At 47.8% G+C, this 288,358-nt stretch overlaps 1 protein-coding gene across 2 annotated transcripts; it reads right to left on the reverse strand.

Annotated features, from left to right (window-relative positions):
- Window positions 1–23,705: 23,705 nt before the first annotated feature.
- Window positions 23,706–189,355, reverse strand: LOC142557628 (sal-like protein 1). 2 transcript variants are annotated; one of them, XM_075669600.1, is made up of 2 exons: window positions 188,544–189,355; window positions 23,706–28,057 (listed from the first exon to the last, which is right to left on the reverse strand). In XM_075669600.1, exons 1-2 carry the CDS (start codon window positions 188,626–188,628, stop codon window positions 24,600–24,602), a joined length of 3,543 nt encoding a protein of 1,180 aa, XP_075525715.1. In that variant the 5' UTR covers window positions 188,629–189,355; the 3' UTR covers window positions 23,706–24,599. The 2 variants fall into 2 exon arrangements, 1 of the variants encoding a protein (XP_075525715.1); XR_012822800.1 differs by lacking the exon at window positions 23,706–28,057 and adding an exon at window positions 184,442–185,303 and having other exon boundaries at window positions 188,544–188,623.
- Between the last annotated feature and the right edge of the window lie 99,003 nt (window positions 189,356–288,358).

Raw genomic sequence — 288,358 nt, forward strand, 5'->3', positions numbered from 1 at the left:
CACGCCACAGAATAACAGTTGGCATTAGTCAGGTGGAGCTTGCGCACGCTGTGCATGCTGTAGCCTTGTGCAGGCCCTCTCGTAGCCCTCTGCTGTGACGGCTTATGAGGTCGGCATTCCAAAACAACTTTTTCGAGCAATAACTCGTCTTCAGTGCGTGCTAGCGCAGTTGTGTGCGATCGTCTTTGTACACTGTAACGAGGACAGTCACACAAAAGGCGTTCAAGGATTTTGTCTCGGCCACGCTCATCCCAAGCAGCGTTGTCATCATTCCAACACGGAACGCAGTTAACTTTGTGGAGGCTACTCCTAGCCATTGCCGGCAAAGCAGGAGAGCCTCACGTCGTCGGAGTCCTGGTCGATAAGTCTAGGCGGTACAGCCGGGTGTTTTGAAAACGTTGTGTATTCCATACGGCGAACGTGATGTCTCGTGACAGCACGCGAAGCATTCCAGGTGCATCTGACCGTGATCACTGCATCGTTTCTTGACCAAACTGCGTTATCGGCATGCTCGTTACCTGGGATGCACCATGACCTGGAAACCATTGAAATGTGACGCGGTGCCCTTTCCCGGGTTAAGGTAAGGATAAGTTCTCTGATCTCGAACACCAGTTTGTGGGCTCCGCGTCTCAGGGCTGATGCCACCTTCTAATCCCTGAACATCATTTTCGAGGTTTGTCCTTCGCTGAAAACGAAGTGCAGCGGGAAGAGCTGCACGTTCCGCAGTCGTCTATTTCGTAGGGAGGCACGTACTGAATAGAATGTAAGATTTCCCTGAGAAAGCGACGGCTCCGGCAGAACCATCGTTGAAAGTGAATCAGCCATCAGTATAAACGTGGACATTGTCGGTGTAGCTCGAATGCCTCGTTCAACTGATATTACAGTTGAAAGAATTTTGCGATTAAAGTGACTTACCAGCGGACCGGTATGCACTGTTGATGAAGTGCATTTGTTTGCCTCCCTTTTAGATAACTGTTTGCGTATTGAATTATACCGTATAGTGTTTGCTTTGTGCTTCTAGACGCAGCTGTGGCTGGTTCGTCCGCTATATTTCAAGCACGTACATGTTTTTCAAGTACTATTTGTAATACTAATGTCATTTTTTTAATGATGGTGAGCTTTAAATTCACTTCCTGCAGTGCACAACTTCTGCAGGCTTGGAGCGACGCCTATCACCGGCAAAAGGCGCCGAGAGCGAGTGGGGCTATACTAATCTAGGTACAACCAAATTAGAAGGCCCACAAAGCTTCAACAATACACTCACTCACCAGATCAGGAATTGGCCTCCCTGGTGCAGTATTCGGCCACCCCGTCCCAAATGGCTCACTCAACTACCCAATGGCCCTCAGTCCCCAGCAGCTGCGGAGCACCTGACCAAGACGTCAGACCTGTAACGCAGCATAGGGTGCTAAGAATCTCTGGATCAGGACAGGCCGCCAATAGAAACTGACCCTTGGAACGTTTAACACCCGAACCCTCTCGAGTGAGGCTAGCTTAGCAGGTCTCTTTGAGGAATTATCAGACATTGTTTGGGATATCATCGGGCTTAGTGAGATTAGAATAACTGGTGAGGATTATACATTGCTGAATAACGGACATGTCCTCTGTTATAGAGGTCTCCTAGATAAGAAGCAATACGGGGTAGGATTCCTAATCCATAAGGACATAGCCGGCAACATTGACGAATTCTACAGCATTAATGAGAGGGTAGCTGTAGCGTAATCACACTTAAGAAGAGGTATATATTAAATGTAGTACAAGCATACGCTCAAGCATCCAGTCACGATGATGAGGAAGTAGATCAGTTTTATGACGATGTTGAATTAGCGATGACAAAAATGCAAGCTCAGTATACTGTAGTAATGGGCGACTTCAATGCAAAAGCGGGAAATAAGCAGGCTGGTGAACAAGCAATTGACAACTACGGCGCCGATTCTAGGAGCGCTAGAGGAGAGACGCTGGTAGAATTTGCAGAAAGGAATAAGCGTCGCATAATGAACACTTTTTTCAGGAAGCGTAGCAACAGAAAGTGGACCTGGAAAAGCCCTAATGGTGAAACAAGAAACGAAACTGATTTCATACTTTCTGCCTATCCCATGATAGTGCAGGATGTAGAAGTGTCAGGTAGGGTAAAAGTGCAGTGATCATAGGTTAGTGAGGGCAAGGATTCACCTCAATTTGAAGAAAGAAAGAGCTAAACTGGTCAAGAAGAAACAGGTCAACCTAGAGGCAGTAAGGGTACAAGCAGACAAATTCAGGTGGGTACTTGCAAACAAATATGCAGCCTTAGAACAGAGAGATGCTGATGACATAGAGCTAATGAATGAAACCTAGGTTGGCTTCAGAGGCAGCAATTCAAGTGGGAGGCAAGGCACCAAGGCAACGAGTAGGCAAGCCCTCCCAAGTAACAAAGGACCTAAGAAAGGAACGACAAAAAATGAAAGTGTCAAACTCGAGAGATAGGATAGAATTCGCCGAACTGTCAAAACTGATCAACAAGGCGAAAATAAGGGACATTCGAAACTATAACGTGAGAAAGACTGAAGAAGCCGTAAAAAGTGGACGCAGCCTGAAATCGGTGAGAAAGAAACTTGGCATAGGACAAACCAAGATGTGTGCACTGAAAGATAAGCATGGTAATATCATCAGCAATCTGTAAGATATAGTAAAAGCAGCGGAATTATTTTATACTATCCTGTACAGTACCCGGGGGAGCCGCGGTACCTCCATTCGAAGTAGTAATGAACAGGTTACAGAGGCTCCTTCTATAATTAGCGATGAAGTTAGAAGAGCCTTGGAAGACATGAAAGGGATAAAATCGGCAAGAGAAGATGGACTACTAGTCGATTTACCAGGAAATAACAAACTATTACAAGCAAAAAAGGCGAATTTACCCACCTCCAAACGCAAGCCTCACGCGAGCGCAAGCCTCGATCCTGCGTCGAATCCAAACTAAATCGTTCCCCAACCCACATTGGCTAGCCATAATTACCAACGGGCAATGGAACCCAATATGTCAAAATTGCACAAATAAAACATTAGCTACCCAAAATCACATTCTTTGGGGGTGCGAGGGCTTACCCCCTCCCAGGTCGCTCCTGCCAGCTCCCTCACAACAGACGCGGGAAGAGCTGCTCAGAACGCCGGAAGAAAAAGTACAAAAAGCCCTCGTTGCCTGGGCCGAAAGGGTCGCTCCTCGTGAGGGGCCATTCTAGGACTCGGGCCTGCCAGGTCATAACTGAGCAGAGTCTTAATAAAGTTGTTACCACCACCACCTAGTCGATTTAATCAAAGATGGAGGAGACATAATGCTTGAAAAACTGTCGGCTCTTTATACGAAGTGTCTATCGACGGCAAAGGTCCCAGAAAACTGGAAGAATGCAAACATTATACTAATCCACAAAAAGGGAGACGTTAAAACTGAAAAATAGGCCAATTAGCTTACTCCCAGTATTATATAAAATATTTACCAAACTAATGTCCAGTAGAATAAGGGCAACATTGGACTTTAGTCAACCAAGGGAACAGGCTGGCTTCAGGAAGGGAAACTCTACAATGGATCACATCCATGTCATTAATCAGATTATCGAGGAATGCGCGGAGTATAATGAGCCTCTCTATATGGCTTCATAGATTACGAAAATGCATTTGATTCAGAATAGATACCAGCAGTCATAGAGGCATTACGTAATCAAGGAGTACAGAACGCATACGTAAATACCTTGGCAAATATCTACAGAGGTTCTAGAGCTACCTTAATTCTACACAAGAAAAGCAGGAAGATACCTATAAAGAAAGGGGTCAGACAGGGAAACACAATCTCTCCAATGCTATTCACTGCGTGCTTAGAAGAAGTATTCAAGCTATTTAACTGGGAAGGCTCGGGAGTGAAGAACGACGGCGAATATCTCAGCAACGTTCGGTTGGCAGATGACATTGTTCTATTGTTCTATAGATGACGAGTTACAACAAATGATCGAGGACCTTAACAGAGAGAGTGTAAGAGTGTGGTTGAAGAATAATATGCAGAATACAAAGATAACGATGAATAGCCGGGCAAAGGAACAAGAGTTCAGGATCGCCAGTCGGCCTGAGTCTGTGAAGGAGTACGTTTACTTAGGTCAATTAATCACAGGGGATCCGGATCATGAGAAGGAAATTCATAGAAGAATAAAATGGTTTGGATCGCATACGGCAGACAGTGCCAGCTCCTGACTGGAAGCTTACCATTATTATTGAAAAGAAAAGTGCACAATCAGTGCATTTTACCAGTGTTGACATATGGGGCAGAGACTTGGAGGCTGACAAAGAAGCTTGAGAGCAAGTTAAGGAACGCGGAAAGAGCGGTGGAACGAAGATTGCTAGACATAACGTTAAGAGAGACAAAGAGAGCGGTTTGGATCAGAGAGCAAACGGGTATAGACGATATTCTAATTGACATCAAGAGGGAAAAATGGAGCTGGGAAGGTCATGTAATGCGCCGGTTAGATAACCGTTGGACCATTAGGGTTACAGAATGGGTACCAGGAGAAGGGAAGCGCAGTAGAAGACGACAGAAAACTATAGATGATGCGATGAAATTAGGAAATTCGCGGGCGCTAGTTGGAATCGGTAGGCGCAGGACAGCGGTAATTGGAGATCGCAAAGAGGGGCCTTCGTCCTGCAGTGGGCATAAAACCGGCTCATGATAATAATAATAATAATAATAATAATAATAATAATAATAATAATAATAATAATAATAATAATGATGATGATGATGATGATGATGATGATGATGATGATGATGATGATGATGACGATGATGATTTGTAATAATTTCCATGGGAGAAAAAGAAAAAGAGAAGGCTGATGCGGATCAGGGTTAGAGCCCTCGCTCTAAAACCACCGGATTCTTGGTTCGGAACCACGTAAACTGGCGAACTTTCTTCTTATTTTATTGTCACCTCCGAGTCTTCCTGCATAATCTTACAAGGAACCGCGATGTTGCAGAGATTTCCACCTACTGACCTCGTAACTGCTTAGCGCTGAAAAATTTCATAATATGCACACAGGGTACGTCAAATACACACTATATGCAGCTGTTGCTCTACGCTGACTCTGACAGCGGTGGCGTATGTGCAAGTATGTCGGCAGTCACAACAAGCGCAATACTGCAGCGAACTACGTCGACGTTGTGCGCATCGCGAAGTAGTAGTTGATCTTCAGAAGATTATGGTGAGCCCTGTGAAAAGCCTGCCAGCTTAAATTTCTATGGCGGCTTCGATAAGGCCCAGTTATAATATTGTCACAGCCTAGCAGGAGACGGGAAAGCCGGTGTCGAGGACATGTAAAAGCACTGTATCAGAGCAGTCAACACGACGTCGTTGTCGTCTCTGTTTTTCTACTCGCGCCCTACTTCAGCGTCGTTTTCATCGCCTGGCACATACCCGCGATGACCATAGAGGATGTGGCAATATGCTCACTGCTGACTACCCTGTGCTGGATAATGAAGTAAAGGGGATTAAGGGTGAGAGAAAGAAAATCGATGAGGATAGCTATAGGGGCTTGTTGGTACGGTATACCTTATTTTGTTGTAGCGCAAGCTGAACGAGGACAACCCAAAGGCATATCAAACACACACAGCGCTAACTTTCAACAACAGATTTATTTCCCGTTCTCGTTGCTATATATATATACCCTCGAAACGTCATACAGCACGTGTAAAATTTCGCTAAAGTTAACAAAAATAAAAATAAACTGGCAGCCACACGTAATCAGTTTTTTGACTCGCATATTCACAGACATGTACATGTTCAGCGCGAACAAAGATAATTGAGCTCTTTTGAGGATAATCAAATGGAAGGTTTACTGACACATGCGTCGCCGAATGTTGATATTTGTCTAGCTTCTATTATCAAGCGCTTTATCCCACACCTGCTTCTACTCATGATGGCTGTTTCTTTAAATCTAGGTTTGCATTTGCATCTCTGGCAATGGATGGCAAGAAAGCCGTCAGCGGCCAAGTTGTTTACTTTGTTATTCTGTTCTCGTAGCCTGTCATTTACGGATCTACCTGTTTGACCAATGTAGGATCGTCCACACCCGGGAATCGCGAAGATGTGTTTCAGCGAAGCACTGCAGAAATCATGCCAGCACCTAATGCACGATAGCTTCGGTCGGCAAACATCGCGTTTAAGCTGCGCTGGTTACCCGAGCCACGCGCTTGTGTCAGTCGCAGAAGGACTGCTTAAGAAGGCACAGGAAAGCAGTTCGGAGCAGGTGCATGGTACAAGCACTGACATAAAGAAAGGTTGTTGTCATCCCCTACATACACGGGTTCTCCCATAGATTAAAGAAGATTGCTGGAAGGAGCGGCATCAACGTTGTATTCTCGGCGCCTAATAAATTGGTCAGCCTGTGTAGAAACACAAAGCCAGAAAGAATCGCACGTACCGCATGCGAAAAGGAACATAAAAACAAATTCATTGATTGCATCGCGGCTGTGGTATACCGCATTCCTCTCGGATGTGGACGATCCTTCATTGGTCAAACAAATAGATGCATAAATAACAGGCTGCGAGAACACAATAACAAAGTAAACAACTTGGCCGCTGACGGCTTTCTTGCCATCCATTGCTAGAGATGCAAATGCAAACCTAGATTTAAAGAAACAGTCATCATGAGTAGAAGCAGGTGTAGGATAACGCGCTTGATAATAGAAGCTAAGCAAATATCAACATTCGGCGACGCATGCGTCAGTAAACCTTTCATTTCATTACCTTCAAGAGAGCTCAATTATCTTTGTCCCCGCTGAACGTGTACATGTCCGTGAATATGCGAGTCAAAAAACTGACTACGTGTGGTTCCCAGTTTATCTTTTTTTGTTCATTTTTACCGAAATTTCACACATGCTGTATGACATTTCGAGGGTGCATATATGGCGACGAGAAAGGGAAATAAATCTGTTGTTGAAAGTTAGCCCTGTGTGTGTCAGATGTGCCTTTGTATTGTCCTTGTTCAGCTTGCGCTACAACGAAATAAGATATGAGAGAAAGAAAGACAAGTTACGATAAAGTCAGACAGAGAGAAAGCTGCACACAGGGCGACGCAACGCACGGCAATTCTCAAAGTCTGTAGCGAGGGCATTCACAAAGAAGCTGCTGAATCGACGGCTCGATGGGCGGTCGGCACTCCGATGCGGAATCAGTAGGCGTCTGTGAAGGCCACGCAAAGCCACAGGCGGCCCAGAAGTGTTTATTCAGCTTGAGATATCACAGGAGGAAGACAGATGTAGACGTGAATTCAAGCTATGATGATTGCTGGCAAACTCGGTCGTGTTCCGTTGCACCGGTGTAAGCTCACGCGCTAGCGATCGAAGCGTTGTAGCTACACCAGTTCTCGTCAGTGGAATACAATATATGTGGTGACCATTTTTAAGTTTTCTTGAATTTTTATACACCGCCTGCTGCAGATAAGGTGGTTCTAGTGCCTGAGCTGGATTGTTCAGAGAGACTGACATTACTCACACGAGAAATCGAAACATACTTATAAACCTAAGAAAATCCACTAATTAACATCTTCGTGAATTACTTTGCGGCACATATCGCCATTTACGAATTGTAGCCGGTGAGTTTGCACTTGGAATGAATTTCCAGAATGACACCAGTTTGGAGAAAAATGATTGAGGACCTTAACCGAGAAAGTGTAAGAGTCTGGTTGAAGGTTAATGTATAATGGTCAATAGCCTGGCAAGGGAACAAAAACTGATGATCGTCAGTCAGCCTCTAGTCTGTGCAGGAGTACGTTTATCTAGGTCAGTTACTCACAGGGGACCGTGATCATGAGAAGGAAATCTACAGAAGAATAAAAATGGGCTGGAATGTACTTGGCAGGCATTACCAAATCCTCACTGGGAGCTTACTGCTGTTGTTGAAAAGAGGGGAGGTCGAACAGTTATCATCTTTGCCTATGCCTCTGCTCTGTTGTCAGACTAAACGCCGCACGCAACAGTCGCGTCACATCAGGGAGGAGCTTTGCGCCGATCCTCACTCTCTTGCATGCTTAATCATGCGAATGACAATTAAAATTTGGAGTCGGATATCTAGGAGCACAGACATGCTAGAAGTCTTCCAAGTGAAACTGTGTAGAAGCACGACTGCCTCTAACTTTAGAATATAAACATACACACTTACAGCAGTCAATAAAAAGTTAATTATTCAATTTTAGTTAATTCGGATGCTGACAGCGATAATTGTCATCTCACTTTGTGTCCCCCTGGTCACTTAACTTATTAAGAAATTAAATGACTTAAGAAATGTTAACGCACGATTAACTTGGGCGATCATAAAGTCAGTACAACGTCGCACAATTTCTACATAGCGTGCTAGGAGGAAAATACCGAGAAAAGTGGGCTGGTCCCGGAGGTAGTGCTGTATATCACGGTGCTTCAGAGCGCAAGCTCTCACAGGAAAGAAGACTAGCAAGTGGCATGGGGCTCACGTGCCCAGTGTTTATAAGCGCTGCAGGCTGGCTTTGGAAGTATGCGTGTAATCATGGCCTATAAGTTAGAGAACCGGGCTGCTGTGCTCAGCGGCAGAAGTGCGATACTTTCTTTTTATTAAAGCGAGGTGAGACAGGAGCCTATAGACCAACCGCAAAGTGCCAAGAATGAGGCAAAGAATGCTTCGCGTTAAAACAAGCTATTCCCCTCTGTCGATATCGAGCGCTCGTTTTGAGCCTATAAGATGTGAGGATCGTCTAGATGCCGCCGATTGTTAATTGGAGTGATGCAGACATCGTCGTCTCTCCCACATCCAGTGACACCACAAATGGCGACCTCCCTTCTTTGACAAGTCACAGCACCATAACCGCTTCCTACGGTCCAGCCTGCCAGATGCACGAGGCAGATTTCACTCTTGAGGAGCTGCGACACGCGCTGAGCCTCTCCAAACGCCGCACTGCTCCAGGCGAAGATGGTGTGACGTACCAAGTATTACGGAACGCTGATAACAGTTTTCATGACCGTATATTGGACGAGTATAATTAAGTATGGAGAACCGGTGCAATCCCTGCTGAATGGATATTGTCCGTGGTGATACCGATTTTAAAGCCAGGGCACCCTGCAAGACACCTCAAGTCCTACCGGCCAATATCCCTAACTTCAAATGTAATCAAGTTAATGGAGCGAATGGTCTTGTTTCGCCGCTTAGATGTGAGGCTAGAGGAACTGAATTTTCTTCCCTGATGTCATGAGTGGCTTTCGCCGCCGCCGTTCAGCTCTGGACGGCATATCAGACCTTTTCTCAGCGCTCGAATTTGCTGAACGAAACAAGTATTCCGCCTACATGCTCTTCCTAGGCATACAGCAAGCTTTCGATTCAGTTCCGCATAAGGCGATTATTTTCGCTCTTACAACCGCGGGAATTTTGGGTCGTCTGCTCCACTTTGTGCATAATTTTCTGTCGGAGCGCCGGCTGAAAATGCGTGTCGGAGGAGTAACTAGTGAATACCGAAATGTGAAGGGCGGTGTCCCACAGGGCAGCATTTTATCGCCGCTTTTGTTTAACACCGTACTCACCGCGCTTCCAAATCGTTTGCCTCGGGACAGTGACTTCCCTGTGAGCATAGCTGTGACGCAGATGACATTGCTCTGTGGATAAGCGGCCCTTAGCACCTTGGTCCTCGGCTTCGTGCAAGCTTGCAAAGAGCTCTAAACCCTGCTTCGGAGTACTTGGGTGAAGTTGGCCTGATCATATCACCTGCTAAGTCGGCCACAATAGCATGTCACCCTAAACAACGCGCTCGTCGAACAATGAGCCGACTGTACCTTGACGAAGCGCCTATTAACTGGGTGCGACAACACCGTTATTTGAGGTTAATTGTGAATCATCATATCTCTTGACGTCCTGCCGTTAAATTTGTACGTGCAAATCACACTCATTCATTAAGCATGTGGCCGCCTTGACTGCTTTCCAGGTGTAAATGACATCTGTACTCTCAGGCATGATGTATGCGTTACCAGTCCTGAACGTACCACCTAGTTTGATGGCCCAACTGTAACGAGATTATCGCGTTGCCCTCCGACTAATGCTTGTATTACCTCGTGAGGCGTATCTATTGCATTACTTACTGAAGCGCATCGGTTACCCCTGAGGCTGCAAGCAGACCAGAGAGCTCTATATCATATTGAGAGTCTGCACCACGCATCGAATAGTCAATCGCTCCTTGATCGTCTCATTCACCGCCCGTTATATCGCGTGCCAAAAATGGCGACATTATTTTTGAATATCACTGACATCTGTGGACATGCTGCTTCAGTAATATCACAAAACACGTATTCCCCGTTTACCTCACAATCCCTGACAGACACAAATAGTCTGATATGCCTGTTTCGGCAATATTCTAATTGGCTCAGTCGCGCATGATCGAAAGATGTCCAGATTATCTTCAAGTATTCACCGATGCATCTGTACACAGCGACAGTCAAGGCGCCTCTGCAGCTTTTTTCTACCATTCTACTCAAGTACGGCGTATCTTTCAAATACCTCATCCAACTTCGTCAACAACTGCGGATCTAGCAGCGATTAATGTTGCACTGAAATACGTGCAAGCTTTCATTGATTACGAGAAAGCGTTTGATTCAGTCGAAACCTCAGCAGTCATGGAGGCATTACGGAATCAGGGTGTAGATGAGCCATATGTAAAAATACTGGAAGATATATATAGCGGCTCCACAGCCACCGTAGTCCTCCATAAAGCAAGCAACAAAATCCCAATAAAGAAAGGCGTCAGGCAGGGAGATACGATATCTCCAATGCTATTCACAGCGTGTTTACAGGAGGTATTCAGAGACCTGGATTGGGAAGAATTGGGGATAAAAGTTAATGGAGAATACCTTAGTAACTTGCGATTCGCTGATGATATTGCCTTGCTTAGTAACTCAGGGGACCAATTGCAATGCATGCTCACTGACCTGGAGAGGCAAAGCAGAAGAGTGGGTCTAAAAATTAATATGCAGAAAACTAAAGTAATGCTTAACAGTCTCGGGAGAGAACAGCAATTTACCATAGGCAGCGAGGCACTGGAAGTCGTAAGGGAATACATCTACTTAGGGCAGGTGGTGACGGCGGATCCGGATCATGAGACGGAAATAATCAGAAGAATAAGAATGGGCTGGAGTGCGTTTGGCAGGCATTCCCAAATCATGAACAGCAGGTTGCCGTTATCCCTCAAGAGAAAAGTATATAATAGCTGTGTCTTACCAGTACTCACCTACGGGCAGAAACCTGGAGGCTTACGAAAAGGGTTCTACTCAATTGAGGACGACACAACGAGCTATGGAAAGAAGAATGATAGGTGTAACGTTAAGGATAAGAAAAGAGCAGATTGGGTGAGGGAACAAACGCGAGTTAATGACATCTTAGTTGAAATCAAGAAAAAGAAGGGCATGGGCAGGACATGTAATGAGGAGGGAAGATAACCGATGGTCATTAAGGGTTACGGACTGGATCCCAAGGGAAGGGAAGCGTAGCAGGGGGCGGCAGAAAGTTAGGTGGGCGGATGAGATTAAGAAGTTTGCAGGGACGGCATGGCCACAATTAGTACATGACCGGGGTTGTTGGAGAAGTATGGGAGAGGCCTTTGCCCTGCAGTGGGCGTAACCAGGCTGATGATGATGATGATGATGAAATACGTGCAAGAGGAGCTGACTACATCGAAGGTTGCCATCTTTACGGGCTTTTGCGCTGCCCTTAGCAGGCTACAACGTAGTGAGATTGATTGCCCAGTTGTGCGCAGCATTACTGACTCTGCAAACAAAATTTCATCGCGTGGGGTATCTCTCGTTGCTCAATGGTTACCTTCACACGTAGGAATAGCCAAAAAGGAAGAGGCTGATCGACTGGCTTCAACTGCCACTCATAACAACTGTGACTGCCCAGAACTTTTGTGCAAGCTTGATGACGCTCGTCTGCTGATTCGTTACCACCTACTCAAGCAGGAATCAGACCACCGCGTCGCAAATGGAACGTTCCCGCTCCGTGTTCGCGGCCGAGGCTTGCCTCGTCGACTCAAGCACAACTATCTCAAGCTGAGGTTGGTTGCGTGAACGTGCACGAACGTTACGTTATACAGACAAGGGCGTGTGGCAAGTCCATTATGTGCGTCTTGTGGCTACTGCGAGACACTTCAGCACCTTATATTTGAGTGTCCCGCTTTCAGGCAGCGACCTAGCGCGGGGCCCCCCCCCCCCCCCCCCCCCCCCCCCCCCCCCCCCCCCCCCCCCCCCCCCCCCCCCCCCCCCCCCCCCCCCCCCCCCCCCCCCCTGGGGCAGGCCCGATCAGGCTCATCGCGTTACTACCTTACTTTTCTAGAGTTAACTAACTTAGACTGTGCACGTTTGTAGCGTCTAAACTATTCTATTCAACATTCTGTAGAAGCGCGACCTTCAGTGACCGGTCCTACTGTGTGTGATCTGTACTGTGTGTTATGCTTTATTCTTTATATTTGCCCTATTGCTCTTGCTTTCCTCATTCTTCCCCTCCTTCCTAACTTCCATTTCTGTGTTGCTATTACCTCCCTTCTGAAGAGTAGGCAGGCGTTGTGCCCCTTCCGGTAGCAGTTGCCAGCCTGTTCCTCGCTTTCCCTTTCCTGTTAATTGTATATATGTGTTCAAAACAAATAACAGCAGTCACTGCCACGCAACGATGATGCAATGATGACGGTGGTAGATGGGTCACATGAACGCTTGCGCATTATGAAGCAAGCGTGCCATAGGCTTCATAAGCCATGGCCAGGAAGGATCAGTGGGTAGACTTCTTCGGGCAATTGTGGCAAGCAAACGTGTCTACGACGTACGCCCCGCTGGGGCCAAGGTTGATGGGCCAGCAGACAGTTGCAGGGAGAGCGGATATTTGAGTACTGCTAATTATTCGTTAAGATTGCAGTTCATTCCGTTTTGTAAAGTTCGTCAATTAAGCAGCGTCTCCTTCACGCCAACGGGTCCAGCGGCTGCCGCTTCTTGGTGAGGGCTACCTCGAACGCTGCAAACATAGGTTGCTATTAAAGAATGCGTTTAGCATGCTTTGGGACGTGGTCATTTGTGGCGCTACGTTGCACTTTATGGGTGGCTCTCCCCTTACCACAGTACCTTATCCGTACGTGCGAACCAACCGGTACTTCGAGTGCCACTTCCTCAAGAACCACTGGTGAACCCTGTGCAGCGTCCGCGACCGCCTCTGGTCGCGGACGCTGCGACCAGAGGTGCAGCACCTCAAACGACAAAGTCTGCAACTTCAACCAAACGTGCAGCATCTCAACGACAACGCCTCAAAACGCTAGCTATCACGGGGAAAGTATGTGAGAACCCATTACCTCCAGTACCAGCGGTACCGTGCGGTTTTTACCGCTGTGTTATACTGCACTATATTCGGGATCGACCCACAATAACGGCTAGACAGTAGCAAAAAAATTACTTCTGGGGCTTTACGTGCCGAAACCACGATTTCATTATGAAGCACATCATAGTGGAGGACTCTGGATTACTTTTGACCACCTGACGATCTTTAACGTGCACCCAATAAACGGTACACGGGTGTTTCTGCATTTCGATCGCCCCCACCGAAATGCGGCCACCGTGGCCATGATTCGAACCCGCGGCCTCGTGCTTAGCATTGCAACGCTGTAGCCACTAAGCGACCACAGTGGGTGATTAGACAGTCGCGAGAAATCTCGATTAGTTTCCAATTAAATCTAAATCTCATTAAAATATCCGGTCTCCAATCCCGAATTTTGCTGGCGTATATGCATAAAAAGCTACTGCAAGCAGGCAGTTAGCTGCGATGGATGACCAGCCTGGCGAAAAGGAAAAGGAGCACACCGATTTGATGTCATTATAATTGCGTACTTCGATTGGCGCGCAAACACCCTCTATCGATCCGCGGTCCCCCTTTCCTTTTACCGACCTGAATAACCGAGGTATATTGCATACCGGAAGGTTAAGACTGCATTCCGCGTGCGAACATAAGGCAAGCTCGCGCGATTTGGCTGGCTGCTTATGGTGCCACCCACTTGATGCACTAACAAGCTTTAACCGAAACCACTTCTACATGCCGAGATCATTCATTCAAGCACAAAAGTAGGCTAGAGCTCTTACAGTGCGCTTAAGCTGATACTACCGCGTTGGCGTTTAAAAGGTGCGTGGTATCGCTCTTTTTGTTCTTGGTCTTTTTTACAGTTTGCTCTGCCACACAGCCGCCTCGTTCAACCCTGTAAGCGCCGCTGCCTTCAATTGGCCGCCGCATTTCTTCCGTAAAATTGGCGTTTTTTTTTTCTTTCTTTCTTTTTTTTTTTTTTTGCAAGCGACAAGAGACCTGAGCAAGCGCCCACCATGCCCTGGAAATGGGCGCAAGCGGAGCACGGAAGAAGTTCGCTGCCGGCGCGCTGCCTTCGACGCGGCAGCCGGAGGCAGAAGACGCATAATGTGCGCCTCGTTTGTCTCGCTCAGCATCCATTGATTTAAGCGCTGATCACGGCACGGTTATCGGGCGCTGCAGCCAGGGTGTCCCCATGGCAACAACACCGCCACGCAAGGCAGCGTCGAGGACACTTGTCGCGGATACACGCGCGGTGCCCGCTGATGGCAGCTGCTGTCTTGCTCCGCCGACTCGAACGGTCGCGCTGCTCGAACTCGGACGGGCTGCCGCTGTGGCACTTGCCATAGGCATTTGCCGCTTCACGCGACCATCATGCGTGAGTGCTTAAAGAACTTCTGGGGTTTTACGTGCCAAAACCGCGATCTGATTCTGAGGCACGCCGTAGTGCATGGGGGCTCCGGGTTAATTTTGACCACCTCGGTATTCTATAACAGGCACCCAATGTGCCGTAGCCAAGCATTTTTGAATTCCGCCCCCATCGGTATGCGGCCGCCGCGGCCGGGATCGAACCTGCGACTTCGAGCTCAGCAGCGCAAAGTCATAGCCATCTGCGGTGGCGGGTCATCTGTTAGAGCTGGCACTTACACGAAGACAGCGAGCTCCAAAGCTTTCGCCTTTCTTTCATCTTGTTTAAACTCAGCAGCGCGTCCGTATTTGCCAGCAGAGCGAATTTACACAACCAAGCAAGCTAACACGCTAAGCATATGGACTGTCTAGGCCATTAATCGAGCCCTACGCATCGTTTGCTGTTGACGAACCAACAATGTGTTTACAAATAGCCAAAAGCTATTGCTTCTTGAGCATGTAAAAAAAAAACATGCAATTGTACGAGCAGTCAATTTTTTCATACATTCGGCCACTAGGTAAAAGCTGCCAGCAAGAAATTATTTCGTCGGCAGCGTACCATCCTCAGAACTTTTCAAGGCCGTGATATCTGTCGCGGGCTGACACAGTAATGCAGTACAATGCATCGATAGAAATAGTTACGTACGCACATATGCAGATAATATATCTGGGAGACACGGAGTAAGGGATGAGATACATGTATTGCTTCCCTTCATATAGAACCCTGCAAACTATGAATTAATCAAACCGAATACTGCGACATTCAACGTTTTAACGGTAGCACGTTGTAGTTCAGCTTAGCTGTTCACTGCAACCTGTTAGAGCCTGTAGGTAACCCCTGTTACGAAGTCGGCAGGCTGTCCTATCATGTGGAGCTTTTTTTTTCTCGTTCATTTTTCTTTTTTTAGCTCGTGTTTCCTATCACGTCTAATTATCTTTATGCCATTGCCCCAGCACAGGGTAGCTAGCCGGTCTATACATTGGGTAAGCTCCACATATATCAACCTCTTCCTTCTAAGTTTATCTCCTATACTAGGAAGCGCTCAATTAAGCGCTCAAGGGCCACTAAGAAGTTGAAATCCTTAGAGCGCGATAGTAAAAATGTGTTTTATTGCATTTTAGCCTTTCATTTATAGATTTCGGCGTTTTTGTGCCAAAGATCTGTTACAGAAATGACGCCATCGTTTCGCAGGCAAGACTGCTGAAGACTACGGTTAGTGGCTATGGTGTTGGGCTGCTGAGCACGAGGTCGCGGGATCGAATCCCGGCCACGGCGGCCGCATTTCGATGGGGGCGAAATGCGAAAACACCCGTGTGCTTAGATTTAGGTGCACGTTAAAGAACCCCAGGTGGTCAAAATTTCCGGAGTCCTCCACTACGGCGTGCCTCATAATCAGAAAAGTGGTTTTGGCACGTAAAACCCCAAATATTATTATTATTAAGACTACGGTTGAAGCAGGCTGTCCACCCTTGCGCGCATGCTTGGGCGCAACACACTGGTTTTCACAACGTTCATCGCAGCGTTCCCTTCGTTTAGCAATCTTTTGTCTCGTGCCGCGAAACGTTGGCACTTATTCATCTTCGTTGCTCCCTGAAGTCTCCTCTCAGGCTTTGTGCAAGTCATTTTCCGCTGCAACATGTGACGGATGTGCCATCACCTCTGCCTCGCATTTGAATCACTGCCACCTTTTAACTTCCAAATGGTCTTTAGCAAGGCTTGTTAGTGTGGCGACATAACACAACAAAAATCGTCAAAACGTGACAAAAACTTCAGGAACGGATGACACGGGCACCCGTGTCGCCCGTTTCTCTAGCCTTAGCCGTATTGTTACCTTTAATTTCGCCCATTCGAATTACCCTTTGGCCCAAGAGCCGCAGGTGCTCACGTATACTTTAATTCTCTAATCAATTCGTAAAAATTTACTTTCTTGCCAGTGTTATTTCTTTCTTTTTCTTTCTTTCTTGTTTGCGTTGCTGTAATGAGATGTGACTTAACTGATTATGACTAGCGCTTCCTGACAAGTCTTTTTTTGCCTGCCGCGGATCTGGGACGGAGGTTTCGATGCTCAGACCACGCTCTTGCACCTTCTCTGCATGCCAGTAACATTAAACTAAAAAAAAAACTAATTTTGATGCATTACGTGTCAAAATTGAAGCATGAATGAAATTATGCATTGGACTGCATGCAGTTTGAAGCATGCAGTAATGCGGGGACTGCGGAAATAAGTTTGACCATCTGGGGTTCTTTAATGTGTACCTAACTCCAAGTACACGAGCGTTTCTTTCTTTTTTTGCGTTTTACACCTATAGGAATGCAGCCGGGACCGAACCCGCGACCGCGAGCTCGGCTACGCAATACCACAGCCCCTAAGCTATACCGCGGCGGGTGCGTGCGCATCGAAGGGGAAGGCAAGTACATATAGGTCGAGAACGAAAACTGTTAATGAAAAGACCGCTGGTATCATTTTTGTTGTGCTGATAGTGAGGCTCTTTACGAACGCTTCTACACGCATTATCACACAATGGGGCTGACGTCCCTTCCATACATATTTGGCGCCTTGCTCTATTCTTCCCCTCTCCCCACGCCCTTCATCTTCAGACCTTCATCCATGTAAGGGCGTTCCATGAGCGACTTCGCATTCGCTGTGAACAGTTCCAGTGTAAACGTGCGTGAGGGTGTCCGGAACGCACACTCACATCTTACCACGTTGCCATAGCAGGACCAAAAACGCAGTAGAATTTGGTGCAAACGTGGCAATCACTTTTACATAATTCCCATGCCTCTGCGCATGACCGCAGTCGCTACTGGCCCATGTGCATAAGGCCTCTGTGCCACTTGTTACTTTGCGCAAACCAGAAGTTGGTGTCAGGGCAAGCTTACGTCTCCCTCAAGAGGTATGGTTTGCCGTGATCATACGTTCCAGTGCATGATCCAAGTGGTATTTTCCCCGCCGCTGCTCAGTCGAACGTCAGCCTTTGTACGAGGTGTACGAATAATCGAAAATTTCGAATGGTCAATCGATTAACCTTTTACTTGATTGGCTCTATGAATTGGATAACCTCTATTTGATAGTTCGAATATTATTCAGGCTGAAAGACATATTTACGGCTAAAATGGGAATAGGGGGGGGGGGGGGGGTCCACAAAAAGGTAGAAACGTTGGCAACGACACCTTTTGTGTGCGTCTTTTCAGTGGAAGATATGTGTTTAAGCAAATACCAGCATGGCCAAGAAGCTGTCTTTTATCAGACTGTTTTAGAACAATGTGCACTGTCATAGCGTTGACTGGCACGATTAGTTCGAACGACGATACGTTATTTCCCTGCCAAATTACGTGTAGGTGAATTAGAAATATTAAGCCCACTTTACGAATCTCAAAATTGTCCAAAAGTTCGCACACCATAAGGAAACTGTTAGGTAATTATATGTAACCCACTCCCACATTCAGGCAATTATATGACAACTAATCAGCTGGCTGCCTCGCTCTTAAATTTGCTTTCAATTCTCTTTCAAGATCTTTCAAAGCCGCTGCGCTCGTTTAAATGCACCCCGATCAATGTATTTGCAAGGTCTCACGACTCACTTTTTCACACGATCATCGCTTAGCGGCTTTCTGTTAAAGTTCGTACTGTTCACTCTGCCTAGATAATAATGGACTCATTAGTAGGACCTCTTTCTCTTCTACCCTTCTCATTTCCTTCTCTCCCTGAGACCACCGTGAGAGCAGCATCCCAACAGTGGCTCAATAAACGAACCAATCGTACAGGCATATGCCCAAGACTTAATGTCCACCAAAGCGCCAAAAGCAGATAACTACGCCCGAGCTATAAGAAATGTCACGCCTGCGACCACAAGTCCAATAAAACTGGTCTACAGCATAGGCGATAACTTTCATGGCCTGTGGCCGACCGTGATTGTTAGTATTATTGTAGGACATCTAGTGTTGTTCAAGTTATCGCAAAATACGTGTGTTTTGACTTTAACAAACATATTTAGACCACGTTCAACTGGTGGTGATTAACAGAAAGCAATTGCAGTGTTAAGTGAGCTTGAACTTTTGACTGCATAAATGTATCCCGCAATTAGCATTACGAATATTGTCAAGAGCTATTGCACGGTGAGGTGTTGTCCAAAAGACACCCGGCAAGCGTCTCCTGGGCGACACAACAGCCCCTAGTTTTTATTAGGCATTTCTACATGCAGTGTACTTTTTGATCTCTTCTTTCTCGCGATTTTAGTCGTCATGGCATTTGAAGCATGCATCTCCTTTTCTTCATATGCAGCAGCAATCCCACAAGCGCAGTATACCCATTGTGCGATACTTCACTGCTCACTCCCACACCGATAAGCTTTCTAAAGCCACTTAGCACTTCGTCAAATGATCGCAGCAGAAAGTGATGGATCAGCAGGGGAATGCACAGTCGAAAAAGCAAACTGTTGATCGCTCCATCAACGCTCACTTTCGAACGTTGATGGACAAGACGTCGAGAAAGACGACAACACAGGCTACATTGTTTTTTTCCCGCTCGACCTCCGGCTAAAGTTGAGTTTTATTTATCGCTCGGCACGATGTATTTCCATGGCGATGTCCTCGTTTGCTTTATTCTGCTGCCTCCTGGAGCGTACAAAGAGAGGCCACTGGAGGGTGTTCACAGATACATGTGGGATGCCAGGAGGGCTCGAAAAAGTTGGGAAGATAAGGTGCCTGAGCACAGCTCATGACTTTGCCTTCCACGGTGATGACATCTCAGACGTTGCATGCACAGCACAATGCTCATCCCACACACAATCCATTTGACATATTTCTAGCCCCGGCGCGCAACTCCTTGCGCATAGCGCATGACGAAAAGAACTCACTTCTCTGCTATTGTGTTGAAGTGATCGTAAAGCACTTCCTTGTGACTTATGAACCAATGTCAGAAGCATAATAAGTAAATATTGTAAACCTTGACACTGCGTGTAATATAATGGGCCAGGCTCTGCATTGCTGAGAGCTGTTCAGAATTGTGCGGAAATAATCACATTTAAGGGACCATGAAATTCATCACGAACTTGTTCCACACTTACTTGTTAAGTCACCAGATGGACAACTATTTTAGTCTATTTTATTCTATTATTATACAGCGATCAAGCGCATTTAATGAATCACGCGAGAGCTCCATTTCTATAGGCGCTCTGATTCGTAGCGTAATAATACTTAATCACTTTCTCCTTTTTTTCGTTGAAAATTACAATAAGTTGAACTTAGCATCATGCGCGTTATCACTTAAGGTACTACGTGAGAAAACCATTTTGAGCTCTTTACACAACTTCTAAACCATGTCAGTTAGCAATTGCTCAAACTCACATAATTAAAAAAACTCAAACTGCATGCAAAACGCAAAACCCAAACTGAATGTGAACTGCGGTTCTCGAATAAGGGGCCCGAGAGAAGAATTGCAGCGCCCGCAGTTTAGGTTAAACGACACTTCTTCCGCATCTATCGGGCTTGCAATCTGCCATCCTTCACGGCAGGACAGCCTAAGTGCTGAACACTGTTCGTGTTATTCCCTTCATGGTCCCTTCCAGCGACTTGCAGGAGTGAACATGGCAGTTTGACTATACAACAGTGAGTGTGTTCGCGCCGACAGCGCTCAGAAACGAAACCGAGGCACCATGACAGAAATAACAGTTTCAAAACCAGCTATCGGCACTGCGCAACGTGAGGGGAATCAGCCAGCAGCGTGAGTAGGCAAGGCGAGGGTAAACACATGCCGAAACTTGTTGGGTACAGACAGAGTGTTTGTTCCGAGTCCCACAGTTTGATCGGTGATAATTCTCTCGCTGTCGTTGCGCTGCCCCATGAGCGTTCACTTTTGTTCCTCGGTTGGCCGCCGGCGCGCGGAAGATGCCAGGCGAGCAGTGTTCCGCCAGGCAGCGTTGACAACCGCTACAAGTGTTACAAAAATAGCTTTCTCCGGAGTGTTTCTGTTGACACGATGGCTGGCGGAGCACTGCCCCAAGGATGATCACGTCCGTCTGACGTAATCGTTGAAAAGAAAACACAGAACGAACCCCCCTATCGATTAAAAGACAGCACGCAACGACGGTCAGATCCAGGGGGCCGAAGATGTTGGACCACAAAGTCAACGAATGCACGCCACTGGGGTAGGAAAGAATGCTGCCACAGTCCACCCGCGGCGTCACTATGGTACGTGTAGGTGACGCCACAATTTCCATACGAACAACACAAAAGGTAATGTAAATGTGGCTAACGAAAAATAAGGCATGCGCGCGCACACTGCGCGCTTTCGAGAAAAAAAAATAAAGATGTGCTGAGTATTACACCATGTATACAATTAGCATCACTCCTTGCAAGATAAAGAAGGTAAAAGGTGGAACGAACGCCGGGCTACACAGAGAAAAACGCCTCAAGTTTACCGCCTTCCGACACATGTGAGAAACGACTGCAACTCTGGCACACCAGCATTTTCACGAACAGCTAACTCCCAAGAAGCACAATAGCAAAAAACAAGTGCCAGACTACTTGGGAGGAATTAAAGCGCATGATTAACTTAAAACATGAGGATCAGAAAGTAAATGAAATCCGTAAACGTGGTCATAAGTCTTTGAATACGCCAGTGAATCGCGCCACACAATTCGTATCACAGGACGCAATGTACGCTAGACTTGTATGCGGAGTCTTGCATGAATGATTTCGAAAATTAGAGAACAAAATATTTTTTTTTGTGTGCTTAGTCCCCAGCTCACTGGCGTTAAAAACCCCCTGTACGGACGGCGACCTTACAGCTTAAAGATGCCTGTAAAGGCATGATTCATTTCTTCTACCGACCAGGCAACAGCTGTAACCGAGAGCGAAGCACTTATAAGCCACGAGGCGTCGTCCGTACGCAACATTGCAGCCTAAGTGCAGGGGCAAAATAACATTAATTTCTTTATAACATTCAAGTAACATTTCAGAACCGACTACACGCAGGGTGCTACGTAGCTCGCATCCCTTTGAACACTTCAGTTTCGCTTCTGCCATCATGGAATTCCGAGCACTGTATAGTAAGCGCCAGATGGATAATTGTGTATTGTTTCCAAAGTAAACAAACACAGTGCACTGCGAAGCGATATTACGCAAGTGAATCTCTCAGTTATCGCAAACACGGTCGTGTGCCTAGACATTTACGCAACGAATGCCTAAAAACGCGTGTCAGCTACTTTGTCACCCGATGCATAACAAATGACAGCTAGAGAATAATGGCAGTATCCCTGTCGCTTGTATATAGTGATCTCATGTACTAACGACTTGCGCGAAACATCTAAACAAAGGCACAGCGTCGTCGTGCGCATATTTCCGAGCCTTCGTGCATCTATTTCCCCGTGCTGGGTAATTTGAACATCTAGAAAAAGAAGACGTTACGAATAATTAACTAAACTCGACACTACTGGAGATCTGCCTGAATATTGACCTTTCCGGCAATGCAGATGCAATCTGGTGACGACCGCTTAGCGTGTTCTGAAGCGTCGTGCTATTCCACGCGTTCACATTCAAAGTCTGGACAATGCATGTCGTAAATGACGTGCCGAGATAGCAAAACAGAAATGACTGCTTGTGAGTATTAGCAACACAGTTCCAATTTCAAGCTTTCTTTCCGTTCAGCTTATTTTGAGAAAAGCCCCTAATCTTAATTATTGTTTGTTTCGACTGTAACTTTAAAGCACAAGTTTTTTTTTTGTTTTTTTTAAGCCAATAGAGCGATCGCGAACGTGTAAATGTGGTTTAGAAACAAGGCAGGCGTCCTCGTAAATATTTGTTCAAAAGGATGAAAACACGTTCTGCAATCGCAGCACCCTGCGTTGTTACGCGAAGTGTGTAGTTGTGGAATTGAAAGAATATTAGGACGAAAAGAAAACATGCAGCGTGATTTAGGCAGCGCAATGAAATTTTTTCAGAAAAGTGTCATGATGAAACGTTTGTTTCTTTTCCTGAAACAAAAGAAAGTTTCTTGAAACGTACACGCACCACTGGTTCATTTGCTCACGTAACCTACGACGAAACAGACCTGTTAGCGTTGTATACTAGACTACAGTTACTTTCGTTGCGCAAAGGTGAACGCAACCACACACGGCGTTTCATAGCGACTTCATTTACGGCACAAGAGACGACGAAATAAATGTAAATTGCGTATAGCTGAAATGTTTCCTCAATTATATTTGCTACCCCTCTGCATATTCCACAAAGTCCACGTATCATCGCCAGTGCTTACCGCGAAGTTCCAGGCGCTATGATGTCGGTCATTTAGCAGCGTTTACAGTGTAGCACTCCAGCATTTGACATCAAGGTCATTACGTTGAGGTGAAGTTAACACGTCGTGGGTAACATTATACCCATCAAAAGGGCAGCGCTAATTATACTGAAACCACGGGAACGCAGACATAACTAAAATAAATTTGTAAACAAAAGTGGGGATTCTGCGAGAATCTCAGGCTTCGCCTAGCACTTCCTTGATGCGACCTGTCCTTCGCTTATCCATGCTCTCAATGTAGTGCGTTGTGCGTATCAGTTCTCTCAGTGCCGACATCTCTCCTGAACAGAGAAAAAGGGGAAAACAATTACACATAAAAAAACTGAAATAACCTCGGAATAAATTAGGCAAAAAAAGAAAGGACCATCTCCGTCAACTTAAGTTTTCCTTGCCCAACAATGCTGTCGCTAGTCATAATGCAATTAGAACTACGTTATTCACAACACTGTTAAGCAGACTCCAGGATGGTGGACTTCTGACAACACTTGAAAGGACCAAATAATGATGTTCGGCGAACAAGAAAAGATCAGAACTGTTGTTGTTTTTTTCTGTTCGCTGTGGCTCAAGAAAGTCTGTTTTTTATAGACACGAGCCTAAATTGGCGGTTAATTGGAGACAGAGGCGTTGCCTTACGCCCTATCGAGTCGGTCTCTGTTTTTTTTTTATTGTTGGAGTTCCGCGATTTCGGCAACGTTTAACAGCTTTCCTAGCTCACATCGTACACGTGATATCGCACGCTTTGTTCCTCACTGTAATCTATGCCCTCGCGCCTGTGGCTTCAACAACGCTGCAGAGAGCATCTCGAAGAGAGTACAAACAGTGGCTGGCGATGTCACGTGATTTGTTGGCCTTTATGTGACGGTTCGCGGTCGTCGCCCGAAGCACGTGCACATTACCGTGCCCGGTGAAAAACGAAGATGGGGATTTGGAGAGGGCGGCAGGAGTTCACGGGGTCCGTCGAGCGCTACGCCTGAACAGGGACGGCCCAGGGCTTGGAGAGGAAGACAGAACAACAGGGAGGAGGTACGGAATGCATCCGCTTGCGCGTGTGTGTAGCAATGGAATGCCCAGTGTATTTTGCCGTCGAAGAGCATGGCGCGCGTGGAAGGGAGGTCGAAAGGTGTGGGGAACGCGTTACTCAAAAAGGGCCAGGGGCACCACACATATCACAGCCCAGGTATCACTCGCGTGGTCCCCCCGGCCCTCAGCTGGTGCTGTGCCCGACGGCTGGCTGGCGGGGGCTGGCGCCTAGGGGTGTTGGGGAGGGGAGGAGAGGGTTACACGGCCGCGCCACTCGGGCGACCCCTGCAGAAACACTGTACACTCCGGGGCTGCGCCGAGGGCTGCGACTGGCGAGGGCCTAACCAATGAAAACTAGGTTACACAAGGGGAGAAAAAACAGTTTCGGCAGTTCGGGAGGTCGTGGAGGTGCACTATCACAGAAGACATAACCAACTCGTGGATGAGGGCGAGACAATAAGTTACGGGGAAGGGCCGCTTGGGCTACAGGAATGGGGAAGGGCATGGACTAGGGGTGTGGGCGGCCTCAGACGGCCACGTTGTCAGGCGACTGGACCTCCAGTTCCTTGCGGTGGTGCGCCTTGAGGTGAGCCTCGAGCTCGAGCGATGAACCGCAAATCTTGGCGCACAAGTTGCAGGCCATCTTCCAGGCCCAGGCGCCGTTGTGCGGCTCGGCCTCGTCTCCCGGTCGGGGCTCGGTGCTGGCGCCCTGGATGACGGAGATCTCGTTCGCCTTCGGTCCCAGCATGCCATTAAGGTAGGCCGGCCCAAGATAAGGGTAAAAGAGCTCGTGGGGTGGCGGCGGCGGCGGCGCGAAGTCGGCCTTGGGACCACTCAGCAGCGACGGGAGCTCAATGGACATGCGGCGGCCGCGGCGCGAACTGCCGTTGTTCCACATGTGCGTGCCCATGTGCACTTTGAGGTTGCCCTTGGTGGTGAAAGCGCGGCCGCACACAGAGCACTTGAAGGGCCGGTCACCAGTATGTGTGCGCATGTGGATCTGGAGAGAACTAGAGCTCGAGAAGGGCTTGTTGCACACGTGGCACACGTGCCTGGGCAGTCCGGGAGGCCGTCGGGGCTGCGGCGGCGGCGGCGGCGGCACGCCCGGCGGAGCGGCCACCGGCTCCATCCTTTTGGTCCGATTCTCCTCGGGGCTGGTGCCGTGTCGCTGATCGGCAGGGCTCATAGAGCGCCCGGGGCTCGGTGCCGGACTCGGTGCGCTCGCACTCGAGGTAGGGGTGGCAGCGAACAAGGTGGCCGGCAAGTCTCGGATCTTGTGCGTCAGCATGTGCTGCTTGAGGTTTCCCTTGGTGGAGAAGCCCCGCTCGCAGACGCTGCATTTGAACGGTCGCTCTTTGGTGTGGCTCCGATAGTGGATCTCGAGAGCACTGTTGCAGGCAAACGTCTTGAAGCATATCTGGCATGTTGTGTTCGGGCGGCCGGGCGCTGCTCCCGGAAACGGCAGCCCTCCCAGCGGCGGCGCGGCGAAGAATCGGCCAGAAAAATTGTCGGCTGGCCGACCCAGCAAAGTCCGCGGCGTTAAATCTAGCGGCCCGCCGTTCACGGGCGGTGAAGTTCCACCAGACGGCGAAGGCGCCCCTGGAGTCGATCTATCGTCACCAGTTGACAGTTCAGATCCAGCTCGCGGAGAAAACGCCGGGGACCGCTGTCCAGCTTCTGGCGTTCGATTTAAGAGAAGTGACTGTTCATCGTAACGCCCGAAACCAGACGAAAGACCGATGCCGAAGGGCCCAAAAGGCAATGCTGGCACTTGCAGCGATGTCTTTATGCCCTTCACCTGATTTTCGAGGGCAGCTAATGAAGTAAGTTGAGATGGTGGGCGCTCAGGACTCAAAGGCCGCAACAGAGGCTGCGGAGAGGGTGACCGCCCCTCTTCTTTCTTTTGTTCAGGCGTTGGTGAAGTTGGAGAGCTCAGTGGAGGTGACGAAGAAGTCTTTGGTGGTGGCGTTGGCCTCTGTGAGCTTGTTTGAAAACTTGCCGTCGGATGTAAGCTTTCAGAACCATGCATACGGACATGCTGTTGGAGAACGAGGGAATTAGTGAACTGTTTGTGACAGACGGGGCACTTGTGAAGTACACGTAGTGGTGGTTTTACTCTATGAACTCCCATGTGTGTCTTAAGATTTCCTTTCGTGGTGAACGCACGACCGCATATTTTGCAACGGAACGGCCGTTCACCGGTGTGTGTCCTGTAGTGCATCTGCAGAGCACTGCGGCAACTGAGCACACGATGACAGATCACGCATTGGTTCGGGTCACTCAGCTTGTGCTCAATGTTGTCGACCAGTTGCTGCAGCTTGGATGTCTCAGACGGCCTCGTCACCTCCATGAGAGTTTCCCACGAGTTGTCGTTACTTCCAGGCTTCGGCAGCAAGTCTTGGTAGAACGCGGGATCCGCATGGAGTGGCACTGCTGTGTCCGCGGTCGTCGGAAGCGCCGAGAAGGAGCCGCTCATGAATGATCCGCCTGACGTGAACGGCATGGAGTCATCAGCGGAACAGCTGACGCCGCCGGAGTCCCGGTCTTCGTCCGACGCCTTGTCATCTACGTCATCCTCTGGCTCAGCTTTAAGGCTCAAAGGGCGTTCATCTTCAAGCGGCGGAGAGCCCATTGATGTAGTCACATTGGTTGTTTCAGTTCCAGGAGATATGCTTCTGGTGCCCGTGGCTCGTAACGCCAGCGTCCCACTGCAACTGGGCCCGACAAGGTCATCAGGTCGTGGCACTGGTGGCCCTGGTTTGACCAAGACGCCCAAAGGAGCTGTCTGCAGCGCCAGTGCGGGCGTTAACGACGGTGGCGGTGACGACGTGGCGCCGGACGGCGATGTCGGGCTGCGATCCCCGGGAGGCTCCAACGGCGGGAAATGCTTGTCCAAGTGCTCCGGAACAGGATGCGGGTTCATTCGCACGTGTGGGTACTTTGCACGGTGTCTTTGAAAGTGCACCTTCAGGTTGCCCTTCGTTGAAAACCTGTTCCCGCAGACGTTGCACTTGAAGGGTCTTTCCCCGGTATGGGAGCGGATGTGGATTTGCAGCGCGCTGTCGCTGCCGAACACCTTGCCGCAGAAGCGACACCGATGGCGCAAGTAAGCCTCGTCGGGCCGGCCGTCCTTCCTACGCAAGCGACTCGGGTCCGGGGAGCCGAGACCGTTGAGCAGGAACGAGCCGCCGCTCATGGTGTCCTGCAGCGCCTTCTCAGTGTGTCGCTGCAGAAGCTCGAGCGTGTTGGGCTCATCCGGTGGCGGCGGTCCGGCGGGCGGCGCAACCAGCAGGGCACCGCCGGAGATGGGCTCCCCAAGAAGCGCCTCCGCGGGCGGCTCGGCCGGTTCGGGTGCCGCACTCTCTTTGGCGGCCAGGTCTACCGCGGTGTTCGGCGGCGGCGGGGTCGCGTGTGTCTGTCCCGGGGCATCGGGGCTGGGCTCCGTCCGGGGCACCGGCGGCGGCGGCGGCGGTGGCGGCGGAGTCGGTGTAGTGTCCGCCGCCCTGGTCAGGTTCACGGGAAGCGTAGGGGTGGCACCCACGTATGCCTGCAGCTGCTGAATGATGTGCAGCTGCACGACTTGCTGTTGCTGCAGTGCCATCAGTGCCTCGTGTAGCGCAGCTATCTCAGCGGGGCCTCCGGTGCTGCCGTAGGCGAATTGCGCCACGGCCACCTTGGTACTCTGCAAAGCCTCCAGCGCCACATGTGTCGAGGGTAGTCGTGCAGCTGCAGCCGCCGCCAAGGGTTCCTCGTCCACCTCGGCCACGTCCGACGCTGACTGGCGGCCAGCCGCATCGTCATCGCTGCACGATAGCCGACTCGGCGTACTGCCCGGCATTCCCATCGTCTCGACGCTTGGGCAGCACCGCTTGTGGGCCAAGAAATGGTCTAGAGTTGGGAACTCGGCCCGGCAGCGGCCGCACACGTGCTCGTCGTCGCTGCTTTCTTCCTCGCCGCCAGTGCTGCTCCCGCCTCGGCCCGAACCTGCACACAAGAAGGGCACAGCTGTAGCCAATGGCGATACTCATAAACGCTGGAAATGCTCGGGTCTATAGCAGACGACACCAGTGCGAGGCGCTCGCAAGCGGGCACAACAAGCAGTAATTGCTGAGATCTCACGCAAAAGTTAATTGCATGTGAAGCTTGCGGATACATTTTGGAGGAGAAAGTGCTTTTAAGATTCCATGTGGTAGGTTTCACTCTGCGCTACCCAGACGTGCAATGTGCCACGTGCGCGATTATTTCTTCTGTGTCGTAGACTCAACTGATTATAGCGGGCATTATGTACAAGACGTATGCAGTTCCCCTTCCTCATGCCACAATACAGAATCAGAACGCAATTCAATCCTTCCTCCCTTACACAAGAAGCAAAATGCAGGATGTACTAAACTGAGAAGTTGGTATCATATTGACTGATTGATGAAGGGAAAATCAGATATCCACCCGTTCGTAGCAATTGATATACAAAGGAAACCCATACGGGTTCCTCGAAAGAAAAACCTCGCAGTTGAAGAAAAATTCGTCCTGGTCCGGGACTCGAACCCGGGACCACCGCCTTACCGTGGCAGCCGCTACCATCTGAGCTAACCATGTGACTAGCAGATGGTAGGGCGAAGTCGAATTTGTCAACAACTCCAAGCAAAGGCAAGAGTTTGATATAATAGTTCTGCGGAAACCCGCAAGGTGATCACCCACGGCTGTGGAGTCGTCAAAATTTCCCGTAAGCGCTCGCAGTTTAGACGGCTTGATGGTGATAAGTAGGCCCACAGAATTGTCAAGTGACTTTGCTCTTCTTCACAGTTAAACACACGTATTACTTTTCGGTGTTAGGTGACATTGGGTGATGAATACATGTCAAGTCACGGCTTATGAAAATAATCTTGTTGCATTGCCCATGGGTGGAGGACATAATGCACTCATACCCGGAGAGCCAAAATCACGATATGATTATGAGGCGCGCCGTAGTGGGTGAGTCCAGGTTAATTCTGGCCACTTGGGTTCTTTAACGTGCACCTGCAGTATCTAAATACGCGAGCGTTGTTGAATTTCGCCCCAATCAAAATGAGGCCGCCGCGGTGGGGAGCAAACCCGTGACCTCGATCTCAGCAGCGCAATGCCATATAGATACTAAGCTATCCGCGCCGCGTTCAGCCTTCGTGAATCCTTCGTGAAGTACTGTGTGATAGGTAATCCGGGTGATATCGGCACTCATTTTGGGGGCGAATATCTCCGTCGCCGAAAGCAGAACTCATGTACCACATTCTCCATTATTTCTTACGTCACCATGCGCTTCCTCGCATTCGGAAGGAGTCAAGCCTGGTTTGGCGCTTCCACAGGAACGTGGTGGCCCTCTCAACTTCTATCTGCTATTATTCTGTCGATTGCTCAGCTTTCGGCACGCACTGCAACAGCGTAGCCTGCAGCCACTGCATCGGATTATGCCTGCGCCAGTGGTTTGTGATGCGATATGATCACCAGCCCTTACTTCCGTGATATCACAATGTAGCCTGCTCTAAGAAAGAAACCGCATGACAGCCTACAAAGAAAAGGTCTTCCCCACGCGAGCATTTAAGATGACTGTTTTCTGTAGGGCTCGAAGTGATTGGGAAAAAAATTATGCAGATCCAACGCACATTTTGGAATATATATGTGAAGCGTGAATCAGTTAATGAAACACTATTAAACTGTTCATCATGTGCAACGCGTTTTGCAGCATAGCGATTACGTGCCAGCCCCGCTAATCAGCAAGACGCGAGAAACGCCACCGTACCCGCCGTGGTTGCTCAGTGGCTATGTTGTTAGGCTGCTGAGCACGAGGTCGCGGGATCGAATCCCGGCCACGGCGGCCGCATTTCGATGGGGGCGAAAACACCCGTGTACTTGGATTTAGGTGCACGTTAAAGAACCCCAGGTGGTCGAAATTTTTCGGAGTCCTCCACTACGGCGTGCCTCATAATCAGAAAGTGGTTTTGGCACGTAATACCCCATAATTTAATTTTTTTTTAAACGCCACCACGCGACCCGCGTGATCTATGGGACCGCGGATTACACAGTGACTAAAATCGGCCCACTTTTCCTCACGCCATCTTCGGGACCGGCTCACCTTAATCGGCAAGAAACCGACCGATGAGACGCACCAAACCTCGGGAAAGAAGGCGCAGAAAGCGTTGAAAGGAATTATGCGCTTCAGGACGTATATTTGTTGCACTGAGCGTATCTCGGTGCAGTTTGTTGTTTCTCTACGCAATACTGTAGAGAATAGAGCCGTCCACCGGCACATCTGCATAGGTAGTACAGATGAGGGTAGATATAAGCTTATTCGCTATAAGAGTGCTGTCCTGCGTGCGTGTTATTCAGCAAGGCAGCAGCAGCAGCTATATTGGTCAGCATTTCGGTTCGCCCCACAAAGCTTCTCTTTAGAAATGTTCTACACCTGCTGATTGCACTTCTCGAAGATGCTGATTTGGTGAATGTTGGTGGAAACCCGTGTTATCAACAACACAGATAAGCAAGAGAAAAAATTGCCGGCTACGAGTGCCGGGCTTAACCCCGCCTGCTGCGGCAGCACCGAAACCATCTGACCGAAGGCATTTAGTGTGTACAAGGACGTAAGGGCGCACGAACGCTGAGAGAGAGAGAGAGACGGCGCTAACTAAAGACAAAGAACAAAAGGTGCAGTGGTCAGCCAAACATATAGCAGAATCACGAATGAACAATTTATCGCACAATGAACAAAACAAGGCTTGCATGCTGACACCGAGGCTAAGTATAACCCGCTGCGGTGGCTTAGCGGCTATGGTCTTGCGCTGTTAAGCACGATGTCGGGGGATGAAATCGCGGCCGCACCGGCCGCATTTCGATGGGGTCGAAATGCAAAAACGCCCGTGCGCTGTGCATTGGGGGCACGTTAAGGATCCCCTGGTGGTCATAATTAATACGGACTCTCTCTCTCTCTCTCACCCCCCCCCCCTTGGTGGGGTTAATAATCAAAATTGTGGTTTTGCCAAGGAAAACCCCAGAATTCAAATCAAGGCTAAGCATAAAATGTTTGGCAATTTAAACTAGTTTTCGCGCAGAAAAAAGGCCCTTGCTTGACAAAAATGGGCACGCGATGCCACAGTTTTCAGCACACCCTCGTCGTCGCCGTCGCGAGGTGCTAGTAGTACATACAGGCTACAGTACTTTTCGCGACGCCTCCGCAGGGTGGGCTCGATAGCAGAACATCATCGCCGCCATCAGCCGAAAAGAAGCAGCGCCGGAGGAAGCGCCCTTTTCCGTTTTGACGACCACGGCGCAAGTGACGCCGAACGCGCTGAGGAAACGCAATTAGGCACCCCCTCTTTCGCTTCCCCATCAACCGACCGAAGAAGACGCGCGGCGGTGCCAGCGGCAACCTGCCTGCTCTCCGACGCCTGGCATCAAATAACCGTGCGAGGAAGCCATCTCCAGGGAAGCGCCCAGGGCATCTCCACGTAGTCGTATACGAGTGGAATTGTGATTCTGAAGCCACTCGGCGAGCGGGGCTCGTGATCGAGGCGCCGCAAGCAACGACGCGAATGAACGCACATACATATAGATGTATAGAAGGTGGTGGGAAGCAGGCGCAAACCGCTCATGCCCAGATGACAACAACTGCAGCAGCAGCGCGGAATAACACGGGCCCGCCGCGCCACCTCGGGCCGCCACCAGCGCACTATCCATCCGCAAGATTGGTACGCTTCCCGAGACGCCGGGAAGGCTCCCCCGTCCAATGGGCTCGGAAGAGTCGTCAAGCGCGTTACTCCGAGGCGGCGCCCAGCATTCAATATTTCACGTGCGGAGAAGTGATGCCGCGAACGCTACGGCCACAAAGCGCGTATAAAGCGGCAACGGGTTGCCCGCTTTCTGGGGAGCTGCGCGCCGAACACCGTTAGCGAAACCCGTGCCGCGCATACCCAAGCAGCCCGGCTCGGTTGCGCGCTCCTCCCGTCTTTTACTCCCCGGTCTTCCTTCCTCGCGCTGTCATTTCTTCTCTCCTGTTTTCTTTTACCCGTATGTGTGGGCGTTTTACTTGTGTCGAAATGTTTGGGCTTCGCCTGCGTTCGTTGTGGCAGGTGGTTAATGCGCTCTCTCGGCCTCGCAGAGGTTGACGTAGAGATGGGTAGAAAGGAGCTTCCTGTATGCGCCAAAATATAGCGAATGTAGTTATGAGATCAGCCACCCACCGCCACAGTAAACAGGAAAAAGTAGCAGACTCTAGCCGACAAGACCAGATCAAATAACCGCGAGCAGCGGCAATCGGAACGCCATGGCTGATCTGCAGCTTTTATGCTCACGTTGCAAGGAATTATAGCGCTCTGATGGCGTCCTTACGGTGGCCGTGTTTTTCTTCTGTGTGTGTGTGTGTGTGTTTTCCCGTCAAAGAACTATGGGAGAACGGTGGGCGCCAATACAATTTCTGTCTTTCATCAAGCATTCAGGCACCCCGATGAGCCTTCCTGGAGTCGATGGTTTTCTCAGGATCGTACTCTGCGTGCGGGCCATCGACGGAAAGGTGAGGCGGCTTGGTGCGTGCAGATTGGTTTGGCGCTGTACTAGGGCTATATCACGAAGCAAACCAGGGTAACACTGCGGAACATGATACGGCTGGGAATCTGGCGTGTGGTCGGCTATCGCCGACTTGAGCGAACGCTTCTACTCGGTTGTTAAATCGCGTAAGCAGGTGATAACAGCAGTTCGGGGAAAACTTGTAACACGGCCTGGTGGTCGATGTCACCGCGTTATTATTATTATTATTATTATTATTATTATTATTATTATTATTATTATTATTATTACTATTATTATTACTATTATTATATTAGTATTTGTTGTTGTTGTTGTTGTTGTTGTTGTTGTTGTTGTTGTTGTTGTTGTTGTTGTTGTTGTTGTTGTTGTTGTTGTTGTTGTTGTTGTTGTTGTTGTTGTTGTTGTTGTTGTCGACATAATGGCCGACTTCGCGAGCTCATGTCCGTATAATGACATCCTTTGTGTAACTGTGTACTTGTGACTTATGTTTAGTGCGTGTTGAAATATCTTGATTTCTTTCTTTTTCTACAACATTCTTGCCCGAGCAGTGCAGTTGGACTTTTCGGATAGCCAGCCCTAAAGACGCCCCCCTTACAAGTGGTTTTTTTTTACGTTTAAAATAAATAAATAAGAGTAAACATTAAAGGGGAGGGAAGGGGAGAGAAGGAAACTTTCAACCGGGTGGGTGGACCTGGTTACCAGGAAGGAGGATATAAAAAAAAGTGCCCCTGCATACGAGAATGCTCCTTCCATTCGACAATCCACATCGACTCAAGAAAGTGGATGGAAGCGCCGCTTTTCGGCTGCAGTCACAAGGCGTCAATGGCGACTAGCGAGGGAAAATGCATCGACCAGGTGCTTTCGGCGGCTACTTGAATGCGCTGTAATTGATGTGTGTTACCCAAGTAACTCCTCGTTGCAGGAATCACCAAGGAGCGTTATTGCTGCGCAGTGTGTTAATTCCTCACGCGAGGGGCGGCGATGTCATCTTCCTCGACTCCACTCGGTGGAGCCGACGAATAGAAGCTTCGACTCGAGGCCCCTTTGAGAATACGATGGGCAGAAACGTAAGACAAGAAGAAGAGAAGCGCGAAGAAAGAACAAGAGGACACATCACAATGACTAAATTAAAGCCATTACAAACAATAGAGCGAGACGCAAGAAACACACACAAAAAAAAATAAAGAAAAAGGCCGCAGGTCGCACTAAGTAAAAAAGAAGAAAGAAGATTGCTCTAAAGGAAATGTCCGAGCTCTTGTCATCACTGCTCAAACGGCATAATAAGTACAAAAACAAAGGGGGAGGGGGGGGAACTACACCAGGAACGCGAATCCAAGTCATTTAAACATTAATTAAATAAGTTCTCGGGTTTGACGCTGATATACCGCGATCTCATTATGAGGCACGCCGTAGTCGGGGACTCGGGATTAAATTTGACCACCTGGGGCCAATTTGTTTGTTTATAAAAAGAGAAAGAGGAGAACACGATGGAGCCTGATGGCATTTGAAACGCACGGCATACCGACATTCATCAAGGGCGGTACACGACCTGCAGGCCAAAATACGACAGTCTCTCAAGAGCAATCATACGTTAACCACAACGTCATTGCTTTTTTTTCCTCCTCTTTTTTAAACTATTGCTCTCCTTTTCGTTCCTTGAGCGCTAGCCCTTAATTGACAGCGACTACTGCCTTAAGCGTAGTGCCTTGAGCTAGCAAATGTAAATTGGACCATGGAGTAGCGCCGCCTGCACGCCTCTTGCGCTTCAAAGGCGCATTTACCCTTTCTGCTTCACACTGATCTCAACGAGATACGCGAAATGCGAAAACACCCGTGTACTTAGATTTAGGTGCACGTTAAAGAACCCCAGGTGGTCGAAATTTCCGGAGTCCTGCACTATGGCGTGCCTCATAATCAGAAAGTGGTTTTGGCACGTAAAACCCCACAATATTTTTTTTCAACGAGATACTTTAATTCTGTTTGTTGTGCTGCATTTTGTGCAAGTTATGCACAGGTCTGTCGTGTGCCCTGTACGGATCATTTTATTTCTCATCGTTTTTCATGAAGGAATCCCACTGCCTCTCTCACTCTTAGACGTACTGCTCCGCTACTACAGTGGTGCCGGCTTTTGCCTTATTCTTATATCATTTATTAAAAACACGCGGTTAGTAGAGATGAAGAGCACTGTAGTTGTCGTAACTTGTATGAAAGTGATAGAACCGTGTCCTAGATATTACGAATATGTGCACAATCATGGCTCTCTTATAACGACCGCAGCATAGAGATCAAAATTTCCCGAGAGAGCGACACTTGTCTCCGCGCGCCTGCTTTCCTCCTCACTTTCCTCAAGATTTGACTCAACCGCGCGGTAGCGTACTACGCATGACAGGTTCGGTTACGTTCGTGAACACCGCGCGAAATTTACCGTCGAGTGCGAAAAGTAATGTTCTAGGGCTGTCAGCGAAGACTGTAATTGCAATAAAAAAAAAGACAGACGACGCAACAAACACAAAATCGCCAATGGCGCAAGTACAATGATTAAAGTTATCAAACCGATTAATTCTCCAGTGCTGTACATTCAACTGAAGTACTTTCGCAGCCGAGTCAATAATTCGTCCTTTATTTAACCACATTGACTAAAACGGAGTGCCCGTATTGCGACGTCCATGCACAAAGCAATTTTGGTATCGCGAAGCGACGTACATATGAAGACGCCGTTTGCAATGTTCAGGAATCTAAGGACGACGTCTAGTACGAAGAAGAAAGTCCGGAAAATGCGAAGCCATCGCCGCGGAATAGGGACGCATTCACCGCGGTCTCTCACTTGAACTTCTCGAGCTACTAACCTGCACAACATAGCCTTCAATGACGATGAACTTTTTGAGTTGAACATCTAGAAGCCGCAGGTATCGATTTGGACATGAAAGAAGATCTATGCCGTTTTTTTATATGTAAAAAGAATATCGGTGATCTTGTCACATCGTTCCACTGACACAAAGGGCTCACAAACTAACGAATGTCGCGCGAGGTTCGCGTTCATAAAATGCATGACCCACTATTCGCCTCCCCCTCTTCTGGCGTTAGAGCGCTCGGCCTTAAAGAGCACAATTCTGCAACGAAAGCACCTTTGGTGCCCAGATGGGATGTTTCAATGCCAGTTATAAAGCTTGAGCAGACGTATACGCCTTCGAAGGTGTACAATAATTCAAGGAGTGTACGTTCGGTAAAGTTATCGCTGCGTGGCTCGTTTTGGACTGATACGTTTGCGTGATTAGCAATTATAAAGCACTGCCAGACGTACTGCACTGCCAGCGACCGAGAAGCACTGCCAGCGACCGAGAAAAAACGTGCCGAGGGTACACGTTATTAGCTTCTATATATGTAACATGCCCGCGTGTTCGCGCAAACCTTAGGCCGCGCCATGGCGCTCAGTACTGTCGCTGCTCTTTCTCAACTCACAACTCTCGCACTCTAGCAGATGATGCCATCTGAAGCACGTACAGATGAGAGCTCGCCTCTGTTAGCTAGCCAACGCAGCAAGGAAACTTCTCTTGCCTTCGCAGCCAGAGCTGCCTTATTCAAATAAGGCAGCTCTGGCAGTCCGGCAGATCGCATATTCTTCCTGGGTTCGTCACCATTCTCCGCTGCCTATTTCCACGAAATCTGCCGCAGAGCGATTTCGGTGGCACCCGCACGCAACGATGACAGTGCGACGGAGAGCAGCGCTGCTCCCACGTGGAATCGGGAAAGCAGAGCGCGCGCGCCTCAAGCGCCGATCGCGATAGACATCGGCAGACCAGGCAGCGCGTTGTCGGTCCACCCTGCAGGCTCTGCCGACGTGCCCTGTCGGCACACAAAAACATGAGCGGCAGACATGACAAAGAGCAGGCCGTTTGTCGCCGCCTCGAACGTGCTTCCACGTGACCGAACTGCACCCGCGTTGTTCGCTAAGGCGGAAAGAAATATATATATACGCGAGGCGAAAAGGGCTGCAAAGTATATATTCGCCAGATTAAACACTTGGCCGTTGTCTTGGCAGCAGATCGGCCGGGTGGCACGACGACCACGTAACAACCAGATCGGCAGCCGGCACGCAAAATAAAGAGAGAGACAGACAGAGCGAGAGAGAGAGAGCTGCGCTAGGAGATAACGCTTTTGCGGCCGTGCCTCCACGGCGTTTCTGCAGACAGCCTTACACATTTAAAGTTTTTATCAGCGAAGACACAAATGTAGCGTAGCGTTCGCGATGCTGCGCCTCCCGTCGACAGGGCCGGCGTGACTCCAATAACGAGGCCAGGACAGACATAAACCTCCATTTGCGAGACGCCTCGGCAGTGCTGACACGGCGCTCATATTGCGACGCCACTTGGTCCACGCGCGCTCATCCGGCCGTTCGGGAATCGGTCTCTAACGCCGTGGGGAGCTTAAGGTGCGTTCCGCTAGGCCTCTGTGTCTTAACGGGCACACTTGAAAAGAAGGAAAGCTTATTTGTAAGCCAGACAGCGGGTTCGATGAAACAAGTGCACCTTCTGAGAGGCCCCTGCTCCGCACGCAGAGCTTCTCCGTAAACGAAGAGGTTCGCACGACGACTGTATCTTTTTGTGCGTGTGTGTGTAGTCATTAAGCAAGCCATCTGCTCGACAAAGCCACTAACCTTCTCTTCCCATATCTGTGCACGTGGGCACGAGTGTTTTCATTAAAGTGCGGAAGGCGCGAAAATGTGCTCTTGTGAGAAACGATCGCCTTTTCTTTCATCAGTCGTAGCTCCTTTCGAAGCTTGCGTCCCCTGGCTCGTATGTTTCTCTTTTCTATTTCAGACGATGTTCCCGCTCGTCGCTCTGTAGCTTCCTGTATTTCGTGGAATGCGACTCTGTCCCTGGGCTATTACGTATGCGCGACGCTTACAAAGAAGCGCTAGCAACAATTCTGCAAGAAACAAACAAACAAAAAATGATGAAGAAGAACTAACATACATCAGTAGGCAGTTTAATTCAGACTACACCGAAGTCGGTACGAGATTTCCGATATTTTCACATGAGCACATAAAGATCTTCAGTTTATTGTACTGCATCTAATAAATAACGAATGTAAAAATTCGAGCCATCATCACTTTGGTTTTCTGGTTGCAGGAAATGCAGGTCTTTTTTCAGGCTGTAGCTGTAAGAGGCACGCTCTCCCTCTTTTCCTTTCTATTCCATCTTTCCCTTACCTCCAGTGTAGGGTGGCAAACCGGACGTTCCCCTGGTTGACCTCCCTACCTTTCCTCTCCCAGCTTTCTATCTCTCTCTTTCTTTCCATCTGCTTTCATGGCGTCACCACCACCAGGTTGCATTCGACATTACTGCCACTGAAAATGCTTGTCGTCATTCTCGCTTGCGAAGTCCATCTCTCTCTTTCAGCGTTCGGACCGTTTTACTAATAGCAATAGACTAAATGCCTTGTATGAGAAGGAAAATATTTTTTTTTTTCAGTTCTGTAAATCATCCACATTTCTCCCTCCATTTACTGAAAAGCTATTTTACAAAAATGCACACACATTTCAGCCCCAACGATGGCTATGAAGCAAGGCAAGTCGCTGTATCGACGCTTTTTGGCCAAGGCTCAGCGCATAAGCCGAGCGCGATCACAAAGTCGCTTGCCTGCCCTTATTTTGCCCATCCCTTCCGAGCCTCGGGCGGATCCGAAAGCTATATAGCAACCGACCGGAGCCGCGGTTGGGGTGTTCGGCTCTTCTTTGTCACCGGCCCGGCACTGACTCGCACCATAGGGTCATTCTATCAGATAAGGAGGTCACAGAGATTTTCATATCTTCAGTGCATAATATTCGCTCACCACTGCGAGTGCTGACTGCAAGCGACCCTGCCCAAAACACTCGAAGAATTATTTTAACGCGAAGTGATAATTTTGTGCTAGCTATCGATATCATTGTTTCGCACTATGGACGGAACTGCAAGCTCTTCCTAAATTGACCCCGACGAAGTAACCACACAAGGGTGATTCGTTGCGGTAATTTATGAAGAACGGTACTCTACAAGAAATGGGAATTCCCGGCACTTATAAAGTGTGTCCCCACTATTGTGTCCCCACTAGATTTAAAGATATGCAAATGCCACGTAGCTGGACAGCAGCAAGGTAATGTTGTTTGCCGTTGCTTGGAAATACTCACATTATTTTTTTCGTTCCGTCTGATTACATAATTAGTTTTAATTATTTAATCAACTTTTCAAATATTATAATTATACGAAAAAGGTCAATGGGAAAATTGTAGAGCGACATGAAAAACTGCTGACACAGCTTTCTGTTGCTCAATACGTGCTACATAAAAGTGTTTTTACGAGCGTGAAAGAAGCCCGCGGATACACGCAAAATTGCCGGGCGACTGGCAGCTCGAGGCACTGTGCCTTTCTTTCATACGACTGGGCTCGATTTGAGTAATTCGTGTTTTTCTCCCGGCATAGCCAATAGAAGCATTTGCGCACGGTGGTCCTCCCGGCCTTTCTTTAGCCGCAAGTGAAACCAAACGCAATGTTATACCGCAACCAGAACACAGCAACTTTCAAATATATGTTCACAACGAAGGTAAAAACAACGATGATAGCCTACGTTAGTTAACATAAATCAACTCTTTTCCTTTGATTATATTGTCAGTTATCATGCACCGGGCCGACTGGTTGTTCGCAGTGATAATCACGGCGCTCCAGCACTCAAGATCATAGCGAAATATGAAATAGTATATTGATACAGTCGACACTAAGACGTCATATCATGCCGGCAAGCCTCGCTTCATCGTTGTTTCGCATTTCCGCCGGCTGCCTACTAAACGCGTGCAGCGACCAGTAAGCTCTGCTCGACGCAAGCCGCGACTCTTCTTCTCCAGCTCGGCGAACACGTTTCGTCACCCGACGTGGACGCTGCCAAGCACGCAGCCAACGGCGCCCCGTTCACGCGTGCCCGCCGACCCACCTTGGTCATTTCACCCGACGACCTCGCAGTGGCGCCGCAGCGCACGGAGACCGCGCGCAACGAAAACGGCCGAGACCAGCGCGCGGATTGACAAAGAAGAAGGAGCGGACAGGCAGCGCGGGCCGCATCTGCCTATGCTTATTCGCGGCGGCCACGTCTGCAGACCAGCCGGGAGGCGCACCCGCGGAGTCGCCCGGCGCAAGGATCAACTCCTATTCTCAGTTGTTATGACAACTGCCCCCACGCATGGAACACGTTCGTTGGCGCGAGCGAACGATGCGCTCGTCCGTCGGCCGCAGGGCCCACCCGGGAGCGCGGCCCTTCTCGCCCTCCTCGTCAGCGCGCGCGCGAACCGTCCTGCCTCGTAAACCTCGCCTCGACCCGATGGGCGAGGAGCGCCTGTTTGACATCCGATGTTTTCCTTCGCCAGTCGGCTAACTTATGGGCCCCTTAAACCTGCTCGTTCTCTGCCCACTTACGCTCGCGAGCACTCGGCACGATGAGCGACCAGATGCGCTCGCGTACGAGGCGCGCGCACGAAACGAACGCAAACTGTGCGCGCCAACTAAGCAGCTTTCGGCGTCGCCGGGCGTTTATGGACCGAAACGCCGCGTCGAACACGACCTCGCGCACCTCACCCAGAGCTGAAGTGAATCGAGTGTCGGCGCATACACAGGTTGTCTCGCTCTAGTCCCCACGCGCCTCTGACCGTAACGCGAAACCGCAACGGTGATTATGCGCCACGCACGTGTATTAATCCATCTCCAGCGTCATAAATTTTCCTCAATTGCGCAGCAAAGAAAGTGCTTGTTAATTGACAGGGTTTGATGTAACGTCCATTGTTGCATTCATGAGTCGTGCTTTCGTTTGTGCGACAGTCTCCGCAGAGCTCACAGAAATAACATTTTGCTCTTCAGGCTGCGGTATGCTAAGCTTAACCAAAGAGGTGTTCGTGTCTAACTAACATTGCTATAAATCATGTAAACGTAGACTCTAGTGTTTCATGTGCCAAAGCCACGTCGTCATTATGAGGCACACCGTAGTGGAGCAACTCAGGATTAATTTTGATCACCTGGGGTTCTTTAACGTGCACCTAAATCTAGGTACACAAGCATTTTTTTTTTACATTTTGCTCCCCGTCGATGTAAACATATACAGAGTGTTTTTTTTTTTTTCTTTTGAGAGAAAGTTTACTCATTCTTTATAAAGAAGCGACAATCGTGAGACACCTGTCGTGTTCGCATGTATACGAGGTCTATGGCGAGGCGGAAATACTTTGCCGCTGCTTAAGGTACTCTGAATAGAATAATTAACAAGAAATGTTTAATTAACTTATTAGTTGTGAACTTGAAAACAGTTGTTTATCTCGAAAACTTGTAGGGCGTCACAATTTATGGGAAGAGAGAGAAAAAAAATTTATTGACCAGTTAATCGGAGTTATGGCAGGCCTGGGTGGGGCCCTCAGTCCAGGGCTCCACTGGCTCTTGCGGATCGCTGAGCTTGTTCCAGGAGGGCCAATTGGCTCCCATGATCCTCGCTTGCGAGTAGTGCCTCCCACTGCCGTACGAAGTATGTGACGCTTAAGAAAGGTGAGTTGACGTTGCTTGGCCGAACCGTACATTCCCACGTTATGTGGGCCAGCTTGGGTTTGGCACCGCACCTTTTATGGCATACCCATTTTTTAGAAATCTAAAACGATTCACGCACAAACTTCTGTGGCAGTTGTACAAGTATGTGTAAGCACTCTGCCACTTGCTCATTTCCACGCAGCCCCGTGTCATTATCAATATTATGAAACTTGATCCGGCCATTATAAAGGACACCGCTGCGGCGCAGGGTGCGACGATCCCGTTCCGATCATTATAAACCGTTATCGCTCTTTAGCGCCTTATCCATCCCCGTCAAACCATTATCAACCTTGGTCAACCGTATTCCGGCCGCTGCGTATGGCGCGGCCGCGCGAGCCATATCTTGAAGCGATCTGCGATAGGGACAATGCGCCGAGTGCTGATAGCTTCGTGTGGGCTGTGTTCGTGCCGCTTAGTTCGCGTTCAAGCGAGAGGCAGCACGAAGGTCAATTCGCTCGCTGCTGCGGGTACCATCTTGAAAGCGGTCGTCTTATGTGACGTAAGGATGGGCGGACGGGCTTCCTCGTTGGGTAGGCATAGAGATGCTTACCCATATAAAGAACGACGCGTAATTTGAGATATTCATCATCGAAGCTGAAGACCAAACCAGGCAATATCGAGAGTGAGCGCGTCCCGCTGCGCGTCAGAACGCAAGGCCCCGTAAACAAGTGGGGGGGGGGGGGGGCGAAGTTTGAATAACAGCATTCTGCGGCAAAGCCTGACCCGACACACAGTGGCACACGCTTGCCAGGCAACGCCTGTCATATCGGTAGGTACAGCGACTGGGCGAGACGGTCAGTTTCAACCTTCCTAGCGCTTGTCGTCACGAGGCATTTCGGCCTGGTATGATTGCGGCGCCGCCTTTCCCGCGCTCCCGTGGCGCTCGGTTTCGATATTGCCCGGATTTACAGTTGAACTGCGATGATAAATATCTCAAATTAGGTGCGATTTTCAAGATGTTTAAAAAATGACGGCGCATTAAAACGTGACCGCCTTCAATTTCGCCATTGAAACAACTAGCCTCTAGGGCATTAATTAAAGAGCTAATTCACAAATTGTCGTTAATTAGTCTTTCCAGATCAACTTATAAGCAACATTCCGCCTCGCCATATAGCTCGTATGCGAAGACGACAGGTGTCTCACGGTCATAGCTTTTTTTATAAAATCTCCGCATCACCTAAAAAGAAACCACCTTGCATAAACACCACACCTACATAAAAAAAAAGTGGGCTAGCAGTTCTCTCCTGAAAGGGACACTACACCCATCCACTTGAAGCGGAAAGAGAAAAAAAGAAACAAGAAAGAGGAAGGCACACGACAACACACCGCATAACACACAAAGTATGAGCACTATACAGACAAAAGTCGAGCTCCGTATAGTTGAGAAGAATTCTAATGCAGCTTTGTGAAGCCTCGTATCGGTTTGAAGCTCGACATTTCAGAAATAAAAAAATAAATGAGCGCAGTTCTAGAAAGATCATGACTGTTGGAACTTGCTAAGCAATGCACAGCGACAACTATTGAAAGTTGGGCACTCTGAAAGCAAGTGCTCGAGTGTTGCGATACAGTGTCAGCAAACTGGACACTCGTCTATAAGAACAGCAAGCAATGCCACAGATCCAAAATACCATATTTTGGCTGTATAAAGCTTAGATAGTCCAAGCGCACTCGTTCACCGACAGCGGCATGCGACACACCAAAAGATCAAGACTCTCACTGCTTTTGTAATAGGACCGCAGCAAAGCACGCCGCTGCACGGTGACGTTCAGATATTTTCCGACACGAACCGACATTGGTTGTTCTTCCATACGTGAAAACTTGCGTTTTGATTCCGTGCACATACACAGCAGAAAACCAAGATTGCTGGCCCCCGAAATTTGCTTATTTTTTTTACGCCTTAATGCTATGACCTAAAGCCATTTATAAGTAATAAGTGTCAACAGCCGCCAGGTAAAGAAACTACATGCCGTCCACGCACTTTGATGTGCAAATTAAAAAATTTACATGCACAGATATGTACGAGAATAACATGCAAAAAAACGTTCTACGTTAGACTGAAGATCGGGAGAATGTGAGCATAGTTTTCCGTAAACACCCTCAGCACGGTGGCCGAGGAAGAGCTCTCTAACACGCGCAAGTAATGCAGCACCTGACTGAGATAAATACAACGGAAGTGACGACAACTACTCGTCGCCCATGTTTTTACGTTACAGCCTGACGGGCCGCGTAAGCTACGACGAAAGGAATAGCAATCAGCCGTCCGTACAGCCGTTTGCCGCGCCCGAACCAATCGGTCTCCCATAAACAATCCCAAGCATCAACGACCAGACGTGAAGAGTGCAGAGAACTTTGGCACGGGACGGACGGTTTCCAGGCGCCTGGCCGTGGCTCCCGCGGAGCCGCACCACCTAAGATCTCGTGCGGTTTCTGTAGCATGGAAATATATCTGATCTTTTTTTAAAGCAATTGCACGACCTGTGTGACACCGCAATCTTTCTCGGTAACAAGTGTTTTTTTACGACCGTTTTGGGGGTAAAAGTATTCCCATTGATTGACTAGAATGTTGGGAAGGCACCGAAATAGGAGACCCAAAGTTAGCAGACGCTATCGGCCAGGCGGAATGCAACAGAACAGTACGATAGTGTCAGAACAGGGCCAGGAAATACCTCGGGTAAAAGAAAACAAATTTATTGGTGTTGGATGAACGAAGGCAACAGATATATGGACACACACACACACACACACACACACACACACACACACACACACACACACACACACACACGCACGCACGCACACACACACACACACACACACACACACACACACACACGCACACACACACACACACACACACACACACACACACACACACACACACACACGCGCGCGCGCGCGCGCGCACACACACGCACGCACACACGCGCACGCACACACACACACGCACGCACGCGCACGCACGCGCGCGCACACACACACACACACACACCTATGCGTCCTACCTATGCGCGCGCGCGCGCGCATAGGTAGGACGTTATGAAAAATGAGAACAAGAGCTTCCAACCCGTTTCAAAGGGTACGCTCATAGCATCCATCCATCCGAAAACTCAAGTCAACGAAACAACCAAAAAGATATAAGAATACAAGTATGGAAAAAGCATGGTCAAGAAGCGATGGTGGCAAAAGGATTGAAACTATATTGCTAGTTTAAATAGGGGCTGCATGACTCCAGATAACGCGTTCCGGAGTGCCAAAAGTGCGGAGTGAAAAATGAGCGAGGCGAAGCCGAAGTGCACATACCTCAAGGTGAAAAGAATTTATTCTAATCAAACAAGCTGAAGAACTTCACATGCATCACTGAGGCGATACGTTACCCCAGTAAGGAGCTGTTTTTCATTCGGAGCACGTTTCAGCAGTGAACGGCGCATAGAGAGTACGTATGTCCGCTGCCAGACTTAAACTGAGCAGGGTTGTCACAATTTGCACAGAATTACCCCAAATAGGCGGACTTTACAAAGGTAGCATAATCATTTCTAGGAAGAAGACAGAAGCAGTGCAAGGCAATGTCGAAAAAAAGTTTCCCCTTTGTTTTTGGGCGAAACAAGAAGACGCGTTCATTCTAAGTGTGACGGCAGCCGCATTCTAGCAGCGAACAATTTCTACTTTGGTAAAACGAGCAGCCAGCCTGCGTACCAACAGAGGTGTTGTTGACAACGGGTCACGTGCGCTACCACAAATTAGCCAGCCGGTAGCCCAGAGATTTCATTTCGCCGGAAACGCTCACGATAATCCCACAATATTGAGTTTGCATGCAAATAGCAGATGAAGTTCATTTCTGTGAGCACTGAAGTCCAGATACGTATAAGGGTACAAAGCTTCGCGTGTGCCTACCTTTCGGTGTCGGGCGGAAGATCAGCCGACAGCTCACTTCCTTCCTGTCCATCACCCCAATCAAGAAATAGATTGTTTTTATTCTCCGTTAGAAGGTTCTTAGATAGCCGACCAATAGTTTGCGGATGCTATCTGCCCTGCGTACAAGAAGAGTTCGGGCTCCGCACATGCCTGGTGCACCGACGCACTTTCTGTGATACGCTAAGCGCCGCTGAGCGTTCGCAAGCCCTTGATGTCCGCTTTTTCTAAATCTGTCCGTTAAATATCTACAAACGAGGCAAAGCGCCCTGTTAACGCTTACGACGCGCTTCGTCGACGCGTCGTCAAAGCATCGCGTGCGGACGCAGCGCCGCTCCCGTGCAGACGTGCAATCAATCAAAATAGGAGAAAGAGCTGCGCTCGCGCTTTAATAAGGCGATACCTGGAGTTCTGAGCTCTGCCGCAAAGAGAATGGCATGACTCATTCCGCTGCTCCGCGCGACCTCGTGTGTCCCGGCGCGGGGCACGCGCCGGCACACTCGGGAGTGGCGGCTCGTGTCGACTCGGCGCCGCTTCGTCAGGGCGCTTGAGAAAGCGACAACCGTGGAAGATGAATGGACGCGCCCCTCTTGCTGGCCGCCCGCACCCGGTGCCCCCCGGCCGCCGCCATTCATAGCCCTGCGTCGCCGCATGTATCGCTGCTGCTCCGCGTTGCGCCTCTCGTTAGCTTTTTCCTTACGCAACGCTTGACTTGTTTGCCCCGGTAATCACTTCATTGCCCCGCGCATATACGAATGACGCGAGGCGGGAATTCAATATCTCTGAGTGGCTCGAACTGAAAGCGGGAGACACAGCAGCACAATCCGGCATCCCTCTCTTCACGGAAAGCTCTGCCATGTTATCGCGTGGGAGAGGTGCATGGTGAAAAGCGGCATCATATATATATATCAAAGGCAAGCGTCCCTCGCTCTCGGCGTCACTGGATTCCGATCGAGGATTCCTAGTCCTTTCATCTGCGAAAAGCTGCCAATGGACGAGCGTGACGTATGCTATACTCTCGAACATCTTGAAGGGGCAGCGCGAAAAAACGACGACAGAAGACAGGAACACACAGGACAGCGCTGAACTCACAACTAACTTTATTCGAAGGCATACATACACTTAAGTACACAACCCATAGCCACGTGCTCTCCCATCCATGGCGTCATATCAGTGCGCAGGCTGCCCCTTCAAGATGTTCAACCAGTACCAACTCGCCCAAATGTCGATCCTGCTATACTCTCCTTCGCGGGTGTCAACACTTTCCGCATTGCTAATAAATGAAGGGTAAAAAAAAAGAAAGAAAACGCGTTGATGGAAGCCTGTGTGGCGTATACCACGTCGGAGAAGTAGTGCGCCTACGCCTTTGCAACTAAAACACGATGCAAGAAAAGGGGAAAATTGCATGGCAGTGTCGAACTAGAAAGCCTACTCTTCTCTCGTGCCGTGTTTCTAGCGTGCAATTTCCGCAACTCAGAAATACTACCTTTATACATATATGGTAAGCTTCTGGGAGAGAGTGGTATACAAGAATTGTTGTATTGCTTGGCGTACCGTATATACGAAATCGCTGAGGTGCTTTAGCGAGAAGTGAAAGCGTATTAGCACATCATAGGCGCGACTTAGCTGCGTCACTATACTTGCATAAGAACATGGATCAGGTAGGAGTTTGATACCTGGACGTTATCCAGATATTACGCTAAAATTGTAATTCAACTTTAAATTAAATCCTGGCGCCTTACATGCCAAAATCGCGATGTGATTACGAGACACGTCATTGTGGGGGACTCCGGATTAGCGTTGACCCACCTGAAGTTCTTTAACATAATCCTAAATCTCAGTCCGTACACAAGCGTTTTCGCATTTCGTCCCCATCGAAACGCGGCCGCCACGTCCGGCACTGAGCCCGCGACCTCGAGCTCGGTGGCCAAAATTAATCCGGAGTCCCTCACTCTACGGCGGGCATCATAATCGGGTTGTGGTTTGCGACTGAAACCGCAGATTATATAAACACAAGATAAAATATTTCATAAGCCCGCAACTATACTATCTGTCTCACCCGCTTTGCATCTTTCCATTTGCTTGTTTTGTTGCTTCCGTCATTTGTTTACGTCTCCGTTCTCTCAACCGAGATGCAGGGCCAAAAGAGAGCCGCTAGGAGCTTAAAGTCGACGCTTCCACGTATACTAATGCACTTTCACACGGCTTGTTGCGCCGTAGGCATGGATCGAAAGTGCGGTGCGTGCCAGTATCGGAGCACGCCAAACGTAGGGCTCGCGCGTGATGCGGGGAGCGAGTACACCCTTCAGGCCGCAGCTCGAAAAGGCTTTGCAGTGAGGAATGCGTCACGGTCTCGGCCGAGGCAGGACTCCGTTCCCCGACCCGGTCACGTGCGCCGCGGGTCGGCCCCCACGTGCGACCGCTTCACTTCGCAATCCGCGATAAATGCGCCGTGAGGAAAGCAGCCCACTTCGGAAAGCAATGCAAAGGGCGGGGTATAGATACCAGCAAGCCCCACCGCACCCCAACCTTGTCCCGCTATGGTCCGGTCTCAGCGGCGCTGTGGTAGCGACTGCCCTCGAGCGCTAAAGTGCGCGGCCTGGGAAACTTTAGACGCCGTGACGCGGACCACTTCGTTTAATGTGCTATTATTGCCCGAGCTAACACTGACTGCTACGGGCGGGAAAAATATTTAAAATAAAGCCGACTCGGCTCTTCTAACTCATATGAAATTTACACGTGCGCGGTCCCACACGGTGTCTGTGCCGCCAACTGACAGCTATCGCCAACCACACGATACCATTTCGCGCGATGCTTCGCGGTCTCAAGAAGCTGTAGAACGTCCGCGACAACGGTGGGAAGCGGAGCGTCTCAACACACTGAGGGCGAGCTTATGTTTATACGCGTGGAACAGGCATGAAAGTGCAAGGGAAATCAGTCGCCGGCCGTGGGACTCAGCTATACTATATGCAGCATTCAGAACGGTTCGATATGGGCCGCATTTCGCCTTCCCTCTCCCTTGCGGAAAATTGTGCGTTGGTCAAACCAGGCGCTGCATAAACAATCGACTCAGAGAGCACATTGCAATGTTAATCGCGCGGTTCACAGTCATCTTGGTGGGCACTGCAGAAACTCTGCCTGCAAACCTGTCCAATATCACGCGATCAACTGAAGATAACTCGAAACAACTGAAGTAAGTCAGCGTTGAGCGGAGATACAAAGGAGGCCCTCAAAATGGATGTGTAGGTATGAATTGTCTTAGTCACCATTTGCCTGGTCTGATAAAGAGGGCAATCGTTTTCTTCAAAAACTATAATGCATTGACAAAGAAGAAAAAGAAAACAGCACTGAGAGTAGAGAGGGAAAGAGGTGGGGAAGGGGGAGCTGGGAGGCATTTCTTCTTTGCTTTGTTTTGGGGCTTACGACATAAAACTTTCTACGGCAAAATAATCGTTTGTAGAAAGCACAGCGCGGCGAGTGTCTTGTTCGTGTCTCACATTCCGGCCTCGTTGGAGACCATAATGCCCTATTCGTAGTCGGCTTGTTCGAATGGTACACAGTGACCCCTGAGTGGAGGCTGGATCGCTACATATTCACCAGACGTGAGGTCAAGTTTATTCGTACCCGCATTGCTCGCGTGCGGCATTCTGCCTATCTATAGTTTAAGCTTTTTCACTCGAACCGTTATTTCAAATGGACTCCGCCAGTCACACAGAGATACCAGAGGGCAGCTTGGATCACCGCATATACGTATAACACGTACACATGGGGCGAGCACACGCAGCGTCGGGCTCGTCACGGCTCGCGCCAAACACGCTTATTGCCCCACGGCTGGCGGAGCCAGTTCGTGGCGCACGCGCTTGCGCACCGGCTAAGCGGTGGCCCGCAGCCCCCACCCGGGCCCCCGGCGGCCTCTTTAGGCCAGGCCTAAATCCGATTCAGCTCTCGGAGCAACAGCGTAATCCGTTTTCGCAGCAGAAACGCTTCTGGGCCGGCGGGGAGTTTGTCTCCCCGAGGCTGTTTAGACAAATCGGGCTCTCGTCGGAGCCTAGTGACTCGCGCGCCGTGCTTTTCGGTGCTCGCCTTGCCGATATGTGCCAGCTCCGCATTGTCTGCCGCTGCAGGGCAAACGCGGCTGAGGGCAGGCACCTCTTTGCGTACTTTGGAGAGAAGCGCTTTTTGACATTTCAAACGCGAGCAGAGCTTTATCGGATGGGGCGTTAACCCCCGAGACGTTTCTCCACGCAGTGTATCGCTTCGGACGAGCTTATATGCCGCCGGCACAGTCCCTGAAGGGGGCGATGCTTCAGCGCAACTGAAGGCAACGGGATTTCGGGAAACCGGTGGCAGCAAATGGGTCGGCTATACGCCACCTTTATATCCCTGACCTTTATGCGAACCAAAATCAAGTGCAGGCGTTGGACGCCACCATTACGCTAATGTGTGCCTGACAACTACTGGAGTTTATTGTGCCAACCACGATAGCCTTTATATTACGGCACAGCGCATTGAATATGGAGCATTAAACACCAAAGCAGTGGTCTCCGCCGACCATTCAGTGTGCACCGTGGCGATCAACAAGAAACAAGTTTGCTCTCAAGTCCCGCATAAAAGACAATCACCTGTCAGCGCGAGTTCCTGCGCCTCACTGCTTCGCCAACGCATACAGAGCCGTTTGTATGTTGGCGTCTTGAAAAAGCGAGATCGGCTTTGTTGAAAGACAGGCGCAAGGATTGGTGCCAAGCGCGAACGCTTGGCTCTGATATAGACGAGGCAGCGAGCGTTCGGGAGCAGCAGTAATGCGCTACGGCGCGTGCTGTAGTCTATATACCGCGAGCCTATAGTCTGACGACCTGGCATGCAGTAGGAGCGGGAAAAAGATAATCCTCCGGGGGTAAACCTGGGGGCAATTATGGAGCAGCCGGCTTACACGCGGGAAAGGGGACGCTGCTGTCGCTGCACGTTGCCGAACTGCGAGCGGCAGGGAATCAAAGAAAAAAAGATGGCGGCCGACCTAATCCAGGAGCCGCTTATGTCGCTGACCGTTGCAGCTTCTGAGGAAGCAGCGAAGCTGCAAGCCAAGGTTATGCCGAGAAATGAGCGGCACCAGAGAACCGGCCACTTCTGACAAGTGAATCAACGGGGACCTGCAGGCGGCGGCGAAACAAAGGATTTGGTCGCTGCTGTATAAGAGATGCGTGCGCGGAACGTTGCTCTGCTTCTCTCATATACAAGTCTATTGGACTTGTCTATTGGCTGGTGCCGCCCATTATTTTCCGCTTGTGTTTATTTTATGCACACAGTTCTAGACTTCCTTTAGCTTGGACACCTTAAGGGATAGAGACACATGAAGTTTTCCCCATGCTCATAGCACGACAAAGGTTTACAAAACAACAAACAACGAAGAAGGGGACTTCTTGATAACACAGACGAACGCAAGGCGGCGCTTCTGTTGATCATTTAGCTAAAATCATGCGTTCATGGAGTGTAACATGTAATATGAAGACGGAAGCAATGCCAATGCGCACACAGATATATGTATTGCATCGGAGGCATGCGCACATCGACTTTCACGTCCACTCTTACAGAGTTACTCTCCAGCTTAGCTCTCACTCTCTCGCTCGGTGAGCAGCTTAATATGGAGAATTCGGAGCGCAACGTAACCAGCTTTAGGCAGAATGAAACAAACAAGACGAACTGGGGCCGCTAGTCAATGACTTACCCTGAACGGTAAATCACAAACGAGAAAGGGACACGCTCGTGAGTTTCTAAGAACTGCACGCAAACGCATACACTCCATTGATGTACTGCGATGTACAATCCATGCTGTGATCCAGTGATGTACAATCCAGTGTGCGTGCGTGCGTGTGTGTGTGTGTGTGTGTGTGTGTGTGCGTGTGCGTGTGTGTGTTTGCGTGCGTGCGTGCGTGTGTGTGTGTGTGTGTGTGTGTGTGTGTTTGCGTGCGTGCGTGCGTGCGTGCGTGCGTGTGTGTGTGTGTGTGTGTGTGTGTGTGTGTGTGTGTGTGTGTGTGTGTGTGTGTGTGTGTGTGTGCGTGTGTGTGTGTGTGTGCGCGCGTGCGTGCGTGCGTGCGAATAATATAAACGGGATTTCCGACGTATGAAAAAAGGAGACACACACACACACAACGTGGATGGTGGAATCTCCCCGCGTCCGTGATCTCATTTAGCGCGGTGGTGAAAAGCACCGCTGACCAACGACTCCCTTCCAAAGCCCTAAATTACGCCTCATACAAAGTCAAATCCCGCCAATCCATCGATCGCGCGCGCCTGTTATCCCGCAAAGATGCACGTGCCAATGCTATAGCGCAGTCGTCCATCGAAGACTGCCTGCAGGAGTCGCGACGTGTTCCGAACGTTGCCGAAGAGGCGCAGCGCCCGCGCGCGCGGTGTCGCGGCCCGCGTGTTCTGCCGGCAACACGCCGTGTCGCCTAATAACAACCGGAGGCTCCCGCGGCGGGCGCATCCCCGCGGGGACCGGCAGACTTGCGCAGGAAGACGCCGGCGGAGGCCTAAACGGTTCACGCCTAAAACGAAACCCGTGTTAGCGGACGCCAGCCAAAGAAAAGATCAACAGCTAGGAAAGAAGGGGAAACCGATCCCATTTAGTGCCGTGTGCGAGTGTGTATGCCTCCTTAACCTCCAACCCCGTCGCTTCTCGGCGCCGACGATGGAAGAAGGGCAGCCGCCGCTTAACGCCGGGCCCGCCTTCAAAAGCGGACACGCCGTGGCAAGAAAGCACAACGCAAAGCGACATCCGGACAAGGAGGGGGAGCGCGAGCCCCAAGCCGCTCGAAGCGCAACACGCGGCTAGCCCGATGCGGGAGCCGTATAGCTAGCTCCACGGCAGCCGCAGGCCACGCAGCTTCCCACGGGTTTTGTCGAAGTAAAGAAGGAGAAAGAAAAAAAGAGTGCGGATAGAAAAAAAGAAGCGAGAAAGATAGACCCGCTGGACGAAACGGAACAGCGAAATCGCGCACAACCGATCGCTCGGCTGGCAAGGATCAGTCCACATGAGTTCCCTAAGCCGCATTTCTCGCTGATCTCAATGTTGCTTTTCTTTTCCCCTTTCTTATTCGCTGACAGTAGGCTGCATTAAAGCTCGTCGAATTTGTACTAAAAAACAAACATATACCGAAGTCTGGAATAAACTCTCGTAGACAACCTTGTGCATTACACAGACGAGGAAACAGAAAGCTTCAAAAAAAGAAAAGAAAGCTGGTTTAATTAATTTCAGGCGAAATCCAATATTCGTTGCATACAAACAACTCCACATCTCTATGAAAAGCTACAAGCCGGGTGTATTTCGCTCCTGATGAAAGATTATTTAGTTCTAAGGAGTGTAGTTCTGTGCGACGGGCAAATATTCTAGAGCGTCACTTTATCGTTATCTATATATATTCACGGCATTAGGGGCTACCTTCTGATCTTTCCGTTGGCAAGTAAACTCACCACTAGGCATGGTGTAAGCATTCCCGCCCCAATACCAGGTAGTTCATCCAGACAGTATGCCACCATTGTCCACATTCGTGGCATGAATCTGCCTCTAAACACGAGTGGGCGCTCGACTGCGCTTTTTAGCTAAAGGGGCGGCGCCCGTGCCCGCCCGAGTGATGAAGACGTTGAGGGAAACGTGCTCCCGGGATCCGGACTGCCGAAGACACAGAACCGCGGCGACGAGTGTGCATGTGTGCATGCGTGCGTGCGTGCGTGCGTGCGTGCGTGTGTGCGTGCGTGCGTGCGTATAGGCTGCAAAAGCGGCAGAGCCACCGAGTATGGACGTGCGCGGAACGCGACACGGGGCCGCGCAACACCCGGGGCCGCCCATGAATCGCGCGGCTCGCGGAAGCCGGGTCCGGCGGGAAAAGGCAGCGCGCGCTGTGCCTCATAAAAGCAGAGTACATTCCCATGTCCGTCTTGTCAGTCGGACTGTTGCTGCAGCAGCGAGCGGCCATCGCTAAGCAGGGAGGAGCAAGATTTATAAACACAATCCGTATGAGACCCGGCGCCGCGGCCTATACACAGGGCGCACTGGGCGCCATATAAGCTCTTCGACGAGCGCCTTTTGTGCGAGCGCGCGCCTGGGGCGCGCGAGCCAGCTTTGTGTCCCCCCCCTCCTTCTCTTCCAACCTCCGCTATTTTTTTTACTTCTTTTTCTCCGTGTGTCCGTGCGCATCGGTGCACGTGGCGAGCTTTCTTGTGTGTTTATCTTACGCGAGAATTGCAGGTGCCGGGAGGGAGATGGAGGGCAGAGGACGAAAGCAAAAACGACATCGTTCGCCTTTCCGTTCGCTTATTTTTGCTTCTTCTCTGTAGTATACGGGGCTCTTTAACGCCGGGCTTCGCTTTCTCTTGTTGCAAGAAGGCGAACAGCGACACGACTGCTCGGTGGGAGTGGAGGGTGAAACCCTCGCTCACTCTTTTTCTTCTTCTTTTCCCGCAAAGGTTATTCAATTAACATCGCTCGAAACTTGTAACACCGCTACAAAGTGGCGGACCCGTGCTTATATCCGCCGCGCGGTGGCTGCGTTTGCGGAAGGCAGTTCGATTCCCGACCGTGGCGCAACCGCATTCCGGTGGCAAGAGGAATCTATAAAAGCACCCTTGCACGACACGTAGTCAAAATACGTCCGGAGCCCTGCATTACGGCGCCTCTCATGATGCCTGTGCTGCTTTGGGGGTCGCTATACACGAAATTATTCCATAATTTCGCGTGAAGCATTTTGTCAAGGATTCTTTTTTCCAAACCGCACTACAGGGCAAGGTGATCTGTGTTTTCTTCTTACATTCTTTTTTTACTGTTGAAAAAAGAAATATGACACACCACTTCAAATCTAACGTAACCCTTGTCTGGAACTTGATTTCGTAGTATACTCGCCCGGTGCTGTTAGCTCTTCCGCTGATGCAGTCTGTCCGTCTACTGTCGTGCTCAATGCAAACATATAACGCAGTTCGGTGCGCATTTCTTATGCACCCGGCACCTCGCTGTCTTTAGATACATGCGTGCAATTTAGTCCAGCGGAGATCTACTATAGTGTAGAGACGTATATCGGAGTAGCGGTGGACGTGTACTACAACGTCATTTCTGGTGGTGACGCCTTGTAGCGCGGCGATCAACCGTAACAAGCTAGAAACTTTCTTTCGAATTGCGCAGCTGTCTTCCCTAAACATGAAAGATACAAATATATAACCGCGATAATCATGTCGCTGCTGACATGTTTACCTCATATAGGTGAAATACAGTCGGTGGTTGCAATAAAAGCTTTTCACACATTGGCTAAACGAGCAAGGAAGATCTGCCAGTGCTGACACTCGAAGCTGCGTCTTCTGATATTGCCGTTTACGTGCGTGCAGTATAGTGTTTCCCGATTATGATAAAGTTCTCTCGTGGGGCGTGACAGTGCACACACGACAATGACCCGCTATGTTTCGCAACCTATAGCAGGTAGTGGCCTGATTGAGCGCGTTTGGAATGACGAAAGATGAGTAAATTCACAGGGAAAGCAAACAAAATCAGCGCTGACCAGGGCCGTTGCAGCGACCTTTAACATTCGTAACAAGAGGGTACATACATTTACCGATCGGTTACTCCTTCACGTGGTACAACCGCCCATGTTACAGTATCTGCGCGACGCCTCCTCTCGTCTAAGCTTCGAGTTCTCGTATTTGAGACCTCCTCGGAATTCGTCGTTTCAAGCTAAGTTGAATCGTGGAACAGTGGCACTTTGCATCACGGGCAACTGCCACGATACTCAGCGGGTCATCGCAGCCACGCTGCGCCTTCATGTGTTCCTTTTCTTTGAACCTGGTCTTCTTTCAGGTTCAATACATCCTACCCGAAGCCTACGCTATCCTGCGCATCTCTGAGAGAGAGTGAGAGAGAGAGAGAGAGAGAGAGAGAGAGATGAAGAGGAAAGGCAGGGAGGTTAACCAGATATTAGTCTCCGATTTGCTACCCTACACTGGGGTTGGGAGATAGGGGTTAGAAAGAGGACAGAGAGGAAGGGATTAGAAAAAATGCACACACAGAGACAAACACGAAGGGCGTTCCGGTTAGAGACGTTTACAGAGGCCGTTAGATTGCAAGAAGCGCAGTAGCGCTTGCGCGGCCTTCTTCTGTGACGTTAAGGTCCTGTCGATGGTGTAGAATTCCTTCTTCCGATAGCGGTCGGTCGTCGAGCTGGCTGAGTTCGTGGCGAAGGGATTCCCTCTGTGGACTGTACTGCGGGCAGTCGCACAAAATATGAGCAATCAATTCTTCATGGCCGCAGTGGTCACAGATTGCGGTGTCGGCCATGCATATATGCGGAACGCATAGGCTTTGGTAAAAGCAACGCCCAACCACAGTCGATACAAAAGAGTGGCGTCCCCGCGGTGAAGCTTTGATGGTACTCGAAAGCTTAATGTGGGATCAAGAGAGCATTGTCGGGAATTCCTGAAATGTGGTTCACTCCATTGCGGCGTGTTGCACTGGCGAGCAAGCAGGCGGAGCTTCCGTGCTGCGGCAGTTCAAGAAAGTGGTAATGGTACGTGATGCTAACCTGTATAGGCTGAACGGGCAGCTTGACCGGTCCGTTCATAGCCGATAATCCCGCAGTGACTTGGAAGCCATTGGAAAGTTATTTCATGGCCTGCATCACTTATATGGTGCATCTTCTCTGTAATCTAAAATACTAGCTGTTCGTGCGGCCTGCGTCGTAAAGGTGACAGTAGAGACTGCAGTGGCGCCTTTGAATCGCTGAAGATCGTCCACTTGTGTGGCGGTTCATCACCGATGTAATGAAGTGTGTAATAAAGAGCGCTGCGAGCTCTGCTGCCGTCGATGATGCCGCGTGAGTCGTCTTAAATTTGATGTTTGTAACTTTCGCTGCATCACGTTTGCCGCAGCGGAGCTGTTTGGCAAGACAGATCCATCAGTGTAAAGTCACTGTAGTTCTGGTAAAAAAAGTAGTAACGTGAGCTGTTTAAGGGCTGGTGATGATCGAAAGATCAGCTTTTTTCGTGATACAAGGTATTGTAAGGTTGATTTTTGGCTGATTGAGGCACCATGGAGGAATAAAGGGTCTCGCAGACGGAGTGAAACAAACTGGTAATGATTCACCATGTGCGGTCATCGTTTGGCTGAAAGAAACACGTGGTCTGTCCGCTGGTAGAGAGGCTAGGTGGCGGCGAGGAGTCCTGCCAACATGTCTAATATGTGTCCTCAGCGCTTCAATTTAAATGTGGGTCTTGACAAGGTGGTCTCTAGCGATTGCTATAGTCGCCAGTGTTGATGCACTCTGAGGCAGGCCTAGACAGATCCGGAGTGCTTGAGCCTGAACAGTTTGTATTGTGCGTAAATTCCTTTTGCTTGTGTTGATTATTGTTGGCAAGCTGTACTGCAGAAAGCCGAGAAAAAGCACCCTGCATAGTTATAGCATAGCACTTGTCGACATTCCCCAAGTCTTGCCAGTGTAAAACATCAACAGGTGTGAGGTGCCTGTCAACTGTTTTTTCACCTATGATACGTGAGGGCTCCATGACAAGTCCCTGTCGAGTATGACACCTAGCAACTTGTAAGGTCGAACATATGGTATTCTTTGGCCATTTATAATTACACTGTAGTTTGTCATTGGTTTGCGCGTAAATGGCAGTAGTGCCTGCGCATTTCTCGCAGGAAATTTCCAGAACTCGATTACGGAGGTAGATAGCAGTTTGTGTGGTCTGCGGATCTTTGAAGAAGACAGTGAGCAGTAATTGGTAAAATTATGACGACGAATGATTGTACAGCACTCAAAGGTAAAGAAGGCAAAACAGTGGTTTCACAGAGCCCCTTTATGGTTGACAACAAAGAATAAGAAGCCGCGCTCGAGCGCGCCTTTCGTTCATTACAGAACATTTCGCAGTCTAGAAATACAAAGGTCATATTTCACCTGTTCACGGGTTAACGGGGAACAGAGTGTGCTTCTTTACGCGCGGTCAGGATTTGGAAGAACGATGGTTAAAACTGCCCGATGGCCCACACACTGACTCGACTAACACACGGGCGCACGACACAAGAAGGATGCGCTCTCGCAAAAATTGCATTAGAATAACGCGGAGAAAGGGATAACACAGTTAGCGGTAGCGGCCGTCTGCCCCCCTATAGCGATTGGGAACCCGCCGCCAAGCCGTGTCGAAGTCTACGCACCCCCCCCCCCCCCCACCCCGGCCAATCCCTCCACCTCGTTCGCAGGCTCAAGCTGCAACGCCCGGGGTCGGGACCCTCTGCGCCATCTATTTGTCGATAGCAGGATCCCGAGCTTGGCACTTCGCCGACCGAACAGGCGTTCTCAGATATATGAAACCATAACGCGCGCGGCGCAGAGCAGTGCAGACATTCATCGTGGATGGCGCGTGTGGGAAGCGCTCTGGCAGTAATCTAATCTGTGTTGGCCGTAATTTCGCTTGGAAACATAAGACGTATGCCATTTGGTTTTTAGTCCTTGCGCCCCATGCTCATGAACTCGGAAAACAGCCCAGGACACCTCAGCATTACACTCGGAGGCATTTATTTGCGACTACAGATTGTATTGAGGAATAATACAAAGGAAACGAATGCTACAAAACCTATTGGATTGGACAGCAAGCATATGTCGAGACCACAACACCTTCTCGACTAAAGTAATCTATCCATCATTCCTCGTTTTCTCGTTGCCCCCCCCCCCCCTCGTATTCTCTTTATTTTAGATGTAAATAACAATAAGCGAATTCCTTCCTACTTGGAATTATTCGCTGGAGACGTAAACACACAATAATAATAACCAACATGAAGTGTGAACGCACCTGCCATGATCGCTCAGCGGTTGTGGCCTTTTACGGCTACGCACGAGGTCACGTGTTCGCTTCTCCAACACTGCAGTCTCATCCTGCTAAGGAACGGAGTCGAAAAAATCGGTATCTGGCATATCGGCACGCATTGAGACCTCCAGGCGGCAAACATTAATCCCGTTGACATTATGACCGGCATAACGTAACGATTACTCTCGTTCGGTTTTATTTACTCTCGTTCGGTTTTATTGATCCGCCCTTCACGATCGGCAGGTGACAAGTTTCGCGAAGCACCGCTCGGATCGCTGACGAAGCGCGAAAAATAATAGCATCGGAATAGAATCGTTGCAGTGTGCCCGCTTAGGGGTTTGAAAATACGCCATACATCAAGACGAAAAACTCAACCAATCAGCAAAATGTGAGCCGAAAAAAAAAAGAAACAAAGGACGTCAATAACGTTGGTTTATGCGCGTGATGGAAAATCACACGAAGAAAGGACACCGCCAAGCTATAACCTCACAAACTTACACCCTCGACGCGCACACACAGACCGCGACATCGGCGCTCCCCCGACGTTTGCGCTGCACGCGTTGCACACAATGTGCGAAAGATGGCGCCAGTGAGCAACAGACCCGTGCGTTGTTCCGGTGGCATCGGCGCTCTCGGTGCTCCGACCGTGAGCACCGGCGTCGCAGCGATGGAATGCAAAGGCTGCCTGCCTGCCCTCCCTCCCACACATGGGACCGATTCACGGCCATACGCAGTGGGCGCTGCTGAGCGGTTGGGGAGAGAGAGCAAACAGAGCGGTATGCGCCGGGGCACTAGAGCACGCGCTTTAAAGCAAAACAACGAAATAGAACGCACTTCACAACAAGAAGTAGCAGAGTGGAACGACAAGGACGGTCACTCGTCCCGACACCTGATGCCCAAAGACGGCTTAAATACTGGCGCACGGTGTCCAATCGTTGTCCTAAACACTGGTTCCAGCCGCCAGCACAGCACAGTTCTGTCGAGGTAATGTAAGCCCCTTCATTTTCTGGTATTCGGCGCTTTCGGAATAAGCAGTCATTTAGTCAAAACATCGCAGCAACTCTGTTTTCAATTTTGCTCTGCAGAAGAAAAAAAATATGGGTGGGGCGTGACGCGAATTACTGTGCCTGTGGGACGTGTTGCGAAACCTTCACACGTTGGTCGGCAGTACGGAGCGGTAGTTTTCAGTCGGGGGAGAAGCGAATGAATAGAGAAAAAAACATACGAATAGGGTGGCCTCTTTCTGTTGAGTCAAAGTGCGCGCTGTGCAAGGCTTGCACTGCCCGTGCTGCTTGATCGCGGGTCTTGCGCAAACGAAGGCGCACCGTCGTTGAGGAATCAACGTATCCGCGCATCATTCACCTACTCCCTCCAGAAGCTGACAAACCCCGTCAAGGCGTGCATTTAACGAATCATTTGATCGTTACCGGGGTACATCGGACCTCGTAGCCTCTCGGTTGTATGAAAATATTCGTTACAGTTCCTTCTCGAAATACGAATACCGTGTATTCGATACGTCGAAAACATCTCAAGAAGCACCCTGTGAAGCATGACGAAGACTCGACGGCGTGGGAGTACACACTGTATGAAAGCGTATTTATCAAAGTATTTTATTGCGAGCTCTAGTAAACAATACCCCATAGGCCAAATGACCTAAAATAAAAACAAAGTGGTACAATACTTGTTGCAAGCACCTTGCCGAAAAAGCGATGCAGAATTGTTAGGATACATTACGTATATTTCAAGAGTCTATGAGCAGGCAAATGCCACGCGCTCCTTCTGGCGAAAACGGCGAAACTGACGAAAACGGCCAGCGGTTCAGTCAGCGAACTACGGATATAAGGCCAGCCTCCAAAAGAAGTCAGCTATGACAGATGATCAGACGTGTCATTTCACCGACAAAAAAAAAATATATGCACCGGTCATAATGCGGTACGCGGAAGTGTCGACCACTGCGCGGTGACCGCGCGCGCGCGATCGCTCGCCAGCAGCGAGGGCGGCTTTCGCCGCGCGGCCGCTCGCGCTGCGGCGGAGCCTACACCTGAGGATGGCGACGCGCATCCCAGCGATGTGAGCGCGTGCGGCGGCGAGCGTCGCCATGGTGACGCGCAGGCCGTCCCTCTCGTGCCGCGCGGGAGGTGCGCGGACGGCGTCGCCTCGCAGCCCCGGCTGCTGCTGCTGCCTTGACTGGCGGTCGGCTGCTCATTAACGACGCTCAAGTCGCGATCGATAATGCCGCCGCCCCGCTCGGCCGCCAACCCCCCTTTGCTCGGTCGCATGGCGGCTCCTCGCGCGTGCCCGGCAGCGGCACGCGGGGTCTCCGACAGCGGTGGCGACGCTAGCCAACCATCTCGACTGGGCGCGCCTCGAAACGGCGTGCCTGTCGCAAGTCCGCCACTGTGACGGCAGCGCCGAAACACTGGTATAAGTAAGGCGAACGGCCCTGCGTCGCCTTGCATACGCATTTTTGCATCTGCAATATACGGCAGGGAAAGCCGCGTTTCAGGAAGGTGACGAGCACTATTGCGTCGAAGGTGCAAAGGCAAAACAAAAAAGTAAAGCCGATGTCAGAGAAAAGTCAAATGAAGCGGCAAAAAATAAAAAAAAATAAAAAGAAAAACGTGCCATCTGCTGCCCTGCTTTGCACCTTCCCGCATTAGTCTTCGGAACCCGAAACTCCCGGAGAAATCGTATTTCAGCGCTATGGGAGAGCCCAGCATCGAAGTGAGATGGCACTCAATCAATATCACAAACACGAATGGTTCACACTAGTTTAGTTGCGCACTTTGCCACAGAAGAAATCCAGCTTCCCTTAAGCTAAAACCTAATTTCTTCTGAAAACTATTGTGGGTAGCTGTACAATTGCGAGCAACATAAAAAGAACTCTGACAACTTTTTTAAGAACGCCGTATAGGTCATATTTAAAGCATCCTTTTCTTTCTTCTTCAACGTGAGGCACCCAGTCCTTCTCCAAATTGAAATGACCCCCAAAATGTCCTTTGATTGTTCGTTCGCTCATTCCTTGAAAACCTAACGAGGCGTTACTAAGTGACACTATATAAGTGCAAAACAATGAGTGTACCATTGCATATGAGAAGTAGCGTGGTGCTTTGGGGGCGGGCCAGTCAGTCTTGCCAATGGGCGTTCGCACCATCCATATAGATTTCGCTACAAGTATAGTCCGACTTACTTCAGGCAGTGTGAGCCCCACTCGTGTACAGAGTGGTCACTCAAGAAAACAAAGAGTATATACAGGCTGACGCCGCCATAAGGCCCCGCAAGGTCATGCCCAAATGAGCGCTCCATGCGCTTGTGACAAAGAGAACGCAGCCAATGTTGGCTGTGACTGTTTAAAAACGGGACACTTCTTCATATTAAATTCAGTTGGAACTCGGCGCTCTGTGAAAACTTGCCACTCGCTTGTTCTGTATTTGGCGCTCTTCCCTTCAACGCTGTTGACAACAGATGTCGAAACCAGCAGCTGTCGTTAGGCGACGCTATATACGTAGACCAGCGTAGACAAGTGTGCTTCACACTGTATACGTACCGTTAGCGTGTTTTCCCGGCTTTCTGTGCTTCCCACAAAATTCGATGTGGACATTATGCTTGTGGTAAGTAACCTTCGCCGAATGTGCGCGGCACCTCTCTATACTAGAGCTCGTCGAGACGCCTTATTAGAAATAGAAGCGCCCCGGTTGTGGGACGCAACGCTCTGCATTCGTACGCTCTGCCCGCGGAAATAAATAAAGCGAAATGGAGCAAACTTAGGCCTGCATACAAAACAACAATGCATGCGGGCAAAGAAGGGCGTGTAAATCACGAAGGACTGCAAGTTTCCCCTCGGCGCTCGGTGGCTTGTTCCACGAAAACCTTACTTAACACGCGCTCGAAGACCACGCAAAGGGACCGCATACACCAAACATTTCCTTTATCGCGTAGAACGGGCTCCTTCCACGGCTTGCTCATGTGGCCACGCCGATGAGGATGGTCGCCATCCACTCCTCAAATGCCCCATATACGCGATGCAAAGACGGCAGCTAGAACAAGAGCTACACTCCATTGATCCTCACCGGCCTTTCTCACTCGCAAAATTGCTGGGCCCATGGCCATCAAATATAGCACAGCAAAAATCATTGAACGCACTTGAACATTTTTACGAGGAGACAGGCATCCTTAACAAGTACTAGATATTTCACTGAATAGTCACACGATGTTATACTATAACTTGGTTCTATTATTGGTGATTATTAGTGCTTGTATATTACGTGTTATCCTTTCTTTTTTAATTCTGTGCGGGCCTTATTTTAATTGTCTAAGTCCTCATCTGTTTATATGCTTATCGCACTCTGCATCACGGCCATTTGTGTGTGTTTGTGACCTTGTTTACAAACGCATTGTGGTGAAACATGCATTTGACTTTTATATTGTTATGTTCATGGGTGTATCGGACTGTGCGCATTGGATTTCTGACCTATATGACATGGTGTCTTTTCATTTTCTTACACATATTTTTATATTGTTGTTTCCACTATGCGAAAGGGAGTAGCCGCCGCTATTATAAGGTGACCACGTCTCTTTCTTTTATTTTCATTTCAATAAAAAAAAAACCAAACTGACGACAAATTGAAATATGTAGGAGCACCGCGGCGAGGACTCCGCATTGCGCAAAGCAAGAAGTACACGCGTCAGCCATACTCGAGCAAGCTTGCCTCACATTCGTGGAACGGCCCCCAACGTTTAATGGGGGCTGTGGAAACGCACCGAAACGCCTATTAAATGAGACGTGTCGTGCTTGCTCATAAGTTCTTGGAGGACGCCGCGCTTCGCCGTGTCATGCACGGTGGGAGCGCTGTCAACAGCTCCAGTACCTTTACATAATTATTCGCACCGACTATGGGACCTCTTTTACACGTACACGTGGTCCTCTGCTATGCGCCGAGAATATATATATTTCGTGTCGCGCGTGGTCTTCAGAAACGCAGGCCACTTTTGATAACGACACGGAATGCAAAAAAGGGACGCACCGTCCAATTACGAAAAAAAAAATGCCATATAATGAAGCGTGACAGCCTTTTCGGGCTGAGCTACTTTTCTTTATTACTACCATTATGCGCGTCGTTCTCTTTCTTCAACTCTTGCAAGATACGCATATCTAATTTGAATCTAGCGCAAGTCGTGAGATTAACGAAACAATCCGTCGCAGAACGCTTAGCGAAGACAAGCCTGCAACCAGTCCACACACGACCGAAGCTGCAGTGAAACGGACGCGCATTAACACACGCTACGACCCCGTTGTCATGACACTCGGTTTTTACAGCGTCGAAGGTCGTTTGTGGCACATTTTACTACCCCCGCTTAGCAGAAGTAGCACGCACACCGGAACCAAATGATCGCGCAATGCCTTAGCAATGGCGAGCGTAACCGGTGGTGACGCAAGGGCAAAATACATGCGGCTAAGCGAAGTATAAGCGCTCGTGCCGGCCGCATGCGGCTGCATAAGTGCGCAGGGAAAAGAAATCGTACTCGGAAACGTCACAGTTCCTAGGCACGACGACGCCGGGTAAAATGCAGAGGCTGCCAAACTCCTTAATACACATGTCGGTGGGCAAGTGTCCAAGTCATATTTACTTGCGCTCTGACAAGTTGGTCTGGATGGGATTAAGATAGCGCTTGCTTTATTTTAGCACTGACGCGTTGTAATGCTGCTTGCAAGTGGTTCCCAGAACTTAGAGCACATACACTCTACATTACTGATGGGTCGAACGTTGTGCAAACAAGGCGGTTCCATTAATATTTTTTTTTCTTTCTTTCCCTGGTTACTTTCTTTTTCCGGGGTTCTTCTAGGGAAATCTCTGAGCCAATCCTATTTACCGCATTGCCTCAACGAAAACATTTGTACAATACTTGAAGTGCACCGGCTTAAGAGACCATTTATAGTGTCCCTGTGTACAGTGTCCCTCCCATATGCACTCAGTGCTTACTCTCTCCCTTTTCTTCCTCTTTCCCCCAACCCCAGTGTAGGGTAGCAAACCGGGTGCCCTTCTGGCAGACCTCCCTACCTTTCCTGTCCTTGCTCTCTCTCTCTCTCTCTCTCTCTCTCTCTCTCTCTCTCTCTCTCTCTCTGTACTAGCTGAAAATTATTTGAAAGTCCGGGGAAGGGGGTATTATTCGTTCGGCTTTAAATATGCTTCAAAAAGAAACACAACGTTCCTGGAACTCATTAATGTTCGCAAATGGCACCTTCATATCCCATCCGAAACCTTTTAATCCATATTGAGGGGATATAATTTAAAAATTCGAAGACATCTAAGCACTTCTTACGAGTTGTGAATGCGAAAGCATTAATGTCCCACTGAACGCCGCTGAGCGGTCCTTCGAGTTACGAACTCCTCGCGGGCAAGCGAGCGCGTTGAGACGCTTGGCCAACGCCTCCGAGATAGCGCAAGGCTGGTGCACTTCGATTCGTGACGTCATGCTACCTTGCCCGATTGCCATAGAATCTAATGGCGACGCTCCCGAGTAAGCCGCTGCGATCGTGTCGCCACCCTTTTCGTCACGCTGGGCATTGCAATGGAAATCTCGGCCCAAGTAGCATGATGGCCATAAAGCAGAGTGCACATGCTCGCAATCTATGAGGTGCTTGTTTGGCCCAGTGAGTGAGTCGCTCGGCTTCTGAGCGTGGGGTCGCAGGCTCGAAACTCACTACCGCCCACGTTTTTTTTTTTCTTTCAAATTTGTTTTTTTATTTATTAATTATCTCTGTAACGATTACCAAGGCCAAGTTAGAACGCAGGCGAGAACTAGGGCGGACAAGGAACGCTGGGATAACGCAGGCTCCCGAGAGCGAATCCATGAATACTTTGTTTAGCGCAACAGACACAAGAAAGACGACAGGACAAGGCGCCTTGTCCTGTCGTCTTTATTGTGTCTGTTGTTTTGCGCTAAACAAAGTACACATGGATTCGCACCAACTAGCCCGCCAACGCATTGTTCCGAGAGCGAGAATGACGTGGCGGCACGGTGATTCCCTCTCTCGTCCCGCAACACCTGGCGCGCCAGCGGGCAGTAGGTGTTCCTTTCGCCCGCTTTGCCCCGTCGAGGCGCGCACGTGACATTACGTCGCAGCCAATGGGAATTTAGATGCCATTTCTTTGCTACAGACACCAGCTTTGTCGTTCAATGGGCCATTTGATGCTTGCTTAAGAAAAAAAAAGGCGAAGGAAGCGATTGGCTTGCAACGCGTGCATTGTCATGGGCGTTATCCAGCAAGGTGTGCAATCTTATCGCGGTTCTGTTTGATTACGGCTTCTGCTGGAATAAAGCAGATTGTATATAGCAGCAGTGCACAAAGAATATGCACAAATGAAGTTCATTCCGTCTGCACTACCATCAGCAAGGGCTCTATAACGTAAAACTATTCAAACCTGTTTTTATTCTAATCTTCTGAAGTCAAATTTACGTAACTACTGACGCAAGCATCGGGCGACCCAATTAAACGCTCTCCTCGTCTATAGGGGGTCAATTTTGTTTGCTTTTAAAACGAATAAAATTGCCTGCATTGAGTGGTTTTTCTTATCTAATTGGCTGAAAAGATGCGAGGACCATGCTCAAGTGGAGATCGTTTCGATGGGGCCGAGCCAGCGTAGTGAAAATAGATAACCGCATGAGCAGGGTGGTGCCGGCGTCTGTGATTGGTCCGCTTCCCCTTACTTAGTGGCCGAAAATCGTGGCGGCGTGCAACGGAAAGTTAAGAATGCCGCGAAAATGGATCTTCAGCAAAGAAGAGTCGGCAGAGTGATGTATACGTACCGAAAGGGCTGGATAACGTTGCACTGCCACGCAAAATATTTTATTATACGCAAATAAATACACGCTCTCCGGCAGATGCGAATAGCCAGTGCCTGAGCGATTGGCGGGCAGCCATCTTATATTCCTTTCGGAACGGGGCAGTCTCCAGGCATTCAGAAAAGAATTCCGTTTTGTTAGGCGTATAAATGTAACTTTAACACGTGCACGTCACTTTCACGCAGTGAGTTTTCGCGGTTTTGAGAGGTCGCATGAATGACAGGGGAAGTGCATGGGAGCAGGCGAAACCATCTGACCAATACCAGAGGGCTAATGGCGAAATGGCGCCGAATCAGAAATAAACATTTTTCTTTTGCTTGATCCATTCAGGCATAATCAGTGTGAACACGCCATATCAGATGTGGAGCTAACGCGGTTTTCCTGACGTCGCATGACAGACAGGCGAAGTGAAGGTGGCCCGAAAATTTTTTTGACCAATCGTGGAGGGCTCATTGCAGAATTGGAAGAGAAAAGTTTCGAATAGCTTTACGTTATAGCGCCCCAACATGTTCCACATCCGCCGCCAAGGTTTCTGAGTGATGGCACTGGCTAACACTCCCAGGGTTAGTTCTAGTTGTAAAACATAAATACCCCAGAAAGCGGATGTGCAAATGGCACCGCGGTATATATAGCTCAATTGGCAAGATCATCGCACGCGTAATGCGAAAACGTGGGTTCTTATCCCACCTGCAGCCAGTTGTTTTTTCATCCACTTCATTTCCATTAATTTATCACTCCTTCAATTCAATTAGGGAAGTGTAAGTAATTTCCCCTATGTTGTCCTTGGTGTCTTTCTTTGTTGGCTTCTTATGATGTGATTTATATTAATAAATATCAGGCCTTTCGGTTCCCTTTCTTCTCGTTTATATATATATACAGGGTGTTTCGCGCAACTTGAACCCAGGATTTAAAGAAAGTGGTTAACCGCGGCTGAGTGAAACTAACGGTATATGTTCTGCCGTCAGGTGGCGCTGCTTACAGCACATCTTTTAATACTCCGCTTAATGAGTTGAGCAACTAAGATCAATTACGCAAAGTTTTTAATATTCACTTTAGGGCCAAGTGCGTTTCGTTGCGTTGTTGAAGGGGTTCCGAAACAACCGATCCAATTTGTTGTGGCAGCGTACGTGCTGCGTGGCACGAAATATGAAATAAAACCGCGTTTCCGCGCTCGTGCGCCATCGCATGACAGCGCTCTCGACCGCGGTTCGAGCGAAAGGACCGTGCGCGCAGACCGTGGCGAAGTGAGCGGCCGCGGCTCTAGGCATCGGCTTCACGGTGCGTCAGCATTTTCGGCGGTGGCGCACGGAAAGGAAGCGTCGTCGGCCCTGGTAAGCGATAGGCTCGACGCACGGTTGAGAGCTGCTGCAGTAGGATAGCGCACGACCGCAGTCGAGTGGTTTTATTTCGTATTTCGCGGTCTTTCTTTAAACGCCGAAAAAAAAGAATTGCCACCCGGCCTGTACGTTGCCACAAAAAATAGGATCGATCATTTCTGAAGCCCCTCTACAAGGCAACGAAACGCGCTTGGCCATAAAGTGAATATTAAAATTTTTTGCATAATGGATCTTAGTTTATTAACCAGTAAGGCGGAATATAAAAGATATTCTAAGGAGTGCCACGCGACGGCAAACCATATGCCGTTGGTTTCATTCAGCTACGGCTAACCACTTTTTTTTTTTAATCCTTGGTTCCAGTTACGTGAAATACCCTGTATATTGCTTCTGAAAAAATCGCAAATATGTTTCGGCCAACTATAAGCAAGATTAGAACGCGCATAAAAAGACGGGCCATAGGAATGAAAGTTTCGAAATTATCGTTAAAGGCAACGCTCTTCATCACGTCACTGATTTCATTGATTTGCGAAAGATATACGCGCGTACGCGAGATGTCCATGACTGGTCATCCCGCAACAACCGCGACAAATTTTCGTTTACTCCACAAATAATGCAAGGGTATATCCAGCAACCATATCAGCATGTTGATTTACTATTGAGCCATGTGAATCGCGTCTGGTTAACCTGTCTGCTTTTCCTTCTCGCTCCCTCTCTCCCTCCCTCGTCTTTCTCTCTCTCTCTCTCTCTCTCTCTCTCTCTCTCACGTGAATTCTAACGTACACATACACACAGCTGCTGAAGCACTAAGTCTATAAAGAAAACCGGTAGACATGAACACACGCGGCTAGGCGGGAAAGTACAAGTGGAGTGTTAAAATAGGTGACTATATGTGATACGCCAAATAGAGTGGTTACCCAAATGGTGGATGTGAAAGCAAGACGAATCCACCGTGGTTATACAGTGGCTATGTTGTTGGGCTGCCAAGCACGAGGGCGCGGATTGAATCCCTGCCACGGCGGCCGCATTTCGATGCATGGGGGCGAAATGCGAAAACACCCGCGTACTTAGATGTAGGTTCACGTTAAAGAACTCCAGGTGGTCGAAATTTCCGGAGTCCCCCACTACGGCGTGCCTCATAATCAGAAAGTGGTTTTGGCACGTAAAACCCTATAATTAAAAAAAAAAGCAAGACGAGAGCACTGAAGGAAGCGTCATTCGTGACGGAACAGTGCAAAAGATGAAAAACAGGAGAGAGTGCGCACGCACAAGCGCCGACCAGAAACTAAACTATTCATTCGATCAAACAACACACACGTATTAGCACGTTTCAAACCCACGACACCACTTCTTCACGTGCACGTTTCAGCTCACGTTTCGTTCTTCTACACTCTATATGTCGGTCAGTGCCAACTAAAAAAAAAAGAAAACGAAAAACAACAGCAACCACAACCCTTGCGTGAGTGCATCATTCGCTCTTGCTCTAAATATGCTAGAAAAGAACACAACGGAACACACTATAAATGAAAAAAATATCTACGCGGAGGCGGCTAGACGTCTCCACCACACTTCGTTTGCGCTCAAGGCGCCGCCAATAAAGTCTGCTTCCTTTAGTGTGACAGCGATCGAAGGGTGACTGACGAACGTATCATACGCCTCTCACGCCGGTGTGAAACGAACATATGTCCTTGCGTATCGCTGATATACTTTAACTTCGTCAAAGCACCGCTCACAGCAATAAGCTCTGTACCATGCCGCAAAATTATGGGTTGGTGGAATCTTTCCATTTGCCATTATGTTCTCGCAAGCGCGCATTCGCGCATCTTCTCGATTGATATATATATATATATATATATATATATATATATATATATATATACGTTAACAGGAGTAGCTGGCGCCGCCTAAAGGTGCCAACATATCCTAAATATCACGTAATAAAAAAACAGCAGTTCACAGGAATATGCAAATTTGATGTGAGCAACAATGTCCGAAGAAGAGACGTCTCTGAATCCAAGGTTTCGAAACGTTCACGGCTCGAGAGCGTTCTCTAGTTCGACTACTGTTGACCAGTACATGAATACCACTTATGTAACACGTCTAATGACAAACAACGCGCTATTTGCAGGTGTTTGACGATCCTTTTTTTTTTTTACTGTAAATTTATGGTGGCGCCCTTTGTTTGCGCCAAATGAACACTCGTGCAATGAAATACAACTTAAGCAAACATGACTCGCACGAACTTTTCAGGTGGACAAGCATTTGTAAAATTCCCCGCCGAAACTTCATTATATATATCCCAAAGTTCAAAGGACTTTAGTCATTGAAACCTATGCTAACCTTAATGTTCTTGCCGACGACAATGCTGAGCATCCTTCGGATCAGTGCTAAATTTTGGTCTCCTCGCGTTCTGTCCGGAAGTGAGTGTGCCGTTATTGACGCAGCAAATAGCAAGATTCTTCGCGGCAGCCTTGCTGACCTTTGAAATGGGAGTTCCTCACTCACTATAGACACAACTAAAGCCCCACTGAACTAGAGGTCCAATTCGCTTGATGAATCGTCGGCGACAAAAAGGACACGGTAAAAGCTGAAACGGCGTCTAGAGCAAGACCTTTACGTAATTGATCAGACATTGACCTTTATAGCTTCTCAAGCTTCGGGCCCACGCATGGTAATCAAAAGCAGCATAAGCTGGAAGAATTCAGCAGGCTTTATTTTCTTTTTCATTCTTCTGATGAAATCGACAAACTCGGCATGTAATAGGAAGCACGCTGGTGGCTTTTACAGATTACACTATGCAGGCAGTGAGAAATTCGGATATAGTGCAGCTCGATTTCACCTTCTGCATGTGTACTAATCTTATCCTGCGCGTCTGTACAACTTGAATCACACTAGAACGTTTCGTTTCTTTTGAACTCTTCGATACTGAACATCATGCTGCCTAGAATGGCGTGCCAATAACTCCAGCAGCACAGGTTATTATTATTATTATTATTATTATTATTATTATTATTATTATTATTATTATTATTGGTCGGTCTGTATTTCAGATACGCGTTGGTATATTCGTTGCGAAAACTTTGTCCACTGGCGTGCACTATAATTGAAGTAAACAGGTGTGGACCTGCAACACAAAAAAATTGCGGTGATAGTATTCAGACTATCTGAAAGTCGCCACAAAATACTACGCTAAACGAGGTCGAAGGGACGACACGCGCCCACAGTATACATTTCGCCTACCCGCTCCATAAAAGCCCTCGACACAGTGAAACTTTTAGGGAACTAAGTAATTAATTCCCTATTTCATGATTTTTTTTTCAATTCCTTCGGTAGATACTATACAGAGACGCGCACAAACATTTTATTTATACAATTTATCCCTCACAATAGCATACAATGACTAGCGCGCTGCAGCAATAACTATACGAAAAAGTATTGCAGATAACGCTTCTGCTATACAATTCTCTAAATATGTGTTCTGCATTTTCTTTAACGAACAACGATGCGCAGTCGCAATCTGCGAAATTCCACACAAATCAAACAGCTCTAGTCTAGCCAGGAGCACGTGTCATGCATTTCAGCGTGGCAGATGCGCTAAGCAGAGAAGTTCCGTAGTGTTCTCCGGACTATCGATCAATGGCATTCTACACCCGCGAGCATCCGTTCGCTTCTTCTCAGTGACTTTTACTGTTTAGCTTAATTTTATATAGCATTTATATATTTTTTTATTATTGTTATGTTTCTATATTTCCTTAGTTATATTTAGTGTCATTAGTGTACATTTAAAAGACTGCATTTTCTGCGTTGTTATCGCAAGAAATTTCACAATTCGTTTAACTAGTATTCACTGCTTCATTAATACGCCCCTAGAGTGGCCTCTTTTGGGCGGTTGCAGTATGTACAAATAAATAAAGTAAATAAAAGGCGCAATGTGTGCGTTCCCCAACAATACAGTCAATTCGCTCAAAGTGTCAGTGAGGCGAAACGAAATGCAAATAAGTCTGCCAAGCAGAGTTTCACCAAAAAAAAAAAAATTGTCACAGTGAGGAATGACCTGCCCCTCTGACAAACTAACAGGTGTCGCATTCACAATCATTTCCACCTGACCCCCGGTGAGCTGACGCCCGCACGGGCACCGTTTTGCAGGCAGCCCGGCTAAATGTGACGTGTTAGCCTCACTCACAGCTGCAGGGGTGTCGTGCAGAATCGCGCACGGAGCCCCACCCCAAAAATGAAACCCTGCACGAAACACGCGTCCGCACTCTGCGCATCCACTCTGCGCAGCCAGCGTCGGCATGCCATGCAGCCGACCTCATAAGCGCGATCCGACCGGGGCCAACATGGCGGCCCGCTGCCGCGCTTCGTCGCCCGCCCGACCAACGTTCTCTCTCCATATTTCCTTCCAGTCATAACGGGGGAAGGCACGGAACCTCCCTTCCCGCCCAGCGACGGACCAATAGCCACGACGCGCGCCATTATCATATCGCGTCAGGCAGCCAATCATAGCACGAGGAGAAGGGCGGCAATTCCACTCCTTCCTTTCCTGCGCCCCCTTCTCTTTCCCCGCGGTGCCTCCTCGCCGGACTGACGCGCCGCCGCCATATTTAATAGAAAAATGTCGATGGAGCGCCCGACCGCGCGCGTTGGCGCGGGAGCGCGCCTTCCGCGATTGGCGCGCGTTCCCTCTGCCTCGGCTCTTCGTTTTTCTCTTCCTTTTCTTTTTTTCAACTCGGCTGCCGCCGTTTTTCGCGCGCCCCGTCCCTCCGTCATTTCTCCCGCTCCTTGCTCGCGCCGCGGACTTTCCATCTGTCTAGTTGCGCCCCCTCCTTTCTTGGGAAGACGAGCGCGCGCGGCGGCAGGCGCGGCGGCGACGGAAAGAAAAAGTAAGGCAGCAGAGGAGAGAGCACGGTGGGGGGGGGGGGGGCGACCAACGTTACTACAGTGAACTGGAATACTTGGGCGAGAAAGCGCGCGCGCACGCGTTCGTTTCGCAGCGCGCGCTTTTTGTCATTCCTGTTTCGCCCCCCCCCCCCCTCTTCCTCGTTTTCCCCCGCGCGGGTGGGTTTGCTTAGCGCGCTCGTGTGCGCCCTCTCCCTCCGCGGCTCGGTCCATCCATAATGGGAGACAGCGCGATCGATCCAGCCTCGGGATAAATACGCCTCCCGTCGAAACAATATCCAGCATAAAGCAGCGGCGCCGGGGAGCCCAGATGCCGGAGCAGCATCCAATATGAATGCGCGTCGGGGTTCTCTGCGCATGCGCGTTATGAGCCGCTCGCTCGCTCACCCCCCTTCACTTACCGCTTTCCCACACCATCCGTTCAGGCGCTGTATGTATACGCTTTCCTATCCCCCACGAGCCCCCCATCACCCGCTCTCTCTCTCTCTCTCTCTCTCTCCTTCCGATGTGAAGAAATGGCTCGCTTCGCTGCACGGCCGCCTTCACTGGGAGACAGCAGCAGTCGGCCTCTAAGAATCGGGTCTGTCATTGATGCATCGGCGCGGAAGCCGAGATTCTCACCGGGGACTCAAGCGAGCTCACGAATGCGAGCTGAAGGTTTTATGACTGCAGATGGGCTTGTCGGAGACCACCTAGCACGATCAGCGGGCACCCCGGCCCGAAGAACAAAGCAAATAAAGATAGGCGCCGTCACTTGGAAACCTGGGCGTATAGTTTACACCATTACACAAAGACACTGTGGTGGAAGCAGCGCATGGCAGTACTCTCCAGCCTCTCTCTTGTAGCACCTGCTAACCTACGCCTCAGCGAGCAGTCATTCGACCACGGTAGGTCACTCCAATTGACCATGCCTTAGACGGGTCGTTCTTTCAGGCACGTCTGTCTGCGCATCTACTTGACGTGCAGACGTTTATAAACACGCTAGAACATCATAAACATTGAGCCGTACGACGGTAGAGATACGTGCAGTTAAAATGAGACAAACATGATAAACACAACGATGTTATCGTATTTTAAGAACCATACTCCATTTCCAGTACTCCATTATGCATTTTAAGAACCAACCAGTAGCAGACCTAATTTTTTTTAGACTTCGCAAAAGCGTTCGATAAAGCGTGCGATATCTTATTAATCTACAAACTGCACCAACTAAACATTGATCCCAATATCCTGCACTGGCTTAAGGTTTTCCTCACTAACCGTTCACAGTTTGCTTCAGCTAACCTAATTTTTTTTAGACTTCGCAAAAGCGTTCGATAAAGCGTGCGATATCTTATTAATCTACAAACTGCACCAACTAAACATTGATCCCAATATCCTGCACTGGCTTAAGGTTTTCCTCACTAACCGTTCACAGTTTGCTTCAGCTAACGAAGTAACCTCTAATCTGAGTCCTGTTTATTCGGGCGTACCACAGGGCTCTGTGCTTGTACCTCTCCTACTTCTCATATATATTAACGATTTACGTTCCTGCGTCATCTAGAATTCACTTATTTACTGACGACTGTGCAATTTACACTTAAATAACTTGCGATAATGTAACCAGGCTTCCAGCTGACCTTAACACCGTTTTTGCATGGTGCAATTCATGGTTAATGGAATTAAATGTTAACAAATGTAAATTCATGCGTGTATCTAGAACTACCCATAGACTACCTGTGTACTCCTTTAATTACGCTTCCTTAGATCTGATAACAACTTACAATGACTTTGGTCTTCACATCACATCCGATCTCACTTGGAATACCCACATCGCCCATATAGTAAGCAACGCTAAACGAATGCTAAGTTACTTACGACGCAACTTTTCCAAAAGCACCTAATTCTCTAAAATTATTCCTCTACGAAACTCTAATACGACCCACACTTGAGTATGCTGCTTCAATCTGGCATCCAGGTCAAATAAACCTAACGCAATCACTGGAAATGGTTCAGAATAACTCTAGTCGTTTCATTTTTTCTAACTATAACAGAGCCGTGAGTATCAGTGCAATGAAATCTATAGCCTTAACTTATCATGTTTGTCATCACGTTGCAAAATGTTCCGCCTGTGTCTTTTTCATAAGTTATTTCAACACCCGCTGTTACGCAACAATCTTATTTCCCCGCCTCTGAATGTATCGCGCGGACTAGATCCCATCCATAAGGTCGGCATGCCATTATGCAGATCCAACGCTTTTTTGCAGTTTGTGCCACGCACTTCCAATGAGCGGAATCGCCTTCCCGCCTCGATGGGCACCATCGCAGATCACCAATTATTCAAGAACATCGTAGCTATAGCACTGTAAAACTAGGCATCTTTTTCTTCACATTGTTCAATCTGTACTCACGAACGCCATTTTATATCTAGGTGCCATTTGTTATATATATATATATATATATATATATATATATATATATATATATATATATATATATATATATATATATATATATATATATATATATATATATATATATAAATTTGCTTTCCTGACTCCAGTTTGTGGCATTTACCGATTTTGCTTGTAACCACTCCCCTCTATAATGCCGCCCTGAGGATATGCTAAATAAATAAATAAATAAATAAATACTGCCACGCTCACTATGACCTATATATAACCAATGTTTATAGATTCGTCTATGAAGGTTGGTCGCAACATTAAATGACCCACATGCGCGCACGCAAAGGTTAGAAGAGGAGGATTTCCACAGAACATGCTCGTTCACGCGATTAATTCAAAGTTTCGCGACAAATGTATTCGTTCAGCGGTCGCACCGAGTGCGACTGCAAATGCAGTCGTTGTGCGCAGCATAAAAATACTAGGTGCACATGAACCTTGGGATTATTTAAGCGCATCGACAGCCGGGACAAGTAAAAGGGCACACCAAAGCGCTATTTTCAATAACGGCTTTACTATATAAAGGTGCACATTTTTGTTCGCATGCAAATCACACGCATGCGGAAGCAAAGAAGCCATGCGCGCACTACATCACAGCTGAAAAAAAAAATATTTTCTTGACAAAGCAAGCGAAGGCATGCTCACACAATTGTCGTTCCAACTTGCTATTTTTGGTGCTTCAATAATCAGCTAAGTGAGTCCATCTCTGTGTGAGCCGTTGTTTCAGAAATGCTTTGTCGGTTATCGGAGCTGGTTGATTATAGATTTACGCCTGTTTCCGAGGATTTAGTATAGTAAATCAATGAGCACAAGCACCCTGCTTTTCAATACTGGTAAGGAAGTATTCTATACATAGTATACATACATACATATACATACATATACATATACATACATATACATAGTAGTATATATACAGGGTGCCTTCACCTCCATGCAGTTTTGGCAGCGGTGTCGGGAATATGGTATCACTCCGTATAGGTATGTCGGTTCGTATTGAAAGTGCTCGTTTCAAAGCGTCGTTCTGAAAGCGGTAAAGAGCGAAATTCGAGGTGCAAGCCGTTGTTATGTTACAAGTCAAGTCAGAACGATCGTTTTAGTATTGACGGCTCGCGCGATGGCCGAGGAGCTTTCATTGTTCCTTCTTTCTTTTTCGCTCTTTTATTTTTACTTCAAGCTTTTTTATGTGGTAAGTCGTCCTGAAATAGGTACCTCGATCACAGCTACCACGGTAACAGGCGTTGCAACAGACTCGTTACGTCTGGCGCGCAATTGCTACGCTGCGTTATTACTATTCTTAGAGTTCAGCGTGCACATATCACAAATAACAGGTCCACCCACATCTTCGGCAGTGTTGCGTTTGCCGTCGGTCAGCCAGGACAAATTATTTTTTTCGAATCGGATGTTATACTGCGATGAAGACTGGAGCGAAACAAGGACCGTCTAACGGCAGATTCCGTGCGCCATTTTATTGAACCCGCTTCAGCCAATGGGCAGAAACAAGACACGCGCTTTCCAACGTATTTTTCGTCCCTTTAGTGACATATAATATTGATGTTACCTGTTCCGCGAATTTACTGCCAAGTCAGCAAAGGAAGCTGTTGGGCAAGCTGATTCATTTTCATGAAAAGGAGACGAGAGATAGGAAATGAACGCAAGAAATGCTGCAGGAGTGTACCCGCCACAGTCGTCTTTATTGTGTTCTTCTCTTTTTCATGCTCATTTCTTTCTATAGTTGCTGTTATTCGCATTGCTGTTAAGTCAGAACAATTTACCGTAGTATATATATGTTGTTGTTTTTTTTATTTGTGGAAACATACCTTCTCTAAAGGATTGAACCGCTGCGACGATGCTTTATTTACTCGTCCCTTCATGCGGCGGAAAATAGACGAGCGAGTATACCCCCTTGCACTTCGTCCATCCATTAAGCAGAATTTCTTAATTAGTTTGTTAATTGCTCGTTTTAAGGCGCGTGTTTCAATGGCACTATCACACGAGGGCGAGACGGTAAGCGATAGAGTAACTTGCGCGATTTTAAAAGCCCAATTCGTTGCTGAGATACTCGCGCACCCATATTCTCATTTTCCGATCCTTCCCGGTTACGAAACAGCGCTGGAGGAGCTGCCCACGTGATGCTTCCCGCCAACGTATCCACCGCCTGCGCGCGCCCCTTATTTCGCAAAGCTCACCTGTCGGTGACAAATTGTCGCTTTCGCGGCACAAGCTCTCGACCACGGCTCCGATGCGCCTCAGAAAGACGTCGCCTGTAACAGGGTGCGCTATACAGCCGGCATCCTTTGTACGCGCCCTGTTTCGGACGCTGCGATGATGCCTCCCAAACCTAACGCAAATCTCGCTGTTAAAGGTGACCAGTACGTTGAAATCCAGAGAAAAGACGGGGAATGCGGGAGATGGAAATTCAAGACGATGAGCAAAACGTGAACAAGGTGAATGCAGCAGCCAACGTTTCGACAAGTGTACTTGTCTTCTTCAAGGCAAGAAGACAAGTCCTGAAGAAGGCAAGTCTGCAGAAGACAAGTGCACTTGTCGATACGTTGGCTCCTGCATTCACCTTGTTCATCTTTTGCTCATCGTCCAGTACGTTGAAAGTTACATAGCGTGCACACATAAGTGCGTTCTCGAACGAGCACTATAGTTTCGGACATGCAGTAGTCACCGAAGCACGGCTCGAGAGCTCGTGAATAGCCTTCAACATTCTGCTACGTCATCAGAGCCCACAAACTCAGTACTATACCACCAATATCACTATTAATATAGCACCATGCAATAGGTTGAAAATAGCGTTAACTTAGGTGCGTGTGTGCGCTTATAGTTATACACCAGCTGCTGTACCCGTTTTTCCGGACCGTTGAAACTTCAGCAGGTTCGAAAGAAAGTCCACGAACTGCGTTTTTCTGCTAATGACAACTATAAAAAAAAAAGAAAATCTGGTCATTTCACTCGCGGTTATACTATACACCACGGGGGCTCGATCAGTCCCCCGTCGCGGTATATACTGCAAGCTGATCAGTTTCTTAGGCAGTGAATTGTACATTACGAGAAGAAAACTGTGCACCCATAAACAGGGCACATCGTTGCTATTGCTCACACAAACACACACACACACACACACACACACACACACACACACACACACACACACACACACACACACACACACACACACACACACACACACACACACGCATAATCATCATTCATTCACGTATACTGCAGGACGAAGGCCAGCAACCTCCAATTACTCGTGTCTTGCGTCAGCCAATTTATGCCCACCCATTTCCTGATGTCATCGCACCATGCACTTAATTTATAAAAGCGAAGATAGCAGTAAACTCGAAAGTCCTTCGTGCTACTTTCGGCCAGCTGGCAATCACTCGCTTTCACGAAACTGCCTCCACCCTGCGTGTTTCCGTAGAACTTATGTGCTTACACGACCTATTCTCCGTCATGCCATACTTTGTCACCCATTCTGTTATACTTCAACAAATGATTGGTTATCTCCTCTAGGCATTACATTACCTGTCAAATTTCCCTTCTTCATCCAAGTGTAAACGCGCCGGCTACACCTATTCACTCTGCAATCCGAACTGCGCCCTTTCAGTCCCTTAACGTTATACCTACCATTTTCCGTTTTATCGCTCGTTGCGTGGCCCTTAGTTTCTTTTCAAGCTTCTGTGTTAATGTCGTTTCAGCACCATAAGTTTACTACTATCAGATTAAAATGATTTTATACTGTTCAAAGATACCAAAAGGTTGCCGGTGATGGCGTAAGAGTTCCTGCCATAAGCACTGCAACCCACTTTTATTCACCTGGTGATTACCTTATCATGATCCGCACCCCCTGTGACAACTTAGCCTAGATAAGGATATAATTTTTTTCCAGCTGCAAGACGCCCATTACTAATCACAAACTTCTGTTCCGTTGACAGGCCATACAGCATGCTTTAGTTTTCTGCACAGACGAGCCTACCATTGCACTTTGCCGGTTCAAGTCTTCAATCATTCCCTGTCATATCAGGCGCTGTTGACAGGATAATGCTATCTGCAAACGATAGCTTGGTCCCCGTTAATCTTTAAACCTAGTCATCTCCGATAAAGCACCTTGGATACATCTTGCAATCTTGCAGTGAATAATCAGGAGAATAGTGTGTGTCCTTGCGTGACACCATTTTGAACCAGTGCTTTCCCACTGTTCTTGCGTTTCCAGCTGCAGAATCTGTGTATATATTTCCGAAGACATTCACATACATGCGCTTCCTCTACACTCGTTGAGTATGCAATGTTTCCACGACTGCTGGTTTCTCTACTGAATCGAGCACCTTTCTGCAACCTGTGAAGTTCACCTGGCTGGAGGGGCTGATGGTATTCTGAGGAGTTACCGATTACCTGACTGATAACATAGATGTGATCCATGGTTGAATATTCCTTTCTAAAGTGAGCTTGCGCTCTGGCTGACTGATGTCAAGTGTTGTCCTGATTCTATACAAGATTTGTAAAGTACCGAAAGCTAGCTAATGGGCCCGTAACTATTCAAGTTTTTAACGTCTCCTTCCTTACGGATAAATATTATGTTGGCATTATTCCAAGTTTCTGCATACATTGGAAATCAGTTCAGTTCGTGATAATTTACGTTCCTTCCTTCGTGTGCGATGCTACAGATAGGGAGAATATAGCGACTCGGCAGCTGCTTGGCTTGTCTTACGCCACGTTATATAGGCTCTTTGATAAAGCCGTCTTTTCTCGCAAATCTGTCCACCGCATCAGACACTAAATGTTTCTCGGTTTGTGTGTCACATCGGCGCCGAGGTTGCTTCCTCGGCTCGGTATAGTACGCTGTTCCTTCCTATTATTATCATTTCTTCGCGCGAGTCGTATTTTGAGTGCACGTTGCACGATGCCGTTCCTCCGCGCGGTTAGACGACAGCGATTAATGAGAGACGCCCGTGTACACGCGGCCTGCTCGCGTTGCTCTCCGGGCGCGGGCCCACTCGGTGCACGGGATGCGCGCCGTGCACCATCGGCACCGCAGGTGAGCGGCAGCGAAAGCGGAGTCGGCCGCCGCGGGGCGCCGTGACTGATGGGGCCGGAACCTGCCCTCGGGGAGCACGAGGCGGCGGGGCCCGACACGCCGGCTGACACGCCGCACGAGCGCCCATCCCTACGGTGCCGCACCGGCGACCACGTTGTCCCGCGGGCGGCGCGGGGAACCTACGCGCGCGCATATTTACGCCTGTAAATAAAGAGACGACGTTCAGGTGTGACAACAACTAAGATACACTGGCCCGGGAGACATATCTTTCAAGTCAGCCTCCGCATTTGTTCCCTTTTTTCCGCGACATTCCGTCTTTGTTTCTTCTCCTCTTCTTTCTTCCGGCGCAAGGCAGACTTTCAGACTCCCGCGCTTGCGAAGAAAGGGGACGCCGGTCTTGCCCAAATATTTAGCGAAGTCGCCGAATCGTATATAGTCACTAATTATGCAGAAACTTGCAGTCAATCTGGACGAACCGGTTTACGCACCCACGTTTGCGCGAGTGTAGCTGCGTGTTCTTCCTGCCTACCACTTCTCCCTTCTGTGCATGAACTATTTGCCCCACTGACAGGTATGCCCAACCAGGCACAATCAAAAGCCTTGGCCTCCTACGTTCTCCTCTCTCCTTTTTCATTCAAAGCCTAGCTTTATCCTAAACTATACCATTGATCCTGGGCGTGGATGCGCATAACATAATAGTGGCCCTCGTTAGATTATCCGACTAGAAACTCCGTTCCGTGTATGAATCCCCTTCAAAAGCCACGACAAAAAACAAACGAAATTTGGCATCGCTCGTCGGTGAAGCAATACCGGTGCCCTGTGCTGCACTGAACAAGTTCGAACCAAATGAGGAGGCTCTACTAACAAGGTACCAAGCCTCATTATCCCCCCATAGTCGCTACACCGTGAGGAAACAAAAGCGCTGCACAAGACAACGTGAAGCAGCGCACTATAGGCCTGTCCGCATCGCCAAGTGCGCTATGCCGCTGCAGGTGAATCTAGTATAATGCCCAGCATGCAAGTAGTGCACCTCAGGTTAGCACTGCTCTGCCAGCGTCAATTAACCTCCCACAAAAAAGACAAGGAGTACGTACATATATATATATATATATATATATATATATATATATATATATATATATATATATATATATATATATATATATATATATTCTCGCGTCCTAAGTTCTAGAAAGCGCCCTCTAAATAGCACGGCTCGAAACATGTGCTGCTGCTCCTATAGCGTGCGCAGCACATCACACATCACAAAGTGTAACTTGTCCTGAAAAGCACTGCGCTTAATATCCCTGAGTTGAAGGAAGGCGCGATTGATTCGAGTAGCCCTGCCGAGCTGAAAGTTGGCGCTATCCATTCCCGGCACATTATGCAACCATTAGGAAAACCCAGCGGCGCGAGCCCCGTCGTGCAAGGCGACTTCCGTCCTCGTCCGTTTGGTGCCAAGAGCACCTAGTGACAGGTCACTGGCAGTAAAGAAACTTGAGTTACGCTACAAGTCACTGTTCAGCAGCCATAGCTATGAAATGAACAAGATCTGAATTAATTGTGCACAAGGCTTGGAGTCTACGCATGCAACCGTGCTTTCTCTTTATCAAAAAAGGAGAAACCATCGGCCATGATTATCACTGCAAGCTAATAACCGATCACCTGTAGAAAGCGATCCGCTTTATTGAAGAAACGATGCACTTGAAGGCGTACAATGCTGGCATGCTACTCTGCATAGGGATGGGGAATGGGATTAAAAGATTCCAGAGGAGAGTGGGAAAAAAAGAGAATAAAAATAGATATGAAATGCGCAAGTGGACCTGATACTAATATTCACAGGTGACATGGCGGGTAAATATAGGTTTTTGTATATGAAGTGTGCAATCTTGAAAGCTTTCCTATTGGACGAATTTCTGACAGGTATTTGAACAATAAATCCAAAGCCGGCCCCTGTTTTGAAGGGCAGGGCATTGGACCTAAGATGTTGGGCAATGTTAACGGTCGTCGCCGTATATACGCGGGGCATTCTAGTAATATGTGCTCCATTGTCTTTAAATTACCACAGTTATCACAGTAGGGGTTAGTGGTAAGCCCTATGAGTACAGATAATTGTTTGTGTATGCCACGTTCGGTCGAAGACGATGGTACAATGTCTCTAAGTGTCGAGGAAGTGGTCGTGTAATTTTCGGTCACATTTCTGGGTCACTGTAACGCAGGAAGTTATCTGGGTGAAACGGCAGATTCCAGATGCGGTCTTTTTCTTGATAGGCATATTTTTTTGCCATGTTTAAAGCGTCGGCTTTTGTAAAAAATGTTCTTTCGATATTGCGGTATTGGAGCCCATTTCGGGCAGCCCCCTTCATCCGCTTTTTCATTTCCCGAAATACCGGCATGGCCAGGTATCACTGGAACATTTATTTATTTATTTATTTATTTATTTATTTATTTATTTATTTATTTATTTATTTCAGATACCCTCATGGCCCACAGGGCATTATTGAGGGGAGTAGTACACACATTTCAATAAATTTGTACAAAAGGAGACAACGCATATTTATAAAACATATATATATATATATATATACGAACAAATACATAATTCACAACCCGGAACATGAAGTGAGTTCAAAATTATACAATTACCAAGAAACGCTAAATCACGCACAGGAAAGTTGAAAATTGCAAAACGCCACCATTAGCACAAACATGAACACAGCAAATCTGGGGGGAAAATACAGAAGGATGCGCATGATAACGAGAAAAATGGAAATGGAACCAAAGATATGGCAAGCAATAATGTGTTGATAATTTCTTCTTAAATTCATCAAAATCATTCGAAAGTGCAATATCCCATGGTAGCTGGTTCCAGTCCAACGATGTTTTTGGAATGAAAGAATTCCTGCATGATGTTGTACGGCACTGTGAAACACCAACTTTGCATGGATGATCTAAGCGGGATGAAACATATGTTGGCGGCGTAATGTATATTTAAGGGTGGAATTTATGTGGTAAATTTTAAAAAACAGACACAGGCGTGATATTTTTCTGGGCGTTGAGAGAGGGGTTAGTGACAATGTGTTTTTCATTTCTGTGACGCTGGACAAACGATCATAGTTACGAAAGATGAAACGGGCTGCTCTGTTCTGTACGGCTTCGAGGGCGTCGATAAGAGAGTTAGTGAAAGGGTCCCATACTGAGTTAGCATATTCTAATTTGAAGCGGACAAGCGATTTGTACAGAAGAAGTTTAACAGGTGTCGGGGCTAAGGAAAAATTCCGTTTCAGATATCCAAGCATGCGGTTAGCGGACACGATGATAGAAATATGTGCCTTCCAAGCTAGGTTTGACGTTATAATGACACCGAGGTATTTGTAAGATGTTACCGGTGTTAGCAGGGAAGAACAAATAGTGTAGGGAGCGGGGCACGGATTGACACGACGCGAAAAACGCATTACTTTGCATTTAGCAGCGTTAAGTGTCATCTTCCATTGTGAACACCAGTTATATAAAGTAGCTAAGTCTTCTTGGAGTAGTACAGTGTCATTAATATTCTTTATTTCCCAGTAAACCACACAGTCATCCGCAAAAAGTCGCACTGTGGATGTTACGTTGTTAGGCAAGTCATTAATATATACCAGAAAGAGCAAGGGACCGATAACAGAACCTTGTGGGACGCCTGAGGTCACAGATACCGGTGATGAGTTAATGCCGTTAGCGTGCACGTACTGGAACCTGTTAGACAAAAAGCATTCAATCCATCGTAGTACATTTTGGTCGATGTTAAGTTTACTTAGTTTGTGAAGAAGCAAGCTATGAGAGACTTTGTCGAATGCTTTGGAAAAATCTAAATAGATGCAGTCAACCTCACTGCCACGATCAAGTATGAAATTAATATGATTTGTAAAATTTATTAGCTGTTTTTAACAAGAAAAGTGTTTTCTAAAACCATGCTGTGCATGAGTAAAAAAGGATGATGACTCAAGAAAGTTTGCTAGGGATGACAAGATGACATGTTCCATTATCTTGCAAGGAATGCTGGTTAGTGATACTGGCCGATAGTTGAGTGATAGGTGCTTGTCGCCTGATTTATGGAGTGGAACCACCTTAGCCAATTTCCAGTCGTCTGGGAGGTCACAAGTTTGAAGGGATTGCTCAAATATTTTCGATAGTATGATGGAAGAATATACTTTAGTGTTTTTCAGAATTTTAGTGCTGATATTATCGGGACCACATGAAGAGGATAACTTTAAACAATCTATGATACTTATAATGCCTTCAAAGTCAAAACGGATGGGATCCATAGGAAATATAATATCGGGAGTATAGTCTGGTGGTGATGCGCTAAAAGGGACAGAAAATGCATTAGCAAAAGTCTCGTTAAGTACATTAGCACTATCACTGTTAGGGATGGGATTTGATTGAGAATCCAGGAGAGAGATTGATGGCTGATCTGACCCATTAACAATGTTCCAGAATTTCTTAGTATCACTTAAAAGAAATGATGGCAGTGTGACATTAATTCAATACCCAGCAATCTTAGCCTTGTGGTGAAGATAAGCAATGTCAAATGCTGTAGGGTTGGTTATTACAACGCTTGTGCCTGTTCCACACACTTTGTAGGGCTGCTTCTGAATCCGTGAAAATCACCCATGTCTTTTGCGGCTGCTGTTGAAGTACATACACAAGGGCATCCTTAATGCCATACAGCTCTGCTGAAGTAGATGATATCGCTCGCTCAAGACGAAACAAGAAGCGTTGCCCTGTAGAGGGAACAAAAAGTCCGCACGATGAGCGATGTGGAGTTGTAGAGCTATCTGTAACATGTGCATTGCGGCTGCGTATTCTTTGTGCATATATTCCAAAGCTGTCTGATAAGTCGTTGCTTGAGCCATTTTATTTTTCGCACTGACTCAAGGGATATATGGCATGATTTCCAGTGGGGACAGTGTCCGTGGTGAAATGTGTCGTGGCATAATTTGTGACGCCTGAGCAGGAATCGACATAGATATGCTTCCGACGGCCTGTCCAAAGCTAGATGTAGCACGCGTTCTAGAAATATCCTTTTAAAAGTGGGTCTTCGTATGTATGACGTGTCTGGGGTGAATCGAAAGTGTCTCCTGCAAATATAAATGTCGTTGACCATTGCTATTACACCTGATGCGTGCGGTAGCCGATTATTTTCCTAGCCACGTTCCAGCCACTCGAGCAACGGGCGGCAGGTCTTTTGACGGTGTTAACTTTTGGCTCATAAGAGTGCAGTACTGCGGCATATAAGATTTTCTAAGCTTGGGTGGGAAGTACGTTTCAACACAAGATGCCGCTAGGGAAACTTTTACTGCAGAAGATCAGGGAACCAGTGTCGAAATTTCTGCGCACACTCGGAGCAACCTGAAGGGACAGGTGTGTCACACGCTTAGAACTGTACTGTACGGTTTCTCTGTAATGTCTAATCCCCAAGAAAATGAAAGAGCGTAATAAAAATAAAAGACTAATCTTCCTACGGTTCGGCTTGAGACCGAACGACGAGTTGCACCGACCTTCGTAACAGCTAATCTTTTTTATTTTTTTCTGCCTTGCCTTTCTAGCCAGTCTGTCTCCTCCATGGAATCTGTACCAATTGAGTTTTGCCAGTGTAGGTAAACGCTAGTCGGTGTAAGCGAGCCGGAGAAACTGGCCGCACTGCGGTCGTGGCACCAGGCATCAAGGCACGAAGCTGCTCCGTTTGCCACTGCAGGCTCATGCCCTCCCGCAGCCAACAGGCGACAATCCAGGCGAACCTAATCGTTTTCACCTCCCCGCTTGAAGGGATCCTTGAAGGCGCGCCTGCCGGAACTTTCTTTCTATAATGTTTTTATGCGCTTCTTTTCCTTTCGGCGCCATTCACAAGTGGGCAATCCCCCCTCGGCGGCACAGCCGGTCAATACACAGAGGCTCACGGAGGGTTGTTGCGTCAATGCTGTTCTCGTGGGTTGCATTGGCTGCGGATTAAAACGCGCCCTCCAGGCTGCTTCCCCTGCTCACGACACACAAAGTGGACGGGCGATTTCGGGCAGTGAGACCAGCCAGCTGACAACCCGTGTGTTTCACTTTCTGCTGGACCCGCACTGGGCATGCAAGCGGCGCTTTTCAAGCCTTATCGGCTCGTGCGAGTTTGTTGTATCATCGACGCGCACATTGTGTGCACTAAAAGGCTATGCTTTTTAGTCAACCTTCTGCTTCTGCTTCTGCTTCCCGTTATAAAGACGTCACAGTTAGAAGAACACAGAGCGATACTGAATTTTGGATACTCGCGTAGACTGCGTATCGTAGGGTCCTTTTACCGCTTCTTGCTTGAACTAAGCGCTTTACAAGCACCGCAAAGAAATGGAACAAGTCGTCCGAGAAGAAACGAGGCGAAAGACACGAGGTGAAGCTAGGCGTGGCGTACGATCACCGAAGAATAATTAACTATCAAATAGAGGCTACAAAAAGAAAGTTACAATCACACCAGATCAGCAACCCGAATACGAATAATTTTGTAGAGTATTTCTCGTGCTGGCGTTGAACAGATAAAAATGTTTATTGAAGCTATCTGACGGGTATATGGTAGAACGTTCGCCATCCTCACAGCGATACTTATTCCCCCTGAAACGCTGATCAAGGGAGTATTATCACAGTAATTTCTAGCTCTTTTTTTTTCTTTCTCTCCCTTCCTAACGTCTTCCTTACAACCCTTCCCTCGAACCACCATGCGGGGTAAAAAACTTGAACCTTGCATCGGGTTAACGTCCTCTCTCTCTCTCTCTCTCTCTCTGTCTCTCTGTCTATATATATATATATATATATATATATATATATATATATATATATATATATATATATATATATATATATATATATTCAGAAAAAATCGCCCACCTTTTCATTCACGGGGCTTAATGTCACAAAACTGGGGCTGAATTCACAACCGTTTTCGCGCGTAAGTGCTCCTTGCCATTGGACGGACGCCTACCCTAATAATAATTCTATCCAGCGGGTTGGCTAGAATTTACACTTATGAATAATTCTAGCGTAAGAGTAGTATGTGACTACGAGGCCTCTCGTGCACTGCACTGCACGAAGGATGCCGCAGTGGTGTGCTCCGAAATAATTTTGATAAAATATACGGTTCTTTTAGTGAAGCTAAATCTCTTGCTCTGACCTCTTACTAAATTGACATAGCTCGGGCAAATGAGATTGTTGTTTCCTAAAGGAATACGGTCGCGCACAGCACGCGCTGGCTGTGGCACTAGTTTAAGATGCATGAATATAAACCAGTTTGCTTTTAAAGACAAACTGGTCGAGCATATTCAACCGCGTGTATTCAGAACCAGGGCGAATTTTTCCTAAACTGCGAAGCTTTCTTTCCGAGAAACCCCTATGGATTTCGTTTGTGGCTTCGTGCTACGTTCCGGTGGATGACCATTCTCCCTCTCATGAACCTTTCTCCGCCTTGCGGAATTCCTGGAGAACTGATTTGCCATCTATTAGGTCAAGTAACAATTTTTCCACCCGCGTATAGATTCTTTCGAAAGCCTATAAGAATTGAGAAAGAAAGGAACCATAAGCTTTCTGCAAGGAATGAGAACAGACGCTTCCTTCATGTGGTACACCTGAAACCATATTCACAAGAAGCGCTTAAGCTAGAACTGTGCGTAAGAGCAAATTCCAGAAAATCACAATGCTGGACATATTGTTAGTGAAGGCGACCAGCCAATGGCAAAGACCACTTACGAACGAAAAGCTTTGCGAGTTCGGCCCCTGTTGCTCACAGTTATAACGTGACGGCTTTCCCACATAGCATGGACATCGTTGCGGCTAACATCAATTTAAGCCTTACTGCAAAATGCACTGATGTTTAAGTTAACACTTATCAGCGTTGCATATTGCAACAGTGCTAATGATTGTAAACTCGAGCATCGACTCATTTTGCATGAGAAATTGCGGGCGTATTTCTAGGAAGTGACACTATAAACACAGTACTTCAGTATTTCTAGTCAACGTCTATGACATCACTACTTCTCAGTTCCGAATCTCCCGTAGGGACACCTGACCTAAAAACAATGACTACAAAGAGAGTTAGTGATACTTTATTAATTAGGTAACACGGCAGTGCGATTTGCAGGGCAAGTAATGTCCGTTTTACTTCTTCAACTAATCCATCTAGTTTCCATACACACACGAAACAAAATCTTCTGGTACATAGAAAAAGACGACGTTACAGTGAAGCGGCGGCGTCTACCACGCCCGCATTGGCGTGGGAGAAGTTCTGTAACACAGGCGTCGCCGCGTCCCTGAACCGGTAAAATAGCTACAAGTGCGTTGCCCCGCCTGGTGCTCGGCATTTTTGAGACGACGTTAAACTTTGAGAAGGACACCCACTTGTTGAGGAATTGACTGCACATGGGACCGACAGGCATGCTTCTTAACCGCAGCGGTGACCTAGTATAATAATAATAATATTTGGGGTTTTACGTGCCAAAACCACTTTCTGATTATGAGGCACGCCGTAGTGGAGGACTCCGGAAATTTTGACCACCTGGGGTTCTTTAACGTGCACCTAAATCTAAGCACACGGGTGTTTTCGCATTTCGCCCCCATCGAAATGCGGCCGCCGTGGCCGGGATTCGATCCCGCGACCTCGTGCTCAGCAGCCCAACACCATAGCCACTGAGCAACCACGGCGGGTAGGTGACCTAGTAGTAGAGCATCCGTCTCGTACATGAACGCTTGGAAAGGGCTGTGTCCCTGCACCTCCCGAAGACGTCACCGCCTAATAGGTGCTTTAGGGTGCCACATGGGATATTGCTGCGACGGGGAGCGACACAGACCCCCATTTACAGGGTTTTGTTTTGATCTATACGGGATTTGCATGGCGCGGGCGTCTTCCCCAGGACAGTTCACGGATAAAAAAAGCCGAGTGTCCAGCTGGGGGACGCACGTGCACATCGGGGTTAACCGGTGGTAGCAAATAATTTTGAAACCACGTCCTCCCGCAGCCTAGGCGGCACTCAAGCACCAGGCCACGGCTGTGCTCCAATTATGAAAATTCATTCCGCCAGGAGATTCGAGAGGAGGACGCTCCGTGTCCCGCTCTCGAAACTGTTCAGGAAATACATTTTAATTTTTCCCCATTTGACACACCTCTTCATTGTAACCATCCTTTTAACATATTGTTGATTGTACCAAATAACTGGTACATTAATAGGAAGTTCCAGAAATAGCGCCTCCTAAATTCGGGTCTTGTATTTGTAAATGTCCCTAATATTCTACCTTCTACGGACGTAAAAGGCGTGTACGTGCGTGCGAGCGAGAGAAGCTCCTTATATTTGGGAGAGGGGAAAACGGCTACTGCAGTGAACAAAAAATCGCGATAATGGCACCAGTTGAGTTCTTAGCATTATCCACAACATTGTGCGCGATTGTGCTAGCAGGTCATTTCCGTTCTTGTACATCAAACTCGTGTTAAGTTGGCAAGAAACTACACTTACTCGGTCGAGGAAAAATCTATTCGGTTGTAGTGCCGTATTGTCCAAAAATACCGTTGCACTTAACACTTCAACCTGCAGCGTTTGGAGCATACGCACTAAGTTTTAATTATGGAGTTGTACGTGGCAAAATCACGATTTGATAATGAGCCACGCCGAACTGGGCGACTCCGGATTAATTTTGACTATCAGGAGATCTTTAATGTGCTCCCAATGTATGGGACACGGGCGGTTTTGCATTTCGCGTCTATCAAAATGCGGCCACCACGGTCGCAATTTGATCCCGCGACCTCTTGCTTAGCAGCGCAACACCATAGCTGCTAAGCCCCCACGGCGGATGTGCACTAGGTCAATCAATGATGATACACTGAAAGTCCTGGGATGCTGTTTCTAAACTTGAAGAAATGAGCGCTACGAAGGCGCGGACTAAAGGAGGAACATGTACGACGGACAAAGCGCCTTGTCCGTCGTACACGTTCCTCCTTAAGTCCGCGTCTTCGTAGGGCTCATTTCTTCAAGTATGCAATACCAACTCGCCCACATCAAGCTTCTGTTTCTAAACTATTTCCGCTCGCTACTCGGCAACCAAGGGCATGCAATTCTGCAACGATATTGTTGCTGCATTCCATTGCAAGACTGATAGCGGGTTGGACAGATGGTTGAGATCTTACGCTAATTTCAAATGACATTAAATGGCAGCAACTCAGAAAGCTTGAGTTACTGAAGAACTGGGTGCAATGAGACTCTGCAGCCACAAGACATACAGGTGTAGAGACACATATGCGATGGACGCAGTGAAACTGCAATTTTCATTTGCACTACGTGTTCCTCGGTATTTGCAATGCTATTTTCATGCCCAACTATTCTTTTTTGAAACCCTCACGCCGTCTGCTAATGCTTCCTTTTCTTGCTTTCTTTTTCGTTGTTTTCTTTCTTTTTCTTTTTTCCCAGCAGAGGACATGAGCCGGACGCAGCCAGATTTAGTTATTTCAAACCTCGCCCGTTCCCCAAATTTTCGCGCATTCCCATCGCCGTGGATAGTCCCGGTTCCACGTCTTGCCTATTTCTCTAAGCATATCGCTTCACTGCTATCCGACAAAGGCAACTCGAAGGCCAAGCGAGATACGCTTACGTCACACGGACAAGTGCCGCCTGTGACCGCTATGAACGGTCTCCAATAAAGCGCCCTATTCTCTTGGCAGATTCGTGCTACAATCAGCGACTACACGGCTGCAACCGGTCTAGGCCTGCCGGGCTGCAATCGTCGGCCTTCCAAGTCCACCCGTGTCGGCTGGCGTTGCCCCATGGGCGTCGCCCGGCAACACGGCCGTCGCGGTTGCACCAAAATATAAATGCGCGCAAGCGGGCAATAAACATTCGGGGACTGCGCTAGCTCACGCAGACGTCCTTGCACCGGAATCTCGCTCGTTTAATCCTAACGGAGCGCTGACGTGAAATTCCGAATCAGCAGTTTCTTTGCGTTTCAAATTTTTCGGCGCCATTGTCGGAATTCCACGATACACCAAGAATAAGGGAGCGCCTTAAAGCGCCTAGGACGCCTCCACCACCAACCAGTTCAATGAGTCAATCGTCGGCATGAAGGCGCACGGAAGCTCACAGAAATAATAGACGATGCCCATAGATTTCTGTGATATATTTTAGCCACAAGGGCAGAAAACCCGAAGTCATCGTAATTATTTAGTTGTACTACACCTCTGCAGGTGGTTGCAGGTGTTCGGTATAAAGTGTTTACTTTCTCTTCAGCTTCAATATGTGTCAATCTGGAAACAATTGATAAGAGGACTCAAAATATAGCCCATAAATTGAATAACCATGATGCCTGATATACTTCGTATTCCGAACCTGCCCACGCGTGAAATTCGTACATCGGTGCGTTACGCCTCGTTGTCTATCCCCAATTCTCCCTAGGAATTCTATTTACTGCCAAAACAGTATACCAGCAGGTTATATCCCCAGTTTCTGCGCCAGCATACAGCCGAAAAAGCAGGTTTTCAGCGGTAAAAGAAAGAAAAGGGGGGGGGGGGGTTGAAATATCTGAAACTGCGCAATCGTGCACTTTGCCAGCCGCATAAACCCGCGTGTACCCGCATAACGTCTTCCTCATTTCTTTCAGGTATGAAACACTTCTTTTAGTTGCGAGCGGTTTCGGAGTGGGAATGCATAGTCCGGCTAGCATGTGACGTCATATAGAGAGAGAGGACGCAATCGTGCTATCTGTGAGCCCTTCGTTAGGGGCCCGCTCTCCCTTGGTGCTCTTCTCAGCGCACCCATGCAGACGCCTAATGGCCACTACAACAGTATAAAAAAGAAGAGGGGGGGGGGGCAGGGCAGTAAAAGCAATACGAGGGTGTTGACGAGGAGCTCAGAGCGCAACCCTCTTACTAAGACGGAAGACAGGCGATGAAGAGCGAGAGAAACAAAAGAAAAAGGAACGAAAACATCGGTAAAGTCTCTCTCTCTCTCTCTCTCTCTCTCTCTCTCTCTATATATATATATATATATATATATATATATATATATATATATATATATATATATATATATATATATATATATATATATATATATATATATATATATATATATATATATATATATATGAGAGAGAGAGAGAGAGATTCTCTAACCCGAACTTGGCTCTGTTCAACCCTCTTATAGCTTCATGGTTTGCGCTATGCAGTGCGACCACGTTCGAGCGCGGCTCGCTGTCTGCATTAAGCCTGACGACAGTCAGTCCACAACTGCCGATTACATTATGGAACCGTCTTGAGCGCATGAAAATCATCTCGCAAAAGTGAGTCCGATAGAAAAAAAATTATGGGGTTTTACGTGCCAAAACCACGATCTGATTCAGAGGCACGCCGTAGTGGTACACTCCTTAAATTTGGACCACCTGGGGTCCTTGAACAAGAACCTAAATCGAAGCACAGAGGTGTTTTCGCATTTCGCCCCCACAAAAATGCGGCCGCCATGGGCGGGGTTCGATTCCGCGACCTCGTGCTTAGCAGCCCAACAACATAACCGCTAAGCAAACGCGGCGGGTGGTGAGTGCGATAGCTGCGCGCGAAATGCACAGTACAAATGAAATACGGAAACAATATAAAGAAGATCGTACGGGGACGGCACAAAAAGCAAGAAGGACGATGGAACAGATACATAAAAGCTGGATTGAATGCAGCAAGAAAACACGCAGAAACAAATAATAATAATAATAATAATAATAATAATAATAATAATAATAATAATAATAATAATAATAATAATAATAATAATCAGCTACCGCAACAAGAAATTGCTAAAATAGCGGAGTATGATGGTGAAGCAAACCGGATCAGAGGTAAGGCCGACGAAACGTGGTAAGTGCGATTCAAACACGAGCGACCAATATACATGGAAGATCAGAGTCTGTGCCAAAAATGTTGTCGGAGCACATCAAAGTGTTAGTGAAGAAGAGTGAAACGTTAGAGCAATGTGCAAAGGAAAGCTCAGGAAATTAGCTGACTAAGAACTAAGCAATCAGAAGTTAGTGTGATGCGCGCGCGCACGTGCGTGTTCGCCAGCTATCCTAACGAGTTGGCAGCAAAGTGCTGTCCGCTCAATGTCTATAGTGAAGGAGCCCCAGCCGGTGCATGATAAGTAACTGTGCAGTTGCGTGTTAAAGCAACGTTTCGTTTTCGAACACTAGGGTATAGTGAAATGACCACAGCGCAAAATACAGTATGCCATATGACTAAACAAAAGCGTGTATATGTATATTATCGTAGGAATAATGCAATTGCTACGAAGGCACGATCCACAACACAATGGTCTTGATAAAGACAAAAATGAAATTCCTATAGTTGGTGCTGTACTTCTTTTCGCCTTTTGTCTTATGCCAGCGCAATGTTCCTATCGCGCTTACTTAACACTGTTCTCAGCATTGAGATAAATGAATACGAACGTGATGAATGATCCAAGAGTTTTAATAGAAGATTTTCCACGGGCGCTTTCCACGCAACCACTGCGGAAGTCTGCACTGTGAACGGTTAGCTTCCTGTCGCCCTAGAAAAATTAAATATAACGTTATGGTCGCCTTTAAGAAATTATACAGATAAACTGTGGCTTCTCCAAATGGCGGGGAGAAAACTACAAAAGTGGCACGTTAGAATGAGGTAAAAACAGCATAAATGGCATTATGCAAATTAGAAGTGAGGCGTGCAGACAGGACACAAGAGTAGAGAAGTGGACCACACTAACGCCGACTAAATGGCAGTATAGGTTAGACGAGCTGAGTGACAGTACCGGCTAGAGAAGATGGAGAACAACAGTACTGCGAGAAAATGACAAAATGGAGATCAAATATATCAAGAAGGAGGCGTCCTTCTGTAACCAAAAGGACAACGCACCATAGTCATCGAGGAATGGGCAGGCTATCACAGAACACAAAGCTATACAGAAGAAAGTTTAGTCAAGAAGACTATCTGTAGCGTATGAATAGTTATTCCAGAGCCAATTAGGCTTTTCCTCTCACAGTCTTCTTTTTTTTTTTCTTGTTGAATGTCAGAGCATTCACCGGCAGGTTGATAGAAATGTCGTCAGTCTTCATAAGGCCCCAAGACACCAACGGGTGGGCCCACATCGAGTATTGGTGAGTCATCAAAAGACGGTTAAACGTTGGGGGCGCACAAGTGAAAGGAAAGAGAGAGACAAATCAGATGCGAAAGGCAGGGAGGTTAGCAGGATTTTACAAACATCCAGTTTGCTACTCTGCGCTGCGGGAAGGGTAAAAACGCAAAAACACTCGTTGGTGCGCGTAAGGCGGTCAAAGTTAATCCAGAGTCCACCCTTACAGCGTACCTCACAATCAGATCGCACTTCTGTCACGTTAAACCTTGGAATTTAATTGATTTTTTCCCATAAGTACGGAAACCTTCTAAAGCTATTCAAGGCAATTGTGAAAAGTTCTGATTACTATGTTTTCTTCCTGTACCTATTGTTCCTTGGGTTCCTGTTTCTTCTTTTATGCTGCGATTTCGGAATAGCGGGCTCTTAATTAGCCAATCTTCCCATAATATCGTGGCTAATAGATGATTTTGGGTTCCGGGACGCAAGAGGCTTCCGTTACGTCCCCCCCCCCCCCCCCCTTGCGTCGACTCGCCTAAAGCTCTACAACACGGTAACGCCGTAAAAAAAAGGAAAAAAAAAACAGAACAAGAGAGAAAAAGAAAAGAAGAAAAAAAAGAAAAAGATAGAAGGAAAAAAAGCAGAGCGCGTCCTGGCAATTCTTATTTCTTGTTTGCAATAGATTTTCCATTTTCGGAGTCTATAATAAAATTATCCTTTGATATAATGGCTAATACGTGTCTACCAGGCCACTTACGGAAACGCCTTCGCTCCAAACTAAGGCGCAATCCCGCCAGACGGTTCGCATGAATTACGCTAGATGGCGCAACATGCCTCATCGAGCTCGACGAAAGCACTGGGCCGCGCTCGCACGCGCGACGGGCGCGGTGCGGGACAGCGGATGCGCGACGCCGAAGCACGATATGTTGAAAGGGTCGCAAGACTCAAGGCGGTGGTCCACGTGTCCAAGCCGCAGGCTGGGAAAGTTAGTTAGCAAGGTGGTCACGTCGCATAGCGAATCGTTCACAGGCACAACCGATTGGGACATTCTTGTCCACGTTAGCCTCGAGAGAAACTGAAAAGTTCTCAAAAATGTCAATCGCATTCACTAGTGACAAGGTCATCACCGCTTCCTCTGAAAGGAACCATCACGTCGTCGCTGGAGAAAGGAGACACTATCGAGAAAATTCAGATGCGAACAGCAACGGAAGACTGCCTGATCTTAGTGAGCGAGCGCACTGACTCACTCACTCGGCGAAAAGCATCAAGTGCGCTAAGCGGCTCGTCTTCCTTTTCTCTTTTTGCTTGGAGGCAGCCTCGTTTATATTTATTTGCACGGGTGGTGGTCGAAGGCTGGGAAGCGAGCCAGCTGCTGCCCCGCCGGGAACGAGAGCGTCCGTTCGAAAAGCCGGAAGAGAGTGCCCATGCACAGGCCACTGAATCTGCGCCATCACCAGTTATAATTAAGGTTTAAGCCATTCGACTGGTTTTGCGGCTAAGCGCGCCGAATCACCGGGCATAAAGGCATGCAAATAAGTAGCACGGCTACAGCGAACACGCGCGTGGACAAAAGGCCGGGCCGTCTGCTGAAGCGCTCGCCTAATCCAATAACTGGCGACGAAAAGGTGTCAAGTGTCCATTCAGCCGCCCGCTGCTGTTCGTTCTTGCGGCGGCGAAAAAGAAAGAAAAAAAAGGCGGGAGGGATTTGAGAGCGCGGACTGTGCGAAGAATCAATGCAATTGGCTTTCGCTCATGCTGAAAGCGCCGCAGAGGTGAACGCGCTGAGCGCATCGAAGCGACCGCCGACACTCGAGAGCACCGAATTTTCGCGGCGGCCACTTTTCGACATAGTACAAAAGGTGGCGATGACGAAAGGGGGGAAAAAAAAAAGACGAAGAAGGAAAGGAAACATAATAAAGTCGTCCAAAGCCGCGGAGTATATTTGCGACCGAGCTCGCAGTCTGCAAATGTCGGTGAAATAATAGCAGGAATCATTTGGAGTCGAACTATACGAGAAAATTAGGTATCTCCTTACGTTTCTATTTTACTTTATTTAGGTGCATACTTAAGTATAAAGTAGACTGAGCGGGTGGGTTACAGAAAGTGAACAATGACTTCAAGCGAAAAACAACATAGCAACATGAAATTTGTTAATGGTACAGAATATGCAGCTACAGCAAATGGAACAAATAAAAAAGGACGCGTAGCCTGGAACGCATATGACTAAGCTGGTGCGTGTGATCTGTGTTTCTGTGTGCGTGTGGTTTCCCAGCTAATCTTAGCTAAGCTCTTGCACTGTGTCCTTTTTAACTTCTTTTTTCTTTTTGTGTGAACAGATTGGCGATACGTTAGCTGGGGCGCGCGGTATTAATTATACAACGCGAGATAATCGACGAGTGTGTAGTCCGAATCGCCTTCGTGAAATCTAGAGCTAGAGAGATAGCAAGGAGCGGAAAGGCAGGGAGGGGGAGGTCAACCAGACGAGCGCCCGACTTGCTACGCTATATAGTGGCGGCAAGGGAAAGGGGAACAGAAAGAAGAAAAGAAGGAGAGAGGGAGCACCTCAGCGCTCACTCTCTCACTCTCTCCCACTTTCCCTCTTTCCATAATTTACATAAGGTAAAAGAGCCTGGACTGTTTTATACATGCCTGCTCGCCCGCCCTGTTTTAATCCCTTTTTCCCTATCCCTAGGCTTGCGGGCCCGTTCTATTAGAAATAAACAGGCAAGCCTGACAGCTAGGTTTATGCGAAACTACCCACTAGAAAGACATGACTGACAAGGAGCGATCAGTCATAGCGGCTTCGCTTGCGTTACTGTTTCCGTCTATAAGCACAATTTGCACGCCTCGAATGTGGGCTCAATCGAGATAATTGGCGCCATCACAGGAAAAAAAAAAAGAAAAAAAGAACGGAATGTAAGCGCTCTCATGAACCCTCAGGTCAGTCTGCTCACAAACCCAAAGTCACAGCTTCCTTGCCTTATCGGGACGCTAAAAACACTCAGCATTCATTGTGTGGCTGCGCCCTCAGCGCAGTCCGCCTTCTGGTTTTCGACAAACTCCGCACCCGTCATGTGCCGACAAGCGACCGCCAGGCATCATGAATCCTCCCGCCGTTTTGCAGTTAAACGAGCGCGTGTCCCTCGCAGAATGTATTCAACCCTAAGCTTCTCATGTTCCCGCCATCTGAAAAGCAACTCACCCCTCAACCGCGCTCGCCACCTGTTCGACCCCGCCGTCCGACAAAATGGTCCTTTATCACTGCAGCACTTCCCATACTCTATCTCTCTCTCTCTTTCTTGTTCTTGAGTGCGGCGAAGTATATAGAACATACATGCGACGAAAGCTTACACGACACTGTAATTATGCACCAAACCTTTTATTTGAGCCTTAAAATTCCTTTTCAGTTGTTTGTGCGGGTGTAAGAGAAAATCTCGCTGCCAGGAATGAGAAACGGCTGTTCCTTGGTGCAAGAAAAAGAAAAAAAAAGAAGAAGAAGAAGAACACTGTAGCTTGCGAGTTGTGACGCACAGCTCGACGACTGACTAGATCTTTATCATACGACCAGATCAACCTTCCGTGCTTTCATTGATAAGTCCCAAATTCCCAATGGAGTTCTTAAGCAAGAGATGGTCGTATAGGAACAGGCACCGAGAAATCGTAATTTTGAATATATTAATAACCAGGGCGGAGGGCCAATGCAAAATAGCTCTTACGAAATAAGAGCTCTACAAATGCGGACGCTGCAGTATACATGTATCACACGCGATATATTGCTCGCATTTGAGAAATCATGGTACGCCCACGTTCGGCATCAAATTCGGCGCACGTAAAAGAATCAGAAAGGATTATCAGCCATCTTGCTAAACTAAACTGTTCGTAGCATTCAAAACGCCTAAATTTTACTGCAATTATACCAATTTATTCGTTTACCTTTTTTTTTATTTTTCAAAGCCCCACTCCTGTAATAACCAGTCCTAGGCGTCGGCAGTACGAAGGAATAAGTACATAAATAAATTTAAAGAAAAGGGTATGGCAGACTTTAGCGATTCCTCTGGCTCTGAACTAATTCACTACGACAGTAGCAGGCACTCACATCGTACACCGCCATCTACTGAACTTATTTGCTACGGGCACGAGGTCGTCTTTGTCCGCTACGTAGTATTGCCTCTTGTTACCTCCTCCGAAACACAGGCACATTCGCCACCATTCTCAGAGTCAGCGTGGCGCCCAAAGCTCCGCACAAATCGCCACGCCCGAATGTCGTGCGACATACGTAGGTCGGTGGGTAGCGTGTCCTACATCCTCCATCATGCACATCACCGTGGAGGCATCAGCTGGATAACCAGTGACGGTGGCGGGTAAAACTTGCTCGCTTCATGTCTGGGGATGCTGTCGAGCAAGAGGAGGCGGCCTCACGGGGACAAAGCGACTACGACAGCGGTGGCATGACAACGACGGCGTAGCGGAAACGAAGCAGTCGACACGGCCAATCGAGTATTCAGCTCATAACTACTGCCGCAGTAAAGAAAGAGCAACGGTCCGTATAAGTGTGTATAAGTGTCCTCGAGTGTCCATGGCTTGTTCCCTGCCTCGACGTCAATCACGCGACGCCTAGGGTGCGCACAATTTAAGCGTCTGCATATGTTAGAGGCACATTTAAGAGAAAAAATTATTCGAACTGTATTGGTCAGGTATACCCTTCTAAAATATACCAAGAACGACACTCCTACTGCAAGAAGAGGCAAGCAGGAGAAGGCGCAAGGAAGAAAGACGGCACCTGGTGACTGCGCCTTGAAGTTCCCACCTTAGCTTGCCGTGACGTCAGAGGTTTTGACGGCGGCTGCTACGGCCTGGTTATTTGCTTATGGCTCGAAATGGACGATATTGTGTTTGAAAGGAGCCCAATATTAAACACGGTGGGCTTAGGGAACATTTACGGAGCCATGGAGGAAAGAAAAAGCACAGGAGGGAGCGCGCCTAGCGTCCGCAACCTCCTCCGAAGCCGCTCCCGCCTCGTTTCTCCTTTGCCGCCATGGCTGTTCGGCGCGTCGTTTGTTGGGACCTTGTTTAGATCTCGGCAGGTTTCAGTAGCGCCGGCCGTCGTTCGTGGTGAGCTAAGTGCGTCGCGGGCTGATTTCGGTCGCTTGCCCCCCCCCCCCCCCCCCAGACCCTGCACATTGTACTTACTGATCTGGCTGATTTGACGGGAATTTTCTGCCCTCGTTTTCAAGAGCGGTGCTGCTGTCACCTGAAAGGGTGCAAACAATACTTTACACACGCGCGCGGACTCGTACACGTACAACGAATCGCCGATGTTTTTTTTTTTTTCCCAGTGGTGAGAAATATGCTTTTTCCTATACGAATGCGCGCATAATGCTTATGTTTGTGACGGAAATATGCGAAACTTGGGCCAACTGTTTTCCGAATGGAAGCTTACCTATGGATCCGCCTCAGCCTCTGGTATTGTTGTGTTGCTTTTGCAATAAGCGAGAGATGTGCGACAGTGCGTATAGACACGATCCAACTTCCAAAGAACCTGCTGTGTGTTTCTTCAAAGTGAAAAGCTCTTCGAAAGCTCCGCAACTACTGTTGAAGTCGCGGTGACATATACAACACGCATGTATATCATTGTGGAGTGTCTTACCGATACACTTGCTAAGTAATAGCTCAAAATTTTAATTACTGTGGTTGCAAGAACAATACCAACACTTATTTCGATACCCAGAAAGGCGTTTGTGCGGATGTAGGACAATGACGGAACGGACTTTTTGTTTTTCGATTACTGTGACGTCTCGGGACTGCAGGCACTGTACGACCACGTTTATCAATGTACGTGTTTTACGCTGCACATTTTCAAAGTAGAAACGGATTTTAATTTCTTTTCCTTTTTCTTCTTTTTCTTTCTTTAGTTGGATCTTGTCTTCCGCTGCTCATTATATGCCGCAATTTGCGTGATCGGGATTGTCTGTTATCAGAGAAAGCACTGTGCAATTTTTTCTGGGATTCAAATTAAATCCGTCTTATACAATCAAGAAAGCATGCCGTCTAGTGCTCAATGAGCCAAACATTCTCATCCCTGCTCAAAGAGATTCTAACAAAATCGACCAGTCTTATCGACTACACGGGCCAATATTGTTAAGGTCTGCATATTCATCATCATCATCATCAGCCTGGTTACGCCCACTGCAGGGCAAAGGCCTCTCCCATACTTCTCCAACAACCCCGGTCATGTACTAATTGTGGCCATGCCGTCCCTGCAAACTTCTTAATCTCATCCGCCCACCTAACTTTCTGCCGCCCCCTGCTACGCTTCCCTTCCCTTGGGATCCAGTCCGTAACCCTTAATGACCATCGGTTATCTTCCCTCCTCATTACATGTCCTGCCCATGCCCATTTCTTTTTCTTGATTTCAACTAAGATGTCATTAACTCGCGTTTGTTCCCTCACCCAATCTGCTCTTTTCTTATCCCTTAACGTTACACCTATCATTCTTCTTTCCATAGCTCGTTGCGTCGTCCTCAATTTAAGTAGAACCCTTTTCGTAAGCCTCCAGGTTTCTGCCCCGTAGGTGAGTACTGGTAAGACACAGCTATTATATACTTTTCTCTTGAGGGATAACGGCAACCTGCTGTTCATGATTTGGGAATGCCTGCCAAACGCACTCCAGCCCATTCTTATTCTTCTGATTATTTCCGTCTCATGATCCGGATCCGCCGTCACTACCTGCCCTAAGTAGATGTATTCCCTTACGACTTCCAGTGCTTCGCTGCCTATTGTAAATTGCTGTTCTCTCCCGAGACTGTTAAGCATTACTTTAGTTTTCTGCATATTAATTTTTAGACCCACTCTTCTGCTTTGCCTCTCCAGGTCAGTGAGCATGCATTGCAATTGGTCCCCTGAGTTACTAAGCAAGGCAATATCATCAGCGAATCGCAAGTTGCTAAGGTATTCTCCATTAACTTTTATCCCCAATTCTTCCCAATCCAGGTCTCTGAATACCTCCTGTAAACACGCTGTGAATAGCATTGGAGATATCGTATCTCCCTGCCTGACGCCTTTCTTTATTGAGATTTTGTTGCTTGCTTTATGGAGGATTACGGTGGCTGTGGAGCCGCTATAGATATCTTCCAGTATTGTTACATATGGCTCATCTACACCCTGATTCCGTAATGCCTCCATGACTGCTATTATTAATTAGTCCGATTTAGGTGCACGTTAAAGAACCCCAGGTGGTCAAAATTTCCGGAGTCCTCCACTACGGCGTGCCTCATAATCAGAAAGTGGTTTTGGCACGTAAAACCCCAAATATTATTATTATTAATTAGTCCTTTATCGTGCTACCTACCTGTGAAACGTGAATGGCTTCGGTCGGAAACCTGTCACACTCTTGCACCTCGACACGCAACCCTTCATGGTATGTGCGTGGAAGGGTGCGTTTTGCCTGCTTGATGCGTCGCACGAGAATTCTTAGCCAAACAGTGCACAAGTCTACGGAAGACCAGCGGCGAACAGGCGCCGCACGCACCGCGGCCGCACTCACAAAAGAATGGAGCCCGCGTGAGCGAAGGCGACAATGTGCATGCGCCCCCGGAGGAAAAAGAAAGGAAAACCACCACTTGCGAGTTCTCATGGTAGAACTCCCGGCATGCTCATGTTTATATTTATTTATTTATTTATTTATTTATTTATTTATTTATTTATTTATTTATTTAACAGTCTCGGAAGAGAACAGCAGTTTACGATAGGTAGCGAGGCACTGGAAGTGGTAAGCGAATACATCTACTTAGGGCAGGTAGTGATCCGCGGATCCAGGTCATTAGACTGAAATAATCAGAAGAATAAGAAAGCGCTGGAGTGCATTTGGCAGGCATTCTCAGATCATGAAGAGCAGGTTGCCATTATCCCTCGAGAGAAAAGTGTATAACAGCTGTGTCTTACCAGTACTCACCTACGGGGCAGAAACCTGGAGACTTACGAAAAGGGTTCTGCTTAAATTGAGGACGACGCAACGAGCTATGGAAAGAGGAATGATGGGTGTACCGTTAAGGGGGGATAAGAAGAAAGCAGGTTGGATAAGGGAACAAAGGCGAGTTAATGACATCTTAGTTGAAATAAAGAAAAAGAAATGGGGGCATGGGTAGGACATGTAATGAGGAGGGAAGATAACCGATGGTCATTAAGGGCTACGGACTGGATTCCAAGGGAAGGGAAGCGTAGCAGAGGGCGGCAAAAGTTAGGTGGACGGATGAGACTAAGAAGTTTGCAGGGACAACATGGCCACAATTAGCACATGACCAGGGTAGTTGGAGAAGTATGGGAGAGGCCTTTGCCCTGCAGTGGGCGTAGCCAGGCTGATGATAATGATGATGGTGATGATGATGATGATGATGATGATGATGATGATATATTTATTTGTCATGGCTGGGCTTCTAGATTGGTCACGTGACGCTACCTCCTAAGTTGTTTTCCTTCCCCCATGTACGGAGCCAACGCGGCCCCATAGGGTATATATATATATGTACATACACAGAATGAGGTTCGTGACGTCACACTGACGTGCCGTTGCTGAAGTTTGGCGCGAGGAAAATGGATTCATTATGGCTGAAAAGCGCAAGGGAACAAACAGTACGGAGAATATGACAAGGCGCTATAACTTTCACCTTCCTTTTATTTCTTGTAATAATCAATCTAGTTTCGCGAAATTAAATATTTCAAACAACACCTTATCAGTCTAAATTGATTTCGTGTTTTTCTTTAGCGTCCCTTTAACACCCAGTAGGCGGCAACGAAAGAAAGTCAAATATGGTTTCGTGGTTCCTTTCTTTGTCCACGGCTATTGTCGTCGTGCTGGCGTTAGCTACGTTTCAGCGCTAGCACTGTCGTTCAGAATTGCAAGCTAAACCAAGTGAGGGAGAGAGAGAGTAGATTTTAGCGCGAGAAGGTGTACGCCAAAGTCTGGATACGGCAAATATTGGATGATCGCGTGAGGTTCACGTGCGGCGACGAAGCGATTCCGCAACTTTTTTTTTTTTTTTTAATGGCTTGCCCCAGCTTTATTCGCTGCAGTAAAATAATATCTTAGCACTTCCGTTGTTTTCCTTATTAATGCTTATATACACACAAATCTCATAATCATATACATACAAACTGATAGCAAATGATAGAGGAATTGTAGTGTTTTAGGTTATACGAATATATTTCGCGTCGTATCTAGGCTGACACAGCTTGAGAACGACATAATTTAAAGCTGAAGTAAAACATGCCAGACGTTCATATCAAACTTATTAAAGGCTCGTATGAAACATATCATACGGGCGTTTTTGCATTTCGCCCCCATCGAAATGCGTCTTTGGGACGCATGGAGAGGCAGAAGCACCACAAGCTCTGACCAAGTTGCCGGACGCACGAAGATACTTCGAGGGACTGGTGGTGGCGGTGGTGGTGGTGCTTTCGACGGTATGGTTATAGTATTTAGATGTGAGACCAGAAAGAGTCTACCATGGGCGAAAGAGGTCAGGGCGCACTGCAATGAGATGACAGCCTCAGTACACGACGACATAGTCTGCAACAGGATGCTCATGAGGGGTGGCACTAATGAGCTGCCAGCGCACCTTATGCGAGGCACATTGTCCGGGAAGTCATTCCAGGTTTTCGCGTCACAAATTGTACGGCACCCCCTCGTGAACGCCTTGTGCACTCGGATCGCCACTGTTATCGGTGTGAGCACGTGGGAACCGCTGTTGTGCGATTATAAAAGTACGAGGTCTGTGGTTCTCCGTTGGTGGCTGTGTGTGGCCGGCTGTGCGGCACTCACCGAGTGTGAGTAAAATTTGTTACTTCAGTCATGCGTTTTCTCTGTCCCACTTCAGGTTGCTGACGGGGTACGGCAAGCTAACTCTACGTACAAAATTCAAAAAAAAGGAAAAGGCGCTACAAATTTAGCGCCTTTTGGAAGTTTACGTAATGGAGTAGTAGTTGGCTGTGTACCTTGGTTTCTCATCTCTATGTATATCTGCGCAACGACAGAAGCTTTGGCTCGCGAGCGCTCTGGCGCAACATCATCTTACTGATTTTTTGTCTTTTTCTCCCGAGTTGGGGCAATTAAGACGTAAGGCGCGCGCGCGAGCATAACGAGCGCGGCGCGCCAGTGTTCGCGCCTTCCTCCCTTTCGCAGCCGGTTGCTCGATCGCGGCGTCGATCACAGCGGGTCTGCGCCTGGACCGAGGCGGCCCGCTGCGGAGAGACGAGGTCGCAAAAATTTCCTGCCGGTAAGTGGCTGGCGTACTGTGCGCGGTTCGCAGATGGCGGCGATGCAGCACGCGGTTATGAATAACTTATAAGCCGCGGCTCGACAGCAGCAGCAGCAAAGTGCCGTACTACACACGCGGGCCTGTGGCCACCACGGGTAGCAGCAGCAGCGCCATTTCCCGGCCGCTGTTATCTCGCGGCCGGTCCGTGACGTGCCTTCGCGATGACTGGAAGCCCTCGCGGCCACCGCCAGCGGCCGCGTCGTCCGCCGATACCGCGCATTCGAGCAAACGTCGTAAATAATCACAGCCTTCATAAAAAAAAAAAACTGGCCTACGCGAGCTTCTTGCGGATGAAAACAGCATCGGAGAGATCCGCGGCGCATGTGTATTCATGCGCGTCCACGTCGGCGGGGCTTATACGAGGGGGAGGGTGTGCCTTCTATATATCTTTCCGGCTTATTGCCTAACGCGCACCGACCGGATGACTCGCTCTAAACAAGTTAATTGAACCTGGACGCGAGGTATCTTTCTTCGATTGGCGCTCTCTTTGTTAATTGAATTGACATCCTCCATCGGGTGCGGGCGACTGCGAACGTTTGGTAACTACGCTTGGCTCATGGGCAAGCGAGGTTGCGCGGACGTACGAACGTATACTCCGATCAGAAAGATTATTGTTGCGAAGCCTAATTGTTCTTTAAGCCCTTTCCTGCCCTCCGCCTCCTCCCTCACTCTTGCCTCAGTTTGCCCCGCTTTCCACACATATCGCCGAAATAGTGGAAAAGAAACGAGATACCGAATAGCAGTGCAATTTTTCGCTATTGTTTACCGCCTAGATCCCGGTAGATAAGCAGACAATAATCCCGAAAGACGCAAAGGGCCGCTCAATTTTGGAAGTCCACTGGCGTATGTCGTAGTAGCCACCACTCGGTTTCCCCGCAGCCACACATGTCGGTCCGGAGCGCCGCGGGAGCAGCAATTTGCGGGCTCCATTCCGCGGGAGAGGGCGGAGTGGCCGGCACGCCGAGGCACGCGGCGTGCGTGCAGCAGCAGCAGAGACGACGTCGTCGGAGGACCCACGTGTCTTTCCTGGTTGGAGCGGCGTGGGACGTGCACATTTTAGTCATCGGTGGTCCTTATCTTCCGTTCTCTTCCCATTAGAATTAACGGCCGGTTTCTTTGGACACGCCGGGGGTTCCCATGGAGCAGACGCCGAAGACGTATATAGGCAAAGCAGACTCACTGCACTGAACGAAAACTGGAAAGCCATAAAATTTGAGCGCTGGATACAAGAACACATACGTGCACGCCCGTTCGAGGGATGATAACGCGGGAAATTAAAGAACTGGTCCAAGGAAGCATGAGAAAGAAAAGAAACTGATTGGGAAAATTTCATCACTTTTATCAATATCCGGAGTTCGCCGTCTGTCTGTTCGTTTCATCTGGTGTATATATATATATATATATATATATATATATATATATATATTCTTTCTCTCTGCTTGTATTTTCACCCGTCGTTCCTCAAGGCACTTCGGAAGCAGCATAGTGCTGGGCTGTCTCGAGTGAAACGCAGCGCTCGGCGCCTTTCGGAGCCTGTGCGCCGTTGACAGAGATCCAAGCGAACGCCGCCTGGATCAGCGGCACAGACGTCAAGTCCGACAAAGAGGTGACCGTAAAAGCTATCGCGTAAAGCGAGACAAAACGCACAAAACTCGAACCTAAACAGCAAGCGGCAGACGACCCGAATGCAAGAAGGCCCGCAGACACCAATCGTGATGCAGCATGCATCGAGGCTGAAAAGGACATCAAATAAGGACGGAATCGCAGAATGTGTTGTTCGAACCATGCTTAACTGGTGTAGGACCGTCTCGCCTATAGAGCGCACAAATGCTGCTCGTTCTAGGAGCCGTCTTCAAATTTACTTTCATGGTTATTATTGTGCCGTACTACTTACTCCACCTTGCACGGTGATCGTGCCTCGGTGAAATCACCCTTATCTGTAAACAGCTATATAGCGCAGCATGGCGCAGCTACAGCATCCCGTATGTTTGCATAGTGCACAGTCGATGTGAGACGATCAAGAAAGTCTGGATGAAGAGAGGGGCACCAGCAGCGAAATCTTTTATTGTAACCTTCTTCTTTCTTTCTTTTTGCTGTCGTCTTTTAAGTTCTTATACTGCTATCATTCTGCACATTAAGCGGTCAACTATATTAGCGGTCAACTATAGTCAACAAAGGAAAGCATAACCATAATGAAAGTAAACAGAGCGCAACGATTAGTTTGTTAATACCACTTTTTCACGTGGCGATCAAGAAATAATTAATAACCTATAGCCTGACAACACGTCGGCCACGTTCCTTCCTTTCTTTACTTTTTTTTTTGTTCATCAGTTATACCATTTGTCGGGGCCGTATTACCATGGGTACTAAGGAGAAATGGTAGATTATAGCTCGTAAAATGATATTTAGAAGCTCGCTAGCAGCAGTGGACCAAACGATTATAGCTTTCTTAGAGAAAGAGAGAGAGAAAACAAACACGGACCATAAACCAGGTTTCACCTGTTTTACTGACATGATGAGAACATGACAGTTGTACGTGCCACATGAATGCATGCAATGATCCTTTTGATGAAAGCGCTTCAATAGCTTTACTGCACACGACTGCTTTCTGTGACCGTATACGGGTGCTTGCAAGGTGTCTTGGAGTGGCAAAAGTTAAAGCACCAAACCGTTAGTAAAAAGAAAATAAAACCGCAAGCGTGCCGAGAAGTTAGAATTAAAGAAAAATCTAATTATTCGGTTTTAGGTGCCAGAGCCACTTTCTGATTATGAGGCACGCCGCAGAGGGGCACTAGGGAAATTTGGGCCACCTGTGGTTCTTTAACGGGCACGTAAGTGTAAGTACACGGTTGTTTCCGCCCCCATCAAAATGCGGCCGCCGTGGCCGGGACTCGATCCCGCGACCTCGCGCTCAGTAGCCCGACACCATAGCCACTAAGCAACCACGGCGGGTAAGAATTCAGAAAGAAACACACAATCCGGGTTGCCAACACTTCTCGAACAAAGAGCAGGGCGACGGATGACCACTTGTGTGTTGAGGGAGCATCAGAAACTAAGGCGAAAGATAAAACGCGCACGCAACAAAATCGACAGAAGCCGCCCCGGTCCGGTTTCGAGCCACCAGCAGGGCCGCTTATCAAAAATGGGAACAACAATTTGGGCGACACGAGTCGACACGGCCGCCGATGTGTCCGTTCGGTCAAGCCCGGCCGTGCGCGGTGCACAGAGGCAGCCATATGCTTCGGAGACACGGCATGGGACCGCGTTTCTTATCCACACTCCGAGGGAGCATGGGTCGCGCGCTGCAAGCCGAACGGTCCCGTTCTGGGCGTTTGGTTACATTGTTATAGTCCGCTTTTCTTTTTCTCTTTTTTTTTTTTCTCCCACGGGATCCCCCGCTGTGCTCGGCACCCAGGGCACGATTTGAGCTTGCACCGCCCCGGGGGTATCCCACCGCAGGAACCGTCCGAACTGCATATCGCAACCCGATGCAGTGCGTGCATCTTTAACACTGTGACTATAACGCATGAACTTGTTTGCACACTACACTGTAGCTGCAGTGTTGGCAGGAAGTCGGATTGTCTGCTGGGGCGCCCGCACTGCAATTAGCGAAAGTCTGGTGCAGTCACGCACGCCTCATTTCTGCGATGCCCGAGAGAGCGTTTGTCGACCGCTAAAGCTGTGGGAAAGACGCTTTCCAAGCGCGTTTCCTCGTAAGCGTAAATTTCATCTCAATTCGACTCAGAAAGACGGGGGAAGAACGTCACTGACGCTGCACTATACGTCACGGCAGTTATTCATCGCGGGCTAAAAAGTCTGTATTTTCCCTGCTTATTTACCGGCATATTACCGGAGGTCTAAAAATGTTACGGCGGAAACGACTAACTGCTTTCTGTTCCTGGTGCAAGACGCTACATATCTATGAGCGGCTGCGCGCTTTTTTCTGCGCTGTGGCATCATGCAGCAGGATATGGGACGCGAGCTTAGGTGCACGTTGCTTCAGTAGTTTCGACGTGAGATTGAGCTGACATGCGATACTTGGTTCGATGCGAACGATATATATATATTTTTTTTTTATTTATTACACTGGGGGGGGGGGGGCGAAGGGTTTTCGTGACTCACACAAATCACCGAGGCTTTTCCTGTAACCAGGCGTATCGCATATCACACGTGTCCGTGCGTTTGCGTGTGTGTGCGTGTGTGCGCGCGTTTTAGAAAGGCAGAAGAGATGTTTAATTTGAGTAAACGGTTAGCTGCCCCGCACGCAGACTTGCCTTGCGACAGCCTGTGTATCGGGCCACCTTGCACTTCAGTCTATCTATTAACACCTTACGCTACGTGATAAGTTCACGACAGTTTAGCACAATAATAATGATCGATGCCGCCAAGAGCATGGCAATGCACACACGGCGATGACGCGTTTAGTCCTGTCTTGCACCGCCAAGTACAATATAGCAGGAACTGTTTCTTCAAAGTACGTAAAATTGCTTCACATTGTGCACAGCGAGGAGACTACCGCTGCTTAACATGTAGTGCATAAAGTTGAAGTAGCACTGATTCTTCGCTGGACTTCGCAATCTGCCTTCAGAAGCTGAAACTTGCATGCAAATCACGAAACAGCGCAGTGTATTGCAAAAATAAATACAGCAGCACACTCCGTGCGTTGTGCATTATACTCTCCGCGCTCAGAGACCTTAAGCTTATTTCGCGAATCCCAGCGACCCAAGCTCACAGCAAGATAAAGTAACAATGTATTCTGTGCGCCAGTTGCGGGTTGAATACGCGGCACAATGCGCAGCGGTGCATATCCAGAATCACTGAGCTATTGTATCAGCACTGCCGCTGCTGTTTCACAATGTGCCTTCAGAAGCTGCTAGACATGCTACACACACTATTGCACCGACCCAGCAGTTATGGAGAACCGTCATATGGTAGTGTCAGACTGGCTGCGTGTGTGATTTTTTTTTTTTTTTTGCAAGCAAATCAGCCTGCCGAGACAAAGAGAGGAAAAATGACAAACGCGATCACACTCGGCCATGAACGACCGCTACTAAATTAAGCCCTTGAGACCGAAAAAAAAAAATGCAGAGCGCTCCACTGCGACGTCTCGAAGTTACATAAACGAGTGCGTTGCTTTGTGAAAAAGTAGGTTTTTGGGCTAGGTCATATAATATGCACAGCGATAGAGCGAGTCTTTTTCTTTGCTTCGAGCAGAGAGAGAGAATACAGTGAAGTACCTAAGTTATATCGCTTTGTGTTATTTAAAATGGCTTCTTTTGCAGCGCAATTATTATATAGAAGTAGGCAACGGCATTTTCGAATCCGTTCTCACCGCATCGACGACTGCATAGCGCATCGCCATTTCCTCCTAAAGCAAGCAACTCAAGGTCAGCTCTGTGTAATGTCTAGTGAATACCACCGAGAGTGCGATATGAAAAGGCCCGCTGTAATCCCACGTGCTCCCCCCTTCCCAGATGTTCGCGTTTCCTTGCTCCTGCCTCTGCCGCCGCCGCACGCGGGCCCGATGTGCAGCAGATTATGGTGCCCCATTACTCCCCTATGCATGGCCAATATATTGTGCTTTTTTTTTCTCTGCGACTCCAACCTGTAGCAAGGGTGTTTACGCATGTGAAGGTAATTACTTGCTTGCTGGCCACTATGCCAATAACAGGATCCTGTTGAGCACGCAAAGCATCTTTTTCTTTCTTGGGAGAGCGGCCAGTTCTATAAATGAACGTCAGTGCTCTAATAATAATAATAATAATAATAATAATAATAATAATAATAATAATAATAATAATAATAATAATAATAATAATAATAATCGTTATTACAATCAAGCAGTTCGTGCATATATCATTGCTAGGTCTGCCGAAACCTTCCGTGGGTTTGTATGGCAGGAACCTGGCAGTCAGGGCAATGTCTGCTGCAACCTTATTACAGGACAAATTAAATGTTCCTAAACAAAAATAAAAATAAAAAAGCAAAGTAACAATAACAATAGAGATCCAAGTACATTTTCACCGCAGGACGAATGCCTCTCCCGACGATCTCCAATCCCCCCCCTCTCTTGCGCCTTCCGATTCCGTCATTTAGCCCACACAAGTCTCCTTGATCTCGCCGCACCAGCTATTCTTCTGCCGTCCTTAACTGCGTATCCCTTCAGTGGGCACTCATTATGTTACAGCAGCAGACCACCGTGGTTATCTACTGTACGCAATTCATGAGCTGTCCAACCCCGCTTCTTGCTCTTAGACTCAACTAGATTATCAGCTGCACCTACGAGCCATTTTGTGACCACATTGGCGCAGATTTTACGAGATCAACCCGGTGTTTCGTGCTGCACATTCATTCAAGGACCCCAGAGAGAAAGCTACAGTTGGACAATAGACGCACAAAAGATGCATAGACGGTTGTGATAAAACAAAACAAAAAAAAACTCAATTTCAATTGAAAGTGTCAACTGTAAATTTAGTTGACGGCTGCTACATTAGGCAATTAGCGTCGCTACTTCCCTCTGCTGTGATCTTGAGATAGGAGAGGAGGACAAGCTGATAACACGCCGGGGCATTCCTTGCGACGTACCGCTGCAGGCACTGGCACTCATTCCGATGCGTCAGATACGAAGGTGGCACGTTGTGTGCCCTTCACACAGAGGACAATCCAGGGACGAAAGTTTTTGGACCGCGGGTGCGTTGCATAAACGTAATTCACTTCGTTTGCGATTCACGCGTGAGGCCTGAAAGCTGCGGTCAAACTACAATGTTCGCATAAACAAATATGCGGATTGACTGCAACAAAGATTTTTTTTTTTTTTTCAGAAGCATCTTGGTCGACAAGCTTTTATCTGCTGCGAACGCTTTGGATGTGAAATATGTGTGCGTGTATACGTGACAACGATGCCTCTGATGATGCGCACAGCCAAGAGCATGTTTGTCTGTTGTGCGCGACACGTTACGCTCCAGAGTACTTTTTCACTGCGTAATGGAGGTCGCTGGGTCGAGAGAACCGTCTGAGTGGTCGCTGCCTGATTGGCCCTTTACCGCTGCTCGCCCAGTATATATACACTATTCCGCATAGGAGGCCACAGCGGCAGTAGACAGGTATCTGCTTCGCTTGATCTCAGACTAATTTGGTTGTTAGCGGAAACATCGGAGCCGTGCAAATGAAATCCAGAGCATCACGTGCAAGCGAGCTGTCATGGAACGTCCTATCCGGCCGCGTGTGCTCAAAACTGTTATAGTCTCCCACCAGTGACTTATAATGTAGACGGTACAGACACACATTTGAGCACTGTTCCGCGCTTTAAGCAAGTCTGCTGGGAGCTGTACGTTTTACATACACAGACAATATGTTTATTTCCATGTGTTAAGAATGAAATGTTTTACCAATCAGCGTTGCAGTCAATTAGACCTGCTTAAGCAACCAAATGCATGTAGCGAAAACTAATGAATATGAGTAACACAGCACCGTCAGTAGACACAACCGCCATTTCAGAGTCACAATTTCCACATGCCAAGAAAATGGGCGGTCACGAGGAACCGGGGCCTTCCAGCAGCAGAACAGTAAGAGAGAGAGAGAGAGAGAACAAGCGATGAAAGGCAGCGAGGTTAAGCAGATAAGTGTCCGGCTGGCTACTCTGCACATGGAGTTGGGGTAAGGGCAATAAATTTGAGGAGAAAAGAAGAAAAGATAAACAAAACTGTAGAATTCTGAAGAGGAAAGTCCGAGGGCAGTTAAGAGCGGTATCATAGAATTTTAGCTCAGCCTTTTACGTTGAACTCGGCTCTTTATCGGCGCGCCAAGCAGACTGCGCTTAAATGTTAATAGCCGTTTATCGCAGTATAGTATCAGCGGGACACAGTTGACTGGCAGAGCCGAAAGTCGACACGCGTCTGTATTAGTTACACACTGCCGCGACTGTCACCGTTGCGAACCGAAGGAATGCCCCGGTGAAGAAACCCGGATGTCAAGCGAAAACCGAACGCCACGTAATCCGGGAAGAGTGGGAAACGCGGACGCGCGCCCGCGCACAATGAGGCGCGAGGTCATCAAGGTGGCCTCGATCAGCGCGCGACACAGGCAGGCGAGAGCGCGGCAACGATGTGGCCGATTGTGTCGCGAACGCTCTTTCCCCGCGCGAGAAGGCGACACACCCACAGGCCGCTTAGGCACAGCCATCAACCCGGTAGAGCACGCAGCGCCATGCCGCCGCGAGAGCCCGGCAGGTTCATCATCGCGAGGCACGCCGCCCGACGTGTACACGCTCTGCCCAACGAGCGGCGATGTGTGTATGTGGGAAGATGGCTGTTGCGCCACATGACAGCGCGTTTTCCAAAATACTGAAACAAATAAGTCATACGGGCCGCGACTGGGGACCTTGCTTGAAAGAGCTGAAAGACAAAGGACGATGGGGTCGTTGAGAAATCGTGACTCGGTGTCTATTGAGCGTCGTCGTTAAGAAACCTCTCCGCGCTGAGTGCATTGTGGTTTTCCAGCCCGTTACGGGGACCGCCGAGCCGTAGGGCGGGTCGCTGTGGTTCCCAGGACGGCAGAGTACTTGAGGGGACACGACGAGACGCCGGCACGCGCGAGCACGCAGAGGGCCGTCTTTGGCAGGCCGCAGCGTCACGCTTTGGAGCTACACCGATCGTGCTTTATGGCGTCCGCTAAGGAGGTTCGTCCGCTTTTCGCGCACGCGCATTGAAGGTACGAAGACCTCGCCATCTCCGCCTATATTCTTCCGTGTGCTGTCCTCGGTCTTTCTATGGAGATGCAAGCTGGAACCAACGTTGCCGTGGCACTTGGTCTGGGAAAGGAACACAGATGCATTCATCGCTGCTGATGACGAATGAAGCAACTAAAGCAAGTAACAAAACAAATATATTGTTGCATATTATAATAGAATTAGGGTCCTTAACTTTCGGGCAAAATCCGATAAATCCCGATTATGGCACCCCGAACAAGTTTTACGAAAATTGGGTCCCCGAAATATCGCGCTTCCGTACAAAAAAAAAAAAGAAAGAAAGAAAGAAAGAGGAGAGAGGGGGAAAGGGAAAAGGCAGGGAGGTTAACCAGAGGGGAAGATCGGGTTTGCTACCCTACGCTGGGGAGACAAGAGAGGGGGAGGTAAAGTGACAGGACAGTAGAGATTGAGAAAGACAGGGAGCGCAGATACACAATTAGAGTCGCTGAATGTCACCGCATACATTCAGCGTGCAGCACAGCAGCACCTGTAGCACTGTAAATATCAGTTCAGGCTACAGCCGCTTGTCCAAGTATGTCGTCCTTAAAAACTGCAAAGGAGCCCTCGTGGCCCTCCGCTGCGATGACTTGTGACGTCGGCATCTTAAAATGGTTTCCTCTGTTAATGGTCTTTGGCCCCAGCGCCCTATCGCGACTGCGAGCGATTGTCTCCGTAGATTGTAGTGAGGACAGTCACAGAGAAGGTGTTGAAGAGTATCCTCGCTACCACAGTCATCACGCGAGGCGCCGTCGGCCCATCCGATTCGGAAAGGAAAAGCCTTCGTAAAGGCCACTCCTAGCCATATACGAGAAAGCAGGGTAGCTTCGCGCCGGCAGAGTCCAGTTGGGATGCGAAGGCAGAGAGAAGACTATTCTAGGTGGTGCAGTCGGTTACGTTGAAAACTTCGTCATAAGTAACGAGCACACTGATAACGCTGCTCGGTCGGCTCGTCAAGACGACAAAGAGGAGTCGATACCATTATGAAGGACACATGCCGCTAGAAAACTTCGAATGCTGACCCGACATATCACATTCTCCATGTGGAACACGCGCTTTCGTGAAAGGCATACGAATAAATGCAGGCATTACAAAAAATGTGATTGCTGCCTAACTTGTGTGAGCAGGTGGTCAAGGTATGTAATATTTAACATTATTCGTGCATGAAAATTATATGTGCTTTGTTTTTTGCTCAGGACTTTAGCAAAAACCGGCGTATATGATAAATTGAGCACCCGCTGGGCTCGAGCGAACGAAAGCTTGTTGCCCTTTTCGTGCATGAATGCCACGATGGCCACATCGCACCGCAGTGCCCACGCGTCACGCGCATGTAAGCGGCGGTGATGCGCTACAGGAAGCGAAGGCAGCGCTGACGTTATTCCGCATTGCGAACAGTAGCTGTGGCGTTGTGACGACGTTTTCTCAACTGGGGTACATTCAGAAAAGGGTGCCAGATCGGGCTAGTCGGTATTGAATTAATTTTCTTGCAAGGCGGCGTGTACAGCGAAGCACTAAAACGAGACGGCAAGGACGAGATGATCCACAGGTCTAGGATCGACAGAGAAATGCCCGAAAGGCGCATGGTATCATATAAGTAAACAAGGGCTTGTAACACAAGAAAAAGCATCGCACCTCTTAAGAAGCATGCGCGTGTGCACTACTAATTGCGATTTTTTTTTTTTTCTTTGACACATGTGCAAAGAACAAAGTAAACAAGGGATCGCAAAGAACGTTCCCATTTGTTGTTTTTTTCTTTATGATGTTTCTTCTAAACGTGTAAACAACGCCTGCCAGAGAGAATTTGTACAGATAAGCTCGTCACACAACTTGCAAACAGCTCTCTTTGTCATTATATGTTCGTATCAGTGATTTCGCTTGCTTAAATAAAACGTCTGTGTCCTAAAGGAGACGATTGCAAGCAACGGTCTCCTTTTTGTCAATGGTCACCTTTGTTAATCTTTCGTTAAAGTTCTTAGAAAAATTCCGAACACTGGGCTGTCAGAAAAAAAAGAAGAATTTCTTCCCGGTTTCCTTCTTTAAAAAATAACACCCTATTTTTGCCAACAGGATTAGAAGACAAAGAAAACATAAAATCTGAGAACGAAAGACCCTAACTATACATAATCATACAGGCCAGAAAAGTTTATCTAAATATGCATATTTTCTTGTTGCAGAAAACGCTTGCGTTCAACACATGAAAAATGAGTTTACACTTTTGTTACTTGCGAAATAACTTCGCTTTCACGGTTCAATGTTACCATGATGGCAATCTTACAAAACTAGCATTCCTTATAAGAATACAATTAGCGCAATCCCCCGCAATTCCAGGAAGGTCCCGACTCTTACGTTCCTAATTTTCGCACTCTGGCCGCCTCGGTGCCGAGCCGTCAACCGTCCGTCACGCAAGTATAACAGGCGGGAAAGGCGTTCGCTCGACTCAGCCGGCATAGGAAACTGGACTCCATGCAGTCTGAAGGTCAATTGGAGAACAGCTTAGAGAGAAAGCAGGGAGAGTAGCGGCCACATCAGCGTTCACGAAAGTCACGCGAATGCCGCCTTCGTGCACTCCAATGTCGCCGCGCTCATGACCAGCGTCATCGCGAAGTCAGTTGGTGAAAGCAATAGCAAACCGTAAGTTTCCGTGGGTGTGGTGAGGCGCACTTGAGCTCGTGGCGGAAGGACGTTTCAGCTTCTAAGCTGCTGAAGGACCACGGCGCCTTGCAAGATGCCGGCACATAAGCACACCCGCGCGTACGCATACGTATACAAACAATAAAATCGAGCAAATAAAACAGCGGGAGCAGAAAGGCGCGAGTACGCCGCCAAGCCTGTTAATACGCAGGTGGGCATGACAATGCGTGCCTCCCTGCAGTTGGCACAAATCCACTAGCTAAAACAATCCTCCTTCCAGAAGAGGCAATGACGGAAATCCTCTAGCCGAAAGACAGCCAGTAACGCAAGAATAAAAAGACGAATCTGCTTTTACCGCAAATGTGGATAAAGCAAAGTACACAACACGATCCATGCAGGGTCGAGACAGACGAAAACAACCACCTCCAAACTGAACGGAGCGACTGCAGGAGAGTAAACATACAGAAAAAAAAAATAGAACTACAAACAAAGAAAGGAAAGCAAATAAAGACGCTCGCGACACCGAGGGCTGTTTTAGCCTGCTCTTTTCCTTCTTTCGGGGCAATACGAGTTTGTTCCTTTTCTTTCTGCCTGCGTGTGTGCGCGCGCGCGTCGTTATCCCTTCGCTATTTTTTTTTATCCGTTCATGGCAATGAAGAGGCCTACATGGAAGAGCGCGGAAGCACGCATGCAAAGCCTCGAAACTGCCCGCCTTGCTATATCGCTTGCCTGCCGCGCTGCTCTACAGAAGCTGCACGGCAGCGTGGACGCGCGCCTGGTTTGTCGTCCTGCCACCTCATTCTCAGGCTCTGCTCCCCCCCCCCCCTTCCCTGAACACAGACAGCTTTGCCCTCGAGCAGCAACATTCGTGTAACGAAGGTCGACGTTTCGCAGGGAAGTATAGACACGTGCGTTGCAAGCAATGCGCGCTAGCAAGGCGCACCTTCCCGAGATCTCATAGGCGAACAACTGCCAAAATTTATCGAAGGCCTTGCTAACGAAACTTCTTTAGTAGAGTCCGTTGATGGCCACTATGTGCTTTGAAATGACGAAGCCAAACAGTGCAATGCTAGACACAGACGGACGTGAATCTTGGGTAGATTCTATGCCCGGGCTCTGCCATATTGGTAGAAATGTAGACAGATTTATGCTCAAGATGGTTTAAACAACGAACGTGTTTTGTCTCTTCCTTTGCAGCCTATGTATCTTCTTCGCTTGTAATCAACAAGAGACATAGACAAAAAGATCATATTCCATAAGCTTGGTCGACGTGAATTGCTGGGGTACCGTGGAATGCGCTTGCCCTAATTGAATGACGTTGGGTTTCGCTTTGAGTAAGCTTCCAGCCACTCTCATCGCTGAAGTATTCCACTAATCGAAATCTTGATATTCTACTTCGTGGAACGATTACTCCTTGAATTCAGTAAGAAAAGAAGAGAAATAAGATGAACCAATTCCCTAACGCCAGCGCAGGACAGCGACAAACCTCGCGGCGTTCCAGCAGGAGACAGGTGGGAGCCGATCGGCTATTGCCGCGGCGGTGCGAGCTGCCTGTGCGTCCGACGCCACCGCAAGCGAGCAGCGCCGACGGCCCAGGCAAGATATAGCGTCGTCGTCGCTGGCCCGGGGGCGAAGCCATCTGGCACGTCGGCGTCACGATGCTTCCTTTGTGACACCACGACCGTCGCCGCAGCGTCTTGGATGAGACGTTTTCAGCCAGTTGGTCTAAATTTAGCCTCCCACAATGCAGAGACTCCGCCGCGGATGGCCCCGAGCTCGCGCTTTCTTGTTTTCCTCCGAGGTCGTGCACCAGGCAGGCCCTCCTCGCAAAGGCGCCCTTTTTTCTCCGCTCCAGAAGGCAAGCACGCGCCGAGGCCCCCGCGTGCAGTCTCCCGCAGCGCATGCGTACTGCATGCAGTATAGGGTGGCCCCCTCGCACGCGCACGGCTGCAGGCTACGTTGCGCGCCGGCTTCCCGAATTGGCCACAAAGGTTCCTCGATGCCAAGCAGTCGAAACAATTTCCTTTATTTGTGCACATGCCTTAGTAAGCCAGCCGTAAGAAAAAAGGTCTCTGCGAGGTATCTCCAGCTATAGACACGTCGTGAAATGCACTCATGTGTCGAGTCGCTCGGGCTCAGACGCACGCGTGAGCGTGAGCTTGAGTGAATGTCCAGTCGGGTGTGAGCCTGAAATAGCCCGTAGTAAGCCCTAGTATCCGTCAGTCTCAGCCAGATTAAGTACAAGTCTGGTGAGTTTAGGTGAGTCGCTTTTGGTCCAACGTTTTTCTGTCTATACGAAATTCCACGGGGCTGAGTTCAATCAAACGTGACTGAAATCTCTCTCCGTTGCTTATTGGCTTCGACAAAATTGACTTTGTCAACTTAAGAGCATGTTATCCGTAAATGTAGGGATAGCAGGAATGGCACAGATATATATATCAGAACCTTTACATTATCATCGCAATGTACAAAGAACACAAATATAAATAAGAACAGAAATCGGCATATTCGTGCGAACTTTCAGAATCACAGCACAGGTGTTGCATGCGCCGATGCCGGCGACGTTGAACATGCGACCGCTTACAATTTACGTCTCTCAACACTTCTGATCGTCGAAATACACTGTCAGCGGTTTACTATTTGCATGTAGAAGGCATCCCTGTATATGTGCGCAAAATTTCAAGCAGAAGAACTGTTGAGCCGTTTGCTTACAGAAATAATTTTGAAATTTAACTGACTGGTTCCAAAGTTCCTACGGCACGTCGGAAATGCCCTAATACGCCTAAATCATTTGAAGTTTCTATTGCATGTTGTTCTAAATGGATATTTTATTTCTCGGAAGTTTCATATATATCGACATGACTATAGTGGTTCACGAACGGCAAACGTTTTAGCCTCCCAGCTAGCATCAAAAATCCCGATTTGAACAAAGTGAATCCTTTTTTACTGCAGTCCCAAATGACCTATACAACATTGAAATTTCAACCTCTCCCCTGATAGACAACCTTTATGAAGTTCACACGCGTTGTGCTTTGTTGCACGCTTATTCCACGGAACTGATTGCCCTTGAGTTCCACTGATCAGCTGGCAGATACTCTTGACGCAATATCGCGTTCCGTGACATTCCCTGCCCATATTTGCACCTTTTTACCACCTCTTCCCAGTAAAGGGTAGCAAACCAGAACCTCCTCTAGTCATCTAGCCGTCCTGTCTTTCTGTCCTTTTCAACCCTTCTGGCCTCTTTATCTCCTTAGCTTACAATTAAAACATTTTAGTTTAGCCTCTGCGCTACTCTCTGCAGACGAATTCGAAAATAACTAATGGTTAAGCGCTCGCGACCCGATAGAATCGGGTCGCTCAGCATTGCTTGGGTTCGTTGCGTGGTCGTTGGCTTTGGACTTTGGTTCAGTTTGCATTGGGAGAAAGCATGGCGTTCAACTATCTTTCTTTAAGAAAGGGGGCTCTGATTTTTTTTTTCTTAATTTGCCATACTCCTAGCAGAATACCCGACATCGCCAGAACAGTACGGCATTTTTTATCTCATGCGACTATTCGAAACAGACAGCAGTGTCGCTCTTTAATTTCGCTCGCCTTCTTCCGCACCCTGTGCGAATTTCTTCTTCTCCACCTCGCTAACGAAAAAGGTGGGAGCTTCCCACTGCGATGGCGAAGAAAAAGGGCGATCGCAAACGCGAGACGGGGGCGCCCGGTGACAGCCGGGGTCACTCAACTGCACGTCGGCTTCCGATGGGAAAGCGCCGCAGCGGCCCCGCCGTCTCGAGCATTACGGCAGCCCAATCCCTCGCGCACACTCGTGCCGGCCGAGTACAGTATATGCTGCGTTCGAATCAGCGAAATTATTTGCACGGCTGGAGCATTCTTCGCCCTGGGCAAACAAAGTAGCATAGCAGCCACTTCCACGGGGAATAATCCCTCTGTTTGCCTCAGACTCTGAGAGAGACACGGCCCGTGGGCCTTCGCTCGTTTCTCTTCGGGCGGCGACATCAGCAGCGCGGAAGGAACGAGTGGTATGAACTCCCGACGGCCGTCTCTTTCGTGTCCCCCACCTCAGTTCGCTTTCGAGCTCCTCGTCGGGACGGCCGCTCGATCCATCGCGGAGGAGCTGCCTGCCGCTCAACAGGCGCATAGATCTGGCCGCGTTTCCGCCTAAAATAAATTTACGCCGAAGGGCGGCGGAAGAGGCCGCAGCCGTGCGTCGAACAATCGCGCGCGTGTACGTATGTGTGCGTGTGCGCGCGCGCGCAGGAAGGAGGCAAGGAAGCGCACACCAGCATCAGTCAAACTGCTTGCTGCCACCCACGACGGCTTTTGCCGAGATCCAGCGCAAACATTCGCCGGCGCGGACGAGGTCGGCTGTTGAACAGCCCAGCACCGCTTGCGTCAACGCCGCGGGACCCCGGATCGGCGGCCCACCGCGGACGGCCCGATTCGCACGCGGTCTTGCGCGCGCGCCCTGGCGAGAAAGAGACACGCGAACAGAGCGCAGATAGAGGTGCGTGGTCGGCGACCTTGCGCAATGTTTGTCGGCGCCTGGTGGAAAATCGCCTGGGCAACGCAGAGCTTAACGTTTCTGGCCTAGAGATCCCCAGCCTCATCAACCACTTCTTCGTTTTTATTCTCCCTCAAACACTGAAGGGGTAGACACACCGTGCGCCGGCACTGACAAATCTGTAATCAAGCACTGTAGCGCGCCTCCGAACGAGAAAGGCGCAAAATCTTCCTCCGTCGCGAAGCTAAACAAGGTAAAGGTAGGTACAGCATAGCCCACACAGCTGCGCTGGTCTAATCAGCAAAAACCAGAAAACAGGGCAGGAGCGGTTTAGGGCGAGGAATGCGCGCAGCTTCCAGGCAACCCTATATAAGACGGCGCTGCACCTCGCAGAACGAAACCGACATGCGCTATACAGCAGTGAAAGCGAAGGCGAGACTTCGGAAGTGTCTGAAAATGATTTGTGCACTCTGCAGAACGGGTATGAGAAGGCATGCCATGCAAGCTGGGTTGTGTTCCCCGATGCGCTTGAGCGGCAGACGAACGTGCGGGCTTCCACGGACGAGCGGCAGCGAGAAGCTGTGTTCCGCGGCGCAAGGGTTGCGGTTTCGCATTCGCCATGCAGGAGCGGCACGCAGCGAAGACGGTGCGGCGCGGTCACGCACTGCCCGCACCGCTTTGTGCTTTTGCGGGCGCCTTGTTAAGCGCAGAAACACTACTGGGCAGTGTATGCGGCCGACGTGCACTGCTTCCCGCTGTCTTTCGAGTCGTTAGCCGGACGCAGCCGGACGCCGAAGGAAGGTTTTTTTTTTTTTTTTAGGAAACAGCGAAATACGTGCATGGGCGCCGGCAAACACTTGCTGACCGCTGACCGCGTCTGCGTGCAAAAAATGTTTATCCAGACAATTCCAGAAACGGTACAGAAAAAACGTGCTGCGCGACAGCCACCTGAAATTGCGTGGTGAGGCGTAGATGGCGCGGCCATGGGAACAGTCATTTTCGAGGGTATAAAAACAAGCGCTTAAGCGTGCACGCTGCCCCCTTTCCATCACTGTAATAGCCGCAATGACCCGTGGTGCGGTGGGGTTCAAAGGTCGCGCAGTTTCCCTAGACCGCACAGGCCCATTTTAACCCCGTTTGACCCGCGCACGCGCACATCCCTCAATTGCCGGTCCTTTGTCCTCTCGTGAAAAGGCCCCTCCGGCCCGCCGTCCACTTCAGATATGAAACCCTCCCCCGCAGCTACATAGGGCCCGAGCCACGGTCACATTCGTCGTCGTGTCCGAGCAGCGAGCCTCCGGCCACCATAACCGGTTGTCCACTTCTCTGCACCAGCTGCTGCTCCCTTCAGCTGCGCGTGCGACCCCTTTATGGTCACTGCGCGGCGCGCTCGCGCCAGAGGGGGGCGTCCAGTCGCGCTCCGTTGCATCGCACCGGCGCAAGGGGACAGATGTCCTAGCCGACGGCGGTGCCATTTCGACAGCTCTTGCGGGAGAGACGCGTCGTTGTCACGTGTGATGGACGAGCCCCGCGTGCGGGCCGTTGGCGCGAGTCGAGACGCCCCAGGCACGCGCCGTCTCGCCGCGGGACGCTCCTACGCCGCCGTCCGCATCATGCCCCCCCCCCCCCCCCGCCTTCGCGTGACGCGTACACGCACTCTTCTCTGAGCGTGGTGCACGAGGGAAAGCAGCCAGTCTCGCCCGCCTCGCAGCGTGAATCGACAACCTTCGAATTTCACGAGCGAATTTACTTTTTACATCAATTGCCGCGCCTGCGTGACGATGTCACGCCGTTCGCCAAATGGCTTTTGCATTTCGCTCCCGCCGACTTCTCTCTGCTGTCAAAATGCCGCGAGTCGCACGCACCGCTGCGTGGCGATCCGTATTCGATGCTTCACTTCATACTGAAATAGTCGAAGCGATGTTGAACTTTGATGCTGAAAGGGCAACCAACAATATGCTCGACATCGGCGACACAGAAACGTTAAACCATATGGATTATCAACACACACACACACACACACACACAGAGAGAGAGAGAGGGCTCTTTATTAGAAAAACAGAGAATTTTGCCGGCGCGTATATAACCGCTGGCATGCTACTCTGTATAGGGATGGGGAATGGGATTAAAAGATTCCAGAAAAGAGTGGGAGAAAGAAAATTTCTATATAGGTGGGTTAAATCTAGATGACGTGCATGAAAGCAGTCTCACATTGCGTCCAACATTAGTTGTACCTATAACAAGCGCTTATTTGGCGTTGTCACCCCGCCCCCTCCCTCCTCGCCTCAACTTCCAGACATGAAAGGTAAAGATAGAAGCAAATCGGAAGATACAAAGAAAACCTTTTCAAGTACGTGCGATAAAGCTCAGGGTGTAATCCAATATTTTAAGGAGAGCAAATCATGGCGACTTTCAAAGTAGTTTCCTTCTTTTCTTTAGAAGAAAAGTGCACTCAGACGATGGGCGAAATTCGACGATTGAGCGCGCGGGCCAAGCGGGGCGTGCTTTAGCGGCACCGAATCGCTGCGCGAGCAGCCGTCGGTGCCCATATGTGCGGGTCATTTGGTGCCGTTTATGAATGTTAAACTCGGACAACGGAGTAAATAGCGATTCTATCCTTCATGTAATCCAAATCAGAAAGTCTCTGCCGCTATTTTTATTAGCCAAAATATGGTACATACAGATAATTGCAAACATACGTACTATTCTACGTACCTTACACTATTTTTCCTCATAGTCCCCACACTGGTTCTGGCATTCGTTCTATCTCAGCATTAAATCTGAGATGCCCATGCGGTCAGTCAGCGATGCACACGGCATCCCCGAACGTTCATTGCCATGCAAATCTTCACAGACTTTTGTGAGCTCACAACACCACCATGTCACCCTCTCAAAGCGAGACATCTTTCTCCATACGTAGGTTGCATTTCCCAGTGCATTTCTAGGAGCGTTTCCCTTGCTCCACAGAAAATGAATCTCACTTCGTTGCTCGTACGCCGTGGACACGTGAAGCACAACCGCCACCTTCGATGGATGGATGGATGTATGTTATGAGCGTCCCCTTTGGAATGGGGCGGCGGGTTGCGCCACCAAGCTTTTGCTATTATACTGCGTAATGTCCTACCTAGGTTAAAGAAAAAAAAAAAAGGAAATGGAAAAGAAACCAAGATGAATTTCTATAACCAAATTTTTTGACTCTCTATTATAAACTTTGTTTTTGTACGTCTCCGCTCTCTCTCTCTCTCTCTCTCTCTCTCTCTCTCTCTCTCTCTCTCTCTCTCTCTCTCTTTTGTCGTTTCCCTACTTTCCTGCCACCAATCTTCCAATCGCCTCTTACTAATCTCTATTGCGGACATGTTTACTTCCCCCGCTCACGCTGAACGCAAGGGCTTCAAGGAGGCCAGTGGTGCCTAAATCGACCACTGGGCAGATATCTTCACATTCTAATAAAACATGCTCCATGGTTTCCTTAGCTTTACTGCAGCAAGCACATGCTTCTTCTTCCTTTTTATATCACGCTTTATAGGTGCGTATTGTTCTAATGCGTCCTGATCTCGCTTCGAAAAGAAATGAGCTTCCCTTTGAGTTATCATAAATTGTTTCTTTCCTGATTACGTTTTTTTACCTTAAGTAGTTACTCATGGCAGGTTTCATTTCCATTGGCGCCACCCATGAGATTATTTCAGCCTCTCTGACTTTCCGCTTGACGTTCTTTGTTGCTGTGTTGCTCACGCTAAAGGCCGCATACTTGCTGGTAAGCTTCCTAGTTCTTTTCCTCAATCGTGAATCAATGTTCTTCCTGCACAGATACCTCAACACTCTCCCAGCCCATTTACTTTCTTCCATATGCCTCAGTCGTTCTTCATACTCAATTTTACTGCGAGCTTCTCCCACTTCAAAACTAGTCCAGCTCATATCACCCTGCACAGCTTCATTTGTAGTCTTCCCGTGAGCGCCCATTGCGAGGCAACCCAGTGACCTTTGGTTCCCGTCGAGTCCAGATTGTATCCCTGATTTAAAGCAAACAACCACATTTCCAAAAGTAAGTCCTGGAATCATTACACCTTTCCACATACCCTGGAGCACCTCGTACCTATTGTATCCCCAAAGCGCTCTGTGTTCCATTATGGCCGCATTTCTCTTCCCCTTTACTGTTATTTTTTTTTCGGTGTTTCCATATATCTATTGCATTTGTTTATCCATATACCGAAGTATTTATATTCATTTACGCGAGGTATTTCCTGGCCCTGTATTGCGACTGTGGGTTCACTGTTTTCATTGAATACCATAACACCTGATTTTCTAATGCTAACTCTCATGCCTAAAGAGTCGCCTTCCTGCCCACTGATATTAGCCAGACGTTGCATATCACTTTTCTTGTTAGCTAGCAACACAATGTCGTCCCCATTAAACAGACCTGGAAACTGCTGCTCTTCTATTGCACCCGCTTGTTTTCATCAGAGATTAAACATGATATTGCTTCCCTCTAGCGCCCTTCCCATTTTTACCATGTAAATGATAAACAGCAGTGGGCATAAAGGCACCCCTGCCTCAGTCCCTTGTTGATATCAACTTTCTCCTCGCACCTCATCCCTTCCCATTCAACGAAAACGGTATTTTCTAGGTAAATCTCTCTCAAAAGCTGTAGACAATCGTCTCCTAAGCCTTCCCCTCCCAGAATATCCCACAAAATGTTGCGGTCTACGTTATCATATGCTCCTGTAATGTCTAAAAAGGCCACATATAACAGTCAGCTTTCTACTCATAATATTTCTATACACTGAGTAAGAACAAATAAGTTATCATCCAACCGCCTACATATCTGAAGCCATTCTGAAGTTGTCCCAATATGCCATTAATCTCTGCCCATGTTTGCAGCTTTAATTTAAATGCCTGCATTGCAAACCTGTATATTACCGATGTAATGGCCGACGGCCTATACGAGTGAATTCTTTTTCCCCCTTGCCTTTATAAATTAAATTCATTCTACTTTGTCTCCAACTGTCTGGCATTCATCTATATTTTAAAGTTCTTTCCACTGCTTTGGCCAGAGCTTCCTTACTTTTTGGTCCTCGTTCATTAATCAGCCTAACGGGAACCTCGTCTAGTCCTGTGGCTGTGCGCTTAGGAATTTTCTCGTCGGCTTTCTTCCAGTTGGAATTCGTCAGCACCAGCTCCTTTTCCATCTGGTTCTCTTTCATGCTCTTTTTTTTTCTTCAAATACAACCTTGTGATTGACTTGGAAAGATTCGGCTGTTATTTTCCGGATGTAATTTAATGCCGCGTACCCTTCCAGTTTGTTTCCATCTTGGTCTTGGATATGTTGCTCTATTGTCGTTAGCTTCCTTTTATGTGGTTCTAAAATATTCTAGGTGCGGCCTTCTTTTTCTCACGTATTTCTGACAACCAACGTTCACTTTCACGTTTTGTTTTTGCTTGCACCAGTATTTGAACCATAGATTTTTTTCTCCTGGTATATTTGCCATTTACTGGCTACTTCATCCTGCGGCAACTGCGCCTTTTTTGCCAGCCTGTGCTCTCGGGATGCGTTTTGTCGTTCGGCGATCGCTTCTCGGATCTCCCTGTTACACCAGCTTTTCTGTTTCCTTTTTTTCTTTTCCAACGAACATGTTTCTCTTTCCGTATTTCTGTCGTTATTACACTTGGAAGCTCACTATATTCCCTTCAACAACTGACAGCAGCGCCGTGCCGCGGAGCTACTGGCAGATAAGGCAGGGTCGGTCCAAGAAAGGTCCACCGTTGGGAGTGGATATGTTGATTTCGCATTTAGAGTCGTAATTTGGCTAGAAAAAAAAAATAGGGGCAAAGGCTTTTTGATTCGCTTTCGTAGCTTGTCAACTTGGCTTCGAAACTGATTCCAGTTTTTTGCGATCCAGCTTTGTACCCACATACCCACTTCTGTTTATACGCTGCATTCAGGACTCCGACTCTCGGAGTGTCTCCAAAGTGCACATGCATGTTGGTCTCCACACAGTGTCTTCGATGAAGTGAATGGTCTCTCGACCTTGTAGACGCAGGCGCGCATGTGCAGTTTACAAGACACCAAGCAACGGTGGTACCTCGTAAATGAAATCATAGGCGTATCTACCAGGGGGGTGGGGGGGAGAGGCAAGGGGGGCACTTGCCCAGGGCTAACTGTGTCATTTGCCCCCCCTTCTCCCCCCCCCCCACACACACACTTGAAAGCGGGCACTTCCGGCTGTCCACTGGAAAGTCCAACAAAACTACAGCTGAGGCGAAAATTTCTTTCTTAATAGAGTGATCCCATAAGTAATGCTTTTCTTTATTACGCATACCCTGCTTGGACAGCGAGGATTATATTTTGTGCCTTCTCGGGACGCGCTGTAGCGGACGAGACGCGGGATAACCCGCCGTGGTTGCTCAGTGGCTATGGTGTTGGGCTGCTGAGCACGAGGTCGCGGGATCGAATCCCGGCCACGGCGGCCGCATTTCGATGGGGGCGAAATGCGAAAACACCCGTGTGCTTAGATTTAGGTGCACGTTAAAGAACCCCAGGTGGTCGAAATTTCCGGAGTCCTCCTCTACGGCGTGCCTCATAATCAGAAAGTGGTTTTGGCACGTAAAACCCCATAATTTTTTTTTTTTTTTTTTAGACGCGGGATTCGCCATACACATTCGCGTTGCGGCGAACGCCTGGCGCTGGGCAGTTCCTGCCCTAAGAAACTGCCAGCTTGCGCAACTTTCATCATGGCCAGTTTATTGGGACCGCTATATGCGTATTGGAAAACACAATCAGCTTTCTACATTCCACCTGCAGGCGAGGGGGAAGTCCGGATAAGGTATCATAATCAGCCGCGCCCAACGACTGCATGGTGTGCCTTACGGCATGAAATGGTTGCTTTATCAAATGCATGCTGGAACTATTTCACCTTTGTCCAGAGATTTAATCTTTGTCCATGGCGTTGCAGTCTCAGTATCTTATCCCCATCAAAAATCTAATCAAACCTTTTACAGGTATAACTGTGGAATGTCATTGTGTAATCACGACTTATCGTAGATATGCTCGTAAAAATGACTTTGATCGAACATGCAGAACCATTTCAATACCAATAGAACACTGACTTGATCTTTTTCTAAACGAATGTGTCACTTCTGACTTTGACGAGTGCATTTTCAAGCTGTTCCTAAATAAGAGCTACGCTATTAATTGGTTGCCGGCAAGAGCTAAACAGCAGATATTTCGTATACTGAAAAAAAAAAAATGAGGGCTATTTTTTGGTGCCGTGTACTGAAAATTTGCACTGTGTAAGTTGCCTATGTACCCTGAAAACAGTTACTGAATAGTCCCTCTCTTCTAATTTTTACGCGTTATACACGGCATTTAGTTGTTTTCCCCTGGTATCCTCGGTAATATATGCGGGGTACGGTGTTTACATTTATTCGAATTGCAAAACAATGTTCCAAGTGACGAGCGATATATGTTTATTCTGTGTATGTTCATTACAACCTTTGAAGAAATTTACTCATTGGAGCGTAATAGGGTGTCATACTGGTGCTACTCTAAATGTTTTCCAGACTCCTAAAACAACAGCACGAGATATACGGACGTGAAATTCCGTAAAAATAGGAAAATTTTTAAGCGCAATGCGTTGCGAAACTTTCACTTTCCTGCTTTAAATGCAAGTGTTGCATATAGTTACTAAACCCTCGCTTCTTAATGTATTTTCGTGCATATTACGATATTCGTACTTTGTTTCTCCGGTGTCCTCGGTGAGCTAAACAATGCATCTTGTTTCTACCTACGGAATATTAGTGGCATGCTACGGCGAATGCGTAGGCAATGTTCCAAATGCGCATTTTCCAGTAGAATACGTATGCAAGTGGTCCATAGCGTTATTGGTCTGTTTTACCAGCGGTGTGAGACTTAGACGGTTGCGCTGGCATAATTACACCTATAACTGAGGTCAAATTTTGCGAACATAAGGGGAACAATACGCCAAGTTTATGTGCGGTGGTAAATGCGTGTTGATCAACTACAGCGTTAAAAAACAATTGTAAGCAAGTGTTCGAAAGTATCACGCTGCTGCGACTAGCTAAGTTTCCCAATATCCCAAGAGAACTCTGCGTTTCAAATATTTTACACTTTGAAGGAATAGGTAGCATTTTAAGTGCAATGTGTCCCGTAGCTTTAACGTTACTGGCTTATTAAAAAGCGTTACGAATAATTATTGAACCCTCATCTATTTTGTTCTTACTTTATCAGGCGCGATATATTAATTTCGTTTGGTGTCTTCACTAAACTAAAGGAGGCAGCTTCGTTATGTTTGGTGACTGTAAGGGCAAGTTAATGGGTGATGTGTAGGTTAAGTTCAAGATAGATGGGTGACTGAGGATTTCGCAATAAATTATGTATGCAAGCGTGTGTAACAAACGGGGATGAATTGATTCCGCTGCCCAGACTATAAAAGTCGCCAAGACCAAGTTTAGCGAGAATTGGTGGTGCACTATGGACACTCCCTGTGCGAAGTTAAATGCGGTTGGATCAAACACAGCTCTCGTAAAAAAAAAGAAAAAGAAAAAGAAACTCTTATTTAAGTGCTAGAGCGTGTAATATGGCCACTATCAGCTATGTTTCTGAGTGTCCCGACATAGTTGTATAACAGTTTACAGCAGGTTTATATTTTGTGGAAAGAGGAGAGGTGACATGGTAACTGCAATGCGCTACAAAATTCTTACGTTCCTGGTGCGGCTAGAAGTGTTGCTAATACGCCTATTTTCAGGCGTCATAAAATCTTCCAACTTCGTTTTAGCGATGTCCTCGGTGAACTAAACAAGAAATTTTGTTTATATTTGGCGGAAATAAAGGGCGCGTTATGGGCAGTATGCAGTTAAACTTCAAAGACAGGGGAATAATTATGACATTTGCAGTAAGTTACGCATGCAAGCGATCCGGAGCTTTCTGAATGTGTTCTGCGAACAAAGAATTCATCTCGTTGCCCTGGAAGAACTGTGAACTCAGCAGATATCAAATCTAGCGGCAATTGAGTAGGGGGGGGTGGCAGGGAGGGAGGGGGGACATCATGGTAAATGTTATGGTGAAGTAGCATGTGTGTTGATGAATTATTCTTTCTTTTTTTTTTATTCCCAACAAGAAGTGCTCGAAAACATTACATGCGGGCAAGTTTTCAAATGGAACAGTTATATATATACGGGCAACCTTTTAAAGTATGCGAGGCAACTACAAGAAACTGAAACATTTAATGCAACTGTTCGAAACAAACAGCTTCGCCGCAAATCGGTTTGTAATTCTGCAAGGTCGCACACAGCTGCGGTCTTTTTTACAGCGAAGCTGTTAGCTTCCAGTTGGTCGGCATTTTTCGCGTCGTCATCCGTGGGCAGAAATGTGGGTCGATCCTGGAGGTAGTGCAATGCCTGGCCGATCCGCGGAGGTGGAGCAGGCTTCAAGCACTCAACAAAGTGAAGCGAAAAATGCGTACATTGTTTGGAATCACGCATACAACATACAAAACCGCACTCGTTTCAATAACGAACAAGCACAAAACAAGCATCCGAACCACATAATTGGCGATAAGGCGCTCCCGATAACAATGTGAAGTATGTAGCGCTCCCCGCATACGTTTCACGGTAAGGGAGAGAGAGAGAGAGAATCAAAAGGAGAGGATTACTGTTGCGCAAGCGGCCACGGCGACGGCAGCCTGCGACGTGGGGAGTGACGTCACTAGCCTTTCGTATATAAAAGAACCAGCCTAGCAATTGATTTCATTGTTGTTTCAGCACTGCAATGGATAGGCAACGTATAGTTAGGATACCCGAGGAACAGCGTCCATACAAGGAGCGTCGGAGGGAAAAAAAAACGGCAATACGACCAACGGCGGTATGCTGTCTAAATTATCATTATTACCATTACTCTAAAGCAATAAAGCATTGCATTCCCCCCTCAGCACTTGTAGTGGTGGTTTTCAATAGCTTCGCTGGACATCCACTTTCGCAGGGCCGGGATGGCGAGTAAAATATTTTCTAGTGAATATTACGACTAAATTATGTTGATTGTACTTCGTTGCGTATAGCCTCGACAATACTATTACCTAAACTAGCGATACATTTACGCTGTAGACTTAACCACCAAGTGCAATTGTTTTTGTAATTATTAAAATTGGTTCTAGCAAATGCGCATTACTTGTGTGTTGTGCTGTACTGCTACTCTACTGGGCGGGATCCGGGTTCTCTGTGGGCACTCTTGGCCATTTATCCCTGAATCAGCGTTTGATTTTATATAGTGTTGCAAATAATAAATACAAATTCAAATAATGTTTGGGCCCCTAAGGTTCACCATATATATATATATATATATATATATATATATATATATATATATATATATATATATATATATATATATATATATATATATATATATATATATATATTTAACAATGTCCTTACAGGCCTCGTATGAGGCATTGGGTAAGGGGGGCGTTACAATAAGATTAACAGAGTATATAGAACATATAAAAAACATAATAGACATACATTATTGACAGTGAAAAAATATATGCCTAACTTATACAAGTATTAAAAGCATTGTACAACATAACAAGGTCTGGAATGTACATATCAGATAAAAACAAACGATACAGTTTCTTTAATAAACAATGAAAAATAATGTTGCCACTCCAGTACAAATACTAAACAATACTAAAGAATACAAGAATAATAAGCGAAATCAGCTCATAAACAAGAGAGAACATAACTGAAAAAAAAAGAAAAAAAGCATCGTGCACTTTATTGAAGTTATGCGGTTGAATATGAACTGATGAGCTGGCGGAACTTATCGGGATTAGGTTCGGAGACGATGAAATCAGGAAGAGCGTTCCACAATCGAATGGCACGAGGAAGCGCCGACCAGTTGAATGCATGTGTGTTCCCGTAGATGCGTGTGAAGCTGAGGTGATTATGTAATGTGCGAGATGTGAAAGGTGCGACTTCAAGCCGTAAAGAAGATTTCCTATCCGCATGAACGTACCTGTGAAATAATGATATGAGTGCAAAATCGCGTCGAGTACTTAGTGGCTGAAGTGAAATATCAAGTTTTATTTGTGAGATGCTTGAATTGTAGGTGTAGTTACGCGAGATAAACCTGGCGGCACTATTTTTAATTGATTCTAATAAGCTGATTAGGTTGTTATAATGGGGTGACCAGATTGGGGAGGCAAATTCGAGCTGGGGGCGAACAAACGTCTGATAAGCTAGCTTACGGATGTTAGAGGGCGAATTACGTAGGTTTCGGCGTAAGTACCCCAGTGATATTGAAGCATTAGCACATATAGTAGTAATGTGATGGGCCCAGAAAAGGCTTGGTGCGAGATTAATGCCTAAGTATTTGTAGGAAGTAGCTACAGAAATTGGCTTATTATTTACGTTATATTGGAAGGAAGAGATTGAGAGTTTACGGGTGAAATACATTACTTTGCATTTAGATGAATTAAGATTCATTAACCAAGTGTTACATCAATCGAATATGCGATGAAGGTCGTTTTGAAGAATGAGGTGGTCATCGGGGCTGGTTATAGGGCGGTAAATAATGCAGTCATCTGCGAATATTCGCACTCGGGATGTTAAGTTATTAGGAAGATCGTTAATGTATATTAAGAATAGTAGCGGCCCAAGAACGCTGCCTTGTGGCACGCCGGAAATGACATAGGAAAGGGGCGAAGAAAGGTTGTTAACGATAGTAAATTGTGGGCGATTAGAAAGAAAGTTCCGGAGCCAAGTTCCAATCTTAGTGCGTTTAACTTTGAAATTAGGCGGCAATGGGCTACGCGATCAAACGCCTTGGAAAAGTCAAGGAATATGCTATCAATCTGTACATTATGGTCCATGTCTGCAGGTCAGTCATGAATTCTAAAAGCTGTGTCTCACATGACAAACCCTTCCTTAACCCGTGCTGATTAGTGAAAAAAAAAGTTGTTTAATTCCAGATGGTTGTATATGTGAGAAGTTATTATATGCTCGAGCATTTTACAACAAATACACGTGAGCGAAATTGGCGGTAGTTATCTGGTGAGTACCTGTCACCGTTTTTGAATATGGGAGCTACTTTCGCAGTCTTCCAATCTGACGGGAACGCTCCTGATGTTAGTGACTGTTTGAGAATGTGATATAGCATTTTGCTAGAAGTCATAACGGTGTTCTTTAGTATTTTGGAATTATTCTCATCGACGCCACAATAATTAAATAGTTTAAGATTGTTTATAAGAGATATAATGGGCCGTCGATAGTAATGTCGATGGGTGTCATGTACTGATAGTCTAAATCGGCAACGTCAGGTAGGGTGGAGTGATCTTCAGTACTAAATATAGATGAAAAATATGTGTTGAAGCATGAAGGACACTCACTGTCTGGAAGGGGCACATGGTCGCTATCATGTAAAAAAATGTGATTACTGTCGCGGTTCGGAGAGATAAATTGCCAGAACTTTTTAGGGTTGGATTTATATATATATATATATATATATATATATATATATGTGTGTGTGTGTGTGTGTGTGTGTGTGTGTGTGTGTGTGTGTGTGTGTGTGTGTGTGTGTGTGTGTGTGTGTGTGTGTGTGTGTAGACAGAGAGAGGGGGGGGGCAGGTCGTTTGCCGTTATTCCTCCCCCCTATTCGAGAAATAGTTGGTGCGTCAGTGAATGAAACCCTAAATCTCTTCTTCCGTTCCGTTCCTTTCTTTTCGTTTCTTTTCTTTCTTTTTTAATGGAAAAGTCATCTAGTCTAGAGCAGCACGAAGGTACAAAGAAAGCCCATACCGGTTTCTCAGAAAGAAAGCTACGCAATTAAAGGAAGGGAAATTAATTCCCTTCCTGCTGGTCCCGAATCGAGCCGAGGACCAACTCCTAAACCAGGACCAACGCCTTTCCGGGGCTGTCACTCTGGCATCTGAGATACCCTGTGGGATTGCAGATAGCAGGGCGGAGATGAATTAATGCACAACTCGAGCCGCAGGGACAGTGCATACGCCAAATTCATGATCGAGGTGATGAAGAGGCAAATTCTTAACTTCGGGTAGATGCCATTTTTTTTTCCCTTTTTACGAAACTTCCTCCACATTGCAGATTCATTTATTATATTCACTGTCCCTGTACTTGGAGTTGTCGATTAAGTCATCCTCGCCTCGCTATCTGCTAGCCTCCTGGTTTGCTCAAAAAGCCCCGAAAAGGCGATGGTCCCGGGTTCGATCTGGGACCAATCGGAAGGGAATTTTCCTTCAACTGCGGAGCTCCCTTTCTGGGAAACCCGTATGGGCTACCTTTGTATATAGCTTCGTGCTGCTGTAGGGCGGATGACAATAGTGGCCTTCAGTGAAACTTTTCCCGCTTTGCGGATTTCTGCACAACTCATTGTCCAGTGAAACGACCCAGCATTTAGCGCAGTTTTGCCAAAACGTGTACCTATACCAGGGAAGCCTATATCCTACTTGTCCTCCTGCTAGTTCTTATCACGCGAGCTTAAATATGGCCGTACACAAAATGAATCTTGCATCCCCCGAACCTCATTCATCGATTAGTAGAAGCTTAAACGTGAGTCTAGATGGTGACCACATGTACGCGCCCTATTTTACACTGGAGCAATTAAATGTCCAGATGATGGAAACAGAACTCTCGCATCGGGGCGACTCAGTCGTGCTTGCAGTCCCGCCATATGGAAGCGGCCGAAAATTTCCGACAGGAAGTGGCATATTTCGAGCTATGCTGTGGCGCGTACCTCCTTTGGAAACTGTATATAATTTTATTTTATTATTTCTTTAATGGGTCGCGGGCCGGCGCAGTCGTACCGCTGCGCGCGAAAAGGAAAATAAGCGAGGCTTACAGGGCAGCGAACGAACCGTCTGGGCGCAAGGATTAGCCAGCGCGCTTGACCAGGCTTCAACAGGCGCACCGCTTGAATGACGGGAATTGCGCGAAATAAAGCGGGGAGGGGGCGCGCGGAGGTGGCCTCCCTCTCAGCCGGCGTTTCTATTCCGGTCAGCATGCGCGAACACCGCGCACCTCGCCGCGTCGAAAGACGAGCCTCGGGGAGCGGCGACGGCCGTGGAGGAAATTCGATCAACGGCTCCGCGAACACAATCGGCACGTTAAATCCGCCACCCTGACAAAAACAGCGTCCACGCGCTTTCTTTGAGCACGCTTTGTTCTCTCGCTTGGCCGAGGACGAAACGGAGCTGCGGCCCGAAATCAGAGGCGCGGCCACCGTTCCGGCTTTCCCGCGCCTGATGCCGCACTGCGTGCGGCGCTGGCCTTCGGTTTTTAGCACAGATTGTGCACAAACTCATATACCGAGGGCTCGCCGCGCCCATGTACTGAAAAAGAGGCAAGGAAATCACCGTGCAGAACGAAAGCGGAACAATGCAGTGCAAGGCTATCGACGCTAGCGCATTTGCGTTAGAATAATTTGCCTCGAAACATTGAACCATTATGGCTCGAGTTAACCAACTTGCCGTAGGAAATTCGTGACCCCATTAGTGACCAGTGCAGCCGTTGCTGCATTTCAATGGCATTCAGGCGCTCCCTTCCATGTTTACCATGCCATTCGGTGGTTAAGTCGAGTGGTTTCCAGAACCATGGCTGAACCTACAGAATGGCATCGTTCTGCACTCGACATGCTGCGGTCGTAAAGGTGCTCAGCCCGCCCCGCGTTAATTTCCTTGGTTCGCTTTCTCTGGTCTACTGGCCTTTGAGGTAGGAGGCTGCGACAATAATTTCGCGGTGCCTGTGACCTGTGTGCACAAGCTATATACGGTCCACAACTTCTCTCCCTTCCTTGCTGCAAGTCTTTCCTTGTTCCACCTATGCAGCGTTGAAAACTGTAGTATTTTCTGCTTCTTTGATCGCTCGGATTTTTGCCTTGATGTCTCTCTCGTCTATCTGCACCACACGAACATCTGCAGGAACACTTTCTTTTTGTCCGCGGAAATTTACTGATAGTACTCCTATAGTGGCCTACATCTTTTCGAAGTCAACGCGCCTCTGTTTCAGCCTTGGTACACGAAGCTGTCGAAATAATTCCACTGTCTGATCCAAGGTCGGTGACTTCACCTGAATTACCAATTCACCCAACTTCAGTGGCTCGGTTTCAGTTTAGACGGAGACAGTTCCGCACTTCAAGCCAATGCGCGTTATTGCCCCTTGTTCCATAATCTAAGACGTAAGGTGAGCCGAATCCTACTGTTTGTATTGGTGGAACAATGCCTACGGTATATGACGCTGCACGTCGCTGACATCGCGTAAGCAAGCGAATGCGCTGGAAGGGCAAAATATTTACCTACCGACATCTGTAGGTAGGTAGTGTCCACATTCCAGAAGCTTTGGAATTTAAAGAAAATTCTAGGATGAATTGGTCAGCAGTCGAGATAAGTAAGAGACTATTAGAGAATTGGTGGAAAAAAGCAAGGAAGAGATTAATAGAGCCGCAGTCATTTCAAGCGTAGGTAATGATACAATATAGTGATGGAAGTTCGAAATCCGAAATTTAACTTAAAATTAAAGCCAAGTTCTTGATAGCGATAGATGTGGTAAAACCTCATTAAATCAAGCAGGCTAGGTGACTATTTGTCTCCGCCTTGTTTCAAAGGGGATGCAGATAAACATCATCATCATCGTCGTCGTCGTCGTCGTCATCATCATCGAGCAAACACTTTAGCGAGATGTACTGTGATTGTGGAGCTTGACCATTCGTTAACTACCGGAACAAGGCGCATAAATGTGCACAAAGCAACTTGTCCTGTGACACACTGGCTCAACGGGCATCTTGACCCGGCTAGTTGATACGTATAGGAACGTGTCCTGTGATACACACGCTCAAGGCGTGTTGACACAAAGAGAAGGGTCTCTTCTATTGGGGCATAATTTGATCGTATCCGTTTCGCTGCTCTTCTGCGGCTATAATCTGCTCCCGCTTTAATTGCCTTATGTACGAGTGGAGCAACTATACCAGGAAATGTCATTTCAGGCACCTGGCAGACAAATATTTGCGTAAAAGGCCAGCCGCGCTAATATCACGCGACGTGCAAGTGATTCCTGCACAAAGCCACGAAACCAATCTAACCCAGGATCGTGTAAGGATAGTTTCCTCCATTTTATTATTTTCATGTCATTGCCGATTTCGGCGATAGCGGGGCCAAACCTTCCTGCGAATCAAAAGTGCAGAAGAACAGAAAATGAAAAGGAAGTAGTGTGAAGACTATGTAGGTATATTTAGAAGCTTAGGTGACACAAAGTCAAGCGCTTCTTCAACAAACACTTCCTTATAGCATTATCTATGACGCTCAGTAAAAATATGTACATACCTAATCGTATAAACAGCGTTATTCTGCCATTTCCCTGAATTCTTATTTTCGACCCCAATCCATGAGGCATCAAACCTGTTACCTACGTTTGTGATTTGCTTGCGAGGACTTCCTTATAAGAACGTCTCTTCCTGTCTCTTTTGAGCAAGATTTCACTGTAGATATTTGGATCGAATCCGAGCTCTCACACATACTGAAGAATGCCACCCCATCCACCAGCCATTATATGCTTAGCCGTACTATGTAAAACGCTTAATTCATCTGTGTTTCCATATCATCCAGAATCTTATCGAACGCACAAGCATTTCAATGGCGAGGCAATCACGGTGTGTTTAGAGTTGAATAACGAGCCATTTCGCTCAGCACCACCACTAACGTTTTTGACGAACTTTCACCACTAACAACAGAGAGCCAAACGAAAATTTATTACGTCACGAGCACGTACAGCGGCGGTGTAACAGCGTCGGAGGTCGCGACCTTGAGGATGCGAATATGATGCGCGGTTGGGAAAGTTGCGCACTTGTGATTCCACGCGGCCGGCAGGCCCTGCGAAGTGTTACAAGCCGGAACACGACCGCTGAGCGCGCGTATGCGATCGTGTACGCGCGCACCTTGCGTCCGGCGACAGTCGCGCACGCGGGCGACTTCACAGGGCCGCGCTATCGCTCAGCGCAAGGAACGCCGCGCGGCTTTCACGCACAGCATTCTTCATACGAGCGACCGATTCGAGCGCAGGAGGCGGCTACCAGGCACAAAATCCAAGCCGATCCGGTCTCGTCCATCGGCTCGGAAAGAAGACGCGGCTCGAAAGACGTGCTCTGGTACCAAGTGGCATCATTGGCCTCTTGAGGGCTCGTTTAATAAGCGCGCAGGATTGAGCCGACGAGGGAGAGGGCGATATTTATTGTAGAGGCATAGAAGCATTATGCCTCATGATGCAGTCGATGCAGTCAGTCGGTGCCGCTGGCGCTGGTTCTTATCTGACGGGGCTGCCCGGCTCAGTCTCGCTCCGCTGCGACCGAGCTCACTCGTCCCGTCGTAATACCAATGGGGACATTAATATTATACCGGTTATGGCGGCGTTGTCTCTCGTGCTTCTCCAGGGGTTACACTTTCCTTCTTGCTTCTTCAATTTTTAGTTTTTTTCATCTTGCCGTGCCGCGTATCGCCTTTTTGTTTTCTTCTTTGCGTAGGAGCGAAAGAAGCTTTCCTTCCGTCCATGGCTTCGAGTTGGCGGTATTTATTTTTCTGTACTTGCTGCTTATACGTTCCTCAGCCACGTATGAGGAGCCGATGGTTTTTCAAACGGCGCGAGGGAATAAATGCGGGTTGAATTTATGAGTGTACGAATTAAGCGCTGTCGAAGTACGATAGGAAGTGCGGCTCAAGGTAAGAAATAAATAACGAACGCTGCGTGACAAAAAGGAAAAAAAAAAGAATAATGCTAGTAACGGCTGGCAGTCACGAGAAAAGAAAAAGAAAGGAAACCAGATTGCCTTAACGAAGAAGAAAGAAAAATACAGTGGTGCGTAGATACAGAAAACAGCGGGTGTTTCTGGTTTAGAGTGTAAGGCTCGCATTTGGCATCAGTAGTTATTGTAACTCATACTTGTGCGCGAATATATATATACTCATCCTGACTATTCATTCCAACCGGATACACCGTTCCGCTACAATTCCTAAATTGCCATATATATAGTGAAATAATTAATTAAAAGCCGAATTAGTGATCCTTTTTTTTAACTGCTCGATTATACATTTTGAATTCTCGAGTAAATAATGCCCGTTAATTAAGGGAAAATGAGACGTCCACCCAATCGTAGCACTTGCTACAAGGGAAACCCATACGGGTTCTTTGAAAGGAAAGCCTCGCAGTTGAAGAAAAACTCGTCCTGACCCGGGAGTCGAACCCGGGACCACCGCCTTTCCTGGGCAGCCGCTCTATCATCTGAGCTAACTAGGCGGCTAGCAGATGGCAGGGCGAAGTCGTACCTGTCAACAACTCGAAGCAAAGGCAAGAGTTTGACGTAATAGTACTGCGGAAAACCCGCAAGGTGGAGAGAAGTAATTAATTAAGAGAAGATGAGACGTCCACCCGATCGTAGCAACTGCTACAAAGGAAATCCATACGGGTTCCTTTGGGTTTCATTTGTAGCAATTGCTGCGATTGGGTGGAAGTCTCATTTTCCCTTAATTACTTCTCTCCACCTTGCGGGTTTTCCGCAGAACTATTACGTCAAATAATGCCCGCCTCTTCAAGTAAACCAGCTCACAGACTGGAATTCTTCTATATGCCACAGGCTATTTTAAAGAATTCTGTATATAGTTTTTTTTTTAATAAATATAATAACAGTAACACCCGGCATAGGCAGTAGAGAGCTGCTGAGCACGAGGTCGAGGGATCGAAACCCGGCCACGGCGGCCGCATTTCGATGGGGGCGAAATGCGAAAACACCCGTGTACTTAGATTTAGGTGCACGTTAAAGAACCCTTGGTGGTCGAAATTTCCGGAGCCCTCCACTACGGCGTGCCTCATAATCAGAAAGTGGTTTTGGCACGTAAAACCCCATAATTTAATGCAATAGAAAGCCGGATGTCCAGTGTTGATCTCGATGCATTTTCGTAATGCCCACAGCGCAGAGCACTCGTGCGCTGCCTTCGGCGCTGTGCGGCCGAGGTCGTCTGGAGCAAAGTGATTACGACTACGACGATCACGACCACGCCGATAGATTCGTCGTGGCGGCCCTCGAGGATTTAACCGCCTTGAAATATGCCGGCTTATCGTTGGCGACCTCTGGATAACGTCAACTTTACATGACACGCCCGACACGGCGCTCTCTTGTATACGGTCCCTGTTGTCTCACCATCGGTATCTGCGCGCGTTGTAACAAGAGAGGCGAGGATGAGGCAAGAAAATCAACAAGGAGGGAGACGTCCGCGTTCATATCGCGCTAGAGCTGTTTCGTGCGTTAGGTTTATAAACCACCGTACGCGCGGGCGAACGCCCGCCGTGACACGGGTGGCGTACCGCGCCTTTCCCGTGGCGTGGTCAACTGATTTAGACGTGCGGCTCTTGTCGTGCCCCGCATGACCGGGAGAGGGGGGAGGCATCGTGGCCGGTCGGCTTATTTCGCCAAAACGGCCCCTGCAGCGGCAGTGCGCGTTATCTGACTAGCGTTGCCCATATGGCCTCTCCATTCCTTGCGTGTCGCGTAGCTTCTCATTCGGCATGAACGTGCGTGCATCTATATCTGCGGGCCGCGGTGAGGTGAAGACCTAACATTCGGGTCCGCCGGCGGACGCTTCTTCTAAGCTGACGCACTGCGCGGAACACGCGCGTACGCCTTGCACGCCGCATGCGATAAACGAAATTCGGTCGGTGCCGTCGCCATCCGCATTTTCCCCTAACACGACAGACACTCGCTGGTATATAGTCGAGAATTTCCTTTAATATTATTCTTATTTCTAAGTGAGGAAGGTGCGGGCGTCATGTCCGAATTAAAGCTCGAGTCCGCGCTAAACAATTCAACACACTCGCATCCGGAGTTGCGCGACCGTAAGCCAGAAGAAGAGCCCGCTTAACAGAAACACTCTAAATTGAAACCACAAATGCGTAGTTTCGGTGACACGTTTGTACCGCAGCAACGTTCCGCTTCATTTGAAATTCAGAACTCAAGAGCACAGGTGCTGCACATTTCCAGTATTTTACACGCCCGCCATGCATTTCATCCGCACCGGTTTGGTCTGTATCTTCATCACAGGTTACAAGACGGCAGCAAGAGCATACGAATAAATGCAACTGCATCTGCTACGCCAATATTGCGTGCATGCTGCGTGAACTAAACGTGAATTATACAGATACAGATAGCTACAACAAAGGCACAATGACGTTCTCAGTTCGCAGCCGTTACTACGAAATCACAGGCAGAGTACGTCAGCACAAATCGCACAGTATATTTAAAACGACCTGCATCGATGGGTGCACAGCTATGGCGTTCTGCTGCTGAGAAACAGGTCGCGTGTTCGACTCCCGAGCTCGTTGACGGCATTTTGATGTCGATGGAATGCAGTTAATACGCGTGCACTGCGCTTTCAGTGCCCTTTAAAGAAACCCAGGCGGTCCACGCTATGCCGGAGCCATCAAATACTGATAGCTTTGGAACATTACCCCTAAATCAATTAGTTAATACCAGCTATGTAGTTATCAAGTCTATTCAAACTTCTTTGCGTAGGACAACGCGGCTTCTTGCCTCAGTAATTCGCGTCGAGTTCACCTCTATCGATGACTTGCATCGTGCGCCTTGGCCCTCAGTTAGCATGACAGTGGCTTTACAGCGACGCATGCAACGCAAAACGCCGCAAGGGGACGCCGCTACATACACCTGGCAGCCAGACGAGTACGGGGCCCGAGAGTCAGCCAGCAGCGTTCGAGCAGACGGGTACCGCGAAGAGAAGAGCTGGCACGACAGAAAACTTGCTCATTCGCCGGGCAGCCGCCGGTCAGCCGCCGGGAAGGCATCAAAGGCTCGTCACTGGTCCATTACGAGGCACAACCGTGTCCAGCGGAGCGCCGAGATGCTTTTATGAGTGGGTACTCCGGGACGCGAAGCGGACAGACGCGCCAAGATGGCCTGTGCTCTGGTGCGCGCAGCGTATCTCTCTGCTAATCCAATAATAAAGGGTTTCCCGCCGAGTGGACGCTGCCAGCGGGGTCCGCGTCCAGGGTCCGCCTGGTCGCGCGCGCGCGCTGATGCTCACCAATTACGCCGCGACTCCCTTCCCGCTGCGCCTGGCGCTGTCTGTATACCGGGACGCCAAGGCGGCGTGTACTACGTGGCGGAAGCCCGTGGCTGACGCACCGCGCGCAGCTCGGCCTCTGCCACGACTCCGCGGCGGCAAAGCTCCGCCGCCGAGAGCTGTGCGTGGGTCGCTGACTGTGCAGCATTGCGTTGGCTTCGGTTCAAGTATTATAATAGCTGCGCTCAACCCGTTCCGGAACGAGTCATCAGCTCTTAACCACCTGAATGTCCTCAGGCTGGCAGGCAATTCCGAATAGCAAACCACAGATGGTTGTAGCGTACGCAGATGAAGTAGCAGGAGCCGAAACCAAAAGAAAGAGGGAAAAAAAGAAGAAAAGGAGACTCGCAGTAGGTGGGGGAGCATAACGCTGCAGAGCACAAAATTCGATGAAGCCAGCGAAGGTCCATGAACGAGTAATCTTTCTACACTGGTCACATCCACCAGTATCCATTGTGAGAGCGAGCGGTCCTAGACAGCTGCAGCCATGGTTTTTTTTAGCAGTAAACTTGAAGCACCACCGTTGCGACTATGTGTTTCTTTCCGTAAATCTCGGTCGCTTCACAGTGGGATGCGACAGCTGAGGAAGAGAAATTCGGAGCCGTTGCCAAGAAGCTTACAAGTGTGACCTTGATTCGAATATAGAGGTCACAGTCAATTCTTTCTTCTGACTGTCATCGTCAGACTGAGTGGTGACAAGCACAGGAAAAATAATAGTGCTGCCTAACCCTGCTAATCGATCTGCAAGGTTATCCTCGGGTTAATCGTCATGATAATGGCAAAAATGAAGTATGGGTGGTTAAGTTCGAGGAAATGTGTTTGCTGTAGGCAGACCACAGTGCGCTAATTGAACGAGTTGGGGGAAATGAAAACAGCATCACAAATTAAGTAGTTGCATCGGCACACTTGCTACCGTGACGACAAGGATACAGTTAAGCACAACAAGCATACGAAAGCAACACAATAAATATATAATAACAAAATAAAAGTATACAACAAAGTTGGTGTGCATAATTAGACGGAGTGCCAAACAGCACATGCGTTCGTCAGAGAAAAGGCGGGTTATAAGTCACGATGGCAGTAAAAGATCGGCGCACTGCTTCACATGGTCTAGTATGGCATCAGCCAAGTAGTCATCACGTGATTCTAACAGAATCTGTGCAACTGCACGCTTGCCTCTGTATGCGGCGTTGACGCTCCATGGGAAATGCGAAAAAAATTGCCTGCTTGCGTCTGTGTTTCAAAGCGCAGCAACTCGGAGCCTGCGCCCCTCGACCATTACGAGGCGTCCAGAGAGCACAATTACTCGTTAGAGCGGCGTTTACTGCGAGCTAAAATGAGTTCAACAAGGGCGTCCTGGGTTAAATAATAAGTTGTTTGGCGCAGCTAATCAATAAACCACACTTTTCCGAGCAAGAAATGTACTTGCAATTAAAGGCAAAGTTCAAGAGCAATCGAATATGCACTTGATTGGCACTCGGAATGGCGCTCCCCACCGTGGCGCAGACAAATAATGCACGGACTATGCGACTTTGTTCATCTTCCCTTCAACCAAGTTGAGACGTTTATTTGTTTGTTCGTGACATGGGGGGCGGGGGGGACACTTTAAGCAGCACTACATTCAAAAGTGTCTCACACGTGGCATACGTACCTCGTTATTAAAGAAGAAAAAAGGCCCGTGAGTTTTTGATGATAGAAGCCAGAAAAATCGACTTCGCAAGAGATAGCGCTATCCTGCAAATTCCCAAAATCAAAGCACGGCCTACACAGCCTACGTGATTGCAGTTGTTTGTGCGATGGTTGCATGCATTGGAACAAGATACTCAAGGCACAGCGCGCGCGGCTGCTGAGAGACTATATGGCCTTCTTGGCGCACCATGTACTATCGTTAATGAGTGCCTACGTACATCCTATAGTGGTCATGCATCACCACGTGATCAGGCTCATTACATTCCTGCTCCCTTCTCTTTCCTAAACGCGACTGAATTGGACTACCACTTGTAAAATATTATTTTATTTCACTTTCATATCGTACTTAAGCGATATGTGCATTCAGTGACGAGAACTCTCTCTCTCTCTCTCTCTCTCTCTTTCTCTCTATGTCCCAGCCGTTCTCTCTTATTTGTCGTAGTTTGACTTTACTCTGTGATGTACCATCTTGTTATTTTTTTTCTCGACCAGCGGGCTTCTGGACTGAGAGGCCCAGTTCATCGCACAATGTTTTTTTTTTTTTAAAGTAAGGTTTAGAACAGCAACAACAGCAACAACCGCTAGTACTACTACTACTACTACTACTACTACTACTACTACTACTACTACTACTACTACTACTACTACTACTACCTCTCTCATTTAATTTTTTCCCTTTCCCATATATACCGATTTTATTTGTTTCTGTCCCTTCTTCTTCAAGAGCAGACAAGCATTGTTTGTATGTTTGCTAATGAATAATAATAATAATAATAATAATAATAATAAATTCCAAAATTTGAAACATTTTTGTTATCTGCATACAGTACAGAAACTAATGCACCGTAATTCAAGGAGCATAGATAGAAATTGTGGGACAACCATAATACACCCCCACCCACCCCCCACCCCGAATCAACCAATAAAGAAACATAAAAACATTTCTTCTAACTGCGAGCATTGAGACTAAGTACTCCTGCTATCAACAACAACTTCTCCTGGATACCTTAACATCCTCGCGGGTGCCACCGAACCAGAAGTAACCTCGAAGTAACGCTGGTAGTTCGCGGGAGCCGGTGCCGCAGGCACTGAAGCCGTGTTGTTACTACAGGGTGGTAGGCTGCACCTGACTGGGTGCCGCGATGTGAAGGAATGCAAAAAAGACATCGTCGCAAGTAAATGCCGGCAGCAGGCACAAATGCCGCTCTTGGTCCGAGTCTTCCTTTCCTCTTCCATGCCGCGGCCAGTCGCAAATCCGTCCATAGTTCCTGGCGGTCGTAACGTCGCAATCGCCGGCCCACGGATGAAAAGACAATCTATATTTTGCCCCGACTTGCGGAACGTCCACTGGCCCCGGAGAAATGGCGTCGCTGAAGAAACAAGCAAACGCTCTGGCCAGGAAACGAAAGCCTCAAACAATCCGCTGTACCAGAACGTACGCGCCACCCATAATCTGTCGTCGATAACAAAAGAAACAATGAAAAACGCTGTCCACCCACCTCTCCCCTGGTTCGCCTAATAGCGGCGTTGCCAGGAAACATAACGGAACAACGCGAATTCGAAGCTGCTGAGGGTTAGAGGGGTCGACAAAATCCCCCTTTATGAGAAACAATTTAGGCTGGCCAGGGCTCCGCGCACGCGGACGCACATACACAATATATATATATATATATATATATATATATATATATATATATATATATATATATATATATATATATATATATATATATATATATATATATATATACTATCGCTCATGCGCTTTCGAATTGTTCCGTTCATTGCGAACGAACCTAGCGCCATCGCGCCTGCCTGCCTACATACATACATACATACATACATACATACATACATACATACATACATACAAATGCCTCATACACGCACACGCGCGCGTAGACATACTTTCTTTCTCTGCTGCTGCGATTATTATTATTATTATTATTATTATTATTATTATTATTATTATTATTATTATTATTATTATTATTATTGCTTTACGTCGACTTTGCCTTCGGGTCGTTGTTTCTTGCATCGTGGCTGCACTGCGAAGCAATATGAATTCTACTTCACTTATATCATCGCACTGAATAGGTCAATCGATCGCTACGCGCTCGGATATAAAGCGTAACAATTCCGCAGTCCCGTCATGCAAACACCTTTCGTTTCAACGGTATACGCAGTCGGGGTGTGCACGCGGAGCTGCGAGAACGTATTCGAGGCGAGAGACGGGGCCAGCCAGGCGTTTTGCCAGGCAGTGTGGCTCGCACTGACCCTTTGGGCGGCGGCTCCCGCGGGAGCTGTTGGGCGGGCGCCACTCTCCGTTTTCATTCCGCGCCGCCCTGCAAATCTCCGCCGGGGCGACCTGAGCCCCTCGTCTCTTCTTTCTCGGCCGGCACGGGCAGCAAGGTATGAAATTGCGAGCGCCCGCGCATGGCGGCAACCCAATCAATCGACACGTTGCTTCGTCTGTCTCGACCGAACGGACCGACGGCCGCCGCTGGCTTCTGCCGTTGCCATAGCCGAGCCGCTTGAGTCCGGGGATTATTTGCCGGACCTAATCCTCCCTGCTGGATGATGGGTTAGGGTGTCCCCCGGCGGTGCCTCAATAGCGGCCGGCCCACAATCCCGGCCGCCACGCGCTCCCAGGGGACGACGCTTCGGCCAGGGGCCGAACACCCGGCAGCGCCTGCAGCCGTCGCGCGCGGGCTCCTATTGCTCCTCATCAGCATCCTTCAGCAACAACACCATTCGAAGACGGCTGTCACCAGAGGCAACAAACAAACAGAACGGCAAAAGGCAGTGCATGGCCCATTGAGACGGGGCGCCGTTAATAACTCGTGATGCTGTAGCCTTTACTGTATCAGAGCTAAGAAAAAGTGAGCGATTTCAGCCCACCTGGGCGCCGGCTTTTTTTTTTTTTTTTTCTTTAGTCACGCTGCTAGCTGTCAGGAGTGCATACGAAAAAAGAAAAAAAAAGAAACAGGCACGAACACCCTCGCGGGGTCCCGTCACGCGATCTTCAGTTGCACCTGACAGTGCGCAGGGTCACTGCCTGTACACGGCCCATTTGCGAATTGGCGTAGGCTAAGGATGACGACCCCATATAAGCGCGACGTTGAGAAGAGGAAGCGCGGGGCGAGCCCAGCGACTGGAGACCGTGGACGGACATGGCTGCCGATTCGTATTTGCAATATACACCTGTCCGTGCCAAAGTCAAGCGGCCGGGTGGCAGCATTTCGAGTGCACCGCGCCGGATGAAAGCGAAGGCAGGCCGATCCCGAGCGTCGCGTGGTCCAACCAAGGACATCCGAAGCCGACGGGCGCGGCGTCAATGGGTCTGCAGCAGCCGGGGCTACGCTACGCGGCGACGGAGTCGATGGCCACGGGAGGGGAAATGGCTTTCTCGCCCCGAGCCTGGTGGCGTTCGACTCGCCGTGCGGCGGCACACAGCGGCGGCCGTTTGCTGCCGTCACTGAAAAAGAGCCCTCATCTTCTCGGCGGCACCGACCGAAAGCACTTGGCGAAAAGCCCACCACCGGCATCGCCTCTGCACTCCACTTTCGGCCCCCCTCCCCCCTCTTTTTTATCCCTTTCTTCTTGCTGCCCAGCGCATTTCCTTCTCTTGCGTTCTCCTTCATTTTTTTTTTTCTTTCTTTCTTTCTTGTTCTCTCTCTTTCCTCGGGTTCGTACTACGCTCTTCAGACGCTTCTCTGCAGCACCTTCCTTTTTCTTTTTTACACCGAACGCCGGCCGTCTTTTGTAATGCGCTCGCAGTTGTATGTTCCTCTTGCTGTTTACATTTCGCGCTTTCGTTCTTTCGTCGCATTCGTGCCTACTGCTGCTGTTTTGTTGTCTTTATGCGGTTCACACCCACTCTCACCTACTTTTTTTTGTCCTTTTTTTTTTTCGAGAAACGAGAAGGTTGGCAATTTGCTTGTGGCGCGACAGGAACAACGCGGAAACGAGCGACCAACCGAGCACTTGTAGCACTGGAAACAAAACTTGTTTTTCTGCCTGAGTTTGAACCGGATTGCGGCACCGCTTCATTGAACTAGTAGTGTTAGCTGAGGTTATCGGACACGAAGTAGCTACTGGCGTTATTATTATGCTCTGGGCAACTCTTCATTTTGCTCCTTCTGACCTCTTCAAATGAAAGCACGACCTGGGAGGGGCGCATTCAAACGAAAGGCAAGGATGCCCCAACGGAGAAAGGGTCGCGGTGAAATGCGATGATTCCAAAGTGGCTGACTTTTATTTGAGTGTCTGCCTTTTTGTGGTGCCTACGGATGAGTGTGTAGCATAAAACATTTCAAGAAACGCGCTGTGAAAGCTGCTCTTAAGTTTTGTTTTGCAGTAAAAACCACGTATATATCACCCCCCTCCACCCCCCCCCCCCCCCCAAAGAAAAAAAAGAGAAGCGAATCGCTGCCGGTGCTCACACTGAAACATGATGAGCAAATTTACGCTAATTTGGTGATATCTCAATGACCTTCTCGGCAGCTATACAATTCTGGCTCACTAGTATGTTAGTTCAACACCGAACTCATCTTATCCCTGTGTTCATATGAGACGTATTTCTGCGACAAACGGTGCGCGGTATCTACACAAATTTCCTATTTGAGTTTGGATATTGTTATTACTTTACTTACTGTTAGTCACGCTATGATGAAAGATGCTGTTTGCTGTGCCTAGGTGCGACGACTGCCCCATTTTCAACGTCTCCTTAGGCTATCCCGAATTTTCATTTCCCATTCTTTACACCGGAGCGCTTTTTAAAACGCCAATTTCTCTCTCCCACAGATTAGCACGGCAAAACAATCCCTAAATGTTCTCTTTGTGTAAAGAAGCAAGCTGCTGCTTGTTACGGTGGAGTATTGGGTTATGTGGAACTCTTATTTAGGAGTGTAAAAAAGTGATGCCAACAGAGTGATTTTTAATGCAGGGTGGGTTACATATCACCGCTTTCTTTACACAGAGTCCCATTTCCAATGCAATCTCTCCCTCCTCCCGTCACCCCGATCCGGCTCGTGTATATTCCTTCCTTTCTTATGAAGTGTGAAGATGCCCTCGGGGTGATGTAAACGTTGCTTTTCTGAACACGTTCAACTGTAGCACAAAAAACACGAAAAAGTCTTAACAGCAACGCCTGCGTTTAACCGGATGTTGCGGAAATATACATCCATACAGTATCATGGTCGGGTGATCCGTAAAGAAATTGATATGTCCAAAGGTTTATGCTACAGGTAACGGTACAGCCGTGACAACAAACTCAATGGCTCGATCCCTGCGACCTGTAAAGGCGAAGCTGTAGACTACAGCTTCACGTTTCTCGATACTCAAAGACAACAGAGAAGCGCGTCATTCATTATCCGTAATTCTATGTTTCGACGTCGTACCCGGACTGTATAGACCGTTTGCCTGGTTCACGGGCCTCTCAATTTCTGCAAGCATGACGAGTCCCCCCCCCCCCCCCCCCCTCGAAGAACGGAACGCAACGTGTTGGCGTACGCATTCCACGGTGCTTCGCTGGAGCAGCAACGACCATGCATGCAGTGGCGTATCAATTGTGTCTCGACGGTCGTCCTTCAGCGAGAAGGACGGCACCACGAGAAAATGCAGCCCTGCGCGCGACGAGTCTTTTGCGCCGATGCACAGGAATCAATTCATTCGGGAGCCAGAGGTCGCGCGCGGGATGCTCGAGCACGTTGGCGGTGCGAAATCCAGCCGGCGTTTCGGGCGCACCGTGCACGCGCGCAGGTAAATCGCGGCGGTGGTGGTTCGCGCTGCACGCTGCTGGGCCGAAGCCGCCGCTGCTGGGCGGCTGCCGGGAGCGAGGAGGGGGGGTCGAGGCGGCCATACAGCCCGCCGCCGGCCGGGTGGAAAACAAATGGCGAGAGATGCGGCGACACAGAGCAGCGGCACTCGCGGCGCGCGAGCTTGAGGGAAGGAGAAGAAGCTGCGGCAGCGGGTGACAATAGATGCTTGCGTAGCGTCGTCCCCCTGGTGTGCCTCGGATGAGAATGCGTTTGTGGGCGCCCGGAGAGGAGAGACGCGGGGCCGCTATTCTATTTCCGTCCACCATATTCCCGCGTCCCTAAAAATGGGGGCGACCTCCTCGTCGAGAGACTTCGGCCTGCACAAGTGAGCACTTCAAAGAACACGCGTGCACACCGACGCCGCCCGGGGGCCCGCGACGCGCACGTTGTTCACTTTTTCGGCACCTCCGGACGCGCCCCGCGCCTGCCCACACTCCCGCGTCCCACTATTATTGGGCTCTCTTTGGTTCCTCTGTTTTATTGTTAAGCATCGCGCCCCTCATCGATGCTGCCACGCGATCTTAGTCGAGTGTTTCGTGGGATTCCTGGCCTCTGCTAACAACTGCGCGTCATGAGGCTTGCCGCCCTCCTGGCTTGTTCCTGAAAAAAGTGCGCGAGAACAGGCCCAGATGCGTGGGACGTGATGTACGTGTGAAAAAAAAATTACAGCGATATATGTAGGTCATTGTGCGCTCATTACTCACGTGACTATTTGATTCGCTTAGAATTATTAAATTCATCGAAGAAGGCTGAGGATCCGTTGTCAACATGTAGCCAGCTTTCGGTGTTATAATGCACTGGTTGTACCAATTGATTGCAGGGATATATGATAACTAGTGCAACTCGAATTGGTTTGCTTGAAGCTTAAGGCGGAGTGGCTAATGAAAGAAAGCCAAATAAAAGGAGAATGACTTCGGTGCCTATTTCGCACACTTAACTCAATTACTGCGAACGCCAGTTACGAGACTCCGACTCCTAGGTAAATATAGAGACCTCTAAGTGATGTATACAAATACGTCCGGGTAATTCTGGTAAATATTTAGAGAACACGAGTGCCCCCCCCCCTAACTTCCTGGAAATTCCTAGACAACTAAACTCAAACCCGGATATCTCGATAGCATGCATCTTACATGCCGAAGCAGACGTGGGCTATTCCATCGCTAAGCAGTGCATGCAAGGCACAGCCAATTCGCTGGCATTCCATGAGCCGCCCTTTACTAACTAAATTCACCTTTTCCACTGGCCCACTTTTTTCACAGATTAGTTTGATAAAGCTGCGGATCTCGCCGATAGCAGGTGCTGAGCAAAGGGAATCGCACTGCACGAGCGCCCTTCATTAGACCGCCTCGACCAGGGTCCGCAAGCGACATTCCACCCCTGCCTTCACCCACATCGGTGCGGACCGCCCCCGTCATATATTAGGAGGCCCACTTCCCCCCTTTTTTCTATCTGTCCTTTTTCTTTCTTCCTTTCTTTCTTTGATTTTAAACTTCAGCGCGGCGTATTTCCCGTAAAGTGTACTAGACTATCTTCTAGTTCTGCGTTCTGCGTTTAACGGGAAAATCGCAATGAACGTCCGATCTATGACGTTGAAAGCGGGGCCCTATGACGGTAGTAAGCGATACACAGGACGTCGTCATTGCCAGCGCGGAGACTGGCGGCTCTGAGAACAAGTGCGCAAGTGTTGTGATCAATGTTTTCACATGTGATGGTCCACATAGGTGTAATAATTTGTAGCTACGATGTCCACCGCGTGTTCTACGCGCCATGGAGGCTCATTTGTTTGTATTGGCGAAACCTGGTGAGGGGCCCCTTATAAGCGTGCCATAGTGCAAGCACGAGAACGTTGCAGACACCGCGACTCTGTAAACGCTGTGATATATGGTGCACGAGATGGGCCCGAGCGAATATTGCCGGCGCTTCTCAGCGTTGAATGCAAGTACTATCTGTTCGTCCGCGCAAGAGGGCTGCGGCAATGCTGGGCTTGAAATGAAAAGAACGAGCATTTTATCCCACGTAAGGCTGTCCGGATAATAGTTCCCTTTACGTTACGTCATGTCGTCGTTGAAACACACCGTGTCGAATGAACGAAGAACGTCAACGATGAGCCCATTTTCTCGCTCCGAGCGCAGGAAATGAGAAAGCTGGCGTTGGCGAACTGTGAATAGCATTGCACAGTATCCGCATGGCAGTAAGACGGGCGGCAACATCGATATAATTTGTGCACATTCAAGGATAAATGAGAGCAGGCGAACTTGAAGGGATTCACAGGTGTGAACAAGGGGAAGAAACGATTGCCAGGATAAGGCCCTTGAACAGCAGGTGACAAAGATTATAAGCAGCACACAGGAAGATCAAGAGAGAATGCCGAGTCGCATTATAGTGCACCTGCAGGCGTTAGAACAAAAAGTCGTAATCAACGAATACACTGTATAAATATCTGCATTGATGGAATGGAGCAGGGATGCTCTCCAACTTCTGCTTTCTGGCAAGAATATCCAACTTGAGATTAAGCTTTAGAATTTTCATGCCTGTGTGCATGTCTGTTTCCGCGTGAGCGATGTGCAGTTCCTTCATAGGAATCATGGAACCACTTCATTAAATTGACAATTTTAACGCTAAATTATGTCACTGTACTTTCGCGCATATTTCAGTGTTTGTACTTTTCACACGTCTACGTCTTCATATGAAGTTCCAGTCCGTTCCTCTATCAGATGTAATAGTGATTTCTCTAATATTTATTCTAAACTACAGTGACAACTCTGATACCTAAACCGTGACACACACCCATAGAGCAACTGGGCGTGAAATAAAAGACGCCTTCTTGGAGTCGTTACCTGGCATTGCGAGTTACCTGGCATTGCGTGTGCGAGTATCAGAAATTGCACTAACAAGATTTTGACCTTAACACTAGCAATTAAGACGTCATAAGAGGCAGAAATGGAAGTGTCAGCTCAATACGTAACCGTTCTTTGCATACGTCTTCCGCAGAGCTTTGCAGCCAGACGGCTGTGTTCCAATTTCGTTCATATGAAAGCAAACTCGAGCTCTCCCATTTGTACTATACATTAATAGTAATCCAGAAAAGAATTTTAAAGATAATTGATTATACGAGCATACCTTAGCTAAACTTGTGCACCTCGAAAAATCAACGGAGTTGCCTTATTACGCTACGTGGGATGCTCGTTGTTAACAGCTGTTACCTCTCTCCAGATCCCTCCCTAACATTTACCACCTTCCCAAATTTTCCAAACGACTGCCCAACTGACCAAGGTTGCCCGGGCCTCGAGACGGCTCATATGTAAGAGGACGCAGAACGCGATTCAGAGGGCGTTCCTGTGACATGCGCATGAATAAAATTTTTTTAGTAAGGGCTACTGTACTACAACCGCCTACTGTGTGGTTGGCCTGAGGACAAAGACAGTGCTGTGGCCTTCTCATTTTGTGGGCGGCAGGAAGCACAGAACACGTAACTTTATTTAGTAAGAACGCCGTTCGAATCGTGTGAAATACAACTAGGTGTGTGTAAGTAACTAAATGATAGTCAGTCACACGGAGGCAGCAATACAACAGCGACACATGGTGTCTGGACTGAGCATTGCACCCGCCACGAGCCTCCCGATTTGGAGCCGGCCTACCGATAGCGCGTACCGTCACGCTTTTTTCAACCACGCATTGGCAGTGCTTCCATCGAAGAATCCTCTATAATGCACTAAAAGGTTGGAGATAGAGAGGGAATTGAGTGTAGAAAGGAGCGAGGAGGTCAGCCTGAGACCCGGCTAGCCTGCCACGTTTCTGCCGAGCCATGCAATGCTACCGCTCCGTAGCGCTTGTGATTGCACCTGCGACGAGTAGTCCAGTGTCTTCGGCGACCGGCAGTGACCGCACGGGTACTTGGCACGCGCAGAAGCAGTGTTCACTGAGCACGATGGCTGGCGCCATCCCAGCTTTCTACCGTGAGGCGTGTGCCGGACTGTTGCCAGCGCCGGGCGCGAAACGCCGTGGGGGAATAGCGCGTGCGCCGGGAGGCCGCAACCCTTGTACGCCGGGCGCGTAATCCCTAGCCAAACCGCGGACGAGGATCGGGAGGGCTCCAGATTTCCCTGGGTCCCCCGGGACGGCGTCTCGCCGCCGCCACTGCAGCGAGAGACGCGCCGCCGCTTTTGGGCTGCATTGTGTGCGCGCGGACAACATGGTATGCGGGGACTTAAGCCGGCCGCGAGAGGACGCCACAAAGGCCGCCCGGCCCCCTCGATCGTTCGATTATTTATCGCCGACGGGACGCCTCGCCAGGTTTCATCCGTCCGCTGTAGAGCCCTTGACTGCCGAGCAACGTGAAACCTCCTTCCCATCGTGTTCGCCGAGGATCAGTGACTTGGATCGGAGCGCGCCTGCCTTGGTGCATTAGGGCGATGCTTTATGGCCGCTGGTGGTCTCGGCGCGATGCTCGCGGCGGCCTCGCATTGCTCCCTCAGTGTGCGTGTGTATCTAGATTTGCAATCAACACGCTCAAGAAGCCCGTCTGTTTTTGGTTTCCTCGCGTTGTTCCTCCCTTCCTTCTTTTATTATTCTCTCTCCTCTCACCCTTCAGCGTTGAAACTAGCCGAAACACGGCTAGAATCGCCTGTCGAGCTCCGGAGCATGCGGGGCATTTAGTCAAAATAAATGACCCCGATAAGCATTTATTACGGCACATTTTATCGGGGCTAATTTCACTCTTCTGTTTTCTTTTTCTGCCTTCCTTTTTTTCTCTACTTACTGAAATATGTGCGAAGAATTGAAGGTAGGAGTAGACAAGGCAGGCAGGAAGTAACGAAAATATATGTTTGTCTGAACGCGTTGTTTGTGCCCTTCAGCGAAGGTGAAAAAGGATATGTGGGATTTTTCTGTTTTGACGACAACAAGAAGTCGCAAGTAAATCTGGAGCACTTTTGAAACTCTGCTGTCTGTTTTCACTTACTTGGTAAAGTGTTAGAGGTATACCAATAAGAATGCAGCCTCAGTCTCAATGATCTAAGCAGAAGCTGTAGGACACTAGTGCGAACGGTATATAGAGGAGAGCAGTAATGCACACAACACACGACAGTTATGTGCAACAACAGGTAGCGAAGCTCCGCAATCTCCTCCTCATTCGCATCCATGGGTGGCATAATGAACTTCGTTTAGTCATAAGGAGCAATATTTTATATGTATCCATCGCAGGACGCAGGAAACCTCTAATTAAACTCTGTCTTGGGCCAGCCGATCTCATTTTATGCTTGCAAATTTCATAATTTGATCACATCACTTAACTCTCTGCCGTGCTCGAAAGCGCTTCCTTTCCTTCGTCACCAATTCTGTAATTCTGTAAGAGACAACCAAATATCTAACCTGCACATTACACGTGGCCTGCCCAACTCCATTTTTCTTAAAGAAATTTTTCATCTTTGTTTAAAGTGGCATAAATCGTTGTTCAGACAGGCGAAGCATGCACCGAAAACCTAAGAAAGCAGTGTGGACTCTGTCAGGCCTAAGCTGACAAATGTGGTTCAGCTGGACGGCTGAGGTTTTCGAGAGGTTCCGCAGAGGCGGGCATAGGAGTGCCAGGGATTCCCACGCGCTTTTAGCGCAGCCAGCAAGTATAGGTGTGGGTCATAGGTCCGCATTAAGAGGTCTGGCTGTCAGTACGACTGCACGAAACGTGAATTACACACACAAAAACAAATAAATAAAAATAAAACGAGGCGATTCAACATGAGAGGGGAAGCAGCGCGACGCAGAAACGAACGCGGAAAAGAGAGAGACACGTAGCTGGGGCAGGGGTCGGCTGCAGCTCAGCGTTCGGTGTCCACGCCGGGTTCGGCCACGGTCGAGAGGGCCCGCGACACACTCCGGAGTCCCGACAATGGACTGCGCGCTCGCGAGAGGCGAGAGGAGGGGGATTGGCGCGGAGAAATGACGACGTTGGGGGCGCGCCGCGATGGAGGGGGGTGCCGGGAGGGGAGAAAACAGAGAGGGGGGGGGGGTGCAGGGAACGGCAGGCGAAATCTGGCCCGGCGTTCAGTGCAGGGTGGCATGCGTGAGGCCTAAATGCAGCCGGCACATGGCTGTAAATGGGCGACACGAAGCAAGGTTAGGAGACGCGGCTGGGATGAACTCTGGCGGTCCCATCGCGCCGTCTCTCCCCGCTCCACGCGCTGGTTGTCATGCAGAAGCGGAGGGCACCGCGCGCGCTCGTGCCTCACAGTTCAGGGCGCGCACACTAGCACGGACTCGGGCAGCCATAAAGCAGACCGGGGGGAGGTGTCGTCAGGGCCGTTGGTAAACAAGCCGGTAGAGAGAAAAGGAACGGGGCCGCCGGGTGCGACAGTGCGTCGTGCCGACAACTTTGTTTCGTGCGCAGAGACAAACAAACAGACAGGAGTTTTCGCCCTGACACGGTCTGGCGAGTGCGTCATTCCGTTGTCAGTGCGCCTAGTTGCAATTCAGCCTGTGATGACGTCCTGCTGAGCTGCTCTCTGGGTGAGCACTGAAGCCTACAGTTTATTCGCGCGAGGCCTGAAAATGATCCGCGCGCGCGGCTAAGCCACCTTTCGGCGAAGCCGCCCCGATAGGAACACGCGACGCCGAGAGGCACAGGGCGGTGAAGTTTGAGAAGTGAGAGGAGGGAAAGAAGCATGCGTCTCATCAGCCTCATTACTAGGCTCACTAACAAAAAAGAAAGGAGATGGATTAAGAGAGCCGGAAGTCCGGAGAGGAACTGTGGACTGCGTGTTACGGCACCTAGTTTCCGAAAGTTCGCAACTGCATAGAACTTGGAAGAAGGGTATGCTTCCTGCCTGTCGCACAGCATTGCCACCAATATAGTAATTCCGCCTTGCCGTATACTCTTCGTAGTGATCTACATTGCTCTCTGATAACCTATAAACCTCAACGACTTCAAGTTGATCTGTACTTCCTGCACTCCAGGAAGGAAGATCATGAACAGAGTGTGGTGCGCCCATTTGAGAAGAACAAGATCAAGAAGAAATGCGATAAAAGGCTTAACTTGTCAACTGAGTACACATTCTACGGTATCCTTCTAGAATTTCGAAAAGAAAGATAGCCCCATCCTCATCATGACCACAACAGGAAAGCCTCAATCCTCCTATGTATAGGTGCCACAGCCCGACACCGCTACTTCCGGTACATTCCTGAGGACCGAGGACGAATAGTTCAGAGCAAAAGTATCCTTTGAAAACGTAGTAAATACATTTTCCGAGAGACAGTGACCAGTCTGTGCGGAGCACATCTGCACTTAAGGATCAAGGCCTGCAGAAGCATTTCGCAGTTGTTAAAGCACTATGTAAATCTTGCGAAGTCAATTCCCGAACGATGCTATAGGGCTAGCTCTATTTCGGTTAACTCCAAACTCGAGCAAGGTACAAATGACCTGTAGCCGTAAAGAGACTCTGAAGTAAAGCGAAACCAAATAGAGAGAGAGAAACGAAGAGGGAAAGGTAGGGAGGTTAACTAAGGACGTGTCCGGTGCGCTACCCTACACTTGGGGAGGAGAAAAAGGGAAGAACAGATAAGGAGAGAGAAGTAACAGCGAAATAATAATAATAATAATAATAATAATAATAATAATAATAATAATAATAATAATAATAATAATAATAAAGCGACACGAAAACCCTTATTTATATAACGGTCTATTATGGTTCGAATAATTCTAAGAAATGAACAGTTTAGGCCCCGCGCTACATACGTTATATATTACGTGTCCCGGAAAACTTGAAATTGAGATTCGTGTGATACGGGGCTCGTCCCGGGCAGTGTCAGGTCCTTCCCTGTGAAATCAAATCTTTGACGCTTCTTAAGGGCGCGCCCATTACCTGTTTCCCGTCTCGCTGAACATTCCTCGGACAGCGCGCGGTGTGGAGAGAGGCTGACGGCAAACACAGCCAAGTGGTTGAAAAGAGGCGAGCGTGCGGTCCAGGCCGGCTGGCCAGCGGAGCGCAGTCCCCGTCCCGCAGCGAGGGCCACCCGGGCGCGCTGCGCCGGGCGTTGACAAGGCCGTAATCCCGGTGGGACCACTTGTCCGACGCACCATGGGATCAGCTTGTCAACAGCGGCCGCCTAAGCCGAGCTCCGCTGTAGACGCAACAGTGCGCAGGCCCTCAACGAGGCCGCCTCGATGCCGAATAAGCGCCCGTATGAAGAGATCTGGGAAACAAGATTTCTCCTTGACTGGCCGCCGGCGCTGACTTATTGCGCCGGATGGTCCGGCATATGTCGTGTCATATTGGCTCCCACCGAACGTGCGCACACGCGAGCGCGGCGTCTCCTCGCTGCCGTCATCCTGCTCCTGGCGCCACAACTCGAGCGACTGTGTAGGCCACTTTTCGTTTTCGTGTCGCACTTATATATATATATATATATATATATATATATATATATATATAATCTCGAGCATTACAGCAGGACGACTTCTTCACGCATCTATGTCAGTTTTAGCATACCCAAACGGAAGCGATTGCGGTATACGACTGCAATGTGCATGCATGCCCACGCACGTTGCCGATCTTATCGAATGCGCACGTAACTTGGTTCTATTGCAGTTTGACAATAAGGCCTAAATATACACCAACAAGACCTTCATTTGTTGATGATACTACATAAACTAAATTCGCTATTCTCTCGCATTTGCGCGTTGCCTGTGGAATAGTTCCCGTTGCCAGCCCTTCGTGTATAGCGTAAAACCGCAGTTTAATTTGCTGTTGTCGGCTGGCTATATAAAAACACTGTATCGGGACAAATTTATCTCAGCGGTGTCGTAAATAGGCCCGTACGAAGACGGAAGTTACAATAGATTACTTCAATATTGCACTGTGAGAGGCGGAGGGACTGCGGTCCCACACGATGGCACCCCAAGTATACATAGCGATTACCTTCGCAGAACCTCTCCAGACAGCATTGAACTAGCTGGACTATAGACCATTTTCGATAATGAAGATCCTTGGACCATGGCCGTACGCGTCGATGGCACAGAAAGCCACGAAAGCACTGTTGAAATACCTCAAGTCGACAGGTCTTGGCAACCATGTGTAGACTCGCTGCGAACCTTCAACTGCGCGAGAAACTGCTCTCTCTCTCTCTCTCTCTCTCTCTCTCTCTCTCTCTCTCTCTCTCTCTCTCTCTCTATCTATCTATCTATCTATCTATCTATCTATCTATCTATCTATCTATCTATCTATCTATCTATCTATCTATCTATCTATCTATCTATCTATCTATCTCCATACTCCCTTCCCCCATTGCACGGTAGCAAACCGGACGTGCGTCTGGTTAACTTCCCTGCCTTTCCTTTCATCTAGTTCTCTCTTTCTCGCAGACATTCAGCGCGATGGTAGATTGACACAAATAGGGTTCTTACTTCTGTTGGTTACTTATCAAATATAGAATACTGAACCAGTAGAGCCCAATATCTGCTGCTACTTCTTATTTCCCGTTCGTATTTCAGTTTATCCTTTTGATACTCTTACGTAACGCGCCTGACCAGAAGTATTTAGAGGAGAGGAAACGCAGAACAACAAAATTTCGTTGGAGCCGACACGCACCCTACGATTTAAGCAAAACGTGTATACTTCTCCGTGCAGGCTGGTTTTCAAGGCCATGAGGAAATTCACCCTCCCACCCCCGCCCCTTGATTTATTTATTCATTTTGGGAATAGGGGGTGAGTGTTTCCGAAAACCTCTTACGGTGGTTGTAGTCAAGAGTAGTACACGAGGAAACATTGAACATGTTGTCCGGCAACAATCACTCGTGACGCAGGTGTTCAAACATTGTGCCCGCAGTAGCTTACCGTCGAACATATTGTCTCGTGGAAATTAGATAGCGATGTGTCGCTAGCAAAACCCTAGATTTGCAGTCGTAGTGCCGGTACTACGACTGCAAATCTAGGGGTTTGCTGTCGTATTTCCCACGGGTGTACAACAAAGACTTGACAAGAAGCATTCCAACGAACATCGATGGTTAGATAGTTAGCAGTCCCGAACAAGCAAGAATCAGCAAGCTAATTCTATCATGAAGTGGCAGCATACCGAATGAAGAAAAAGCATGTCCCTTCAAGATAATTTTTCTTGCAGCTTTCGTGTTTCCTGCGTCAACGGTATTTTGAAGGCCTTCGCAGGTCTCGTCGTATATGAATCGCACGTATACGGTGTGCGACAAGCCCTCGTGAACCGAACATGGTGTTTCTCAGCGTGTTGGAAAGGCACTAGCCTATATGAACGGCATGCTACAATGCACATTTAGACCCTCATACAGAGCAAACTTACAGCGTTCACTGTCGTATTCCTACCTCATCGGTGAACTTAATATTACGTTAATCTACAAAGGAGCAAGGAAAAAACTTCCGGTTTCTGTTATTTCAATACGCGAAGGCGTTTCTGTCTCAAGCTCTGCTTACATTTTCTTGCCCTTTTTTTCTTCTTTTTCTCAGCAGTAGTGTCGCAACACAGCGCTTATAACGACTGCGGCCGGACAGACTGGCAACATGAAGCGCCCGAGGCGCCGTCAGCGAACTCCATCATTCATCGCGCGCTCCGGTGCATCAGGGCCCAGAGCCGGAGTCCGGCCCGCTGTGCCATCGGACTCGATGGAAAACGAAACCGGAAAAGGCGACGCTATAAAAACAGATGCAGCGCACAAAGCGCATTGGGAGTGGACAGGGAAAACGGAAAATGCCGAAGACCTAATTCAATCACCCGGAGAAGGGGATCGACCAACGCGCCTTTTGGTCAAAAGCTCCCGAGGCAATCCATCACTGCAGCAGTGTGCGTTGGCGCCATAATCCCGTTAGAGACGTGCCATATTTCAGCGCTGCCTGGACATCGTTGCGACAAAAACCGCCAGCGCGCGAGGTAACTGTGGAGTCCAATGGACGTGACGGACACATGATTACAATCACGCAGCAATGGCCGCGACGCAGCAACCCCCCCCCCCCCCTCTCAAACTCTTCGTTTGCCAAGGAGCGCTTACTCGAGGGGCCGCCACTGCAGTTATAAGAATATCGTCGTCGGTGCAGGCGCTTTCCAGCCCAACAGCGTCGAAACGTGGGAGCCACTCTCACAGGAAAATGTTTCACTCGCGGCCAATAGTTGAGCTGACCCCCAAAGCGACGCAAGGTTACGCATCTTATGCACGAGCTTCATCTGTTGCCGCCAATGTCACGGTTGTGGAGTCTGTTCAAATTTGACGGTAGCAGGAACAACTCACTCCTATGCAAAACAATCTATGCTTATACAGTCAAAGATGGGTATTTACCGAGCAGGCTTGCATGCTCCCCCTCAAACAGTCAATGCATGTGCTTGAGATCATGTGTATACTGCGTCTCCTACTAAAAAAAAAAAAAAAAAGAAAAATAACAACGAGCGCATAGATCGAAAATGTCCTTTTGCTCTCTTCTGTTTTTCATAATCAGCAGACTTCAGCTATTCCCCTGGCTCTAAGCTCATTTATTGCGGCAGCAATTACTGTCCCGACTGCCCACAACTTTCTACAAAGCCCCTGTGCTAACTTCGCCGACTGTATGCAGCGACAACACGACGCCAATGACGACGGGATTTCGGTAACTGATGCTTATGACAGCGAAGAACTATATAGCTATCTTTGCAAAAGGAATGCTGAGAATCGCTTCTATATAAGCTGAATGTGGCGGCGCGAATGAAAATTAGAGCATCGCACACCAGCTATGTTGCATGAGTATGGTGCCTGCTGCTGGAAGTGAAATATACAAAGAGACGCCTATGTTCTTTATAGTCATTCTCGCGCACGCTACAAACACCCACAAGAACTGCCAAACACGCAAGTAGCGCGACTGCAGTGGTTGGCGCGTCCTGCTCACAACTGCGCGTTAAGTTCCGCAGTTGCACGAGTTAGTCCCTGGTAGCGCCGGTGAGCAAAGTCTCTCCCTCTCTCTTTTTCATATATATATGTAACCATATAGTGAGCATGAAGGTAAGGCCGTAGTGAGGGCGAGGAGGTGATGTGACAATATACGACTGTAGCATGACGAGGAGAAAGCGACGAACAGAAATACCCGTTTACACGTCTTAGCTGTCACAGTAAACGAGAAAAACCACGTCCAAGCCTCTATAAATAAGGTATACCAAGAGATGCCCAATCCTAAACCTTCACAGCGCATGGAATTCGCAGCCACGGTACTTGATGGGGTTTAGTAGCGCATGCTATAGGACTCTCAAACTTGGTGCTTTGCGACAATGGCTCTTCCTTTATTCAGCCATAGCTGCCATCGTAAGAGAGATGCGATGTCAACCGTCGTACAAAGAGAGATGAATACGCGACAATCAACACCTGCAAGAAGTTTTTTTTTCTTTTTGTTTTTCGTAAAGAAAATACGTCTCACTCAGAAGAGGGCTGATGCCTGAAGCAAGAGAAAAAAACATATCTTCAGCAATTTACACTGCACCAAAAGCACACACGAAAAATTCAAAAAAAAAAGATACGACAAGAGAAGCATTTAACAGCGCTCAAAATGGGTATTCGAGGGCTACGTAAGGAATTGGTAGTGATATTGCCCCAAAATAAGTGCTTTTTCCGTTGCACATTTTGCGGAGGGAACGTGACAATTTATCTATGTCGGTGCACGTGGTCACAAAGGAATCGCATGCTTATGCCAAAAAGGCAGGCGAGCAGTGCGCGAGGGGGAGGAGGCAAAGGGGTTGCAGTTTCTCAGGAAAGACCCCTCCCGAACACGGCTTCGTAAAATGAGGAACCGCCCCCAGCTAGATGCATAGCGCAGCAGGCTGCCAGGAAGTTGAAAAACGCGTGTGCTTCGGAACAGCCAGTAACTCATTTTTGAACGGACGAAACATGGTCGGTGTCCAATCGCAAGTTAAAAAAGAAAAAGAAGAAAGAAAAAGCTCGCGAGAACGGTATGGAAAACAAGCTAGAAGTAGAAAGCACCCGCAACCCGAGTACCCCAACGCGTCAGGAGCGCTGGTTGAAGGAAGCCGGACACAGAGTTTGACAACAAGTAAACAGTGCAGGGGAAGAAAGCAGGCCAGCGGATGGCATTCAGGAATAGGGAAAAAAAGGGGGCCATACGGGAGACTTCCGCCGGGGAGGGGCGCCCTAACGAGCAAACGTGCCGACAAGGAGTGGCCTGTGGCGCCTTTCCAAGAAGCGTCGTCGTCGTTGTTTGGGAAGACGGGGGTAAAACCTCGGCCGGCCCCAGCTGCCCGCCGCCTGCGACCCACAAACGAGCAGGACGCGATGACATCTGCATCCCACTGACGCAAACGTCGAGGCGGAAAAGTAAAAGATAAGGGAAGGCCGACGATAGCAGAGTCGGCGGCGGAACACCCGTGCAGCACTGAGGCGAAAGTGGCGCCTGGTCTGGGGGCGCGCCTCGCTGGCCCACGGTCTCTCGCGAGAGCAGTGCATCATTCTTGGTCGTACACGCGCTTTGCGATCCCCCGCCAATTTTTTTTTTTTTCCTTTCGTTTTGATCCCGGTTTGCGTGGGCTCTGGTTAGGGTGTTTGGTTTATCGTTTCCGCGGCTGGCGGCGGCGGCCATTGTGGATGTGCCGGGGGAGGGCGCCCTCGGTGCAAGAAGCGCCCGCCGCCAATGGAGGAGACCCGGTCGTCCGGCCGAGGAGGGTGACCCCCCGTGGCGTCCACTCGCGCTGCAGAGCGTTCCTCGGCCGGAGACGTTCTTCACGGCCGCAGATTTATGGATGCGCCGTCCGAAAATACGGCCGCGGGCTCCCGCCGTGCCGACGAGGGGGAGAGCGTGTCCGCCGTTGTCCGCCTTGGCGGCCAATGGCGCGACGCCGTGCGCTTTGTGCGCGCTGCCCCGCGCACGGACGCCTTCTGCGGGCCGGTCATCGCTCATCGAACGCCCTGACAGCGGTCCTGCCTCGGTTGGCGGACGCGACAGGTCTCTGCGGCGGCGCGCGCTCATTTCCGCTCGCGCTGCAGCCCAGCGCTCATGGTTCTATAATGAGCAGTGCTGAGAGAAGGCCCACGCGCGACGTTCGTTCCGCCGGCAGAAACGATCGGTTCGGCCGGGTGGTTACGCAACGCGATTTGCTGCTCCTATCTCCTGCCCCCCCCCCCCCTCCTTCTCGTTGATAAGATCTGAAGAGCGTGACGCAACTGAAACGAAGCCGCCGAACTCGTCGTCGTCTCTCTCTCCTGCGCACATTTCGCTAGCGAAGGAAAAGATCGACTGATGGGACTTAAGCCCCCCATCAATCAATTACTTCAAATTCCATTCCCAAAGCGGCACACTTACTATGACAGACGGCGCAATTTAATTTTCACGACCTGCAGCTATTTCGTATGCATCTCAATCCACGAGCGTTTTCTAATTCCGTCCGCAACGAAATACCGACAATCGAACCTGTGACCTCGGTCTCAGCAGCAGAACACCATTAAACTCAGCACCAATGCCGGTTCTACTGAAGGAAACGAAACGAGAACAAGAAAGACAGAAGAGGATATGGTAACGAATAATATAATGATTCTCCCTCATTTGTATTCCAATCCAATTCCTTTCGCATTACGCCACTCTCGCTGAGCAGTTATGGCAGACGTGGGCTCTCCGCGTGGTTGATTATGAGAATGAGATACACTTGAACGGCGACCATTTCAGTATTTCGACCTTTCCCAAAATTTTAACTTTCTGAAAATTTAGCCTTCTACAAATTGAACTTATACCAGGACCGCTGTCATGGAGCTAACTCTTCCGAAACCAAATATATTTCGTTGCCAAGCAAAGTAGAATTTGTCTTTTGCATGCAGAAGAAAATATTTGGCCCAATCGAGGGTAGAATTATACGCTAATAGCGTTTCAATTTAGGCGTTCTAGAAATGGTAGAACCCTTTCTTTGAGAACAAAAAAGAAAGTGAAAGAAAGAGTAAAATAAATGAGGTTAGTAACTCACTGCCATATATGTTGAGCTATAATCTCAGTTACTGGCCATTAATGTATGCTAAATGCGTCGGCAAACTTGTTGTACATACAAGGCTCGATTTCTTTAAAGCGAAATGCTGTAGCAGTGCATGTTGAATAATCTTTTAAGGAACGATCACTGAATCATTCGCAATTACACGAAACAGTACATACGTCATTCCACGTCATCAAATCAACAAGCACAGCAAGGTCATAATATGGCGGGATGGCGTAAGTGTTACGTATCGAGCTTTTTATAGACGTGATACGCAGAGAGCGCAACGGAAGCACAAATACACAAATAAGTGTTTCGCACAAATACAGCATGTTGTGTATAGATATATTTGTCGAAGCCATTCTCGACTACTGTAAAATAAGGAGCTGCACGAGGATTGTTCTCCCGGTGTCATCAAAGAAATGGTACATTATGACAATGTACCCTCAGAACTGTCACAACATGGAACAAGGAGCCGCAGGTTGAACCGTCTAGTTGCCTTTGCTAACTGAACATCTAGATTAATTATTGGTTTCTCACGCCACTAAGTCCTTCACATAAAGTTAGTAACAGATAAAGGTAGGTTAGCAAATGAAGCAGTTGCCACTTTCTTTTTAAAAACTACATTGCTAAGAGTGAAGCCTAGGACAATACATAACAGACACGTGTCAACGAATCAGTTAAAATTTAAAATTAAATTGTGGGATTTGGCGTACAAAAACCAGGACCTGATTATGAGGCACGTCGTAGTGGGGGACTCCGGAAATTTGGACCACCTGGAGTTCTTTAACGTGCGTCAACGAATAAGTAACCTACAGGCAGTGCTACAGGTTAAGTAAAACTCCTCCTGCGCCAAAGCATGCAAGAAAAAAAAAATGTTATCGTGCCTCCACTATAGGGCACCACGCGAAGCTTAAAACATGCGTGACCACTTTGAAACTCTCAGCTGATACAGCGCACCTGCACCTGTTCGGCCGGGCGAGTCAAAAACGCCGAGTAACCGCGACGGGAGCAACGCTATCTTCGACATAAATGACTCGGCCAGCTCGCTTAAAGAAAATAATACCAGGCATACCGTATAGACTGTCCGAACCGCGATAAGACCGAGTTGGATTTTGGTCTGGCTTGCATTTTTCCCCACGACAAGACGAAACGCGGATAGTTGACCCGGCAGCGTTCTGAAACATGGAAGAAGTTGTGTCTTCTGGCAAGATGCCTGCTGCAGGTAATGGACAAGCCGCTTAATGGCAAAGGTGGTATTGCGACCCGTCGAGTAATCCCGCAGATCACGCCGGCCGACTCTCCCCGCTGCTCGGCCCGACTGCGCGCACCGCACACGCGAGGGAAGGGACCCCGAGCCGCGCGGGGTACTCGTCCCCTCCTGACACGCGACTCCGCGAGCCGTGAATGCCGCCCCGCGCTATCGGGACGCACGCGGAGCGGCGCGCTACGCAGCTGGCTCTCATTCATACAGCGGCGACGACGAGCGTGCAACTTGTTCGCGCCCTCGACAGCGACCCTATGGAGACACGCAACAGCTGAAGAATGACACGAAGCAAACGGCGACTGCTCCGGCTCAGTTTCATAGCCAGTGGCGGAGGCGGTGATGATCGGGCGTCTATACACCCCGGCGGTGCAACACCCGCAAGGGGGCGTGCGGACGCGCCGCGTTACGCGAAACGCATTGCGGCACGCGGCTGCGTTCTTTCGTACGTTGCGCAGTCTGTCCGAATTGCCACTAGAAAAATGAGATACACGTTCGCATTTCTTTGACGTAGCGCTGCGTCACTTTCTGCCAGCAATGAAAGCTCAGATTATTGCATCTTTTTCTTTTTGGTATCTATGCATATCTTTCGAAGGCCGCACAAGAATTATTGTATTAAAAGCGTTGTCGAGTGATGCGGTACGCAAAAGCTGTTTACGAACGCTGATACATGTGGCAAGTCACTCTGAATAAGTTTTACTTATTGGTAATTTTAGCATGTTCAGGGCCATTAGAGGAGTGGAGCATGACCAGAGGCACGAGGGAACCTGAGTAAAGCAATACGAAGTGTTATACAGAAAACGTATCAACAAAACAGTAATATGTACAATATGCAGTAACAAAAAAAAAATTATATACACACGCCATAAACTCGTCCAGTAGCCGCAACTATAATACAGAGCCGAATATGGCGCATTTAGGGAGTTGTTACTCACCAACTGCATGCAGTGCGTCTTGTGCAGTCGGGACAGCCCTCATCACGTGGAGAAACTGCAGGGGATCCCCCCAAGCGATGAAGTAGCTAAAAACAATAACGCGAAAAGGCAAGGACAAATATACAGTGCACAGGATAGATGCGTCTGTCCCGTACTGTATCTGCCTTTGCCTGTTTGCGCTATAATTTTTACATCTTCGGCATTAAGCAACTCGCCCAAAAAGCGTCTTGCTCCGGCCTCAAAGTAAAGCCCAAAGCAGCGCTAGCTGTGCCGTAACAGCGTCTTCTCCCTTCGGCTTACCTGTTGCGCTTACTTTCGGCCACACCTGAAGGGCCAGCTAAGTTCATTCTGTACTGCTACTTGTCGCTATGGCTAGTATATACGTCGCTGCGCGGAGCAATTCTCGCCACGACGCCATCCACGAAACGCGAAAGGAAACACCACGCGCACTCCGCCTCGGCACCTGTGCGTGACTCACGATCAACTACACGCGCTATCGCATAGCACGGCGCCGTGCACCGCGGTTGAGCCCGTTCGATACTTGCTTGCTGCCGACCTTTCAGCGGATTTTAAAGCGGTGGTTTCACACCACCTGTGGATTTCCTTTTATCTATCTATCTATCTATCTATCTATCTATCTATCTATCTATCTATCTATCTATCTATCTATCTATCTATCTATCTATCTATCTATCTATCTATCTATCTATCTATCTATCTATCTATCTATCTATCTATCACTCTTGACGGGCGGACGTATCTGGCGGCAAGCGAGCTGTGCCAAGGCACTCGCGCTATACAGTTAGCCCCAGCTAACGATATAGCGAAGGTTTTCGAAGAAAACAAAGCTTGAACAATCAAGGTGCCAGATACGGTTATAAGACCTACGGTGATCGGTCATCAGAGGTCTGACGACCGAACACCGTAGGTCTTATAACCGTATATGGCACCATGTTTTTTAAAATCATTCTTCTTTTCTTTAAGCAGATTGGCTACAGCGTCAGCTGGGACACCCGATATATTTCGGCGCTTGCTTCCTCTCGCGACGTCAACTATGACCGCGCAACCACTTGCGGGGCCTGCTGGGCGCCGGAAGCTGTAAGCGAACTGACAACGGACTGCACATTCATGAGGCAGCTGACGAGCATACGTGCAGTTTGTATCTCAAGCCGGGGTAATCCCAGGCGCGGAGAGAAAACGCCGGGCGGGCAGCACGGCAGCCACCCCCGTAGTGTGTACACAAGAGGAATCACGCGACAAGTTAAGCCGTCCGCTTATTGCGTCCCCAGCGACGCGACTTCTTCCGCGACGCCCACTGGCCGAGGAGCGCGCGTTTCGCGACGCTAAATATTTGCGCAGCGAGCAGCAGCTACGCGAGCGCGAAACAACGCTGCGCCAGTCGACGACGGGCGCGCATATTGACTTGTCGCCCAGCCTCGCTGCCGTGCATATTGCGCCCCCGGGAGCAAGCGAGAAATTACGGGCGCCCCGTTTAATTACAGGCCCAGCGGATGCAAGTCGGCTGCCGTAGGTGTCCGCAGCAGTGCGCCAGAAGCTGTCAATAAATGGGGCGGTATTCCTACAAATAAGCGCAGCGCTTCTTTCTTCGTGAGCGCATTTTCCTTTTCTTTTTTCTCCCTCTCTCAAATGTACGGGCGCGGTACACGCACGCATTAGGAATGCTGCTAGCCCGGCGGACCGTCACGCTGCACAGGCGAGTTTCTCGCCGACACATTTTACTCGTGAGGGTTGTCACTGCTGCTGTACTGGCAATGCTAACAAAGAGTGAAAGAAAGGGAAGCAGGAAACTAGCATTATTATATTTGACTAGCACGCACGCCAGTTTTAAAAAAAAATACGTTCGGAAGAGTATGTGCTCAGTCAAGGCTATATATAGGCAATTAAGGTTCCACTGGTCATGTCCACCATCTGCAAATCAATACACGTTCGTGCGCACGCCTGAATTATGATAACTCGGCTGAAAACGAACCACACCAAGAAAGTAAAAATTGAGACCTTGCTTCGAGTATGGTCCGCAGTGTTCGAAATGCGATTAGCATGTATGGACAAGTCTGCCGCAGCCTATCAATTCGATAAGAAGTCATAGTCTTTACACAACGCCGACTGCAATTTAATCGTTGCCGTCTTCTCTTAATCAGCATCCAGGAAGAATAGGTGCAATTTTGTGGATCGTTTGGATTACGTCTGTGCAGCTCCTCAGCTGTGCATATTCGTGGGACTTGCACGGCACGTGATAGCAGCCTGATCCCCACTTACAAGCTTCATCCGAAGCACGGATTTCCCATTGAGACTGGGTAATGGTGTTGCAGCGGCTGATTGTATAGCATCCGAGTACAATGATGGATACGATTGTAACTGGAATCAATTAGCTGCACAAAATTAAGCGTTCTCGACGGCGAGCTATACGCGACACTCGACGACGTGCACGATCATATATAGCGACACTGGCGTTCCGCATCAGCGTTACTGCAGCTCGATGGATGTGTTATACGTTTGACGCTGCTCACAGTTGGTCAGCTCGGCTGCCCGAAGCAAACAGCAGAACTATTGCGGCCTTCGTGTAACAACTTTGATTCGACGACACTCTGACGTCCGTACGTCCTTGCCCAATTATGACGGACTACGTACCCTGCGCAGTGGCTCAGTTGTGGTATTCTGCTCCCGCAGAACACGAAGTCGCAGGTCGGAATCCTGACCACTGCTGCAGCCGCCGTGGTGGCTTAGTTGGCTATGGCGTTGCGCAGCTGAGCTCGAGGTTGCGACTTCGCATTCCCGGCCGCGGCGGCCGCCTGTCGACGGGGGGCGAAGTGCAAGAACGCTCCTGTGCCGTGCATTGGGTACACGTTAAGCAACCCCGGGTAGCCATTGAAATGGCAGCTCAAGAATATTGTTGACCTAAGAAAAAATGCCTCCAAAAAAACGAGACAAATCCAAATATTAGTCTGTGCCTCTAAATTTACATCCGTTTATGTGTCTGCTCACACAAAAATGTCCGCCGCGAGCAGCACTGCAGCAGATGTTTTGATGACAATACTGGAAGACTTCTTCATTCCTTCTTAGCGCACGTGGTGGTCATATTCTCGCCAATGTGATTTTTTTTTCCCCTTTATTTAAGCAAGCTGTTATTTTTAATCCCCATAGAGGTGCATCTCAAGAACACGAATTGACCTTGCCAAAGCAAGTTCCAAACACTTTTGACCATACATTGACCTCCAACGCGTCAATATTTTTGATGTACTGTATCTCGCTTAGTTTTTTAGAGAAACACTTCAATATTTCAGCTGGTGTGTATTTGAGCAATATAAAGAAGAACTAAAGCAATAGAAATATTCTAGACCAAGTTTTTCTTTGTCTTGCCAGTTAAAGAGTTAATCCCTCACTGCGGCGTGCCTCACAATCAGATCACGGTGTTGACACGTAAGACTCCAGAAAGAGCGAGAGAGAGAGAGAGAGAGAGAGAGAGAGAGAGAGAGAGAGAGAGAGAGAGAGAAATAGAAGAGAGTAAGGGCAGGGAGGTTAACCAGACGCACGTCCGGTTTGCCACCACACCGTAAAACTCCAGAATTGATTAATTTTGGTCGTTGTGGCGGCATGCAGGCCGGGGACAGGACGCACATATACGCTCGTGCATGTGTAAAAAGTTATTCTGACATCTCTGGGGGCCGTGTTGCTCGGGAACACCAAATGAATGAATGAATGAATCTACAGAAGACATACTTCTGTGCACCTGCGTTTGCGTTTTTGTTTCTTTTCGCAAAGTTCTCGCCTCCACAGGCTACATACGCTGTTAGATATGCTGTTACGTGGCCAGCAAAACGAAAAGGACGAACTCGGGGCGCAGGCGTTCAGCGCACTATTATAACACCAAGTGGGCTCCTTGCATACTTTTCCTTGCCTTCTGGCGTGAGCAGAGTACCAGAAGGCACGTGCGAAAATTCTGCAGTGGTCGCCTAGCGTCATCCGCTTGCCAATTGACTCATCTCTGGCGCTCCTTCAGGCGCTTTCGTTTGACGTCATGTAATCTACGGCAAGCTTCCATAAAGGCTATGCATGATTATTCCGTGCACTTCCTTGAAAATACCCACCCGCATTCTATCTTTCTCACTCACTCTCTCTCTCTTTCCCCCTTGCTGCGTCCCGTGTGTTCTACACCAAACACAAACGACGTAATCACATGAGCCATGTCCAGTAGGCTAGCATTTAGTGACTCCAACCATCTCCGGTGTTGAGCCGGCCTGTTTATGGTTTGAATTCCGCCAGCGTATCAATCTTGCTCCATCTTTTACTTTACAAAGCGGCAGCTCACACTAAGCTCTTCGTGAAATTTGGGTTCACGAAAGAGGAGAGCACGATTCATTTCTGAAGAATAGAGAAACGTGTTGTCACGCTCTCCAGACTCCTGTAAACTTCTCTTTCCACACTGGCATAACGGAGTTAAATTTTTATTACTCCGATCACGAGGCATGCATTACGATGGTGCACGCACCCCGACATACGATAGAAAAACATTGAAGTTGCGTTGACATTCGTTCGCAAAAAATTAAAAGAGAAAGGAAGAGAGAGAGAGAAAGGAAAGGAATCACCTGATATTTATCTGTCAGAAATAAATGCGCAACCATGAGTCTAGGGCTCGCGTAGTCCCCTATATTTCGGAAGCTACAAATTGTAGACGTGTGAAACAGATGACATGGTAGTGGCGGTGACATTGTCTAGCTTTGCTATATGCTGCCAAATTAGATATAACGCGTATCAGAGCTTATCGTAAAGCTTTTTTTTTTTGTAATTTTAGTTCCGCAGGCACAAACAATTGCGCATACAGGCAGTTTATCACACGGCGTGAATAGCATTATGCTGTTAAAATTTAACCATTGGCCCCGTGTATTTCCAAAAATCCTGCGCAAGTCGGCAAAGTCCAGTGATGTACTCTGGAAGCAAAATTTTCTTACATTGCACGACTTAGCGCCTTCATGCTCCATATCGAACGAGTTATCGCCGTAGCAGTTATGTTACGACCTTTATCTCAGATTGTCTCCGTTTAAATGACCCACCAACGTTGCTTATTTGTGGAATGCGCAGTAAACAACAAAACGGTGGCATGCACTACACGAAGAGCGGTAACAAGGTTAGAAGACGGCAAGATGCATGGTTAAAAATAGGCCCGCCACGAAGTTAACCATTCTCAGCGCCATACGTGACTCGACGAGGAGCGCTCCGGGGAAAATGGCAGCCCCTTAAATGCGTTAAGCTGCCACGACGTCCTCTCGGATGCGCCTGAAGCTACCTCACCGAGCTCGAATTGCACTTGCCGCCCCATCAGTGGGACAGAGAAGAAACGCGCGAGGTGAATACCGGGCCTCAAATAATAAAAGGAGCCCGTGTCACGCATGGCTCCTGCTCAGTCAGCCAAAAGTGGCAGGTGCCTAGGGGGCGTGAAATTTGCATAATCATAAAACAATACAAGGCCATAGCCGCTGCAGAGAAGGCGGCTGCTGCATTCGGCGCACGTGAGCGCGGCTGGAGCCATACGTGCGGCGGCGGCGCAGACGGAACGTCCTCGTGGAATTACTCGCCGTGCAGCGGCGTGCTCCCCCGAACAAGGAGCCTGAATAATAAAGTGAAGGAAATATTGTAACACACGGGGGGGCACCGGAGGCAGCGACCCGGAGTTGCCAGTTCCAGCCACCGGCGGCGGCGGGTGGCTCCATCCCGCTAAGCGTGGAAGCCGAGTCGACGGCTCCTCGGGCCGTGCACGCGCCCCTAGCTCGAGGGAGTGGACGCACGGAGAGCGCGCCGCGCAATCAATTATGCAAATGCAGCCAATGTTGACACGTGACGCGGTGGCAGGCAGGGGCCAAACGCCGTTCCCGCTTCACTGCGCATGCGTCGTGGGGAGCTGGGCGACGCGACCCCTCTCCGCTTCGATGTGTTTGTTCTGCTCTTATACTCTGGATATTCCTTCTGGTATGCAGTCCCCGGCACCGCACAGCCATCTCCCTTCAAACGATCTGCGCCTCTTCCCTAAACCATCCTTCTTCTTCCTCTCGCTCTCTCTCCTTTCTTTCTACCCTCCTCCTCCCTCGCCTCTCCGAGCGTAGAAAGCTCTTCCAACGGAAAGAGTGGCATCAAGCGGCCGCGATTCCGTTTCTTGATGGAGCTATGGTTAACCCCTGTTGCTACGTATACGGTATTTCAAAGCGGCCCTTGCTCAGTCGCGTAGCACTCAAGCACTGACGCAGACGTGGTTTGCCAGTGACGTAGGGCTGCTTATTATTTAATGCTTAAAGCTACAGTCGCTGTAAGCGTATGTTCGGACGTGCAAGCGCGCGTCCTGCATGATGCTTTTCGTTATGCACTGATACAGTTAGACATACTGCTCCTGCGCAGGAAACGAACGCTATGGAACAAAACGTCTCCCGCATTCCGTTCACGTCTATATATTAACATGCACCCCGTTTACCTTCTTCCATTGCTAACTCGGTGCCACTTTCCATTTCGTGATTTATGGGGTCCTTGCAATGTCCGCGGCACGTAATGTACTTCGCCGTTTCCCTGTAGGCAGGTTTCAAGACTCTTATGGCATCTGTAATCCCACCGTGTAACGTGGTAGCTTCTGCGAGCCATTCCTTCTGTAAAGGACACAATGCGGTCAACTAGCAGCCGAGAAGTGAAAAACTAAAAGCGTACGCACGATAAGTAACCGCCTTCAACTTTTGGGAACAACTCCAAGAAAGCAGTGGAATGTATATGACAGGTTGTAAGAACCAAAGCGCTGGCGCCTCACTGCCTACACCTCGACACTTTTTTCTTGCAAAATTTCTACTCTACGAAAAACAGCAATAAAAATTCGCTAGAATCCGGCTGATATTCATGTGAATCCGCTAAGAATCCGCCGTGTAGAATTTTAACGAGAAAGGTGGATTAAGTATACGAATGAGTCGTTGTTAAAGGCTATACGAAATAAATGATTACGTTAGCGACCCTGCCAACACAAGGAAGGCTGATAGCCTGTGCTCGCGTAGACTGTCCTTTTAACTAAATCGCGCGCACGGAGAGTTGCATGAACATTTATTACATTGCAACAACTACATCAAATACTAGCCTCTGAAAATCGCCCTTGCCGCTTCTGAAAAGCGGAAAGCTCATTTAACATCCGCTAGGTTTTGTCATCGATCCGCTAAAAATAAGCTCAGAGAAACTTCATGCGAAAACCCCAAAAACCTTTTTCGAAGCTAAAGGCGTATTCTGCCGCTAAGCAGCCCGAAAATTCGCTAGACTTTCCGGAAAATCCACTGAAATGGCAACCATCTCAATTTCGCTTGGATCGCTGCTCTGTTGAAGGAGACTAAACAATCTATTCCTTGTTATGTCCTTCAGGAAAATAAACAAACGTATTGTAAAATACCGAAGTAAAGGACATTAGTGGCTGGGTGAGAATTAAATTGATCGCAACGGTGGTTTCTCCGCTGAAAAGTCCCCAGGCCTGGTACTGTATATTAGCAGCAATGCTTGAATATGCGTGCACCGGCTTGACAAATACTGTAAGGCAACGCACACTCTTTCTTTTTTCTTGACGAAAGAAGCGTTATACATGAAGCTAGCACATAAAAACTCTCTTGCTGGTATGACTTTATATCCGCGGTTTCATGCAAGAGCTACTGCACTGCACACGACGAAGCTAAGCCTAAACTACGTCGCGGGGATGAAAATCGAAAATGTGCAACACCACTGACTGGTTTCCACCATTTCATTAAACTGAACAGATGACTATTAATAAGCCCTGCATCATCGCAGATACAGTGTCGTTGTATGACCACTACCCCTTTATCACGTTTCCAGGAAGAAAAGAAAAAAAGAGAAGGAGAGAGAAGTTGGCAATGCTATGCCACGATGGGTCTGAAAAGCAATAGAGATTGTCTACGAAGGCCTGTCAAGACGCCACGCAAGCGACAGACCAAAAGCAACAACTGCAACCTGTGTAAGGTGTTTTTGCAAGTAATCCGGTGTTCTGTTGTTGCCGCATTATTTCCTAGTTCCGGCATAGTCCACGCGTACACTTTTTCTTGATCCGACGAGATAAATGAATGGCTTCCTTTCTCAGTAATGGACAAGAAAGTATTATTGTGATATTGTGAAATAATGCACAAGAGCTTACAACAGTAAGGTTATCATCGAAACCTTTGCTTCGCGGCACTTTTGAGGCCATAAAACATCTACGCCACACAACCAAAAAAAAAAAAAAAAGCGTCGTCAACACGTTACAACGGCTACTCATAGAAAAATGCACGTGTTTTTCGCATAGTAAAATAAGGATCCGAATGAGACAGCAACTTTAGCTTCGTATGAAATGCAAACCTATAAATCTGTCCACTGTGCACTCTGCATTGGATATATTTCATGCTTTGCATCTTTCTGGAAACGTTCGTTACTCAATGCCACCTAACACCGCACAGCAGAAACGACGCTGAGGGGCCTGCACATGACCAACGCAAACACGTACCCACGTGACCATATATAGACACGTAGCCAAGTGCACTATACTGCCTTGAAAATCTCAGCCTCATTTTCCTATTATATAATGGGACTCTCTTTAAGGCGAACACAAGCAGAATCTTATCCAGTAATTTATTTCCCTTTATGACAGTACCTTTCTACTGTAAGGTGCAATAGCTTACGGAGCCCATTTCGTGAGAAGACAAATTCTCCAAGCGGACTATGCGAGTAGCCCAGAATCAAGATATAAATGACGGTTGTCCCGTAGAAATGCAGAGTTTATACTAACCGATCCCAGGCTTCACAAGAGGAAAATGAGCATTTTAGGGGGGTCCGAGGTGCGTAAACGGCACAGCATGCGGCTATTTTCAGCGAAATCTGCTACAAGCTAGATGACGCATTGTATTCCAGGAAAATATGTGCTAGCGTGCCTGTACATTTCTCCGACATACATGAAACCGTCGATGCACGCGCCGCAGTAATTAAGCATTTACGCAGCTGTGTGACTTTTAACCGAATATCTCGTGACAGAGGACGTCATGCTCAAGATATGCTGATGGCGCTGTTTAGAGAACGGCGAGTTCAGCAAAGGGGATGTAGATGTAATGGGCCGTGCAAACGCTAACGCATTCAAAATCCTCGATATAACACCAGACGTCGAGGTTGAAAACTGCGCTCCCCCTGTGCGCCCGAGGCCGTCTGGCGGCAGCACTATTACATCGGCCCACAGGTACACAGACCGAGCGCGGCGCGCGAAGGCCGCGTACCAACTTCGGCGGCCATATCTATACGGCTGCAGGCACGCCGCGGTCGTGGCAGTTCATCTGCAGGTGAGCACGTGCGTGTATTTTTCTGGCCGGCCGAGACTCGCCCATCCAGGGACGGGGAACCGCCCCCCTCCCGGGCGCATTCAACAATTATGAGCGTGCGCGCCGTGCACGCCGCATCCCCGCGAGGACGCATGGGGTTGGGGCTCGTTTAATGAGCTGTCAGAAGTGCAGTATTCGCATGCCTGTAACGACCTGCGCGCCCCTCTGAGGGGCCGCCTTCATCTTTGCTCTTTATGAATTCCCATTAGACGCTTTCTCCCCGAGACGACCACCTTGCATCACGAGAACCGTGCATCCGGCACAGCGGCGCGCGCCTCTACACGGCGCCCATGGATGCGCGCCGCCCTCGGCGGTGGATAAATAAAAGAAAGCTGATCGAAATCGCGTAACTGGCGCGCGCGCGGACACATGCAGCAGGAGGCCGTGTGTCATTCTGCCAGTGCAGCCCTTGAAGTGGCGAAACGCCTTGCCTTTCTCACGGCTCCCGAACGTGCTGTGCCTATGGCCGCAAAGTGGCTGGCGTTGCGCTCTCAAAGTGCACGTAACAATGCCGCGCCACAATTATGAACGCATGGTTGGAGCAATGTCGGCAGAACTTGGGTTTCGCTGTTCCCAACTGCTGGACAGCTCCTCCAGAAAGTTACTCATATAAAGGCCGCGTCCGAAGCCTCCCACGAATGAGAAGCCCCGTCGGCGTCTTCCTCCCCAAAGTGCGCCCACATTGGCAACATGAATCTTGCGGAAACGAGTCTGCGTTATACAACGCGAAAAAAATGGGCGGCGGGGAGGCCGGGCGCGGCGATGCAGGGACGGGCCCCTTCCCGTGGTCGCGTGCGCCCTCCGCCAGCACGCGCGCTCCAGGACCGTCGTGGTCCAGGAATATGAGTCTGAGGCTGTTCACCTCCGGTCTTCATGCGGCGAGTTTCGTAAGCCAAACGACCATTTGGTAAGAGTTGTTGCGCCATAACCGACGGGGAGTCAGGCAGCAAGAACCAATGGAGAAGATTTGTTTTCCCAGCGGGTGGCGAGGAGAGGGCAGCGAGCGGACCGGCGGCGGGACGCCTCGCAAGGTGCGCAGGAAGACGCACTCGGAGAGAGGGGAATATTAATAGGCTTTATTCAAAACAATCCGGCTTGCCTGGCGCAATGGCTCTGACGGACGGCGCAGACATTCCTTCGCATTCTGTTATTACGACGTGTAACGCGTGCTTGCAGACGTGCAGGCTCGCTCTGCTCTATCTGCGTGCAGCGCCTTTAGATAATTAGAAGAAAGGAACAGCGATACAAGTGGAAGCGATCCAACTCTATTTACAACACAACTTTTTGGAAGCTGGCTTTGGAATGCGTTACAACCGAAACATTCGGCGCTCCCTGAACCATACGCTTTCGTTTATGGTAAGCAGGCTTCGGGTTTCCTGAGCAAATTAAACCGTTTTGTTTTTGCTTGGTTTCTTAAAAGTCTATATCCGGTGCTCTCTCCCAGAAGAAAATACGCTTCGTTCCTCCCCTATATGCCATCGGCCTTTGCCAGATGTCCGAGCGCAAGTGCAACTTAGGGCAAGAATGTTAGCGTTGCAGCGATCAGGGCTGAAAGAGACACCACGATAAAGAAACCCTTTGCCATCACTGCATACAGGGCACAGCTGCAATCGTGAAGTCAGAAATTGCTAGGACAAGCTTGACATGCTTGAAAACAGCAATCCTGATGGCTGCCATAATTGAATAGGTGTGGGTACTAAGCATGCTTTAACCATAATCGTTTTGCAGCAAAGTAATACACGAGAGTCCCGCAGGCAAACGTTTTGATACTGAGAGACGCAGGAAGTGATCGTCACAGAGAACTGCAGTGTGACTTTAAGCTGTTTACTAGCAGTGACGTATACATAGACAGGACTTATAGACTCGGGAGGGTTAGGTACAGCGGAAGAATTTGGACGCCAAATGTCTGGTCGATGATGATGACACCGAGAACCTAATTTACCTTTAGGTAAGCAAGCGCGAAATTTCGAAGCAGATGTCGCGGCAGTGTATTGTCTTTATTGCTATAACCGTATGCCTCACCCTTTCCTAGTGGTCCATATGTGTCATGTCGTTAAATGCCCGATCACTTCTCAGTTGCTGACCTAAGGAACTTTATAAGAACAGAAACATTCTTTCACACAAATAGCACCACATGATCTGCAGCAGTTTTCGATACAGAGAAGCAATAGCCCTCAATAATAAATCATTATGCTGTAGTCTTCCTTGTTACCACTAAACGTGAAGCCATACAAACGATGCGCCACAAAATTGGTGCCCACACAACCTTAAGCTCTTAGAAAAAAGAAGAGTTAGTAAAAAGTATCGACGGGTGTACTTCAAATTTACCACATATGACTACCAGATTGCTAGCTGTTTACTAGCTTCGATAATTCAGACGTATAGTAAGCACTGTCTTTACAAGCAGTTAGTAGATTCCACAGACGAGTTAGTGAAAGGTCATACCACCGTCACCTGTGGTCTAATACGTTGTGTAGTGGCAGTCTTACGGCGATGTTTAGATAAACTATAGCTTCTATCATTATATTGGGTTACTAGTTACGCACGGTGCACATGCATGTGCAGACTGTACATCATACAAATATAGTTTGATAACTTTGTTCACTTATCCAAATACATAGGTGTGCACCGATAGAACCTGAGCTTTTAAGAGCTCAGGTTTACGTACTCACGGCTGCACGTACTCAAATGGTCGTTCTCAGAAACATGTCGCGTATAGTACACCCCGATCATTGTATCGTGCGATGCAGTGTTTCCCTTTGTCGCTTGTCCCTTTTTGTGCAGTGCTGCTTAGTATACGCAGCCTAATGTTCCTGTCATGACACTTACGTGCCAATATCTGATGGTCTTATAAATATGACTAAACTATATGTGGCAATACGGTCCACATTTTTCTATTTTATTATTATAATTTTTTGCACACGTAGTTACAATGTTTAAAGAGCAGAATCGATCTAATTATTTCTTGAAAGAGGTTTTATTATTATTAATAGACAAGATGAGGTGAAACCGCCGCTTGTAGACAAGAAAGGCACCACATTAATATCTGCGGTTCATAAACTGACCAGTTGTGTAAGTGGTGGGCACCACTTCTTTTGGGTGGTAAATGTAACTGGAGAGAGACAAGGATGCTATTTGTAACTGAAACTGGCGATATCTATAAACACAGCACACACACAAACACACATCAGCAGACACACGAAGTCGAAATTTAGTGGCCAACTACAATGCTGAACGATACCAGGATACACTATATCTTAATGTAATCACTGCACCCCAGTTGAAACTCCGCAGCAACCCACACTATCTACAGTGTCTTGGCTGCAACCTCGTTGCAATGGCTATCCATCAAGCGGCCGCGCTCGACGATGGTGCGCTTTCGCTTTAATATATGTAAGTCTACAAATACCTTGTGTCAGATTGGCACATACATTCTGGGTGACAGGGCAAAGAGTGGGGATACATATCAACATCACATAAGTTGTCTACTAGGCCAGATAGCGACCAGCGGCAAGTTGTCTATTGGAGCACATACCAGTAGCGACCCATGTTGTTTGCTCGGCAAGACGGCAGCCAGCACATACACATATAGTGGCCCGAGCTAGTAGACCACTTGGGTCGTTGAGCATGTGCCACTGTTTGCTATGCGAGGTCGTCCAGCCATGCAACGTGCCCGAAGCGCCTTAAGAAAGCTGTCACCTCAGTAATTACGAACACAGGGTAAAGTCGCTGTATATGCATACGAATGGAGAGATATTCCGACGGGGGCGGAATGCAAAAGGGCTCGTTTACTTCAGTTGTATGAGCACGTTAAGAAACCATACGTGGTGAATATATTATAACAGAGCTTCTCATTATGGCGGCACTCGTAGCTCGTGTGTTGCTTCATGGCGTTAGGCCCCTTAATTTCAATTTTGTTATGTATCTGAACTTTTGCAAGAGCCATTTTTGCTGCTAACGAGGACGCCCGTTTTCTACTTAATTTTTCGTAGGTGTGTTGTTTCAACTGCGCGCTTATTTCCGGGTGCGAGCTCAATTACTGGGGTTGTGTCGCTAAATCAGTGTGATTGAAATGTCTGCTGCCTGTGGCATTACTATACGATATTACTTTTAGCAACAAGAAGCATGCAGCTATCAGCAGCTATATAACCAGTGGCTGTCCTGCTTTAAATGGCTTTAGGTTCACTTTGTTCCCGTTGAACCTGCGTTGCGAAGTGGCTAAGCCAGAAATACATCATCTTGCTGTTCCCTCATTCTCATTACCTTTCCATTCAACCCCCTCCGTCTTCCGTGAGGCTCTCGTCAAACAAGAAAGAAAGAAGGAAGAAATAAAATAAGGCAAAATTTACATCGACAGGATCTGAGGGTAGTCAAAATCTCTCGTTCCCATTATTCTACTGGTTTGGCTAAGTGCACGATAGCCTGAAAGTCCCGTGTGCGGTTCGACGCACAGATGTACTAGCGTGTCCAATCAAGCATGTGTCGTAAAAGCAGTGTTTGTTTTCGCACTAGGTTTATGACAGAGGGAGGCTCTCGCGCTGCTGGCTGAGAGGGAAGGTGGACAGGTTCCAAAAGACCCGCCTGACCGCCATACGCAAAGGCGGGCGCACACAGGAACCTTTGGCTCTTCGTCTAGATCCCTAAACCACGACTTGGCTTTATGGGCGCTGCCATATGCGCGCGCCGGTGCTTCGAGCGGGCCGAGGCATCCGGTGCACAGAATCATGCGTTATAAATATCCCGCGAGCGTGACCAAACACACAGAGACCCGAGAAGGCAGGAGCTTTGTCCACTTTAAACAGGCTGTGTATTTAGTTCTTGTATATACTGTTTGGGTGGAATGAGATATTCAACAGCAAATGCGTACACGTAAGACAAATGCTGGAAACTGACCCCAGAGCAAGTAAGCTTCAAGGCCAATGCCGGCTCCTTTGCTGGCAAGACGAATCCCCGTGTCTAGAGAGAGAATAATAAGAAAGCGGCAATGAGTGGGCATATCGATGTAATACATACGAAGGAAACGGGGAGTTGGGCCAGTATATACTGGAGAAAAGACAAGAAGTGATTAAGGGAGAAGGGCATTGTATTTGTTCCGTGTGAGCTATACAATGACATATTTCGGCGCAACCGACAATGGGAACCGTTATATTGGATACATTCTTTGGACGAGCACTGTGACGGCCATGTGGTACTCAAGAATCACAATGCCGAGTAACTTAAAGCTATAAACATGATGCCACGGCTGAGCTTTCCAGTGTTGTCTTGACTCTATCTTCCGTGTCTTCATAAAAAGCTGCTTGAGAAAGGGTCAACAAAGGTGATCCTTCCGGCGCACTTATTCAAGTCAACTTCCGCTAAGTCGGTTCCAAATGTGTCCTGCATTGCAGCCATCGCTATCCGTTGAAGTGCCAACTATTCTTCGCTCACATTTGAGATTAATATATTTGTAGAATATGCGAGTGCGCGCGCGCGAGCTAGGGTGCGTATGGAGGGAAATGGGGGTGCCACCTAGCTATCCTGTGTGGGAAACTAAAATGTAGTCGTTTGTTTTTTTCCGTTCGTTGTTTGAAAATGTTGAGCACATGCTGCCACGGCGTCTGTGGTTCTTGATATCCGGATACTGAGATGGTGGCAAATATGGTGACAAGCTCATAGCTGAACTACAGTGACAGTGTGCAGCAGTTATATAGACAGTGGGATATTTCGAAGCGAACGGAAAGCTGCCCGAATTGCGAATAGCGAATGATTCCATTCCATTAATCAAGAAAACATGTACACATCTGTTGTTATAAAGTTGAAGTAATCACGAATGCCTCGCTGTAATACATGTTTAATTTCGAATGGGTAAGTTTAGGAGGCGCGTGAAACTAAGCAAATAAATAAGTAAATAAATAAATAAATAAATATACAGGGTAGGGAATCGTGCAGTTACCTTTGAAGAAGTCACATATATGTGACTTCTTCAAAGGTAACTGTGCGATTCTCTACCCTGTATATTTATTTATTTATTTATTTGCTTAGTTTCACGAGCCTCCTAATACATGGCTGTTTCATGCGGTGGGACAGCCAAACGTGTTATTTCTTTAGTTTTTCAATGCTTCGTTTTGGAATCTGCAACAACCTGCAAGTTCATCCTTTCTACCAGCAAATGCGTCAGTCATCTCCGAGGGCAAGTTTGGGAGTACAGGCACATGACAGGCATCCGTCTTGTAACTGTGTCAAATTTGTCACCGGTAAACAGTGATGGCCCCATTTCCGCGGCAATCACTCGATGACGTGTGGGACGCTTGACACCTCACTAAATGAGCTCGTAAAGTCTACGTACAATTTTGGTTAAAAATGAGCGCAAGTCCTCAGAATGCATACATCACAAGCATGCTCTAGATAGACAGCGCCACCGACTAATGGGGTAAGCTGGAAGTATGCCTTTTTGTTTAGGCAGAAATAACTGTAGACTGGATTATGTTGAAACAGTGGTGGACATTGACCCCACAGATAGAGTGAAACGAGGCTTGCTTATTTCTTAATAAAGGGAAAATGAGACATCATCTTCTCCTTTATGTATCTTCGTTTGATGGGATTGAAAACTATGTATCATGTTTCACCGCATGCAGCGCCAATCGCTTGCTATGACCTTCTCCCACCTACTCATTGCCCATTTCACTGGTATTTATCTCAGTTTGCCATATTATCGAGACTGAGCCTGTGCGTAATGGGACAAGCGCCTCCCCCAAGTGGCGCTAGTGAAGCAGCGCAACGAGAAGTTAGTAGCAAAAAGAGTTTTCATTACGACGTTTATGTAAATTCGTGCTTAAACAGCGATGTACGAGGCATCCAATATATATAGACTTTCGTTAGAAATTACCCGGAATCTAACTATAACAGCCTGGAGGTGTGTTGCCCTTGTTCGCTGAATTTTCGACACACTACGGTAACGAGCACATAACTCGCCACTAATAAACTACAACGTGACTACGCCTAGAAATATTGCAAGGGAAAGCGGGGAATAGATATGCCGGAGGGAGGTGGGGGGGGGGGGGGGTCTGTCTCGCTACGTAGAGTGAAAGTTGGACTTTGTCCGTAAATTTCACGTTTCCTGAGTTTCAGTCTACCCCCAGGAGAACTTTAACAAAGGAAACCTCGTCCAATATAAACATTCCGCGTTTACATGGAGTCCTTGAACGCCTGCAACTGTTACACACTAAATCAGTTCAGTGAGGCGCACAGAAAGAGCGAAAACAGAAAGAAAACGCACAGACGGCGAAAGGCCGCAACGGAAAAAAATAAAAAATAAAGGGAAGACAAAGTGAAGTGCCCCCGCGGCCAGCGAACGTGCACTGGTGGAGGCCGCGCGTGTGACTATTAAACGGCGGCTCCGGCGAGGGGTGGCGGCGGCGCGACTGGCTGGCTAATGTCTCAACTTAGCGCTAACCGGCAGCCTTCCCGCCCTCCGTTTACACGGTCATCGCGTATGCGAAACTATCATTACACACACACACGCGCGCGCCGTGGGGAGAGAGCGCACGATGATGCCGCGCGCGGCCGGTGCCCGAAGGAGGGCCAACACTCTCGCTTTCACGGTTCGGGCCCATTTGTGCCCGCGCGTCTCTCGCGAGCACAAGAGGAAGAGCGAGCCGCGATGAGCGCTGCTCCTCGGCGGCCGCCCGATCGTCCTGCCCACCCACCCGATGGTCGGGCACGCCGAGCGGGGCGAAAATGTGCCAACTTTACTCGCATTCGTCGTGCCCCTCCAAGCTGCGCAATATAGGCGTGGGAACCCCACCAAAACCTTTCTTTTCTTTTTCTTTTTACGGCCACTCGTGATCCAAAAGCACACGACCCTTGTCCACGCACCGAGACTGCAACCGCAGTCGTAGAAAACATGAGTGGCGCACGGTGCAAACGCTACCGACATTGGTGCCGTAGTATATACGTGACTCTGTGCGCTGAACTTCGCTGCCAGACTCCGTGCATGAACTATTCGCCGCTTTGTTCGTCATGCCAACGAAGCAGGAATTTCCAACACGTTTTCTTTTTTTTTTTTTTTCCGGCGGTGCCAGAGATAGCGTGCTCAAAAGGACGCGCTACAGAAGGACCTTCAACAGAAGGAGGGCCTTCCGCATGCGTGCCTGCAACACCTCGTGTTTCAAGCAGAGAACATAATAATCCGCAATGAAGTCTCACACTTTCTTTTTGCATTTCTATGAGACACTGGCTTACTCGACGTTTGGTAACACGCCCCAGTAACATTGCAAAAGACCTGACGTGGAACAGTTGCCGGCCTCTATCGCCAGGCTAGAACCACCTGCAACTACAGCCACCACCATGCGTTAAGGGTCAGTTCTCGTCGATATATTCTTCACAAGTTTAACATCTGCAAGGCATCGAATTACGTATTTGCGCGCTTAGGAATGTTGGTTGCGACAAAAAAAAAAAAAGAAAAGAAAACATGTCTGTCCAGTTAAACAGATGGAGAATATTTATCTCGTCACAAGAATGATACTCAGTGCTTGGAAGGCTTGAGAACTGCTTGGAAGGGTGGGGGAAGACAACTTCAGACGACGTGTTTATGACATCTATACTTGGCCAAGAGGAAAGATGCACAATTGCTTGAAGGATTTGTGCTTGCGTTGTAAGACAAAAGAGGATCTCAACAATAAATCGTATTGCTTTGCAAGCTTGTGTAGTGGTCAGGATAATGCAGCTCACTTCTTTCTTGAGAAGGACTCTTAAATAGTGCTAGCACGCACGCGGACAAGCCAGTTTTCGTGAAAGCATTGAATGGCAAGTACAATGTCCTTGTTTACAAATTAGAGCGATGTTGTGGTTTATAAGGCTGAATTTCTCCTTTTGTTAGGCGCTACATGCCTTTCAGCCTATGAGATCAGTATACGATCTTGGGATACGCTACTGCTCACAAAAAAAAAAAAAAAAAAAATAAGCGGTCGGAATAAGGTAGCGATTTCGGATAGTTTACTCATTCCTTCAAGAAAAAGAAAGTTTAAGCCCATTTAAACTCAAGGAACAGTAGACAAAAAATAAGAAAAAAATCTTAATTTTAGGATAATATTCACATTTTCTAATCCATATTTGTGCAGCTATGGTTCTGTGGTGTATTCAAGGACATACGTTACAAAACTAACAAAACGACACGCATGTGGGTATACTAATAATAATAATAATAATAATAATAATAATAATAATAATAATAATAATAATAATAATAATAATAATAATAATAATAATAACACACTGTATATAATCGCAACCAACCAACCTTGGACTTAAAAGCCGTCAATGACGTTCCTTCAAGCACAGAGCTGGTCGCTCGCGATTCGTCAAGAAATCCTTCAGACATGTAATTCTTAAGTCACACAGAGGGACACAAGGAGACGATATGTGATAATTCATCCGGTTTTTATTCAAAAAGCAGAAGAGCTACACAAGTATATTTACAGTCGCACAATTGCCTCAGGGAAAACTTATCAAGTCTGCGAAATTGCGTTATGATAAAGTTGGCCTACCCGCAATGACATAATAAATGTATGTGCACTAGCATACAACTTCGTCCACGAATATCAGTCGTGAAAAAATTGAGCGATTTAACCGGTATGTAATATCATTTACAACACAACCGGCACATAAGGCATCTAGGCTTCCACGCAGAACCCTGGTAAAAGTAAACATTCTTAAAGAAGAGCATGATGTTGCACTCAACAATTGTTTAAGCACTCGAAAAATGAATGGTTACATGGTTATAAAGAAGAAAGAAAGGCACAAGCACCAGGGTAGACACGCATGCGATAAATCCTTGGGGCTACTTAGAAAGCATTAATACTGGATCATTGAATTCTGCATGTCAGCGCACTGAACCTCACCAGTAAGCTGATAATGCACACGAATTACGTACGCCACGGGGCAATAAAAGAACGACAATAAACGCTACAATACGCCTTCCGTGCCATAGGCCCGACGTTTAACTACCCAGGTTTCCAAGTGTGCATATACGTATAGCAGAAGACCAAACGCATATATATCAGTGCACTAGTTATTACGGTTTTAACCCGAATGTTTATCTCGCTCCTCACTTTATTTCTGCATAGTATGAGCTGTTTTAAAACAAGGTTTTCTGTCTCAGGGTCCTATGCGGAAACCTTTCTTTTTTTTTTTCTTCTTCACAGCTTTAATTCTTTAGGCAATGTGCAAGATATCGATGCGCAACAATTTATCTCGTGGGTTGAAGTTTCTCTCTGGACTTGCGACTTCATCTGTGATTCCCTGCAAAGGTGTTCTGTTACTCGGCTGTTACGTAAGAGCCCTGGTTATGGAAAATGATGCGGACAGCGACTCATATGGCAAATCCAATAAATGCATGCTCCGCCCACACAATGACCGCACGCGTGTTCATCACAGCAAGCACACTTCCTCACAGCAGCGGTACGTGTGCATCGAATGGCCAAGCAGTCTGTTGCGAACGAAAGGGTTTAAGGAAACGTTCAACAGAGGGGTTACGGAACGAAGAGAGAGGATGAAAAAGCGTAACACTGGAGAAGCCAGGCAAAAGCAATGTAGCTTGGTCGCGTCGAAGCAACAGCGGGGAAAAAAGAGCAGCCTTCTCACTGTTCTCAAGCCTTCAGCATGGTGCGCCCGTCGCGCTGTGAAGTAACGAGTAGTTTTCCGACCACAGTAACTAACTGTTGGCAAACGATCTCTCAGCACGGTTAAATCTGCATGCTTTAGTCCCACCACGTAGATTTAATCCGTGTACAAGGGGAAATAGGAACAGCCATTTCCGTAATCAGCGACGTATATTCTTTCTATTTTTTTTTCCCCTCTCGCTTGATGGCAGCCACTTCAACCGAGTTTTACATGCTTTCGGTAAAGCTCCAGGCATGGATGAACTGAATTTTTCTAGCGCGCAGAGGTAAGCGATAAGCGTGGTCGAACCTCGCTCGGAGCAGGAAACAGCGCGATCGAACGATCGAATCCTCTTAAACAGTTCAGCACACGCGTCTTACAGCCGATGAGTTTCAGAAGAAAAAAGTGTGCGCCTAGTTTATCTCGCCCTGTCTGGAAAGTAACCCGACCGTTCTATGCGAGCAAAAGAAAGAGAGGATAAGAGCGAACGCGCGAACATTAGGGAAACACTCGGCACCCTGTGCATCTTGTCGCCTCAGCCATCCCCCCCTTCCCCTCCTCAATACCAAGGCATTGCAGTATTCCTTCAAATCCGCGAAAAGAAGGGGGAGGGGGGGGGGAATCGATCGCTCACAGCGCTTCTTATTCCACGATGACATGGAGTGATGCTAAGGTTAAGACTAGCCAGCTGGAGCACGCTTTTGATTTTGGTCGCGATGGAGTGCATTTTCGGTCAGACAAGAGTGCACGAACGAGGGCATTTGCAATGTGCGTGCGTGCGACTCTTAAGATATTGCGCGCGACCAAAATGCAAACACGTGAACCACGGGGGCCTATTTTCATGGCTGCAGTGCTACCTGCAACACAATGCGCGCATTACCTCAAAAGAAGCAATATGGCACGGGATCATCTGTCGTGCTTGTTGTTTTGCTGATGTCTGAACTGTCTATAGGAACTGTTTTTTGCCGCAGGCGTGGCAGATGGAAAGTTTCTGTCTGTTGCCCATTTTTGACCGCTATAGGCCAGGGCATTCACGCAGGATGTCGATCTTGTTTGCATTCGTGCGCTCCAACAATTTTCACAGATCATTTCGATGACTAAAAACGTTTTCACAGGCTGACAGATGACAAGATGTAAGGGAATCTTAGCGTACCTGAATGATACAAAGAACTTTGCCAGGGCACAGATGCGATCGTATAACAGCTACTAGTAATGCTATAGCTACAAGGTCTTGCGGTGGCACGGCAGCAGCGCGAGTCAGGAGGGCGTGTTGAGGCACTTGGTCGTATTGTGCGCACGTCTTTGAGCGGATCGCTAATGTGAAAATTGTTGAAGTGTGCCTGCACCATATATGTCTTTTCGCATATGAAAAGCTTCTGGCGCTGTCGCGTGCAAGTATTCTTTTGGAGAAGACCATCAAGTCTCAGTGTGTCCACGAATGTCGGAGAAGCACCGTGATGTGCCGCCAAAGAACTACACAAATCATGCGTGTCCGTGCCACCTATATATGCGTAAGTGCTGAAAACGCGTCACAAGTGTTGTCATTATGTGGCCATGCAAAAGTGTTAAATGAAGAACAGAACCATCTCGGCGTAAGTCTACAGCTGCCTTCAGCTTGTACTGTCAGAAGGGATATAGTAAGCGTAACGAACTTGCAAGCTCCCTGAAGCATTCTGTGTTTGAGTCGCCCCGGCAGTCTCCTGCAAATTGAGGTGCATAACTATAGTTTTACGTATAGCAGATACGCCTACCGTGTTCTGTTGAGCTCCCACACGACCATCTTTCGCTGCCAGTGGATTCAACAAGCCTGACACCTCATAAACTATCCTACCTTTCGTTTTTTTTTTTCTCGCAAGAAATTTTGATATTTCGGGTCTGTATGGATCATACGGCACAGTTCAGTCAGATACGCAGAATAAGTGAATGAAGCTATATACCCCATTCATTTCACAAGGCACACCACAACCGTCCTGTAAAGCTGCCATTTGTTAAAAAGCATATCGGTTAGCATAATACGATCAGAACGAAATAAATATGCATTAGGCCATTATATATCATAGACACATGCCCGCACACTCCCAAAACCATTTTTTTTTTTTGCAATTTATGTCCGTGGTAATAATTGCCATTCAATCCACAATTTCTGCCGAAAAGATCGAACTTATCTTTATGAATAGACAAATATAGTTCCATAACGAAAACGCATTACCAGTGGCAGTTCATGCGTCAAGCGTCCCACACACATTGCACGTCTGTAGCATCCAAATCTGACTTAGAGGTATACCTTGAAAATAAGGAAACATATTGCTTTATGGTTCTGAAATCGGTAGGAAGTGTCAAGGTCTGCTCACGTACAGTGGCAGCCCAAGCCTTTCAAATGTCATTGTATGGATGGCGCATTGCTTGTAAGCATTCATTACTTAATAGGTGGCAATTTACAGTTCGTTTAGTAGCTCCACATGAGAAGCAGGGGCCAATATTTGCCTCACGTGCTCAGGCAGATGTGTTTCAAAACTCAAAGTTAAAGCATAGCTAGAAGCAGCAGGCTGTGTGAAGTTATATTTAAATGCATCCTAAAGCTCACATGTGTAAACGCAGCTGGTCATAAGTAAAATGCTGTCAAGTAGCACCTACGATTTTTACGTAATATCGCCGCTATAGTGCCTTTTGAGGTACCTGACACTCACCCGGCTGTTGAAAAGACCGCGTCAGACAAGTAAGTAAACTCAATGAGGAAATGCCTCCATCGCATTTGCCCGAGTGCATCTGTTTGTGTGCTAAGGGTGTGTAAGCGTGGTGTCACGTGCCTTCCGCCGCCAGGCGCTGTCGAGACAGGCCTGACAGCGGAAGCGGCGCGAGTTTCACGCGCGGCGCACTCACCGTTGTGGCTATTCCCGACGCAGAGGGAGCTTGACGCTGGTGACGCGATGTGCCTACTGGGACAAGCTTGCTTCCGTCGGGACATAGTCAGCTGGACCGAAGTACCGTCACCACACTCGACAACTACGCGCCCCCGGCAGCAAGGCACCGGCTAACCTCGAGCCAGCTGGCGGTCACTCAAGTCTGCGGCCAGCGGCTATCGGGGTCTCACACCAAGTTCGCCAGCGCGGCTACGGCAAGCGACGCTCGTCCGTGACAGCACCCGCAAAGTGCACGCTGTAGCAACGCGACGTCTTGCACAAGTTCGTCGACGACACTCTAGCAGGTGTCGCGACGCACCGGGGCACCTGTCGTCCCGAGAAGCTTCGACGGAGCACCAGATTGAAGGCTCGAAGGCAATGTTCTAAGCACAGTGTCAAGGCCTCCTGGACAGCGCTGATCTGTGAAGCGCAGCGCCGCGTGAGCTGCACGGCTGGCTGTTCCCGAGATGCACGGGATGTGGGTCTCGTGTCCACGTGAGGAGCAAAACAGTCGCGCGGCCTGTTCAGGGGGCGGCTGGCACCCGCCGGCCGACAAAGGGTGTGCCCCTTTCTGTACGGCGGCTTGGCGCTCGTAGTCGGGGGTGGTGCCGCGGCCGTGGTCTGGGCGCCCAGGCGGTCAGAAGCAGCAGCGTCCCGGTCGCAGCGGGGCCCCCGCCATACCGTCGGCGGGACACCACAGAGCTTGGATGGAGGCTCGCCGGCGAGCAGCGCTCGAGTGATCGGAGCGCCTGCAGCGCCGCTGCGGCCCTGGCGGTGAGCAAAGAAAGAAGGGAGGGGATGCCGCCGCAGAGAGCGCCGCCCCTCGGTCACGGCACCAACCGAGGAGCCGTCATAACCGGCCGCGTATTGGATGACTAGCGGGGACCCTTTGACGCCTGCGCAACGCCCCCCATCTTCGTTTCTGTATTTCTGCGCGCACGAGCGCTCGCGCTCACCGCCGAGGGGTGCGATCGTTTTTGAGTCCGACGGTCGTCCGCCGGGGGGCTCCGCCGCGGCGGCCGTTCCGCAAAAGGCGCACCCATGGTCGTTGCTCCGGCGCCAGCGGCCAGAGCGGCCAGCGGTCGACCGCAACGCTGGCGCGCACTGATGAGCCCTCGCGCTGCGCGACGTTCGTGGGGCGCATATGCGCGCGCGCGCCCGTGGTAACCCACTGATGGAGCGCTTGTTTTTTTTTCTTTTTTTAAATGCGCTTCTTGCATAAGCGAGTTTTGTGTTAACGTTTGGTGTTTCCAATGTGCAGCTGCCATAAAGAAAAAGAACAGAGGTGTCGCAGCGACGTGCATTCATTAGAAACACGTGAGAGCAGTGGCTGCTTACACGCAACGTCTAAGCAGCCACTTGTAAACTATGTAAACTGTAAACTTATGTGAGAACGTTGGCTTGCTGTGTGATCTTTAACGCTGATTCACATTAATATTACATTTATTATTATTATTATTATTATTATTATTATTATTATTATTATTATTATTATTTTAGTCATATAGAAGTACATGTTCCTGGAGAAAACCAGCGGAAGAAGCTGCCAAAAACGACAGCTTCACAATCCAGAAAAATCCAAATTTTCTCATACGTCTGGAATGTAGCGCAATTTGCACACCTTCTATAGTCGTATTAACTGGTTGCCAATGTGGTTATTCGTGCAGGTGATCACTCAGGTTACCCAAAAAGTAAGGCCCAGGTTACGGGAGCCTTGCCGTAATCTGGGCCTTAACGCACGCGTATCTTCGGGGTGAGGAAGCCACCGTACTTTTCTTTTTTTTGTGACCACCCCTATTATTGATGAAGGAATTCACTGCAACAAAAACACTACAACCACTCCAAGAATTTCAGAGGCAGAGGGAGAGAAAGAGAGAAACATCTTAATAGTGTCTGAAGAAGTTAGCCATGGCATGCTACTTTATGTGAGAGAGTGAAGGATGGAAGAAAGGGCACACGCACACACACACACACACACACACACACACACACACACACACACACACACACACACACACACACACACACACACACACACACACACACACACACACACACACACACACACACACACACACACACACACACACTCGCCCGCTCACGAGTTGCACCAGCACACAAATTATTTACATATAGTCTCGTTAGGCCTGTATCCCGCAGGAGCAATACAAGCGCCTTAGTTGGGCGCACTGCAGAGAGCCAGGACACCGACATTGTCCCAGAAGGCACAGCAGTTCAAGTCGCGTGAGCTGTCGCTTGTTTAGCTACTTATAGTGACCCACCGCGATGGCTGAGTGGCCATATGCAGAGATATGGTGTTATGCTGCTGATCACGAGGTTGCGAGCTCGATTCCCGCCCGAGCCAGCCACAGCCGTATGAGGGTGGAGCGCAAGAACGCTCGTATATCGATCACTGGGTTAAGGAACTCCATGTGATTAAAATTAATCGCAAGCACCCCACAACTGCATGCCTCGTAGTCGAGCTGTGGCGTTTGCTCGTCATACCTCGTCAGTTATTATTAGCTGCACATTTTATATGTCGCTAAATACATGTCACAATGCCTGGTCAGCAAGTTCAAAGTTTGAGGCGAACCATGATGCCAATTTTTATTCCCTCTATTAAACTTCTGCTGGATGTTCTTTTTGGCTTCTTCCATAACGGCATTCGTGCGGCGATGGCTGGCGGCGGCGGCGTGTGGCGGTCGGTATGGAATGTCAGCCTGAGAAGAGACAGCAACGCAGCCGGCATCGCAGTCCCGAAGCGGCCAGTTAATCATGGAGGCATTCCGACGGCACAGTCAAACGCGGGCGTCTGCAGAGCCGGCGCAGCATACAGGAACATGTGTGGAATATAAAGCGAATAATATATAGAAGCATTGTATACGTTCCATATAGTGCAATGTTTGAAAAATCTCGGGTATAGCCAAGGAATTACATTGGCTATAGCGAAGCTTTCGCGAAGTCTTCGATAAATTTCAGGCTCTGGAAAAGCAGACCCTTGGGGCTTCCGAGGGGTTCGAGGACCCTTTTGCGCAACTTCACTGTCTTTGACGTACGAGTTGCTTAAGATTACACACATCTGCAAAGGTTCTCTCTCTCTTTCTTAAATAAAGAATCAGTTGTAATATTTATTTATTGTGTTGCCATTTCCGTCTAGAAACGCAGTCGTTAATCGATTCATTTTGCAAGTAATCTTGTGATCTTGCATAACCATTGTTTAAGTAGTAACGGACCTGCAGTAAACGTGAGATCACATCGGAAATTCAAAACGCAGTGTATGAGAAAGGTTACCTTTCTCCGTTTTCTGTTGTAGGACCGGCAAACATTCCCCCGTTGTTGGAAGTGTTGAAATGTGCAGCAATATTTCACACACGGACAAAAAAGAAAACAGCAACCTAACAATTGAGGAACTGAAAGCATGCGTACTTTCGTCGTGCAAAACAATGTATTCTCTGATAATTTTGAAATATCGTTGATGGCTTGATTGTTTGAATTGCGGTGTTAATTTGACGCCTCAAACCGACACCTGCGATACAAGACACAGTGTAGTGGGCGGCTGTGGGCTTATTTTGGCAGCCTGGGGTTCATTAATGTGCACCTAGAGAGACCCTTCCATCGGGGTGTGAGAGCAGCTCCGTTCTATAGGCTGTTGCGCGTGGGTGTAACGCGCACATACCATCGACGTCACTGGCGCCTTTGAACTGGTCCTCACGTTCGCTCACACCAAGTAGTATTGTGGTGACGCCCAGGACGTTCTACTGCTTCCAAAAACAGCGTAGAGCTGTTCTGCACACTTGATCATTTGACTGTGCGAGGCGAGTGCATGTTTAAGGAGGCTCGCTTAAACGAGAAATATTACTGCTTTATTCAAACACATCGTACTTGTCCGCACACGCATATCCACAGTTACAGTTGACGAAAGTGTACCTATAGGCGTGTGAAGTTGAGAAGCGACCAACCCGAAGACTATATGAACGATGGCTCATGGACAATACATGTACAAGTCGTTCGTGCGGCATCTGCATGAAACGGGCCAACGTACTAATTTTAATTTCATTCCGACATTATGCCACGTAGCAACTCAAGGAAATAAATAAAATAGTAACAATGGCACGTGTGTAGCCCGAGTGACAGCAATTGTAGGACACTTCACTGCAGATATTATCTAAAAAATACACCGCACAGCACAGCGCGACACCTTGATATTTGCTACTCGAACGCAATTCCAGCGGATGCATCCATGCCGGAGCAGCGTGTCTCTGAGAAGCGCATATATATATATATATATATATATATATATATATATATATATATATATATATATATATATATATATACTTCGGATGGCTACCTTGGCGGCGTCTGATAGTCACCTCAGTCCACTGTGCGTTAGATGTGGAATTAAGCTTTTTAATACGTCGATACCATTCATCAGGCGGTCGCAATGCAGAGAAATGAAATACCTAGGCTATACCAGAATAGAAATAGAGGTCGGGGCGGAGATCAAGAAGGGAAATATACACATGGAGACACGCGTTCCAAATGTTAAGGACGATTTTATGCGCAGTGACTTGCATTCGTTGTTGCTTCGTGTTTTATTTTGGTATTGTATAGGTTGGTGTTTACGCTAGCTAAAGTGTCCTTCTTTTACTATTATGTCATCAATTATTTAACCAAATTTATACTTTTGCTATAAGTGAAACGGTGCAGCCCAAACACCTACATTTGGATCAAGTTTGGCCCTACCTATCTGCGAAGAGGTATTCAAAGCGCGAGGCAGGAAAAATGTAATTATATTCACACGTGCACGGAGCATTATACAAAAAAGAGTAGGTAACTATGAACTGGGCTAGTTGGTGTGTATTCAGTTTTCTTGCGCTAAGTACCGTTAGACGCTATGGGGACGAAACGAAACGCTGGATATGAAGCGAGCACGAGGTGACACATGGGAGCGCAACGTATCCAGTGCTTCGTTTCGTCCCCATTGAGTCTTACGGTGTACTTAGAGCAAGAAAAATGAGTAGGTAGCGCAAAAAAAAAGTATTAAAGGCTCCTGGATATCATATGTGGGCTTGGTAACTCTGTAATCAGTTTAAAGCTTAACGTGAAATGAAGACAACAGATCAATAATATGTTATGATGGACGATTAGTATTACGTTACAAAAATAGATACATGGCTATAGGGTATATATAGGTACCTGTATAGGAAAAACATTGACGCAGTGGTGAAAAAGCAAGAATAAACTAGCCGGTGAGCATTGCGCAAATCGCCGTAGAGGCAGCTGCACAGGGAATTGTGCCAAAATTAGGGTGCACTCGACAGGTCGCTTTCGCGCGCTCTAGAGCACCCTCGCAGTACGGTTTACATTCGCTTGGTAGAAATCAAGCGCTCAGACCACATTCGCTTGGTTAATTCGGGGGGCTTAGAGGCGCTCTCACCTTCAATCTGGGAGCGCGACCGAGATGCGACCGAAATTAGATCACGTGGCCACTCCGATTGCCCTGGGATAGCACGTTTGGCTGGGTAAGACTTTCTCTATATACACCATCTTTCGGCAAAGCGGCTACCGTATCAACGCCGACTTCCACAAAGACAGACACTGCGAAAACGAAGAAAGGGTCAAGTCGCGCACCTCCTGAAGAGTGGCCTACACTTCCACGAGCACCAGCTACATCGGAGTCACATCAAATTGCGCCGCCCTCAATGACCTCACGAACCGCGGATGCGACGACGACTGAGGATCGCCAAGTCATAGTGATGCTGAAGTCATTTATGGACGCCATGCGCATTTTACTGAACAGCATGAAAACCCCGTCGGTACAGAGCGCACTGCAGGTGCTGGACACTTTGAGTCCGGTGCTTGCGGCACTACGGTAAAACAACTGCCCCAGAATTGCCGTCGTTTCAAGAGGAGGTCAAGAATGCATCTGTCTTCCAGTGGAACGCCAGAGGGCTTAGGTCACGCATGTCCGAGTTTAGACAGTTTGTTTTTGCGCATCAATTTCCCATTATCGTGATTTGCGAGCCCAACCTGTCAGCTCCTATCAGACTGTCCGGGTATCAGTGCTTTATGTCCTCTACCCACGGAGAGTGCAGCAAGGTTGTTGTGTTTATACGCCGTGACTTGACTTATGTACATCACCCAGTGCCTCCTGACGAAGCAAATTAATACGTTTGCTTAACAGTGAAGAAGAAAAGGCTCACATTAACAATTCTTGGAGCCTATTTATCTCCAACAAGCCGTCTAGATTGTGAGCGCTTACGGGGAATTTTGACATCGACTCCACAGCCGTGGGTGCTCACTGGTGACTTTAACGCCCACCATTACTTACGGGGAAGCTCCAAAGTGAACTCTAGAGGCAGAACGTTGGTGTCCTTTGCCTATGAACTTGAATTTTGCCTGTCAAATGATGGAAGCCCTACTCATCTGCGTGGATCAGCGTATAGTAGCTGCTTGGACCTTACCTTCGGTTCACGTTCGCTTTCGAGAAGAGTGAACTGGTTTTCGGATTTAGAAACATGGGGTAGCGACCACATCCCAACCTATTTGAAGATCGAAGGTTTGACTAGCTCCAAGTCCTCCAGAAACGTCCAGTGCACCGATTGGCCTAAATACAAAATAATCATGGAAGACTGTTGTCGTGACGGCACCTCCTATAACCTACAGGGCGCGATAATGGATGCCATACAAACAACCACGCATTTGCTTTCGAATAGTTCTTCCCGCACCGATTTCGACATCGAACTAGCGAAACTTCGAGCAATTCGCCGTCGTGCAGACCGAAGATATAAACGTACGAAGTCCAATTATGATTTGAGATTGGCTAGACGAACGCAAAAGAAAATACAGCGTCACATGAACATGCTGGCATCGTGACAATGGGTATCCTTTTGCGAGTCCCTGGATCCGCGAAAACCTTTGTCGCTTATATGGAGGACTGTTCGCGGCCTTCGCACAACCTCTGGTCAGCGCCACGCGTTTAAATCTCTGGCACTCCATCTACAACGTAGAGATATTGATGTCGCTGTATCTTTCTACAGAAAGATTGCTGGCGAAGCAAATTCCCATGGAACAGGTACGGGAACGCTCGACCACCAACCGTTCTCACGCGATCCCCGCAAGGAACGCCCTTTTTCTATGGAAGAACTAGAAGCTGCGCTGGCTTTGTGCAGGCGTTCTTCAGCGCCAGGACCTGACGGCATTGCATACCGTGCCCTGTGTAACCTAGGAGACCAAGGTCGGAAAACACTCTTGCTCTTGTACAACGACTCCTGGCAGACAGGTACGGTTCCGCAACTATTGAAGTCAACTCGCCTCATTCCACTTCTTAAAGCTGGCAAGTCGCCTTTGGACATTTCCTCATACCGTCCGATCGCACTTGCCAGCTGTGTCGGAAAAACAATGGAAAGAATGATTTTAACACGTCTGTAATGGTACTTAGAATACTATGAAATCTACCCAGATGCTATGGTCGGATTCAGACGTGGCCGTTCGTCAACAGACAACGTTGTTGACTTGATAACATTTGTGCAACACCAAAAGGCCTGTAAGCGACTATCTGCTGCTCTGTTTCTAGACGTTAAAGGGGCTTATGATAATGTCACCCATGAAGCCATCCTTAGCACGTTAGTAGCCGTCGGACTTGGTGGTAAGACATATATGTGGTGGTGCAGCTACTTACAGAGGAGACCATTCTACGTGCACACAGAAAATAGCCCGACATCCGAGCGTTACGGTAGCCGAGGGGTCCCTCAAGACGGAGTGCTTAGCGCGACTCTTTTCAATCTCACCCTCCGTAGATTAGTTGACAACCTGCCAAACACCGTACGATTTTCCATCTATGCGGACGACATCTGCATTTGGGCATCAGGTGTGACACGACTTTAGCTTCGCGCTCGGCTTCAGAAGGCAGCCACAATAAAATCTTGCTACCTTCGCGAACAAGGACTTGAAATTTCATGCGGGAAGTGCGCAATGGTGGCATTCATGAGGAAGCGAATGTCTGCTTACGGCGTATCTATCAACGGGCAACTTATACCATACAGCAGAAGTCACAGGTTCTTGGGAGTCGCAATTGACAGAGACCTATCTTGGACTCCGCACGTGAATTACGTGAAAAATAGGCTGACTGCTATCTGTCACCTGTTCAGGTTCCTTGCAGAAAAAAGTTGGGGAGCGTATATACATGCTATGTTACAGCTGTACATGGCGTAGTTCGTTGGTTTCCTGCGATACAGCCTGCCTGCAATATCCAACACCTGCAAGACTAACCTGCGTGCGATCAGAGTATTCAAGCCCAAGCCCTTAAGATATGTCTTGGCTTACCACGCAGTGCATCAACGGCTCAAACCATTGCCCTTGCGCAGGATTACCCACTCACGACGCACATTACCGTTGAGACAATGCGTATGCATCTCAGGCATTATGCTAGGACCACTTCCCACCAATTGGCGAGCCTCACTACTGCAAGGCCCTGCTCGACATTTAGCGGTATTGTCAGTGCACATCGTGCGTCATTTACTTCAGGGCACGCACCTGCGGCCAAGCCAGCGTTTCCTCCATGGTGTTTGAGCCGTCCACAAGTACATATAATGATTCCAGGACTACAGAAGAAGACAGATATACCGGCCCCTGCTCTAAAACAGCTGAGCTTACTTCTTTTGCATGAGAAGTACAGCAACCACGTGCACATCTATACCGATGGATCGACTACGTCGTGCAGTTCTGCTGGTGCCGTGGTTATACCAACGCCACGAATGACACTGCGGTTCAAGACATCGCATGTCACGACCTCAACGGCGGCAAAACTAACAGCCCTGCGTCGAGCACTGGAATTCATCGATTCTGAAAGACCTACAAAATGGGCTGTGTGTTCTGTGATTCAAAACCGGCATTACAGTGCACGCAGTCAGTTCTCCGACACGGATGCCATGACTAATTGACATACGAAGTCGCGAAACTTTACCATCACGTCCAACAAAAAGGTCACGAGGTCGTTTTTCAATGGGTACTTGGCCATTGTGGAATCAGTGGCAATGATTCCGCCGATAACGCTGCTCGCACAGCACATCAAGAAGAGCACAGCGTTCCAATTCCGCTTTCGATGACAGACGCCGCAAGGCAGCTTCGACACCTGGTACGCAGTCTCACACTGACCGAGTGGAACTCGCCAAACTTACGATTTACACGACTGAATCGACTAAACCCTTCCCTGCAACTCTGACCTCCAATCGGACTTCCTCGACGGGAAGCTACGCTTCTCTGTCGCCTTTGCTTAGGAGTTGCCTTCAGGAAGGCATACTCTACATTTATTGGAATGACTGACAGTGCAGCATGTGAGGTCTGCGGCACCGAAGAAAACATCGACCACCTGCTGTGCCACTGTCCACGATATGCCCCAGAGAGACAACAACTTGCCGAAGCTCTCCAAAAACTGGACAATCGGCCGCTTTCTGTGCAGGTGCTGCTGGAACACCGCCCCCATCGCCCGTCAGCCCATAAAGCGGTGAAGGCGCTTTTGTGCTTCTTAAGGACGACGGTCTTGTGCGACCATCTGTGACTATTAATGCAATTTCTGTAGGACCACACACGTCAGCGAATTCACCGCAATTTCCTTCTTTCCTTCCCTCTCCTCTCTCTCTCCCTATTATCTTTGTTTCCCCTTCCCATTCCCCCGGTTTAGGGTAACCAACCGTACGTTATTCTGGTTAACCTCCCTGCCTTCTACTTATCTCTTTCCCTCCACCTATCTCGAGAGGGCTCCGCATCGCTGCAAACCGAATAGGAGTGCGGTAGGAACCAGTAAAATGCACCCTTGGTTAGAGACACATGTCCAGCTTTATTAAAACTTAAATTCTGGGGTTCTACGTGCCGAAACCACGATTTGATTGTAGTGACGGACTCTGGATTAATTTTGACCACCTGTGGTTCTTTAACGTGCACCAACTGCATGGTACGCTTGTGTTTCTTTCTGTTTTTCCTTTCAGCCCCATCGAAAAGCAGCCGCCGCGGTCGAGATTCGATCCCGCGCCCTTGGGTTTAGCAGCACAACGCCATAGCCACTACTCCACCAAGGCGGGACATATCCAGCTTAATGGAAACATTAAACGAACTTACAGGATACGAGTTATGGAGCACTCTCAATAAGAAAAGAATAAAATTTACTATTCAGGAGTGAACTTACGAAAGATCAACAGTTTATAGCCCATGGAAGTCATAAGAAGGCCATAGAACATGTGAGGAAATGCGAACGGATGTGCTTGAAGGCAATAGGAAGAGATGGCTAATTAAGTGGTTGTGTAAAGGTAGGAAAAGAAAAGTAGTAAAGGGAAAGTTGTGCACCGTAGTTAAGTTCATCATCATCATCATCAGCAGCAGCAGCAGCAGCAGCAGCAGCAGCAGCAGCAGCAGCAGCAGCAGCAGCAGCCTATTTAATGTCCACTGCAGGACGAAGGCTTCTCCCTGCGATCTGCAATTACCCCAATCCTGCGCCAACCGATTCCAACTAGCACCCACACATTTCCTAATTTCATCGCCTCACCTAGACTTCTGCCGTCCTCTAGTGCGTTTCCCTTCTCTTGGTACCCATTCTGTAAACCTAATGGTCCAACGGTTATCTAACCTGCGCATTATATGACTTGCCCAGCTCCATTTTTTTCTCTTTATGTCAATTAGAATACCGGCTATACCTGTTTGCTATCTGATCCAAACCGCTCTCTTCCTGTCTCTCAACGTTATGCCTAGCATTCTTCGTTCCATCGCTCTTTGTGCGGTCTTTAACTTGCTCTCAAGCTTCTTTGTCAGTCTCCAAGTCTCTGGCCCATATGTCACCACCGGTAAAATGCACTCATTGAACACCTTCCTTTTCAATGATAATGGTAAGCTTCCAGTCAGGAGCTGACAATGTCTGCCGTATGCTATCCAAACCATTTTTATTCTTCTATGAATTCCTTCTCGCGTGCAGCGGTGGCGTAGAGGTAGAACACCCGCCTCGCGTGCAAGAGGTCCGTGGTTCGAATCCCGGTGCCGGCAATTTTCCACCGGATTAAAAAAAAAAGAAAATCCGCGTGTTGATAAAATTGCACAAACAGGCCTGGAGTGTGGCCTGATCCCGGTGACCAGAACCGGTAACGCACTCCCTCACCAGAGCAGGATTGGCCACCCTGGTGCAGTACTTGGCCACAACCTCCTATGAACACAACAATCAAACCCCGGCCCTTAGTCCCCAGCAGCTGCGAAGCAACTGACCACGGCGGCGGTCAGACCTGCGACGCAGCAGAGGGTGCTAAGAATCACTGGCTCCGGACAGGCCGCCATTGGAATATGAACCTGGCAACGTTTAACGCTAGCACGTTATCTAGTGAGGCGAGTCTAGCAGTGCTATTGGAGGAATTAGAGGGCAGTAAATGGGATATAATAGGGCTCAGTGAAGTTAGGAGGCCAAAAGAAGCATATACAGTGCTAAATAGCGGGCACGTCCTGTGGTACCGGGGCTTAGCGCATAGAAGAGAACTAGGAGTCGGATTCCTGGTTAATAAGAAAAAAGCTGGTAACATACAGGAATTCTACAGCATTAACGAGAGGGTGGCAGGTCTTGTTGTGAAACTTATTAAGAGGTACAAAATGAAGATTGTACAGGTCTACGCCCCTCCATCCAGCCATGATGACCAGGAAGTCGAAAGCTTCTATGAAGACGTGGAATCGGTGGTGGGTAGAGTGAAAACTAAATACACTATACTAATGGGCGCTTTTAATGCCAAGGTAGGCAAGAAGCAGGCTGGAGACAAGGCAGTGGGGGAATATGGTATAGGCACTAGGAATAGCAGGGGAGAGTTATTAGTAGAGTTTGCGGAACAGAATAATATGAGGATAATGAATACCTTCTTCCGCAAGCGGGATAGCCGAAAGTGGACCTGGAGGAGCCCGAACGGCGAGACTAGAAATGAAATAGACTTCATACTTTGCGCTAACCCTGGCATCATACAAGATGTGGACGTGCTCGGCAAGGTGCGCTGCAGTGACCACAGAATGGTAAGAACTCGAATTAGCCTAGACCTGAGGAGGGAACGGAAGAAATTGGTACATAAGAAGCCGATCAATGAGTTAGCGGTAAGAGGGAAAATAGAGGAATTCCAGATCAAGCTACAGAACAGGTATTCAGCTTTAACTCAGGAAGAGGACCTTAGTGTTGAAGCCATGAACGACAATCTTGTGGGCATCATTAAGGAGTGTGCAATGGAAGTCGGTGGTAACTCTGCTAGGCAGGATACCAGCAAACTATCGCAGGAGACGAAAGATCTGATCAAGAAACGCCAATGTATGAAAGCATCTAACCCTACAGCTAGAATAGAACTGGCAGAACTTTCGAAGTTAATCAACAAGCGTAAGACAGCTGACATAGGGAAGTATAATATGGATAGAATTGAACATGCTCTCAGGAGCGGAGGAAGCCTAAAAACAGTGAAGAAGAAACTAGGAATTGGCAAGAATCAGATGTATGCGTTAAGAGACAAAGCCGGCAATATCATTACTAATATGGATGAGATAGTTTAAGTGGCTGAGGAGTTCTATAGAGATTTATACAGTACAAGTGGCACCCACGACGATAATGGAAGAGAAAATAGTCTAGAGGAATTCGAAATCCCGAAGGTAAAGCCGGAAGAAGTAAAGAAAGCCTTAGGAGATATGCAAAGGGGGAAGGCAGCTGGGGAGGATCAGGTAACAGCAGATTTGTTGAAGGATGGTGGACAGATTGTTCTAGAGAAACTGGCCACCCTGTATACGCAATGCCTCATGACCTCGAGCGTACCGGAATCTTGGAAGAACGCTAACATAATCCTAATCCATAAGAAAGGGGACGCCAAAGACTTGAAAAATTATCGACCGATCAGCTTACTGTCCGTTGCCTACAAAGTATTTACTAAGGTAATTGCAAATAGAATCAGGAACACCTTAGACTTCTGTCAAGCAAAGGACCAGGCAGGATTCCGTAAAGGCTACTCAACAATAGATCATATTCACACTATCAATCAAGTGATAGAGAAATGTGCAGAATATAACCAACCCTTATATATAGCTTTCATTGATTACGAGAAAGCGTTTGATTCAGTCGAAACCTCAGCAGTCATGGAGGCATTACGGAATCAGGGTGTAGATGAGCCATATGTAAAAATACTGGAAGATATCTATAGCGGCTCCACAGCCACCGTAGTCCTCCATAAAGCAAGCGACAAAATCCCAATAAAGAAAGGCGTCAGGCAGGGAGATACGATATCTCCAATGCTATTCACAGCGTGCTTACAGGAGGTATTCAGAGACCTGGATTGGGAAGAATTGGGGATAAAAGTTAATGGAGAATACCTTAGTAACTTGCGATTCGCTGATGATATTGCCTTGCTTAGTAACTCAGGGGACCAATTGCAATGCATGCTCACTGACCTGGAGAGGCAAAGCAGAAGAGTGGGTCTAAAATGTAATATGCAGAAAACTAAAGTAATGCTTAACAGTCTCGTGAGAGAACAGCAATTTACAATAGGCAGTGAGGCACTGGAAGTCGTAAGGGAATACATCTACTTAGGGCAGGTAGTGACGGCGGATCCGGATCATGAGACGGAAATAATCAGAAGAATAAGAATGGGCTGGAGTGCGTTTGGCAGGCAGTCCCAAATCATGAACAGCAGGTTGCCGTTATCCCTCAAGAGAAAAGTATATAATAGCTGTGTCTTACCAGTACTCACCTACGGGCCAGAAACCTGGAGGCTTACGAAAAGGGTTCTACTCAAATTGAGGACGACACAACGAGCTATGGAAAGAAGAATGATAGGTGTAACGTTAAGGGATAAGAAAAGAGCAGATTGGGTGAGGGAACAAACGCGAGTTAATGACATCTTAGTTGAAATCAAGAAAAAGAAATGGGCATGGGCAGGACATGTAATGAGGAGGGAAGATAACCGATGGTCATTAAGGGTTACGGACTGCATCCCAAGGGAAGGGAAGCGTAGCAGGGGGCGGCAGAAAGTTAGGTGGGCGGATGAGATTAAGAAGTTTGCAGGGACGGCATGGCCACAATTAGTACATGACCGGGGTTGTTGGAGAAGTATGGGAGAGGCCTTTGCCCTGCAGTGGGCGTAACCAGGCTGATGATGATGATGATGATGATGAATTCCTTCTCATGATCAGGGTTCCCTGTGGTTAATTGACCTAGGTAAGCAAGCGTACACCTTCACAGACTCTAGATGCTGACTGGCGATCCTGAACTCTTGTTCCCTTGCCTGGTTATACACCATCATCTTTGTCTTACCCACTCCCACCTTAAATCCCATTCTTATACTCTCTCTGATAATGTCCTCAATCATTTGTTGTAACTCGTCTGTAGTGCTGCTGAGCAGAACAATGTGATCGGCAAACCGAAGGCTGCCGAGGTATTCGCCCTTCGATCCTTACTCCTAAGCCTTCCCAGTTTAATAGCTTGAATACTTCTTCCAAGCCCGCAGTGAATAGCATTGGAGAGATTGTGTCTCCTTGTCTGACCCCTTTCGTTATAGGTATTTTCCTGCTTTTCTTGTGTAGAACAGAGGTAGCTGTGGAATCTCTAGATATTTTTCAAGATATTTACGTGAGCGGTCTGTACTCCTCGATTACGTAATGCCTCTATGACTGCTGGTATATTTACTGAATCACATGCCTTTTCGTAATCTATGAAAGCCACAAAGAGAGGCTGATTGCACTCTGCGGATTTCTCGATTATTTGATTGATGACATGAATGTGATCCATTGTGGAATATCGCTTCCTGAAACGTGCCTGTTCCCTTGATTGACTAAAGTCCAATGTTACCCTTATTCTATTGGTGATTATCTTGGTGAATATTTTATATAATACTGGGAGTAAGCTAATGAGCTGATAATTTTTCAATTCTTTAACGTCTCCCTTTTTGTGGATTAGTATAATCTTTGCATTCTTCCAGTTTTCTGGGACCCTTGCAGTCGATGACACTTTGTATATAGAGCTGCCAGTTTTCCAAGCATGATGTCTCCTCCATCTTTGATCAAATCGACTGTTATTCAGTCTTCTCCTGCCGCTCTTCTCCATTTCATGTCTTGCAAGGCCATGATGATGATGATGATGATGATGATGATCCTCTGTGATGGCTTGTACCCACTAAGGGGAATAGGCCAAGTCGAGGCAGCAGTCGAGACAATTTATCTTTGTCGGCGTCGGTTCCGTGGTGGTCCATGGAGTCTGATGGTGCATTAAGTATATCGCACGTTGCGCGACGGAACTAAGCCAGCCCTGCCTATAGAGCGAGGTGATGACAATCACCGGTTTTCGGCCGCTGCTTTCAGCGCAGCTAGGCGCTCTTTTCGCGGTCTAAACCCAATAAATATTGGTTCTGCGACAGCACCACACCTTACACATGACAACGCCTTTTGCAGCCTGCGGCGAATGAATCGTAGCGAATTCCGGGAGTAATATGACGAACTACGCTAGCTAGATGAAGCCGGACACGTTCTTCACCGGATACTTGATATCACACCGTAGTCGCAAATGAGTTCGTTGCAAACTTGGCAAGTGAATGATAGGCTGTTTTCCCGTTCTAGGTCGGCATTAAAAAAAAAATTCTCCTCCATAATGGGCGTCCGCGACTGGCCATCACCGTATTGAAAACAGTTCTTTATACCCTACGTCATGATTGGCGACCGGCCAAACGCCATCCACGGCTGGCATTGGGACCGGCCACGAATTATGACAGCGATAGACGTAATAACGAGACAATCGCCGTGGCAGTGGTCAATTGCAGGTGGCACTGACGAATGATGAGCTTTTTGTGAATACGGGCCCGGGGCTAAATTCCCAAATATATTCGTTTGTAAGTCCTGTTTTATATTGGCCGACCGCCTTCACTATAAGAACACGTCCACGACTCCGATTGGCTGGCGTTGGTATTGCGCTTACGAACAGTTCTAAGTGTAAGAATATTTTTGCGAATGGGGGCCCGTATTCAAAACAAAATTGTTACGTTAGAGGCATTCGTAGTTTCAGTAGCAGTTCGGCGACAGCGCACAGGGAACACGGGCTTAATCTTTCTCCTGTTGCAGTATACAGTTGCTACAGTCCCTGCCACGCATCAACTGCTGCGAAGGGCCGATTCGTCAAGTAAAGACGGCTGCTATCTCATCATCTTCGGTCGTCGTTCGAATGGCTATCTGGCGCATGCGTGCTCCATAGAGAAGTTGGCTACGACGGCGGTGCCACGCCAGCGTACTTAAGGAGGACGACAGCCAGCTGCGACTATACAGTTCGGTGACAGTGAACAGGGAACACGGACTTGATCTTTTTCCTGTTGCACTGCAAGTGAGGTTGCTTGCTATGCTCAAATCTTTACTATCCTAGCGCTGTTGCCGAACACAACGTGCGCCATGAGTGGCGCGCCCTTGTTTCCCTTTGAACGAGAGCCTACTGCGCGCTGTCCTTGTATCCGTACCCTACCTGTCTTAGTTGCCCGCTTTCAACCTAGTCATGACTAAGGACGCCAAAGGTTTCTTTGTGCCCTTGATGACTTGAAGCGCGAACTTCGACCTGATCTCAGGGCTTTGAAAGAAAGTGTGAAATTCTGCAGTGACACGTGTGATGGTGTAAATGATATTAAGAAAGAGTTGAAGGAAATTGCGAAATGAATTTCAAGGGTTAGTGAAAAGCAATGAAGAACTTACAGCCGAGAACCGCAAATTGAGCAACAGAGTCGGAGAGCTGGAACAGCATCAGAGATTTAACAATCAGATAATCAAGGGTGTGCCAACAGAAGGAGATGCTACAGAGGTCGTTAAGAAAATTGGCGTCTTCTTGGGTGAGCCAATCGCTGACACAGATATTGACATTTGCCATCGCGTCCCTGTACACAACTCAGAAGAGAAAAACATAGTGGTTCGTATTGTCCAGCCTGTCAAGCGAAATGTAATCCTACAAAAAAGCAAAAAACAAAGGATAATTACGAAAGACCTTGACTACGGAGGAGAAGCTTCTCTGGTATATGTGAATGAACATTTGACCATTTTATACAAAGGTCTTTTGGGGGCTGCGATCGCCAAGAAAAAGTCTGGAGGATGGAAGTTCGTGTGGTGCTCTGGAGGGAAAATCCTTGCTCGGAAAGACGGGGGCTCCGATGCTATCAGGATTGCTAAACAGTCTGATCTGGAGAACCTAAACTAATGATAATGGTGCGCCTGTTCGATACACTTCAGAAAAATGGTGGCAGGTCAGAATATTTGCCAGTACTACAATTGCCAAAAGTTTAACCAAAAGCACAGGTTAAATAAAAGACAATATTCAGTTATACATATAAACATGCGAAGCATAAAAAACAAAGTGGACCGTCTTGAAATACTTCTGTAGTCCCTAACCATTAAGTTTTCTTCAATAATATTGAGAGAAACTTCGCTAACATACACAGACACGGTACCGCACCTTCCTGGTTACAAGTGCATAAGCCTTAGTAGGAACATAAGAAGCCCCGGGGCTGTGGCATAGGAATATTTATAAAGGAAAGCGTACAGTATGAAGTGCTGAAAGACCTGACTGGATGCGATCAAGACAATGAAAGCCTGTTTGTCAAATTGTCAAACGTCATTGTTGGCGCGACCTACACACCGCCCGCAGGCAAATCGATGGAATTTATCGACTTCATCGACAATGCTCTTTGCACTTTACAGACTGTAACAAAATCATTTATGCTTCTTGGTGGCGTAAATATAGACACCAGATCACATAGTCCATGCGGAAGAGACTTTCGTGACATACTAAATTCCTATCCTTGTTCTAATGTGATATCTCTGCCAACCAGGGTCACAGTAGATGCCGCCACGTGTCTTGATGTGTGTGTCACCAACATAGATGATACAAATGTTACGACCGGTGTTCTCAGATATGACATCAGCGATCGCCAGTGTTCTGCTTGGGCTTTCCTTCTGAGGAAAATTATGTTTTTCCTGAAGAAAAAATTTTGTATCGAGCAATAACTTACGAAACCTTGATGATGCTTCATAACTATATAGCCGACAAGAACCGGGATGATGTGTTCAAGCAGCGCAGCACCACACTGGCTTACCAGGTATTTTTGATGAAATTTCAGCATTGCTACGATTCGGCCTTTCCAATCCCAGAAAGTGCCCAGAGAAGCAAACGAATTAGAAAACCATTAGTTACTAGTGAGCTGTATAGAAGAATAAAAGAGAAAAACCGAAAATTTCAAGTTTCTTAAAACCCGAGACTCATGCGCACTGAATGAATTCAAACAACTGAGAAACAAATTGAACTCGGATCTAAAATACGCAAAGTCCAGTTATTTTCAAACCAAATTCCAGGACGTTCAAAATGACAGCAAAAAGAGATGGGAGCTACTAAACAACATATTAGCAAGAAACCATACTGGCTGTGAGGTTAAGGAAAGCTGCATTCACAATGTGCTTCTAAGTGGGAACGATTTAGTAGAAGCAACGAATCAGCACTTCGTCAAAGTAGGTGTTTATTCAGGACGGCATGACACTTCCAGTGACTGCGTACGTATAAATAGCTTGGTGGAGTCAATCATGCTTGCCCCTACAACGTCTGATGAAATTGAAAATATAATAGGAAATCTAAAAAAACCAAGTCGCTTGTGGTGACGACGGCTTAGAAGTTTTGCCTATTAAGCATGTCGCATGTTTGATAAGCCCCATATTATCGCATATAAGACATCAGATACTTCTTAGCGGAGATTTCCCAGACGAACGGAAGATCGCAAAAGTTAAACCTGTCTACAAAGGAGGTGGTGAGACCATCATTAATAATTACAGGCCGATTTCAGTTCTGACAGTGTTTTTAAAGGTATTTGAATACGTCATCAATCACAGGCTAAGCGGCTTTTTAAGAAGCACCGAGTAATAACAGAAGCTCAATACGGCTTTCAAGCAAACAAATCAGTAGAGATTGCTCTCGTTGACATCAAGGATAAGATAATTGAAAATATAAAAAAAAATTGCTCACTCTTGGTTTATTTCTAGATTTCAGCGAAGCCTTCGACACTGTTCAACATAATATCTTGTTAAGAAAATGAGAAAAATATGGCATTAGAGGAGTGGCGCTAAAACTGATTCGGAGTTATCTAGAGAAACGTTATCAATATGTATGTGTTAACAATTGGTCCTCCAGCAAACTCGAAGTACAGCATGGCGTTCTCCAGGGCTCTATTCTGGGACCCCTACTTTTTCTTATGTATATAAATGATATTCTAGCAATAGATGGATCCCCACAATTAATAATGTATGCAGACGATACTTATGTTTTTTTTTCACCGGAGAAACCATGCAGTGTTTAGAGACCTCTGTTAATGACTACTTATTACAGTTATCTGCATGGATTCATAGAAATCGCTTGAGTCTAAATATAAGTAAAACAAAGTACGTCATTTTTAAGCCAATTAATAAACATTACTGCTACCCGATTAACATTAGATTTCAAGGTCGCTTGCTGTAACAGGTTACTGAACAAAAGTTTTTAGGTGTCTGGTTTAGCCACAACCTCTCATGGAATACTCACGTTATTCAATTAAAATCAAGCCTGTATCGCACCACTGGGTGCATTTTCAAAGTACAACATCTAATACCCAAACGTTTAATGCAGGCACTATACTATTCACTTGTTTACTCTAGAATGAGCTATGGAATCTTGACTTGGGGAACAACAACCCACTACTAAGTACTACAAACTTAATGTGTTACAAAAGCAGATATTCCGCACACTGGAAGATTTTAAAGGCAACAAGCAGTCATTGAGAACACAGCCGTCATTTACCAAACATAACATGTTGAAGGCTGAACAGGTGTACTACTTTAAGCTATTGCAATGGATCCATAAATACAAGTTACATATTTCCACAGTGCCGAGCTCAAGTTCATACAGTACCCGAAACTCAAAACGAAAAATGCCGCTAGTTGGAGCCAACTACGGAAGGCAAGGATTATTTTTTCAAATAACCAATGCTCTAAACAGAAGAGATATGCAGGTAGACTTTAATAAAGGTGTACATACATTTAAGAAATACTGTAGGAAGTTTCTTGTGAACAGCGACCATTATGTTTTCATTACTGTAAATTACCTCAAAAAGTGCGCTTTGTTCTCCTTGCCATTCTCTTCTCAGCTACTGCAATTTTGATACACGGCTGTGAAATTATGCTTGGTTTTTGTATCGTGGTTTTCGTGATGAGTGCCATGGCTATGAATGATGTTGAACGGGCTGACTGGTAACTGAATTGCTGTGCACTGCATTTATGTTGCAGACATTACGTTGCGTATGTAAATATTTTGTACCAATTATTTGCTGCGATGACTTCATATTCCAGCAGTTTCTAGTCCCCTTTTAACATTGCCTACTGTCTGAACCTATGACGTCTGTCTGGCTGAACTTTGTTGTTGTATTTTCTCTGTGTATATTGTGCAAGGGGGCCGGGGCCCTTGTCAGGTGCTCTGTCACCTTTAGCCTCGGTCCCACCTTAGGCTGTGTCTGAGGAAACAACAAAGAAAGAAAGAAAAAAAGAAAGAAAAAAAGAAAGAAAGAAAGAAAGAAAGAAAGAAAGAAAGAAAGATCCCAGTGTCAGTTGGCATCACGAACGTATTCTTAGCGAAGGTTGCCGGCCACTGGAAAACAGGACTTGCGAACAAAAAGCTTCGGCACAATTCACAAAGCTTTTCGTTGCTGCTAGCTAGCGGTCTTTGCTGATATACGCCGTAGCACGTATACCAACCATATGCGGACGGGTGGCGCAATCCGCAAAATGTCTCCGCACAAGGGCGGTATGAAAGCAGGCTATTCAAAGCGCTATTAATTAAGCAAGCGTTGACGATAGCTGCAACACTCAGCTGTGATGAATGGGTGAGGAAAAAAAAGCAAAAGAGAAGGAAAGAAGTAGAAGTGGGAGGGGGAGCTACTGCTGCGGTATTAGCTTCCGTTTCAAAGTGTGCTGGGGCGTCTGTTGAAGAAAAGAACGAAGTAACTGACAAAGAGGAGGACAGAAACGCATCGAAATACATCAAAGATAAAAGAAGAACACTAAGCCTATACAAAAGCTTCAGAACGTGCTTAGCCCTCCACTCACACTACTTACGGCTCACCGAGAGAATTCAACGATGGGGCGGCCCGATGGCCATTGACTAATCATTCCTTTTCGAGCTTACTTTTCTGGAAGACGCCGATGCCCCATTTATGGCCATTTTTTACGTGTAGAGTGCCACGAAGTGACAATAGCTGTTCTAAGCGCTTACAACGTGGAAGCACTCATAGGAACCGTCAAACATCCTGAAGCACGGCTTACCTAATTATGCATACGAGCAGGTACGGGCTGACGTACGCAATGCCTAATTGAAAGAGTTTCTTTTTCTTTTTTTGCCGTGTTTTAGAAATGGCATTTTCTCACCCACTTGCTTTTCTATGTTTCTCACAACCTTCGTCAATCGTAGCCACACACCAGCTACCTGTGACTGCGGACGCTTGCCTGTTAACGAAGGTGAACAAGATGCAACTGCTAATGAATTGAAAAAAAAAACGCAATATGTAGTTATTACGAGTTGAATTAATGACATTAACATTCTTTAATTAAGGATAGTTTGGAATTCATGTGTAAACTTCTGGCCGTATCAGTACAAAACACCGGTTCCGTACATGAGGTCTAATGATGTGCGTACGCAAAAAAGTGCAACGTATAATCGAGCTTTAATCAACATGGTGACTGATAGAGATACAACAAAACAGTGTTTGTATAGCAAGCAAGTAGTCCGCTGCAATAAAACTGACTTGTCCCCTCATTGTCCCCCTTCCCCTACATCCTCTGCGGCGCTGCAATACCTCTTCCTCTTTACAATCACACTCTCTCTCTGGGTGCAGCAAAAGCAAACGTTAAACGTGAATTGTAAATGGGATCGCGTAAGAACATGACGCGAGCAAGCGAAAGATCTAGGGCGGGGACTGAGGTGAGTGCAGCGAAACACCGCGTTCAGATAGAGAGTACCAGCTGTGCGTTGTTGCCAGACTTGTACACGTTACAGAAAAAAAAAAGGTAACCAATTACGATTACTATTACTTCTTCCAAGAATGTAACTGGTTACAGTTACCGATTACTGTCCCACGAAAGTAATTGAGAAATTACTAAAAAAGTAATCGATTGCTTCAACGTTACTTTTCTTTCTACTTCAATTAGCATTGCACAAATATAGAAAGTAGAACATGCTGGCCTGGCTTCTTTCGTGCGTCCTCCGCAGCCCTTCGCACCTTGTTTATCGTCACTAAAAATTGCTCTGCAGAATTTTTTTCTTTTTTGTAATCTACCGCCGTTTTCTTGCCAAGACATATGCAGCGACACAAAAAGGTCGCTCGATGTGCGCGCCGGAGAAAAGCACTGTGTGGTAACGTAGCTTGCTCAGACGATTGTGGTTACTCAACGTCGCAATGTACGGATGTGGGTCCTCTATAAAGTACAGCGCTTCGTTGTTTCGGGTGTTTGGGGAAGTTGCTCCCAAAAGAGACGCTAAAGAAACTGAAAAATCGTCAATAGGTGATTCTTTGACAACAACTTCTGAATTTACCATCGCTATCGAGCCATAAGAGCGCCGTTTCTATTTGTTGGCCAACATCTGGTGGACTTCCTCCCGACGCCCTTCCCTCATTTGCCATCGAAACTTAAACGACAAATTATAACGGACGCCAGCAAACGTTCACGTTCCTTAAAGAGGGGGGGGGGGGGTAAGTTGTAACGTAATTCAAGCTTAAGGTGTATATTACTTAGCCATAATTCTGTTCGTCTGTTAAAATCGCAAAAATATGTGCATATATGTATAAGTCACGCATATGTCAAACATATGGGAACATACGGGTTAAATGACCAGAAACTTCTTTCTATATCAGAGAGAGAGAGAGAGAGAAGTGGTTCTTGTGGGAAAGGAGGAAAGGCTAGCACTATCTTCTGCAACCCGTGCGGGAGCACGGCTCAGCGCCAGCAGGGTGGCGGCGATGGGAGTAAAGGAGAGAGAGGGAAGTCATAAGCAGCTCAAAGCGAAGGATAATTGAGCATACATATATATCGACACGTGTTCTTATTTGTCCTTTTTTTCGGGGACTGCACTTCACCCCTTCACAAATTAGAGTACTTTGGAACTTAATCGACCGTTATCGTTGTTTCTATCTGTTGTGTATATTCTCGCCGAGTTTTGTGTAATCACATTGCATGCGCGACGCGAATAAATAGTGTTGTATGTTCTGGAGGTATGCGAGCACCAGCGTTTATACGTTGAGTCGTGATGTATACATGCGTGTTTAGTTGGTTACATTTCCGCTGTGGCCCGGCCTTCGTCAGAGTGGCCGGGCCACGGCCGAACATGGATGCAACCGAACATGAATTTTTTGCATGTGTGCTCTTTCTTTCTCACTTCAGAATTTGCACACCTCTCTTGCTGTGTGTGTATGTATATATATATATATATATATATATATATATATATATATATATACAGGTCCTCCATGAGAACTGTGCAAATCTGCAAGCCTGCCATGTTGAGGTGAAATAGGCGTGGGAAGGAGGCAGCCCTTGTGCATGTTTTCATCCTTTTGGACACTGTAGTTCCCGCCAAATTTATGTACTCAAAACGGCGTTTCCCGTCATAGCTTCATTCGCGAAAGCAGTAATTGGTTGCTTGTAATTGGTTACCAGAATTAAGTAATCGAATTACAATGAGCTTTACAGGGTAAACAAAGTAAGAGTTAAAATACAAAATTCTCAGAAAACATAATTCATTAAAAGTAATTATACTTATAATTCATCACGCACAAGTCGGGTTGTTGCGCTGTGTTGTGTTGTCTTGTGTTCTTGAGTTATTATTATTATTATTATTATTATTATTATTATTATTATTGAAATGAAAATAAAAGAACGAAATGTAGTCACTCTATAAGGGTGACCGCTACTCTTTTCGCAAAGCATGAACAACATATATATATATATATATATATATATATATATATATATATATATATATATATATATATATATATATATATATAAAGAAGTAGATGTAGTAAGAAAAGGAAAATAAACCTCGTCATAGGGCCATGAATCATAGGGCACACTGTCCTCTACACCCACAAACATATATATATAAAAGGCAAAGGCAAGTCGCCCCACAATGAGTTTGTAAACAAGGTCACAAACACTCACAACCGGCCGTGATGTAGACTGTGATGAGCATATAAACAGATGTGAATGCACAGAATACAAAACAGTCTAGCGCGTAATATACAAACGCTAATAATTACAAATAATAGAAGCAAGTTGTAGTTACATCGTGTGACTGTTCAGCGTGATATCTAATACTTGATAAGGATGCCTGTACCTCCGTTAAAATGTTCGAGTGCATTCAATGCTTTTGACTGTGCTATATTCGATGGCCACGATCCCAGCAGTTTTGCGAGCAAGAAAGGTCGGCGAGGATCAATATAGTGAAGCTCTTGTTATAGCTGCCGTCCTTGCGTCGCGTATATGGGGCATTCGAGGAGTGGATGGCGAACATCCTCATCGTCGTTGCCACAGGAGCAAACCCGGGAAGAAGCCCATTTTGTGCGATACAGAAAATGTTTGGTGTATGAATTAGTGCCTCGGTACTTTTCGAAATTTCTACATCCAGCTGGCATTTTTGTTGAGGGTCCACTTCGTGAAGAATCGATTTCTCACTATTTTCATTGAACTAGGTCGACATACACAAGTTCTTTAGTACATTTAATATGCGTTGCGTGTCCATTGGTTATAAAGGGATGAGGGGAATTTTTTTGCATCTTAATGGACCGATTTTTCCAGCGAGTCAGCTAACTAGTTGACTTGCTATACCAGCTTGTCCGGGTACCCACTGTAATATCACTTCATGTTTTCTTTCAGTAGCCTGAGTTAAACTGTTCAGTACTGCGCATGTTATTGGTGCGTGTGGTTGGCTGTCATCAGTATGTTCAAGACACCCTAAAGCTGATAAGGAATCCGTACAAATTACCCACTTTTTTGGTGTCTCACATGTTTTGATAAAACAAGTGGCTTGCAGAATTGCCGCTAATTCCACTATTGTTGGTGACGACGTGCGTCCTAATCGACAAGTGTCCTCTACCCTGCAAGGATGGCATAACATAAGCTGCAGTCGCACTTTCTTTGATTAGAGAACCGACCGTGTAGACGTAAATAGACTCCTGGTACTTGAGTTGCTATGTGGTCTCTGTGCTGCTGCTACCGCTCTGCTTCATCTAAGGAGATTTCCAGCAATGAAAGCAGTGGCGAGAGTGCAGCTTTGAAGGAATTTGCGTTTGTACATCGGAGCACTCAGCGACGCAGTCAACCATCTGCACCAGATCACATGAAGTGGTGTACCTTTTGTGGCCACGGCACTTTGTAACTTGCCAGATTGGGTAAGTGCCTTCTAAAGCTGAGTAGGTGGCCTGCCTTTTCTGGCACGTGAAACCGTGCGCGACTTGTCAGTGCGAATCCCGGACAGTGATATGATGATGTGACAAAACAAGAAGTCGTGGTTGCCAATTCATTGTCTTTGTGATAGAAGTGGCACCAGACAAGTAACACGAATTTATACCAATTAAATACGTCGATAGCTACGTTAATTGCTTGCTATTTGTTTAATGGGCGAAACACGGCGTTGTCTGCTCGGTATCACATAATACGTATACAGTGTTCCTGTAGCTCACGTAATGTGTATCTGAAACAACTTATCAGACACGCCTACTACTGAGCGCAAGCAGGTTCTGTGTAAGGAAATGGGTTTAATACACCCAGATGTACACAGGGATGCCATTTATATATTAAATTAGTATTCACTACTGCACTGCTTGTATTGCACTACTTAGTATTCTAAGTAGTGCACTGCACTACTTAGAATGTGTGTGTGTGTGCACACACACACACACGCGCGCGCACACACACACACACACACACACACACACACACACACACACACACACACACACACACACACACACACACACACACACACACACACGCACACGCACACGCACACACACACACACACACGCACGCACGCACGCACGCACACGCACGCACACGCACACACACACACACACACACACACACACGCACACACACACGCACGCGCACGCGCACACACACATACATACACACACACACACACGCACACGCACACGCACACGCGAAATGACTTTTTTCGATGTTGATGAGTATCTGCGCACGAAGAACTTTCTTTTCTGACACTTCGGCAAATTTCATCTCTTATGACTAATTGAAATTTTAGTTACATATGTTTGCTAGGGGCTAGGGCAGAAATTTTTAAGGAACCCGACAGAAAAAAAATTATTCAGAGCCCACGCGCTTTGGGAATCGGTGTACGCGAAACTTTCACAGGCCAACATGGCAAAATGGCACATTACACGATAAGAGACGCGCTGCAGATTTTAGTGACGAACACGTCTCTCAGCCACCATGGTGGACCTTGCAGAGGAAGCGAAGGTTTTAGTGAACATTAAAACCTGTTGAATGACAAGGCACAACGTGCTCGACTTTGTAGAAATGCTCCACAGCGCCACAATGCCATGAGAGACGCGGAGGGAAATTTGGAGACGAACGCGTCACGCAACTTCCTTCTTCATCGTCAGCTAGAAGATGCGATCGCTGATTTCTTAAGTAAATTGTCGCTATGCGATGCAGACAACGCGCCTAACGCACCAAGCTCTTCAAAGCGTTGGCATGCAGGAGGTCAATTCCTAAGGGTGTTTTATTTCGCCTTTTTAGGCATGCTTCAGTGGCTTAATGATCCGAGAATCGGGCTTGTTTGTTGGGACATTTAAATTGTTTATGGAAGTGTGGCGCATTCGCAGATTATGTGACAGTCCCCACACTGACAGTTCCACATTGTTCACGCTTTCCTTTGTATTTCGTCTTTCCTTTCTTTCATAAACCCTTTCCTCTTCCCTAGCACAGGGTAGCAAACAGGAGATATGCTTTGGTTAACTTCACTGTCTTTCCTTTTGCTTTTATAAATGTATACATCTTGTCTGCTGGGGTTACCTGGTTCAAAACGAACCATTAGAGATGTACTTTTTTTTTATATTGAGCGGCAGCTTTCACTCGGGGTCAGCGTGCACATGTACATGGAGTCCCTTCACAGAAGTAGATATCGGTCAGAACCGGGCACCAAAGTTGGGGGAAGCCAAAAAAGCTTCGCTTTGAAATTCATCCGGTATGGAGGGACCGAAGAAAACATCACCATGAATGAGACCACAACTCTGAAGGAAGCCCTACTGTTGTGCATCACAGACTTCTACGTTAAGGGCCAACTATGCGTCAGCCTTTGCTCAGACGCTTTGGTTCGGTCAACGTGATCGGAAAGAACGACGTTTTCCAGGATGCTGGGCAACCAGTAAGCGCCTCAAGAAAATTGAGTAAGTTAAGGGCGTTAAGAAACTGCGCAGAAAGCAAGTTAATTTTCCTGTTATGTTATAGTATTTAAGCACTCATCTTTTTTATTGCGCACAGAAAGTCGAAATAACATATATCAAAAACATAAAGTTATAAGATAGGAAGTTGTGGCCTATCCAATACATTTTCTGCATCTAGCACAGTGGTACCTGCATTATAAATGTTATAGTTTTGTCGATGACGGTCCACGTAGTGCGAATATTTATCGTGCAAATTATATAAGCTTATCACTAATAGTCTTGTTCCTAAAGGCACTCGTTTTTTATTTACTTTTTGCCAAACTGGTGGTACCTTTTTACAGCGGTCACAATAATGACCTTCTAGTCAAATAAAGCACACTGTAAACCTAAATGCTAGAATTCGAGTGAGGACTACAAAGCGTATTCTATTTCGGCGATTTATTTCACTAGGAGCAGAATTCTGAGAATTTCAAGGCAAGCCAGTGATAGATTTGTGTCTTTCGTGTGTGATGCAGATGACGCATTGTCTTCTCGTTGACATGTACAAGTCTTGTCACAAAACCTTGTTGCAGTATTTTATTTCCTTTTTTTCTTGCCGTTGCAAGTAAAGCTTGCCCTGTGAAGATAATTGTTCAGCTTCACAGACGCTGGAAGGCTGGAGGCCTACATTTGTTATAATTATGACACATACTAAAGAAAATAGCCGATGAAGCATTACATTATTTATACGTCTTAGTACTCAGCATGCATAGAGCTATAAGCTGATGGAGTATTAAACGGGCATGAAGCCCGCACCTTGTTGCAAATATTCCAGCAGACAATCTGCCACTGTCAATGCACCGCCTGTGATATATGCGCGGCATTTGCAATATTGGTTGCAGGAATGAGGAGGAGGAGGAGAACATAAAGAGAGAAGGCAAAGACGTTAACCAGAAATACGTGTGGTTGGCTACCCTACTCTGGGGGACGCGAAATATGCAGTAGAAAGATAAGATAGAGATGGGAGTAAGGGGGGTACACGCACGCGGAGGGCCTGAGCGAGTCAAGGACGTTCACATGGGCCAGTCGCCCTCAAAAAGATAAAAGTGCCTTCATAGCTTTGTGGGCCGAAGAGCGATGGGAACGGTCTTCAAGTAGCACCTGCAGGAATGAAATTTGATAGCAGACACTGGAGCAAAGATAAATCGACCTTGCCAAACGTTGCCAAACGCCGCCATTTTGCGAAATGAAGATATTGTCAACATCTACAGTTTTTCCCATACTAACGAATATGGAAGTAGCATTGCGGTCATATTGGCCCCATAAGAGCGAATAAATGTACGTCGTAGATTTGGTGGGAATATATGTCATATGCCGGAAAGAATCACTGCCACTAGAATGCACCTTTGCAGATGAGGTTAAAGGTAGGACCAATCAAACAGTTTTTTTATTATTTGTGAAACCGCATTAAAGAAAATGTAGCAGCACGTGCGAACTGTTCCAAACTGAAGTCGCAAATTTTGGCGTCCTCACGTATATGCTATTGGCATTTCGGGACTTAAAATCAAGATGGCTGTGGCAGGCCGCCCCCTCAGTTGACTTTTCAGGGCTTCAAGTGAAAAGGCGCGTGGAGTGGGGGAGGGCAGGTGACCAGCACATGCCCAGGGAAATGGCACTTTGGTGTGTCGTTGCGTACCAATATCCTTATGGTATGATTTTATTCATAGGCGGACAATTTTCATTGTGCCGCGGGTGGGGGCTCGGGTTTGACCAGGGGCACGATCGGCGTTCGTTGTTCGAAGCGCACGTTCTGTTTGTGTTCAGTTTCGCCTGACGCGATTGGCCGAGGCCGCGACGAGTCGTCAGCTGCGCCCGGCGACTGACGACTGAAGAGGTAGACACAACTCAAAAGAAAGCTCAAATTATGTAGGTAACAGAACTCTGGTAATGACACACACTCTCCCCCCCCCCCCTCTTCCGTGAAACTTCGGAGGAGGCTCTGGTCCCGTATCGCCTCCGCAGTCGGCGTCTATATGATCTAATTTCTTTTTATGGAATGACAGGAGTGGACGTTTTCTGTACGTAACTTGTATATAGATACTCACTGTGCGATTATTTTCGCGGGGATGAATGCTATAAGCAAATTTAGCCCTCTCTTTGCGATATTTCACGAAGCAGAAAGGGCGCAGCTTGCAGACTCACGGTTAAGCGGCTTTCGTGTACACATTAGAAACGATGCTGGGAAAAGTTATAGAAGGTGTCGTTCGTCCTGATTCAGGAGAATATGGAAGATATCAGAATAGATCAGAGAGAAATGGTGCTTCTTTTGCGAAAAGCCCGCTTCCAGCAGTACACTTGTGAAGTCTGTTGAGGAGTGTTCTTGCAGAAAACAAGCGTGCATTCACGCTGTGCATTTATATCAACACCAGAGGTGAGTGCTTTCTACGACATTTCGCGTGCGCAGAGAAGTTAATGCAAACACTGGTAAATTTGCACGCGAACAAAGCAGCCAGGTTGACCTAGGTGGGAAAGTTAGTGTGATCATGGTGCAGCTTATAGGAACGAGGTGACGTCCAACGTTCGCTGTGACTTGAGCATGTTTTTTTTTCCCCCTCTGCATATGCCGTGCTTACGCGATAATGTAGAAAAGCATGTCCCGCTTTAAACAATACTGTACGAAGTGCTGATAATTCTTTTCTGCGTGTACCATGCAAATTGGCTACTTTAACGTGAGCCGATTCAATTAATTTTTAGGTGCCTTTAAGTTACACGAGATGCTTTCTTTTCTTACTTGTAACAATTTTTGGTTAATTTAAGATTTTGTACCACATAAAAATGGCCCATTTGTACGGCGGGCCGCATTGCAAACGTCATTATGTTGAACTTCTGTAGCACATAGAAAAATCCAGATAACACGAAGGGCCACATCACAGCCACGTTCGGTCATGGTCTTACAATGAACAGCGTATACATGTATATATCCATGCATGGACCACATATGAAGTGTCATCATATCGAATTTCCCTGGATAGTCGGCACATATTACAGGCAGCATTTGACTTATATACTGTACGTGTTCGGAACTCAGCATACGTGGGTGTATGTCGAAACTCAGTACAGCGTGTGGTGCAACTTGCCCTCGCCTTCTGTCTCTGTGTGTTCGGTCGGGTGTATCATAGCACTGTAAGCGAAATTCATTTACTCTCTTTAACTCCGCTCTCAATTTTCCGAAGCTTTAGCGTTTCTTCTCTTCGTGCGATGTTTTTTTATTGTTACTGTTACGTGAAAAGGAGAAGCCGGCACCACTATAGGATGAGTAAATGTCTTTCATTTTTACGAGTATAATAACATGATGCAGATGCAACGCACACGTTGGGATCGAAGCGAAGCTTTAGTGAAGTGGGTAATTAAAGGCTATACAACTAACGGCGATGCGTACACTTGTGTTTGCTTTCACCCTATGCGAAAAAGAATGTTCTAACTTAAGCATGAGTGAAAGCACAGCCCTGCCGTTTTCAACGCTTTGGTTAAACACGCGATACCATGCAGAGTGGCGCGCTACCTCCAAGCAATGTTGATATACAGGCCGGTGCAGACGATCGTTCGCCATATACTGTCCTTAATCTATTACGTCCCCAAATTTATAACATAGGTCAATCTGCGCTTCTACTTGCAAGAAAACATGCCCACGGTGAGACGCTCACTGTGCTTGCGCACATGCAAGTATCCGCATGAACTAGCGCGCAGAAATTCACTAGAACTTTACAAAGTTGTTAGAACGATCACCCGAAGGGAGTTATGTCTTGCACACATGGACTATATACACGAGGGAACTTTGTTGCTGGAAAGGCGAGTACACTTAACTTAGTCATTGTACACGAAAGACAAAAAAGAAGGCGCCGCTTAGAGCAGGGAGAGCTTTCGCTGGTATTCGGGCGGTAGAAGCTGTCACAAACTGCCGTGGTTGCGGCCGGCATTTGCGGCTGCGGCAGGAGGGAACCATCCGGATGAAACAAGTCGAGGAGGGCGCGATCGTCCAAGAGTCCCCGTGCCGGTCTCTTTCGGCTGCTGCTTTCGCACCAGAGCGTGAATTACGAGCTTGCTTTCTTCTTGAGCACGGCCGGCAGCCGCCGTGTCGTATTTTCGGAAGTTCCTTGCAACATCGCGTATGAAGAACGCACTCCGGCAAAACACACACAAAAAAAGAAGAGTGAACAAGGCTTGAAAGGTTCTCATTATGCCCGTGATTTACGCCGAGCCTTCATTTCTCATCTCCGCATGAATCTGCCTTGCGTTGAAGGCGCCGACTGTTCATGTGTGATACTCCTGTATGCGTTCTGGTTGCTGTACATATTACATTGCGCATTACTGCCATTGCGCCTACGCATACCAAATAATGTGGCGGAATGCCGATTACACCTCAGGAGCGCGGCAGCTCTAAGCCGGAAATATAAGGCCTAAAATAGTGTACGCAGCGGGAGACGGGTGACGGCAAAATCCTTAATCGTGCTCTAGGAGAGAAAGGAGGTAAGGGAGGAAAGGGGGAGACATCGCGCGGCCGTGTATAGCATGATAACGTGTTCACGGCTTTCACAGAGAGTGGTGATATCGCGCTTTTTCTTCATAGGCCAGCTAGCGATGCTATATCGTCATTCTCTGCGAGACTTGCGACAACTGCATTTTAAGGAAGAGGTTTAGCTGCCAGCCAGTTGCCAAGCAATGTAATTTCATGGTGAGCGAAGTGATGGATACCCACTGATATAGATGTTGGCCCGTCCGGTAAAAGGTTGAGGAAGCAGTCAAATGTTGAGTGCCATGGAAAGCATACCGTACTAGCATACTATACCGTATGCAGCGCACCGCATAGAAATGGGCATACATTAATAAAGCTGCGCTATGAAAATCCTCATCGCAATATCGCTGAAATAAAGAGCTTCATGAATAGCTTTCTATATTCCTTGAACCCCACATGTCCCGCAGCAGTTGTGTCCCCGTATGTTTGTCGTCCTTGCCCCACTGTAATACTTTTCTTCCGTTCCTCGAAGACACAGGAAAGTGAAATCGAATTGAGAAGGCAATGGAATTTAATGCTGAATAACAATGCAAAAAACATTATTGTGGCATTAAGGCACTTTTGTGTGTTGCTCGTTTCTTCTTTGTAAGAATTTTCTGCCGTTTGACGATCCCGACAACACAACGAAGGCGCCGAAGGCGCGCAAGACACCTCTTACGCCCCCCCCCCCCCCCCGCCCCTCCGCCTTTTTTCTTTTGTGTTTACACGGGCGCACTGTATACGTCGTCCTTTGCATTTTCGCTTCGTACAACGCAGGTTCGCTGCGGTAAAAATAGGGCAAGTTTCACAGCTCTCTACAGCACTCACCTAAAGGCTTAAGCACTCTGGGCTACAAGTTCAAGCACAAGCATAATTTAGCGTAACAAACTATGGTCAGATCGTGAGCACCCCCGCCCCCCGTCATATGTTTCGGAAAACCTGGAACGGCAGCCAAGTTAATAATGATCTATAATTATCTATAAGCAAAATTCAATTTGTAAACGAAGCCGAACTCGGCAATGCAGCCTGCAACCGAGAGTTCGCGTATGACCATACCCATTCAAGTGCGTTGTTGAAGAATTTGACATCGTTAAAGGGCAATCATGGCATGTATGTGTTGCATTGCAAATTATTCGTTGTAAACCACTGCAAATTGTGCGGTGCTGATTGTACAAGTCGATAGTTAAATTTATTGCTTGGTATAAGGGCCTTACACTTGACACCGTCACACAATGTTAGATTTGTCGCCAGGTGCTATCGAATAGAAATCGTTAATGCTAGTTCTCTGCAAACTGATGTAACACAGGATTTGCAGAAACAGCCTGCCGTTGTGGTGAAACGATAACAAAAGAAAAACTGTTTGAGAGCGATAGTGTTGACAATGAAATCAGTCACATTCTATGATTGTTATTTCCTATTATAGGTATATAACTCTGGTTACAATAATGATGTACCGGAAATAAGCCACTGCGTATGTAATGTCACTGTTTCTCATCTGTCCATCGAACTGGATCAGACATCATGCGGATATGCTATAACATGCCCAACTCTCAATCATTCAGGTTGCACATATGTTCCTCCTAGATTCAAGTAGGCGCTGAAATGAAATTGGCCAACGAGTTGACTTGCGTCACCTAGTTTCACATTACGTTCGCCCCATTGCAGTACGTACAAGCCACGAACATAAAAGGACGCAGCAGCCATTCTGACATTGCTGCAGCAACGCATTTTACATGAAACTTGTGACAATGAATGACCAATATTAAACGTTGTGCATAAGCCACGCAGATTACACCGGATTTTAATTATCGGACATCCCTGCCGACCAAACGGACATCTCCCTGAATGTTTTCTTCCGCCTCTGCTTGTAGGCTACGTAACATGGGCGAGTAATGTCACTCGGGCGACGCGCTCATTGGCTTCCTGCATGACGTCATCTGCAACATTTTCAACGAGTGCTCAATTTTTTTATGAGTTAGCTTAGTAATGCGCTTGTCTTTAAAGAACGCGCCAAGTATTCACAAAGCACTTCGTTCGTGTGTGCTCTTTGCGAATAGTCGTCCGCCTTCGCTAATGATTTGTCCAGCATCAGGAATCGCTAGAATATTTTCTTACGAACGATTCTAGTATAAGAGCGTTTTTTGTGAATACGGGCCCCGTACCACAAATATTGCAAGCACACACGATTACTCGAAGCAGGGGCGCACTTAGAGCCGAGAACATAGAGTGTCTGCTGCAGCCACTATACAGCTGGCGCATGCATGAGTGCCTTTTGTGTGCGTGCGTGCAAGGCAAGTGGAGTGAAAGATTTGTGAAATCTATAAAACATCTATGTGAAACATCCCTGAAACATCTTGAGTGTGTTCCCAGCGCACACATATTAGGATGAGGGACAGTCCTAGTGAAAGAGCGCCGACTCGTTCAAGCTTTGATATTTGAACCTTTGATCTCTGAAACATCTGTGTGAAACGGCTATCGGCTTTTATATGTGTGAGGTTGAGGTGGATCACGAGGACGGGATATATGCGTGTCGCGGTCGACGACAGGTTAGCGGCGCGTTGCACGTATAGACAGGGTGGCGGTGTGGGCAAGATTCGACAAATGTTAATAAGGGTGCGTTGGTTACGCCTGCCGTACGTTCTTGGTTATTTGGGATAGAAAAGATACGAGGTATCTTCCTGGCACGAAAGGCACATCACTTGTCCTTGAATACATGAGCGTGTCACACTATGGCTAATCTGAAGGAGTCGGTTGTGTCTTGCTATCGTTCTATATATATATACTCTATCTCTGTTTTAAACGCGCTGAATCAGCAAGCGTGCGTTTTTAGAAGACCTGAGAGCTGAATGTAGCCTTGATTTCTTGGCCGCCAACGCCACAGTAAGAAAAAATATATTGCGCCGGAACAAAACTGTCACGAAATTACAAAAAGCGGTCGTTCGTGTAAACGCTGACGTCACCGGAAAACGGAGCGGAAGCGATAACGGGAAAGGCCGTGGCTTGGTCTGCGGTAACTTTGTGCAACTTTTTCACCTTAGCCTGCTGTGAATGAAATTTGCGCGAAAGCAATTCTTGTTAGATACCCTCTGTGCCTAAATGATTGTGTTTTGACGAGACTTGCTTCTGCAGGAACCTTTCTCGTTGTACATGGCAGTGTCCGCACTGGCGTCCCACTCTACAACCAAGACACATTGGCAAAATTATAGGAGTGCAGGTTGGGCAAACGTCGGTTATACGACGCGAACTCCGTGCATATGGAAACGAACTTTCGTTCTTGAGAGCTCGTAAAGAGTGCTATCTAAGAAGGAAGATTGTCAACGGAATAAGAAATAATCTCCTTTAGTATTGAAAGATTTGTACCCAAATTTCTATAACCTATATGCTGCTTGCGTATATATGTGCTACAACGTACACATGCATAACTGTAAGTTCAATGTAAGGAACAATGCTACATTCAATTTTGCGTGTCTCCTACAATCACAGCTTAATAGACCACCACCAGACGAGATAGTATACTGGCTTAGTGGTTACTTAGCAAAAACTACTAAGAAGCCTTTATTGCCAGTAAAGGCTCACATTTATTAGCTTTACTAGCGGCTGGCTAGCACAGTACTAGTAAGAAGGTAGTAAAATATATAGTAGTCTAGTACACGCATGTATTTACTAGCTATTTACTAACATTATTTTTAAGAGTGTGTGTCATGTGGGAAGGTGGCATAGGCGGCACGACGCAACCTCCTATTATGTTCTTTATTACTCCTCGCTCTTCGCATCCGGGTTTTCAGCATTGAGCACCACTGAGAAACTCTTGGGAAATAAACACTGAATTTCGTCTTCCCTTTCTGCAATGATGGCCTGCTTGCAAAGCCGATCATCATCTTCAGAAAATAGATTCCTTAAAGGTCACTCATCAAACAGGTGCCAGCAAACAGCAGTGGCTATACTCTGTAGAGATCAATTGCTTACCGCTGTCAGTGCCTCTTCCTCTGCCGCAAGCTCTATCTCAGCGACTCGCTGCGCTATGAGCGCAGATGAAGCGGCCTCATCAGGAAATACGGTAATATTCGGACAAGGTTTTAATGACCGTCTATAATCGCAACTATATTTATTGCTCACAAGGCCATCTTAAGCAATCTTGTTTACTATTGCTATGCGTGCATTGCTCGGTGCTCCAAAGCTTTACCCAGATAGCCACATAATAAAATGCGTTTGGGTGACTACAATGACAGCAGCTCGGAATTAGTCTGGCGTGCGGTAATTCGTCTCTCATGTTCATGCCAGTGCTACCCGGTATGCTTGAGCGAGTGCTGCATGACCGATATGCCTGTATTTGAAGAAGAAAAGTCACCGCCCAAGCACTCCGTACAGATAGTTAACCAGCGAAGGTGAAATGTGCGGCCCCGGTGTTTATCACTGGGTTAATCCCGACGGTTCGTTAAACGACGGCTTGGTAGACTGCCGGATCCCCGGTACGCAGTTGCTGCTTGCGCTCGGCTGCACGAGCCTGTTCTTGTGCCCGGGCTGCAGCATCGGCACGGAGTAGAAGAGCTCGTTCCCGGTTCCTATCGCGGCGTTGCTGATCGAAAGCTGCCTGCTCCTCAGGAGTACGTATGACGCATGGCCTAACCATTTTGGGGCCGGAGAGAAACTGCTGCGCGCGCGCTCGGCTGTGCCGGAGAGTAACGACGTCACTACTTGCGCAGCCAATCACGCACCTCTCTTACTGTTTCTTTTTCGGGCATGCGCATGGGGTTGCGCAGGAGGAGTGTCCGGCGTACAGACGACAGACGGACGGACGGACGAATCGGCTAGCCATATACACCTTCGCTGTAAGAACAGTGGTCATTCAAAGACTATAAATAGGCTATCTCGGTCATCACGGAAGACGCGACAACGTACGGTTAGCATGCGCAGAGCAGCCTGACTTATCCTATGGGACAGCAATCTGTGCGCGCCCGCTCACAGTTATCTGCTCATTTCGCACAAGTTGTCTCGCGCAGCTGCCAAATGAGCGGACTGTCACACCGAAGCAGCAAAAACGTGAGTGGCAGCTAGCGTATACGTCATGTCACATACATTCGCTTATGGGAGCATAGGCACAATAGCAAGGAAACTATATATGCTGAGCCAGTGTTGTCGGAAACGCTCTGTTACGAGTGAGTATACAGGGAGGATACCAAGCCAGGCATTTTTTGCAGAGCGTCAAACAAGACTCGCAGGCCGCCGGCGTAGCGCTTAACACTTCCGTTTACGCGCCTGCTAATTAGCGCGCAAGTTCAGCAGCAGACGTTTTCAGAGCACCGCAACAGTTTCCGGAGCGCCGCGCGTAGAAGAGACGGGCAGCGGGACGCGCTGCGAGTTTCGGGCTTCTCAGCTTGCGGGACCCGTGAAGGCGCCCGTGGCCACCGGCAAAGCCACTCAGGCGAGGCTAGCGCCTTCGGCGTCGGTCGCCTCGTTGTCCTCGTGTTGACGCGCACCGGACACAGGTTCCCGCAGCTCCGGGGGCAACCGCCTGCGCCGGCCGCGACGCCGCTTGTGTCGTTTCTCGTGGACCGCCTCCACGCTGGCTCTGCGAAGTCGCGAGGCGCTTGTTGGTACTACCGCAGGTTTAACGAGCAAGTCATGCACCTGGCATGCAAGTATACGAGAAATGTTAAAGAAAATATGTGTATAAAAACAAAATAAGCAGACTTCACGATTAATCCAGCCTTGAGTTGATTTACTGTGACAGCAATATATAGGCCCTTGCAACTCGTAAACACCGTCACGTGCTGGAGAACATCTTCGCAATGCACACACCGTCTCTTTGCCCGATGCAGACTTGCCTGCGTTGGCGCTTAAAATGCGTGCACAGATGCCACCACTCTCAGCGGCTGCGTGGTGCAGAAAGCCCAGCAAAAAATTCAGGAGACGAATATTGCGGGGTAGCTCAGTGGTTAGTGCGTCCCATGGCTCATTTGCACGCTGCATGTTGCAGTTTCACGAGTTCCATCTCAAGTGACGGTGTTGGGCAGAGTTCTTCCTTTATTCAGCGAGAAGGAGGAAGGCCTGACGAGTGCCGACTGCGACGACTTAACTAAACGGAACGGAACGACGAAAACATCAAGCCCCCGAGCACCTAACTTTTGTCGCAACAAAGTAATTTACATGCACGCATGCGCAAGGACGAGCAACATCACAGGGCCTGCATGCATAAGGCCTCGCGCCATGGTTATGCCGAGGTTAAAACCGAAGTCTCTGACATTGTGGCACAAAGCAGTGGTGCTCCGTAATCCATCATTTTAGACGTGCATCATGAAGGATGTTTATAAAGGATTTGCTGAGGTAGTCCTTGACTTTCTGAAGCATTTACAAATGAGATTACTCAAGTGTTCAAGTCTTCTCATGCACACTTTGAAGAAAGGGAGTAACGGGTTGCCCCATTCAGAACTCCATGCATTTTTCGGAGTTCTCGTACTTGATAGCGCAGCATGTTCGGTCTGATTATGCACAAGCAGGATAAACGTATTCTGATATTGAAGAAGCGCTAAAGGAAGACGACAGAAGGCAAAAACATCAGGACACGTGTGACTTTAATGGGTAGGTATGAAGTGACTAGCTCAATTGCGTGCCTTGTTGAGCCTACTTCACTGGGTAGTGCGACAAGTCTCGAATATGGAGGTTAATATAAAACAAACGCTTGCTCTCGAATAAAGGAGGTGACAGCCCTCCCCTCTTTATAGAATGTAAACTGCGCATACGGCAACATTATTATTATTACTGCTCTGCACGACCCTATTTTCGACCAAGTGATCGGTGAAACAAACACTGAGGCACATATAGGGTAAGCATGCTTGATCGACCTGCCAAAGCGACGCGAAAGGTGAAAGTCACAGCTCAGATCGGCATTGCGAACCGGCCCTTGCTGTTCCCCATCGTACCACAGCGAACACTGTGAGCGCCACACGATTAAATTCTGGGGATTTACGCGCCAAAACTCCGATATCACTATCAGGCAGGCTGTAGTGGGGGACTCCGGATTAATTTTGACCATCTAGGGTTCTTTAACGTGCACCGAAGGCACGGTACACGGGCGTTTTTGCATTTCACGCTGTATCAGTCGAGGTGGCCAGCGACCAAATGCTCTTTATTGCTGAACGTACAGTGCTTTTATAGCCGCAAGGGGTGTGGCAACCAAGGCGCATATCTAACCTAGGCGAGCACGATGAATCGCCGCACCAGGCATGGCGCGTGCGTCATTCCCGATACATCTTCCCTCCTGTGGAGAATAGATGCCAAGTACTTGGTTGAAATTGCGGTCGTACCGCAGGCGCTGCGGTGGTCTCCTATCTCTGGTAGATCGGCGCAATGTAAGAGCCTGCGGAGCCGTTGAGCTCACAGTCGGTCCAGTCGTAGTCACGGGCGGCGGCGCCTGCGGAATGTTCTCGGAGCTCACAGGCGAGTCTCCAGTTGCAGCAGGTGCCGTGGGTTGCAGTGCTTCACACGCTCGTTCGCTCTCCCGGTCGTCACATTAGAGGGCTTCTTGCTGGAACAGCTCACCAGTTGGAAGCAGATGCTGTCGGTTGCGACGTAGCACTCTGTTGTCCTCGGTAACTACTTGATAAGACCTCGGTGCAACTGCTTCGGTAACTTGAGCTCGGCGATTCCATGTCTTTTCCTGTACTCTCACGACATCGCCGGTATTGAGAGGTGGTAACGTTCTCCACCGAGTGTCTGCCTGGGCTCGCTTGAATACTGGTATGCTTGGCTGCTGCCTGAAGTCTGGGAGTAGAGTGCGAAGCCTCCTGCCCTGCAAGAGTTCACCAGGGGAGCGGCCAACTTCGAGCGGAGTGGATTTCCAGTTGAGCAATCCGAACCAGAAGTCTTGTTCTGTTTCTTCCGTTTTCTTTAGGATTCTTTTCACAATCTGAACCCCCTTCTCAGCGAGTCCATGCGATCGCGGGAACTCGGGGCTCGACGTGACGTGGCTGAAGTCGTACCTGGATGCAAAGAGAGCAAAGTCATAAGACGAAAACTGCGGCCCATTGTCCGTGTGGACTGCCATTGGAATGCCGTATCTTGAACAGATGGCGCTCAACTTCTCAATTACGGCACTGGATGTTGTACGAGTCAGCTTCTCCACTTCCGGGAAGTTCGAATGGGCATCAAAAACCGACAGGTACGAGCTGCCCCCGTACTGAAAAATGTGAACGCCCACGCGGTACCATGCATGGGCCGGTGTAGGTCCGATCATAAAAGGCTCACTTTGCTGTTTGTATTATATGCTGTACGTATATTTGCGGCAAACTGCACAACTCTGCAACAGGTTTTTGATATCAGAGTTCAGCCCCGGCCAGAACACTAGGCCCCTGGCTCTTGCTTGGCACTTGTTCAAGCCCATGTGTCCCTCATGAATACGTTCGAGAACTTCCTTTCGCATTGACTTCGGGACTACAACTTTGCTGCCTTTAAATACAATTCCTTTAATCAATGAGAGCTCGGACGCAAATGGCTTCATTATTCCCACAATGTCACCGTGGCCATTAATGTAGCGCATCACTGACTGCAAGTCCCGATCATTCGCCGTTGCTTTGGCCAGACGGGCCAGTGTTCTAGCGCTTATCAAGGTTGACATGACTGCAACCGCGTGGACCTCCGCATCTTCCGTGTCGTCGGAGTAGTCCTTAGTCGCTGTCCCTGGAGCCCGTGATAGCATGTATGCGAGAAAGAATTTCTTTCCTGGTACATACTGCAGTTCAAAATCATAAGCCATTAGCCCGAAGAAAAAAAACGTTGAAGCCTGGGTGGCATGTCACCGATTCCTTTCGCTGCAACACCAAGCAGTGGACGGTGGTCAGTCTCGATAACAGTTTTACGTCCGTATACGAAGTGATGAAATTTTTCACAGCCGAACGTTATCCCCAATGCTTCCTTTTCAATCTGCGAGTACCTCTGCTCCGAGTTGGCCATTACACGCGAGGCATAAGCGACTGGCCGCCAGTTTTCACCGTGGCGCTGTAAAAGTGCAGCCCCCAAATCATTCTTTGATGCATCTGCCACGATTTTAGTTTCTCTGGCTGGGTTGAAAATAGCTAGGAGAGGCGCACTGCGAAGCATGTCGCAGATCATCCTCCACTCACTAGCGTGGTTTTCGGTCCACTCGAAGACAGTACTTTTTGATGAGGCTGCGAAGAAGCATAGTACGTTCTGCGAGATTAGGCAAGTATACTTGCTGAAATAATTTGCTACTCCTAGCATTCTGTGGACAGCGGCTTTACCCGTTGGGCATGGAGGCCCTCAACGACTGCGTCAACGCTGGGTTAGGCTTTATTCCATCGTGGCTAATGACGTCACCCAAGAATTTAATTTCAGTCACGCCAACCTTGCACTTTTCAGCGTTGAAAGTTAAGCCTGCTTTTTCTGCCACTTGCAGCACTTTCCGCAGGCGCGCATCGTGTTCTTCCTTAGACGAGCCCCATATTAGAATATCATCAATGTACACTCTCACACCTTCACAGCCGTCAAATATTTCGCTCAGGATTTTCTGGAAAACTTCCGGGGCTGATGAGATTCCGAACGGGAGCCTCAAAAACCGGTAACGCCCGAACGGAGTACCGAACGTGCATATAGTTGCTGTGGAGTCATCCAAAGGTACCTGATGAAAACCCGCCCTTGCATCGAGGAGCGTGAAGTACTTAGCGCCGGCGAGCTCAGCTTCTATGTCCTCGCGTCTTGGCATCTGATAATGCTCTCGCTGTATCCACTCGTTGATACTTCTAGGGTCCATGCAAACCCGTATTTTTCCGTCTTCCGCACGATAACCAAAGGGCTCACCCAGTCTGTCGGTTTCTGGACCCTCTCAATGATGCCACTTCGCTGCATGCGCTCCAGCTCCTCCCTCAGAGGTTCCCTCAGCGCCAAGGGCACCCGCCGAGCTGGCTGGACAACTGGCGTCGCATCCTTGCGTAGGACCATTTTATACTGGCGACTCACGCAGCCTGTTCCCTGAAAAAGCTGGCGGAATTCGGTTAGAACGTCCTCACTGCCGCCCGCTGTGGTGCTTCCTTCTTTTACAGCATCCACTGCACGTGACACCAGACCAAGCGACTCGCATGCTAGTAGTCCCAGTATAGCTTGGTTGCCCTTTTTGACGACATAGAAGTTGACGTCCTTCGACCGGCCGTTCACGGTCACTGGTAGCCTTGCCATACCGAAATGTCGAATGACACCACCGCTGTATGATCGAAGCACCGAAGAGCTCGGTTTCAAATCTGCTGCCGTCTTGCATCGTCGGTAGATAGAGTAGGGCAGCAAGTTGGCCCGAGATCCCGTGTCCACTTTGAAGTTAACCATCTGGTCAACCACTTTCACATGTACTACCCAGTCCGCTCTCGCGTCGATGCTCGAGACTGTCACATCGAGAATGTCGAAGCTGTCTTGCTCCTCGCCAACTTCTCGGATTTGCGGGCCCTTCTTGCAGCAAGCTGCGAAATGGTTAACACCTCGGCATATGAAACACGTTTTGCCGAACGCAGGGCATCTGCCGGGTATGGCGTCTAAACGATTGCATCTGGCGCATTTCCGAGATTGCTGCTTGTCTTGCATCACTTGCTTATCGGGCTGTGCCGACGGTTCTTTTTGCACCGCATGCTCCGCTTTGCGAACCTGCCCAGACCGCTTCATGAACAGCGCCACGTGCTTATCGGGCTGCGCCCACGCATTGTTTTGCAGCGATGCTGCTTCCTCCGCTTTGCAAATCTGCTCAGCCTTGGCAAGTGTCAAGTCTTTTTCTTTGAGGAGCTTTTCACGCAGTCGTGGGCTACTGGTGCCAAACACTATTTGGTCGCAGATTAAGGAATCAGCTATTCCCGAAAAATTGCAGCTTCTTGCTTGTTTTCTGAGGTCCCGCAAGAAATGCTCGAATGACTCCCCTTCGCCTTGCACTCTGGATCGGAATATGTACCGCTCATAGACTTCATTCTGTTGTTCTTGGCAGTACTCCTTGAATTTCTTAACAACGGTAGCATAATCTTGCTTGTTCTCGCCCCCGAGAAAAAGGAAGTTGTTAAATACCTCCAATGCGTCGTCTCCGGCAGTGCTGAGCAGCAGTGCTGTTTTGGCGGCCGTAGTTCGGGGCTCTTTTGGCGATTCCGTTGCTTCCAGAAAAAGCTCGAATTCCTGCCGGAACAATTCCCAGTTCTTGGCGATATTCCCAGACAACAGTAGTGGTTCAGGAAGCTTCAGCAGTTGCTCCATCGTGTTTCCATCGACGTGAGCTATCCCACTTCTGACACCATGTATCAGTCGAGGTGGCCAGCGACCAAATGCTCTTTATTGCTGAACGTACAGTGCTTTTTAGCCGCAAGGGGTGTGGCAACCAAGGCGCATATCTAATCTAGGCGAGCGCGATGAATCGCCGCACCAGGCATGGCACGTGCGTCATTCCCGATACACACGCCAATCGAAATGCGGCCACCGCGGCCCGGATTCGATCCCGCAACCTCAGCCTTATCAGCACAAGGCTAAAGCCACTGCGCCACCACAGCTGGTAGCGCCACACGATAGGGAATAGAGGAGCGGCTTCGTTACCATTTTAATGCGGTTAGCATCCTTACGTGCCTGACGCACATTCCGGGGCTGACTGTCTGCCTATGTACCTGTCTATGTCTCCAACCGTTTTCCCGCCAACTTAGGTCACTGAGAGTGGATAATCCATTGTATAATGGGTAGCGCATCGGGCTGCCGTGCTGAGGGAACAGGGTTTCCAACCATCGGACCAATTTAGGTCACTGGGTATGGGTCGCTGTTCAATCAACCTATTTGATGCCAACTTGGAGCACTGTGTTTGTGCCACTTGTTCCGTGCCGCTCTTCAATGAAACTCTTTGACGCCAACTTGAGTAACTGGGCAAGCGCCACTGCGTATGCGCCGCTCTTTAATGAAAAAAGAGATTGTTTAAAACTTATCCGATGCTTGGCTGAATAAAATCCATGCCTTGCGCGGAATTCGCCGTGGCGCCGCTTGATGGGGCAGCGTGTGCTGAGGGAAGTGCGAGAGAGGTGGCCGCCTAGCCGCATGCACATTCTGGCGTCGGCAATACGGTGTGTCGCTACATTGCTTCACTTTTAATCGCATATAACGTCGACATTCGTCGTAAGAAGCGTTCTGCTGGAATATTGATAATTATATGACAAGCTCGGAGCGTCCACTGTGAGCTGCTGTTGCACCAATTTGACAGGCCGGACATGAAGACAGCGGCAGGCTCTGCTTGAGGCAAAACTATATGCGTACGCTTGCCGGCGCGCGAAAGCTCACGATGTCGCGCCTACGCATGCGCAAATAGTGCAGGACAGATCGTACGCGTCGAAGCGCGGCGCAAGCACGCATATCTGCTCAACCAGTTTCGCAAACGCAAGGCGCGCTAGCGCGAGCTTTCGCGCACCGGCAAGCGTATACGTGCAATGTTGTTTTTATATCCACAGAACTCTTCCGGATATCGTCACTGCCTGATATATATGCTCTCACCGCAGCAGCTTCGCGGGAAAAGCGCGATCACGTCGCAGTATTATGCGACACCTACCCATGCGCATCAAGCAACGCGCCAGCAAGTATCTACACGTGCCTCTGTCACGGAGACCTCAAGTAATTCAAGAATATGGGTGTTAGGCGCCTGGAAAGAGAGACAGCACCGCTTTCACACTGCGCGGCGCATCGCAAGCGTAGACGCATGAGCTAATGGAGCGCGTGGTATTATAGTACACTATTCACGTGAGGACGCCTGCACATTGTTGTCGGTTTAACAGCCACCACATCGGGCTAAATTACTCCAAGAAAGAGACATTACTGGATCGTTCTTTGTGCTTTAACCTAAACATTGCACGGGGCTGCCGTGTGGAGACGTACTCTTGAGCAGGTGGCACGTATGACACCGGGGCCTGCATGGGCACCGGCGGGGCGACATCCACTTTCTGCAGATGGCGGGTGTGCTCGGAGCGTAGCGACTGCGCCAGGAACATGGCGCTCAGCAGGAAAGAGGCGGCCGCCAGGAACGCGGCCAGCGCCACCAGGCCTCGCAGAATCATCATCTGTCGAGGGGGCTGCGCGGTGGCGGCTCCGTCTCCCGTGGCCTGCCGCTGCCGGCTGCGGCTGTGCACCAACGCCGCTGAAGGCACCACACGCACTCGCGCTTGGCTCGGAAAACTCCAAAGCCCAGCCCGCTCGCACTACTGAGCTACTAAATAGGTAAAACATGCATATAAAGCTTGCTTCACTGCCCCACGGAGAACAATTTAGTGAACATCATGTGCACGTTCCACGTTAGCGTGGGCACCCAAAATGTCGCTGACCAATCAAAGCATCGTAATTAGCAAGAATGCTGTACGTGACTGACGTTACGGACATATGATACCACGTGTACATAGCATATAATGACTTCCGGGAAATCACCCTACAATGTCCCCTGTCAGTAATGTCAATATGACAATACTGAGACAGCAGCATATGATATATATAGAACGCATTTTCTCCCTCCCACATGTCTGCCTGCCTGTGGCGCGTTCGCCTATCACCTCTCCTTCCCTTCGCCCGCGCGTCTCCAACAGCTGGACGCTCTCCTCATCTTGAAAGCCCGCGCTTTCGTCGCCGCTGTTAAATGCACCTGGTTATATGACCTCCTTTGCAACCGTCGCAAGTTCGATATCGGCTTGCGAGCCTGGTCTTCTACCTCCTCGTAATATGCGCAGAGCCCCTCCTCTGTAACGTCACCCTGCCGCGATATTGTCCATTTATGAGCATTCCGGCGTGTGCTATAGTGATGAGGTAGCTGGAGGCGCGAGATCCCTCAAATCACCGTGGTGTCACTGGCTCGCTGCGGGCATAGTTATACCACGTATTTGCAAAGGTTGCCGCGTGTGTCGAACTCTGGTAGAATGCAAGTTACAGGAAAACAAGTATAGGGCGAATATACTAACGTAATTTGCGTCAGCCATGTGCTGCTGTTGCAACGTGGGTGCAACTAGCTGCATAGTGTTAGCTGCATAGTTGCAAGCTGCAACTAGCTGCATCCCGAAACGGCATAGTGGGTTATGAGCGACGTCGTACTGGAGGGCTCCGCATTAATTTCCACCACCTGCGGTTCTTTAACGTGTGCCTACATCTAAGTATATGGGCATTTTTGCATTTCGCTAATACCGAAATGCGGCTGCCACAGCAGTGATACGAACCCGTGACCTTTCCAACAGAAATATGTGTGCGGAGCGAACCTCCCAGCTCGTATTCAGCAGTAGAATGCCGTAGGGCTCTGCATGGTACCGCTGCGCCGGTGTGGCAGAAAATTGTGCTGATACATGGCAGGAAATGGCTGTGTGTGTGTGTGTGTGTGCGTGTGCGTGCGTGCGTGCGTGTGTGTGTGTGTGTGTGTGTGTGTGTGTGTGTGTGTGTGTGTGTGTGTGTGTGTGTGTGTGTGTGTGTGTGTGTGTGTGTGTGTGTGTGTGTGTGTGTGTGTGTGTGTGTGTGTGTGTGTGTGTGTGTGTGTGTGTGTGTGTGTGTGTGTGTGTGTGTGTGTGTGTGTGTGTGTGTGTGTGTGTGTGTGTGTGTGTGTGTGTGTGTTCGAATCCATCTTGTGAGCCTTGTTGCACATTCTTCGGCAAACTGGCAAGCACGTTCTTTGTCGTGAATGTAGCTGCGTTACAAGATAGAAGGGCAAAAATAGGATGCCATTTATTCATAATGTCACCATTACGTGTACGTTCCGCTTGACCTTATATGGTGCGCGAAACTTCCCCTCAGGCGGCGCAGCTTGAGCTATACGTGCAAAAACTGCGCGGTAGATTTTGTCTAATGCTTTAAATTCTATTTCGTAGTGAGTCATATATGCTAAAAATGTTTTTCAACTTGCCAGCATATCGCCCCAGGTATCTCTCATTGCAAATTGTTAGACTCTACATATGCGCCTATTAATTTTTACAGACCTCTGAGAGGGGCATGCAAGCTTGATGACACAAAGAAAAAGCTCAATGGAACATATCCATGGGCATTGCTAAACTATACAACGATGTGAAGACTCCAAGCAGATGCTCTGAATAATCACAATTATAGTAGAAAGGTTAAAAAGAATCGTCCCCTAAAGTTACTAGACGAATGCCATCAGAGAATTTCGCTTTCTCGTGGTGTCCATGCCACGGCGGCTGCGTCTTGCCGCAACACTTATCAGAGAATGTTTTTCAATGCAGCGTCCACGACAAGTTTTACGAGTAGCCTTATTTTCATTTATTTTTTAAATGTGAGGACAAACTGCCGGAGAAGCAAGATATACACTAATTTTACTACATTGTTGGTGTCGTAAACGCATATACAGAGGAGTTGGCATGGCTGTATAATTTACAACCAACCTTTTTAAGATTATACATCTGCGGTGCCTAAACTGTTAGCGCTCTTTCAGAAACCCACAACCTCGCAAAGCGGTGACAGAAGATCCCATCTAGAGATATTTGACCGACGTGTCGGTCATACTGGTTTGACCTTAACGTCGCAGTTATGCTAGTTTTGGCTACACGTTCCTTTCTATGAGCCCGAATATATATATTCATCGCAGTGAGAGCGGAAGCGGGACATACGATACGTACCGAAGCATGCCTCTTGGTGGCGTCTCGGGGCATCCGCATATGATCCGTGACCGAGTTGGAATCCCCACACGCGTTTTATCGGTAGTCTTGAACGCTTTCATGAGAGTGCGTGCCAGCAGCTGGTGCCGCCGAGGCACGTCCGTGGCGGCCTCTCCACTCGCAGCGTTTCCGGAGCTTGGCGCCTGCGCACCAGCGTGGGCTGCGCTGTCCGGCGGAGCCACAGCGCGCTGCTGGCCGTCGTTTTCAGGCGTCATGGTGGCGGCGGCGTTGACGGCCTGTTTCTCAAGGGCATCAATCTTGTCCTGCAGGCCGCGCGCGGTCGCCATTGGCTTCGTTGTCGTCGTCGTCTTCCGCCAGGCTTGTCTTCGGTGCTTCATCGCCGTCTGTCCGCTCGCATGCGAAACCATGCTCTAAAGAGTTGATAAGCACGCTCTTGAAGAACACCTCTCTTGAGCCATGCTGAGTTGTGAAGTACATTATTTAAGAGCACCTCTTTTGAACCGTGCTTTTAAGGGTGGAGTAGCATTGGACATTTGGGTCATTGGGTTTACGGTGTTTCCTCTTGTGGAAAAGTTTCCTGCTTCGGACCGAGAAATGTTTAACATGTGCATGAATTCAAACATTGCACGAAGACACGGAATTCGACTAGACTGCAACACAAAGCGGTCGAGTCGTGTGTGGCAGGGTTAAAACGCGTCTTGCTATCTATGCAAGCAGGGTGGTAGTAAGTGTGCGTGCGAGTGTTTTCATTCTAGCTGCTTTCTAAACTCCGGACGCTTATTTTCGACTTTAAAGGAAACCTTTTCTTTCTTTCTTTCTTTCTTTTTTTTTGCCAACAATACCGTGTTTGGCATGGCTGCTGGGTCACTCAGTATATATATATGAAGGTGCTGTTTTCTACGACTATCCGGTACCGGGCATAGTGCAAACCAGCACTGGATCTAGTGCGAACTGAGGCGGCCCGAGGTGGCACCTGATGTGCCTAAGCGCGAATGTGAGCTCCAACACAAAAACACTTTCGTCGTGATGCCGTGGTTAGTTTCCGTTGTTATTATTTAGTTAATATTCTGTTGCAATCGTTCCTTCGATGCCATACCGTTATCATCGTTCCGCTGCCTTCATTCTCTCGTCGTCCCGGCATTGTGATTTCGGCGTCATCATGCCACCGTCGTCACGTCGTCGTCATCATTCCGTCACCGTCCTTCCGTGCTCGCAATACCGCCATTATCACGGCGCCGTAATCATGCTGTCGTCATTCAACGCGATCATGCCGCCGTTCTCATGCCATCGTCGTTTCTGCGTCGTCGTCGTCGCACAGTTATCATAATGCATTCGAGGTCATACGGTCGTCGTGATGACGTCTTTGTTCCATCATCCTCATTCCTGTTTCGTCATCCGATCAGCGTCACGCCGCCGTCGTCACATCATCTTCATCGTTCCAGAATCGCCATCTCATCGTCGGCATGCCTCCGTCATCGTTCCACCGTTGTCATTCCTTATTCACCCTTCCATAATCAGGATTGTGTCCTCATCATACCGTCGTCGTCATGCCGACATGGTACTTCAGTCGACGTCATTCTATCGTAATGGTTCAAGTGTCTTCATGCCGTCATCGTCATGCATCCGTGGTTATATTACCGTTGTGGTTATGCTGTCCTCATTCTATCATCGTCATTCCAGCTTCGCCATACAATTGTTGACCTCCCATTGTCGTCGTACCACCGCCGTCATTCTGTCGTAGTCATTCCGGTGTCGTGATGCGGTCGTCACCATATGTGGTCGCTGCCGTTCCATCGTCTTCATGCATGGGATCCATGTGTTCGAGCGCCTGAACTTTATGTTGAGCTAAGCGTTTCCAGGTGAAAATGCATGTGTCCGACTCGGTCGTGGACTCTATACTGGCAACTTTATTTATTTATTTATTTACCCTCAGGGCCTTTAGACATTAGAGAGGAAAGTGTGTTATACAAGAAGTAAGGAGGAAATACGTTAGGAGCTTATACACAATATGTGCTAATTATACAATGTTAGCTAGTGCTTTTCGGAAATTATCGTAGTTGTTAAGGGAAACAATATCAAAGGGAAGTTCATTCCAATATTTTGATGTACGTGGCAAAAATGAGTGTAAAAAATATCACGTGTTACATACACCAATAATAACTTTATGTTTATGATCAGTACGGTGAGATAAGTAATATCGTCGCGACATGAATTCCGGATGAAGCGAACGGGGGTGATACAGCTTATGAAAAAATGAAAGGCGGGAATTTCTTCGGCGTGTTGCTAGACGGCTGAAGACCCAGATTCGATTTCATTGAAGATACGCTCGCAGCACGGTTGTAGTTCCAAAGAATAAAACGAGTTGCGTTGTTTTGGATTAGTTCAAGGGAAGATATTAGGCTTTCGTGAAAGGGGTGCCCTATAGCTGCAGCATATTCTAATTTTGGCCGTAACAGGGTTTTATAAAGTAGTGATATTAAAGGAAAGGGAGCACGAGACAAGTTACGGCGTAAGTATCCCAGGAAGCAGTTGCCTTGGTTCATTATATATCCAACGGGATGATTCCACGTTAATTTAGATATTATATGCACCCCTAAGTACTTGTACGAACTGGTCGATTCTAGAGCAACGTTATTCAAGTAGTACACAGGCAGGTTATCATTAGATCGGGATAATCTCACAAATTTACACTTGTTAATGTTGAATTCCATTCGCCACAATCGGCACCAATTGCTGTCGATGAGAATGGCCGATAAACAAGAGTAGCGTTCTTCGCAAACATCAATGAAATCTTTGCTTAGATCGGTTCCCACAGCACGTGCGATCCGCAATTTTCTTTTCATACCTTATCAAAATAGGACATGCTTATTTATTCACACAAAGTCCGTGGCTAGTGCAGGAATATTTATGTCACGCACGCTGATGTAAGTTCTCAAGCGCATTTTAGTGTGGAGGTCATGAGGGCTTGTCACTACTACCTGCAGAAACAGCTGGCGATCATGTGCGCCGTTAGTGAGAACACATGTGCGTTTGAAACCGAGAAGGAGCTGTGGCGCTCTTCCAGAAGCAGCGAATGTGTGGATTACGTGGATGAACCAGTCACTGTGCTCAGAAGGGAAGATGCTGCCAACCTTGAGAATGCCACCCGCCGATGCGGCAGAGTGGCTATGTCGTCCTGCTGCCTAGCGCGAGCTCAAGGATTCGATTCCAGGCTTGCGCGGCCGTATGTGGGACCGAGTGTAGAGATACTTAATGATTTGATCACAGGTACACTTGAACGAATCTGTAATGATCAGTATGAGCCTTGAGCCCTGCACTATAGGGCGTTTTTTCTTAGCCCAGGTGTTGCTTTAGAACGGTAACATCGCTTAATCGACCAGTAAATCAAATATGCGTGTCATTTGTACTGAGCCCAAATTGTGTGCTCCATTTGACCCCCCCTCCCCTCCTTTTAGGTTACATATGGCTTACGCGCTTTCACTGTGACCCAGCTATGAAAGCATTACACTGAATATCATGGCTCAGAAAAAAAGAAAGAAAAAAGAAAACCACGAAAACACAAGCAAAGAGAAGCAACGAGATATTGTCATAAGCGTCGCTCCCGCTTTTCGATAATTTGAATGGCGTTGCCGCCTTTCCGCATATTATGACAGCGGAAAGCGCGCAAGTCGTCTATAGAAGTTGCTGTTCCCAAAGCACAACACAGAATGACAGTCTTCGTCCGGTGGACGAAACTTACCTATACACGACGGCCTGAGTGTGATCGTTTTCACATGAGCTGATGCCGGTGGAGGACTCAGCTAGACCACCATGACGGCAATGAAACCACGGGTTCGTAGCTCGCACTTATGCAAGCCGCAGATGTAGGAGAACAAGGGCCAGTATGAGCAGCTTCAAATCAATTAAGATGAGGACAACCTTTGCGAATTGTCACTGCATAAATGTGGCGTGGACAGCAGGGACAGTGACTCAGTGAGGTATTGTTCATGCCCATATATCGTGCACTTATGTTGTAAGCACCGCACTCTTGAGAGGGCGGAACGTGGATCTACATGTAAGAGGGGAGAACGAGAGCGAAAGTTGTACAGAAAGGAAAAGAGGTTAGCCAGAGGTAGCTCTGTTTCGTTATCCTACACTGGAAGAGGTGGTAAGTGGAAAAAAACAGAAAGAGAGGATCAGTAAGGTAAAACATTGCGTCAAAACTGTCGCAGAAACTGGAAGATAGATGCCTTCCGTCTCGGATAGCAAGCGCACTAACTCGTAGACGCTCTATCTCAGAGGCGAAGGCATCATCTGCGATCCTGGCTTCACTTACAGATGTCATCGCTTGTCTGTAAGAAGGAAGGTTGCAATGGAATAATTTGACGAATCACCTTGGTTAAGCTATATCATCAAATAGAGGAGAGAAAGGAAGCGGTAGAGCATATAAAGAAATGCATGCTGAATATAGTGTAGAATGTCATTGGACTGCATTTAGTGAGAGTATAGTCAAATTATTTGATGACTGAACGACGCCCTTCGAAGCTTCTTATGCACAGAGATTATCTTCTTTTAAACGCTAAGTAGCGAAGAGCCAGTGCACGAGGCCGGTGCCCAGAGATGCTTTTGAAAGACAGACTCTACGGGAAAAGTGAACTTCCTTGCAGTTTAAGCATGCAGCCATAGAGCGAAGCTTGTCATCTTCACTTGAGGCTTCTCGGTTCCAGGCTGTGCGCGCTGACCTTGAGAAAATTTGCTTTCTTGTAGTTTTGAGCTTCCGTGTTCCAAAATTTCATGCCCGAGGCGGTCAAATAAGCAAATCCTTAACGTGGTTGCTCGTAACTCTCAGCGATTGAAGGCGGCATCATGAGTTTGTTATTAAGGGGCAATTGGTCGATCCGTGAGTAAGGTTGTAGTGGTGCTGCGTTTATCAGCGTCTTTCTTGACTTGACTCAATAGACCCAAGCTTGGACGACCAGAGCACTTCGTTAAGTCGTGACGTGCATATGCAACCGGACGCATTATTTTAACACGAAAAAGCTGTTGTGTATGTCACAGTGAACTGATTATCATTTTCTCAGCGTATATTCCCCAAATTACCAAATGGAGTTGTGTGACGTATAAGGCAGCCGCTCGATCTTCGCGTGAAAGCGTAGAAAGAAAAGAAAAAACTCATGGTCCGGAGTTGTGACTTTCCGCCTCTACGAAAGATAAGCGGACGGACGTCGACGGACGTGATTGCAGTTTTTTTTTTTTTTTCGGGACCGGTGACGGTTCAGTGACGAGACATGCGGGAGGCAAGGTGGGAACGTTGACGCGTCGCTCTCTATTGTGCGTAGCGCGCGGCACCTCGCGCTGGCCCCTGGCGCGGCGGCGTGATGCCGGTGGTCGCTATGAATCGATATGAGGCCAGCGCCGGCCTTGCATGCCATCTGCTGCGCCTTCGGGCTCGTAATTTGATCACGCAGGCAGTGGCCGAGAGAGCGAGAACAAAGCCGAGAAGCTGAGCGGGCGCAGGTGAAGGTGGCCGCAGACGCGGGCACAGGGCGCGCTCGCGGCCGCAGTCGTGAGGAGGCCGCAATGCGTCGACGGCCATTCGGTTTCTGCGGCGGACCGGCCGAGCGACCGTTTTTACGAGTCGCCGGCCGCTGTCACGTCCATGTCGTAATTCACGGTTGCTGGAGCAGTGGCCGCCAGGCATAGAGGCTGCACCGCGCATGCGCCGCAATCGCCCCCCCCCCCCGACCTCCCCCCAACCGCTAGCCACCGCCAAGGCTCTTGCACGGACTCCGCCGCCGCCGGTGTGCTGCTGCATACAAAGTGCACGGCCGCAGGAATGTCCGCCAGGGAGCGCCCCGCGCAGAAGATTTCGGCCGGAGGTATCAGGTTAGAGCCGGCCCGCTCGATAGAAGATGAGAGAATCGCCGATTGTTCCCAGGGTTAATCTACCGAAATGGGCCGCTCGCCGGAGCCTTATATGGGCTCCGAGGCGCATTTTCCACGAATGGCGCTGTCTGATACATTGCCTCGGTTGGCTTGTATTACCGACCGCCAGCCCCAGCCCTGTCTAGCTAGCACGCACCGTTGCGTCGCGCGCCAAAATTTCTTCGCGGACTGCGCGGCATTTGCAGCACATCGAGGAAGAGTTCTGGGCCGCTACAATTCCGACTGTAGGAAAGGATCTTGCTTTCACCCCGTGGAGCCATCAGGAACAACCATTCCGGACACTGGCTGCGCTCTATTCATGCCAGCCATTACAGGTCGCCCACAAATTCTTGGCTTACCAAAACGACTGCTAACCGTGTATCTTATATGGCTCATCAAGCCCAAAAGAAAAGATATATTTTGTATGCTGGGAAAGGAAGTGTAGCAGATGATCTTCGAAGGCAATTATTTTGCCTTTCAGCTTCCTTGGCTTTGAAATTCGAAAGACCGATGAACGGGTGCGAGTACATCAACTACACAAGGATGAGACAGTGACGAGCTTCTGTGCAGTTCGTCCACGTAAATGCACGTTCCGCAGCATTGAGCTCGACTTTCGTGAAGTGTCTAGGAAAAGTATTGGCTGTAGACGTACCTCAACATGAATGAAAGCGTGCGCACACACACACGCAGGCACCCCCCGCCCACACACACACGTACGCACACGCACGCAGAAGAGCACACAGACAGACAGACAGACAGACAGACAGACAGACAGACAGACAGACAGACAGACAGACAGACAGACAGACAGACAGACAGACAGACAGACAGACAGACAGACAGACAGACAGACAGACAGATGCCAAGAATGCCCAAATAGACTCGAAACATGTCTACCCACGACGTCACAATGTTGCAGTACAGTGCCGGACTCTGGAAAGAACGCCCGAAAAAAGGAAAATGCAGATACTGTGTTCCAAAATTTTTATTGTGATCAAGCGCTAGAAGTCACGATGGCGCACTATTAATGATCTCTCCTAAGCGACATCTACATGTAATGATCTTAAGGGGAGAAGGAATTTCCCCTTCCATTTAGTCTTCTTTAGTTTTTGATACATTGATAAACGGCTCGAGATTCGTGCTCCTCTGTGTTGCTTTCAGTTTTCAGAATGCGTAAGCACGTTGAGCTGTCCTCTTTAAGTATAACGACGTGACAGCATTCAATTTCTGTATCAGCCCCATCCTAAGTAAGCGTTCACGCATGGGAAGAAGGGGGCGCTCATTCTTTCTGACTTTAAAATTTGTTCATCATTATTTCCTAAACTGGCATCTTGTTCCCATTACAAGAAAATAATGGAAATGCAGCGCGTACATAAATCTGAAGAAAAGAACAAATGCGTGGTGGCATGCAGCCTCCTCTGCTTTCCCCGCCTCTAATCGCCCAAATACTACCCTGCCTCTAATGTCTCAAAGCAGCCTTCCAGTACTGTAGTGCGCCTCTGTTGTAATAAAAGCAAAACAGAAAGTTCTAAGCAAAAAAAAAAATAACTAATAAAATTTTAAAGAGAATTAGAAAGTGCTGCAGTTTTTAGTTATTGTTCATAAGTTTGTCATTTACTCTGACTAACCGAAACAATTTTATTATAACACGCGATTCGTGAGACTATATACGGGCAAGTGAGCGGGAGGACATCAGCTAAACACATCGCCGTCCGTTGGTATGACTGCCGCACCGGCACCCTCAATGCTCATGAAGAGCTACCGCTGCTGAAATAGTCGAGCTCCTTCCTCGAGATAAAAAGTGACCATTGCTTAACCGACTTACCTACTTACCATGGAACTCACTGGCTTCGGTGAGTTGAAATACTGCAGCGTTCAATGGCCACTGAGATTGCAAGTGTGACACCGCAATAAATGGGCCAATCCAACATTAGGCAGACGCAGTCTTTGCAGGAACGTCTGCTCCCTTGGAACTACACATGATGCAACATAACACGGATCGTCTTACTGAACGAAGTATGTTCTAAAGGGGGAAAAGGAAAAACTGACAAAAGTAAAATAAAAAGAAAATATAGTATCCAGAACGCACAGATGGGATACCAGGACGTAAACTAGCTTGTTGCTGCTGAAGACATCGGTGAAAAAGGAGGAAAAATTAGGCACGACAGCAAGCATAGGTATTCCGGACTCTTCTTCCGCCTTTCTGCCTGTTGCTCTGTGGTTGACGGCAAGGCTGCGTAGAGTTCTTCGCAGTGAACAGTGCAAGCAAGTTTGTTTCGAGGCAATGGATAAGCTGGAGAGGAAAATTTTAAAAAGCAGCGGGAAAATGTGGTCATTTCCCTGTTGGGAATCTGACAACAGCAACAATATATATATATATATATATATATATATATATATATATATATATATATATATATATATATATATATATATATATATATATATATATATATATATATATAAATGCAAAGCAACACGGGCTACCTACGCAGCGGCTCGCTCGACCTTTGCCAGTACAGGCGGCGTGTGGGTGCGCGCGCTCGCTGCTCGATATTCTCCCCCGATCGCGTAGCCCCCGAATTCCGAGCAAACCGTGAAGCGGGTCGGCGCGAGTCCATGCTGGCGGCTTAATGCGCGCTGACTGTATCAATAGAGCTGTGCGACGGCGTCGGCACGAAACAACGCGACGCGCAGGCGCGGCCATCATCTTGTCGGAAGCGGTCGGTCGCGTTCATGCAGGCCCCTCGCTGCTGTGTCCACACGCGTCGTGTTGGTCAGTGTCCGGTGAGCGACAAAGCGGTCTTTTGTTTCCCGGGCGCCGCGGACAGCGGCACCCCGCGACAAAAAAGGAACGCCGCCGCTGGGCAAACAAACCGCGCGCCCTTTATGGCGGCGACCCCCCCCCCCCCCCTGCGGCTCGCTTTCGCCCTCGTTGCGTTTTGCGCGATCGCCCTCCCGCTCTTCCCCTCCGGAGCGCGACCGGGAAAAGCGGGCGAGCGCGCGCGCGCGAACAACAACGCCGCACAATGCACGCGTGTCGGTCACTGTTCAAACGTGCACGGCGCGCGAGAGGCCGTCGTGGGGCTACCGCTGCCGGACGCTCTGGGCTACGCGGTTAGCGATCGAGAAAAACAAACGGATGGCCGTGTAAATTGGTGCGCCGGATTTGAGTGGAGCTTCCGGAGCTGTGGATCGAGAGGTCGGGATGTGACGGAAGACGACACCGAAGGACACGGCTCCGCTACTGTCCTCAAAGTTGGGAGGCCAACTTGCGAGCGTTTGATCCGACTAACGCACGCGCCATATACATATAACGTGTATTAGGACTAAACGTACGCAAATGTAAGGAGCCCGCGAATACACGCGAAGTTCCTCGAGCGGCCAGTCGCGCGGCAATTTTTGCGTGTAATCGCTGGCTTCTTTCACGCTCGGAAAAAAACACTTTTATGCAACACGTATTGAGCAAAAGAAAGCTGTATCGGGAGTTTTCCATGTTGCTCTACAATTTTCTCATTGACGTTGTTCATCTAATTATAACATTTCAGAAGCTGATCAATATAATTAATGAAGACTAATTATCTCATTAAGTGGAAAGCAAAACAATAATCTGAGTATCTCCAAGCGACGGTAAACAACATTACCTTGGTTCGGTCCAGCGACGTGGCATTTGCATATTTTTAATGTTCGGCTCAAGCAACATGAAACAGCTTGCATTTTTACGTGTCCTTTATTTCTGGATATATCGAGCGCTTTCGACACGATCAACCGCTATATTCTTCTTGAGAAGCTGCGCCTGCTGGGTTTCAGAGGACCGTTCTATGATTTCTTTAAAAAATTATCTTAGTGATCGCTCAGAAGTTGTTTCCTCGGGCAACCAAACGCCAGTCAACCGCAAGCTTGAATTGAGAGCAGGCGTTCCACAAGGGTTAATCTTGTCACCTTTGCTTTCTAATGTATTTATGAATGATTTCATTTCATCTGTATCCAATTGCGTAGTTTTTCAGTACGCAGAGGACACGGCGCTACTAACCAAACATATACCTTACGTGAAAGCGACTACTTTGCTACAAGCGAATGTGTGCGATGCAATGGCATGGTTTGAAAAATAACTGTTTTAGAGTCAATTCAACGAAAACGAAAGTTGTGTGTTTCAGAAGTCTTCTAAAGGCAGCAATTACTGCGGTAACTCATTTCTTTTTTTTTTTTTGCACTCGCACAACGAACATTTATGTAAATTTTTTTCCCAGTAGAGTATGTGGATTCAATAAAATTCCTCGGGTTACTCGTCGATAATGACCATTCCCGGCAGAGCCATTTAACATACATATGTACTAGACTCACGAATGTTGCGTGTTTATTATTCAATATAAATTTTTTTTTCGGATGTCGGTTAAAAGAACGGTCATTCATTCGATCACGTATGGTGTTTTGAGGTAAGGTATAACCGTGTTTGCATTTTCTTCTGTTCGTTGGCAGTGCAGGATCGATGCCATATTAAAGAGTATTTTGGAAAGCAGCGCTTACAATTTTCCTGTGGCGAACAGTGCAGATCTGTTTTGGTCACTTTTCTTGCCTTGCTTTAATTCACTGTTTGTGCGATCAGTTGTCGCGCGTACCACTTTTGGAACTCGATTTCAGGCATACTTGCAGTGCGCCTCGATCACTGCGAAATGTTCCTCGTTTTATTGTGCCCCGTTGGGCTATAAGATATCGCGAAGATAGAAGGTGTGCTTATGTTACCCAAATTTTCAATGAACTCCCAGACGATATACTCAATAAGGCCTCAAAGCGCACCCTACGGAATATGTTAAATCATCTTTGACTCGTGGACTGCTGTCTTTTTGTTTGTCGACTGTTACCTCATTGCTCTGCTATATTATCACGTAGCTTTCTGTTTCTATCTCGTTCACTAGGTAGTGACGAGCAAGTTCAATCCTGTTCAATGTCTTTTACAATTTTTTTCGTTGCCTATGTTGCGTGCTCCTCTCGCGGAAGGCTCTCTGTGACTGTTATAGACCGGATATTTCAATGTACATACTCAAGAAGGCAATGAAATTATTATTATTATTATTATTATTATTATTATTATTATTATTATTATTATTATTATTATTATTATTATTATTATTATTATTATTCCACAGACATTTGCCCACATTCCAAGCAGCACTTGAATTTTTTTCAGAAATTTATTTCCAGAAATGTCAGTGTCAGTTTTGTACTTTATGCGGCAGCTGGCTTGTCTGGCAGAAAACATAGCCCTGCATCCCACGAGAAATGATGAATCCTGCAAAGTGCGGACATACAGGAAACATACGGCCAACAAACATTACAAAACAGCCTGCCCAGACTACCAAACTGAGTACACAGAAAGAAGCTTACTGTAGAGAGCGTAACTTCAAAGAATTATGCATTCACTTCGAACCCCCTGAATAGTGCTACATGTGCATTGCGTTGTTGCTTTTGGACGATGCACGCGGGTGCCCCGACGAAGAACTGCTCTTGGGTCTCCAGCTGTCGGCTGAACTGGCCAGCGCTGCAGTTGCATGCGACATCGACGGTGAAGCTGCATGCGTCCCTTCATACACGGATGATGCAGCGATTACAAGGCACGGGTTCCTGACGTCAACGGATTCAACTCCTATAAAGGCAGCACCGAACGATCGACTTGCCAGTGGGCACGGCGAAAGCGCAGGGCGCACATCGCTGAATATGCGTCGCGTTCTTCTTAGATTAGATTATGGGATTTTACGTGCCAAAACCACTTTCTGACTATGAGGCACGCCGTAGTGGAGGACTCGGGAAATTTTGACCACCTGGGGTTCTTTAACGTGCACTTAAATCTAAGTACACGGGTGTTTTCGTATTTCGTCCCCATCGAAATGCGGCCGCCGCGGCTGGGATTCGATCCCGCGACCTCGTGCTCAGCCTTCTATATCTAGAAAAAGTGCCACTGATAGGCGCTTGAGGCTTCTTTGATTTTGGACCCAGGTTACGATGTCGATGACGTTGTCGATGGACGAGTGACCTCGACGAAAGCCCGCCATGGCGTCTGGATAGATGTTGAATCGATCTAGGTACAATTCCAAGCGAGCAAGAATAATTCTTTCCATCACTTTGCCGACGCAGCTCGAAAGCGCAATTGGACGATATGATGAGAGCTCAAGCGGGGACTTTCCATGAAGCGAGTCATTTTCGGGTGAGCTGCAAGTATACTTTCAGTACTGTAAAAAACAGTAGTTTAAAGTAGATAAAACGTAGTGAACTTGCACCACTCGTTGCTGTATTGGTAGGTGACGTCTGGATAGCGTCTCCTTGCCATTTGTTTCTAACCCCCATTCACGAGTGCATTCTGCATATTCTGAATACCTTGAGAAACAATAGTTCAGAATTAAAATAACGTATCCAAGCGCTAAGAACATACTGCATATACATCACTGTAACGGTCGATGATTTATGGATATTGTGTAAAGGTTACTTTGCTTTTTGTCTTCTATTAGTGAGTGCGTTACGGAAGGCAATACGTCGATTCTGTGATCGAACGGCTCTTAATGTAGCATGGTAAGCCGAAAACATACACATATAAGCTAATACTCACTCATTCGTAACTTAACACAATTTGGTCCCTGTGTGCTCAGTTTAATTATTTTGCACTAAAGAGATGCGAAAGAAAGTTATCAGCGATGAAGAAAACTTATCGTAGGGTATTATGTTGTGCAACATGGTCGAATGGGATGTGTAGCTACGAGTGGTTAAATATAAAGTATATAATTTCCCTACTAAACTAAAAAGAAATAAAATGTATATATATATATATATATATATATATATATATATATATATATATATATATATATATATATATATATAACGAACATGTATGTAGCAAAATTTTGCTCCTCCGGCAAAGTTGTGTTATTTCCAAATAACAATGGCGAATGACAAATGACACAAAATTTGTCATCAACTTTTCGAATACTGATTTCAGAGCACGCATTGATGAAGTAGAATTGTATTCGGTCATTGTCCCAAACCGTTCTGCCTATTGAAGTTCTTCTATTGCGATTCAGATTATCGAGCGACGCAGTTTGAAAGAGTGCATCTCCCCGTCATGACGCCCCCCCCCCCCTTTTTTTTTCTTTCTAGAGCAGACCACGAGTTTTCACATCACTGTCGGACTGGCCAACTGCCTGCCACCCGTATACAGAACGCTTCCTAAAACAACGTTTTTTTTTTCCCCCTTATTTGCGAATAGAAAATGGTAGAAATTTCTTTAACACTTTAAACGCTTTAGAACATTAAAGGGAGGGTTCGAGTCATTTAATCTTTTGCGCGCAAACACGTTCTGTTGATATCGTTCTTCAATTCAGCCGCGGCCGCCAAAACAACCCGTACAGCGTTGACACAAACGCGCACCTTTACAACTCTGCGTGTTCAGTGGCGGCCCGTAAGTAACGGCCGCGCTGTTGCCCCGGCGGACGTGGCTGCCCGTCACGCAAGCGCCGGTCACGACCCATCGAGCGTCGCCACGCATGTTGTACGTACTGCGCACACATGCCGAACCGCGGTTGCCACGCACCTAGCACGGGGCTGGCCTCCCGTCCAGTATTGACCGCCGAAGTTCGGACGCATGTTGGATACGGTTTGCACGGCGCCGCGGGGAGTCCCGTTTTTACGATTCTTGAAACATTTATGGATCCATAGCCCCGCGCCGACTGGAATTGTCGCGGGACGTCGACAGCTGTCCCGGCAATCACGTGCGAACCGCGTATGTGCGCCGCTTGCGCTGCCGCTCGGCCAGCACCGGCAGGCAGCCCGCGCAGGCTCGCTCCTGCCGCTGCTGGGGACTCGCGTATTGCTGCGAAGCACGCAGCGGACGTGAGCATCGTGATGACTGGCCGCGGGGAGCGGTGGCGCGACCTCTCGGTTCCGCGCCGGTCTCGCGGGCCCAGTCGCGGTCCAAGATCGTTCTTTCGGCCAGACTCGGCGCAGCTGCCGTTATGCGCCTCGGTCGACGGGCCGAGTGGCCAGCGCTGCGCGCGTGAGCGCCCTTTATTACGTGTCGCGGTTTTATTCGCTCGATCCATACGTGCTCCTAAAGCCAATGCGTTATTTACGCGCAGTAAAACAAGGCCGCGCCGGTTCCGACCCATGTGTGCTCCTGTTGTCGCGCGCGCCTCTGGTGTTTTGCATTACCCACTGCCTATACGTACTACACGTTTCCGCAGCGAGTGGTCAGTGAAGGCGTTATCGCAGTGAGCTCGGCAAAATTTTAAAGAAATAGAAACAGAATTTTACATGCACACGTCATAGCTTGTTGCACTACCGGAAGGAATTTGTGATTTGCCCTCTTTTTCTTTTGTCAATTCGAAGGAAGGAACTGAAACAATGATAATTCTTGCCGTGCCAATGTGTCGTTTCCCGCTGTGTGCCGCGTTGGAGGCGGTCAGGGCCCAGGTTAATAAAGCTGCTTCTGCGGTCCCATGTACGCTAGGACGTCGCGAACGGCCGTACGCTGGCGCATGTAACAAGACAACAAGACAGACTATGGTCCAGTGGTCAGCAGTTCTCACTGGCATAAATCGCTTTGTGAACGCTGTCGGCTGCAGAGTGTTCCGGCCGTACCTAGCTCAGCTTTTGACAGAAGCAATTATAAAACGAAGCTTTTTCTCTTTACGTTATAGCGCCCCAGGGGCGCTATAACGTAAAATTATTCCAAACCTTTCTATTCCAATTCTTCAATCAACCCTTCGCGATTGATCAAAAACTTTTTTGGACCACTCCCATTTCATCTGTCTGTCACGCGACGTCACGAAAACCGCGATAGCTCCCCATCTGATATAACGTGTACACACGGATTATGCATGATTTGACAAAACAAAAGAAAAATAGCCCATTCTGATTCGACGCCTCTTCGCCATTAGCCCTCGGCTATTGGTCAAAAGTTCTCGGGCTGCGCCCACTTCACCTGCCTCTCACGCGACGTCACAAAACCGCAAAAACTACCCGCGTCAAAGTGGCGTGTACGCGATAAAGATGAATTAATATGCCGAACAAAACTGAATTTTCTTCTGAATAGCCGCAGGCTGCCCCGTTCCGAAAGGAATAAAAGATAGATGCCGCCGATCGCTCACGCACTGGCTACTCGCTCCTGTCGGTGAGCATGGGTTTATTTGCATGTAATAAGACTTTTTGCGTGGCCGTGCAACGTTTTCGAGCACTTTCAGCACGTTTACGACCTCGTTCTGCCAACTCTTCTTTGCTGAGGATCCGTTTTGGCCTCATTCTTAAGTTTCCGTTGCATGCCGCCGCGATTGTCGACGAGCCACTGCAAGCAAAGTTAGGGAAAGCAGACTAATCGCAGACGCCGGCACCACCCTCTTCATCCGGTTATCGATATTCAGTGCAGTGGCTCGGCCCTATCGAATCCCTCTCCACTTGAGCGTGCTCCTCGCCTCTTGTGAGCCAATTAGATAAGACAAGACGCTCAGTGTAGGCAATGTTATTCGTTTTTCAAGCAAACAAAAGTGACCTAATGAACGAGGAGAGCGTTTGATTGGTCTGTTCAGACAACCCTGCGGGTGACCGCCCGATGCTTGCGTCAGCGGTTACGCAAATTCGACGTCAGGAGATTGGAATAAAAACATATTGGAATAGTTTTACGTTATAGGGCCCCAGCACAAAAAATAGAATGAAAAAGAAAAAAAGGCGTACGTGCTAGAGAGAACCAGCGATGTGTTCACCCTTTATGTGGTATAATTCTTTCGCTCACTCTTCTCAAGAATAAAATTAATGATCACCTTATTGTAAATCAAAATTTCTTGATTTAAGTTCTGCTTTATGTTCTTTGGTTAGCTGTATTGGCCGTTGGTAACTGTCTTATAACATAGTCGGTAATTTGTAGAGCGCCGGTGCCTGGATCAACAGGTAATCAACAGACAATTTTGTGCGCGTTCATTTGCTTTGTTACCTGACGACAGGTGGCAAGTGGCATTATGAGAGGCCTTGGGAGACTGGCAACACTTTACAACACCGGTGACGCTCTCTGATATCGGCGATGATTTGCGACCATCACTTGACTGAAGCGTGTTCAAACCGCCTGTAAAAATATTGGCCTTGAAAAAAAGAAAAAAAAATGAACTCCAGAAAATCAACTTTATTATGACCCGATTATATATTTCTGCTAGGTACTTTCACTACAGCATATCCGAGAGGTTTAAAAACCATTGCAAACAACCATGGCGGCAGCACGGCCAATTCACATTCACATTCACGGCCAATTCATTCGCTCACGCTAATACGGCGACACTCTCGTTGCAAGTACACTTTAACGAAATACTGAATTTATGGGTAACCTCAGCCAGTGTGTGCCAATTCTTACCTTTTGACCCACCAGACTTTCTCCACGTAATGTTCATCTGTAATGTTCTCCTGTTTCAAGTTGGCGAAGCAATTTCACCATGGGGTAGCGCAAAAAACCGCTAGGCGCAGACGTTTTTTTTTTTTTGTGTGTGTGTGTCTTGTAGTTATACGTTTAGTGAAAATGAGGAATTTAAATATGGCGTATATGCGTGTTTCTTTTTTCTCACATGCACCGCGGCAACGAGCGCCTTAAAACGCTTGCCGAGTTGCAAAGTTGGAAAGCTTGTGAAGTTGGAAAGTGCACGCACAACGCAAAGCCGACGGGAAACAATGCGACATCGTAAGGTTTAAACACAGGACGAGGCATTAGGTAAAAACGCTACAGCTTTCGCAAGCGGAACTGCTATAGCGCAGCATCAGGTGAAGGAATGACAGCAGCATCAACACCTGTCGCGAGCTCGCACGCAGGAAGCGCACACGGCCGTAATCCAAGCGCCTTCGAGATGGGTGGCGAGAGAAAAAAAAAAAAAAGAAACGGGAAAGAGAAACCAGTCGAGCCCGCAAAGCCTCGGCAGGAAAGAAAGAGAAACCGACGACCGCGCAATCGAGACGCTCGCGGCAGCGGCCGCCTCGAGCATCGTCGTCTGCCGAAGACTGCTCGGCTAATGAAGCCCGCTGTGATGACGACGACGACGACGCCTGGGAAACGCGCTGCGGAGGAAGCGAGAGCCTCTTTGATTAATGGCGGCCAGGCGCTCGGCGCCGGAGTATGATTGGTGCGGGGAAATCATTCTCAGCAGCGGCAATAAGCGCATCTGTCGCTCCAGTGATTAATTTCGGCTCCTGGTCGCTCACGCCGCCCTCCCCGCCGTGGAGGAAAAAGGGGGATCAGCGCAGGTTTGCTCAAGTCGGGAATGAGCCGCAGTAGGTCACGAAGCGCCGCCGCCGCCTCGGCCTGGGGCACCCGAGTCGCCGGAAACCAGGTACGGGCGCCGGCGTTTTTATTTTAGCTCGAGCGAGCTCAGCGCGGAAAGTGGGATGCGCACGCATTCACTTGCGCGCTGACGGAGGCCCGTCCTTCGCGGTGCAGGGGGATCGAAAACGCTATTAAGTGAACGGCGCGAGAGGAGGAGGCCTGATTAATATGTGGACCGTGTGGCTGGGTTTCGCGGCAGCCTGACGCCAAGCATAATATGTATGGACGTTTGGTTTTGCCGTATAGCGGAAGCGCTGCACCGAGAAGTGCGAAAATGCCGACGCCTCGTGGCAAAGCGCCGTCCAATGTGTAGGCTGGTTTTTTAAATACAGAAAGCCCTGAACGTCAGTGCGGAGGAAAGAAAGCATGGCGACAATTGCTGGTTCGGGCACGGCTGAGTGAAGACGCCTGATGGGTATGTGCGATGCACACGATGTGACGCGGCAGCACAAGCATTTCTCTTACATTTCTTTGTTTCTTTCTTTTTTTCTGTCACAACAGGAATTATCTTATTCTTCATGATGACAACGTGCGTTTACTGCCATCTATGTAAAGGAGTAGCCGGCATCGACACAGAGGCAAACATATCCAAAATACGCATTTCATAAGACGGAAACAGAGCCAACGTTAGTTCCACTGTATACCTTCAGCTACAAGTCGTGGTCGCAAGATCTCATGAAAATATTTTCTTGCGCAATTATGATTATGCCTGAAGGTGATTTCATGTCGCGGTAATTGAATTCCCTGTGGTTGTATTTTACCGCAGAAGGAATGAACAATATATTACGCTTTCAAGGCTATTGGTTCACCATGTTGCTGAAAATGTTCTAGGAAAGAATATACAAACGTTCGTTTACTATAATGGATCAGGGCTCGGTGGGTGACCAGTTTACAGTGATCCCACAGGCGCTATGGCTCATGTGATTAGGTGAATAGGCACACATGATTTGCATCACCCAGGGCCCCTACAATGCTTCACATTATTTCCTCGCACCTGTGGCCTTCCCTTTCTTCTCTCCGTTGCAAGCACGTTTTGGATCCAGTACCGACAACGGGGCTACCCAACGTGCAACATCTGTGATATTCAGCCAGTCATGCGAAACCGCTGTTCGCCTTTCTTATCTTGCATTTCTATATATGACATGGCTGCGAGCAAACTCTATTTTTAGAGTTCGAGCAACACTATCAATGGTAGTTGTCAAATTTACTGGCACACTTCGGTGCATCCTGACGCAGAGACGCTGGAGAGAGATGAGGACGAAACGGAGGCGCAGGTGCCCTCACCATTCTTTCGAGAACTCTCTTTAATCCCCGTGATCACAGGAGGTAGCCTCTGAACTGTGGCAGATTAAGGGTGTCCGCGGAATGATCCACGCTGACGACGTATCAATACATGGACGGAGCCTGGAGAACGATTCACCACAACAGAGACACGGGACGAAGCCATTCACCGAGCATTGGGCGCGACTGATGTCTGCCTGGCTAAGATTGGCACGCAGCCTTGACCGGAGAAAATTCCGCGGGGGGCTTCCACAGGATCAAGCCAAAGTCCTGCCTACTTCGATTAGGTCTCATGAAACGTTCGCTTACAAAGCACCTTAATATCCTTGAGGAGGTAAGGGGAGTGTGCGGAGGGTGAAAATCGTGAGAAAGTAAAGAGAGGCTCAAAAAAAAAAAAAAAAGAAGATGAACTACCTAAATATCAAATTAGCCAGGAAATCTCGGTATGTGCTCGCCGAATACTGAAGAAATAGACTCCCCCAAATATCGTCGCATATTCATGAAAAAGTTCTTGAGTTAGAATTACTTATAAAAGCTGACGCCAATCACCCATCCTATTGGACATATTGGCATAGGTGGTCGGCCAGTGAAAAACAGCAGCTACGACTAAATACTTCCAGAGTTCGGTCCCTGCGCCCGTATTCACATAAAAGCTTTTACGCTAAACTAGGCGTAACAAACCCAATCGTGACATTGGAAATATTATGATCAAAGGTAGCAGGCCCTACGACTCACAACTCTTACTAGCTAGGCTTTTATCGACTTCTTAAAATTCGGCCCTTGTTCTTGCGCAACAGAGCTTGCAGCAAGAGGCAGTAACCATGCCAGAGTGCTTCCCAAAGGCGCGCGTGAGCACATCTTGAGAGGTGTTACAAGCACGGTCGAGTTGGCAAAAACTGCAGTCGGGAACGTGGTCAGAACTAGTATCACTGACGGTGGAAGTAACCGCGTGGAGGTCGGCATAGCGCGGCGCCGTTCAGCTGTTCGGCCGGGCACGCTTTTCCTCTCTATTCTTCCCAATTTTGTCCCTCGCAAAGCAAAACGTTTTCTTTTTTTAAAGCGATCTTTATCATTTTGACAGTGAGCAAACGTTAGGCGCGGCTGGAATAGCAGCAGTGACTTCGTTGAGCGTCCGTGTGTCGCGCGTGCCTCACGCATGGCGCACGTGTCTTTAGGAGAGCCTTCAATGTGAGCTTTTTTTTTTCTTCCCTTCTAGAACCGTCTGCGAACCCCGAGGTTTCTTCTTCGGGGCGAAGTAGAGGATGGGTACAGTAAGATGCCAGGGAAACAAAGGTGCACTTTTTTGTGCGATCGTCACGCCGGCGACGTGGGAGCGCTTCAGTCGGAGACACGGTCCCCTCAACAACAATGGGTCGTCATAATTCTTTCGTTTCTTCGGCCTGTCCCAGTGTCGCGTCGTTTGACGGCCCGCGCGGGCGCATTTTTCATCCGTTTCTTCCGCGCTGCCCGAGGGATGGAGAAAAAAAAAAAATCTGTGGTTCCCGTGGCGACGTCCTCCCGCGTTTTTTTTTTTCCCTCGCTTTTCTCAATGAAAAAAAAAATATATATATAGATGGGAGAGATAGGCGTCTTTGAGCCCCTAAAAAGACCGATGAGTAAAAAAGCCGCTTTTGACGGTAGTCGCACGCTATGTATGCGTGGCCGGAGAGCGGGGGTGGCGCGCGCAGTGCCCAAAGGCCCCAAACGCGTCTGCTCTCCCGGGCTTCTCTTCTAAACTGGCATTTTTTCCCCTCCCCTTCCCGGTCCCGAAGACCGCAGAATGCACAAAGAATGAAGTCGTCAAGGTCGAAAAAAAAAAAAAAACGACAGATTCGGGTGGACGCCGCACCCTGAGGGGGTTTACTGCACTTTGCGGCGCTATTGTTTACTTCCCTATTGGACCGCGCGGGTCGGAACCGGATAGTATCGTCGAAGAGTAGCCGCTCGAAGGATGCACGCGCGCAAGAAGTTCCATGAACGAAGTGCGTATCCGGCGCACATGTTGAAGTAATAATGTGGCGCGAGTTTGTTGTTTGATTAAGCTGCCTGGTTTGATCAACAAAAGCAAATGGGCTAATAAATGTGCAGTACGGCCCTCTCAGGTAGGCGGGGGGGGGGGGAGGCACTCAACTATATCGTTGAACGCATTCAAAACACGATCACTGCGTGTTTTAATGGCGTCATTTTACCGGGTTGTCCACGCCCCACATATAGAAATTATACATATACCTCCGGCGATAGCTACAAGAATACTACAAGACAGCACAGGCTTCACTCGTCGTTACGAAGCATAAATTTTGTCACTGTGGTACTGCGCAAAATTTTTAAAAGGCGGTGAAAACTCGGGCATTGCTAACAAGGGAACGCAGCATCTGGAAAGGCAGCTTTATGTTCCAATCAAAGCTTCGTTTGATGAGCTGACAGCTATCGTGGCTCTCGCACCATGACATTTGTCAAACAGGCTCTTTCGTTCAGTTGTAGATGGTGGAAACGAGAGTAACGCATGCCGGAAGTGCGGAAAAAAAAAAAAAGAGACACGCTTTGAGCGCGACCTTGAATACCCCCTATTTTCTTGTTCCCGCGTTTTGCTCTGCTATTTAGTGCCACTCGAGAAGGAGGCATCTGTGCGCCTAAAACACCCATGCACCCACCGGTGGTCTAATAAACCAGCTGGTTTTAGGAAAATGGTCTGTGCAGATTTGCAAAACTTAAGACCGTTGCGAAGACCATTGCAAAGCGGGATGATTTTCTATATTTATATTGCCGGCCATTTGGTTATGTCTGAAATGCATATTGATGCAGTGAGTTTACTGTGTTTATGTGGAAGACATACCATGGTTGCTAGATATGCATCTCAATGCACAAAGAAAGAAAAAAAACTACTCCTTGGGGGCTGTCCAAATTGATTACAATAGCCTTCGAAGATGTGCCCAATAATGTAACAACATGCAGTACTGATTGGTTTGTCGGTCGATCAATTATCGGCAGTATTTGGACAGATCAATCGAACTACTCTGCACTACTTGTAGTCGTCGCACAAGAAGCACTCACAAGCTGCGATGGAGTAGACTTCTCCGTTTTTACATAAATAGTTATCCATCCAACCTGAAATAGAAAGCAGTAAGCAGGAAATCCAACAGATTCAAGCAAAGGACAGTAGCATTGAGTGTGGTGCGGCTTCATGAAGTGTTGGTTTTATTGAAATGAAAAGAAAAGAAAGAGACTTACCCCCGTATTCAGAAATGCATCTTAATTTTAATCACATACTTGACATAGATTGCGCCTGTTGTCAACAATCCCAAGACGCTGGTTGCGTTTCCTTGAGCGCGTTGAAGACAGGTGCTATTTAAATCAAGTCAAGCGTGGACTTCAAGTTAAGATGCATTTCTGAATACCGGAGTAAGTCAGCTATAGTCAGGACGGCTAAACCATTTCACGTAATACTAAGGATAAGAAGAAAAATATTTTAAGACAACACGGAACGCCACAAGTTCGGAGTCATCACTTGCGAGTTTGTGAGATGTGTATTTCACGCGAGGGTTTTATAAATCTTACCAACGTGTAGTTAGCCCGTCAAGACTTTTCATCAGATATTACCTAGTGCAGTAAAGATTATTGCCCCGTCTCGGCATCGTGGCGAAGTTCTTATGCTTTATTTTCCACCTGCCTCATCCCCTCCCCCTTCTCGCTCGTAGTGACACTAAAAGCATCTCTCTCTCTCTCTCTCTCTCTCTTATTTTTTTTATTCCTTTTACACTTGCATACAGTTCTGAGCCTGTATGCCGGTCATAATTTGACCTGTGCTCGGACGCTGTACCCTCTCCGCCTCACATATTCGCCCCTCGTTCAGGCAGGACCACCAGCGATAGCCGCAACTACGGGACAGACGCGAGGTACCACGTGTGAACTACTGACGCGTCTGCGGTGCGAGCACGTAGCCGACCACCGATGGAACGTGCGGACGCTGTCCACTCCGGGTTCGCTGTTGATTGATGACTCCCCAACGCGTGACACCCACTCGGATGTAACAGCGAGCACGGTCACTCGCAAAAAAAGAGAGAACGAAAGAGAGAGAGAAAAGAGAAAAAAAGAAGAAAGGCGAAAAGGAAAGAAAAAAGAAAAGAGAGAGAAAGGAAAAAAAAATGTCTGGTCGAGATTTGCGCACCTTTAGCGCCAACTGTGGAGTGAGTAAATTGCGTACGAGAGCTTCGAGGTTGGGCGAAAGTTAAAAAAAAGATAAGAACAAAAGAAGAGGTAACCCCTCTCCCGCACGGCCGATGCGCCGTGTTTGCGCACCTTGGTCGGGCTTCAGGGACGCGCTGCTGCTCCGGACACGTGGGCTAGCTGAATGGAACGGCGCACCCATTATGAAAATGGTCGGCGTGCAAACGGCAACCTGCGTGTGACGCTATGCTGCATTTTAATAAATGTGCGCCTGCCGTGCTTATCAGAATGCCCAAGGCTGCGGCGGAGTACATTATTGTGCGCCTCGCGGCCGCCGTGCGCCCGTTGTCTCCGCGGGCTTTATGAGCACAGCAGCTGGGTGCACCCCGCCGGCGGACGCAATGAGCGCTACACGTGTTCAAGCAGGCATATACACACTGCTCTAATGACCGCGAGTGCCGCCTGCTTATAACTTCCTTGCACGCAGCAACGTGGAACCCTGGCGAAAAAAAAAAAGAAAAACTGAGCCGAGTTTTGAACTGTAGTGACCGCAATAGCTACACTTGCCTGTACTAACTCTATAACTGTGATTATAGCTGTCACTAAAGCTGCCGCATTTACAGCTGTAACTACGATAACTGTTACTCGTGGGTCTTACGTTTCCTCGGTTTCCCTTTGGGCTTCAACAGACATTGCTGAAATGGTCCCTTGTGCCAGTGATTTGATTTGCTTTCATTTCCCTGTAGAGAACGGCGCAAACCAAATATATAGTGGGATTCACTAAAAATACAGCTTTTCTTGAAGGTTACATGTGGAAAATTTAAATGGAGCGGGGTGGGGAGTGGGAGTCATACATATATTGTTTCGTTTTGTCCGCTTCCTCTTCATTTTCACCGCGACGGTCCCCCTCCTGCTCTTCTTTTGTGCTTAAAGATAACCTCTCTGCAAGGTTTGATGAATATGCAATCTGTTAACTTTTTTTCCAGTTTTTTTTTCTTTTTTCTTCCATCGTTTTTTTCTTTCTTTCCTTTTTTTTTTTTTGCTAGCAGGAGTCTCGTTATAAGCAATCGGGAGACTATGATGTGGCGATGCCACCAGTTCGTTACATGACATACCGACCGTGCGCAACCCACGTTAGTTTGTTACTTGTGTTTGTTTACGCAGGTTTAGATTTTTCTCTTCGCTAGAGTTGATGTGCGAGTGTTTTTAATACATGTGATGCAAGTATCGACTCTAACGTTGACGCGGAGGTCACATTTTGATGGGAATTAAATGCAAAAACGGTCGTGTACTAAGACTTAGGTGCACATTATAGGTGGTCGATATCATTCCGGAGCCCTGAAGCGTACGCTCTCTCACAGACTCATATTTGCTTCGGAACGTTAAGCACAAAGAATCGTTCAATGAAGAAATCTAATTATTATATTTCCCTTGCAAATTGTGAGCTTATGTGTAAAATTCAGGATACGCTCGCAAGGCACCCCCGGTTTCCGACAGTGCAACATCATCACTTGCCTTAAATTTTATTTAATGGAAGTCTGCTTTTTAAAATTACTTTACAGTTGGTCTTCTTTGGAATATCGAGATTACCCCTTGGGTGACGACTTAAAGGGGTACGTCAAATTTATTGATTTTGAACCGGGCATCGCCAATAACATCTCGACATCACATCGAATGCGTGTATGCGGGTTAAGAGGAAGTATTATAGATAGAGTTTTAGGAGAACTGCTCATCTCCTGCTTCACAGCATCATTAAACGTATTTGTTTTATGCTAATAATCAGTTGAACTATTCTTCTTATGTTTAATAAATGCGCCGAAATGAGCCAATAGTTACAGCTGAAATTCCCACATACTCTTTGAAATACTCTTTCATCCTTTCTTAGTTCAAGACATGTAGGTGCAATATAACTCACCATACAATACCAATTGACATGAAATGGCTGAGGAGACGCGGGAAAAAAAAGCTACGGTTATGCGGCTTCACATGCAGCGCCGAAAAATCGTACAATAGCTATCCCGTATTCTAGTGCATTCCTCCAACTTGACGTTTCTTTTTAACTCTTGAAATTGCAAGTCCTGCGCTTGTCTTGGAGCCGACATTCTTGTAACCTTGGGTGTAATGGAATGCAACTGGAATGGAGAGGTGCTGTATCGAGCGGCTCCCTGTCGTATAGGGATCGCCGAGGAGCGTTGCCGAGGGGCACATTGCCTTCTTCAGTCGATGGGCGGCGCTATGCTCCACTCTGTGGAATCGCGGAAGAGTTTCGAGTCGATGGTTGTTTTTTCTGAATACGAAAGGCAAAGGCTCCAAAGCCGCCGAGCGCTGAAGCTGCGGCAGAAACAAAACAGAAAAGCGCGAAAGCGCGCAGCCAGAGAACAATGTCCGGCGTATCAGCCTAGCAGCTTGCGGCCGCCGCGCTAAAACCGTGCCGGACATCGACGCTAAAATCGAACTGCGATAAGAGTGACCGGGCCGCCGCAGTAACAACAAATGAAGAAGTGGCTGGTGGGGACGGCTCACGGAAAGAGAGAGTGAAAGAAAGGAAAAAAGTATTATGAGTGTGGAACAGATATTACGAAAGGAGGAGGAAATCAGTGCCGACTGGCACCGGTGAAAAAATTTAAAAAAAGGCCGAAATTTAGGAGTGTCCGGAGCGCGCGCGAATGGTGACCCTGTCCCGGAGCGGCCGGCACCCGGCATCTCGAGTCCGGTCGCGATTCGCGAGGCCCGCCTGCGCCGCTTTTAAAAAGTGACGCGCTTTTCGAGGAGCGCGCTGCGGCTCCGGTGGGCAGAGCGGGGGACGAATCTTGATCGAGAAGAGAGAGGCAGGATCTAAAGCCCGATGATTTACAAGTGCCTCGCCTATGGCTCTGCGTTTTGCTGCCTGCCATAGGAGTGATTTACGGCGCGGCGGCCGATTTATGGCCGCCCCAGGCCCGGCCGAAGAAAAGCACCTCCCCTCGGGAACCGTTCGAAGAAAACCACGGTCCCCCTCCACCCACCTCCTGAGCCCCCCTTTCGCCCCCTCTCTTCGGCCGCGTTAGGTGTGCTCCTCCGCACGGGACGTTTTATGCTCTTCTTCCCTCCGCGCTTCATTTATTCTCGCAATCTCTGTTTTTCTCTCTGTTTATTTATCTCTCTCTCTCTCTCTCTCGCTTGCGCTCACACGCGGGCATCTCCCTCCCCTTCCCTCTAGTTTTTCGGCCAGTGGTGGGTAGACTCTTCAAAAGCTGCTCACCCGGGCAAGATTCCATTTTGGGCGCTGGTCGGTGTTGGGCCTGACCCACCTGTCCCGCCGTGGAGTGCGTACGTGTGTGTGCACTGCGGTTCAGTCAATTGTCGGTGACCACCTCGCCGCGGGGCGGGGTGCATACGCGGCCGTCGAAAGCTGAAAAGGAGTTGTGCCAAACATTGGCGTTGTTTTTGTCGCTGTGTTTAGCGTTAGCTATCTCATATGCTTAATTCTGAAAAATAAAAAAAAGTCCTAGCTCCTCGAAACTTAATGTAACAGCTTGCCCTGCAGGTTTGCCTGATTTCACAACAAAACGGAGTGCCAATTCGCTATGTTTTCCCATTACTGATATGAGGTGGGCGCCGCTTGCGAGGCACGAAACAAGGTCGACAAATAGGGAGATATGTTTCCGAAAAATAGAACCTTCAGAACGGACAAAGGAAGTTCAGTAAGGAGCTGCACCAGCGAAGTATCAGAAGCTGGTCAAGGGTATTGCGGACGGCGGAACTAAAGAAAGAAAAAACGAGAGTGAAGAAGTTAAATTTTGTAACCAATATTGTCAACAGTTTTGCGGCAGCGTGGAGCGCACGAAGGCGGCCATGCGCGCAATACGCGCTTGGTTTCATCAATCCACCTTGCAACACCTGTCGTCTTTGTCGCTTCGTCCCCGACCTGCTATGTTTATTGAGCGTCTTTGATTGCGCAAAGCTCTCTCAGGCGGATGGAGGAAAAAAGAAGCTATGAGGATGACATTGGCATGCAAGCGTTTCCGTATGCAAATGACGCGGAATGAACGCCTACGCAACAGCTCCGACGAAGGCTTTCCATTTTAAGCCTCACTTTCTACGCTACTGCGTCGAAATTGAGCCCGATGGGCAACAATTTTCTAGCTTCAATTCCTATGCTGTTGCGTAGAAAAGACTGTTCTGGATAGCGCCCTATACTGACGAACAAGATAAAAAATTGATTGGATGAAAGAAAAAGTAAGGCATCGAGAATTCGCCTTTTCTTTTTTTTTGGGGGGGGGGGACGTATGAATGATATTGTAATTAGAGATTCAAATATGCGACTTCACTTTTAAAGTTAGAACTTAGAACAAAAAAGCGTAGCATTGTAGCCACAGAACAAAATAATACCAACGTGTTGCTAATTGACGCTGCAGGTATTTAGGCGTTTCGATCAATTTCACTGTGTATTAATTCATCCTGGCCAAAATCAGTACGAGCTTTCTCGTCCTCCGGTAACCTGACCATTAGAACACACACACACACACACACACACACACACACACACACACACACACACACACACACACACACACACACACACACACACACATATATATATATATATATATATATATATATATATATATATATATATATATATATATATATATATATATATATATATATATATATATATATACGTGTAACTACGTTTAAATGCGTTCCGACCGATCCGTTTACTGTCTATGTTTATTTTTAATCCTCTTTCTTAGAGCAGACCTATTTTTTTTCTCTTTGTTTGGAATGGCTAAGCTGACAGAAGTAGCCGCGATCACAGTGCCAGAAGGCTGCGCGCAAACAGATTAAACAAAAGAAGAAAAAAAAAACATCAAGTAGCCATGCCCGTACATAAGGCAACAGAAAGGAACTTAGGCGTAATAATAAAAATTAGATTTATTTGCTCTTCATGCTTGAGCTTCGTGTACGCTCGAGTTTGGCAAGTGGTGCTTTAGGTTATTTTGCGTCTCAGGTTACATTCTTTCTAATCAATAAATCCCGAACTTGTATAAGTAATTCATACTGCGAAATTTAGAAACTTTTGATATTTCAAGGTGTCTATAGATGTTATGTTTTCTTTAAAAGCGAATTATATATGTTCTTTGAACTGTACATGCATGCCTCTAAACCAATTAGTTTTTTTTTTCTTTGTTAATGCTTGTCCACTTTCTTGCGTGGCCTTACATTGGTTTTTGGGGTAGTCAAGTCGCCTTTATTCTACCTTTATTCCCGAACCTCACCATAACGTTCCGTTTAAATATCTGGAAATTCATTCATTCATTCATTCATTCATTCATTCATTCATTCATTCATTCATTCATTCATTCATTCATTCATTCATTTTGCTGCTTGCGTTACCACCGAGGGAACAATACACTGGTATCTGAACGTCGTTTGTAACTTCTACATACTGTCGCACAGGGTCGACGGGTGCGCGCGAACGCGACCAAACAGTTGGGCGGCGAGGAACTTAAGCGATTGAAACTATTTACTGGGGCCAACCTGTGTTCGGGCCAAAGAAATGGTGTGGTACTAACCAGTGGAGCGCTCAAGGCGCCCTTAGAGATTCTGGATCAACTGTTGATCATCGCGATATAACTTGAGAGTGTGTGACCTGCGTCGCGCACCCTTGAGAAATATGAAACGGAACGCGAAAATTGCATTCAAGAGGCCGTAGTGACTAAACACACATGCCCCACCAAAAAAGGTTTAATGAGACCATAGGCGTATCTACCGAGGGACAAGGGGGGCACTTGCCCCCCCCCCCCCCCCTCCTTCGCACACTGTCGGAAGTATGTTTATTCTGTGTAGGTTCATTAAGGCCGTTGTAGAAAGTTACTCATTGAAGCGGTTGAGGGTTTTATACTGCCGGTAATCGAAATGTTTCCCAGACTTCTGAAGCAATAGCACGAGAGATCGATGATTGAAATTCCGCGAAAATAGCGATAATCTTAAACGCAATGCGTTGCGAAACTTTCACTTTCTCGCTTTAAATGAAAGTGTTGCCAGTTAATTACTAAATCCCCGTTTTTTCATGTGTTTTCGTGTATCATACGAGATTCGTAGTTATTTTCTCCGGTGTTTTCGGTGAACTAAACAAGCGTCTTGTTTATATCAGGGAAAAATTGGGGACATGGTATGGTCAGTATGGAGGCAATGTTCTAAACGGGTGGGTTAAATGCGCATTTTTCCAGTATAATATGCATGCAATTGGTCCATAGCGTTATTAGTCCGTTTTGCGAGAGGTGTAAAACTTAGACGGCTGCGCTGTACCGTAGTTACAATGACAAGTGAGGTCAAATTTTGCGAACAGAAGGGGAACAATATGCTAAGATTATGTGCGATTGTAACAGCGTGTTGATCAAATACAGCATTAAAAAAATTGTAAGCAAGTGTGCGAAAGTATCACGCTGCTGCCCTATTGGTTATATGTTTACCAATATTCCAAGAGAACTCTGCGTTTCAGAGGTTTTATACTTTAAAGGAATAGGCAGCACTTTAAGTGTAATTTGATGCGCAGCTTTAACGTTTCTAGCTCATTTAGAAGTATTACGAATAATTATTGTACCCTCATCTTTTTTCTTTTTACTTTTTCATACGTGATATATTAGTTTTGCCTGGTGTTCTCACTGAACTAATGGAGGTAGCTTCATTATGTTTTGTAAAAGAAGTTAATGGGGTGATGTGTAGGTGAAGTTGAAAATAGATCGATAAATGGGGATTTCGCAATAAATTACGTGTGCAGGCGCTCCAGAGTGTTTGAGCGTATGTAACGAGCGGGTGAGTAAATGAGCACGGTGCCCTGCAGCGTAGATAAAATCGACCAAGACTGAATTTTGCGAAAATTGGCGGTAGCTATGAAAACTCTCTCTGCGAAGTTAATGCGCTTATGGATCAAACACAGCCTTTGCAAAAAAAAAATATCTTATTCAAGTGTTAGAACGTGTGATATGGCCACTATTAGCTATGCTTTCCAGTGTCTCGACATAGCTATAGGTTACAACATGTTTATAATGTTGTGGAAAGAGAAGGAGGAACATGGTAAGTGTGATGTGCGACAACATTGTTACGTTCATGTCCAGTTAGAAGCGTTGCAAATAATTACTCAGCCGTCCTCTTATTTTTACTTATCTTCAAGCGTCATAAAACCAAGTCCGACCGACTTGGTTTTAGCGATATCCTCGGCGAACTAAACAACACATTTTGTTTATATTTGCCGAAAATAAAGGTCGCGTTATGGGCAATATTTACTAAAGTTCAATTACAGGGGAATGATTACACCATTTGCAGTAAATTACGCATGCAAGCGATCCGGAGCTTTAGGAATGTGTTTTGCGAACAAAAAAAAAAAATCGCAGTTCCGCCCGAAAGGCGAAGTACCGATTGCGATAGCAAATTAGTAGATAGCTGTAAGAAGTAAGGATAGTAGTTTTATCGGTCGTATAAGATTGCTTACTAACTAAGTTAACTATGATAGAATATGTAAGCGTGACTCAACGAGTACGTAGAAAGAAACTGACAGACAGAGACAGCGCTGTCTTCGTGTGTCTGCTTCATTCTGCGTCCGCGTTAAGTCGCGCTTACGCATTCTATCACGGATTGGAACCAACTAGCCCGTCAACGTGTTTTAACTAAGTTAACCAGCACTGTGTCACGCGCGCACAGGTAAACATGAATACATCTCGCTCGCTGACAGCGGAAACTGTCTCTGAAACCGCTGGAGTTAGGAATCGCGACACCAGCCGCGAGCCGATTGACCTCCATGCATCTGTCGCTTCAACGCGGACGAAACGTCAAAAGCACAGCGCACAGGAAGCTACCGGCACTACGCGCACTCAGCTAACATCGCAGATTGCTTTGGAGACTAGGGTCCGCGCGGGCGCCACGTCGCAGATTGTATTCAAGGCACACGAACGCCGGCAACGCGTACCTACAGCGTCCGCCAAAGTAGTCTACTACGGCGTCCGCGATTCGCGTGGCCAACGCCGTAGTAGACGCTGCGGTTGTCACCACTCTGTACGGAGCGGCGGACGAGGAGGACATCGAGGCACCACACCAGCCGCCGGAGAAGAACGCCCCTCCTCCGTCGCCTCACCCCCCTTCCTCGCGCGCCACAGGAGAGGGCACGCATCCGGGCCGCATTCCTCGCTCGCGTACGCAAGATTGAACCGCGTTCGCCGGCTCACCCTCACATGCCTTCGCTCATACTGAACCTCACGGCGACGCCAACGGCAGAAAGGCGCCTGGAGTGTCCATATAATTATGATCGCAATAAAATTTATCCCGTTGCCCTGGGAGAATAGTAAAGTCAACCGATATCAAAACTAGCGGAAATTGAGGGGGCGGGGGGGGGAGGGGGCTGGGACGGAGGACACCATGGTAAATGTTATGGCGAAGTAACATGTGTGTTTGATGAATTACCGGCTTTTTAAAAATTGCCAACGAGAAGTTCTCCAAAGTATTAAATACGGGCAAGTTTTCAAATGGAACAGGCATATATATACGGACTATTTAAAGTATGGGATATAATTACAAGAAGCTGGAACTTTTATTGCAACTGTTAGAAGGAAACAGCTTCGCTGGAAATCGGGTTGTAATTGTTCAAGGTTGCACAGATCTGTTGTCATTTTTTTTAATATTGCAAGTAATTTATGTTGATTGTACTGCGTTGCGCATAACCTCGACAATATTATTACCCAAGCTTGCGATAAATTTATGCTGTACACTTAAACACCAAGTACAATACTTTGTTTAACTATTGAAATTGATTTCAGCAAATGTGCATTTTTTATGTGCGCTGTAGTGCTGCTCCTGGGCGGAATCCGGGACCCCTGTGAGGCACTCATTGCCTTTTGTCCCATTATTTTCTTGAGATTTGATATAGTTGTAAGAAATAAACTCAAATTCAACTAATTTTTCTGGCGCGCGTGGTTCACCATGTGTGATTGATAAATAGCTCTATGTTTGTTACATATAAATATAACTGACAGAAGCATTGCCAGGCGGCGGCTCGCACAGTTATTGAATAGTATTTTGCAATATATATATATATATATATATATATATATATATATATATCCCCGTCTACCTCTTTCTTCCCTATTGCACCGTACCGTCTTATTACGCGGTTCGTCACACGCTTCCCCCTCCCCCTGAGAGAGTCGCAGCTACAGGGGCCGATGATACCGTCGTACTTCTCACATGAACGATGTCAGTCTTGCAGTCCGGTGACGTCCAGCCGAGCTCAGGTGGCCGAGGCTGGCTGTTGCACTCCGGACGACATACGCATGCCCCGATGAAGGAAGGTTTTGACTCATGGCAGCTGTGGGCACTTGGATGTAGTAGGCGTCGGCTTACTCGTCGCGTGCTGTGGACACGCGGAGTCTCCCGCCCGAACGTTCGGTGGTCTGAGTAGTGAAGGCGAAACCTTTGTTTGTCCGGTATGTCAGGGAAGTGGCCGTGTTGTTTTCGTCATTGTGCACCGCTTCGTCGCCGCAATCCTTGAGGTGTGAGCAGTCCTGATAGGTGCTGCGGTATGCGTACTCGGCGATGTTTCTTTCTTGCAAAACGTCGTGTTTGTTTAGTCGGCCTTGGGTTTAGTTGACTTGCGCACTGGCGTTTTCTTCGTCGCAACTCTTCTTGATGTTCTTGATGTTGATTTTTGTGATGTTGCTGCGACAGTTGCTGCTGTAGCGTATGTATTGGAATATGCCTTTGATTGCTTGTGCAAGTTGACGTGGAGATGAATGAGTAGCTTGTATGCTGCTCCTTCTTGTGATACTTGTCTAGTGGCGAGCGCAGTGTGCCAAGCTTCTCAAAAGACTCTTCCGAGGCTGCTGCGGCGTCGTTCAGAATGCACGCTTTTGTCATTTGACAGTGTGCGATGCTGGTCGGCGCGTGCGAAGTTTCTGAATTGGCAGCGGCTTGTTGAGGTGTAGTACGCAGAAGAAAGCTTGAGAGTCGCGGAGCACCTTCATATCTATATGTACGTTGCTCAAAATTATTTTCGCCTTGAAAGTTAGATGCATTGGTGCTGGTACTCGTATTCTGGTTTCCTCTTGGCTTCGTTTCACGACAACAACTGACTGCTGCGGTATTTTCTCGATTCGTGTTACTGATACAGAAGGTTGTGTCCATTCTGTTTCGAATTCCTGGTGATTGAGTGCTGGAAGATGTCGCAGCGGATGCGGCTTGATCATGTTCTCTCAAAGAAAGGTCGTCTGTCTGCGATGCCAAAGCGTGGTGCTCACTCGCGTAAAGCATGCACTGTGGCCTAATGTTCATGCAAGAGTCGTGTGACTTGAAAGTGCGTCGTGGCCCACGCATTCGAGACGAGCGGTGGAATCCGTCGGAAGCTTCAACGACGGCATCAGCGTTGCAGCTTGCTGAAGACGTACATATTGTTGACTGATGGGCGGAGGTCAAACCTCCTTCAATGTTGGATTTCGAAGGAGCGAATAGGCGTGCGGACCGTTTAGCGCGTAGTGGCTTTTCTTTTACTGGGAATGTCAAGTTCATGCTAAACGCGTGACGGTGCACCCTCTTCGTGGGAAAATCACGGCAAGGAAAATTCGCCGAGGATCTGCTAATATGAAGCTTTGTTTCGGAATGATGATGATCGCTACGTGGAAACTGTGTGGGTCTGTGGCGACCCACTTGAAATTTCTGCAGCTCGTGGATAATGGAGGAATGGCAACCTTTAAATTGGCTGATCATTTCTTTAATTTTATTCGATGATTCATCGTTTTCAAATATGTGCGTGAGGTAGAAGCGAGATGCCTCACTGGTGACGTAATCGTTGAAATATGCGACCATATCCCGTTGCGACTATGATGCAGCGGATGCGTGGAACTCGAAGAGGCGAAACTAAACACGGTGTCGTGTTGAGTACTTCCATGTTGATGTGCGGCTGATGAGGTGGCTGCCAGGTCGTTATCCTGTCAACTTGTGTGACACGAGCAGGAGGTTGCGGACGGAGACAAACATGGTCGCCCGACCACTGCTTTTATTATTCGTCTACCTCTTTCTTCCTTATTGCTCCGTACCGTCTTATTGTTTATATATATATATATATATATATATATATATATATATATATATATATATATATATATATATATATATATATATATATATATATATATATATATATATATATATATAAACGAGATGAAAAGGGGTTAACCGAGGGGCCCGATTTTTATTAGTCTTATAATAAGATGTCAACAAACACTGACACCGAGGAGCTCAATTGGCAGAGCATTGCACGCGAAATGCGACGGTTGTGGGATCGTTCCCCACCTGCGGCAAGTTGTTTTTTCACCCCCATTCATTTCCATTAAGTTGTCGTTTATTTATTGCATTCATTAAGCACAAGTAATTTCCACTCTGTTGTCCGTGGTATCAGTCTTTGCTGGCTTCTTATGATATGACTATATCATCATAATCATCATCATCATCATCATCATGAATGCCTGCCAATATTATATATTCCGCACATTTCTCTATAATCTGATTGATAGTGTGAATATGGTCTATTGTTGAGTAACCTTTACGGAATCCTGCCTGGTCCTTTGCTTGACAGAAGTCTAAGGTGTTCCTGATTCTATTTGCGATTACCTTAGTAAATACTCTGTTGGCAATGGACAGTAAGCTGATCGGTCTATAATTTTTGGTCGTTGGCGTCCTCTATCTTATGGATTAGGATTATGTTAGCGTTCTTCCAAGATGCCGGTACGCTCGAGGTCATGAGGCATTGCATATATGACTATATATATACATATTTAGAGAGAGAGAGAGAGAGAGAGAGAGAGAGAGAGAGAGAGAGAGAGAGAGATGAGATATTTTGCGGTTTGTCACCCCATTCGAGCAATAGTTGGTACACCACTGAATGAGACATAGAGTGCTTGTTACGTATTAACATGCCATGTTCCAGTCCACACATCGTGAGTAATATTTGCGTAAAAAACGAATTCGGCGTTTCCTTTCATAATTCCCGCGACTGACATCTGATGGTAACGAGCTCGCCATTCCAGGAAGTCGCGACCAGGCATGGGCGCTCGCGACATACCACGCAGACGTCGATCTTGCGCAGCAGAGAAAGCGTGAGAAAGATAACATGCAGAAGCAAAGACATCATGGCAAGCAATTAACACTTAGGAACGTAATCGAACGCACATTACGTATTCGAGTTTAAACAAGTGACATTTGCAGAAATCTTCAAGGTGAAATACGTTTCATGAAAAAGAAACATGGTGACATAGAAGGGGATTTTCACTTTCATGCAACTTCCCTCCCTTTGCGGACCTCCGCAAAACTTATTCGCTTATTCGATGTCCCTGCGCTTCCAGTTGTCGATGAATTCGCTCTCCCCCACTCTTTCCTTCCATCTTCCTAGTTACCTGAGTGGGTAGAGTGAGTGCCGGGAAAAGGCGGTGGGCGTAGAATGTTCCGTCGCCTGGTGAACACGGATGCTTCTTCGATCTGCGAAGCTTTCTTTCTAAAGGAAATCTCAATTCCTGTCTCCAGAAACATGGATAAGATGTCGAACTTTCGAATCAAAACAGTTTGAAGAAGACGTGCGTGCGTAACCTGTACGTTAAAAAACTGTGCAATCCAGCAGAAAAAAGAAAGGAAAGAGAAAACAAATAAAGTAACATTTCAAGATCAGCGCAAGATGAAGCACGCGCTCTCTAAACTCGGCCGCGGCCTGAGCGACGGCGTGCAGCGATCGACATGCCCCAGATACGCGCGCGAATCGGAGGCTCGTTTGTCATCCTTACCATTCCGGCTTGGCCCGCAGAGCGGCGCGTATGGCTTTCCAGCAACCCTTTCGGCTCCAGGGCCATTGGACATATAAATCAGTCTGCCGGGAAGGTCGAGATAAAATTGCAGGACATGCAGTCGAGTGACGCGGCCTAAACCGCGCATGTGTGCTTGCGCCCACAACACGTGCAAATGGCCCGCGGGAAGCGCGGGCCCCCGTCGCGCCTCGATGAGACACTTGTTTTTCCGGGAACTGTTAAATGCTCGGCGCGGTCAATTTTAATTGCCGCGCGCCCATACGCGGCGAACTAAGAAGTGGCGCGCGGGCGTTCGCTGCTTGGCAGCGTGATTTACAACCGGCGACGCTGGTCAGGCCGCGCACCGCGAAGCCCTTCCGCGAGCCGCGACGTGCCGGCTTCGCGGCGCGCTGGAAGAGCCCGTGCTTCGTTGACGCTGCATGCCCTGCGAGAGAAGGCACTCCGTTCCGCCCAGTTTGTTTCCGCTTCGTCCTTGGAAAGACGCAGGGACGGTCGCACAGTTTGTTCTTAGGGGTTATGGCGACGCGAAATACGTAGGAGTGGGGAGTGATGCACCACCACCACCATCTCCTCCTTACAACCGTGCACGCGTCAAGCCCGCATAGAGCCACCTACCACGGGCTGCGTAGAAGAAACATTCTGCTCTAAAGTTGTGCTCCTCCGCCAGCGTGCATTGAGCGCTGCTGTTCGGCGAAGCCAGCTTAGCCTTTGCGAAACGTGTGAACGCTGCGAAACCGCGTAATTCTCGTGGCTGTGCTTCAAACGGGACCAAGACTGAGGTTGCTTGCGGCACGTTTTCTAAAAGTTGCAAGTTCCAGAAGTGGTGCAGGAAAAGCGGAAATCTATTGGAACGGACGTTTTGGGGGCAGATTACGTGGCGCAGCGCTAGAGTATAGGCATGTTACGGCCAGTAAATAGGGCGGTCTTTTCGAAAGCTCGCTTGGAGGCAAACTGGAGGCGTAGCTTTTGCTCTGGTCCTTCTATTAATAATGAATGAACTGCATTGTAAGGCTTTGGTTTGGATGACATCTCCCAGTCCGCAAGTTGTGAAGCTTTAGCCCTGTGCTCGGCGAACAACGAACGCTATATTTCTGGTGCTAACTCTAACGACGGCGATACTGCAGGCGCTGCTAACGCCATTCTTTTATTCTACTGATTTGTCAGAAGTCAGCTCTCGGCACGCTTTCGGTGCTAGATTCTTAGGAGGCTGATGCATAACGTATTGCATAACTGAAAAAAAAAAGGAGGGAGGAGGGCATAGGCGGGGAGTTTTGTTTCTTTGTTAAAATAATCCAAGTATTTCATTCTACTGAGTCCACAATACACGGTTTTGTTGAGGATCCCTATAATTGTAGCATGTCCACTCCAAAAGCCGTTAAATGCTGCTTACTTGTGAAGAACAAATGAAAGTCTCAGACTGCTCTAACTAGTATCGGATGGCGTTTTCTCGACAACAGCAAGCAACAAATCTGTAGGCGTTAATACTATTTTTAAAGTTCTTACCATTTATAGGGGCTCAGTTTGATGATTGACATTCTATTACCCTCACTTTCTTTGCGATTCGGCAGGAAAAAAAGTCGAATAAAAATAATGAGCGCTGACATTTGCAGCGAGAGTGGAGTAAAAAGCAGAGACCGCTTTTTACGTCTCCCCTTGAAACTCTGAATGTCACTGCCGTCGATAGGATTATTCTTCTAATTCTAACGACTGATTTCATTCGGAACATCAGTGAAGTGACGTACCCCTTTTTGAATCGACAAACCCACACATTATTTCGCGCTCAGGCACGTTCAGGAACGTCAGATATAGTGGATCGTGCTTCAGGTATCAAGTTTCAGGATTCGTGAACGTTGTGATCGGCATCAATTTTGCAGAACCGATTCGGGCAATAACGGTGAAACGTGTTTCGTTCCATGCAATTTCATTTGGTTTCGAGCCTAAAGCGTGCCAGCTGTTCAGAAGCCATCTTCAGCACGCCAGCCTCTGTGACCACGGCTCCCATCAGCGGGAGGCTGAGCTGTGCAGCCGCGTTCATCACCGCCGCAAAAAAATGAGTGCGAGACGGGAGGCGACGATGTCAAAACCGGCGGCTCTTGGCCACGTAACGAGCGCGGGCTTTGCCAGAGCCCCCAGGAAGCCGGCTGGCAGTGGGAAAACAAGGGGAGGGCCGCGTTTTCTCTTCCGACTGCATTCGGCACCGCCCGCTCCGGTCCCCTCCCCTCCGCCTCGCTGGCTCAGGTAGAAAGCGCGCGGCATATCTTCAGCGCGGGACGAGCCTGACGGCTGCGCTGGGCCTCGGCGGCCAACAACAAGATGCGTCGCCCCTGGCCGGCCCTCGCCGCCGGTGCGTTCCTCCCCATTCGAGTCGAGATGAAGGAGCCAACGCGAAATTCATAGAGATTTCAGTCTGTCAAAACTGGTTTCACCTCGCCCCCTTATGTCGCTACCCGTCTCGCCGGTCGAGCCTTCGTGTTCTACCTCTCTCTTTCATTCCAGCGGATCATTCATGTCTGGCTCGCCGTAATGGGCGTATCGGGGAGCTTCGTGGGCGAGGTAATTCCCGACACCGCCGCAACGACTATGCAACCACTGGAAAAAAAAAGAAAAAGAAAAAAGAAATGTCACAGCCTTTCTTATTTTCTTTTTTACCTGAAGCAGGGTGGCCGATTTCTCTGATGCATGCAGCATGAACTGCTTATTATTCCCGTGGCGCATAGGGCACGGAGGGAGGCAAGTTTTGATATTGTGGACGTCGCCCGTTTGTGCCTTCTTTGCTGTCACTGAAGGGATGCATACGCATTGCTGAACACTGGCCGTTTGTATGGTGGTTCCTGGACTGCGGGACGGATGGGGACAGGTTTGGTCTTGACGCTGTCATGCGCTGTCTTCTTCAGTGAGCGCCAACTGTCTGCTCTCTCGCCTCTTCCCTCCATATTTTGTACCTCCGGCTCGCCCTGTATTTTCCAAGCTCTTAATCTCGCATTGCCCTTTGTTTGACGTGTTGGTCTCCCTTCTGTCCTTGTTCGCTGTCGCTAAATGTGCTTTCTTAATCTCGGCTGCCAATTGTTTCTGGCACCGTTTAGCTGTCAGAGCAGCTTGCATACGCCTGGAAAGGCACGAAACGAGCGTTCTTGTGGCATATTTTTCGCAATGAAAAGTTTTCCCGCTGGAGTACTCGCTGTTTGAGTAATTAAATCAGGCCACTGTTGCCCGCACGGTGGCATGTACATAGCTGGAAAAGTGCATCCGTATACACTACTGATGCGGTGCGTAACCACAATGCACCCCTGGAACAACAATGTTTCTGAACTAGCCAATATTATTAAGGAAAACTATAGCCGCCAATTTAATTGCATGGTCTACGTCTCCTGATAGAGGGGTTTGATGCGACAGTGAAATAAGCAGCTTGATGAACAAAGTAAAAGCGTAGGGCGGCGTGCCTGTCGTGTAATATGCTTTCCTTTGTGTATGCCGGCTCGCTATGGGCTGATTCAGGCGGATAGAGCCGGTTGTTCACATTATCCATGATAATCATGTTTGTTTATGTAGTGATTCCATATGTCCGCAGTAGTTGTCACTGCCACCATTACTATGTGCCATGTGACGTCTGCGCCAAGCTGTTGCTCAATTTTTGTTATTAAGTGGTGTGATCACTTCATCGACCGCACATCACGTGCCTGCTACTAGTGAATGGTCATGCATATCGTGCTGCGCGTACAAGCAACCATAGTTCTGCAAATTTGGGAGTGCAACCGAAAACGCTGGAAGATCGTCTCGTAAGCGCATTTAACACAATGTTGCAACAACTTTTCAAGTAAGCGTTTGACTATCTACCGTCATAAAGGGAGACTTTGTATTAGACAAATAAAGTGTGAAGCTCTCGCCAGACATCTGTAAAACTTAAAGAGCATATTTACACTATTAAATGTAAGTATACGTGCGAAATTAATTCTTCTGATTGAAATGAGCTTGTTTGTGGAAACAATCGTTTAAATGTGAGAGGATTGCTTGCGAAATCTATGTGCTAGATTACGAAAGCAAGGTGCATTATGTGGAACTGTGCAGTTGGTTTTCTACATTTTGGTGGTTATTGCGAAGATAATAACCCTTCAATTGACACTACATTTTTTCCGGCTCGCATCGTGCCTCAAATAATTTCGTTCTTTTAGATGACGTTAACTTTAATGAAACTAGAATAGTATGAATCCCCAGTTACTTTCCAGAATAATGTTTGCCCGTAAAAGACATAAACAATGATGTCAAATGGAGAGAGAGAGAGAGAGAGAGAGAGAGAGAGAGAGAGAGAGAGAGAGAGAGAGAGAGAGAGAGAGAGAGAGAGAGAAACTTTATTTTGGTTCCTTCAAGGATTTAGCGTCTCGAGGTCTCGGTCGTCTTGGGCGCCGGCGACTTGGAAATTTGGCGCCTTTTGGCTACTTCAAGAAGCTGTGAGAGAAAATTTTAAACCGTGGTAAACATGGGGTCTCTATTGTTACCCCGTACTGTACAAGCCCTAATGGAAAATTGTGGTTGGTTCCACAGGGACCGCGCAGGTGACTACGACCAATGAGTGAAACTGGATTTCTGGTTTTTTAAAGCAACGATAGGAATGGAATTTTACCAGCATAATCTTGGGTGATGACCCTGACCCATAAACTAATAAAAAAAAAAAACGTTGTCTGACTGAAAATCACAATTTCCTCCAATGTGTCTTCCGTCAAGGTCACAGCGTGTAACGATCCATATAAAATAACTGAGAAGATCTTTGTTCTTTTTTTTTGCATTTGCATATTCACTCATGGCCTCTTATACCTAACTCCACTCGAATGCGAACCAGACAGGACTGGTACGCACACAGATGCTCGACACTGAAAGCACCACTGAAAGAAAGAGAGAAAAGGTTTCGCAACAAGGAAACCGCCGGAATGTTAGCGGATTGCGTGGAAAAAAAAAAAGAAACGTAACTGAAGAATATCACGAGATGTATTTCTTTGTCTTTTCTTTTTTTTATCCATTGCGTAAATTGCTCTAGCGTCCCGCGGCGACGCTATTGAATAGTGGCATTGCAACACGGGCCTTAATGTCAGCAATTAAAAGTTAATTATTCGATCTTGGTAATGAATGAGCGCTAGTGGTGGCTACTAATTACATGTAATGTACGCCGCAGTTAGGAGCAAGTATATTGAAGAAACAGTCATCTTAGTGGTTAAGTCCATCTCTTCATGTTTTTGAAAATTTGTTTCCAATAATAATAATAATAATAATAATAATAATAATAATAATAATAATAATAATAATAATAATAATAATTGCTCGGTGTAAGTTGTGTCTGCCAAGTCCACCCTTATGTCGTAGTGTTGCAAATCGCGGTACAAAACACTCCGTCAGCTTACACTCGCACTCGCAACGACCAGATATTATTTCCTCTTCCGCTTTCCCCTCAGCCTTCCTCATGTCCTTTCCTTTCTTTTCTTCTTTTTTTTTTCAGTGTATTGCAGATTGTATAAAAGAATAACTTCCTTTTACGTGGTCGTAGAAATACGAAGTTTCTAAACCGGCGTGTACTCATGTATTCGCGGCTACGCGGGAGACTCACGCACTAACGAAGCGAGCGACACGAGGCGGAGGCCGGAAGCCTACCGATTCGACCGGCATACAGATTTTCTTTGCCGAGCTCATTATTTCGCCTTCACGCGGTCACGTTTTCGCGCTTCTCCCAGCACGCATTGTTTTCGCCCGGAAAGCAGAAAGCGAAGGAAAATGAACTTTTGACGCAGTGCGTTCGGGGCGGCAGGAGGTAAAAATTATCGATCGCGATGCTGGCAATACTCGGCGAGCGCGTATATTATTCTGGCCTCCGCTGACGGCGCATTCCAGCGCCGTGCGAGCCGAGGCGCAGTGCTCGCGGCCCACCCCCCCGGCGGCAGAGTGGTCCGGGCGGCCAAGATTTACGGCGCCTCATAATCCGCTGACCCCCGCGGAGAAAACGGCCTCTCGGGCGGCCGTTACAATTACAAACCGGGAGGCGGCGCTCGCTCCCCACAGCGTGCGCCCTCGGCGTTGCTTCGTTGCTCGGCTTCGATGACGCTGCTGCCCTCCTCTGGAAGGCGGCGCGCACACACACACCATACACAGAGCGCGACCGCCGCATTGGTGGTATTGTTTTGACCGGCAAGAAGGACCCGGCAGACAGGAGGCCCCTGGTATAGGGACGACGACGTCAACTCTGCATGCGACGCTTTAGTGCGACGTGGTGCAGGCCGCTTTCTTAGGCCTGTGTACCGAGCCGCTTACCAGACCGACGGTGAATGGATTCACAATGTGGCGTGAAAGCAAAAGAAGCCTGTCAATGCTTAAGCATGCATGAAAAAAGGCGCGCGCGCGCATGCACACAATCAGGCCGAAGGTCGAAGCTGAATCTTCGGTAAAGTTTTACTTTCTCGTGCAGATCCCCATAGAAGCTATAGAAGGACTGCCATTCAAATAATCATGCCATTAGTGTCACCGCAATGAAATCGGAACAATGGAAATGAACTAGTGTTATAAAAAATGAACGATTGCTCAATGTGCGGTTATATATGGGATAGTTGATCCTTGATCAAATCTGTGAAGTTGCGCGGACCAGTTGCGACAAGAGATATAAAACCCAGAAATGAACATGCAGATGGCGAAACGATAAGTAAGCATTTATCGACAACTAAATACATAGGAAACATGCTCACGTCACATTTTGCAAGAAAGACAGAAAGAACAGCGAACGCAACAACGACTCCAGCACTCCAGCCAAGTATCTGTATATAGAGAAGAAGAATTAATGAGAAGAAAGGTGGAGACGTTGGTCGGCGGAGCATACCTCTGGCTTTTTACTTCACGCAGCGGTAAAAGAGCAAAAACAGGATAGTGAACTAGAATGAGGAGTCATTGCTGAGCATGTGATAAGTGCCGGCTGTCCGATCAGTTGAAGTACACCACGGCTCTTGAGAAATGCCACAAGAAGCCACAGCCTAGTATCTATCTATCTATCTATCTATCTATCTATCTATCTATCTATCTATCTATCTATCTATCTATCTATCTATCTATCTATCTATCTATCTATCTATCTATCTATCTATCTATCTATCTATCTATCTATCTATCTATCTATCTATCTATCCGTCTGTCTGTCTGTCTGTCTGTCTGTCCGTCTGTCTGTCTGTCTGTCTGTCTGTCTGTCTGTCTGTCTGTCTGTCTGTCTGTCTGTCTGTCTGTCTGTCTGTCTGTCTGTCTGTCTGATAATGTTTCGCCGTGAGTCCTACATATAGGGTTGTGTGTATACACACAACACTATATTATACACATAACTATGTAAAATAATATATATACCTGAACCATCTACATTGATCACAGTTTCAATTCGTACAGATCCTAGCCGACCAAAGTCAGACATCACATCAATTCATAGCCACTTGTCGAGACTGGATTCACATACAAATTCTAAAATGTTCAGCGTTCGCTACTCGTAGCGCGCGGTAAGCAAGGTTGGGTGTTATAGCTCACACGTTTTGTCCCAGCAGAAATTAATAATCATCAATGAATAATAGTTACATAGTTACATAGTTTACATAGTTATGTGTATAATATAGTGTTGTGTGTATACACACAACTCTATATGTAGGACTCACGGCGAAACATTATCAGACAGACAGACAGACAGACAGACAGACAGACAGACAGACAGACAGACAGACAGACAGACAGACAGACAGACAGACAGACAGACAGACAGACAGACAGACAGGCGGATAGATAGACAGACAGACGGATAGATAGATAGATAGTTTACTTACTATTGAAGTACATTTGTCGTATACTCTAAAAGATTTGATTCCACAGCAACAAAAAGCATTTTCAGGATCATAATTACGTTCCAAAACCGTATCAAGAACAAGAAGTAGTAGTCCTTTTTAAGGGAATTCAGCAACTCGTTTTCTTACTCTCATACGTTTAACCTTACTTGTGGTCCCTGGTTTTTATTTGTATGCATGTGAAGGAGATGCCGTCAGCGTAAGATTCTGGCTACTTTTCAGTTCGCTGAACAAATTTGCACTGTTGTACTTGCTTTTGGTTCGTGTCTTTACGGTGGGTTGACTAGCATGCAGCATATGATTCGCTGCTTCATTGGAACATGTAGTCGACTTGTTGGCATCTTCTATTTCTGTTGCTCCCCCGCCGTGGTTGCTTAGTGGCTATGGTGTTGGGCTGCTACGCGCTAGGTCGCGGGATCAAATCCCGGCAAGGGCATTTCGATGGGGGCGAAATGCGAAAACGCCGTTGTATTTAGGTGCACCAGGGGATTCGAATTATTCCGGAGTCCCCCACTACGGCATGCCTCATAATCAGATCGTGGTTTTGGCACGTAAAGCCACATAAAAATTGTTCCCTGTTTCCGATTTACGTGCCTTCATTTCCCCTGCCTTTCGTGTCCCTCCTCTTCGAGTGAGATGGCCGTGCTGTGCCCTTCCAGGAGGTAGTTGCCGGCCTTTTTTGAATTCTTTTGTTCACACTTTTCGCTTTGAATAATAATTGTGATAATATACAGTAATGAGCGTTCAAAGAGCGGCAAGTATGTCATGCGCTTTGTGCACACTATGCTGGCACAGGTAGCCTACTTCGTTCAAGTGAACAAACGTACAAATATCGAATGAGCTGTATTGACCACAGATCGGATATAGATTACCCAGGAAAAATGATTTTTTCTTTGTATTCTTCTATGATGCGTATTCCTCAATGTGTGTGGCCTCGTTATGACTCTTTCTCTTCTTCTAGTAATTGTTCTGCTAAAAGCATTTTGTTCATCAGGAGACATGGCCGCATCAAGGCTCGGTCATACCTTCTTCTGCTTCCGCGGCAGAAATTTCTTTTTCCATATGCCCTGCGTGCATTTTCCCGTTACTTAACCCCATATTCAGAAATATGCCTGAACTTGAAGCTCATGCTTGACATCGTCAGTATAACGCCAGACGTGAACGCGTTCAAAGAAAGAAATGCATGTCTTGAGCCTGTTCTCGCCAGCGTTATTTTGGTCAAGTCAAACATGGGCTTCAAGTTACGTAGTATTTCTGAATACAGGGGATCGCATACCTACGGAGCGCTTAAGGTAAATTCTTACTGTTACCTATAACTGCTATAAAGGATGCCCGTGCGAAAGGAAGTCTATCACTGCACGTGGCTTGCTAGCGCCAAAATTATAGCTTAAGTTGCAGTAGTTGCGAACAACTTAGATAATCTGACATAAATTCTCTTTTCTTGGTTCGTGAAGTCTCTTGTATGAAGCCTCTCTAGTGTCATACGTGCTTCCGAGATGTCTATCAAATATAGACTTTACATGCGATAAAAAGTTATACTTAAGGTATTCACTTGTTGATGCCATCTAATTAAAGCCTCTTGCGTGTCCTGTCTACCCATTCAATAAAAAAAGAAAGCGGGAAGCAGCGCAATGGCATGCAATGTAATCTCGGAGGCAACAGCGGTCATTCGCGTAGTGTATGCATGCTAAATGGCGCCACAGCAAACGAAGAGGCTTCAGCGGGAGACGATTTTTTTTATTTCTTTGCTTTTGAAAACTCAAATTTGTCGACGTGCACTTGAAGTGGCGATGGACGATCAAGAGCACGTCACTGTGAGCAAGGAAGACTTGATCTTGCTTTCATAAGACATTTCAGTCGCATGTTTATGCGGCGAACAGCCTTTAGATTTTTTTCTTCGCGACACATGCGCAAAAGCAGTAGACCCTTGGGAGGCGTCAGTGGCGTAGCCACAATTTGTGGGCAGCGAAAGGGGTGAGGGAATGGGAGTAGGCAGGCTAACGCGGGTCCTCTTGAGATACAAACAAAGTCATTAATACACTCGTCATTGATGCAAAGTTGAGGCCCAGAGCAGCCCTGTGCCTAAGTGTCTATGTCTAGCGTATGAACCACAAGGGAGCGGTTGGCACCAGGTACTCGAAGCCGTTGGTTGTACGAGATTGTACGCGCGTATGCGAGTATAAAGATGGAAGCGTCTAACGACCTTGCGCCACTACAGTAATTTGTATAGATTTAACTGCCACATTGAGAGGAAAGCGAGAAAGTAATTCACCCGGGATGATAAAGCGCTAAGATAAGTCCACGTAATCAGCGTGCGATATAGGGCACTGTATACAACTGCCATAGCACGTAACGTGATACACTACCGCATAAACATGAGTTGGCGAATGCACTCCGGAAGCAACTGTGTCCCACAAGAATTTGTATAACCATCACCGAAATACGGGTGGTAAGATTGTCATATGTGGGAGGCGGTGCGTAAAATCTATCGCGAGATCCATTTGCAAGGAAGCGCAAGGGCACAGATAGTGTTTTTGTTTACGCGTTAAAGGCTCGGCACGATTGTGCCCTGCCTATTCGCTGAGCACAGCTGCTATCTGGAAAGTAATTCTTTGGACCACCCGGCGGCTGACTAACGTTTAGAGAGAACTCACACCAAAGCTAGACTACGGCGAGGAGAGCCACTCACGTATACACCTCTTGATCGAGACGAAATGAGTCAACGCGGCATTTCTTGGCCTTTCAGGGCGTTTACCCCACGACGGAAGGCAGGCGATCTTCCTAGAATCGAACTAAGCGTGGTGTCGCTTGGGCCATCATTTCGACAGCTTTATGGCTGAGCGTAATTCACTATCCGGTCGTCGTCGTTCACTTTCTATCCAGTCACACTTAGCACGACGGAAAGGCAGTGGATAAATCCTTGCTTTTTTTTTTTGCTCTCCCCCTTTCTCTGTCTCTCTCAGTGCTTGTGTAGCAGCATGTTAATTTCCTGACAAAACGAGCTCACGCGTTTGTATGCGCCCATAAATTGGCCCCCGCGAATGAACGGCGGTGTGCAACGACGCGTTTTAACGCACGCTCGGCTGCCATGCACAACTTGCGAGTGTGAAGCGAGCGCCGGCTACAGACAGGTGTCAATGTATGGCCACCGCCGGTTTCGGTGTGCTCGACTCTCTTCCAAGATGACCCCGCGTGAGCTGTTTTTGTTATAATGTGCTTAAGCCAGCCAGCGGCTATTTCTCATCGCCTAGAGGGGATTTTCTTCTTCTTTTCTTTTAGTTTTGATCCGAGGAAGTTACATAAACGCTGACAAAAGCACCTTGGGGCCAGGGTTGCGTATAGAGGGTTTCCTGAGTTATGCTCATAATTACGGTTCTATCTTAATTGGAAATCATCTTGCTAGTGGTGCCCCTCGTCTATGCTTCATTAGTGGCACCGACGATTCGCTCGCTACGGATTACAGCTGGGATTGGCTTGACTGAGCTTGCCGGTGCCCGCTGCTTAATGTGAAGTGGCCCAAAACGCCAGGAAAGAATGGGGGAGGAAGTCTGGGGGCACCAGATCTCGCTGGACTCCGTAGCACATAAATCCTTTCTTCGCGGCTGTAATGGAACTCGCCGACCCTCTAACATCTCTAACCTTCCGCTTTCTTCGTCTTTAGTTTCTCCCTTCTTTTGCTTAAAGCGCTCGATACTTTCTTGAAGGCCCAAGATGTTCTTCTCCTTTCTTTTGTTTTGGTTTTACCTCAAGGCTGTATATGAGGCACTCTATCTAATGACCGTATAAATATTGTTCACACGTTGTGGGGCGGTAGTAAAGAAGATACAAAAATAATAGTGAGGGGAAAAAAGTGAATGTGTGTGCGCGCGCAGTTGGTGGGTAAGGGGAGTGTAGTTTTCACTAACGATAATATAGAGAATATTATTACTTGAATAATTCATGTTATGTTTTTAGTGCACTTTTGTGTGAATTAACACATGGCTACAGAAAGCTGTGAACCTCCAAGCAGCAGGGTATGTTCATTCAGCACTAAACCGTGTTATTTTGACGGTTTTTCTAATTGAATATTTACAAGCTAAACCATCCTTGTATTTGAATATGAGTACGATATTTTTGTAACGGCGCACTGCAAGAAGCCAGACACGGACAAACGAGTGTCTCTCGAAGAAAGCTGGCGGAAGAAGTCAGCATTGCTAGGTAGCAGTCAGCACGGGGGTCAAAATTATAATTATGGCGTTCTTGCTTTTCTTTTTCCTCATTGCCAAGGCTGGTACATATTTGGAAACTTGACTAAATAAGTACAAACATTAGCGAAAGCGCATCACCAGTTCATCACGGAGATCTTTTAATTACGGCGTATGGCTTCATCTCACAGTATACCTCGTCAACCGTTACCCACGATCGTCATTTTCATTCGAAAACTTTTATGGTAACATTTAGCACAGTATGCGCAAAGAGCAAATACGCATGACCGTTCAGATCGCGGCCAACCATTGAAAGCTCCGTCATGGTTCTATACATTTTGCGCAACACAACTTTCTACAATGCGATCACGGCGCGCTAAACGGACCGTTTGCGTAAATATAATTCAATGCAAGCGGCCTTGACAGACTGCACAGCATACTGTGCTTTTATTTTCTTCTTATTATTTTTGTACGGCAGAATTCATGGTATCGGGATTCGCAGTCTATAGATTAATAATGAAAGCTTATATTACGCATTCTCAGGGTGACATCGAGCATACGTGACCTCTGCGCAAATGACCCGGGTTTGAAAGAAACAATAACGCAGACACAAAAACGATTGGTTCCTCTGCAGTAATTTGGTCAGGCGCGCCGCAATAAATGATATCGACTTCATTATACCCGGACTGAGGAGCTCGTTACAAAGTGGTTAGAGCGACACTGCTGCGTATAGGTGAAAACTAGCAGTATTTCATTACCTCGCGTTGCCGCCAAAACACCGCAGCCTGCCGAAGGAAAAGCGGAGAAATTAAAAGGCAGCGATAATCCTGCAAGAGTGCGACAAGGGCCGCCGCGTGTTTGCTCCTTTTTTCGGGAGCTTCTGTCTTTCGCAGCGGCGGAGCGCCGCCATTACGCACACGAGTTGAACGCACGCAGTTTTTCATAGCAGGGGCGACGCCAAGCAGGCAGAAAGGGGGGAGGAGGGCAGCAAGCGACGCATCGCAAATGACAGTTTTCACCGCGGTCACAGTTCGACAGAGTGCGGACAAGACAAGTGAGGTGGTCGGACGAGTGGAAAACGCCGCACCAAAATAAAGGCAAACTGGACGACAAGGGAAAGAAACGTCCGCTCAGTAAGTGCGGGCCTCCGCCGCCGATGGGGCGTCGCAGCGCGAGCGTTCATGTATGACCGTCGGGCGTTCAGGCCGACACAAAAGCGAATCCGCCCAGCATGGCCCAGTGTTGCGTCTCAGTGAGTCCCGCGCATTTCTGGCGGAAATGGATCATTTCCAGGGGCAACCTTGCGGAATGGTGGCTCCCCCACGCGCAGCTCGCCCAGGGAGAGAGACACCTTTAATGAGTGGCCGGCGAAATATGATATGCCCGCGCAGCTCCGAAGACTGCCAGGCGATGGAGCGTAAAGCGCCGGAGGACCGAACGCGTTCCATGCTTGGCTAGCTCAGAATGCGCGCGCTTGGCCCGCGCGAGACGGCGCAGAATGCACGCGCGGATATAGATAGGCCCGCGCCTTTGTCCGCGCCTTCCGTCTTGCTCTCGTTTGTGCATGTCGGACGGCGACTGTTCGTCCGCGGGTCCCTCGCTTGGCTTGGCGCGCGGCGCGTTCGTCTTTCCCCTGCGCGTGTCGTCCCTTCGCTGCTCAGCTGCCTCGCGGAGCCGTGGTCATAGACAGATAACAGATAAGACAGAACGGGCAGATAACCATTGAAAATAGGCTAGCATAGTTAAATGAGCAGACAGGACCGAGCGTTGGACATACTACAACCTTTAATCACGAAGGGCCTTTCATTGAAGAAGAAATGAAATATGCAGATGCACTTTGGGAAACTACGTTATGCGAAACATTATGCAGGTATGTGGCTACCTAGCATCGTTTGGGTATCTGTAAAGTGTCACCCGATGGACCGACGTGTTTGTGTAAGGCGAGCTATAGTGTACGTGACGCGAGCGTGCGTGTGATGACAGGAGCAAGGCGAAGACGCCGGCGATAGCACGACGACTGATTTATTGTGCTCCGGAGAAGAAACATCGCAACCTGCTCTGTTACGGCCTGGGCCGGCACCGAAGGCAGTACCATGTCACATTGCGTCTCATCATGCGAGCTGCCACCAGAAAAGGACTGAGGAAGCTGGGCCGATACCGGAATCGGGCACCGTGTGACTTCCATAGACTCTAGAAGGTCTAGATGCCACGAGCAAGGATGGGAAAAGCTGGCACGCTGTCTCCTTTAAAAAGCTGCCATGCTACCTGACGCACACGAAGGACAGAGATGAGGTTGACTATTATTCACGCGCTCCATTCTTGCGTCTGCAGCCCATATATATATATATATATATATATATATATATATATATATATATATATATATATATATATATATATATATATATATATATATACATATACATATATATATATATATATATATATATATATATATATATATATATATATATATATATATATATATATAATACACGTGACTTAGGCGCAAATTGTCTCAAAGTGCTAGTTGGCGTTGGCACGTGAGCGTGCGCCGGGAGCATGCATTCGCCTATAACTAATGGATAGAAAATCTGTCTTTTTTCGTTTTGTTCCAGAACACCCGGCGTGGTTCAAACATACAATCGGACGCGTATTATTATTATTTTTTTGTTGAACAGGGCCAAAACGAGGTACGACAACAACCTACTTACCTTCTACAACGTGCCCGGTATGAGGCAGAGAAAGCTTAGCACTTAAAAAAGAAAAAAAAAAAAAGAAAGAAACGAAACGTCAGCAGATTTCGGCCTTTCTTCCTGCTATAAACTAATTCGTGTGCTGCCACTATAGCAGTCTCTCGCAGCAGACATCACCATCTTCTCAAGAAGAACTTCTTCATTGACATGCACACAGCTTCGTCCTCGTCTGGTGCAGCATTGATGGTAGTAGCCTCGGAAATACATGCACTAATGCCACCACTCTGAGAGTACGTGAATGGTTCAAAACCGCACATAAATTATCAAGCGCCGCAGCTGTACGAAAGCGCGTTGTTGGCGAGTCCAATTCCCATCGGTTCATCGCCGCAGAGGCGTGAGACGGTGGCGCGATTACGACGCCGGCGTAATGGAAAGGACAGATGGATGGACGCTGCAAAAGCATTTTCAATCTCTTCGGCAGAAAAACTGCGCGCACGTAAAGCGATTTGGCCCGAAGAGACCCCTAAATACGGAACCCATTACCAGGCTAAGCTATTGCGCACATAAACTCTGTACTAAAATGAGCGGTGGCACACTCAGATATGATTCACAGCCTACTTTCCTGATGTGATGCGCTGCGACAATCTCTTCCTTGGGTTATGTTTTCCCATGTTACGCGAGCATAGAAACTGGGTTTCATCCGACAAAGGAGGAAATCTGTAGTTAATTAGATAAAATGTGGGTGCGCTCCGTCCTTCAACGAAGCTTTAATGTGATTCCGCTTTTCAGCGTTTACTTCTACTGTTCAAAGTACTTCGACTGCAATATAGCGGCGAACAAGAACTACTGCACGATTAATGTATCTTGTGTTTGTCTATGTTTTCCACTTCATTTGAACATTCCTTTCGGTAAATTCTGTATTCACCATTAACGCAGAACACTTACATCAAAAGCTTACTTCCTCTTCCTTTTATTTTGCATATTCTCATTCATTTCGCATTCATTTCAAGCAACAACAAAATAAATGAAGTATCTTGTGAACAAACTTTGCTTCTTGCACTTGAGTGAAGAAAAAGAAGAAACCCAAACCCATTTCCCCCCTGTACTGTCATTAAAAAGACATGTATTCACGACAGGTGTGTTTTTCTTATCTTGCTGGCGTTAAGCATCACAATTAGTTATAGCCACTCATACCAACCAATAATAGATTAGTCATCCCTCGTTAGCCTCACCGACATGTTACAGCGCTGTGAGAAATATGTAGCCGTTAGGACTTTTCAAGAAGCAACTGTTTTCCAAGAACATTTACGGTACTGAGTCGCCGTGAAAGACCATGTTGATACAAAGGGAGCTGAATTAACTAAAAGTAAATGTGCAAAATATGCATGTTCTGCTTGTATGTATGCTAGCGAACACAGGTTGCTTGTGGTTGTTTTACAGGAGGCCGTGAGAATTTAGAAGCGAGGAACAAGGACATGTACAATCTCATGCTTGCTGAAAATAGCCTAGGTGAATAATGGAACAGGTAATTCCCGCCTTTTGTCTTCTACGTATATAATGATTTCCAGCTTTCTGGTCTGACCTTTTGGGAGAAACGGCAGCTAAAGAACACAGTCCTAATGCTTTCGACACAATTGAATAAATTTTCCTGTTATGGCCATCATATGTTCCCATCATCATATGTGTTCCATGCCTATGTTTTATGTCTATGTGTGGCCTGACCTGATAATGGTTGCTGTTTTACAGGTCTCTTCTTTTGAATGGTGCTACATACGCGTTGTTTTTTTTTATTTCTTGACAGGGCTCTTCATGCACGAACTTTAAATCCAACGTTCATCGTCTTCACTTCGTCTCTTGCGTCTTTTCTGCGGTTGTATTTTTTTTCTTTTTTCGTAAGTATTCACTAACTCACCCAGCAAGAAACTATCCTGAGGCTCTTCTT

The sequence above is a fragment of the Dermacentor variabilis genome, chromosome 1, assembly GCF_050947875.1.
Source record: "Dermacentor variabilis isolate Ectoservices chromosome 1, ASM5094787v1, whole genome shotgun sequence".
Lineage (NCBI taxonomy): Eukaryota > Metazoa > Arthropoda > Arachnida > Ixodida > Ixodidae > Dermacentor > Dermacentor variabilis.

What these genes read in the sequence shown, in the direction of transcription:
- LOC142557628 (XM_075669600.1), bottom strand. Translation starts at nt 188,628, where the DNA reads ATGTCCCGACGGAAGCAAGCTTGTCCCAGTAGGCACATCGCGTCACCA. An exon ending in CGTCGGGAATAGCCACAACG is followed by an intron (nt 28,058 to 188,543) that starts GTGAGTGCGCCG and finishes TCTTGTGTGCAG; the next exon opens with GTTCGGGCCGAGGCGGGAGC.